Genomic DNA, 222907 nt, shown 5'->3' on the forward strand with positions numbered 1-222907 from the left:
TTAACATGGAGGAGTGTTGGTGATTTTTCCTGTGTTCTCAGCATTTTCTCTGTCATTTGAGTTGCCTTCAAGATATTTATTTTTTTACCAAAAACAGACACAATATTAAAAACATATGGTAATACCTTCTGCTGGTGAGAATGTGACAGTTGCAAATGGTTCAGTAGCTGTGTAAATGGTTTAAGTCTCTCTGAAAAGCATTTAATATTCAATATCTGAAAATCACAAAGCATGTCTTCTTTGTGCCTATCAACCCTGCATGGGAATTTATGCTAAGGGGAAAAAAATGTAAAATACAAAATACCCTGTGCATTCCAAGGTGTTCATCTTGGTTTTTATAATAGGAAGATAACAACCTTAGACAACCTAAAGGCATTTCTAATGGAAGGGAGAGTAAATTACCAAAACCCACTAGGTGAAATTTCATGTAACCTTTACCAGTACTGAAGACTGTAGCAATATGAACAAAAAGAGGCTGAAAATATAGGCATGCGACGCTTTAAATTATGAATAAAGCCGTGGTGCTATGGTGTTAAGACTGGAACTCTGGGAGCCACTTTCTGAGAATCATGGAAGGAACACGGATTTTAGAGCTCCAGGCAGAGGTTTTCATTCAGACGTAGACGTTGCATAACCTTGGTTGATCATGTTCCCTAACTTATTTGTGCTTTGTTTTCCGTATCTACAAGATGGGGTGATAGTACTACTTCCTAGTGCTAAGAGAATTAAAATGAGTTCCACATAAAAGTGGAAGTCTTCACAGATAGAGAGAACAAACTAGTGGTTACCAGTGGGGAGAGAGAATTGAAGGGCATTCAGGAGAGGGGAGTGAGAGGTACAGACCATTAGGTATAAAATAAGCTACAAGGATCTGTTGTACAACACGGGGAATACAGCCTATTTAAAAAAAAAATAATAACTATAAATGGAGTTGTTGTTTAATTGCTGAGTCACATTTGACTCTTTTGCCATTGTATGGACTGCGGCCGCCAGGCTCCTCTGTCAGTGGGATTTCCCAGGCAAGAATACTGGAGTGGGTTGCCATTTCCTCCTTCAGGGGATCTTTCCAACCCAGGGATCAAACCCACATCTGCTGCATTGCAGGTGGACTCTTTATCATTGAGCCACCCAGGAAGCCCACTATAAATGGAGTATAGCCTTTAAAGCTTATATAATATTGTACAGCAACTATGCTTCTATATTTTTTAAAGAAATGGGTACAAGAAGAAAGGTAAAAGGGGAAGAGTAAGGCCTAGACAACTGTAGTGGTTGTTTTTTGTTGTGGTGGTTGTTACTGTTGTTATTATTATAGTTTCAAAATTCTCAAGATTGCCAGTCTCTTAATTACAAACGGATTGGAAAATGAAATAGCTAAAAAATGGAGGGAGAAAGTGGTTCAGGAAATCCAACTTTGGAGGTGGGTACCACCCTCCCTGGGACTCTCCTAGCTGAGAGTGGGGGAAAACCGCGGGGACGGGTGAGCATATACGGGAGTGTCCAGCAAGGGGCGCTGCGGGCGGAGGCGGAGCTGGGACCGGAAGCCGAGCTGGAGGCGTCCCGGCGCAGTCGGAGTCTCCTCCTACTTCCCCCGCCGCCGCCGCCGCCGCCGGTCTCGGCTGTGAGTTGCCGTCTGTTCGGAACCGCTGTTGTCGCTGCCGAGATGCCGCTGGAGAACCTGGAAGAGGAGGGTCTGCCCAAGAACCCGGACCTGCGCATCGCGCAGCTGCGCTTCCTGCTCAGCCTGCCCGAGCACCGCGGGGACGCGGCGGTCCGCGACGAGCTGATGGCAGCCGTCCGCGATAACAGTGAGGCCCGCGGGAGCGCCGAGTCAGCGGCCTAGGCCCGGGCGGCCCCGCGCTCCCGAGCCTGAGGGGTTTACCCCGACGGGGACCCCGAGAGCAGACCTGGCTTATCCGCACCTCGGGGCTTTCATTTTCTCAGCACCTCCAGGCTTTCAGAGTGGTGTGCGGCTCTGTGCGCCTCCCGCCTTGGGACCAGGTTGGGGGGATCCCGAGGTGTTGAGCCCCGAGCCAGAGACAGGGCTACTTGTCATTAGCGACTGTTCTCGGGGACTTTAGCATTGCCGGTGGAGGGGAAACTTGGCATCGGTTCCTTCTGCCCTTCCCAGTAGTGATGGCAGCGGACGCTATAGCCTTAAGTGCACGAGTCTGAGGTGTGTGTGGCTGTGAAAAAGCCGAGGGTTGCCCTATCCCCGGCCCTAGGAGAGGGCGGCGGTGACAGGCCTGGTCCTGATGCTGGCCTCCCAGTAGCAAGCACCTCGTGGTGCCCAGCCCTTTCCTGCTAGTGGGCAGGGGTCCGGCGGACGACTTCACAGCTTGTGTGGGAGGAAGATGGGGGTGGAGTAGGGGTGGGAGGCCCACGCTTAAGTCACACCCCTCTTGCTCTCTCTCAGACATGGCTCCTTATTACGAAGCCCTGTGTAAGTCCCTGGAGTGGCAGATGGACGTAGACCTGCTCAACAAAATGAAGAAGGCAAACGAAGACGAGTTGAAACGTTTGGATGAGGAGCTGGAGGATGCAGAGAAGAATCTGGGGGAGAGCGAAATCCGAGACGCGATGATGGCAAAGGCCGAGTACCTCTGCCGGATAGGCGACAAGGTGGGTGAGGTGGTCTCTCCTGTGTGTGTAGCCTGAAATGGGCACTGTTCAGGGTCTCATTTTAAACATTAACTACCCCCTTCCAAAAACTGCACAGGTAATCTGCTTACCTGAACTAGTGAGTCAGTGCAGAAATGAAGAAAAAGTGAATAGTTTTCTCTACACTGTTGCTCTCATCGGCCCCCCAGACAGCAGCCTGGTGTGTATTCTTCCCCATCTCTCCCTGTGATTCAGAGAAGTGCGTGTGCAGACATCCTTGTCTGCTGATCTTGCCAAACCTGGATGTTTTCTGTAGTTTACTTTCGTAACGTGTCTTGGTTGGGAAGCATTGGTTCTGGTGCATTTTAAAAATTACTGTTTACGCAAGTAATTGTCTCCTTGTAAGAAACTAAAATCTTAGAGTTAATGCTGAAGTTTTATTTGCTCTTTCTTTTTTTCTGCCTCCTGAGATATTATCTTTTAATTCTCTTATTGTACATTTGTAGTCACATGGATGTACTTGTAGAAATTAGGCAGTATTGGTTTAAAAAGGTTGTTTTAAAGTGTATCAAAGTGTCCTCATGCAGTCCTGTTTAGTTTTTCTTTCAAAATTCTGTCTGCGCGACCATCCATGTTAGTGTGCTTAGCTCTTGCTTATTCTGGTTGACTGCTGGTTAGTAGCCCATTGTAGTAGGGTGATGTTGCGCTTTATTTAGCTATTCAGTGGTTGGACCTGTGTGGTGTTTTCAGCTGTTTTTGCTAAGATAGGCTGCTGTTGTAAAAATATGCTTGTGTGTGCCTCTGTGTATATGCTTGTCTCTCCAGCGTGTATGCTGAGATGAAATCTCAGGGACAGAGAACAGTCTTTGTGACTGTTCTTCAGCCCAGCAGCCAACCTAACTTATACTATCAGGGCATAAGAGGGGCACCTGCAAGTATTGGGTCTTTTAAATTTTTTAACCTAGTTATTGTATAATAGTGGTTAAGAGGATGGCTTTGGATGTCCTTAATTGTAAGCAGTGTACCCTGAAGTGTTTCGATAATGGATAACATGGCATTAACTTTAAAAAATTGAATACTATGGACTCTTGGGTCAGATTGCCTGAGTTCTGTTTCTGGCTTCAGTAATCATGATTTACTTAACTGGATGAGTTTCCTCAGCTATTAAATAGGAATAATGATAGTTCCCAGGGGCACAGGAGTTAGACTGGTACCTTGGCAAAGTGCTGAAATGTTAAATGATCTGAACTATTATTATTTAAATTTAACATAAGTTTTTTTGTTTTTGTTTTTTCCCCCTGCTGACTATAGATTTAAGATCTGGTCATTGTAAAAGTTGAAAAATACGGAACAGTTTAAAATATAGCTAATAGTTTGTGGCTTTTGTAGGTGGTGTGTGTGCTTTGCTTTGGTTTGGTTTTAAACAGGATGCAGTATTATGAATGAATGAGAAACGTAGAGCTTTCAATTCAGGCCTTGAGGAATTTCAACAAGGATATGCTTGAATCCACATTTTGTCCATTGGTGATGTTCTAATAATGTAGTCCATGTTAATGAAATAGCACTCTTCTAAAATGAAGAGTTTTCTTTTCCTCCAGTTTACTGTCTGTCTAATCTTGATTTGCCGGTGGCTGTGCTGCGTCTTCGCTGCTGTGTGGGCTTTCTCTAGCTGCAGCGAGCAGGGGCCACCTCTTGTTGTGGTGACTTCTCTTGAGGAGCGTGGACTCCAGGGCTCTCCGCCTCAGCAGTTGTGTCGCACTGGTCTAGTTGCCGTGTGGCACGCGTGGATCCTCCCAGACCAGGGATCGAACCCGTGTGTCTAGCGTTGGCAGGTGGATCCTTACCCACTGCGCCACCAGGGAAGCCCTACTTTTTTAATATTTTATTTTAGTTACTAAATAATCGACTTGGTGGATTTTTATTTCTCACTGTGCTGTATTGATCACAGTCATTAGTATTTTTGGTGCTCAGTTTGTTACAGATTTGTTAGTGTAAGTTCCCTTAAGATGGATTTTTTGTCCTTTTGACATGATCTCAGTGGTCTTCCCTATTTTCTCATACAACAGGATGTCACAGGCTCACCTCGTTTTCTTTCTTCTTTTTTCTTTGTTGTTGTTTTTTTGTTCTTTGTTGTCTGGCCACATCACACAGCCTGTGGGATCTTGGTTCCTGAACTGGGGGTTGAGCCCATTCCCGCAGCAGCGGGAGCGCAGAGCCTTGATCCTAACTGGGCTGCCAGGGGAGTCTCCCATATTCATGTTCTTAAAGCAGTGAAAACTTTCCGTCCCACAGTGATTTGAGATGGAACTGTATATTCAAATAATCCGTTGCATTCTAAGAGTGATTACGGTAAAATTTTTTAATACTCTTTAGTTGTTAGGATTGATAATTTACAGGAGAGTAAAAGTAACGTATTGTAATTGTTAGAGGAAAAATATGGAATATATAGGACAAAGAAGAATACTGAAACAGTGGTGAACAAGTTATGAATGTGGTGGTTTTTCCTAGAATATAAGTATATGCTTAGACACATTTGATGTATCTCTTTTTTTTTTTTTTGATGTATTTCTTACACTTTGTACGCGTGGAGAGAACAGGTACCACCCAGCGTCAGCAGTTACCACCTCACGGCTGTACTCTCCTGACTCCACGCCTACCTCTCCCCCCCACTTTTTGCTTAGAAAATCCGAAAAAGCTGTAGCTTTCACAACACCTAACCTTTCCTCACCTGTTCGCTTTGTTCTCTTGGCAGGAAGGTGCTCTGACAGCCTTTCGCAAGACATATGACAAAACCGTGGCGCTGGGTCACCGACTGGACATTGTGTTCTATCTCCTTAGAATTGGTTTATTTTACATGGATAATGACCTCATCACTCGAAATACAGAAAAGGCCAAAACGTACGTTTTAGTGGTGGGGATATATTCCCTCTAAATTGCGATGCTATGATAAGAAATTGATAGCAGAAATCTGTTTCTTTTGTTTCCAACTGGTACACTTGGTCAAATAGTTAATGTACTTATTTAGGAAACTATTCTCTTTATATATTAGTTTTTGGTTTAAGTTGTGACAAGTTTTTCTCTCTTTAATAATAATACAAAGCTTGCAAAAAGCACTGTTTATTTCCAGAGTATGACTTTTGTTTTAATTTTATAGCTTGATAGAGGAAGGAGGAGATTGGGACCGGAGGAACCGCCTAAAAGTATATCAAGGTCTTTATTGTGTAGCTATTCGTGATTTCAAACAGGCAGCTGAACTCTTCCTTGACACAGTTTCAACATTTACATCCTATGAACTCATGGATTATAAAACCTTTGTGACTTACACCGTCTATGTCAGCATGATTGCCTTAGAAAGACCAGACCTCAGGGAAAAGGTAATGATGGAATCTTTTGTGCTCAGGTTCAGAGGATATAGCATGCTTTTCCAAAATAAACAAAGCATACTCACTAAAGCTTGCGCTTGTCTTTTGGAACGACCCCTAGGTGGTTAAAGGAGCAGAGATCCTGGAGGTGCTGCACGGCCTGCCGGCCGCCCGCCAGTACCTGTTCTCGCTCTACGAATGCCGCTATTCTGTTTTCTTCCAGTCGCTAGGTAAGGACAGCGTTGCTTGTTTGGGCTGTCTTCATCATTCCTCACTCTGTCTATGGATAGCCTTAGACGATTTTCCACATACACGAAAAATACAGTGTGCAGAGATATCTGTTGTTCTGGGGTCAGTGTGGCTAATCTTTTGCTCATTCTTGTTTAGACTTTGATTGAATATCTTTTTGTGTGGTCCACAAGGTAAGATTGATGTTTACATTTTTTTAAGGCTGTTTTTAACAAAACAGAACACAGAAAAATACATGACAGTTCTGTGGCCTCACCAGCTAGAAAGATCAGCTGTCTGGTTCTCTGCCGAGGAAGTATGCCTGACTCCTGAGCAGGAGTGAGCAAATGGTTGTAAGCATTGAGTGTTTTGGGGACAGATGTATGGAAATTTGACTCTCCTTTCAATTGAGTTGGCTGTGCATTAGCTGAGTCTTTGTGCTGATTTGCAAATCATTTTCAAGGGATGTTGGTTGAGAAAATCTGCTGAATGTGCTTGTGGTGTTCAACCCAGGGTTCCTTCCCAGATTTTCCTAAAACTTAAAACAACTTGGCATTGATAATTCTCTTGTCTGCTTCAAGTTTCAGAAGGTATTTTGTTAATAGAAATAGGCAGCATTTACAAAACTTGGGAAAGGTGGACTCCAAATGACAATCTTTTATTTTCACAGTGGGTGTTGGCCCAGTGCTTACGGCGTGCTTTCTCCATGCCTAGAAAGTTCGGCTGCCTTGTGGGAATTCACGTGTGTGCGCTCAGTCAAATCTGACTCTCTACAACTCCATGGACTGTAGCCTGCCAGGCTCTTTCTGTCCATGGGATTTTTCAGGCAAGAATTCTGGAGTAGGTTGCAATTTCATCCTCCACAGGATCTTCCCAACCCAGGGATTGAACCTGTGTCTCCTGCACTGGCAGGTGGATTCTTCACCACTGAGCCACCTGGGAAGCCCCATGGGGCTTCATACTGCCTTTTGTGCGGTGTGGGAACAGGGCTCCTCAGATGTGGAAGGACCTGCGTGGTCCTGTCTTCTCGTGTTTGCCCACACAGTTGAAGTGTGGAATTGCCCTTTTCCCTTTTTTATGGCTATGGATACCATGGTCCATATTCTGCTCAAATGTGGAGGTTTCCCCTTATTCCTTCAGCCATAGAGGTTTTTAATAAACCCTGTCTCTGCATTCCCGGTGCTCTTATTTTATGCCCCCTCTATTGACAAGGTGCGCAACCGCACCACTGGTTGCAGGACATCTTCATCACCCAGAAGATGATCTGTACCCACTGGCGGTCACCTCCATTCCTGTTCGCAGCCCCTTGTCTGTCTGTCTCCATGGATTTGCTTATTTCGGACATGGCGCGTAAGTGGATTTACGCAGAGCCTTTGTGCTCAGCCCCTTCTGCTGCATGATGCTTTCACTGTCGTGGGTGCTGTAGCACGCAGCAGAGCTTCCTCAGGTCACAGCTGCGTGACACCACTGCATGGAGACAGGCTGTATCCATTTTTCAGGTGATGGATGTTGTCCTAGACAGTGTTGTAATGAATGTTTATATACAGGTTTTTGTATGGACATAGTGTATACTTTCTCCTGGGTGTATACCTAGTAATGGAATGGCTGGGTCATATGGTAACTATTTGAGAAACTGTTTGAGAAACTGCCAGACTGTTCTCTAGAGCAGCTACACCATTTTACATTACCACCAGCAGTGCGTCAGTCCCAGTCCCGTCCCCCCAGCCCCCACCGTGATACATGTTAATGGTGTATTTTTTTGATTATAGGCATCTTAGTGGGTGCAGTGATATATAATGGTTTTGAATATCTCCATGCCTTGTTTTGAAAACAAATTATTCTGGGATGCTTTATTGCAATTTTTCTCTACTGCTACCCAGAGTTATTAGGAGCAGACCTTACTTTTTTTTTCTTTGTAATGATCTTGACGTGAGCACAGTGCCTGTGTGTCATTGAGTGCTTCATGGAAGTGTCTGTAATTTGAGACGAATGGGATACGTACCAAATTTACTCATTGCCCAGATATTTAAAAATTAAAAAAAGCTTTGTTGGAGTGTAGTTGATTTACAGTGGTGTTAGTTTCAGCGGCATAGCAGAGTGATTCAGTTACACACACGTGTACATTCCTCCTTTCTCTCTCTGCTCACATAGGTTATCACAGGGTATTGAGTAGCGCTCCCTGTGCCGCACAGCAGGTCCTTGTGGGTTGTTTACTGTCTGACAGTAGTGTGTGTGTGTGTTCTTCCCAAGTCCCTAATTTATCCAACCCCCCTTTCCTTTGGTAGCCAGAAGTGTCAGTGCTAAGTCTCTTGAGCCTGATTTTGTTTTGTAAATGAGTTCATTATCAGTCTGTAGATTAGACCAGTAAGTGATCTCATAGGCTTTTTGTCGTTCTTTGTCTGACTTCCTTCGCTTACTGTGATCATCACCAGGGCTATGCTGCTGCTGGAAATGACATTAACTCATCCTTTTCTACAGCTGAGTCATACTTCATTGTACATGTATGAAACGCTCTCTTGATCCATCCGTCTTCCCTGGAGCTTTTGGGTGCATCCTGTTCCGTTCAGTTTAGTCACTCAGTTGTGTCTGACTCTTTGCGACCCCATGAATCGCAGCACGCCAGGCCTCCCTGTCCATCACCAACTCCCGGAGTTCACCCAAACTCATGTCCATCGAGTCGGTGATGCCATCCAGCCATCTCGTCCTCTGTCGTCCCCTTCTCGTCCTGCCCCCAATCCCTCCCAGCATCAGGGTCTTTTCCAATGAGTCAACTCTTCTCATGAGGTGGCCAAAGTACTGGAGTTTCAGCTTTAGCATCAGTCCTTCCGAAGAAATCCCAGGGCTGCTCTCCGTTAGGATGGACTGGTTGCTAATGTAAATGGCGCTGCGGTGGATGCTGTCTTTCTGAAGTGAGGCTTTTCTCCGCCTCACGGCCCAGGAGAACAGGCCATGAGGCGGCCCCGTGTTTAGTTTCTTTAAGGAGCTCCATTGTGCCCCTTCTGGTGACTGTTACAATTTGCACTGTCCCCCAAAGGACAGGCAGCTCCCTATTCTCCATGCACTCTCCCACATTTACTGTTTGTGGTCCTTTTTTTTTTTAAGCTTTTTACTTTATTTTGGAGTTGAACTGATGACTAAGATGTGATTGTTTCAGGCTCACAGCAGAGCAACTCTGCCATCTGAACACACGTATGCTGTTTGTAGTCTTTTTGATGATGACCAGTCAGACTGGTGCTAATTATTTCTTGAATAATTAGCAATATGGAGCATATTTTCATGTGCTTTCAGTAAAGGGTGGGGGGGGGAAGGCAACGTACCTTAAACTGATCCCTTAAGATTGACTTGTTGAAGGTCCAGCATGCTTTGAATTGTTTTCTGATTACCTGCCCTAGGACATTGCTTAAAGGGCAGATGTCCTTTTCAGCCCAGCAGGCCTTGTGAATTTGAAGAGTTGCCAGTATGCACTGGGCTTGCCAGGTGGCTCAGCTGGTAAAGAATCAGCCTGCAATGTGGGAGCCCTGAGTTTGACCCCTGGTTTGGGAAGATCCCCTGGAGAAGGGAACATCTACCCACTCCAGTATTCTGGCCTGGAGAATTCCATGGACTGTATAGTCCATGGGGTCGCAGAGTCAGACACCTGAGCAGCTTTCCTTCTTGCTTGTTTTCAGATTGTTGTTGTGGAAATGTCCACATGGTGGCAGCACTTCTTCATGCCCCTCTCGGGTTCCTTGGGCAATCAGAGCCCTAGAGAAAGTCGTGTTCCGGGTTTTTGATAAGAGTGCAATGGACCACAGTTCTGATCTCATGACTTCCCCCTTATCCTGCACCCCCCTACCCCCGTCAAGAGAAATCTCAAGCCTCCCCAACCTGCCCTGCTTGGGGTGCTGTGGCGCTTAGGTGGGGTAACTCAGGAAGCAGGCTGGCAGTGGGAGCCCACCCCAGGAGACTCAGAGGCCAGGTGACATGGAGAGCGCTTTCAGGCCAGAGGCTCCACTGTTCTGGGGTGCACTAGGCTTGGTTGAGCTCTAGGAGGGCCCACCTGGATCTGGAAATTGGGGTCCCATCCACAGGGGACCTGGCACTCAGGGTCCAGAGGGGGCTCGTTTGCTGGTACATCCTCCCCAGCTCCCTCAGCCCCACTTCAGTCCAGCCTTGGGTCCCAAGGCTGCTCAGGCTTCAGGGGTGTGACTGCAGCCCAGGTCCCCAGGCCTGAGGGGAATACTGTTGATACTTCTGTTGTTTTCTTTTCAAATTTTATTTTTATTGTATACTGGAGTAGAGATAATTTACACAGTGGTGTTTGTTTTTGGTGTTAAGCAACCTCATTCAGTTACAGAGATAGATTCATGTATTCCTCTTCAGATTCCTTTCCTATCTAGGTTATCACAGAGTGTTGAGTAGAGTTCCCTCTGTTATTTATTAGGTCCTTGTGAATTACCTATTTTACATACTGTTGTTCAGTTGCTAAATTGTGTGCTGCTCTTTGCCACCCCATGGACTGTACCACACCACATTTCCCTGTCCTTCACCATCTCCTGGAGTTTACTCAAACTCCTGTCCACTGAGTTGGTGATTCCATCCAACCATCTCCTCCTTTGTCGCCCCCTTCTCCTGTCTGCAGTCTTTCCCAGTGTTAGGGTCTTTTCCAATGAGTCAGCTCTTCACATCAGGCGGCCAAAGTATTGGAGCTTCAGTATTAGGTCTTCCAATGAATATTCAGAGTTGGTTTCCTTTAGGATTGACTGGTTTAATCTCCTTGCTGTCCAAAGGACTCTCAAGAGTCTTCTCCAGCACCACAGTTCTAAAGCATCAATTCTTTGGCGCTCAGCCTTCTTTATGGTTCCAACTTTCACATCCATACATGACTACTGGAAAAAGCACAGCTTTGATCATACGCACCTTTGTTGGCAAAGTGATGTCTGTGATTTTTAATATGCTGTTTAGGTTTGTCATAGCTTTCCTTCCAAGGAGCAAGCATCTTTTAATTTCATAGCTGCAGTCACCATCCACAGTGATTTTGGAGCCCAAGAAAATAAAGTCTGTCACTGTTTCCACTTTTCCCCCTTTTATTTAACATGAAGTGATGGAACCCAGTGTCATCATTGTAGTTTTTTTTAATGTTGAATTTTAAGCCATCTTTGTCACTCTGCTCTTTCACCCTTATCAGGAGGCTTTTTACTTCCTCTTTACTTTCTGCCATTAGAGTGGTATCATCTGCATATCTGAAGTCGTTTATATTTCTCCTGGAAATCTTGATCCCGCTGGTGATACATCCAGCCCAGCATTTCGCATGATATACTCTGCCTATAAGTTAAATAAACAGGTGACAGTATACAGCCTTGTCATACTCATTTCCCAATTTTGAACAAGTCAGTCATTTCATGGAAGGTTCTATTCTAACTGGTTGTTCTTGATCTGCATACAGGTTTCTCAGGAGACAGCTACGGTGGTCTGCTTTTCCCACCTCTTTAAGAGTGCTCCCCAGTCTGCTGTGATCCACAGTCAGAGACTTCAGCACAGTCAGTGAAGCAGGCATAGAGGTTCTTCTGGAGTTCCCTTGCTTTCTCTGTGATCCAGCTGATGCTGGCAATTTGATTTCTGGTTCCTCTGCCTTTCCTAAACTCAGCTTGTGCATCTGAAAGTTCTCAGTTCACATATTGCTGAAGCCTACTTTGAAGGATTCTGAGCATAACCTTACTAGCATGTGAAATGAGCACAGTTGTGCGGTACTTTGAGCATTCTTTGGCATTGCCTTTCTTTGGGATTGGAATGAAAACTGACCTTTTCCAGTCCCGTGGCCACTGTTAAGTTTTCTAAATTTGCTGGCACATTGAGTGCAACACTTTCACAGCATCATCTTTTAGGATGTGAAATAGTTCAGTTGGAATTCCATCACCTCTGCTAGCTTTGTTCACAGTGATGGTTCCTAAAGGCCCACTTGACTTCACAGCCTAGGACGTCTGGTTCTAGGTGAGTGATCTCACTATCGTGGTTATCTGGCTCATTAAGATCTTTTTTTATAGTTCTTCAGTAAATTCTTGCCGCCTCTTCTTAATGTCTTCTGCTTATGTTAGGTTATACTGTTTCTGTCTTTGATCGTGCCCGTCTTTGCATGAAAGCTTCCCTTGGTTATCTGTTAACCAGTTTTCAGGTTGTTGTTACAGGAAACGTCCACCAGGGGGCAGCAGTCCTTCATCCCCCCCCCCCCGCCCCCCCCCCGCCCTCCAGTTTCTTGGGCAGTTGGACCCCTAGAGAAAGCTGTGTTCCGGGGTTGTAGATTAGAGTGGAATGTGCCAGGGCTCGGGTCTTTTTACTTCTTTCCCCTTCTCCTGCACTCCCCAAAGTCCCAAGACCTCCCTGAACTGTGCTCCTGAGGGTGCTGTAGTACTTGGGTAGGGCAGCTCCAAGGAGGGAAGCTGCCGGTGGGAGCCTCAGCGCTGGGAGGCTTGGAGACCAGGTGACATGCCTGAGCTCTTCCTGCCCAGCGGCTCGACCGTGATGTGGGTGTTCTAGGCTTGACTGAGCTCTCGGAGGGCCCCCCTCCCAGATCTGGAGATGGGGGTCCCATTCACAGGGGACCAGGCACTGAGGGGCCAGGGGAGGGGGACTCCTCTGCAGGCACATCTCCCCCGTTCCCTCAGCTCCAGCCCCGTGCTGCCTTGGCAACAGGCTGCTCAGGCTCCAGGAAGGTGACCGCGTCCCAGGTCACCCAGGCCTGAAGGTAATCCTGTTGATGTCTCTTTTAAGTTTAAATATTTATTGTGTGCTGGAGTAGAGCTGATTTACCCAGTGGTGTTTTTGGTATTAAGCAAACTGATTACATGATACATATATGTATACTGCTTCAGATTTTCTCCTGTCTGGTTATTACAGTGTTGAGTTATCTGTGTTACACAGTAGGTCCTTGTCAGTCTTCTGTTTGTAAAATACATGTAATATATTACTGTGTGTGTAAACTCTAACCTTCTAATGTATGCCTCCCCTCCCCCTAACCCACCTTTCCCCTTTAGTAACCAGAAGTTTGTCCTGGTTATCACAGTCTGTGAGTCTTTGTGTTTTGTAAATGAGGTCCTTTGCATGGACTTTCATATTCTACCCATAAGTGGTATCATAGGCTTTTTGTCCTCTGAGTTCTTTCACTTCGTGTGATCATCTCCAGGTCCATCCACGTTGCTGGCGAAGGCATTAGTTCATTCTTTTTTGTGGCTGAAGTAACATTCCATATGTGTATGTACTCATATCTGTCTGTCCCTCTGCTGACAGAGAGCTTGCTTCCCTGTCCTGCCTGTTGTAAAGTGCTTCGGTGAGCATTCGGGTGCATGTATCTTTTCCAATTATGGCTTTCGCCAAATATATATATGCCCAGGAGGGGAACTGCTGGGTCATATGGTAGTTCTATGTTTACTTTTTCAGTGAACCCCATATTCTGCTCCATAGTGGCTGTTACTAGTTTACATTCCCACCGACAGTGTGAAAATGCTCCCTTTCCTCCACACCCTCTTCAGCATTTATTGTAGACATTTTGATGATGGCCGTTCAGATCAGTGTGAGGTGATGCCTTACTGTAGTTCTGATTGCATTTCTCTGATAATTACGGATGCTTCTTGTGCCTCTTGGCCATCTGTATTTCTTCCCCTGAGAAATGTCTATTTAGATCTTCTGCCCCCACTTTTTCTTTTTTGGCTGCCAGGCATGTGGGATCTTCTCTGACCAGGGTCAAAGGCTTGCCCCTACATTGAGAGCACAGTCGTAACCACGGACCACCCAGGGAAATCCTGCCCCTTTTGTGGTTGGGTAGTTTGGCTTCTGACAGACAGCTGCGAGAGCTGTCTGTGTGCTGTGCAGATTGACTCCTTGTAGGTGCTTTGTTTGCAAATGTCTCCCATTCTACGGCTTGTCTTTTCATTCTGTGGTTTCTTGAGGTGAAGGAGCTTTTCATTAACTCCTGTTTATTTTTTACTCTAGGGGGTCATCAAAAAAGACCGTGCTGTGATTTATGTCAGAGAGTGTTCTGTGTTTTCCTACATTTAGGTCTTTGATCCATTTTATTTTTGTGTATGGTGTTAGGGAATGTTCCAGTTTCATCCTGTCACATGGAGCTGTCCAGCACCACTTATCGAAGAGATGGTCTTTTCTCCATTGTATATTCTTGCCTCCTTTGTCATAGATTAATTGGTCATAGGTGTCTGTTTATTTCTGGACTTGCTTTTGTGGTCCATTGATCTGTCTTTCTGTGTCAGTACCATGCTGACTACTAGCCTTGTAGTACAACTAGTGTGTTTCTTGCACTAAAGTCCGTGTTCTTGCCATTTCTTCGCAGTGGTTCATTGTATTTTCCTGCTGAGTAGCATTTTGATGCGTGTGTATCACAGTCTGCTGACCTACTCAACCTGCAGGTGGGGGTGCAGGGAGAGCAGCCCTTGGGCACCCCTGGAACAGCAGGGGCCGGGCTTGGGACTGCCCTTCATTTCCCAGGCATTTTAAATGCAAAGGACAGAGATGAATCTTTTGACAACAGTTATCATTTGTATCATTTACTGTCTGCTCCGTGTAGTGAACTATGTAGCATTTACTTGGCTTTCTAATAAGCTTTTTTGCTTTGATAAGTATTCAGACTGTGTACTTTGAAATTTTTATTTGAAAGAGGAAGTAACATCCTTTTCTAGGTAAAACCTAGTTTTCAGAAGTTTACAAATAAACCGATCTGAGAAGGTCTTAATGTCCAAATTCATATTACAGATTACACAGAATTGTTCCAGAATCATTTTAAGATAGTTACATATCCTCCCAGAACTTTTATTCATTACGTACTTTGAAAAGTGGAAAGTAACAGTCACCTCAAAACCCCGAGGTTTTCTGTATACGTGGAAAATTTTCAGATGTATCACATAAAGAGGCGCTCTATCCTTGGCTTGCCTGGGCTCTTTCTCTTGAGGCAGCTGCTGAGCTCAGGTTCCAAGGGAATCTGTGTCCAGAGACACAGGCATGAAGCACTGTTAAGTATACGCAGGTGTATTTTACATGCAGGTTTCTAAGTAGCTTTTCAGGATTTTTAAGTAGCTTTTCTCCTAAAATATAATGAGTATTTATACATGTCTCCATACAAATAGCTGGGCATTGGGTCAGTAAGTATTTTTAAGTGGCTCTTATGTGTTGAGGAACTAAAAAGTCTCTTGATGAAAGTGAAAGAGGAGAGTGAAAAAGTTGGCTTAAAGCTCAACATTCAGAAAATGAAGATCATAGCATCTGGTCCCATCATTTCATGGGAAATAGATGGGGAAACAGTGGAAACAGTGTCAGACTTTATCTTTTTGGGCTCTAACATCACTGCAGATGGTGACTGCAGCCATGAAATTAAAAGACGCTTACTCCTTGGAAGGAAAGTTATGACCAACCTTTAGATAGCATATTCAAAAGCAGAGACATTACTTTGCCAACAAAGGTCTGTTTAGTCAAGGCTATGGTTTTTCCAGTGGTCACGTATGGATGTGAGAGTTGGACTGTGAAGAAAGCTGAGCGCCAAAGAATTGATGCTTTTGAACTGTGGTGTTGGAGAAGATTCTTGAGAGTCCATTGGACTGCAAGGAGATCCAACTAGTCCATTCTGAAGGAGATCAGCCCTGAGTGTTCTTTGGAAGGACTGATGCTAAAGCTGAAACTCCAGTACTTTGGCCACCTCATGCGAAGAGTTGACTCATTGGAAAAGACTCTGATGCTGGGAGGGATTGGGGGCAGGAGAAGGGGACAACAGAGGATGAGATGGCTGGATGGCATTACTGACTCGATGGACGTGAATTTGAGTGAACTCCGGGAGTTGGTGATGGACAGGGAGGCCTGGCGTGCTGCAATTCATGGGGTCGCAGAGTCAGACACGACTGAAGTGACTGAGCTGCAGCATGCGTTGGACACTGTATACGAAGTGGCAGATCTAATAGGTGGACCTCCTCAGAACTGCCAGCTAACCTTTTTGCAGCACCTTAGTATGTCCGCGTATTGAATTCTGTATTTTCTCCACTGTGCCTTATCCTTTGTTAGGCCTTTCAGTGGCTAACTGGCCTAGGCACGGTCATTGCCCTTATCTCTACCTGTATTCTGTTACCAAGTACATATGCATGGCAGGGATTTCCAAATGGGAGTCTCCAGCCCCAAGCCTGCCAGCGAGCACCAGACCCAAGCCTTGGGATCTTCAATCTGGATATCTAATAAAAGAGTCCATCTCCACCTTGCCAAAGTGTAACGTTTGAATGCCTCCCCACCCCACCCAAAAACTCAAAAAAGGAGAAATTCTACAAGGATTTGTATCTGTTCTAGCCAGAAATAAGTATACGCTTGACTCTTCCATGCTCACCTTCCCTGTCTGCATAGCCGTCCCCTGCTGCCCCCTGAACCCGCCGGGCTCTGCCGCTGCATCTGTGTGGCTCTGAGTCTTTGGTCGCTATTCACGTCACTAGTCAAGTTTTATTTTCTTCACAGAGCTTGTTATTATTTTAGGAGCCTACCTTGTTTATTCATTTATCCCTTCTTCCCTTTGGAAATTGAGTTGCTGTGGCAGCAGAGATCTTATCTTGTGGTTTCCCACCACATCCTCATTACTTAGAGTGGTGATAGGTACTATTATTCAGGAAAATGATTGTACTTCTGTGGATTGCTCATTAATATTCTATGTACACTTTACAGATCAAGGCTATTAATTTTTATCGTGTTATAAATCCACCTTCTAGTTTATCAGTTTATCCAAAGGGAGGTTGTTATAATTTGTCATCTTATTCATTGCAGCTATTGTGGAACAGGAAATGAAAAAGGACTGGCTTTTTGCGCCTCATTATCGCTACTATGTAAGAGAAATGCGAATTCATGCGTACAGCCAGCTGCTGGAATCGTACAGGTCATTAACCCTGGGCTATATGGCAGAAGCTTTTGGTGTTGGTGTGGAGTTCATTGATCAGTAAGTTTGAACAACATCGTGTTAATTTATTCTTTACAGTTATACCTTTGAATGTGTAAACTGGTGTACTTTCTCCACTTACACATTTTCTCATTGTGCATTTCTGCTTTGGTGCTGTGGTAGCAAAGTGGTCTCTGTTACACCTTTGAGATCCACTCTGCTACAACAGTAGTGACTAAACTCACTGTCTTGCATTTCATGTTAGGGCCTACCTTTTGTGAAAATGTCTTCAATTTTTTGGTTGCTAAAAATCGAAGACTTTGAGCCTTTGATTCAAAGGTTCATCACATAGGTACTAAGCCCTTACTGTATGGTTGGCATTATTCCAGGTCTGTCTTCATGGAGTTTCATTCTAGTTTTGGGGCACAAAAATGTGTCATTTCAGACAGAAGTGAGTCTACAGCGATAATCAGATGGTGCATAGAGATGCACAGCTGCAGCCTAGCGGGAGGAGGGCGGGCGGGCGCACTGGAGGATGTGCAGCCTGCGGGTAACAGGGTGTGTCATCACACACCAAGGGGACGGGGGCGAAGTAGATATTCAGAGGGGCGCTGGCCACGTGGCATTTCGCTAGAAGTGGTCCCCCAAGCTTCAGCTATTAGTGTTGAGGATTAGTCTGCAGTGGCTCATGGTGCTTATATAGTAGTTTCTAATCGTTCTAAGGCATTTCATTTTTAAAAGACCATACTCTGTTTAGCCATTTTGTTTCTTCTAATGTTTTATTACGAAAAATTTCAAACATGGAGAAATTGTAAAGATTTATACATCAAATTCTATATATTCTTAAGATTCTATCATTATTAACACTGTATTTGCTTTACCTTATTTTTAACGACTTCAGAGAAACTTACAGACATCAGTACGTTTCATCCTCAGTCACCTGAGCACGCACATGAATATTTATCGGTTGGTTTAGATTAATATTTACAATCAGTAAAACACACAAAGTATACCAAATTATGGAGCCAGAAATTTCCTCATTCTCTTCCTTTGAAAGACAAAGGGCAGTGAGGCTAGTTTATTATCCATACCAAAGTAAAAAGGCTGGACTCTCCAGGGAGGTTTGGTTTTCTTGGTGAAACTGAAAGTCTGGTGGTGGGGGCACTGAGTTGTTCCTCTTGGGGTCGTACTGGAGGCGCTCACTGTGGTGAGCAGCGCATGAAGAGAGTTCTTTCTCTGCTGTTTCTTAACAGTGTTGTGGTGAGAAGGCCATTGGTTGCTCCTTGGGAGCAGGGTGAGGCTCAGCTCAATCTGGAGTATTGTTAGACAGGCGGCAGTATGCTGGAGGCCATTACAGTGGTATTTGAATTATTTAGTTTTTCCCTTCATGTTCTCAGCCCAGCTTTGGAGGCAGAGGTTTCAAGCACAGACTGAACTGTGTTGTTACCTAGAAACTCCTTGTTAAATTTGTCTCTTACCTGATAAAATGAGTTTAGGCGAAATCTTTCTGTAAGTTCAAAGAACACTTGTACTTCGTTTCTCCATTTCCTTAGACTCAGTAAGATACTGGTGGAGAAAAGGACCAAGCCATTATTTGAATAGACACAACTGTTACTGACATGTGTAAGGTTAGAAACCATACCCGTGGGCTGTACTGCATAATTTTGTTGGTAGGTGTTTTTAGGTTTTTGGTTTTTAGGTTCTCTTTACACAGCAAATATTCGGCTCATTCTTACTGGACACCTGTATATGAGGCAGTATCTGGGTGGCATGGAGAAGATGAGTCGTCTTGGGGTATGTTTGATTAGCACAGAGGGAGACAACAAAAACGTGGTTTGGATCTAGGGAATGGAACTTAGGCCCCCATGTAGGGCAGGAAATAGTTAATTTTATCGTTTCAGAAAGGAGGCTGTGCTGAGATAGCTCTTGGGGGCCGTGAGAGTGGATGTCATTGCATGTTTAAGATTTTCACAGGAAGGAAGAGTGAAAGAGGACACTTAGGCAGATTGGAGAGTGCACCAGCCTGGCTTACTGGAGGGAGGGCGAGCAGGCACAGCTAACCTCGGTGCATCTGAAGCCGCCTCCAAGAGTCTAGGGAGGAAATGAAGGGCAGGCTGGGCGGGGGAAGCAGCAGTTGCCCCCCGTCTTACCTCAGCAGCGGGCACACCGAGTCAAGTCTGCCTTCACGCCCAGGGCAGTGCTCGCTCCTCGCTGCCTCTCGAGTTGCCCCAGCTCGCCTGCGGATCTTAGTAGGCCTCAGAACAATAGGTGCAGGTGGGTTTCAGCTGCAGTCTGGAGACGCAACTGTGTGAGTACCTGGAAAGTGAACGCAGGTGAGTTTAGAACCAGTGAGCTTTTAAGAAAATGTTTACAGTTTACCTAAAGCCACTCAGTAACGTGATTCAAAAACTAACAGTTGAAAGAATGGCTGTTGTAGTGACTGACTCAAATGTATTTTCAATGAGTATAGGAATAGAGCACGCTCTGTAAACAGAGTTCTTACTAATTTAAGATAACTAAGTTATATTTTTTTCCTTGCCTGGTTTCTGGGATTTGTGAGAGTTAAGCTGCCTTCACATCATTCTCAGCCACGTTTCTCCACCAACTTGAAATGGCACTTTGGGTGTTTATGTGCTAGGAGCAAGATAGTGTAGTATTGGGGAGAGTCATCTGTCACAATGTTTCTTAATTAGGAGGACTCCTTATATTAATCTCTAAATTCAATCTAGTTCTATTACAAATAGATATTTTAAAGGAGTCAACTTTCCACATATTCTCTCCGGTATTACTGAAAAGTTGTCTTCATGCAGCTCTTGTAGATATCTAAGGATTTCATTTTCCCCCACGTCACAAGGCGGAGAGTCTCCACTCACGCTGCTGTTGAGGGGTGTGTTCAGTAACTTAACAACTCTATCATGCTAAACACTTTTTCCCTTCTCTCTCAATTAGGGAACTCTCCAGGTTTATTGCTGCTGGGAGGCTACACTGCAAAATAGATAAAGTGAATGAAATAGTGGAAACCAACAGGTACTCTTAAGTTTCTGTATCATTTGTAATACTTATCATAACAAAGGACATTCTTAAAAAAGCGTGCCTTCTTTTTAAAATAGGTCAGCTATTGTTAGGGAGTAATGTGACTGCTAACTAATTCATGTTTTCCCTGAATTTATTTATAGACCTGATAGCAAGAACTGGCAGTACCAAGAAACTATCAAGAAAGGAGATCTGCTATTAAACAGAGTTCAGAAACTTTCTAGAGTAATTAATATGTAAAACCAAATACACAAAGGGTTTTCTTTAGAGATCATTATTGGGAATTTTTATAGCTTACTTTACTTTGTGCCCAGTTGAACTGTGTAAAAAATAAACACTGCATTGTTTCTTTCAACTTCCTTTTTTCTTATACATACACAGCGTTAAGGACAGGGTCCAGTAATGTCGCGTTTACGTCATTTGAATCTCTGGTTTATGGTATAAGACTTACCGAGACTGCTTGAGTTCAAATCCTGACTCTTCAGTAAAACAAAAGTAAGAGATGACACTAAAACATACAGGCATAGGGAACCTTCCCAGTTAAAACTTAGTGAATCAGATGGGGTTAAGTGCTATGGAAAAGAAACCTAAAACCCGGTAAGGGTGGCAGTGAAATGAGTAGGCGTGAAACGCTCTCTATCAGGTGTCATGGAAGCCTCTCCAGTGAGGTGACTTTAAATAAAAAGGAAGGAGAGACCATCTACACCACTGCCGAGGGGAAGAGAGGCACTGGAGGCTTTCAGGAGAGGAATGGCCAGACTGCCTTACTGCGCAGGTGTCAGCATGGCCTGGAGCTGGCTCCTGTGGAATACCTGTGGAGAAGCTGGATTTGCTCACCAAGAGCATCCAGGCTTGCTGAAGGGTCATCTTGATAAGAGCAGTTTTGCTAGAGCAAGAGAATCGAAATGGCATTTTACTGTAAGATCAAGGTGGGAGAAGCATTGCCTTAGAAGTCTCAACAGGGAGGAGCGGCCGCTGAGGGAGCTGGGTGAGAGGCCATTAGAAACCTTACCAAGTTTGATCACTAATTTCTTAAAGAAACTGGAAATATAAGTACCCTTAACAAAATCCACAACCATAGGAATCAGTGCTGTCCGTTAAGGCCAACATAGGCATCAATCACTGTGTTCCTTCTGGAGGATTCTGTTTTCAGCCAGTTACCTCATTGCAGTTCATGCTAGAAGGGAAAAGTGCCATTAAAATGTCAGTTTCTTAAAATAACTTTCCCTCAGCTCCCCGCTGTAAAACCACCTAGACTGGAGTGATCACGGAGCAAGCATTTCAGCTGAAATGTAGGCTGGATGTTTGCGTTTTTTAACCATTTTAGCCCTACCACCTAAAATTAGAGGAGAGGAAAAGACTCTGATGCTGGGAGGGATTGGATGGCATCACCAACTCGATGGGCGTAAGTCTGAGTGAACTCCGGGAGTTGGTGATGGACAGGGAGGCCTGGTGTGCTGCGATTCATGGGGTCACAGAGAGTCGGAGGCAACTGAACGACTGAACTGAACAGGTAAGAGACACTAAATAAAAAAGAAAGAAATGCTATTCATTCCCAGTGCAAGATGGGGAAGCTGAAAACCAAGCCTGCAGATAAATGTTGAGGGAAGTTGCCTCATGATGCATAAGCAATACGATTCTGAGGTGAGGGAGTCCCGGCTTTCGAGGCCGTACAGTAAACGACAGATAGCCCGGCAGCTAGAAAACCAAGCCCTGATCTCTGCTCTCTTCATGCTGGTATCTGATGCTGAAAGAAAAGACTTCCTTCAGCCTGTTTCCACGGTGGTACACTTGCAGTTTATCAAGTTTATTATGACGTTCGTTTACATAAAAGCATTACAAACTGTAAACAGTATACTCAACATGTGCTTCTCAGTGCATCACTACCAGTGTTGGTAGAAACCTGCCGACACATAGTTGCTGGGGCCACTTAAGCCACATTCATACTCCAAACTGATGATATCACTTATGTTTGCTACATACTAAGACTACATAGAATGATGATTTTGAGCCTTGCTTCTCTGATTTTTGACCAGTGAGAGTTATTTTAAATTTGATGGAAGGCTTAGAAACCCAAAGCAACTCATGATGCCAAAGGAGGCTTCCAGCTTGCAGACTGTCACCAACTCCCTCCCACCACCCAATAAATTTCTGGGAAAAAAATGCATGGCTGCCATCTAAATGTAAAAAGACAGTTCAAAGTCACTTATCCAGCTCTGCTGTAATGCAGGTCAGGCTAATGCTGGGCTGCCGTTCCTGCCCTGTTAGCTCCTACTACCTACCTGGCCCCGTGGCTGCTGGAAGTTTCCTGTCCAGGTCCTACATCTATCTGTACTGTATACCTGGGGCTGATGGTAAGCAGATTCTGTTAATCTAGGAGAAGCCATTCAAAGAATTAAAGTCTTATGTTTGAGGTTTTCCTCTTGAAGGGTACACATCCCAATACAAAAATAAGATTTTCATCAAATGATAGTTTCCTTTGCTAAGGGTTATGTGTTTAGTCCCTTTTAAATATTGGTAAGCTTTTTTCCTTTTGGTCAGTGTTTTTACTCAAACCTGGAAACTTCTCACTTTCATAAAACAAAATCTCATTCATAATGTACTCTTCAAGTAGAAAGTGCATCACTGGGATGAACAATCGTATGAATATTTAACTTTCAAAATATTTATTTTAACTTTCAAAATATTTATTGCAAAATGGAGTCTTAAAGGAAAGCAGATACACATCAAAACGACATGACACCAACCTGGACTTCTGAATGTATCGTAGACTTTGTGTTGGAATATCAAATTCCAGTGACAGTCAATCACTGAGTAGTCTTACCACACCACAGTAAACTTTAATCTTCCATACAATAGCATAGAAGATCTTGGCATCAGACTTTCTTAGAATAACACTGCGATGGAATAACTAAGAAAAATGTTTTGAGAAAGAAGAGCTGTAGGTGAAATTTTAATTTACTACTAGTCTTTTAGGAAAGGAAATACTGTCAAAAACTGGGTGTTATTAAGTTTCTGGTGGAACTATTTGCGTGGCGGGAAGAGAGATGCAGAGTAGAGCACACGCTTGGGAAAACGAGAGAGCAGGGGGCTGGGATGAACCGAGACGGTGGCACTGACGCGCAGCGGGAAGCCGCAGTGTAACGGAGCTCGGAGGGAGGGGGTGTGTGTGCACTTACAGCTCTTCCGCTGCTGTGCAGCAAAAACTAACACAACGCTGCAAAGCAGCAGGCTCCAATAATGCTTTTTAAAAAAGCAAAAACACAATTAAAACATGAGGACAAACCTTAACATTTCTCAAAAGGAAAAATGGAGGACAAAAAAGACTAATTATTACTGTTAGACTAATACAGATGAAAATACTGAGGTATCACCTCATGCCAATCAGAAGGGGTATCATTAAAAAATCTACAATCAGTCAAGTCAAAGAGGGTGTGGAGAAAAAGAAACGCTGCCACCGTGTTTTCAGCGAATGTAACCTGGTAATAGAAGGGAAAAAAACAGTATGGAGATTCTTAAACTAAAAATAGGTCTACCACATAATCTGGCCTTCTCACTCCTGGTTTCTCTTTAGTCTCTCCAAGTTAACAAATGTAGTTCCAGATGACACCTACGTCCCAACATTCACTGCAGCAATATTTATCACCAGCCACAGCTGCAAGCCCCCAGAGTTCATGCTCAGAGATGTATGGATAAACGTGGTAAACATGTGTGTGTAGAACATACATATACACACAAAAACACATACACACTGGAATAGGACCTGCCAATCAAAAAGCAGGCAAAATGCCTTTTCCAACGATGTGAATGATCTTAAGTGACCATCTTGTGGTGATGATCTTAATTAGGTACAGGAAGTCAGACAGAGAGGGACCAACACCTTATGAAAACTCCTATGTGCAGAATCTAAAAACTGGTACCAGTGAACACATTTACAAACCGAGTTTTCTAAATTACAAGGTTGGGGTTAACAAGCACAGTCCTATACATAGAATATGTGGGGTTCCCACGGATAGTCTCCTACGCATCCCCAGCATCGCACCTGAGGTATCTGTCTGTGGGGGGCAGGATAAGGGGAAAGATAATGAGACAGAAGCCCTGGCACACTGCACTCCTACAGGTGCAGAGCTCTTGGAGGATCCAGTTGCCAAAGACAAGAGCAGGGCCTGAGGTGATGCTGCTGCCTTGTGGACCCTTCCTGCAACAACAACACAACTGCAAGCACCTTCAAGTGTCCATTTTCAGATGGGTGGATAAACATGGTAAAACAAGCATAGTCACACATATAAATGCATATACACACTCATGCATGAGCAAATATTCCCTGGAATAACACAGAGAAATAAAAAAGCATGAAAACTCTTCCAGCAACTACAGATATACTGATGAATATCCTAAGGGAAGGACGGCAGAGAGGACCAACAGCCTAGGAGAACTCTTTGGTGCCTAAACGTTGGTATCAATGAATACATTTCTCAACTGAATTTTGTAAATTAGGAACTTGGTATTCACAGAGGGACGGTCATAAATATGTACAATAATAATCCACAAAGAGCAAGCATATAGCACAAGCAATTCTGCTCAGCAGCCTTTAACTACCATCAGGGCCAGACAATTCCAAGAGGAAGACATATATGGAAGTGAATCACGTGGCTGTACACCCAAAACCACTGGACACGAAATGAACTGTATCCACCGCACAAGAAAGACTAACTTTCAAAAGAAACCAAATGTGAAGTCTTCTTAGGCCTGGGGGCCTTGGACAACTCTCACACCCCAGGAACCTGAGCAGCCGTGGCACTCAAGGCCAGACTGAGCTGAACTGAAGAAACTTGGGAGGAGGCACCTTGGATCTAGAGGGCCTGGACCACAGGGGATGGGACCCCACTCACCAATGCAGGTGGGCTGTCCCACAGCTCAACCAAGCCTCACAGGCCCCCAAAAAAGGTGGACCCTCTAGGCTGAGAGCTCTGTGGCACCTGGTCTCCAGTCTGCGAGGTGGGTTCCCACCACAGCCTCCTACCTCCACATATTCCCACCCAGCTTCCACGGTATCCCCAGCATCGCCTTCGTTGCTGGCGTGGGATTTGTCTGGGTGGTGCAGATAACAGGGAAGATTAAGGAGAACCCAAGCCCTGGCACATGCCACTCTCATCTACAACCCAGGAAACACAACTTTTCTTTATGGCTCTCGATGCCAGGAAAACCTCATATGGGCCTGAGAAAGTGCTGCTGCCTTGTGGACACTTCTAGTAACAGCAGCTTAAAAATCAGTGCTTTGGAGCACTTCAGATTCACAAACCTTGTGAGGCAGGGACACCTCTCATGCAATGTGTAATTGGAGAGCATATCAAAACACAGGGGACATTCAAGAAGATAATCTCAAAGGTCACTTTAAAGCACATTAGTGTTGTTGTTTTTTTTTTCTTTTATTTGGAAAGCACAGGAAAAAGGCTCCAGATCGCTAATTAATAACAACTGAACTTCAAAACCATAAAGAGGTACCTACCACCTCCCACCATTCACAAAAACACCACCGACAATAAATGCTGCAGAGGGTCTGGAGAAACCAGAACCCTCCCACGTTTTCTTCGGGTAATGTCAAGTGGGAACAGCTGGGACACAAAACTGCAGGGAGCTTCCTTCAAAATCTAAATAGGAGCTACCACGGTATCTGGCCATTTCAATGCTGGGACTCTGCAAGATCAACCAAAAAAGACAACTACACACCCCAGTGTTCACTGCACCAATATTTATCACAGGCCAAGACTGTATGCACACCTAGAGGTCATTTTCAGAGATGAGTGATAAGTATGTGGGACACACACACAGAGACACACACATCCATATACACATATGCACTGGCATAAAAGCATGCAGTATGCAGCAAATGAATGGAAATGCTGATGCTCCTAAGTGAAGCATGTCAGAGAAGGAACAATTGCCTCAGAAAATTCCATTGGGTATGATCTAAAAATCTGATAACCAACGCACACATTTATCAACCAAGTTTTGTACATTAGAAACTTGGGATTAACATACAGACCGTCATACACATACAATAAATAATCCACAAGGCCCTAGCATGTAGCAAAAGGAATTCTGCTCAGCAGTCTCTACCTACCTACAGGGCAGAACAATTCCCAGAAGAGGACATAAATGTACCAGTGAATTAGGTGGCTGTATACCCAAAGCAAACATGATGCTGGGGAAGACTTGTATCCTCCATGCAAGAAAAATTAACCTTCAAATAAAACCAAATGTGAGCAGTATTCCCCTCAGTCCTGGGGTCACTGGTCTCTCACACCCCAGGAGCCTGAGAACCCTTGGGACCCAAGGTTGGACTGAACTGGAGCTGAGGCAGCTGGGGAGGGGGTACCAAAACGAAGTCTTGCTTGAACCTGGAGTGGCTGGTCCCTGGCGGATGGGACCCCATGCTCCAGATCCAGCTGGGCCACCCCAAAGCTCACTCAAGCTCAGTACGCTGAAAAGAGTGGGCCCTCTAGGCTGAGAGGGCTTTGAATAGGCATCTGGTCTCCAGTCTCCTCAAGATGGGTTCCCACAACAGTTTCTTACCACGGCACTTTCCCCACGTGACTTCGACAGCATCCCCAGCATCGCCTTCTGTGGAGGCTTTGCATTTGTCTGGGCGGTGCACATAAAGGGGAAGATGTAATGAGACCCGAGCCCTGGCACATTCCACTCTCATCTACAACCAGGGAACACAACTTTTCTCTAGGGCTCTGGTTGCCAGGAAACCCCCATATGAGCCTGAGAAAGTGCTGCCCGCTTATGGACACTTCTAGTAACAACAGCTTAAAAATCTGCTTTCAGTTCAGTTGCTCAGTCGTGTCCGACTCTTTGCGACCCCATGAATTGCAGCATGCCAGGCCTCCCTGTCCATCACCAACTCCTAGAGTTCACCCAGACTCACGTCCATCGAGTTGGTGATGGCATCCAGCCATCTCATCCTCTGTCGTCCCCTTCTCCTTCTGCCCCCAATCCCTCCCAGCATCAGAGTCTTTTCCAATGAGTCAACTCTTCACATGAGGGGGCCAAACTACTAAAGTTTCAGCCCTAGTATCATTCCCTCCAAAGAACATCCAGGACTGATCTCCTTTAGGATAGACTGCTTGGATCTTGCAGTCCAAGGGACTCTCAATCAATTCTTCGGTGCTCAGCTTTCTTCACAGTCCAACTTTCACATCCATACATGACCACTGGAAAAACCATAGCCTTGACTAAACAAACCTTTGTTGGCAAAGTAATGTCTCTGCTTTTCAATATGCTATCTAGGTTGGTCATAACTTTCCTTCCAAGGAGCAAGTGTCTTTTAATTTCATGGCTGCAATCACCATCTGTAGTGATTTTGGAGCCCAAAATGATAAAGTCTGACACTGTTTCCACTGTCCCCCCATCTATTTCCCATGGAGTGATGGGACCAGATGCCATGATCTTTGTTTTCTGAATGTTGAGCTTTAAGCCAACTTTTTCTCTCCCACTTTCACTTTCATCAAGAGGCTTTTAGAGCACTTCAAATTCACGAGGTTTGTGGGGCTGTTGGGACACTTCTTAAGCAATGTGCTGGGGTTGGTAATTGGAGAGCATAACAAAACACAGGGAAGTTTGAAGACAATTTCAAGAGGTTACTTTAAGACACATGAATGTGGTTTTTCTTTTTTATCGAAAGGATAGGAAACAGGCTTCAAGTCGCTAATGGATAGAGAACTGCAATCAAAACTATGAGTTGCCGTCTCCCACCACTCCGAATGGTCGTTACCAAAAAGACTGCTGACAATAAATGCTGCAGAGGGCCTTGAGAAACCAGAACGGTCACACATTTGCTTTGGGTAATGTCAACTGGAAACAGCCAGGACACAGAACAGCAGGGAGCTTCCTTCAAAAAGTAAATAGGCACTACCACAGTGTCTTGCCTTTACAATGCTGGGTGGGACTCTGCAGGTGGAAAACATATCACCTGAAAAGACACCACACCTGTGTTCCCTGCAACAACGGTATCACATGCCAAGGCTGCATGCACACAGAGCCCATTTTCAGAGATGGATGGGTGAGCACGTGGTGTGCAACACAGACGTCCGTATACACACATTCACTGGCATGACACCACCATCAAAAAGTATGCAAAATGTCTTTTCCAGCAACACGAACAGAGATGCTGACAACAGGCACAGCAACTCAGAGAAGAAACAATTGCCTCAGTAAGCTCCACTGGTACAGTTTAGAGGGTACAGTCTAAAAACAGATATCAACCGAGCTTTGTAATTAGAAGCTTGGGATTAAGATGGGGACACTCATATACATACCAATAAATAATGCACAAGGACCTCAAATATAGCAGAGGGAATTCTACTCAGCTGCCTCTACCTACCTACAGGGCAAAATAATTCCTAGAAGACGACATACATGTATAAGGGAATCAGGTGTCTGTCTATCCTAACCAAAGGCAACACTGGAAATGGTTTCTATCCACCATGCTAGAAGACAACTTTTAAAGAAACCAAAGATGAACATTATTCCCCTCAGTCCAGGGGCCCCTGGGCACCCTCTTAGCCCAGGAGCCTGAGCACCCTTTGGACCCAAGGCTGGACTGAGCTGGAGCTGAGGCAGCTGGGGAGGGCGCACCAAAAGGAGCCCTCCTCGGACCTGCAGTGCCCGGTCCACGGAGGACAGGACCCCACGCTCAGGATCCAGGCAGCCAGTCCCACAGCTCAGCCAAGCCTCACATGACCCAAGAATGGTGGACCCTCAAGGTGGACCCAGGTGCCTGTGCACCTGGTCCCGTCTCCCAGATGTGGGATCCCACCACAGCCTCTTCCCTCCTCATCTCTCCACCTGACTACCACTCATCGCAGGCACTGCTTCTGTGTAGGCTTGGGATTTCTCTGGGGTGTGCAGATAAGGGGGAAGACATAAAGAGATTCGAGCTCTGGCAATTTCCACTCTCATTTATAACCAGGGAATATGACTGTTCTCTAGGACCCTGGGTTCCCAGGAAACCTCAAATGGTTCTGAGAAAGTGCTGCCACCTTGTGGACACTTCTCATAACAATAGCTTAAAATCTATGCTTTCGAGCACTTCAAATATGCACTCATCTCACACGCTGCTAAGTAATGCCCCAAATTCTCCAAGCCAGGCTCCAAAAGTATGTGAACCAAGAAATTCCAGATGTTCAAGCTGTATCTGGAAAAGGAGAGGAACCAGACATCAAATTGCCAACATCCACTGGATCATAGAAAAAGCAAGAGAATTAAAGAAAAACATTTACTTTTGCGTCACTGACTACGCCAATGCCTTTGGGTGGATCACAACAAACTGTGGACAGTTCTTAAAGAAATAGGAATACAAGACCACCTTACTTGCGTCCTGAGAAATCTGTATGCAGATCAAGAAGCAACAGTTAGAACCAGACATGGAACAATGGACTGGTTCCAAATTGGGAAAGGAGTACGTCAAGGCTATATATTATCATCCTGCTTGTTTAACTTATATACAGAGTACATCATGAGAAATATCAATAACCTCAGATATGCAGATGACACCACCCTTATGGCAGAAAGTGAAGAGGAACTAAAGAGCCTCTTGATGAAAGTGAAAGAGGAGAGTGAAAAAGTTGGCTTAAAGCTCAACATTCAAAACATGAAGATCATGGCATCCGGTCCCATCATTTCATGGCAAAGAGACTGGCAAACAATGGAAACCATAACAGACTTTATTTTCTTGGACTCTAAAATCACTACAGATGGTGACTATAACCATGAAATTAAAAGACGCTTGCTCCTTGGAAGAAAAGCTATGCCCGACCTAGACAGCATATTAAAAAGCAGAGACAATACTTTACCAACAAAGGCCCATCTAGTCAAAGCTTTGGTTTTTCCAGTAGTCATGTACGGATGTGAGAGTTGGACCATGAAGAAGGCTGAGGGTGGAAAAATTTATACTTTTGAACTGTGGTGTTGGAGAAGACTGTTGAGAGGCCTTTGGTCTGTAAGATCAAACCAGTCCATCCTAAAGGAAATCTGTCCTAAATATTCACTGGAAGGACTGATGTTGAAGCTGAAGCTCCAGTACTTTGGCCACCTGATGGAAGGAACTGACTCATTAGAAAAGACCCGGATGCTGGGAAAGACTGAAGGCAGGAGGAGAAGGGGATGGCAGAGGATGAGATGGTTGGATGGCATCACTGACTTGATGGACATGAGCTTGAGCAGGCTCCAGGAGTTGACAATGGACAGGGAAGCCTGCTGTGCTGCAGTCCATGGGGTTGCAAAGAGTTGGACATGACTGAGCGACTGAACTAAACCGGGGGGATGTAGGGGACACCTCTCCTAAAGCAGTGTGCTGGGTGGGTAATCAGAGAGCGTATCAAAACAAAGGGAACCTTCAAGAAGACAATCTCAAGAGGTCACTTTAAGGCCTATTAATGTTTCTTTTTTTCTTTTGCTTGGAAAGCACAGGATACAGGCTCCAGATTTCTAACCGACAACCACACATCGAAACTTAATGAGGTACTACCTCCTACCACTCAGAATGCTCATTCACTAAAAGACTACAGACACGCTGGAGAGGACCTGGACAAACGGCAACCCTCAACATCTCCTTTGGGAACTGTCAACTGGAGAAAGCCAGGACACAGAACAGGAGGGAGCTTCTGCCAAACACTTGATAGGACCTATCACATTATGTATTCTTCTCAATGCTGGGACTGCGCAGGTAGAGACCATATCACCCGCAGAGACACCTACACTCCAGTGTTCACTGCACCAATACTTATCACAGGCCAGGACTGCACGCACACAAAGTGTCCATTTTCAGAGACAGACGGATAAACACGTGGCACACACACACCCTTCTTCACATATTCCCTGGCATATGACACAGCAATCACAAAGCATGCAAATGCCTTTCCAGCAACACGAACAGACAAGCTGCTGATCTTAAGGGAAGCTGGTCAGAGCAGGAGCGACTGCCTAACAAAGCTTTGCTGAGGACAATCTAAAAGTTCATACCTATGACCACGTTTATCAACCGAGTTTTATAAATTAGAAGCTTGATATTAACAGAGTGACAGTCATATACATACAATAAAAATGCACAAGGACCTAGCATACAGCAGAGGGAATTCTACTCAGCAGCCTCAACCTACAGGGCAAAACAGTTCCAAGAGGAAGACACTCATGTGTAAGTCAACCAGGTGGCTGGACACCCAAACCAAACACAACACTGGAAATGAATTCTATCCACCACCCAAGAAATGTTAGCGTTCAAAAGAACCCAAATGTGAACAGTATTCCACTCAGTCCTGGGGTCCCTGGGCACCCTCACAGCCCAGGAGCCTGAGTAGCCTTGGGACCAAGGCTGGACTGGGCTGGAGCTAAGGCAGTGGGGGAGGATGTACCAAAAAGAAGTCCTCCTAGGACCTGGACACCCTGGTCCATAAGCATGGGATGCCACGCTCCAGACCCAGGCGGGCCATCCCACAGCTCAACCAAGTCTAGTATGCCCAAAAAGGGTAGACCCTCTTGGCAGAGAGAGCTCTGAATAGGCACCTCGTCTCCAGTCTCCTCAAGGTGGATATCCACCACAGCCTCTTACACCGTGGATCTCCCACCTGACTACCACAGCATGGCCAGCATCACGTTCTGTGCAGGCTTTGGATTTGTCTGGGGTCGTGCAGATAAGGGAGAAGATGTAAACAGACCCAGGCCCTGGCACATTCCATTCATCTACAACCCAGGAACATGACTTTTCTATAGGGCTCTGGTTGCCAGGAAAACATCAAATGGCCCTGACAAAGTGCTGCCGCCTTATGGACACTTCTAGTAACAACAGCTTAAAAATAAATGCTTCAGAGCACTTCAAATTCACAAATTTTGAAGTGTGGGGCTGTAGGGACACCTCTCCTGAAACAATGCTTTGGGGTGGATAATCAGAGAGCATATCGAAACAAAGGGAACCTTCAAAAAGACAATCTCAGGAACTCACTTTAAAGCACAATAGTGCTTTTGTCTGTTTGCTTGTTTGGAAAGAACAAGAAACAGGCTCCAGATCGTTAATTAGTAGAAAACTGCACATCAAAACCATAGTGAGGTACCAGCTCCCGCCACTCCCAACGGTCATTCACAAAAACACTACTGACAGTAAGTGTTGAGGAGGGGCCGGAGAAACCAGAACCCTCCCACATTTGTTTCGGGAAATATCAACTGGGGACAGCAAGGACAAAGTACAGGAGGGAGCTCCCTTCAAACAGTAGATAGGAGCTACGTATCTATCCTTCTCAACTCTGCAGGTGGAGAGCAGATCATCCGATAAGATACCTACACCCCAGTGTCCACTGCACCAATATTTATCACAGCCCAAGACTGCATGCACACACAGAGTCCATTTTCAGAGATGGATGGATGAACACGTGCTACACACATATACACACACACACATTCACATACACATATTCACTGGCGTATGACTCAGCAATCAGAAAGTATGCAGAGTACCTTTTCCAGCGAGATGCACAGACGTTTCGATGATCCTAATGGTAGCTAGTCAGACAAGGAACAGTTGCCTAAGAAAACTCTATTGGGTACAATGAGAAAGTCGATACCAATGATCACATTTATCAACCAAGTTTTATCAACAAGGTTGGGATTAATAGAGGGACAGTCATATACATCCAATAAAAAATGCACAAGGACCTAGCATATTGTACGTGGGTTTTTACTCTGCAGCCTCTATCTACCCAGAAAAACAGTTCCAAGAGCAAGACATTTATGCATAAGTGAGTGCAATGGCTGTACACCCAAAAGAAACAGGACGCTGCAAATGAACTGCATCCACCATGCAAGAAACATTAACTTTCAAAAGAAACCAAATATGAACGGTCTTCCACCCAGTCCAGGGCCCCTCGGCTCTAACAGTCCAGGAGCCTGAGCACCCCGGGGACCCAAGGCCAGACTGGGCTGGAGCTGAGGCAGCTGGAGACGGTGCACCGAAAGGAGCCCTCCTCAAACCTGGAGGGCCTGGGCCGTGGGGAAGGGACTTCACGCTAGAGATCCAGGCAGGCTGTCCCACAGCTCAGCCAAGCCTAGAACACCCCAAAACGGTGGGCTCTCTAGGCAGAGAGAGCTCCAAGTAGGCTGTTGGTTCCAGTCTCCCCGAGATGGGTTCCCACCACAGCCTCTTACTTCGGCATGTCCCCAAGTGGCTACCACAGCATCCCCAGAATCGCTTTCTTCACAGGCTTGAGATTTGTCTGGGGTGGTACAGATAAAGGGGAAGATGTATGGAGACCCAGGCCCTGGCACATTCCATTCATCTACAACCCAGAAACACAACTTGTCTCTAGGGCTCTGGTTGCCAGTGAAAGTTGCTCAGTCATGTCTGACTGTTTGTGACCCCATGGGCTAAACAGTCCATGGAATTCTTCAGGCCAGAATACTGGAGTGGGTAGCCTTTCCCACCTCCAGAGGATCTTCCCAACCCAGGGATCAAACTCAGGTGTCCGGCATTGCAGGCAGATTCTTTACCAGCTGAACCATAAGGGAAGTGTCCACAAGACGGCAGGCCTTCTAATGGGTCTGAGAAAGTGCTGCCCCCTTGTGGGCACTTCTGGTAACAACAGCTTAAAAATCAGTGTTTTGGAGCACTTCAAATGCACAAAGCTTGTGGGGCTGTAGAGATCCCTCTCCTCAAGCAATGTGCTGGGGGAGGTAATCGGAGCATATCAAAACACACGGAACCTTCAAGAAGACACTCTCAAGAGGTCACCTTAAAGCACGGGAAACAGGTTCCAGATCGCTCATTAGTGGAGAACTGCACATCAAAACTACAATGAGGTACTACCTCCCACCACTCAAAACAGTCATTCACAAAAACACCACCAACAATAAATGCTGCAGAGGGCCTGGAGAAACCAGAACCCTTTCACATTTTCTTTGGGTAACAACAACTGGGAACAGCCAGGACACAGAACAGGAGGAAGCCTCCTCCAAAAACTAAATGGGAGCTACCACAATCTCTGGCCTTCTCAATGCTGGGCCTCTGCAGATGGAGAACAGATCACCTGATAAGACACCTATGCTCCAGTGTTCACTGCACCGATATTTATCACAGCCCAAGTCTGTATTACTTTGCCAACAAAGGTCCATGTGGTCAAAGCTATGGTTTTTCCAGTAGTCAGGTATAGATGTGAGAGTTGGACTATAAAGCGCCGAAGAATTGATGCTTTTGAACTGTGGTGTTGGAGAAGACTCTTGAGAGTCCCTTGGACTGCAAGGAGATCCAACCAGTCCTTCCTAAAGGAAATCAGTCCTGAATACTCATTGGAAGGACTGATGCTAAAGCTGAAACTCCAATACTTTGGCCAATACTGATGCGAAGAATGGACTCATTTGAAAAGACCCTGATGCTGGGAATGACTGAAGTGGGAGGAGAAAGGGATGACAGAGGACAAGATCCTTGGATGGCATCACCAACTTGATGGACATGAGTTTGAACAAGCTCCAGGAGTTGGTGATGGACAGGGAAGCCTGGCGTGCTACAGTCCATGGGGTTGCAAAGAGTCGGACACGACTGAGCAACTGAACTGAACTGAAGAACTGCGTGCACACATAGTGTCCACTTTCAGCGACAGATAAACATTTGGTACACATACATATATACACACGCACACATCCATATCCATATCTTCACTGGCATATGACGCAGCAATCAGAAAGTATGAAAAAAGTCTTTTCCAGCAACATAAACAGACATGCTGATGATGATCCTAAGGGAGGTCAGTCAGAGAAGGTCAGCTGTTTAACTCCATTGGGTACAATCTAAAAACTGATACCAATGAACATGCTCATAAATTCAGTTTTGTAAATTAGGAAGTAGGGATTATCATATGGACAGTCATAGACATACAGTAAATAATCCACAGGGACCTAGCCTTTAGCACAGGGAATTCTACTAAGCAGCCTGTAGTTACACACAGGTATAAGTGAATCAGGTGACTACACCTAAAACAAACCTGGAAATGAACTGTATCCACCATGCAAGGAAAATTAACTTTCAAAACAAACCAAATTGAAAGGTCTTCCACTCAGGCCTGGGGATCCTGGGCTGCTTTCATACCACAGAAGCCTGAGCAGACTTGGGACCCAAGGCCAGACTGAGCTGGAGCTGAGGGAGCTGGGGGCGATGTACCAAAAAGAAGCCCTCCTTGGACCTGGAGTGCCTGGTCCGTGGGGGATTGGACCCCACCATCCATCCAGACTGCTCCACAGCTCAGCCACAGTGTGCATGGTGTGTTCAGAAAACAGTGGACCCTCTAGGCTGAGAGAGCTCTGAATAGGCACGTGCTAGCCAGTCTCCCTGAGGTGGGTTCCCGCCTCAGCCTCCTACTTCAGCATCTCCCCACCTGACTACCAGGGCCTCCCCAGCACTGCCTTCTGCGCAGGCTTGGGCTTTGTCTGAGGCTGATACGGAGGAAGATGTAAGGAGGCCTGAGCCCTGGCACATTCCACGCTTATCTACAACCCAGGAACATGACTTTTCTCTAGGGCTCTGGGTGCCAAGTCCGAAAGCGGCCTGAGAAAGTCACGCTGCCTTGTTGATTCTTCCCAGAAGAATAACTTAAAAACGAGTGTTTAGTAGCACTTCAAACTGCAAGGCCTTTGGGGTGTCAGGGTTTTCCTGGTGGCTCAGGGGATACAGAATTCGCCTGCAGTTCCCGAGATGCATGAGATGAGGGCTCCATTCCTGGGTCAGGATGGTCCCCTGGAGGAGAGGAGGCGATCCACTCTGGTATTTATGTCCGTAGAACCCCATGGGCAGAGGAGTCTGCAGGGCTACAGCGCATAGGGTCACAGAGTTTACCATTACTGAAGTGAGAGAGCACATGGGGTGTGACGGCCATTCCTCTGTAAGCATATCCTTAGGTAGAAAACTGAAAACCAGTGCAAAACATGGTGAACCTTTAAGAGTTCAATTTATTGCAGACTGTTTGTTGTTGTTGTTGCTTTCCTTTTATTTGGAAGGCATATGAAAAGAGGCTCCAAGTCAGTTACCTTAGCAGAACTGCAAATTAAAACTGTAACGAAGTATCACTTCCCACCACTCAGATTGGCCATCGTCAAAAAGACCACCAATGTTAAATGTCAGAGGTGGCCTGGAGAAAAGATAACCCTCTTATGCCATTTGAAAGAATGTCAGTTGGTTACAGCCATGATAGATAACGGCTTCCCTCATGGCTCAGCTGGTAAAGAATCTGTCTGCAATGCAGGAGATCTGGGTTCGATCCCTGGGTTGGGAAGATTCCCCTGGAGAAGGGAAAGGCTACCCACTCCAGTATTCTGGCCTGGAGAATTCCATAGTCCATGGGTCGCAGAGACGGACTTGACTGAGCGACTTCCACTTCCTTATGATGGATAATAGTAGAGGGCTTCCTTAAAGAACTAAACACGGAGCTACAGCGCAACGCAGTCATCTCACTCCTGGGCCTCTCAGCGGAGAGAAGAGAAAAGACACATGCACCACAATATTCACTGGAGCAGCATTTACCCTAGCCAAGACCTAGAAGCAACCACAGTGTCCATCTTCAGACGGTGGTACATACATCAATGGAGCATGACTAAGCCCTATAAAGGAATGCAATAATGCCTTTTGCAGCTACAGGAATGCTACTGGACATTATCACACTACGTGGAGTAATTCCGAATGAGAAAGACAAATAAAAGATGATAGTACTCACATGTGGAATCTATAATATGGTGCAAGTGAACCTATCGCTAGAACAGACACAGACGCACAGTCATGGAGGTGAGGCTTCTGGCTGCCAAGGCTGAGAGACGGGGGATGGTGCAGTGAGGACCTGCGGTTAGGAGACGCCAAGCATTACATCCAGGATGAACAAACCCCAGGATCCTGTTGCGCAGCACAGGGAACTGCATTCCGTCTGCTGGGATAAACCGTAACAGAAAAGAGCGCACGTGTGCACACCCGAGTCACCCTGCTAGCCGGGAGACTGGCACGCCGCCGTGAACGCGCTGTGCTTCAGCTCAAAAAGGAAACAGGGTGCAGTTCACAGACAGAACTAGTGAACAGCAAAAACAGGTGGGGCGGGGAACCTGTTTTTGAAGATGACTAGGAGTTGACACTTGACATCAGTCCTTGATTTCAGGATGAAAAGACAGGAGGCTGTAATCCTGCATGTTCGTAATGCTCCAAAAACTCACAGTTGTTAATAACAAACCTCTTACCTTCAGAGCAGCTATGGGGAAATGAAGTTACATTCCTGTGTGAAAAACACGAAATGCTCCAGTAATCACTGGTTTTGGTTTTGAAGGCAGAGAGTCACAGGCGTACACTCTTCTTCCGTTTTTGAAGACCTACAAACGATATGAGCAATGTGCGACACGCTGTTGGAACAATATGGCGAGACCTTTAAAACTAGGAATAAAACTGCCATATGACCAAGAAATCTCACTGCTCGCCATAGACTCTGAGCGTTTAAATGTTCTTCTGATGAATTTGTGTGGGGGGGAAGTGGTCTGCCCGTCCTATTCCTCTGCCATCTTAGGACCACCCCCCACCCCGGGCATATACTCTGAGAAGATCACAATGGTAAAAGGCACACGTACCCCAGTGTTCACGGCAGCACTATTTACAACAGCCAGCACATGGATGCGACCTACACGTCCGAATGGATAAAGAAGCTGTGGTGTGGACATACGATGGGATATTACTCAGTCATAAAAGGCCATGCATTTGAGTCAGTTCTAGTGACACGGATGAACAGACAGCCTATTGCATACAGTAGTAAGCCAGAAAGAGAAAAGCAAGTAGCATACAGTAACGCGTGTATGAGAAATCTAGACAGACAGTCCTGATGAACCTACTTGCAGGGCAGCAATGGAGAGGCAGACACAGAGAACTCACTTGCGCACATGGTGCGGGAAGGAGAGGGAGGGACGAACTGAGAGAGCAGCATGGAGACACATCCGGGACCACATGCAGGAGATGGCCGGTGGGAATTGCTGTATAATGCGGGAGCTCAACCTCGTGATCTGTGACAACCTCGAGAGGTGCGATGGGTGGGAGGCAGGTTCAAGAGGGAAGGGGCATATGTACACCTTTGGCTGGTTCATGTCGACATATGGCGGAAATCAACAGAACATTGTAAAGCAATCATCCTTCAATTAAAATGCTTTGAGAAAGAGTGATAAAAAAAATATAAAGAATGCATGTCAGTTCAGTCCAGGCCAATATAACCCTGAAGTACATGGTCAAGGGGGAGGGAGATGTCCTGTCATTCAGAAATCTCTTGTAACGGCATCATCTTCCCTGTGTAGACTGGATGTAAGAAATAGAAGGTACAACTAGCTAGTGAATGAGTCAGCCTTCATTCCAGCAATCATGTATCATAAATCCTGACACTGCCTTGTAGAAGTGATCACTTAGTCAACACTACCAACAGGTGGCGCCCTGACAACTGTATCAACCCTCTCTGAACTGCTTTTCCAAAGAGCCTCTGCAATCACTGGGATTATTAGCACTGGTAAAACTCTATACTAGGTTTTTGAAGACTCTCAGTTCAGTTCAATTCAATCACTCAGTTGTGTCCGACTCTGCGATTCCATGAACCACAGCACGCCTGGCCTCTCTGACCATCACCAACTCCCGGAATCCACCCAAACCCATGTCCGTTGAGTCGGTGATGCCATCCAATCATCTCATCTTCTTTCGCCCCCTTCTCCTCCTGCCCTCCATCTTTCCCAGCATCAGGGTCTTTTCAAATGAGTCAGCTCTTCGCATTAGGTGACCAAAGTACTAACTGGAGTTTCAGCTTTAGCATCAGTCCTTCCAGTGAATATTCAGGACTGATTTCCTTTAGGATGGACTGGTTGGATCTTCTTGCAGTCCAAGAGACTCTCAAGAGTCTTCTCCAACACCACAGTTCAAAAGCACCAATTCTTCAGCACTCAGCTTTCTTTATAGTCCAACTCTCACATCCATACATGACCAACGGAAAAACCATAGCCTTGACTAGATGGACCTTTGTTGACAAAGTGATGTCTCTGCTTTTGAATATGCTGTCTAGGTTGGTCTTAACTTTCCTTCCAAGGAGTAAAGGTCTTTTAATTTCATGGCTGCAATCACCACCTGCAGCGATTTTGGAGCCTAGAAAAATAGCCAGTTTCCACTGTTTCCCCATCCATTTGCCATGAAGTGATGGGACCAGATGCCATGATCTTCGTTTTCTGAATGTTGAGCTTTAAGCCAACTTTTTCACTCTCCTCTTTCACTTTCATCAAGAGGCCCTTTAGTTCTTCGTCACTTTCTGCCATAAGGGTGGTGTCATCTGCGTATCTGAGGTGATTGATATTTCTCCCGGCAATCTTGATTTCAGCTTGTGCTTCTTCCAGCCCAGCATTTCTCATGATGTATTCTGCATGTAAGTTAAATAAGCAGGGTAACAATATACAGCCTTGACGGACTCCTTTCCCTATTTGGAACCAGTCTGTCGTTCCATGTCCAGTTCTAACTGTTGCTTCCCTGACCTGCATACAGGTTTCTCAAGAGGCAGGTTAGCTGGGTACTGGTAAAACTCTATACTAGGTTTTTGAGGACTCTACTTTTCTTGAAACCCTCTGGCTTAGAGGATATCTTTCATCTACACCTCAGGAACTCGGGGCCAAGATGATGTCCACGGTTCCCTATTGCCTTGGTTCTCTGCTGGCCGTTAAGTTTCCGTCCTCATTCAAAATGCCTTCTCAGTGAAGCTGCTCACTAACCAGTACTCACTGTGCTCACTGCCCTGAGAACTCTAAGCCACCATGTCCCGTGCACTCCAAACCTGAGCAGCTGGCTCTGACTCCCTCTCAACTCTAACGCCTCTGGAAAAGACAACCTGTACAGCAACAGCTCACTTCCCAAGCCTTCACTCCGGCGCTATTTTCCTCCACGCCACTTCTATCCACCATCAGGGTCTCACTCAGGACCGAGGAATCACAAACACCTCTGAACAGCCCTGCTTTTGAAAATGAAACCTGGACCGCCACTTGGACCCGACTGTCCTGTGCCTTTGTTTCCTGCCCTAGTCGTGTGTCAGCGTGCTAATTCTGGATCTGTCTTGGACAGAGAGAGCCCTTCTTCACTACTGGCCATATAAAACTGAACATGGACTGTGCTCCGTAACTCTGAACGAATCCCTAACCGGTCTGATCATAGACAAGTTACCTAGGAGGAGGATCATAAGATGTAAGAGGGAAAGTGCAAATACAACATCTTTAGGGGCCTGCGTGGACTTACATGGCAGCTCCCCGTTCTTCCTTGAGTACCCAGATGAGGCCGTCACTTGGCCACACTCATATTTTTAATTCTTCAGCAGTCTCCCTGCCCAAGCCAGGGTCTGATTTTTCATCTCAATACTGAGTCCAGTTATCCTGGAGAAAGAAGCAGAAGAAAAAAAAAAAAAAAAAACCACCTAAGTGGGTGGATAGGGTTGATAAATAAGATAAAACGATCTAAACCGTTAATTAAACCAACTCAACTGCATCCTTCTCTGCCTTCCCTGATGTCTCTGGTATTGCCTCTGTTTGTCTTCACCAAAACACTCTTTTCCAGGGTTTCATTTTGGGCTGTCTTCTCTCTCTGGCCATGGAGCATGGGCTTTAAGTTTGTGAAATCTTATGGAAAAGGAACATAGAAGATGGGGTGCTCATGCCTCTGTCAGACAGAGCTATGATTTCTTTCATGTGATCCTGAGACTCTATAGAAAGGAAAAAAGAAGATTAAGAACTGCTGCTCTGACAACCCTGAATTCAAAGGCTGGCACTATGGGACAGAGAGACTTAGCTTTTAAGAAGCTGCTCATCAGCAGGAGCAGTAGCACTGAAATACGTACTCTGTTAGGGGATTTGAGAGAGAGAAGGGATGCGAAGTGCTCACCACCACATCTGGGCCATCAGGCCTCCAAACCGATGAACATTATTTTAACTGATAACAAGTCAGATTGCTGCCTATTTCTCCTAGGTGAACTCATCCACTCCCAGTGAAAGGCAACCCTATGATTCTATTTTATGCTCAAATCTGTCTCTTAAGCTCCAGGCTGTACATATATATAGCCACTGGGTATTACACAGGCAACTCAAATTCATTGCAGTGGTTTTGTTCTCTATCACCATAGCAGGTATTTCATTTAAGGCTCAACCAACCTGGCCAAGCCAGAAATCTCTAAATTACCTTAGCCTCCCTCTTCCCCATATGAGACCTCAAAATCTGTTAGTTTTACCTTTAAAAGATCCTTGAATAAGTTTCCACTTTATCCACATGGTCACTGTCTTAATTTAGAAACTTAATAGCTGTTACCTGGATCACTACAACAGCTTTATCAATTATTTTTGTCCCAAGGTTCTCATCTGTCCATTCTGTCCTCACCTGCCCATTCTGACCTGGGAGGGTCCTATGTGGTAGAGATTAAAATATACATATTAGACTCATTTAATACATCCCACTTGCAACAGGAACAAGTGTTTCTTATGAGAAAGAGAGGATCGTGAGAGCAGACAATGGAGTCAGAAGGCACAGAACCTGAGGTCTGATTCAGGGCAGAGTTTTATGAGGAGGACTTGACGGGGTGGAGAGTAAAGGCTAAAGATAGAGATTAGGCAAGAGTGAAAATGTGAGAAAAAGGGAGAGAGATTTAAGTGCTTCTTTGATTTTCCACAGTCGCCAGTACAGATGTGAATGGCTTTTACCTTTGGCAGCTACAATGTGCTAGGATTGGTGTGAAATCTCTGGGCTCTGACAGTGACATCTGGTTAAACCGCAATGCTCCTAAGGATGCGGGCCCCCTGACATGTAAGGTCCTGAACAATCTGGGGCCATCTTCTCCAACCCTGTGGGCCCCCTTCCCTTTCAGCCAGAACCATCCTTCAGTCTGTGTGTCTTCACACCTATGCTGGCCCACTTTGCTCCCTCTGCCTAGAACGACCTCACCTGCCTTTCTGCCGGTTGATTCCTTCAGGTCAAGACCAAAACTGCCAATTCCCTGGTCGGTGAACTGGGATAATCTTCTGCTGTCCCAGTCAGGTTACCTGCAAGAGAACAGAAGTGAGAAAGGCATGAGAAGATGAGTGACTGAACCTTCTCCTGGGACGCTTAAGGGGGACATCCAAAGTGAAAGGAGTTATCTACAGGGAATTTATTAAGAATGAGTTTGAACAGTCAGCTGATCTAAGGATGGAATATAAGTCCATGGAGCAGGGCAGTGGGGACTGAAGCTAGCCTGACCCCTTTCTGTAATTACTCTCCTTTATTCCAGTCCACAAATCCATTGCTTCCCTTAGTCTTTTAAGCAACAAAAATAATTTGGAATTTTAAGAATGGTTTGCAAATGGTAAAAATGGCCAAATTTCTTGAGATGAAAGATTATGCTGTGCCTAATACTAATACACTTATATTGCCAGAGAACAAGGTATGTAAGAAAGAAAGAAAGAAACCAGACCCACTTGGGATAAAAACTTACCTCTCTCCTCAATATTCTGTAATAACCTAAATGGGAAACGAATTTGAAAAAGGATACCTGTATACATATAACTGAATCACTCTGCTGTACACCTGAAACAGACACAACGTTGTTAATCAACTATACTCCAATACAAAATAAAAATTAAGTACACGCACACAGAGACTTACCTGTAATCAAAACTGACCACATGCCATCAAATAATACAAATAGAATGCATTTCTCAACCTATCGATTTCCTTCTGCTGACAAACCTACAGGGCGAGAATACAGCTGTGTTCACTGTTTACCCAGTTATTAATTTACCCAAGATGAAGTTTTGTGCCCAAGAAGGGAAACATCTTAAGCCCTTAAAGTTTGTAGCTTGCATGGAAGGGAAGCTGAAGGAAGGGGCTTTACAATGTTAAAAATGAAGAGTCAGACTAGATTGGAAGAGGTTCAGGATCACAACGAGGCAGAAACATGTGAAATATTTCATGCAGGCAACCTTATTTATTGAGAAATCCTAGTTTTATTGCCCATTAACATGTTTGTTCCACAAACTAATTTCTCATAAAGCAAAGCACAACTTTTCTTATAAATAGTATAAATTATTTTATTTACAGAACTTGTTACAAAACAAATAGACTATATATTTCTTCTCTTTTAAATATCCAAAGTAATCTTCTATCCCTTGACATTTGTTCATGTTCTATACAGCAGCCAACAAAAAGTCCAGCTGAGATGCTCTTGATTATGTGTACAAATGATCAAACTATTCACACATTTTAAACAGGAGATTGCTTTTATATCCAAGCTCAAAGGGGGAAAAAAAAAAGAAAGAAACCGGCAAAATGCTTTCAAGGCCCTACACTCACACTGACAGTATGTAGTGCTCATTTAAATGATCTGAAAATGTAAAAGGTTTTACACAAAATGTAAAAATGATTATTTTTCTGCTAAACATAATGAAACTTTTAACAATCATTTTTCCAAAGCCCAACTCGCCCCCCCCTCCCCCCCCGCAGGACAGAATGACAGACATTAAGAAATTCCTTGGCAACAGAACTCTTGCAGGAAGACAGCTGCCTTTATAAGTTACATTTTTTCAAATTATACATTTTTTTCAATGTTCTCAGAGGTACTCTGTATTATATTTTTTGGAATACAAAATATTTTAAATATTCTATTTTAAACTCTGCATTTCACGAGTGAATAACAAAACGGATACGCTATGTAAGTTGCTGGCTGACAGAAGATTTGTAACCCTTGGTGCCACTTGGCAATTCATCGCCAGTTGAATTCCTGTGAACCAAAAGGTCTTGATTTTTAAATACCTTATAAAATTACCAGCATTTGGTGGTTTTCAACTCCTCCCCTAAAATTTAAGTAACAATATTTAGGTGGAAAAAGCAAACTCCAAAAAAGTTCAACTGAACATTCAAGTCTTTTTAAAGAATCTGTCTAAGCTTAAAACTAGGTTCAGGCACTTTCAGTTTTGTGTTTTTCCCATTAGTTTTAATCACGTCACATACTAACACCCGTGTGCTCGGGGCGCACACATACACATGTACGCGTGCGTGCACACACACACTCACTCACACATAACAAAAGAAAAGCAGTGTGTCACTTGTTACATGTAGTCTATAGGGAAATCAAGCAACTAGGGAGAAGCAATGCCCACTTCATCTGCATGAATCCACTCCCGAGACACTGAAAGGGACAAAAGACTTTCACAGAACAGAGGCGTCCCTTACATGGTAAAGGAGGCAGGTCCTAGAACTATTGGCTTGGCAGTGAACCACTTCAAATTATAAAAAGGTATTTACTTTTATTAATTAATAAATAAATACTAGATGATCTCAATTGTACCAAAACAGGATATCAGAAAAAAAGACCTGTGCAAAAATACATATTTAAATATGTACAATTCATTTTTAACAAAATATGTCTTCTCAAATAGGGATACTTCCATATTTATAATAGAACAAGAAATTCCAAAATAAAGATACAAAAGTAGGTTTTTGTATAATTCTTTGTTCATCATTGCAGCACTTTTTCTTTTTTTGTAAGTTAAGAAAACTGCAGGAGTTGTCACGAAATTCTATTGGAAAGAATATAAAAATTATCTTGGTTTTAAATTGATACCAAAATCTGTCTAGAAACAACCCAACCACTGCAAATTTGGTTTCTGCAAGTTAATTTAGTTCAAAAAAATACTTGTACTCCCGTGTTTTAAATGGTCTTGTTCATTTATAATAAAAAGTAGTTGTAGGAGAAAATAAAAATATTTGAACAACAGTCTAAAATTTAATAGCACTGTTTAGAATAGGTCTGTTTGTGGCAGGCAGAGTCCAAAATGGCTAATTTCCTAATCCCGATGCTCTGTGTACTACCGGGAGACAATAATGAAATTAAAACCTCAATCTAAGAAATCAAAGGATCAAGATTCGCTTATCTAAATATCTACATTATTCTGAGTCAACTTTCTATCATGGGTCCTATTCACATCTTCTGGAACAACATGATCTGTCTACAATTCCATCACTAAAAGCAACTTTATTTATAACCATCAAGTCCCCTTGGCTCTGAAAATAAATTCTACCCATCCCCCATTGCACTTGTCACTGAGGAATCAGCTAGGTACGTTCTGATTTCCTCTTACCGCCTTCTCTCCTTCTCCTGGGATGAAAAACCAGACCGACCTCTCCTAACTATACCAAATGGGCCCATCTGCGCACTCTTCTTACAAGCTCTCTTACAGTATCATTTTAAAAACATTTACTAATTGATTGCATAATAACTGAACAAGATACTGTTCTCCCCTTCCTTTAAAAAAAGAATCAGTATTTTACATCAATTTATAGCTAAAGTATCTCCATAAACTTTGTTATCTTACATAATAATTCTGTAGCGATTCACATTATTAGGCTGGTAACCAAGTATTTATTCATTCTACCTGTTGTTGACTGAAAATTCCCTGAATCTGAAGTTTGTAACCCAAGAATTGTAAGGAAAATAGATGCACTGACTGGCTCTGTCCTGGCTCTACCTGGGGCCATGATCGGAGCCTTGGGAAATTTACCCTGTGGTTTGGCAACTTCCTGTGTTCCTCTAAGCAAAATGCCTGGTTCTCCTTTTCAGGAGCTGCTGGTGGAATCAACTATTGAAAAACTCCAGCTCATCCCCTCAAATTCAATGGCACCTTCTCAGGCAGAGATGCCTTAACCTATCAAACTCTTTCTCTGGGGGTTAAGTACTAGGAAAACCATTCTGGGTGGGTGGGGGGTGGGGGGGTGGGTGGTCTCTGAAACCCTCAGGAAGATCACAGGCATTAATCCCAAGAAGGGAGGTGTGTCCAGGGGCACCCCGCCACCTCCACGTGGGCACTGTCACCTACACCCCACCCGGGGTGCCTGCCGCCCACCTCAGTGGCAGCCACAGAAGCGTGTGCAGTGGCTGGACGTGGGGTGTAGATACACACAACACGGGGTGTGCTCCAAGCAGAAATTTACACTTAGTCTCAGGACGGTATCCAAAGTGGGTGAGGGTAACACGCAGAGCGCCCTGGAAACATTTAAGCATTCCAGTGACTCAGTGAATGACAGATTCTGCTGCATCCCAGTTATTTCACGATACAAAGGCAATTTTTTAAAAACAGGAGCCTGGGCAGGACATCTGGCCTAATCATATTGTTTAACACGACAACAAAGGTTTAAAAAAAAAAAATCAGTCTCTTTGGAAATCGTGGAAAATTTTCCCCCATGGTGATTTTTATCTGCCCCCTCCCACCAAAATTTGGCTTTCCATTCTCAAAATTGTCTGCATTAAAAGAAAAAAAAATTCAACACAGAATTGCTTTTGTACCATGAAAAGTAAGCCTCTACACTGGTGTATCCTTGCTCTTTGGCCATCAATGGCTTTTAAACCAGTTCACACATGAAAAACTTCTGACGGCTTCTGATCTAGAATTACTGGCAAAAGGCTGGGCGGAAACACAGGCTCTTTTATCACGGCGCCTCACACTAACGTGCACACTCCATTCTGGACCCCTGATGTTAACACCTAGCCCCAGACTCCCTTCTCCAGAGGGCTGTTCGGGGTGCAGCTCTGCTTGCCCCCAGAGGTCTCTCCAGTTACGGTATCTGACTGCTGGGGAGGGACCTGGGACCTACAGATGCCAGGGTGAGGGAAGACCTAGGCAGGGAGAGGGAGGGAGGCAGGGAGGGAGAAAAGACTACAGTCACACTCTTGCCAAGACACTTGCACCAGCCAACCTCCTCCAAGAGCGGCTTGGTGATATGCTGCAGCTTCAACAAGACAGGAACTTCTCACAGATGGCAGTAAGCCATCCAGACCACTCTAACGCTGATAAAAGCAACTTGGTGGCTGGACTTGATCCAGTGTCCTTTAACGAGTATAGACAAAGCTTCAGGGGCATCCTTGTTAAAACAACGGCCCGGCAAATTTCTACCCTCGAGACCCAAAGGAGGCTGGGAAAACAGACTCAAAGGTGTTGTGGAATTCAGAGTGCTGAGTGGAGGTGTTACTTGTTGAAAGTGTCCACATTATTCCTCCCCATGCTATTTCCAGCTGTCAGGGACGGGCCTTTGGCTTTCAAAACAGAGGGGGGTGCGGAGACATCGAAAGGTAAGTAAGCAGCTGTCCCCAGCCCTGCCCTGATTCTAAACAAGGTACTCGCAAGGCCATGCGCCGCTCATGTCTCCTCTGCCCAGGCTGTGCCAGGATCAGGCAGCTAGAGAACTTGGTTTTAGCTTTCAGCAGTCTCCAACGACCTTGGGCACAGTCCTTCTAAGAGACTGGCTCTCAGAAAACAGTCCAGAAGAGATGCAGCCTGGGTTTCTAGCTTAGAGAAAAGGCTCACATGTTTGCCTTTTGGTTCTATTTACGGATGCTGCTTCCTTGAGGCTTTTCCAGGTTGTCAACTGAGATGTGAACAAGGTCAAATGGGCCAGCACACAGGTGTGAAAGCTCACACCCAAGGCAGAGGGGAGGCAGGGAGAGGGGACTCTGGCCTTCGCTGGCCTGCAGTGAGCTATTTTTAGGTCCTTGGTGGCAGAGCCCACAAGTTGACTCAGGGGCTGGGCGGGCACTCAGCAATATCTCCCAGGCTCCCCAGCAGGTCCCCGATTCTGTTGTTGAAGGGACTCAAACCAGCCCAGTTATCTCAGCTCTAAAATCTGCTCCATGGAGAAGAGCGAGCTCAGGCCCCTAGTGGTCTAAGAGCAGACTTCTGTACAGCATTTTGGAGGCATGGGTCCCTTTGATAGTCTGAAGAAAGCTACTGATTCCCTCTTGCAGCTAAATGATCAGGGATGTAAAAATATGCAATACTTTTTTGGGCAGTTTGTCCATCCTGTGGTCTGTAGCCATGCCCCACACCCCCGCCCACCGAGTCTGTGTAGCGTAACAGAACGTATTCCACTGCAGATAAAAAACCTTTCTCAAATACAAACGTGATGAGAAACTGCTTTTAAGGAAAAGAACCCAAACATAGGCTGTTTGTCCAAGGGGGACGTAGTCCTCCTCAGATGGTGGAAATGAGAGGTGGCAAACTGGTAGCTCCTGAGCCAAACTTAGCTGACAGATGTGTGGGCTTCACCAGATCAAGACAAAATGAAAAAACAAAACAAAACAAAACAAAACAAAACTACAGAGCTTTGGAAAATGGTGAAATTTCTCATGAAGGTTCAGATGCGCAGTTTCTCTTTGAAATTAGAGCAAGTTTCTGGGAGTCGCTGCTCTGTGCAGATGAGGCGCCCACTCCCCAGTTCTCCACCTTGCCCCGACACCGGGGGCAGTCGGGTCTGCAGCGGCTTCTGTGTGAAGACGGCCCGCTCCGTGACAGGGGTACGTGCGGTCGGACTTCTTCCCTCCCAGGATTCACATGAATCGGGAAACTATGCTCACAAGGGTATTACTAAGGGATCGATTCTTACAGTGTTTGCAGTGCATTTTTATGCTTATCATTAAACTACACATCAAGAAGTTTTCACTTGTCCAGGAATCCTGTTCAAAGGCCCAAATGACACACAAATAGCCCATATGTATTCGTGGCTCAAAGAGAAGAATTGAAGCAGCTGCTACTGAAATTCATGTGTCATTATTTTCCCCACACCTTTGGCGCCGAGTTTTCATTCACACATATACTGAGGGAAACTTCTGCCTCATGAAGAAACTTCTTGGTATTTTCTGGACAAGTTCTAGTCTGACATTTACGTTCAGTTTTGAAGATGAGGAAGGGAAAACAAAACAAAACAAAAGGAGCCTCACATTTTAAAGCAGAGCTCTGAGGGTGACATTGCTGAAATTCCTGCTTGTAAGCAAGGACAGAAAGTACTCTGCTGAATCAAACAACAAGATGAGAGAGGAGCTGGACAGAAGAAAGAGGAAGGTGGAGGAACTGGCTACAGGAGCAAACAGCAGCTGGAGGAGGAGTGGGGAAGAGACAAGACACAGCCAGAGAAACCACGGTCAGCAATGAATCCGATGCCCGACAAGCCCTTTTTTAGAGACAGGTCACATGCAGGTTTCTTTTCAATCTGTTAACGTGAATAAGATATCAGTCTTCTGCTCTGCCATAGTGAAATTCTGCTTCCCTGCCTCCTTGGAAAACAGGGAGGAGAACACAGCGGGGGGGAATTGACAAGAAAACCTGAAACTCTTTGATGGGAAAAATATAACAGCCTTTTTCAAATTTAAATCATCCCTTTCTAAACCAGCGTGATTTTCGCCCAGCTTTCTTCAGAAAAACGTACGAGAGGACTGCGCTCCAGGACAGGGAGGGCCCCACCGTCACGCAGGACGGTGTCCACCACCCCAGCTGCTGAAATGCACTTGGTGTGGCCTCCTTAGCCAGGAGCATCTTCCGAGTCATCACAGAGTCTGGCAGAGAGGCGCCCGTGTGACCTTCATCTGGCCTTCAACTCAGCCTTTTCTTAAAAGACACCGTGAAGCCGGACACTTGCTTTTAGGCAAACCCACCAAACCGACCGCACAGATCTCCGAGTTGATCAACCATGTCAAGGGAGAGGCCACGGGCCTCCCCACGGTGGCCCCAGGCCCTGTCCTACCTGATGGAGGAGGGAGCTGTTCGTCAGCCCCGGGGCCGCCGGGCTGGGGCCCGCGTGTTTCGTGTGGACGTTGTTCACGGCCGGCAGTCTGGCCACCTTGGTGGGCTTGCTGCCGCCGCCGCTGCTGTTGACACTGCTCGAGCCGGGTGAGCACTTTCTTTTCTTTCCTAGGAGTTTGTCCAGAGGAGTGTGTGAGTGCGGGTAGGCGCCGTGGGAGTTGACGGGTAGCTCGCTGCCGGCCTGGTGCACAAAGGGGCCGAGGGAGAGTGTGGAATCGCCGCTGTTGACCATCACGCTCATCCTCTTGATGGACTCGCAGGGGTTCCCGCCGGAGGTGCCCCGGCACCCCGGCTGCTCGTGCCGGCCACCCAGTGAGTTCGCTCGGCTGACCACACAGTTGAGGCTGATGCCTGGGGCAGAGGCTACTGCTGCGGGGTGGGGAGGTCCCGAGTGAGCCACGCAGTTTTTCCTAAAAGACTCCATGGAATGAGAAGAAGAGGACGAGGATGCCGAGGAGGAGGACGAGGGAACTAACAGTGGGGAGCTGTTTTTGCGTTTCTTTCCTGAGCCGCCGCTGGCACTGCTACTGGCATTGTGACAGTTCGTGCTGTTACCAGAAGAATCCTTGGGCCGCAAAGACTTGCTGGATTTCAGCTTCTGAGGTTTCCGGGCCATGGGGGAAGAGGGCACGGAGGACAGGCCGGAGGGCGTGGAGGGGGAGGAGGAGGAGGAAGACACTTGTCTGGACTGCATACTGCTCACAGGGTCCACAGCCCCGGAGGCAGCGGGCTGGGCGTTCAGTGTGGTTCCGTGAGCTGGGACCGACTTACTGCTGGGGGAGACGCAGGTGGACGAGAGCGGGACAGGGGAAGGCGACATGGTGGCTGCTGCCAGGTAGCTAACCCCACAGTGTGACGTCGGCACAGAGTTTGTCCGGTGAGGAACACGTGTGGACACGGGCGATGTGGTACTGGGAACGGGCGGGATCTTCCTGCAAAACAGAAGAGGGCATGAGCAGCATCCACCATGGCCCTTCGCGGAAGCTTTCAGGAGACCTCCTTCACCTCTGGCACTGAATACACCCCTTGGTCAGAGGGAGTGCGCCAAGATGCTGAGCCACAAGGAGTGCCACTCCAAATTCTTCTCACTCTGCTGTGCTCTGAGAACACTGGCCTCAAGTCCATGCGCTGGGGCCACAGGTTCACACCACACCCTTCCATCCGGACCCCGAGCGCCCCGGTTCTGGCTACTGGTCTTCCTTCTTCCTAAACCAGGTCATGACGCTAGACCTCATGCATCTTCTGCCTGAGACACTGCCACCCCAACTGCTGCTCATCCTTCCGCTTTGGGCCATCATCACTTTCTTAGGAAATATGACCTTCCTAACTTGCTTACTTCCCACTCTGCCCCATTTCTAGACTTGGGAAGGCTCTGGTCATTTTAAAAAGCATGACCGAGGATCACTGTCCAGTGTCTCTGCAGATGGAGCAATTCACAGCCGATTTGCTACTGTCCATCCAGCACAGTGCCTAGAACACAAAGGCACTCAAACACTAAGAGAACTCATGAACAAATGGGGAAAAAGGAAGGACAGACTAGTCAGTAACAACTGCCAGGTCCCAGATACTGCCTGAAGAGCTGGGAAGCTCCAAATCTCAGGGGATTTCTGGTCAGTGTTCTGACAATGGATTCTGATAATACTATCTGGGTATCTATTCAAACAGTCAAATGAGGGACCCTCCCCACTTTTATTTTAGCTGACTTTTAAAACCTAACAAGCACCAAAATATCAAAAAGCCCTATAGCATGATTAACACTCAGGTAGCAAAACAGCAAATGGCCTCACTGGAAGTCAGCTGCCAAGACTGCCCTGCCCCAAACTTCACGGGGCAGCTCTGGCTGATCCAACTAACAGCAGCGGTCCTCAACCTTCAAGTCAGAGAGCTGGCCTAGATTGCTGCCAAATCTCCCTTGCTGATTTTTGAGAAGAACTACAGCTATTCATGAAAGGAACTAAATAACTGCAAGTGTTCACACCAGCCTTCAAACCCTCCCCCAGCAAGAGTGTGGCTCCTACTCTGAGTCTGTGCTTCCAAACGTGGCTGCACGTCATAATCACCCATGGTGTTCAGGCCACACCAGGATCACGGGGGTGGGGTCCGGCACTAGTCACTTCTAGATCTCTCCAGATGCTGAGGTTGATTGAGAAGCTGGGCTTCTATCCCCATGTCACTCATGAAGGATAAGCACTGACATTACAGGAGAGGCTTTTTGGAAATGCTGAGTCCCTGGGCCCCACCCTAGACCTCCTTTATATCTCAGCAAGACCCCTAGAGCACTGGCACCTGTGCGAAGCCCTGACTGAAACTCAGCGCAGGGGCCCCTGCTCCCTGGGTGCAGTGGCGTCTCATGGCCACCAGGCGGCTTAGGAGGACGGAGCCTCAAGGCCAGGCTGCTGGAACCAAACCTGGGGAAAAGGAAAGGCTTCCACAGGGGCAGGGATGTGGACTCTGGATGACATTACTAATTTCTCATTAAAAAGCTCTTTCAAATAATTTCCTACCTTTTGCATAAAGAAGAGACCAAAAAAAAAAAAAAGACTAGGCAGTCATACTGACCTATGTTTGCATGAATAAACCCAAAGATATACAAGCAACTAATAAAACTGTGAGGAGTGGGTGGAAAACAGGAGCGCAGCGATCAGGGAAAGTAGAACTTTTTACTCTGTGCCTCTTTGTATCCACTTTTCCTTTTCTAGCCGGTCTTAAAAATTAAAAACTAAGAAAACTCAGGTCAAAACCTGACAACCATCCCCGCCCGTCCTCGTGCCACTGCGGCCCCGGCAGCGGCACACAGACAGCAGATGCAGCACGCAGGGCGGAGTCAGCGAGCGCAGTCTGCCCTCGCCGCTGTCCAGAGCCTCCACACGCTGCGGACGACAGCCGCTGCCATCACAGCCCTCCCCGCGCCCCCAGGTTACCACAGCAACCGAAGCACGAGGGCCCAGGACAGTGCTGGGGCTCCTCGTAGGAGAGAGGACGCGCAGCTGTGCCAGGGCGTGGGGGCCGGACCGCGTCAGGAGGCTCCTTGAGTGCCTCAAAGACGCCACCTCAAGAGGAGTTCTCCTCTGCTGAGAAGTGCTGAGCCGCTCCTGGCAAATCCCAGGGCCTGCCTGCGCCAGCCCCCCTCACTCCCATGTCGAGAACACTCGTTTCCTCAAGCATCTGGCCTGGCCCCTCTCTCCAAGCTCCTACCCACCCCAGGCCTGTAAGCCAGCTCATCACTGAGCAGCCTGTCTGTCTCTGCTGAACTGATTTTTTAAAATCAAAGGTCATGGTAATGGAAAGAAAGTTTCTTCCTCACTGGGAGCAAGTGACTGATAAGGCAGGCAGATTGTGACACAGCAGAGAGACGGAACAGCAATCAGCCAGAGGACCTGCTACTTCAGACATCACAGTGCAAAGATGTCTCTCCACAGGAGCCACCAAGAACCAACTGCAAGTCTCTCACCCAAACCCTGGCCGTAAACCACTCATCAATGTAACAGGGATAGGAATCCCCAGGACTCTTCTAAACCCTGACGAGTACGTTAAACCCACAGATCTGTAACCCTGACGAGTATGTTAAACCCACAGATCTGTAACTTCAGTAAGCTCTCCAGGTCCCACCAGGAAAGAAACTGAGATTTCACACATCTTAAAGTTGTCTGATCCGAGGCTACCACCACCCCCGCCCACCACCACCACCACCACCAAAAAAATATCCCAACAACCACTGCCCAAGTCTGTCTCTGGGTCAGAGCACTGTTACTTCATTAGAGCTCTTATTGAGTAAGAACTAGGAACAAACATGAAATTAAGCAGAGTAACACTGCCATGGGGCTGGTCTGCACTATGAACAATGTAAGCCCTACTAATGACCATAGAGACGGTCCTCTGGATCATGGACTATCCAAGGTCTCTGAAAACTTCCTCTGACTATAATAGGAAACACAAGCAGAGAGGCAAATAGGTGTACTCGTAGAGTCTACTCAGGGAGGCACTAGGGGTAAATGATGCCCAAAGGGAGGATGTGGGATGACTATGTACTACTGGACAGCCCCCTTAACAAAGCTCAGTGCTTCCCAAAGTCAGTTCAATCCAACACTAGTCTCCCAGATGCTCCCCTAAAACAGGTTCCCAGGTCACAAGAGCCTGACAGACAGTCCACATTATATATGATATCATCCTATGTTTTGAGAGTTACAATGGACAGCACTCATTAAAGGCTCTGAGAAGTCCTGCAATAACAAAAACTTTCCTTTCAGAAAGACTGGGTTAATAAACTTTTGGGGCCATGGAACTCCTCTTCAACTTAAAATCACATTGGGGAAACAGGAGCATGTGTAAGGCCATACAACACAATCGCCTTACTTTCAATTGAAAGCCAGAGCAAACAGCTCCTTTGCCTGAAACCCTTCTCCCCAGGGCTCTAAATTGGTGTCATCTAACCTCTCGGATATCCTCTTATTCCAAGAGACTCCTCGCTCATTCTCAAATAAGTCACGTTCTTTTCTGACTTAAGAGCTTCATATGCACTGCTCTCCTTGCACGGAACCCACTCCTCCTCGCCTGTCCCATGACTACTCTTTGTCAATCACTCATTTCAGCTCAAGGGCCCCTTCACATAGGTTCTCCATGAAGCCCTCTGGCCTGAGGCTGTGAAAACTGTATTTGCTACGGTGTCCGGCCTACAGTAATCTCAATAAGAGATACAGATTATGAGCATTTCTGTTATTCTCCCTTATGACAAGCTATGATGTCTGTTTTCTGTTGACTGGCTTTCACGTTTCTCCCTGTCCTAGAATCTGAGGTCCATCCATCTGGGAGCCCCTCGGCCTAAAACCCCAGCACTGAGAATGAGACTCATCTGCTGCAGAGTGAATGGATGAATGATGAAGGCCCTTTCTCCAGGGCTGGTCAAGCCCTTACATTCATCAGAGAGAGGACGACCTTCCTTCAATCAGCCCCATAAGAAATGAAGAGGAGGCAGCCCCGAGCCCCCACCCACCCCAGAGGTGGTGGACAGGCACTCACTTCCACAGCTGCGCATTCAGATGCTTCTCCACCATGAGGTTGAGGGCGCAGCGAAGCCGGTTCCACCTGGAGTCAAACACGTAATAGCCTCTTCCAATCTGCCGGCTCCCGAATGTGCAAAACTGCAAAGAAAGAAAGCACACGCTTGGGCTCGCGGACTCTGAGGGTGCACGGCCCGGGAAGGATAGGCCAGGACAGACAGCACTGACTGAGGACCGCGGGCTGTGAAGCATGAACATGACAATGCCTAGCCCTGAGCGTCATGGAAGAGACTGGGAGCAGCAGCAGACGCGCCCGCCAGAGAGCATGCCGCCTCGGGGCAACCCGCACGGATGAGGGCATGCTGCGGTCCCCGGCACGCCCCCCGGCACTGCCCTGTCCCTGCTGTGTGGGGAGGGTCGGCACAGGGGCCGGTATGGAACTTACAGATGCTGGCTGAGGATGATGACCTGAATAATGACAGTCCAGTTTTTCAACAGACTCTTCTTTGTCATCGCCTTCTCCCTCCTCACTGGATAACCGAGAAGCTGGCTCAGTGGCAGGCAGGGGAGGGTGTGGAGACTCATGGACTGGAGGAGGGTCAATGGGGGCACTCCCACCTTGCTGAGCAGGGCAGCCTGGAGGCCTTGGTGAGCAGAAAGTGCAGCACTGATCAGATCACACCACATGTCTGGGAATCAGCCGCCTCGACTCAGATACAACCACGTATCCAAAACCACCAGAGGAGCTCTGGGCGCCACCACTAGCCCTTGGGGACACAGACGCAGATCCGGGGTGCCTGGAGTGAAGAGTCTCTCTCCTGAACCACACAACGTCAAATGGAGCTTTCTGCCAGGTCTAATCAAAGTCACTTACAACCATTCTCCTTCCCACCTGGTCTTCCTATTCTCCCCCAAAAAGGCGAGATGCATGTGGAACTTAAGCAAATTCTTTCTTTGATTCCTCTTCACATTTCACTTGGAACTGGGTTACTAAGGTGATCAATGAAATTACAGGTAACGTGCTCTAAAATAACTTAACAGGGACAGGAGGTGGTAAAAGAAGGTGGGTTGATGTGGGTATCTGGAATGTGTGACTCATGGACAGTAGTGTGCTTTGCCAACACAGAAAGGCCTGATACTTCTAGAGTTAAGCCCACTTTGTTTTAGATGGTGACACTTTAATGAAAAGGTGGCCAAAGAAAGGACTTGCTGACGATCAGTGGCCTGGCCCTGGGCACATTCTGGGGCACCTGCTCAGAACACTCCTCCACTGTGCTATTTAGAACCAAGGGGCTCATGTGGGGACAGGCTCAGGCAAACACTCAGGTTTCCATAGGGAGGCACTTCCACCCCTCATGTGACCATTTCAAGAACCGGACATGTGAGGCGAAACGGTTACAGCCAAGGGTCGGCACTTTCCTAAGCAGAAGGCCTCACTACTGATGGTCGAGACACAAGACCCTCCGTATCTGTGCCTTTCTCCCTTCTCTCAGGATATGAAGTCCTTTACTTGAACTTGGTTAAATGGCATATACTCAGCCCATCATCACTGTGTCTGAGGGATGTGGCTAAGTTCTGACCTGTTCACTGCACAGCTCCAAAGCCTAGTATGCATTCCGGCCAGAGTCCCAGATGAATGAATGAAGATACATGTAAACAGATGTTATAAAAACTCAGGCTCAATGCCTAGCCCTAGCAAGAATCCCTTCTGCTGTATTTTGCAGGAAGCAAGACACACGAATGGGAAACTGGTGCCAGAACCAGGTGAGGTGTCCGCCTCGCTATTACAGGCAGGACCCGGGCTTCAGCCTTGCTCTGTGGGGTCAGGAGACACGCACTTAGAGCAGGAAGCTCCAGCTTTACTCTGCTGCTTGTGTTTGGCCACGAAGAGCCCTGGTTGAAACTCACTGATGAACAATTTTTTTTTTTTCCTCTTAAAATAAAACCCAATTAGAAAACACGCCCTCTTCTCACAACTAGCCTGGTGCCTGTCCTTGACAGCATGACACACCAGGACTCTACAGGCTGCATATCTGTTCTCTGAAGGAGGGAGAGAGCTGCAGGATGCGGCTTACCTTGGAAGACTGGGGGTGTGAGGTTTAGGTTTACTAGCTATGAAAGGCTTTGATTCGGAGGGAATCACTCCGTGAGAGTTTTGGTGTGGCTCCTGTGACGTTCTAGGAGGGATGGGATGTGGGTCCCTGAGAGGCTGCGCTGGTTGCTGAGAGTCCGGATGGCGAATCGATTCCTTTTCCCTGGTTTTGTTTTTGTGCTCGGCTAACAACACGTCGAATCGTTTTCTTCTACCCTGGACAGCCCTCCGCTGGGTTAAGGAATGTGTCTACACACCAGAAACAACAACAAAACAAAGAGAAATGGAAGAATGTCATTAATAATTTTTTAACGTCATATATCAAAGAACACCAATGCCAATAAGAAAGCAATCTAGACCGTTAGCATTATCAAAGGCTGCCTGGCATTTGATAAGGGAAAAACCTTAAGAGTATGAATTTTATTTTATTTTTTTAAAGCTAGAAGCAGATATTCCAGGCTCCAAATGCATAAGAATCTGGTGATGTCACTTCCACCAGAAGAAAGAAAAGTCAACCATGCCACCTGGTGTGTAACTGAGGGGCAGACAGTCGATACAAACAGGTGACAGGTCCTTAAGTTCTGTGTCACTGGAGCAATTCATTGATCAGGACTGTCACCAACTCTACTAGAAAGTCTCTTCTTGGGCCACTTAGAGTTTTCAGTATTAAAAGGGAAGAAACACTTCCCTTTTATGGGATAATACATCCCATAAAACATGTATCAGAAAGTCTTTCAGTAACTGCCAGAGAGTAAAAATTAAATACAACTGCTTCTTTATTCCAGTGACAATGTCATAAGGACAAAGGAAGCGCCTCAAGGCACCCTAGAAACAGGGGCTGATGCGGCAGAGGAAGATTTGGGAATTAAAGAGTGTGAATCCAAGAGAAGACAGACTGTGAACAGGAAAAGATGCACAGCAGCTTGAAACCCCATGAACATGCACTCACTATGGAAATCAAGAAAATGGGACAGACAGCATTTTTAGAACTGGAGACAATCTGTAATCTCAGAATCAAAAATGGTCACATCTTTAGAAATTTGGAATTACTCTTGAGAAGAAGAAAGGTCAAGTAAACCTGACCACTCCTTAATGTCAGGACCCCTGTTGGTTTGAATTAAAAAAAAAAAAAAGCAAGGCGCCACTAACCACAGAGGCCCAAATAATACCTCCCAAATATGAGTGAGTCAAGTCCTTCCCTCATCCATGTCACCCCAGTACTACAAATGATCGTTTTTGTGTGCTCACTGTCCACACTACAGTGTGAAGGATTTAACGACAGTTAGACTTCTCATTCCCTTTTGCAATTCAGTAACATAACCTAGTCCTTATCAGTTACACTGCAACTATGTCTGCTCAAATGTAACCTGGCACAGATAGTTAGAAACATGAGTAGGGCTTAAAAAAATTTTTTTACTTGTTTTTCTTTAATATGTAACATATCCGAAAGTAACCCAAATGAAGCCAAGAACCTGTCTTGTTCAGTGCTGTGCAAACACCTAGGACAGCACCTGGCACACCATCAATGCCTCAAACAAAAAGCAGATACAAATAACGGCCCTCCAATACGCGCTGAGTGAACAGATGAATGTACGATGTCACTGGTCCACCTGCCTGTCTCTCCAGACAGATGATGGAGAAGCCACTCCTCATCTCTGAGCGTCCCCTGGTGCCCAGCATGGCAAGACTGAGTGAAGAAAGTAGGCAGAGATGATGGATATTTCCCAAGCTTGGTTTGAAGAGTAAATAGCATTTCCACTGGGCTCTGAAGAACCGTCTGACTACAACTGTGATTACAACTGTCTGATTACAACAGTTCTGACGCTGCCCATCAGAACTCTGTGGGAACTGTCTGAAGCCCACAGATAAAGACCCACTGTGAGGCGGCCCGGGGCCCAGCTTGCCCTAACACCCGTGCTCCCTGCTCGCCACGCCTCTGGCACCAGGTGCTGCTTCCTCCATCTCCTGCCCACCCCCAGGCTGCCCTGGGGACCCTAAGCTGTTTGCTCTGCCCTCCTCCCACAGCCTTCACACCGACTGTCTCTGCTGTTTCTTCCACCCCTTTTCTGCCCAGACAAACCCCAAGAAGTTCAGCCTAGTAGTCCTAAGGTGAAGGAGCCTCCCCGACTCAGTTCCCCTAGTGAAGATTGCGACTACGCTGGCCTCTCCTTATTACTCATCAGAGGTAACTTTTACCATTAAGGGTAGGAGCCAGGCCTTGTTCAAGCCTGCATCCTGAGGCCCAGAGGGAGGTCTGTGACCACATGCGTGTTCAGTAACTGTTTCTACAGGGAGCGGGGCCCAGGTCTACCTGTATGAAAGTGGAAGGGCAGAACACTGGACAGATGAGGAAGCGAGGAGGGGATGGAGAGGGCGGCAGGCAGACGGCAGAATGCCAGGAGTGGGCGTCGGCAGATGCCCTGACAGCGGCCTCGGCCTAACAGAGACCTGGACGGCAGCCGGGGCACACTGAGCGGGGCGCTCCAGCGTGTTCAGCCACGCGGCTTGAGAGAGGAGGGGAAAGGCAGACGCACTGGCCCACAGACCACGAGAGCAGAGCACGGGCGTCTGTGCCAGACAGGCCAGTTGCCCTGCTGTATCCTCCGCCAGTTCTATGCTGCACTCATGCCCCGCCTGGGTGAGGATACATGCGAATGCAAAAAGAGGCTAAGCACCCTGCTAGACGGTCAAGACCCCTTAACAGAACACATGAAGGGCAAGCACAACTTGAAAAGATGGGAGAAAACAGCAGGAGCCACATAAAGCCACTGAAGGTTCAGGAAGAAGACTGGGCAAACCCCTTGCAGAAGTGGAGTTGACAGAGCTTTTGATTCATCAGCATGCCTCATAGATAATTAAAGAAGAGCATCTTGGGTGAAGTAAGCATCCTTCACTAACCACAGTTATCACAACACTGAGAAATCTATGTGGCTGAGAGTCAGGTAGAGAGAGTGGAGAGAGGCTGGCAAGCGTGATGCAGTGTGGAGCCGGGCTGGGGGCTCGCTCACGTTGAATCTATGTGTGAGAGTCAGGTAGGCAGCGAGAGAGTGGACAGAGGTTGGCAAGCATGATGCAGTGTGGAGCAGGGCTGAGGGACCGCTCACATTGAATGGGACAGAAGTGTAACAGAGCTCAAATGGCTACCATCAACAACACGCCATTCGAAGGGTTCAATTAATTAACGACAGAAAGCAAAGCAACTTGTCCTGAGGAATTCTTAACTGGGAGAGTCAAAGGTGAATTTGAAGTGGAATGACCTCTGTGATAAAATGCAAAATTCAGAACAGGCACATGTATGTATGTTTTCCTCAGAGAAAAGGATCAATAATTCTTTAAAAATTAGATATTTAAAGGTGCTCTTGACCAATCAATTTCCTCAAAATATCCAGTACCTTGTTGCAAGATAAAACCTACACTAAAATTAAATATTAATAAGAACTATCTAGAAATAACATTTCTCATTTCTGAAGATCTTAATATTCTTCCACTGTTTAGTGGATGAAGTAGAACCTGAATGTCTTTATTCAAACATAATCCTTGGTAAAATTTACTATAATACATCAAAAACTTTATTAATTTGTAGTGAACACCACTAACTTCTCTAATTTTTAACCTTCTCCAAACAATGGCTTTAAAATTACTTCAAGGCAATGATTCTGAATACTTTTTGAACCCATCTGCACGGTAGCTGGGGACATAAGCATATATGCTCATTTACATAGAGGGTCTACTGAAGCCACCCCTATATCCACACTAATTTTATAGTAAACACACCACCTTCTCATGAGCACACTGGCTGAGTTTTCTAAGGAAAACTCAGGGAAGAAAGGGAGAATCTACATTTTCGTAGTGTGTATGATTGATGCTTTTGAACTGTGGTGTTGGAGAAGACTCTTGAGAGTCCCTTGGACTGCAAGGAGATCCAACCAGTCCATCCTAAAGGAGATCAGTCCTGGGTGTTCATTGGAAGGACTGATGCTGAAGCTGAAACCCCAATACTTTGGCCACCTGATGCGAAGAACTGACTCATTGGAAAAGACCCTGATGCTGGGAAAGACTGAAGGCGGGAGGAGAAGGGAAAGACAGAGGATGAGATGACTGGATGTCATCACTGACTCAACGGACGTGAGTTTGAGCAGGCTCCAAGAGGGATGTGGTGATGGACAGGGAAGCCTGGTGTGCTGCAGTCCATGGGGTCACGAAGAGTTGGACACAACTGAGCAAACTGATATATATGTATACACACAGAGATATACATATGTGTGTGTGTGTGCACACACACAGATATAGGATTACATGTGACCTAGGTTTTTTAAAACTAAAAAAAATAACACTATCTCAAAGTCACAGATTTTTTACATAGCTGTAAAATTAAGAACCAGAGATTACACAAACATTTTAAGAATCACACAAACATTTTAAGAATCTACCCATACATGCAAAGGAAATTTCTGGATGTATCCTATGTCAATACACTTCAAAATACAATAACGGGGAGCCTCTCAAATTAAAGGCATTGAAGATAACAGATTAATTAGGGGAAAACACCATCCTCTTGGATACAACAATGCTCACTGGGGGCAGTTCAGAACAGCAGTTTATAACAACAGGCCCCATGTTTTCTGAATTGGAGGTGTTCTCCATCAAAACACAGCCAACACCGCCCTTAAAAATCCAGGAAAGTCACCAGAACAGAGGCCCTGTGGGTGAGAGAGACCTGGGGGGCAGTGCTGCACAGCCCCAGCCCCCTAGCTTCCCAGAGCACTGGGCTCTCCCCAGGGCCCCTCCCTACCTTGCATGTCAAAGACCGGGTGCAGGGCTTCTTGGTGTCGACGTCGATGACCCCACAGTGGATGTCAGGATCAAACTCTCTTTCTGTCAAAAGCACACAGACATTACAATGGGTTCAACACTCCTTTGTTTATTCTGAAAATAGAAATCTGTGATTCTCTTATTTCAGGAAAATTATAACTTGAAGCAAAATCTACCACATTATCAATAAATGGAAGAAATGTTTGAGCACTGAAAGAAAAGGTCGACATCACTGAGAGGATGGGCACTCTAGTCACCAGACGAAGGAGCAGGACTATGTGAGCCAGCATTCCTCACTACTCCATTCAAGAACACGCCACTAGAAAGCTACTTTTACGTCACCTACACACACGTGCACTTTAAAACCGAGGAGGAGGAGGTCAAGGACACAACTTAGGGAACTTCATCTGAAAGCTGGAGTTGGCTAGTTTTAAAAGGAGGACTTCTAATAATAGTTAATTTGCTCCCCCAGGAGTGCCCAGTTGATACAAAAAGAAATACTGAGGAAAAAATTATGAAGTTACCTGATAATCTCTTATTTAAAAACTTCCTGTTATTGGAGTAATCTTCTGACTTCTTTTCCAGAACAGGTGGTGCAGGAAGCCCTTTGCCATTTAGAATGTGTCCAGGTGAAGGCAAGGTTGGCTTTGGTATTGAGGGGCAGTTAAGGCCAGGCTTGACGGAGGAGCTCGCAGGAGCAGGACAGGCGGGCCCTGCCGCGGGTTTCAGTAGTGTGCCATCCATCTTCGGATGAATCTTCTCCACTTTGACAGAAGGCGTCATGCTGTCATAGGGGAAGTGAGAACACCAGCACCTGAGTGCCCTGCAGCCCCAGGTGACTGGGAAGCAAGAGGGGTGAGGCAGAACCTGGGTCTACCTGTGTGCCATGCAGCACTAGGTTCCCTAAGGCACCCTGGGACAATCTGCTAGGACTATGCAGAAAACTCGGCGAACCTTTATCCATAAGCCTTTCTGGGGAGGCAGAGAGCTCCAGAGGAACCATCACATTTACGTGGCCTTTCATCATTCCAGAACAGTCTTACACATGAGCCTGTTACCCAATGCAACTCCTGCAAGCAGCAAAATATGGAAAGGTCTCAAAGGACCAGAGACTACTGCAGGACCCTGTGAGGACATCTTTTGAGAACTGTCATTTTTAAGAACTGATCATCAAAATGAAGTAAAACGAGTGAGTAGAGAAGAGAGCAACTGCAATCAGAAGACACTTCCCCAAGAAGAGCCTCTCTGCCCCTGCCAACGAGGGAGGCCCAGATTTAATTAGGACACGACATGCCACTGAAGCGGTAATTCTCCAGACCCTGAAGCAGGCTTCCCGACAGGAGCCTGGAATCTCAGTGCCTGGCACCCAGCTCGTGGGCACTGAACACCTGGATCACTACCCAAGAACTGACTTTTCCTGGCGTCTTCCTGATACTGCCACTTGGGTGGCAAACACTGCTTCAAAGCTAACAGCTGGCCTGGTCCCCATCTGAAGCCCAGCTACAGATACAGAAAATCTGGACCAGTGAGGATTTGTACATTTTGTCCAGCGCAGTCAGTGCTCTAACAGCTGTGAAGCTGGCGAGTGACTTACACGCTGCACTGGCATTTTCTTTGGCGCTCTGACAGCTCCAGGAACGAAAGCCAAGCCCGCTGTACTTGCGCTTCTGACAGATGAGTGGAGGCTGGGGGCTTAGCAACCGGGACAAACAGCACCAAACAGCTGTACCTGGAGCAGCCCGACAGTGGCAGAGACACCATAAGATGCCATGGCCTCTCCAAGCTGGCAAGGTCTGTGCACAAGAGCAGGTGCTGGCCGCTGCCCAAAGATTAACCAGGTTATCAGACCTTGGGACTGATACGTATGGCATACCCTCCACAGGGAGGCGGGCCAGGGAAGAGCCACCCGCCACCAAGGCTGAGGGACGCCGTGAGCCAGCAGGATGTGTTTCCATGAGCGGCTGCTCTTCACATGACCACACAGAGCCTGGCAGCCTACGGATCCACCGGCCTGTCCTCACAGTGGGAACCTCTTTCAGCCTCCCCTCATCAGTGCTCTGACGTGAGCCCAAATCAGGGGGTGGGAGGAAGCACTGCTCCCCTATTTGCTGGGTAAGGCCCAGAAACCCTAGAACAGCTTCTGGGGCTCGCTCTGGCTTTATTCTCACTGTTAGCAGAGGCGGCGGCAGCACCAGCACCCCTTCCTGCACAGTCTCCTGCGGGGCTGACACTAGCCAGCCGTGACTCCAACACATGAATCCTACCGCCCCAGCGACCCTGCACACGGGCCATGGTCTTTAAACGCTGAGAAAAACAGGGCCTTGGCTAAGGCCCCTCAGGTAAGAAGTGACGGGGCGGGATTTGAACCTCAGGCCTGTTCGACTCGAGAGTCCCATGGCTAAATCTTTTCACGCTTCCCTCTCATTGTGCACATGAATGAGATAACCACAATATCTATTACACAGGATTGTTGTGATAAGTAAATGACAATACACGCAACTCAATCTCAATAGCTGGCACACAAGAAAGGATCAATAGATAGGTATTATTAACCTGATTATTATTGCTATCATGACTCTGCAAAGTTTCCCAAGCTGTAATAGGGAAACAAAAAGAAACAACTACGTATATCTGGATTTCCCCCAAAGTGGGCTTTCTTTTACATTATCCACAGACACTCTCACAGGCTACTCGTGTACACAGTTCCACCTACGGCCGGTGAGCTTTAAGAACCCTCTGAGCCATACTCACATTCTACCATGGGGGACTCTATTTTGCTGAATGGGATGCATTGGCCTGTTCCCCCTGAGCTGCAGTTTCTCTTTGGGTGATTTCAACAACTTGGAACTTAACGAGGATGCGCTCAGGACTCCTCCGCTGGAAGAACGGCTGCTTCCACTTCCACTGCCTCCTTTGCTTTTGGACAGAGAAGGGAAGAAGGAAAACACTGAAGTGGGAGGAACGGCCAAAGAAGGCTTGCTGGATGAGCTATGTCTTCTTTCTGAAAAGGAAAACAAAGTGGGTGGTGGGGTGGAGAGAAAACACTGTTTCAGGCAAGTCTTCAATGGAACCCTGGAGGAGTCCCCTGAAATCAACACATTTAGGTTCAAAAAATGTGTCACTAAGTGAAAATATATTAAACTCATCAGCTTTCAGAAATGGCTTATCTAGGCCCTACAGACTTATTCTGGATTCTAGGAACTGGTCCTTCTGCTTAAGAAAACATTTCACTGTAAAGAGGTTTATCATACATAGATAACCACTAGGAAACTAAATAGCCACTTTAAACCTGAGAACACTGGGTTTTGCATTTTAGAAATGAACCTCACTGACTCCAATTTGTAGTCAGAGAGGGGAGAATTATTCATTCATCTCCAGAACTCTGTTCATTGACACCAAACAGAATTATTTCTTCCTTTCTAGTGCAAGATATCTCCAATTTTCAAAACATCAAAGTGTTAAGAAACAAGTTGTACTTTCATTTTATTTTTTTGTCACTACCCACCAGCATATGACACCAAATAAGAATGTTTCTAGGGTTATCTTATCATTCGTTATGAATCTGTGCTGAAATTTTCCAGTGAATCACTTCACTCCCCACCCCAACCCCTCCCCCACTTTTAAAATAATCTTACTTGACTACAGATGGCACAGCTCTGGTTCACACCACTAAGATGCCAAAGGCGCAAGACAAAAATACCACAAATAGCTTTGCCTGTTTTATAAACCAGGAAGTAATTCATGGTTAAGCAAGAACTACACAGGTTTAACTGAAAATAAGTCTATCCACTAGAGAATCAGGTTTTCTCAGAGTAAGGCAATGCATACTAAATAAATCGAGAGCTAAAGACTGTTACCATCAGAAACAAGTAAATTATTTAGTAACTTTATCTACTTAAGTACCTTATGCTGGTAGCTTAGTAATTACCTTCAGTTAAACTTGTACTTTAAAATGGCATGTTTGCTTAACTCTTAGTTTTAAAAATCTATGTGACTCAACATCTATTTCTCACAACATGGAAGCTATATGAATATTTTAAAAATTCAGCATATTAGAATCAATTTGACTACGGTTCAATTCAGTCACTCAGTAGTGTCCAACTCTTTGCGGCCCCATGGACTACAGCACACCAGGCTTCCCTGTCCATCACCAACTCCCAGAGCTAGCTCAAACTTATGTCCATTGAGTCAGTGATGCTACCAACTGTCTCATCCTCTGTGGTCCCCTTCTCCTCCTGCCTTCAATCTTTCCCAGCATCAGGTTCTTTTCTAATGAGTCTGTTCTTTGCATCAGGTGGCCAAAGTATTGGAGCTTCAGCATCAGTGCCTCTAATGAATATTCAGGACTGATTCCCTTTAGAATTGACTGGTTTGATCTCCTTGCAGTCCAAGAGACTGTCAAGAGTCTTCTCCAACACCACAGTCCAAAAACATCAATATTTTGGCGCTCAGCCTCCTTTATGGTCCAACTCTCACATCCATTCATGACTACTGGAAAAACCACAGCCTTGACTAGATGGACCTTTATTGGCAAAGTTATGTCTCTACTTTCTAACATGCTGTCTAGGTTAGTCATAGCTTTTCTTCTAAGGTACTAGTATCTATTAATTTCATGGCTGCAGTCACCATCTGCAGTGATTTTGGAGCCCAAGAAAATAAAGTCTGTCACCCTTTTCCATTGTTTCCCCATCACGTAAATGGTTTATTTCCAAATGTCTTTTTTAACCAGTGAAGCTGTGCTGAGTTATTCCCAGAAGGACATCAAGTCACTGATGCTTTATGAGGTACTAAGAGCCTGCTCTACACCAGGACAAAATTATGTTATCTATAAACAGAATTCAAATTCTCCAACTATAACACACAGAGGCTACAACCAATTTAGGAAGGCCTAACTGGTAGTCATTTCTAAGTGCCTGCTACTTTCTTCCCCAGATATGACAGTTGTATGTAAGGAAGGGAAAGCCAAAATAAGTTAATTTGGCATCTGAGGCTTTCTTTAAAAAAAAAAAAAAAATTAAGTTTCCTTCTCTTCTGTGATCCTGAGATACTTTGAATGTACTTTCAAGCATCAGCACTTGTCAGCCAGGACTGTGAAAATCTGTTTCCATTTCCCGACTCCCCTGGATGAAGGAGCTTGTTGTTTCAGTCAGCCACCCCTGACAACTGGCACAGAGTAGGCCTTCAATTAACACTGGCCTGACTGGCACAGCTCTTCTTGTGAAGACAGTGATTCTCACATGGTCCCAGACCAGTACTTCTCAACCTTGGCTACTCACTGGCATAACCTAATGAGCTAAAAAATATACTGATGCTTCACTTCCACTCTCAGAGATTCTGATTCTGAGTTTTCTGTGGCCTGGGCATTCAGATGCTTGCAAGTTCTGTGTGATCCCACTGCGCAGCCAATGGTGAGAGACTGCCTAAGACCAGGCTAATGTCTCTGGGACCATGAACCACAGCTGAGGAAGTCCATATCTGCCACATAAAATACTATCTTCCACTCAACGTTTCTATGTAAATGATCAACTTCACTGTTCCTCCCTAATCCAGTAGTCACCAGTCTCTCGTGGGGATATCACTGGTATTTTGGACACAACAATTCTCGTACAGGACCTCAGGGTGGTTAAAATTCCTGTTCCGCGAGCCTCTCATCACCAGTAAATGGTACCACTCCACCCAGGGCAACCTGAATCTACCCCCCAATCAAAACTGCCCCTCCCAATCTATTTTCAAATGGCCTAGCATGAAATAGAGTATCACTCAGTTGAGAGATATTTTCCCAAAACAATAGCATGTATAAAATAATAGGTTTAAAAGTCTGTAATATATATTATACTTCTGATATACATTAAATATGAAAATATTCATCCATATTCAGCCACTAAAATCATCTTGTGTATCCCCAGTGGAAGAGTACTAAAGGAATACCACGATATCTGTAATACATAGAGGCGGAAAAACTTCCAACCAGAACTCTGACTTCTAGGAAATACATTCCTTTTACAATTTGACGCGTTATCAGAATTCTCAAGTGTCTCTGAGTGAGAGTGATGTATTTTCTCTTATATCAAATGATGCAAATTAAATTATCAACCTAATTAATCTTCTATAATGATCATCTTGAAGACAGAAAGTAGTTCTGAAGCCACTGATCTACTAGGGAACGATTTCAGCATAAAGAATTTTTGCATTTGCTTTTGTGAGATTTCCTCTGTAAGAAGCACTAGGTGAACACAGAAAACGACACCTGGTTGAACTAAGCCAGTGAAAATAAGAGCACAGTCTGCTCACCCCCACCAAACATCCCCCATCCACCCCAGGTCACCACAGACGCGAGGAGCTGTGCCATCCACAGCTGATGCGGAATCTCCCTCCATTTCGGATATGCTTCCTCCACCGCTTCACAGCAGCTCACAACCCGAAACCCTGCTGGCCCCGACCTGCAGAAGCACATGCCAGGCTATCTTCAAGGAAAACTCCCATTAGAGTATCTACGTATTTTTCAAAGCATTTAATACACACGCAACTGTGCTACCACTCTTGTTAGGGTCCTACCTTTCTCAGCGTCACTCACTGATTAAGTTTTGAGTGCTTGTGCCCATTTATCCCATTTTTCTAACGAGTCTCTTGTGGATTTTATTGCACAGCTTTGCATAGTGCAGTAATTTTTTAGGAATGCATGTTTTGTTATAGCAGAACTGACTGCAATTTCAGTTTGTTCTTTCAATTTTCTTTTTTTCTTTTTTGGCCACACTGCATGGCATATGAGGTCTTAGTTCCCCAGCCAGGATTGAACCCGTGCTCCTGGCAGAGGGACACAGGGTTCTAACCACTGGACCCCAAGGAAGTTCCTGCCCTTTCAGTTTTCTATTCTCATTATAGTCCTCTCTCCCCTTTTCTTCAGTTAATGCTTTTGTTTTTTGTCTATTAACTCTTGGTATGGGATTTTGCATTAGAAAAATCCAGATTCAAAGCTTTCTAACACTAAAAGTCAGCTGATGTACCAATACCTTATCAAAAAAGTTATATTTCCTACTGCAACAATAAAAGCTGTTTAAAAATTTAGAATGGCAATCTATCATGTGAATCTCTTTCATTCACTAAAACTTGAAACAGACTGTGTGTGTGCGTGTGCGTGTGTGTGTGTGTGTGTGTGTGTGTGTGTGTGTGTGTGTAAATGTGATTCTGGCTGAAAAGTGCCAGCTCAAACCCTCGTCATGCTGCTGAATTAAGCTGTTCCTTCACATCACGGTCTGCTAACTTATTCACTGGAAAGGGCGGCATCTGGCTTTCCCTTCACAAGAAAATACAGATGAAAAAAACCAAATTAAATTATAGTTATGTTGGACTCTCCCCAACCTTTCAAGCTAGGCCCTTAATTTTCTTAAGATTCTAAAAAGTGTTTTGTTTCTAGATCAAAAGGGAAATGGGCAACTTATGGGTAGGGTTAGGGACCTTATACTAAGTGGACAAACTGGTAGCCAGATGCTAAGCATAACTGCAGTGTGGTTTGGTGAAGAGTCCAAGTTGAATTTTCAAAGCACTCCTCTCTCCAGGGCCTAGCACTGGCCCAGAAAAAGCACACTCTGTCCCTAAGTTAGGAGGGCCCTGTGAAGGGCTCCAGCAAGCATGAAAGACAGGCAGATAGACAGACACAGACACAGTGAAGAGACAGAGCACAGACAGACAGACAGACACAAGCGGGTGAGGGCACAGGGTCTGTGTAGCAGTGGTGGGTCGGGAGCGACCACACAGGCAAAGAGATGTGCAGTCAGAGACAGAGGGAGCGAGAGAGAGACAGCAAGAGATGGGTGCATCGGCCTTTCTTTCTCTTGTGACTTGAACATGTGACACCATTGCAGGCCAGGGGAGGATACTGGGATGGGTAGGGGTTACGACAACTTTAAGTCTTCCAAAACAGAAAGTAACCAAGAATACTGAGCTTATAATTAATTGTGGATTTATGCTGAGGTTCAAAAAAAAAAAAAAAAAAGTGCATATATAAGTGTTGACATCTAGGTACAAACCAAAAAGGAGTTCAAAGCAAATAATTAAATCTTTAAAAGCCATATATATTGCTTTGAGAAAAAAAAAAAAAACAACTAAAAATAACTTATGGTGTACAACAGTCAAAGTTAGGATACAAACCTAAAATGCAGTCAAAAAACACTAACTTCAAATCATTCATGCTTGAAAAAAAAATCTATAAAAATATCTGTCATTTGTTAAGTGGTCATCCCTTGGCCTACAGGTCTATTTTTAAAAAACATTTGCATATTGTTTTTCTACAACAAATATGGTTTACTTGTTTATCAAACACACACTTTTAAAAAAAGAGAGATCAGTTGGTCTTCTGACCTCAGTTCCAAACATGCTAAAATAAAGCAAGGCCTATTATCACTCCCAAGCATGGTATCAATTTGTCTCACTCTTCACGAGCATCATGAAAGAGCAGGCACAGCGGTGAATAGCTCAGAAAACCCCACAAAACTATTTTTACTCAAGGCCCTTTTCTGGTATCTTATTAAACCTTTTGCTCATCTTTCATGGTCTGAACAACTGATTAATGTTAAGCCTCACCTTCAACAATAGCAGCAATAGGAGTTGCTACCATTTATCGGGCAGAGACCACACACAACAGGCAACATGCTACAAAATTTTACAGGGACTATGTCATTTAGCCCTAACCATCTTCCTACAGAGCAGACACTTCCATGATCCCCTCTTTCCAGATAAGAAAGCGAAGGCTTTAAAGGACTCAAGCTGGTTGCCCAACATCACCCAGCTAACCCAGAGGCAGGATCAGCATGCAAGCCCAGGAAGGCTGACTCTAGTGCCCAGGCTGGAGCCAGGACAGTCCACCTGCCCTTAAGTGGTGTTATGAGCAGACCACGACGCACAGTCCAAAGGCAGGCTGAAGGGAAGGGTGATGGCAGGTCATATATCCTCTTTCCAAACGCTCAGCAAGTGCAGGCTATTACTTAGGCTGCACAGTCAGAACATACAACAAGTTTAAGACAAAGCTTTGGTAAATTCAGGGTGGGGAGCCACAATCTGTTCAAGGGAAAACCAGGATGTTGTGGATTTAATCTCTATTTTGGAAGTTGCTAACCTAAAGGTTAGCTGTGGTCTCAGTCATTGTTGCATTCATCAACCACCGCCCCCCCCCCCACTCCCAAAACCACCCCCTCAGGGAAACATTTAAGATGGTTTTAACAATGATTTTTTTCCAGAAAGTGCTTGTCAGGCTGCCTTTTTGGCTTGGCTAAAAAGAATCACTTACAAAGTTCCCAGATGCATATGTGCTACAAAGAACCCGTGAGGAGGAGCAGCAAATGCCTGTTTCACAGGGTGAGACTGGCCCCCTGCTGACCAGCACCATTAGGCAAGCTTGCAGTCACGTTCTGCTCCCGGTCATCTTTCTAACAGAGTTTGTTGGATAAACTCTCGATTAATTAACCAGTTTGAATAGAATCCAAAGTAAAACCAAAAAAAAAAAAAAATCAACTTTTTTTTCAGTAGATCACTTGAAAGAGCAAGAACTTTGGAGTCAGAGACACGTGGGTTCAAATCCTTGCTCTGCCACTAACTAGCTGGGTGACACCCTGGGCAGAGACCTAACTCTACCTACTTTAGCAGGCTCTTCATCTATCAAGCCTACCTTGCAGGGCTGCAGGGATTAAGTAACAGAGTTGTAAAGCCCACTGTGGACCAGGGACTGGTAATTCCATAGCAAGGAAGACAGAGAGGCTCCCTGTTAAGTTCAGGTGGTGACAGTTATAGACACCAAGTGGGAAAGGCCTGCTCATTATTCAAGCAGGCAGAAATCACTAAAGAAAAAAGCAAACCCACTGCAACTTCTCCAGTGTGGTAAAAACTTAAGTTTATAGATTCAGTTTACATGTCAGTCCAGGAAGATATTAAGTTCATCTCAGTGCAGAGTTCGAAACTTTTACGATTCATTAAAAATGAATACATTCATACATCAACCAAAAAAGACATTCATTCAAGCTAAAATTACTTTATAATTAAAAAGTTGGCCCATTTTCCTAAGAGAACTGAGTCACTTAGGAAGAACTGCAGGTGAAAAGAAAGAAAATGATGATCAAGTTTATGGATCCAAAGGTGGCAATTTTATGTAGATTATCTTTGCAATGATTCCCCAAACTTCCAAATTTTTCTCTAAGTGAAACTCACAATTTTGGGTGGGTTAGCTCAGGTGAGATTAAAAAGAGTGAATACTCTGTTACAGAAAGACCTTTTTCCCCTTCTTTTCTTGGCCAAGCCATACAGCTTGCAGGATCTTAAGTTTCCCAACTAGGGACTGAACCCACGCCCCATGCAGTGGAGGTGTGGAGTCTTAATGTTTGGACCATTAGGGACGTCCTAGAAAGGTCTTATGAGAACTACCAACCCACAGGTCAAGGAATATATGAGTTCATGGTGTCTCTTACAGTCCCATTCCACTAATACTCTATAACTACTCCCATTGAAAGCAAGGATTTTTAATAATCAAGCTTACATATGGCTATAAAATGTAAAACACAGATCCTTTGGCCAGACATAGTAAGTAATAACTGAATACACCAAAAGCTCAGTTTAGAAATGCTGGGTCATTCATTAAGCAGCCCTTTCAAAAAATTAAATTGCTTATTTGACATTCAGGTTGGAAATAACTGCTATGTGCTATTCATAGGTCCTAATTAACCCAAAGTAACCCATCATATTTCAGTTTTGGGGCCACCAAACACAGCTTACAAGGGGTCAAACTGGCATCATCTGTGTTTCATAAGGAGTACGACCCCTATGAAACATCAAAGATCAAGACTCGAGGCAGGACTCTAAGCCTGCATAATATATATTATATATATATTACAGCAACTGACTAGGCATACCCGATTTAGCAACATCCTAAGCAGTATCTGTGAAACCATGACTTTGGGTTTGACATAACTATTTTTTTCCCTAGTAACTATTTAAAAAAAAATTAGCACACTTTTAAAGTCACATCATGGACTATATGTGGACATATCACATTTAACAACATCTCCTCACTGCTCTTACCTTCAACTTCTCCCTGTAAACGTTCTTGTTCTTTTCTAAAAGCAGTCTCACATGTCTGACTAACAAATACAATCCAATTCTACTCCTGTCCTTACATAATATTTTTTAATCTTAAATCGTCTTTTTCTTTGATCCAATTTCTGGAGGGTCCCAAGGACTGGACTGGAATACTGCAGAGCAACCAGTGCATAGTCTGATGCTAAAAAGGAAGCAAATCGGTGGGACTGTGCCTGGAATGTTCAAATCTCAAACTGGGGGATCCAGGGCTGACCTCTGACATGCAGCACCTCAAAGGGCAGTGAGCCAAAAGCTAAGACTGGAGCCAGGAGGCCCCCTCAGAGCATGCTTAGGTGGGTCACCAACAGCACTGGGTAATAGCGAGGAAGGAAAAGTCTTTACCACAAAGCCCGCGGCATCATTTCCACCAGAGAGACTCAACTGAAAAGGATGATTTCAACACTGGCTGCCCTAACAAATTAGTCTCCAACTGCAACTTCTGCCAAATCCATTTTTCCTCCCCCTAATGCAGAGGTGTTTTAAAATTCAAACATAGGGGGAAAGTGCAGAAATGAGAGTCATTTATAACACTTGGGCCACTTGAAACAACTTTTAGCCAAGGTCTATAATCAAATTATCAAGCTCTTGAAGTCAGCGCTTTATGACGGAAATAAAAGGCCCACTAAAGTATTCCAGGTCCCTTGGCATTTCCACGTCTCTGGGCAGGGCAGCCCTGCAGCATCCCCATTCACACTGGCTGATGAAAGAGAACAGATCACAAAGGGCAGATTACAAGGGAGAACGACTCCCAACTCCCCAACTCCGGAGGGGGAATGGACAGGCGTGAATGGATTGTAAATAATGTTGCTAAGAAAGGACCACAAATATGGCAACTTAAGATAATCCTCTTGCTAGGAATTCTTCCCAGGGGGGCTGTTTTTTCTGAACTTTGCTTTCAAGTATGCGAGAAATATGAAGAACTTATTGAATATCTGGAGGTAGCCCTCCCCTGCCATCTTAACTTGTAGCTCTGTGCAAACATTAGGGGGAAAAATGGCCTTCCAAAATTCCAAATACTTTATTAAAGGAGATGGAATGATAAAGAAAAAGAGGGGAGACTGAATGGTATAACTACTGATCGTCTCAGCTGGGAGAATAGTATCAGTTCTTCATCATTGTTTTCTTAAGACATCTTGCTTAGGGAAAACTGAATGGTCTGAAAAACCAGTTCATTTCCTTCAGGGGGCCCTTCCTATGCTCCTGCTTAAGGTGCAGACTTTGAACTGAGAGTTATCATCATGATCTCAGACAAACACACACAGATGTTTCTCAGCATATGTAACTTTGGGGAAAAGGCTGTCACTGCTTTGAGCAGAATGCAGCCACCAAACAACGCCACCTCTGTGATGTTGCCGTCACCGTTTCAGACTACGGCAGGGATATCATGTAGTAAGCGACATGCTGGCTGACACTTCTACTTTGCTAACAGTCATAAGCACCTCTCTCTGCTGTCCTCAGGATGCACGGTGTCAAGCAAATGATCCTGACAGAGTACAGCAAGCACTCACCCCCCCGAAACAAACCCGATTTCGAGGTCTGAATGATGCACAGCATTCCCTGAACACACCCCTTGGTCTCCCTCCCATCCACGGAATTGACAGGTCTGCATGCTTCAGGTATCAATGTGTGACAAGGAACAAAAAACCAAGACAAGAAATCCACCAGTCTTCAGTTACTTTTGGTTTAATCCTGTATCTGTTGGGGGAAAAGCATCCTATACGTTCAGTGAACAATCATTGAACAATCAGTGAACAAGTTTAGCCTTCTAACGTGCTAACACCACGTGCGGATCAAATGGTAACACCCTCAGTCCTTATACAAACACCTCTGTAGTCACATCTGGTCTATAGTCGGGTCTGGGTTCCAGTTTTTCTCTAATGAGAGATTCAAGGCTATCATCAAAATGCATAAAGAATTAAGAAAAACGAGCTATGTCTCTACTCCTGCTGCTGCTGCTAAGTCACTTCAGTCGTGTCCAACTCTGTGCGACCCCATAGACGGCAGCCCAATAGGCTCCTCCATCCTTGGGATTCTCCAGGCAAGAATACTGGAGTGGGTTGCCATTTCCTTCTCCAATGCATACATGCATGCTAAGTCGCTTCAGACGTGTCTGACTCTATGCGACCCCATGGACAACAGCCCACCAGGCTCCTCCGTCCATAGAACTCTCCGGGCAAGAACACTGGAATGGGTTGCCATTTCCTGCTCCGATGTCTTTACTACTCCAATCCAATTTTTATACACATACAAAGGGTAGGGAAGAGTGAAAAAATTAAAGGAAACTGGCAGAGCTTCAAGTAGAGGAGTCCTTCTTGGTTTGGTTTTTTTATTTTTTTTTAACAAAACTTCCGTGCAGGAATCCCCTTAGGGAACACTGTCCTCTGAGGCCAGAAAGGAGCAGCAAGTCCAAGGTGCAACAGAATGACGGCACCATCTGCTGCAGAGTGCAGCACTAAGTTGGGAAGCCACATCTTTACTGCTGTTTCCCACTAGTTTTGTGGCCTTTACATTCCACTTTACTGGGGAGGAAGGCGAGGAAGGGGTGAGAAGACCATGAACCTGGGAATAACAACAACCTCAAAATCACAACACAGCCCTTAAAGCCTCCTCATTAAATGCGCTCTGTTAATAAGGAATGGGTGATTCACGACTGAACAATGCCAATGTTTTGATGACTTTGCAGCACGTGTTTTTTTTTTCACCCCCCTGAAGACAGAAAACAGCATCTGCCCCACCTACAGGCCAGGGCTGTCCTCTAATCAACACCAAAGCGATATTCAAAAACGAAACCAGAAAACAGCAACTGTAAAACTGCCTGATGAGAAGCAAAAGTTCTGTGTTTTGTTTTCTTTTAATGAACGGCAGTTTGAATAAAGGTTTACAATCCTGTTTGTATTTCAAGTCCTGAAAACAGGCAGCTAAAGTTCATCCTCAATTAAAACCATCCGGTCAAGCACATTATTGCAGGAGGCATGAAATGTGAATCCAGTGAAAACTAAAGATCTCAACTGTCACCTCGCTTCCTGCTTGCAGAGAAGGCATGAGAGAGTTAAGGTAACTTTGAGAACAGCCGCCCAACCCACCCGAGCAGAATCAGCTTGGCTGTACTGGCTACCTTAATAACGCAACTGAAGGAAAAAAAAAATAGTCTTTTCTGGCAGGCAGTCGGTAATTAAATTTTTATACACTCAATTTAAGTTACTGAATGACTTCCCAGGGTTACTGTTTGTATTTTGAAGTTGTTCTTCCTCTTGACACAATGTTCTGCTTGCAACTTTGCTGTGGAATTGAAGAATCCGACAAAACGGCTTTCAAACACATTCTACAGGAAACACTGTGAACTGCCTGTCATGAAACCTCACTCACCGCAAGTGAGATAAAAAACAAACAGTCAAAGCGTGTTACAACGTTCCTCCATTTTTAGAGAGCGACGTAACCACTGCTCTCCCTGTTTAGAGATATGGGAACCGTTGGGTGCAAACCTCAGCATTTTGTGGGAGTTAATAGCAAACTCAACTCCAGCCTGTGCCTGACCTTTGGCCAGATCACTCGAATGACATTTCAGCATGGCTCCTGTGGCTGGCCTGCCGGCGGGGCGGCAGCTAATCCCTCCTGTTGCGATCACCCCCCTGCTCAGCGGGACTGCAAGGCGCACTCACCACCGCTCAGCCCAAAGTGCTCCGGGCCTGCCGGCGGGGCGGGACAGCCACCAGAGGACTGGGGGCCTGTGCCAGCTCGCCCCACTCTGCTCTGCTCTGCGTGGGGCTCCGTCCTGCTCCCAAAGACCTAGCCCACCTTCCACATGCTCATCCAGGACCGGGCCCCCAGCCAAGCCCAGCCTCTGAAAACTGCCTCGGAAAACTTACCCGGTAGAGCTTTCAGCCCCCGTGCGGAGGAAGGGCTGCTCTGAGGAGGCTTCTTGTCACCTTCCATTCACATAATTTGGTTGTGCTTCATTGCACACTTGCTACTGCAGGCTTGCATCATGATTTGGGTCTGCCCACCAACTCCAAATATGCTCCATGTTTGGTCTTATGTAACATTTGCTACTACTGTAAAAAGCACTTGAATTACAAAGGTCCTGGCAGATCAACAGAAAACAAGGGGTGGAGTCTAATTTCATCTAATATGGTCATAGAAGGCGTCCTGGCTGGTGTAAATTAATCCTTCTCTTGGAAAGGCTGCTGGCCAAAACTGGAGGAAGATGGAATTTATGAATTTAACCGACTAGAATGTGAATTACTCACACCTGATTTTCCTGCATAACTTTAAACTGACAACTACTATCAGGTAAATTAGGAAATTTAAATGATTCATTATATATCTATAATTTAAGGCTAGACAGCCCTAAAAGTTTTTAATATTATACATTTTTACAAATATCAGCAGTCTTTTTCCACATGCTATTTCTCCAGTATCTATTCTTTAAACAAACAAAAGTTTATTATATCTAAGAATAGCTTTCCTTAAATCTAGTAAGAAAAATCTTCACCCATTTTCTGTGCCTATTTGTAAAATACATCTAATTTCAGAAAAATATACATGTCACTGTCCATAGTTGAATAGCTGGATAACTGATGAAAGCTGGGGACCTTTTAGGCTTTTAATGCAAAAACTTCTCTAAGTGGATCCTTGAAAACAAAGTCATCCTGGTTAAACGGGTTGCCTGTCTCCGCCGTATAACACTTTCTGCATCACTACTCCTCGTCCTGTTAATCGCCAAATCTTACTATCAAACAGGCATGGAAAAAAGCAGCCAACTGATAGGAGTTTTATGATAATAAAGGCTGCACACATAAACAGACTCAGATGCCTGATAGTTCAGAATGAACACTTTTAAATGTCAAAAGGAGGGGGGAAATTCCTCTACAAAATACCATCACCAAACACAGACTATTTGGCAAAAAGTCATGAATTACATGTGTGGAAAAGATTTGGCCTGGAAGGGGTGGGAAAGAGTTGTGAGGCATAGGAAATGGCTTCTGTTAGAACAGACACAAATTCTAAATTTACTGTAAAACAAAAGAGGAGTAGCCACATTGCTTTGTTTTTACAGCAAGCATTCATATCCTAACCATGGCAGCAATATTAGGATCTAGAGGGCTTCTGAAACTGTTCCCCAACCCCCCTAGATTTCTGATTCTAACAATGCAAAACTATGGGGGTTCTTAAAAGAGATCAGAAGGACACTAGGAAAGAGCCATCAGCAGGAAGTAGATGCACAGAATGAGCAAATCCTTCCAAAGTTAATATCCGAAAATAAGACAATTAAGTTAATTCACTGAAGGGTTTGTTAAGCTAGCAGGAAAATGAAACAAAAACACTCTACTGCTGTACTACCTGACTGCAACAATCTTAGCACCATTCACTGCACCCACTGCCCCCCTACCCCCTGCCAAGGGGAGCTGAGGAGTCTCCCTGATGTTGTCCATGGCAGAACTGAACTGAGGGAAGAGGACCTGCTCAGACTAAGTCTCAGCTCCACATCACAGCACTCCGAAGCCTGGACACCAGACTCCTTGCCGGTCTCCCAGCACAAACACTCACATTTGTAAAGTTCCCTTTTGTAGATGGTGCTGGTGCTAGTGGAGAAAACAACTCTTATGAGAACCAACCAAAGTAAGACAATTTGGGGAACAAAGTCTTTCTGCAACCCTGAAAAATTTCAGGGTGAACTTTAGCAAATGTTCTTAAATACTACACACTACTGGACGTGAGTCTGGGTGAACTCCGGGAGTTGGTGATGGACAGGGAGGCCTGGCGTGTGCGATTCATGGGGTCGCAAAGAGTCGGACACGACTGAGCGACTGGACTGACTGAACTGACAAATGTTCTTAAGAACTACAAAGTATTCTTAAATACACCTACATTTTTGTACATAAAGAAGAAACTATCCAAATTTGTTCCAAAGACCTACATCAAAAAGGGGATGAATGATAGTGCAAGCCAGAAAATAAAAACTGACACAATAAGAATATACACAAATACACAAAAACTGAGCATCTACGGCTCAGACTGAACTTTTAAACACACACCTCTCTTAATGCCCTAATTAAAAATGTTTAACCTAATGCCACCCTGTTCTGCTTGGAAAGCATTATTACTCTTCTTCAAACCCTTAACAAATAAAGTTTATATTGATATTACATTTCCTTATGATGGCTCATTCAGGGGACATGGTCACATTTCTTCTTTCTTGTGAAAAAAAAATAAATAAATACATAAACAGACTACAGACTAAAAAAAGACTACAGACTAAAATACTGTTTTAATAGAATAACATCCATGCCCTACAGACCAAAAATTATAGGTACTGGCTACGGTGTGGATGGTGTGCACTCATCAGCGTTACTCTGGTTGCACAAAGGGAGTCCTGAACTGACACAAATTCTTCTGTGAATTAGCCTGCTCGCAGCAAACAAGCAAACTAGCAGCAGCTGGGAGGGGCTACAAGGGCTTGGGTTTGGCCGGCTGCGGCCTCAGCACTTTTCGTTGTGTAGTCTTGGGCGAGGGGCCTCTGCCCTGGGGGTCTGTGTCCTCCCCTGGGGAGCACTACTAGGCCGTTGATGAGGAGTAAAGAAGGTGAGACATGTGATGCGGTACCTAGCACTTCTGAAATGCTCGATAAATGTTGGCTATTACGATCAGGAAGGAGAAACTGGATGGCGGACGTCACCTGAAATAAAGGAAGACTGAGATAATGACAGCGGTTTCTGTGATGAAAATTAGTGAGGTCCCCGACAAATCTTGGGATTTCCTAAATCCAACCCTGAGAAGCCAGCGGCGGTGTCATTTGGTGTTCTGCCGGGCAACAAATGAGCTGTCGGCAGTTGGGAAATCCTGTGTTCCTGTCACCGGCGGCAGCCAGTTCTCCAGTTTACAGCAGCACAACAAGCCTCCACTCACTCCACTTCAGCGTCTCAGCAGGCCGGGCGAGTTATAATTGGCCTTAATTGGCACTTACAGGAGCTTTAACATTCCTTACCTGCTGCCAAGGAGCACTTGAAAGGGGGAGAAAGTATTTTCAAACTTGGAAATACCAAGCAATTCATTCAGCTGTGGGCCGGGACGCCTGCTGTCCAGAATCAGATTAGCTTCACCAAGAAACTGCTGCTGTGTTATTATCCGGCGCTCATTAGGTGCTCCCGCCGGATTAGGAGAGGTGGGAGATGGGAGCTTAAATGGGATCATTCACCTTAGGGGCTCATGGCACACAGCCTTCCTCTGGTTGGCATCGTCTGCTCTGTTTGGTGGACGCGCCTTCAGGGCTCAGCCACATTTGGGGTGTGTGTGTCCCTTTTTAGCTGTTCAGATTGTTCAAAGGCAGCCAAATAAAGTATAACCTCATGGCCTGATTTACATAGGCTTTGTGTGAACCACAGTCTGACCTCAGCCCAGTCATTATTTGAGACACAAAGTGAACACTGTTAAAAGGTGACCAATCACACCAAATTCAAGGAGGATAATGAGATCAGAAGTAAAACTGACAATAGTTTTTCACTGGCCCCACAACTGATCTCAACAGAAATTGTCTTCTACAAGTCTACACATTTTGCAAAGAGGAATCTCAGCCTAACAGAACTAGATTTCTGCCCTAAGATAAATTCCATCAGAGCGAAGAGAAATCTCCCATAAATGCCAGGAAAATCGTCTGTAGTTGTCTAGATGAATACTTGAAAAACCATCACTCCTTTTGAAAAACCTTTTGCCTCATATCACACGGTGAAGATACACGCTACACTGGCAGTAAAAACGTTGGCCCTTGTTTGAGAAATGGACTTCAAAGTCAAATTACAGGTAACCACATTTGTGAATGAATGTGTAAAACACCCTCAGAGACTTCAGGAAAAAACTGGAAGCTTACAAAAATAAATAAAATACCTACTCCTGGTGGCAGTACTCGCCTATGTGGCTAGTAGAGATACTAAGTATTAACAGACTTCTGGGAAAACAATCTAGTAACAGCTATAAACAAGGCAAAAAAGTATCTTTTTTGATCCAGAATCCATTCCTGAGACTTTTACCCCATAGAAACAAAATGAATGCATGTAGCCTTTAGCAGGGTGGCTCCTGCTGGTTTCTTCCTGGAGGTAAAAGGCAGGAAACGAAGTGAATGTCCACACACCGAGGGCCTGGCTGAGGACGTTACCACACAGCCGCACCTTAAAACCTTAAGCAACCATTAAAAAGGGGGATTTTGTTATCCTGGGATCTGGATGCATTTCTATGTGGTTTTGCTGAATACAGGAGCAGCAGAAGTGTGCTTATTAACAGGATCCATCTTTTGATGGAAACTATGACCTGTAGCCCCTGCTAATGAAACATGGGGTTATATGTACCTGTAAAGAGTTATGAGCATGATAAAAATATAGAAGGATGCACACTAAGTTACATATGAAGAATGTACCAAGCTACATAGATGGATTACAGAGTGGAGAGGACCAGTACGATTGGAGAAGGCAGGGAAGCAGAAAGAGCCAATGAGATAAGAAGGCTGAACTTAAAATAGCATGTTTGAGATTATTACGCTTGGGTATCTACGTAAATATATATGACAGATGAATGCATCTCATATATTCAGGTGTAAATCAAAAAATCCATAAAGAAACCGACTCAAGTTTTTGTTATAAAAAATACACTGTGAAGAAAGCAGAAGAAAAATTTAAACAGCATGAAACTCTGGTATTAAATCAAAGGACTATGTGCTGACTATGGTACCCATTTCATTTGTTTGGCTATGCAGACGGATTCATTCCAGCAACATGACAAAGCATAGTAAGAACCACACAGTGTGTGCACGCTAAGCCACTTTAGTCATGTCTGACTCTTTGCGAACCCATGGACTGTAGTCTGCCAGGCTCCTCTGTGCATGGGATTTTCCAGGCAAGAATACTGGAGTGGGTTGCTGTGCCCTCCTCCAGGGGATCTTCCCGACCCAGCGATCAAACTCTCATCTCTTATGACTCCTGCACTGGCAGGCAGATTCACTACCACTAACACCACCTGGGGAAAAGGCCCATTAGCCACTCTTGTGAAACAATGCCTTAATTTTCTAAAGCTCACTACAAATCTTCTATAGCAGGAGTTTTAACAATGTTTTAAAACTATCAAGCCTAAGAAGCAATGAAATAAAGTTCATACTGGAGTTTATTTTTTACCCTAGGAGAGTACAAATCAAGAACTACATCATATGTGATAAGGGGCTGACTGCTTATTTTAAATTGAGATAATTACCTTCCTTGATCTCTTTCCATTAACTTTCAAAGAGACAAGAGGAAAAGCTATATGATTTCTTTGAAGTTCAATTTGAGAACTGTTGACTTAAAAGCAAAACACAGAAGTAAATCTAAATACTGGAATTTCTATACACACAATAAGCAATGAGGAAGGCAACAGGTGAATTCAACCTTTGCCTAGTGTCCCAAACTAGTTGTAAGGGCCTGAACACTGCATGGGAGGCATTACCCCAGTCAGGTAGTAGGTGCTACAGCATACAGAAGTGATAGAAAACAAAAAACTCCCTCTTCTGGTCAGACATAAGACCACAGCTAAACAGGGCCAATACAGCAGGTGTGTGCATATCTCAACTAGTCAACACTAGTCACAGAATGGCCTTGTGAAACAATGACTGTCGGGAGAAATATCTTTTAGCAAACAGAACTAAAATATGGATTTATATCCTGAAATGTCCCCTTCAAAATCTGAGGCACAGCCATCCTAATGACTTCTAGATGTAGCAGACAAGTCAAGAGTGGCACTGCTGAATATTAATAATTTATTGATTGATTTATGGTGCTGCACACTCACATTTTCATTGCCTCATTCTGGTGACACAAATCAGAACTGCTGACGTTCGTTAAATCAGAGTAGCACTAACCTGGAGGGCAGCTCTGATCAGCCTCCAGGTGGAAAATCAATCCACTGAGATACTGACACATTCTCAAAGAAGAATGCATGTGGTAATGTAGCACTAACAATCTAAATGTCTACCAATAGGGGACAGGTTAAGTTAAATACATCCAGGAAGTGAAAAAATAGGCAATCTTTAAAAAAAAAAAAAGGAAGTCAATGTGCATTAACATGGAAAAATAAGCTAGATCACTAAGTTTAAAAAAGTGAACTTGTAACAAATCTAATTTTTCATGCATGTGAGGGAACAAGAAACATACGGCCAAATATTGCTTTGTCCAGGGTCTAAAAACGTTCTAAGTGTTTATGTCAACCTGTGCCCCTAGAAAGTAAGATGGAAGAGATTTATTTACTTATTCTGGCTGCATATTTGTCCTCTGTTGTTGGTTCGTGTTTTTCTTATATGATGGGCATTACCATGGTACTAATGGAAAAAAACAAAACAAAACCCTCAAATACATGTGTTTTTCCTTTTTAATTAGAAAGTTTCTACTACCCAAATGAGAGGATCCTTTTGTTTCCAGGTTTACATGACTAAATTACTGTTCCACTTTAAAAAGGCAACAAAAACCCAAAAAGAATAAATGACTCCAAAGTTTTGCATCACTCCAATAACTATTTTCTATCTCTACAATCTTTAGAAAATGTCTAAAGATTTAATGCATATAATACATCATGACTTTTTGTTCAGGTCATTATACTTCATTGAAAAAAAAAAAAAAGCCCATATACAAATTGAAATAACAACCCCATGATCCACAAAGTTCTGACTCAAGAACCTCCAGTGACTGCACAGTCTGCACTGGCCAATCCAGATTCTTTTCATTTGGCCCCAGCACCCCCTTCTCCAACTGTAACCTGGCCCCCTCTCCTCCCCGCACATTTTTTTCCACCTCCTCTCTGGCTTTCTTGCAGAATCTCTGCACCTGCCAGTTTCTCTGTTTGGAACACTGCTCCTCCAGATCTCCGCACAGCTGGCTCTTTTTCATCACACACCTTGCACATCAGCTCCTCCGAATGGCTTTCTTTGACTAAGCCTTACCTAAAGTGTCTTGCCCCATTTTTTCTCTGACATTAACCCAAGCCTTTATCACTATCTGAAATCATCTTATTTTACTTGATTTCATCATACTCACTCCATCCTCCTTAAACAGACTATAAGCTGCATGAAATCAAAGATACTGCTTTCCTAGTTCATTGGAGAGAAATGCCTAGACAGGACGTACTCAATAAATATTTGCTAAATGAGTGAACAGCATCCTTGCCAATTTATGGCTTTTTTAAAAAAGTCCCAAAGGCACAGATATTAATAAAGGCAAAGATTTCAGTATAAAGAAAAATCAATGCATTTTATAACTAGAAGTTAAAATGTAGCTCCTACAAATGGCATAAACAATACCATTCAAAATATACAAGCTGATTACACAACCAAGAAAAAAAAAAAAGATAAACATATTAGTTAGGGACAAAGTGATCCTTTATCTGATGTTACTGAAGTTACTTGAAATTTTTAACTTGCACTGTTTGGCTGGTGGTAGAGAAAAACTGAAATCACTGCATTAATTTTACATCATGCTCTTCAGTGACAAGAAGCTTAAATCAAACAGTCAACTTGGAATTTCCTTCGAGAATTAAAGTAACATCTACCCCGACATTGCTCACGTTTTGATGTGCCTGCTCTGGTTTGCTCCCTTCCCTGGTTCAGACCTTGACTGCTGGAGAAAGGCCCAGCATATGTCTTTGAAGTAAAAGAGTGAAGTATTTTTGGCTCTGCAACAAATTTCAGTCTTTATACTGACTGCAAAAATATGCCAACCAATTCGTCAGAGAAGCTACAAAATGTCACAGGCTGGAACAAAAGAGGAGGAGCTTGGCTTTGGATATTTACTATGATTTAGGGTTAAATAAAGTGGAACAAGCCAAAGAGAAATCCAATGACTATGCTAAATCAAGTATCTACCTATGACCATTACGTCTTCAAATTATTAAATGTTCTCTCTGAGGTAACGGGTTTACACTGCTGACCTAGTCAGTCTAGGCAAACTTTCAATTCCACCTGAGCTACAACATCTGTCATTAATGACAGTTTTGTGACATGTGGAATTCATTACATCTTCTCTAGATTTTCCTTTAACTCTATACATCCTTATTATATGCAAAAGAAACAGATGGTCAGTTCAGTTCAGTTCAGCTGCTCAGTCGTGTCTGACTCTTTGCGGCGCCATGGATGCAGCACACCAGGCCTCCCCGTCCATCACCAACTCCCAGAGTCCACCCAAATCCATGTCCACTGAGTCGAAGATGCCAGCCAACCATCTCACCCTCTGTCGTCCCCTTCTCCTCTTGCCTTCAATCTTTCCCAGCATCACAGTCTTTTCAAATGAGTCAGTTCTTCGCATCAGGTGGACAAAGTATTGGGAGTTTCAGCTTCAACGTCAGTCTTTCCAATGAATATTCAGGACTGATTTCTTTTAGGATGGACTGGTTCAATCTCCTTGCAGTCCAAGGGACTCTCCAACACCACAGTTCAAAAGCATCAATTCTTCGACACTCAACTTTCTTTATAGAAACAGATGTTAAGTAGACAGAAAATTCAGCCTGAGACATTTTATCTGTGTGAATGACATTGAATTTAGGAGTTTGATCTGTAAACTGGGAATAAAAACATCCATTCAGTGGGTCACTAAGAAGAGGAAATAAGATAATACTAAAACACTTTGCGAATCAAGTCCTACTACAAATTATCATGAGTCTGTGGACTTTCAAATTACTATCAATCCTAAAAAGACTAAGTTATCACTGAAAGTTTCAGAGTAGAATAAGACCCAAACAACTGAAGAGAAAAAAAGAAACATTTTTTTCTTTATCTAAAAACAAAGTTACTTAATAGCCAAATGAAACAACTTATTCAAAATTCCTGAATCTGTTACTTTCTACACCTAACTCCATCAGATCACAAGAGGGAGAAAGTGTTCTTTATTGAACAGCAAAACCTTTGCTCTGTGAGCAATCATTGGTCACAACTATGTTAAATTGTTGTCAACAATGGGATTGGCATTTTTGCCAGAGACAGCGCATGGAATGTCATATAGTAAGATTTGTTTTGCTCACACAGTCATGTTCTCTGAATCCAATTAATTAGCTCAAAAAACTGAGTAATTCCTATTTATTCATCTTCTGATGAAAATGACTTTTTAGAAAAATATAATTTGTGCTAGCACCTAAAAAAATCCACCACCTTAGTGCATTTATTAAGTCCCAGCTATCCATGTGGCTGTTAACTTTACAGAGCTTGTAATATCTACAAGCGGAGAAAGCTCTAAGATTGCAGAGGAGTGTCGGCGAAAGACACTTTCATGAAAAAGCCAGATTTATGACATCCCCATCTGTGAAGAGAGTCTGAGGGGCACATGTTTTACCCCAAGCCCAGACTCGCATGTCACTTACAGCAATGGGGAGGTGCACAACCCGTATTATCAATGGATAAATGGCAAAGGGTACTTATCTGGGATCCTTATGCAGATCAACATGAGATTTGAGAATTCTGCTCCCTAGGTAAGGCATTTCCTAGACTAGGACTGGCCTCGGGAGACCGCTCCCTGAACAGCAGAGGAAACCAAATCCCACTGCTTGAACTGATGTTTCCCCAAACATGGAGTAGGTATCACTCTCCAGCATTAACAACATTAAATCTCCAGTGAAAACTTACTCCCTTCCTAAATCTCCTTTACTTTTTGTGATAACATCATGCCACTCTGTGGATGACACTTGCCTAAAACGTGCTAGTCTCCCTCTAACTAAGGCAGCAGGCCTCGGGGCTCAGTGCTGGTGCTGGCAAGAGTAGCAACAAAGAACTGAATCTTTTCACTAGATTTATTTTCACACTTACCACCTATGGCAAAGGGCATCAGTTTTCCCACTGATGACTCTAGTGAGGTTTTCTTTGTGAAAGATTTAAATAGAAGTGGTTTGATTTTAAGAAAAAAAAATTAAATGGAAGTAAATAAATCATAAGGAGGGAACAACTGGGGAAAAGGTGGCCGAAGTCCATGTGCTCGGACTTGGGGCTGAACCACAAGGTGAAAACGTGGGTCAGCCTAACTCATATGAGGCAAAATACTTTGGCAGCTGACATTCGAGCAGGGCTTCTATTAATTATAGAGATGCTAAACAGACGACCTGTCCGAGCTGAATTAACATCACTCATGTATTTCACCTAGGTAGGATCAGCCCATGTCTGCCTAAGACAGCAAATTCAAAAAGAAGCAGCAGGGTGCAAAGCAGTGCAGCACACAGCCTCTCAGAATCACCTGCAAAGCTCTTTCTGCACAGAACCCCAGAGGCCCCCCACAGGTCATCAGCTGACCCTACCTGTTCAGATCCATAGTAAAAGTATATAAATGGGAATACACAGTTTATGCTATTCAGTAGCCAATTTAGGGCCAACACACTAATCAAAGTATCTATTTAGATCCCCAACCTGGCTAACACAATCTCAAAAGAAAGGTGTTTCTGGCCACAGGAATGTCACCATCTTAGTCCTCTTTCATACTTAAGGTTTCAGAGGCAATCACTGCAAGATTTCCAGGACATGATACAAAAAGTTAAAATCAGTTTAAAAAAAGCAGGGGCCTCCTCTTATGCCATCCTTGCTAGACTCAACAAATCTCTGAGCGCCGATCTGCGTCAGTCCCTATGCCAAGCACAGGAATACAAAGTAGCAGCCCCATGGAGGGAGGGGATCGGCTATGAACACAACGCATCCTGGCCAGGATCCCTTGGGTCACAATCAGCCGTGTGGAATGCAGGATCCTAGGTGCCCCCTCTGGCTCCTCCCAGACCGCCAGTCTGCAGTGGGTAGGAGGAAGGGGCCACTTAGGCAGCTCCCCTTTGATTTGGAAGCACAGGAGGTTTTGGATCCACTGATTCAACTGTATGTTGAAAATCTGAAACTGGCAGTAAGAAACATGTCACTCCTAAAAATACTGAATAACTAAAGAGAAGTACAAGGCAGCTGGGACTATTTCAAAACATTAAAACAACAACTAGAAAGCATGGTATTACTATACAGTTTCCAAGAGAGACATCTATATGACAAGAGTGATCAGACTACAAAATGGAAATGCCACAATGACACTACAATCCCTCACCATCATTGACCCAGTAGAAATCCTGGTGAATGGCAGCTCGGCTAGCAAAAAAGTACAGACACAACACTGCGGGTGTGGCTCCAGACCAGTGCAATATACTGAACACTCAGTAGAGCAAGTCACACGAATCCTTTGGTTTCCCAATATTTAAAGTTATGTTTATGCTATACTGTAGCTTATTAAGTGTGCAAAAGCATCATGACTTAAAAGAACTGGAGTAGGTTGCCATTTCCTTCTCCAGGGGATCTTCCAGACCCAGGAATTGAACCCGGGTCTTCTGCATTGCACAGACTCTTTACCATCTGAGCCACCAGTTCAGTTTAGTTCCTCTGTCGTGTCCGACTCTTTGCGACCCCATGAATTGCAGCACGCCAGGCCTCCCCATCCATTACCAACTCCCGGAGTTCACTCAAACTCACGTCCATCAAGTCGGTGATGCCATCCAGCCATCTCATCCTCTGTCGTCCCCTTCTCCTCCTGCCCCCAATCCCTCCCAGCATCAGTCTTTTCCAATGAGTCAACTCTTTGCATGAGGTGGCCAAAGTACTGGAGTTTCAGCTTTAGCATCAGTCCTTCCAAAGAATACCCAGGACTGATCTCCTTTAGAATGGACTGGTTGGATCTCCTTGCAGTCCAAAGGGCTCTCAAGAGTCTTCTACAACACCACAGTTCAAAAGCATCAATTCTTCGGCGCTCAGCTTTCTTCATAGTCCAACTCTCACATCCATACATGACCACAGGAAAAACCATAGCCTTGACTAGATGGACCTTTGTTGGTAAAGTAGTCTCTGCTTTTCAACATGCTATCTAGGTTGGTCATAACTTTCCTTCCAAGGAGTAAGCGTCTTTTAATTTCATGGCTGCAGTCACCATCTGAAATGATTTTGGAGCCCCCTAAAATAAAGTCTGACACTGTTTCCACTGTTTCCCCATCTATTTCCCATGAAGTGCTGGGACCAGATGCCATGATCTTCGTTTTCTGAATGTTGAGCTTTAAGCCAACTTTCTCACACTCCTCTTTCACTTTCATCAAGAGGCTTTTGAGTTCCTCTTCACTTTCTGCCATAAGGGTGGTGTCATCTGCATATCTGAGGTTACTGATATTTCTCCCGGCAGCCTTGATTCCAGCTTACCTTTCTTCCAGCCCAGCGTTTCTCATGATGTACTCTGTCTATAAGTTAAATAAGCAGGGTGACAATATACAGCCTTGACGTACTCCTTTTCCTATCTGGAACCAGTCTGTTGTTCCATGTCCAGTTCTAACTGTTGCTTCCTGACCTGCATACAGATTTCTCAAGAGGCAGGTCAGGTGGTCTGGTATGCCATCTCTTTCAGAATTTTCCACAGTTTATTGTGATCCACACAGTCAAAGGCTTTGGCATAGTCAATCAAGCAGAAATAGATGTTTTTCTGGAACTCTCTTGCTTTTTCCATGATCCACCGGATGTTGGCAATTTGATCTCTGGTTCCTCTGCCTTTTCTAAAACCAGCTTGAACATCAGGAAGTTCACGGTTCACGTATTACTGAAGCCTGGTTTGGAGAATTTTGAGCATTACTTTACTAGCATGTGAGATGAGTGCAACTGTGCGATAGTTTGAGCATTCTTTGGCATTGCCTTTCTTTGGGATTGGAATGAAAACTGACCTTTTCCAGTCCTGTGGCCATTGCTGAGTTTTCCCACCAGGGAAGCCCCTAAAAAACGTACATGTGCTTAGCTGCTCAGTCTGACTCTTTGTGACCCCATGGACTGTAGCCCACCAGGCTCCTCTGTCCATGGGGATTCTCCAGGCAAGAATACTGGAGCTAGTTGCCATGCCCTCCCCTCCAGGGGATCTTCCCAACCCAGGGATTGAACCCAGGTTTCCTGCATTGCAGACAGATTCTTTACCAGCTGAGTTACCAGGGAAGAACACACATACCTTAATTTAAAAAAATAAAACTGTTTCTAAAGAGCTTCCCTCATAGCTCAGCTGGTGAAGAATCTGCCTGCAATGCAGGAGACCCTGGTTTGTTTCCTGGGTCGGGAAGATGAGTGGATTCTTTACCATCTGAGCCACCAGGGAAGCCCAAGAATACTGCAGTGGATAGCCTATCCATTCTCCAGGGGATCTTCCCAACCCAGGAATCAGAGGTCTCCTGCATTGCAGACAGATTCTTTACCAGCTGAGCTACCAGGGAAGAACATACATACCTTAATTTAAAAACATAAAACTTTGTTTCTAAAGAGCTTCCCTCATAGCTCAGTTGGTAAAGAATCCGCCTGCAATGCAGGAGACCCTGGTTTGTTTCCTGGGTCGGGAAGATTCACTGGAGAAGGAATAGGCTACCCACTCCAGTATTCTTGTGTTTCCCGGTGGCTCAGCAGGTAAAGCATCCGCCTGCAACATGGGAGACCTGGGTTTGATCTCTGGGTTGGGAAGGTCCCCTGGAGAAGGGAAAAGCTCCCCACTCCAGTTTTTGGGCCTGGAGCATTCCATGGACTGTATAGTCCATAGGTCGCAAAGAGTCGGACATGACTGAGCGACTTTTGTTTTGTTTCTAAAAACTGCTAACCATCATCTGAGACTTCAGCAAGTTGAAGCAGCAACAAAAATCACTGATCAAAAATCACAATAACACAGTAACAATGAAAAAGTCTGAAATGTTTCAAGAATTCACAAAATGTGACAGAGACATGAAGCCACTAGATGCTGTTGGAAAAATGGAGTCAAGGAGTTTGCTTGAAACAGAGTTGCCCCCAACTTTCAGTCTGTAAAAGACACACTCTCTGTGAAGAACAATAAATCAAAATGCAAGAAGTGAGGTATGTCTGCAGGTCTCTCACTATTTTGGGTAACAACCTGCTCACAAATTCAGAATAACATTATCAACATGAACTGAGTGATAAGCCTTGCTGCTACTGTAGCTTCCCCCCCGTCACTGCCAGGCAGCAGTGGTTTTAAAGGAACTGTCTGCTAAATTTTATAGCAACTGCTCATTTGTTCATAAAAGTCAGAGATGAGTATCAGTAAGACATGAATTCACAGAAGACTGCCCACACATCTTCACCTAGTTCATCAGAAGATAAGACCGTAGAATCTCTCTTTTGGCAGGTGCAAATTCTTCCCAATACAGTAATAAACAGCTTGCAATGGCTACTTAGAAATTTCTTGAATTTCAAAAACAGGTTTTGCTTTTAACTCTGGAAAATAAACATGTAGCAATAGGCCTTCTGGAATTACAACAAAGGAGAATGGGTTGCAAATACTTCTTTCTGCTAAAACCCCTTACCGCAAAGACAGAAGACACACTGGCAACATTGGGAATGGTTCTTGGTCCTGGCCCCCCGACCATCTCTCTTTTTCTAGATGAGTGAGCTATCACTCCCGAACTAGGCCAGGGACATCACATGGTGCCTTCCTCCACTTGGTGAAGTTGCCCCCAAGCCCATACACCTAGCCATCTCCAAACCTCCTGTTTATTCCATCAGCCTTCCCTTGGCTGCGGCCCCCAAAGAGGAACCGCCTTCTACATCTCCCAGCTGAATCCCTCTGTCCGCACCTGGCCCTCTTCTTTCCACCAGAGACCCTCTTGCCACTAGAGACCTGGCCCTCTTCTTTCCACCAGAGATCCCCTTGCCAGTAGAGACCTGGCCCTCTTCTTTCCACCAGAGACCCCCTTGCCACTAGAGGGACCAGAGCCCCCACCCCGTGGCATGTGTCAGCTGCACTTCCTGCCTGCCTTCAGAAGGCACTGGAATATGGACTGAGTCTTGCATTCTCACCACCCCTTCTTCTACTTTGGAAGTCAGCACAATTCCTTTGTCACTGAACACGTATCTTATTAGAAGATGGTATGTATGCTACAGACTGATAGAGAAAAAGAGAAGAAATATGATTTCAAGACACACTCCCCTCCCCTACCTCACCCCCAATATACAGACATTCATTCTATGAGAGACAGAGGAAGATAAAATCATCTCCAAGAAACGTGCTGTAACTGAGTGAAGTGCTTCTGGAAGAGGGGACCAAGAGGGCCTCCTCCTGACTAGGGAAGGCCTGGAAGAAGGAACACCTTTAAGTAGGCTGATGCAAACAGTAGTTGTTTTCACACTGCATCACTAAGCCAAATCACTCAGGTGTTAAAAACCCTGCAACAGGTTCCCCCTGACATATCAAGCCCGGGGTGTCTGATGGCACTGAATCTCTCTGAACAGCCCCAGCCTTGCCCTGGCACACAGCTCTTCCCCACGGGGTACATCAGCTCCAGCCAATGGAGACTCTGTGGAGTACATTCCAGACAGCCTGGAATTTCCTGCCTCCGCGTTCGCTCCCATCAGCCCTGTGGCCAACCTGGCACCACCAAATATGGCTGTGCAGTGCACAAACTGTGCTACTGTGACAGCCCTGTCCATCGCCATCAAAACACACCCCATTTTAGAGGATCGTAGGTGATTTAAAAAATATATACTTTCTGCATTTTCCACAATGGACATGTATTCCACACCTAAAAACTGACGGGGACAAGTTGCACATGGGAAAAACAAACCATCCTACTCTTCGGAATAACCTGATGTGAAGAAGGCTATTTCCTTTAAGAAGCCTACCCCAAGTTATAGTGCAAGAAGCAATCTGCACTCCTTCTTATTCTTAAGGCTTTGGACTGCTGTGTGAGTTTCGACACACATCTTTCTGTACCCACAGCGGCACCTCTTCTCTCTCGCAGACCTGTCAAGTGTCAGGTATGCACAAGGGGCTACACCACATTGCTGCACTTCATCCTCTCTGGGAACCAATGAGGTTGCTATCACTGTCCCCGCATTATAAAGAAGAAGCTGAGGTTGAAAAACTTGCTCAAGGCGAACAACTCACCTATGGTTCTTGCAAGTTTAGATGTAAATCTAGTCTGGTCTGGCTTCAAAACCCATAACTTCAAAGCACTCGACAACTGGCTAACTGTCTCGGACTCTTAAGCAGGGAGTGTGTGAAGTCGCTCAGTCGTGTCTGACTCTTTGCAACCCCATGGACTGTAGCCTACCAGGCTCCTCCCTCCATGGGATTCTCCAGGCCAGAGTACTGGAGTGGGTTGCCATTTCCTTCTCCAGGAGATCTTCCCGACCCAGGGATCAAACCCAGGTCTCCCGCATTCCAGGCAGATGCTTTAACCTCTGAGCCACCAGGGAAGCCCGGTTTGGTGCTCACTCTGGTGCCTACTCTGGGGCCTCATCAAGAAGAGAAACTCAAAGGACCTTTTTATGATTACAGAAAAGATTCCTTGGGGAAAAATGGTGGGATTTGTGATCGTGAAGGTGTGACTTCGACCAACAGCAGCCCAGCCCGAGAGAAAGCCCTGCAGGTTCCAAGCTGGCCTGTGCCTCGGGACCTGCTGCTCCCGTAGCCCTCCTCTGGGGTCCTCTTCACCTCTGAGCTGCTCTCCTGCCTCCACCCTCCTCCCACAGTCTGCCCTAGCAAGAGACACGGTCCTGGGCTCCTCCCTTACAGAAGCCTTGCAGTGCCCCCAGGCAGCTTCCTCCTACAAGCCTGTACATGAACAAGGGCCCCACCCAGAAGGCTGACTCCCGTGTCTCTACCTCCCTCACTAACTACGAGCCTCCTGCAGGTCTGCACACTGGCGCTCCCCTCTGTCACACACTTTTATTCCAGATCCCTGCATGGGTGACCCCCTCTCATCAGTTAGGGCTCGGGTCACCAGGGTCATCGCCTTAGAGGCCTTGCTTGAATGCTCTATTACAGAAAGACCCCGTTGCCATTCTCTGTCTCAAGTCTGTGTTTGTAGTCGTGAGGACAACAATGAAACAACCTGCAGTTATTAAAAAAAAAAAAAAAAAAAAAGTCCAGTTTTGCCTTTCTCTCTAGCGAGATTTTGAACCCCATGGAGGTAGAAACGATAACCACATCCCCATGCCTGAAACAAGGTGAGCACTCAAATACTTCTGAGTTGCTACTGACTCTAACTGGGTATAAAATAAAACTTTATGATAAGAATTTTTTTTTTTTACCACTATGACAATGCAAAACAACCTTATTTGGAGTCTCCCATGATTGACACCCAGTTAACAACAGACCTGGAGTCTCACAGCCCAGGGAAGGCTCAGAGGTTCATGAAACCCCTGAAGTCACAATACCTCATTTTAAGTACATGCACATTTTGATGGGGGAAGACAGCATAGTTCTACCATATTCACAAATTAGAACATCAGATAGATTTAGAACTACTGAACTTGGACATTTCAAAATCACATTTCTTTTAAAAAGAGCCATGTCTCTATACTCTGTATCTATATATAATTTTACCACCCACTAAATTCACAACCATGGGACCTAGAAGAAAACAAATATTTTACTCCACTGGTGCAGTATTTCAATAAAGATTTTATGAAATACATTTTTCCCCTGTCTAATTTTAATGAAAATCAGAAAAATGCACATTCCTTTCAAGAAAATTCAGAAAACACCTAACATCTGATAGGCATTAACCCATTCAATGAATTAGAAAACCTACTTCCTGACAGAGGGGAGGAGTAGCATACCCCACCCATGCTGTCACAGCTTAATCCCGCTCTACCTTTTTACCCTCTACTAATGATTTTTAAATGGTTAAGCACTTACCATAATGTGATTGAAATGCCTGTGGTTTGACAACCTGATTACAGTCGTTACACACCACCAAGTAGAAATCATCGTGGGCTGGACAGAGACCAAATATTGGCATGTCTGCAATAAAGACAGAGAGCATCACTCACTCACGTGGTTCTCATTAATAGGAAACCATCTGGGATGGTGCTATTTCCTAAAAAAGCTGCCTTATGATAAAGTACACAGGATAAAAGTTATTCCAGTTTAAAAGTAACTGATGTGATGCACCATGACTATGAAGAGAGAAATCAAATCAGGCTTACAGAAACACCATTATAAAGGGTTAAAATAAAATGCATGAGAAATCATTAGTATGAGGTCAAACAGAACAATGTATTAAAATACGATCCATGAATCCCCTCACACAATAAAGCAACTTCAAGAGAAGTCTAATAAGGGTTATGAGGAAGAATCTGTAACCACAGAAAATGTCTAGGAAGTCACAAAGCAGTACCATCTAATGGTTTTATTTAACTATGCATTCTATTCCAGCCATCAAGTCTCTGAGTTCTATGGAACAGTTAAGAAAGGAAGCAGAGGTTTCCCTTAGAGGAAAATTGCTGGTTTTGGCAATATGTAATACAAAGAAAACTATTTTCTTACTTTTTCTTCAGATCACAACTAACCTCCAGTCCTTTTGTTTACATACTGATGCCACTGGAGAGAAAGAACTTCAGTACAAGCATAACACTGCATACATTAATCTCAGTTCAATTACTGGAACAGGGCAAAATACAAGTTGGATTTTTTTATAGTGAGAACTTAATTAAACATAAAACTAGTCTACCTGCATATATATGTAAGTTGAAAGTACAGTAACTTGATACCTGATAACACATGGTTAACCAAAAAATCCTAACTGTGGACAATTAATAAAAATTGCAACAACCAAGGGAACAGAGTAAACACTTCAAATTCAGAATCTTAGCTCTTTTAAATATTTCAAAATTGGTATTTTACACTAGATGCACTACTTAGAATATCTGCAATGAATGGATAATTAGCACATTTCAATTGGGCAAATATTTCAGTAGACCAAATACCAAGTTTAAAGGGAGGAAAAAGATATAAAAAGCTGATTAGCATCTGCTTTCTTTCCTGTAAGATTTAATTTCACCCTTTTCCACCCTGGGTAAAATGGGTGGTTTTAAAGGAAACAGAAAATGCCCTGAGGTGATGTAAAGTGATGACAATCTCTAAAATATCAAATTCCTGATCTAATATCTTCACCTGGCTATAGCTCAGATTTTCTTAGACAGTTTCTATTTACACTGAACTACACAGATAGCCTTTGAATCTGAAACATACCAGGGAGCGACACGATTCTGGGATGCAGGAGTGGCACCAAACTCGTTCTACATGCTATGATCTCATTTCACCTTTGCAATTACTAAGGCAGATACCATTATAACCCTGCAGTGGACAGGAGGAAACTGATTCATAGAAAGGTGAACTACTTTGTCTAAGTCAATACCTGAGATTTCATTCTGACTCATAACAGTGGCTTGAATTTGGTCCCTTCAAGACCAGAGGGATACGATTTCTAGAAATTCTTTCCAGACGCCAACTCCAATAAGTTGACTGTCAGAGCTGAACACCTTTGACCACATAAACTGATAAAAGAACATAGGAAGGTTCTAACAGATTGCTGACTTCTGTGACTAAGCTTAACAGCTTCATGACAAGTAAGACCCAAACAAGGTGCTACTTTCCTCAAAAGCAAGCCCACACTGAGTTAAAAATAGTACACGTGGGAGAGGGGAAAGGGTAAATCCATGCAGTGATCCACATGAAATAAGCTACTTTCCATGGCTCCATTTGACATGACAATTCATTAAAAAAAAAAAAATTAGACTAGTAGTTTACCTTAGGTTCCATATATCCCTAGGTTAAATGACTCTGATACAGGACAATTAAGATGGAAAAGCTGAATTACAGAAATGACATAACATTCATAATTTACAGCTGAAAAATATGAAATGTCTACAAATATAAAATCAATAGTTTCATTAATGAAATAAATTTAATTAGTTTTATTAATTAAACAGTAGCTAAAGCATTAAATTAAGTGATCTCGCCCACTCTGGCACTCTGTGATGACCTAGAGGGATGAGATGGTGGGGTGGGGTGGGTGGGGTGGAAGGGAAGCCCAAAAGGGACGGGATATATATATATATATATATAAAATTATGGCTGATTTGCACTGTTGCATGGCAGAAACCAACACAGCAATGTAAAGCAATTATCCTGCAATTAAAAAAATAAAGTAAGTGATTTCAGTTGAGACTGAATTCAGTTTAGACTTGGGCCTCTGCGATGTGCCTGGTTTGTGTGGTGCCTCACAGCACTCTATGTCAAGCTATGTGTATACGATAATGTCACTTTGCCAGAGAAGTAGACACTGCTGGGAATTAGCCCCCACCCCTTTATAAATAAGGCAATTGTAAAAAAAAAAAACAAACAAACAAAACTGTATCAATCCTTTCAAATAATAAGAATGTGACTGGCCACAGTGAGGCTTATATAGAAAACTATTCTTTTTCTGTTCTGACTCCTTCCATCCTTTTGTGAGACTCAGAAACACTAATAAAACTAAGTGAGTAAGGGGTCACTCTGTGAGCACCAGGAATCTATACTTCTGTAAAAAGTTCAATTTCTTCAGTAACTTACAATTATTTGCAACTGATGATGACAATAACGATGATAATCATACGGCATTTACTGAGAGACTACTATGTGCCAAGTTCTGAACTAAGCACGTTTTATAAGGTGTATCCTACAATAGGAGCCTAATTTTACTGATGGAGACAAGAACTCATCTAGTGTCACCCAGCAAGAAAGAATAACCAGGACTCAAACTTAGGTTTGCACCATCTCTGAAAGCAGTTCTTAATCTCTTAGTAGCACGTCACATCTCCCTAAAAAGCCAGCATGTGTGTGCATGGGCACTCACACAATCCCCGTGGAAAGAATGATGGTGCACTGAAGTACACGTCATGCTACCCTATGAAACCAAGTTGCTGTGAGAAGAACCCAAAGCAACTTGAATTTTGAATCTAAAACAACTTGAATTTTAGCTTTCTAAATTCTTCCAGATATCCATATTTAGATGTAAACTAGGGGATACAAAATAATTTAAATGTCTTCTTCAGGGGGGAAAAAAAGGATTTCTATATCCCTTCTCTGCACTGAGACATTCCAGAGGCCTTAGCAACAGGAACAGCGTGTGGAATGTTGTGGTAACAGAGAAAATGAAATAATTTTTGTGAGAGACAGTTTCCGAATACTTCTAAAGTATAAGTTCACAACCAGCCATCTGTAAGTTAATATATGGAACTTGCCCAAATGCAAGAAGGAAGAAAAAAAGCTTCATTTATGAAAAGAAAGAGTTCCCATCAAGTTAAAATGGGTTCCTATTGAGTTAAAAAAAAAAAAAAGGTTTACAAAACAGTCTTTAAATATACCAGTTAAATCATTATATGAAATATAATGAAAAGTTTTAAAACCGTACTTGATCTCATGGACTCTGACCTAATTTGAAAGAATGGCTTTTATTGTGTGTAGGTCCGAAATTTTTCGCAGGATTCAGGTCATCCCAACCTTCCAATTAGTGAGTGGCCGGGCACCCACATCTAGGCCATCATGTATCAAGCCTTGGAGACCCCAGGCCAGCAAAGCAGGAAGGACTGGGTCCAGTCCCATGGGCACGTGAGCAGAGCCTCCCAGTCCTGTGCAGAATGAAGGCCCTCCAACCAAAGCCAGTCCTGACCAGCTACTTCGGTGCTGCCACCGTCACTGGAGGACTGCGCTCAACGACCAAATGGACGCTACAGCCAAGTATTTCACCGCTGCAGTCCTCTATGCGTCTCCCCTCTCCCACGCACCCAAACTTCTACATGCCAACAACTCCCACATTTCTCTCTCTAGCCCAGACTAGACGGCTCCTGAGCTCTGTCTAGACTCACATATCCAACTGCCTCCCAGACACCGCCATCTGGATGCCTTTCCTACATCACAGATCAAACGAGCACGTTCAAGAGAGCAGTGCTTCCCACCCTGCCTGTCTCCCACCCCCCACCCCCCACCCCCAGATCATCCCCCTCTGTGTCAATGACCCTACTCACCTTCGGAAGCTACACCCCAAACATTGCCCCTGACTCCTCTTTCCCTCATCGCACTCAGACCACCAGCAGGTCCGGTCACTCTACTGCCTCTGGCCACTTCTCTCCCTTGTTTAGGCCCCGCTGTAAAGCCTGTCCCCAGCACCTTTCCTGTGCACCGTGGAAACCATCTTCCACATTGTTGACAATCCCTTCCACATGGGTGCCTGAGTGAGTCTGAAACTCTCCAACAGATGATGTGACTACTGTTAAAATTTCCCAAGAAACTTGCCACTCCTATGGAATAAAATCCCAGCCTTTACCATAACCCTCAAGGCATGGCCAGAGGTTTATCCTCCCCGCTCTCCACTCTCTGTCCCCTCAGCCCCTGGCCCTCTCTGCTCCAGGCACACTGACCTCCATTCTCTCCTTCGAAACCTTTTTCTCTGCCAGGCACTGCCCTTGCTCTTCACAAGATGCCTGGTGCATTCTCACACATCAGGGCTCAGCTCAGCTGTCATCTCTTCACAGGGCTATCTCCAGCCCCTCCCCAAGCACTCTCAGTCACAGGCCTTGTAAGCAGAGTGGCTAACAGTGTGGGCCACTCCCCAACACTCTGAATCCAGTGTGATCTTGGGCAAGTTCCCTAACCTCTCTGAACTTCAGTCTCTTCGTATGTCAAACAGTGATGATCACATTACCTATCGCACCAGGTGCCTCCCAGGGTAGAAGGGCCTTAGAAGACCCCAGGAAGTGCTCACTCATGTCCCCCAACAGCCTGGGAGGTAGGAGTCATGCACCCTCACCATACTGCTCAGCCAACTAAGGCACTCAGACACTGAGATTTCACAAGCCAGTAAGTGGCAGAGTCAAGATCTGAACCTGGCTCTGTTGGGCCCCAAAGCCCAGACATTTCCCAGTGTTCTCCCGGAAACAGCCAGAAGCTGCCTCCTCCATGTGCGCCCATTGTCGGTGCCCAAGGCCAGAGCCCGCAGCCTCTGCACACCAGTAGAGAGCTGACGGAGTTCCTGAGTTTCTACCCTCTTCAGCCTCCTCCACTCTGCCACAAAAGTCACCGACCTACAGAGCAATAAAGTTACTCCTCTCCTTGAGCACCTCTGCTGCCTCCCAAGTGGCCAAGTGGGATTGGACCCCTGACCTACTTCTCTATAAGCACGGCCCTTGCACCCTGAGTCCTCACATCTCTCCAGGCAGAGTCAATCTGCTCTAGACTCAAGGCTGTGTGGGTCTTCTCAGAACCGTCTTGTTCTCTGCAGTCCTCCTATGTGGACACAACTGTGCCTGCAGCAAAGAAAGCTTTCCTCTCTTTCTGGAATCCCCACTATTCAACAAGAACTATGCTCACACTCACATCCCCTTCACAGTCTGTCACTCACTGATGGAGGACTTTGAAGACAACGTGTACGTGGATGACTGTGTAGCTTTGTGTGACAGCAGACCCCATGCCTTGCCTAGCAGATTCTGAGAAGTGCGCTCTCGCTGTGTGATGGTGAAGCAATGTCTGGCATCTGGAAATTTCCCATAGCTTCCAGTTATTCTTCGGATAAAAACTAAGGTCCCTGATGAGGCTGGCGCCCTGCATATGGCCTTTGTTCTGTCCCTGAGCACACCACGCTGTCCCCCGTCACAGCAGCATGGTGCCTGCTGTTCCCTCTGCTTGGACGCCCTTCCTCCAGATCTACACCTGGCTTGTTGCTTCCCTTCATTTGGCCTCAGCCTCGATGTCACATCCGTGGAGCCTAGGCTGGTCAGGCCCCTCTGTCTGCTCTCACAGCCCTGCCTCTGCCTTGCCACCAGCACCGTGCCCCATTTGTAACTACTCATCTAACTGTGAGAGCCTTAATCTCCTCCCATTGGACTAAGCTCCACATTTGTCTTGTTTCCTGCTCCAGTGACAGTGCTTACCACCACCTGACCTGAAGAATGAGGGGTGAGGGTGTTAGCCACTCAGTGCGTCCAACTCTCTGCAACCTCACGGACTGCAGCCCATCAGGCTCCTCTGTCCGTGGAATTTTCTAGACAAGAATACTGGAGTGGGTAGCCATTCCCTTCTCCAGGGGATCTTCCCAACCCAGGGACTAAACCCGGGTCTCCTACATTGCAGGCAGATTCTTTAACATCTGAGCCATGAATTCCAAACAACTAATGCATGCGGTAACATTATTGGGTGGACAGTAACTGAATATTAGATCAAGTCTCTGTGGTGCCACCAAAGTCCAGGATATAATTATGCCTTTATGTCACATAATGTCACACAGTCACCCACTAGAACGGAGTGTCCACTCAGTAAGACAAAAGTTCAAGGGTGAGAAAGCGTCCCATGAACACATGATCCTATTTCTAGGGGTACTTTCTGGTAGAATTTTGTGTTTCAGGGTCTGATTCTCAAATATGGACGCTGGCAAATTCTCTTTCGCTAGCATGTGCAGCGCAGTAACTCCAAGCAGTTCTGGAATCAGACAACTGAGATCAAACCCCTATTCTTTCTCTTAGTAGCTATGTGAACACCATTAAATTATTGACCTCTCTGAACTTCAGTTTCCTCATCAGTAAAACAGTTAATAGGACCTACATTTCACAGTGTTATGGTGAGGATGAAATGAACTAATCCGTGGAGAGCATTCCATGCTGAACACATAGTGAACACTCAGCAAAATAAACAAAAACACACAACATCACACACACTAAACATGTTGTGCTGCAAGAGCCCCAGTGCTCACTGATGAAACTCTGAGATTGAGACACACACCAAACAGCAACTATTTTACAGTGTGAGCTTAACTCTCCAGGGGTCTCAGCCCCTGCTGCTCCACCCTGTAAGCAATGAGAGACAGGGGAGAGGTGGAGGAGACTTGCGGATGCATCCCATGAAGAAGATCCAAGTCCAAATCTTGGAGCTTAAGCTCTACCCTGCAAGCATGGAAGAAGCCACAGTTTTAAGGAGGGAAGCCACATGATACAAAAGGTCACTCTGGCATGAGTGTGGATCTACCGAGGTAAGCGTGTTAAGAGGGCGATCCCCAAGGGCTGATGTAAAAATCAGAGCAAGACAGGAAGTAGTGATGAAGATGGGAGAGAGGAGACTTGAAGACATGCTCTGGAAGAGCTGGGGAGGGAGACCAGGCCATCGAAGGGATCAGGCAGAGTGGAAGAAATCAACGCGGGGCTGCAGTCTGTTCCCTGCTCTCTGCCGCTAATGTGGCTGCACGGATGGTGGGAGACACAGATGGGAGAACTCAGCCTGCTAAGGGAACAGAGCCTGGCAGTTAAAGGCACAGCTGTTAGAACCACACTGACTGCATTCAAATTCCAGCCTTGTCACATGGTAGCCTTTACCTCCAATTCCTCATCTATAAATGGGAAAAGAAAGAGCACCTATCTCACAGGTTGTAGGAAGAACTAATGAACAGATGTAAGATGCTTGGAACAATGCAAAGTACTTTGTAAACATGAGCCATTTTTTATCATCTTCCAATAACTGTCTTCTGGTCTTTGATCTAAATAGTAGCTGTTCTCCCCTCTGCCTATTCCAACTCCCCACCCATACACATACAGTAAGCAGTGATGCTTCTAAATCACAAATATCACCTACTCAGACTAAACCCTTTAATAGTTTACTATGTAAACTACTTCAATGTAGTCAGAAGGAAAATCAGTACGTAGAAGGCCCGGCCTGATCTCTGCAACCATAAGACACGTTCGCTCCTCATCCACACCAGAATTCTATCTCCTCAACAGTTATACCCAAAGGCCAAGCACTTTCCCTCCTCCCGTCCTTGGCTAATTCTGTTCCCTCTGTACAGAATGCTTTGCCTGGCTGGCTTCAGATCACGGCTTACATTCCATTAAGAGACATTCCCTGACCACTCAATTTAAACCAGGACCCTATCTCTTCAGACATTTCTCTCTCTTCACTCATTAGTGATTTACAATTTGTGTTTTGACTATAACCCTAAGATATAAACCCCCAGAGGCAGTGGCCAGGTCCACATGGCACAATGCCTGGCACACACTCGATTCTCAACAAAAGAATTTCAGAAAAGCCTTTGGATCGAACTTCCTGAGTTCAAATTCCCATGCTATTACTCACTAGAAGTATGAACTTGGGCAAGCCCTCAGCTTCAGGACCCTCGTTTGTAAAATGGGGGTGATAGTAGTCAAGCTATACCTTAATGGGTAGTTGCGAGGATGAAATGAGTTGGTATATACAAGGTTCTTACAACCATGTCTGGCACAGAGCATGTGCTGTGCTGTGTACCTAGGTGCTCAGTCGTGTCTGACTCTTTGCGACCCTATGAACTGTAGCCTGCCAGGCTCCTCTGTCCACGGGGATTCTCCAAGCAAGAATATTGGAGTGGGTAGCCTATCCCTTCTCCAGGGAATCTTCCTGACCCAGGAATCAAACCGGGGTCTCCTGCACTGCAGGTGGATTCTTTACCATCTCACCTATTATGATTATGAATATTTCCATTTTTACTGTCAGTGGGTTACACTGGCCAGTTTCTAAACTTTGCTGGTCTACGGCTACCATCTTTTGTACACTCAATGTATTAAGTACTCACTGGATGTTAGGTATCATGGCAAATACTCTACATACATCATTCATTCATGTACTGAATGTCTACTATGCTTAGACGTGATTCAAGGTTCTGGGTACACATCAGTGAACAAAAAATCACAACAGCAACGACACCTGAGAAGCAGTACATACAACAAAAATAACAAGAGTCTAATTACCAAGCACTTCCTATGTTCCAGATACAGTGCTGAGTATTATTAGCTCACTTCCTCTTCACAATACCACCCACCTTACAGGATCACTATCTGCACTTTACAGATGAAGCAAGTGAGGAACAAGATTATCTGCCTTAAGTCACAGAGCCAGCACATGGAGAAGCTGAGAGCTGAAGGTAGGCTACTCTCAAGGATGTGCTTTCCACCACCTCGCGAGATGCTCAGCACTGCCCAGGGCCATCCCTGCCTCTCCCGCCTTGTCCAATCAGAGTCAACAAGACATCCTAGCGCACATCAGACTTCTCATGTTACCTCTGAACTGTCTGATTCTCTGCTACACAAGGGTTTCCTTAGATACTAGGATTCTCAGCCCCATTAGAGTCCGAAACACTTCTAACTAACCTGATGGATTGACTTGGAAGGCTGGTCTCCACATAATTGAGCTTTTATTATGTTCAATTTCAAATTTATTTCAAATGGTAACTATCAATTCTGGATAATCAAAAGGAATGTCAGTGATATAATTAAAAAGTTCTTAATTGCTGTTACATCTTAACTGTGCAAAAATAAAACAGAATTTTATTTCTACCTTCTACACAAACTTCTCCCAAATTCATATTCTCTGTTCTGACAGGAGATCTGGACCTTCCTTTGACCATGAGACATTAAATGATAGAACCAATCAGACACACACACACACAAAGGTCAATTGACAACCTGCCAAAATGTAAAGCAACCAACCAAAGATCAGAAGACCAGAAAGTTAGAAGAAAACCGTTCCCTCTAATAGTTATTAATCCCTGGCTAAAAGTGGCCAACCTTATAGTGACCTTCCATAGGTAAGTTGTAAGTACTACTTTTGTCACTACTTGTACTGCAAATGAGATACAGCACCTGGCAAAGAAGAGAGGAAGCAAATATCAAAATCCTAGGGGATCTGGGTTAGGGAAGGCCAGGCAGGCATAGAGGCGACATACATGACAGGTTACCTCATGAGCACCTGTAGCTACTCAAAATGTTGCCAATAAATTCTAACTTTTCAATCAGAAACCAAACCTGAAATGTGTCCTAGATCTACAAGCACCTTCCAAAACCCTTAGGGAATCTTTACTGCATGACTATCCTTCAGCTAAGCTTGCAGACTATAATAAAATATGGGCTGTCAGAGAGTTTACCACATAGTTGGTATTATAACCTCAAGAGAGGAACTTACCTCTAGAATGCACTTCCTGCATTTGAAAATCAGTGAAAACAATGATATCTATGTCAGGAGATTTTTGGATTTAATGAGATAACCCATGTATAATGCTTAGTTCTAAATCTGTCTCAACACAGTAAGCAGAGTGTATCTAAAGACTTAATAAAGAGTAGTGTTAATATCATCATCCTTATCACTGTTAAAGTTATGGTTACAAACTCATGATTAAATTAAGAACACAATTTTTTTCTTCAAAAGGCAGTCAACACAGCAACACAACATCTGCCAAATATCTTCTATGCAGAAAACCCAAACCCACAACTCTTCACATAACTAAAAACAGCATTAACTATGGAATGCTATTACCTACTGACCTAGCTGTCTGTTTTCAAGTGGTTAGCTTAATATAGACCATAGCCTAACCCAGAAAACCAATCTCAAGAAATTTAAAAGAAACTGAAATCATACAAAGTATGTTTTCTGACCACATGGGATCAAATTAGAAGCCAGGAACAGAAAGATACTAGAAAATTTACAGACAGAAATAAGACACTTCAAATAATCCATAACCAAACAATGTAAGCTGTGATATTAACAGGCTAAAGAAAAACAAACAAACCATATTATAATAATAGTTGATGCAGAAAAAATATGAATGATTTAAAAAAAAAAAAATTCAGAGACCCAAGAATAGAGGTTTCCTTAACTTGATAATGAACATTTACAAAAACCCCTACAACTAACACCACACTTAAAGGAGAAAGGCTGCGTGCTTTCCACCTAAGGTCAGAAACGAGGCAAGGATACCCTCTCTCTCAACAAAGCACTTAAGTTTTTGCCAGAGGAATCAGGCAAGAAAAGGAAACAAAAGTCATCCAGATTCAAAAGGGAAAAATATAACTTTCTACATATGCAGATGATTTGATGGTCTTATGCAGAAAACCACAAAAAATCTACCAAAAAACCTCCCAGAATTTACCAGTTTAGCAACATCACAGGACACAAAATTTCTTAGTCTATTTGGGCTGCTTTAATAAAATAACGTAGTCTGGGTGGCTTACAAACAACAAACAGTTATTTCTCAACAGTCCTGGGAGCCGGGAAATCCAAGATTAAGGCATCAGTGCATTGAGTGTCTGGTGAAAGCCTGCTTTCTGGTTCTGAGTCCTCTGTTCACTGTGTCCTCCACACAGAGGAAGAGGCGATGGAACTCTCTGTAGCCTCCTTTACAAGGGCACTAATGTCATTCATGAGAGCTCTACCCTCATGACCTAACTACTTCCCCAAAGGCCTCATTCCTCCAAAACTCATCACGCTGGGGGTTAGATTTCAACACAAGAATTGTGTGTGTGGAGGCGGGGTGGAAGGGGGAACGGGACTCAGACATTCAATCTGTGCACAAGATCAACATAAAAAAACAACTTTATTTCTATATATTTGCAATGAACACATGAAAACCAAAATCAAATGGCTAGCCTTCAGCTGGCATGTTAAGCAAGTTATTTGCTTTATGGCATAGCTGAGTGTTATCCAACAGCCATGTGGCTATGATGAAATCTATATCTTTCATAACTTCCTTAACAGGGATGTTATAATTATCTCATATTTGTAAAGTCTCTAAATATCTTACCAAAAGCATGCCTCAGAAGATGCCTCAGAAGATTTGATTCAAAAAGCATGCCTCAGAAGATGCAGAACTCTATGCAGAATAGAAAGCTAAAATGTTAATAACTGTCTTGAGTTTGTTTCAGATTCTTCAAGTCAGAGGGAAGACACTCCTCAGATCTTCTATACGAATGGTCACAATGAAAAGAAAGATACACTCAACTCTATATTCCTCCTCAATATAAAACCTCACTACTTAAAATACAACTGTTTCTGTATCATTGAGAACCTGGTTAGAATCAGAGAATTTCAGGACCCAACCCAGACCCAGAAAATCAGCATTCTCATTTTATCAAGACTCCCATGTGACTTATATACGTGTTTGACAAGTGTAGAAAACAAAACATCATTTAATCTGGACTGAAACTTGAAAACTGTCACCAAACTGCAGAAATTATTCATATATTAGCCAGACTCTTTCCAATTCATCCATCTATTAAAGGTATATTGAACATTTTTGCTTAACTATAATTAGTATTTGCACATTACAGAATATACTAAATATACACTGTATAATGTATCGGCTTCCCTGGTAGCTCAGCTGGTGAAGAATCTGCCTGCAAAGCAGGAGACCCCAGTTCAATTCCTGGGTTAGGAAGATCCGCTGGAGAAGGGATAGGCTACCCACTCCAGTATTCTTGGGCTTCCCAAGTATAATGTATACTGAGTATATCAGTCTGCAGTTTTCAGTTACTGTGATGTCTTTGGTTTTGGTTCTGGCCTTATAGAATTGCGAAGCGTTCTCTTTCCAAACATTTCTACAGAAAAATGTGTGTAGGGTGAGTGCTAATGGCTTTATCAAAATTCACCAGTGAAGCCATCTGGGCCTGAGCTTTTGTGTGCATAGGTGGGTAGGGTGTGGGGAAATCTTACACTAATTCAAATTCATGTACTAGGTCTATTCAAATTTTCTAATACTTCTTGAGTTATTTTTGATAGTTTGACAGTATTTTCTATGAATTTATCTGTTTCATCTAGTAAATTCAATGTGCTGGCATACAGTCCTTCACAGTATTCCTTTATAACCCTATTTGCGTCAGGTGGGTAGTGACATTACATATTTAACTCCTGATTTTAATAATATGAGTAATGTGGTGAGATCTACCTACAAGTTGGTCAATTTAATCATAATCAGAGTAATCTAATCTTGCCAAAATACTAACCTTTGGTTTCAGTGCTTTTTATCCTTTGTTTTCCTATTGTCTAGTTCACATATTAATAATTCATTGTCTTCTTTGCTCTGCTTGCTTTCTGCTTTGTTTATTCTTTTTCTAGTTTCTTAGGAAGGAAGGTTCTTATTTCTTAATATAACTATTTACAGCTATAAATTTTCCCTTAAGTAATGCTTCAACCACAGTGTGTCAGTTCTGGTATGCTGTGTCTCATTTTCATTAATTTCAAAGTACAATTTCTCTTGTGACTTCTTCCTTGACCCACTTTATTTAAGAATGTGGTGTTTAATTTTCACATGCTTGTGAACTTACCAAATTTCCTTTGGTTTTTAATTTCTAATTTTCTCCATTGTGGTTAGAAAATGCTGTGTGATTTCAGTTCTTTTACAATTACTTAGGTTTATTCTATTGTGGCCTAACATATGATCCTGAGAATATTCCATTTGCACTTGAAAAGAATGCAAATGGACTATTTCCAAAAGAATGATGGTTGTGTCTAACTGGTTTATGTTTTTCAAACCTTTCACATCCATACTGCTCTTCTGCGTAGTTGTTGTATCCAGGCTTTAAAGTGAGTTATTGAAATCTCCAATTATTACTATTAAATTGTCCATTTTTTCCTTTCACAGTGTAAGTTTTTTTGCTTCATATATTTCAAAGCTCTGCTAGGCACATGCATCTCTACAATTGCTATTTCTTCCAGATGAATTGACTCATTCATGATTATAAGATATCCTGTTTTTAATAACTTTATTAAAAAACACCTATTTTGTCTAACATTTGTACAGCGAGGCTAGCTCTCTCTGACTACTATTTGTTTGTATATTTTCTACTAACTTTCAATATATTTCCAACTTTGAATCTGAACTATGTCTCCTGTTCACAGCGTATCACCAAATCACGATTTTTAAAAATCCATCAGGCAGTTTCTGCCTGCTGCGTGGTGTTCAGTCTATTCACATTTAATGCAATTACTGACTAGGTGGGATTTAAGTCTGTGATTTTGCTATTTGTTTAATACACATGTCTTTTTGTTGTTGTTGTTCCCCTATTTGTCACTACATCCTTTTGTTTAAATTGATAAATTCTAATATAAATGCTGGGCTGGATGAAGCACAAGCAGGAATCAAGACTGCCAGGAGAAATATCAATAACCTCAGATATACAGATGACACCACCCTTACGGCAGAAAGTGAAAAGGAACTCAAAAGCCTCTTGATGAAAGTGAAAGAGGAGAGTGAAAAAGTTGGCTTAAAGCTCAACATTCAGAAAACGAAGATCATGGCATCTGGTCCCAGCACTTCATGGGAAATAGATGGGGAAACAGTGGAAACAGTGGCTGACTTTATTTGGGGGGGGCTCCAAAATCACTGCAGACGGTGACTGCAGCCATGAAATTAAAAGACACTTACTTCTTGGAAGGAAGTTATGACCAACCTAAACAGCATATTCAAAAGCAGAGACATTACTTTCCCAACAAAGGTCCGTCTAGTCAAGGCTATGGTTTTTCCTGTGGTCATGTATGGATGCGAGAGTTGGACTGTGAAGAAAGCTGAGCACTGAAGAATTGATGATTTTGAAGTGTGGTGTTGGAGAAGACTCTTGAGAGTCCCTTGGACTGCAAGGAGAGCCAAGCAATCCATTCTAAAGGAGATCAGCCTTGGGTGTTCTTTGGAAGGACTGATGCTAAAGCTGAAACTCCAGTACTTTGGCCACCTCATGCGAAGAGTTGACTCACCGGAAAAGACTCTGATGCTGGGGGCAGGAGGACAAGGGGACGACAGAGGATGAGATGGCTGGATGGCATCTCTGACTCGATGGACATGAGTCTGAGTGAACTCTAGGAGTTGGTGATGGACGGGGAGGCCTGGCGTGCTGCAATTCATGGGGTCGCAAAGAGTCAGACACAACTGAGCGACTGAACTGAATATACTTTTTTAAACTTCCCTTTCTTCTCTTTTACTATCTTCTACCTAAGTTATTTTCTTAGTAGTTCTCCTGGGGATTATAATTAACATCTTAACTTCAGATAATGTACTTTAAATAAAATCAACATAATTTCAACAAAATTTTATTAATGCTCTGCTTAGACAGGGCTCCACTTTGTGCTCCCCCAAAACCCTCCCCAACATATAAGCAGTGTTTTGCCATTTCTCGGACTATCTTGTAATTTTTGGTTGAAAACTAGACAATGTAGATAATATAATGTGGCATTCCACAAATAAGATCCACCTCCCTTTTTGGTTTGTTTAGTGATTTACCTGGTCTAATTGTGTAAAGTCTGTATTCTTTGTTATGTGTGAGCTTAGTTAGCTAAGTATTGGGCAGGGAGTTCCTTAAATAGTCTGAACCAATGAGTCTCCCAGGCTTTGCCAAGGGGCTTTGGGCACATGTTGGGACGTCTGCAATGCTCTAGCAATAATGTAGAGCTCTACCTTAGGCTTCCATTTACTGCTTGTACAGAAACTCAAAATCAGCCAGAGGTGATAGATTAAGGTTTTCTCAGATGATTCCTGGACATGCGGATGGCCCTATACATGCATGCTGTTTTCTTCTCTTTTTTAAATGGAAGCATAGTTGATTTAATGCACATGGTTTTCTAGATTCTCCAGAATCTTGATAATGTTGGGGCTTTTCAAAAACCCCAATTGACATCTCATTTCCCAGAGTTTCCTATTTAGTTTTTTGGTCAGACTCAACTTATTATCATCACCTTAGAAAACTGCAAAGTACAATGACTGCTACTTTAAACAAACAAACAAACACACACCCTAGCGATAGGGTACAGAATGAGCTCTGATACAGACAAATTGTGAGAATGGAGCTTTTTAGGGATTTACTAGAAAGTTCAAACAGTGACAATTTTCTGGGCACATAGCTTTAGGGAAGCTTCAAACCCATTCTTTCCAGTATGATAGGTTCTAAACTACTGGTTTTCACAGCTACCACAGTTGTGAGGTTTACAGGTTTTCAAAGTTACTGTAGGGCTCGGTATGATGGAGTGTGGCAGCATTAAAACAGAGTTAGGTAAAACACCTCAGAGCTTGCCTGTATTTACAGAGATTCAGTTCTGTGTTTTGTATAAATGCTCAATAGATCCTGCAAGTCTTTAATTTTTAGAATTCTGAAAAAGTTAATTTTGTCAATTCTTGCCAGTGTTCTCACTATTTTTATAGAAGAAAAGGTTTTGGGAAGTCCTGGAAATGTTCTCTGGAATGGAGGATAACACTATCAGACTTTTTATTATTTTCAACCCTAATCAAGCCTGCGAAACAGAGAAGGGAAGTTAAGCTTCAAAAGTGAGAGGGCCAGTCATTTGCGTTTGCAATAGTACAGGTAAGACATCTGGGGCACCTTGGACCTGGAGATCACAGTAAGATGGCACAGAAATGACTCACGGATATTTAGAAGGAACTGCTGACATGACTTGGTAATGACCTGGATACAAGGGTGGTACAGTGAATGATGCCAAGCTTCCTGTCTTGTAGAACAGGATGGATGGGTGGGACCAGTCTCTGAGACTGGAAGAAGGCCAGGTTTGAGAATGAGGAACATACACTGGCAACATTTGAAATCCAGGTGCCTCTGAGATTTCCAAGATAACAAGGAAGCCATCATCTTAAAGACTCTCCCCCAGTTTTAGAGAAATGCTTTATAAATCAACTCCTAAAACATTATTTCCTCTATATGAAGGGGGGGAAAAAAAGGCAAGGCTTGTATACTAAATGCCAATTCAACATCACCGAGGAATTAAAAATACGGTTCCAAAAATAGTAAGAACCATGCACAAATGTCTGAAACTATTCATTGCTTATGTGCAAAGAAATTAAAGCTTCCCCAAAGTCAGTTTTACTTAAAGAGAAGCTACAATAAAAATAAAGATAAATCTTCCCTGTGATTAAAAAGATTCTGTTGCCCTCTTGCACACATCATTTTATCGTTCTCACTGATGCCTCTGAAAACAAATCAATCAGATTCATTCATGCCTCCGCTCATTCCATAAATACCCAACTGCTTCCTATTTGACAGCACTTGGTCAGACCTAGGAGACAGCTGGGAATAGGTCAGACCAGGTCCCTGCAGTGTGAATTGGTGTTGGTCTCAACACCAACTTGTCTGAGTATCATAGTTTTTTTGTTCTGTAATCCTTTCTGTTAGGCCTCTCTTTCATGCGCAAAATTCACTTGTACAGCTGCTTTTTCTGGTCAGAATTGGGCAGGGTTAGATGTGTAAGGGAACCCTAGGGGAGGAAAGGGAAGGGCTGACTCAGGTTAATTACTTGTACTCCTAATATCTCTTAATGTTACAACGGTCTGTTCTGTTTAAAACAGATGAGGTGCAGTTTGTTCCCACTGCGAAACATTGAAGTATTTCAAGTTTGTTTTGACTGTTAGCTCATTTCTGACCTAATGGGCAATACTTTCACAGGAAAGTTTTATGCATTCTCTTATCTCAGTTTTGCTTCTTCAGACTTCATAGTTTCACTCCTTGTCCTTCCAGAGGAAACTGGTCAACATATCTGAACAAAGAACTCAAAGCTCACCTACCAAAACCATATGCAAACAGATGTGGTTGGCAGATAACACCCTGCAAGCAGCCACAGTTCAGAGCGATGCCTCGAGTTCAAAACCCATGTCTCCCCAGTTGTTTGTGTGTTTGGTTTCTAGAGAGCTTCCAAAGTAAAAGGTCAGGCAAATGTTTAAAATACAACACAATAACAATAGCCATCTTGTCACACGATTATGCAGAACTCACAAGACCAGACAGTGTGCTGAGTGCTCTGCACGCTGCACATTACATAATCCCCACAACAACCCAGTGGTATAGGTACTATTATTAGCCCAAGTTTACACATGAGGAAACATTTGTGTGGAAGGATTGAGTAACTGGCCCAAGATCACACAGCTGGCAAGAGGTAGGGCTGGGGTTAAAGGTTAAATCTAGTTGACTCCAGAGCACAGTCCCTAACCAGCAGGCAACGACATGTCACTGGTCACAGAGCTTCAGTTCTTGTTCCAGCAAGTATTAACTGGGGGTCCTAGTAGAGTCACCTCTGAGGAAGATTAAATAAGAAACAAACAGAATCAGTCCTTACAGAACTGCTTATACCATGAGAACTGTTTCCTTTAAGACACTTGTCTGGGTTGTTCACATACAAATACATACTTTATGCACACTACTACTTAAAATTCACCACTGGCTTAACAAATTCCAATTCCTCAAAACTACGGTGAATAAAAGTTATAATGGAAATAATTTTAGTGGGCTGGGGGTGGAATTCAAATATGTTCAATTGAGGTAAAGTGCATTCAACTGTATTTTTAAAAGACTAACATGACAATCCATGCTTTCTCCCTGCATTCAGCATATTAGGAAGCACTTCAGAAAACAAGGGGAAAGAAATGTATGTGCTCATAAATGGAAACTAACAGAAACTATAGTTTCCCCCTTCCAACTAAGCATCTGGTCTATTTTATTTGAGGTAACATATTTCTGTCCTCCCACATTTTAGAAAAACAGCCGACACACTGCCTTACTTACATCTACGCTTATCAGTAATGACACGGCCGTATCTCTCCAAACAGTTGGTTAATTAATTTGTACCCCTATCTCTGGCAGCCTGCCTGTGCAACTGAACAGCAAAAATAATTACACTAGCTAAACAGGGAAAATTTCCACTCTTCCTGTGATTTCTTATCGTAGGGCCTGTTGCCTTTCTTTACATGGGTTTGAGTTGCAAAACATGTGCAAATCAGATTAAGGTCACTACAAAATGATGATGTTTCCATTCTTTACTACTTCATGAACCATCAATTGGGAATGAAAGGGGCAGAGGAGAAAACTGACCCACCAGTCAAAGGCACAAAGTACGGGCTGAGCAGAATTGTGAATGAAGAAATAGCTGCTCTATTCCAGAGAGACCTTTATCTCTTTCATCATGTGAAATCATGTAAAATCTGACATCATGTGAAATCTGACATATCAACAAATATTTACCTAGAACCTACCACAGGCAGTCTCCTTCTTTCCCACCCAAAACCATACATGAGAAAGTCAAACAGAAGAGATCAGTGGAATCCGCTACTGAGCACCACAAACCACAAAATTTCTAATTAGGGATCACATTGAAAGACTGTCTACAAGGGTAGAGTTCTGGCTCTTCTAAGGTAAACACAACAGTCCTCGATCTGCTTAAGCCCACCTGGGTCGTCGCTTTTTGTATTCCTAGTGATCTTCATCTGTCTCAACTGTGATGGTGGAGAGTTCCGTTTTAAGAGAGGAATCTGTTGGTTAGTCTCTAAAGTCACTTAAAAATCATCCCTGAAAATTTCTCAGACACCACATGGAGCCCGACCAGTAAGTCCTACACAGTTAGTTATGTCACTGATGTCAGAACAGATGGCTGTTTCTACCAGATTAAATAGTTGGCTAGTGTTTAGGGACCTTCTTGTATGGAAAAATCCAAGTAATTAAACACCACAATCACAGGACAATGAGATGCTTACACTGTGAGACACTTGCAGGAACTGTGACCAAATAAAGGAAAGCAATCAATATTCCATAATTCTCTCTGTGTTTACTATATTCAAAGCATTCTTTCAGGATGCTGAAGATACAGCAGTGAGCAAACCCCTGTTCTCATGGAACTTATGTCTGTGCTGATTCACACCTCCTACTTCAAACACATTTCAGGTTAACATGCACTGAATGACCAGTGAAATTCACCACGCCATTCTTCTCTTTTGTACCATCACATAGTAGAATTCACATAACTTAGAAAGCACTTATGATGCAACCCTCCTGTAAAAGTTTGAGACATCTGTTTCTTACCACCAGTGTTGGAAAATTAGTTCATTCTGTACACTCATCCTTACAGTAAGCAAAATACAGTAAAGCCTCAACCACTCAGACTGCTGCAAGGACACAACAGGGGCTACTGAAAAAAAACAACAACACTGTTGGTACCGAGGCTGCAATGGTTTTTGTCCTGAGTTGTGTAAAGGTCCAAAACCACATGAAAGGCAGTCTAAGAGCATCATCACAGAACAGTGGAAAGTGCAGGCTGTTCAGACACTGGAGACTGTGTTTGAGGCACCATGCTGCATACTAGAAGAAACGGCAAGTAAGACAGCCTCTACCCATAAAGAGGTTCCAATGAAGTTGCAAAGCCCATACACATGCAGAAATACCCCATTCCTTAATTTCAAAGCTGCCATCAACTGTGTGTGAATGCCAGCCTTTGGGGAAGAATAAAGCAATGTACCCTATGACTTCATGATCCATTCTGATTTGAGGAATAATGAAACACGAGAAAAACAGGCATCTTGGAATCAAGCAGATACATTAAGAGCTACTCTGGCACTTCGTGGGTGCCACTGTGCAACACGAGTGAAACTCAGGATGGGGAACGAGGGTTCCTCTTGGTAGCTGGCCCGAAAGAATTCAGTTACCCTAGTGCCACAAGAATCACCAAGGAACCTCCTCCACGTGATTTCTACAGAAGGAGCTAACACTCTTCCAATTCCATAACACCAGCAACACCAACAAGCATTCACACGTTCACACATTTATCACACACCTCCTATGCATTAACACTGAGGAACATTTTTATATGCCCAGCGCTGAATGAGGGGCTTTAGAGCAATGGTCCTTGGGGACCCTGGCAAAGTTTGGAGACGTTCTTTGTGACAACTGGAGGGGTTAGTGCTACTGGCATCCAGCGGTAGAGGCCATATGCTCCTAAACGTCCTATAAGGCACAGGATATCCCCTTATAACAAAGAATAATCTGACCCCAAATGTCAGCTGAGAAACCCTGCACCTTCAAAATGACCCTATGGGAGAAACACTATTCTGATCCATACCCACCTGTGAGGCAACTGAGTCAGGAGGTGTTACAGAACTTTCCCAAGGTCATCAGAGATGCTACAGAACACGGCCTGTAATCCAGGAAATACGATGCTGTGCCACAAGCATTAGCACCCCGCAAAATTCTTGATGTGCTCACAGAAACCCAGAGAAGTACTTAAAACACTGAGTCACAGGGCATCATACTCATTCACCCTCTCTTCCTGCAGTTCCCATCTAGAAGTACTCCCTTTCTGACCCTCACACAGGCTGTCTCTCATTCGGTGCTCCCTTATCTCATCTTGATCTTTAGACAGAAGTGTGTGAGTATGATGACTGTCTGAGCTCTCATTTCTCCACTGCTCAGTGTGCTTCCCCTTAGCATAAACAAAAACATTCCCTGGTCTCAAGAACCGAGGGAACCAGGCGATTCTTTCTCTCTGTGAACCCTCTTCCCAAAAGAGCGAGAGCCAAAGAAGCTGGACTCAATCGTAGCCTCTGAGTAGGCAGGAATGAAAAGGCTATGGGAGGTGGGAAGCCACCACCTGGCAGGCCAATATGAAAGGACAGGATATAAGAAGGTGGTTTTCAGGCTTTCCCAGCTCCTAGAGTCTTTGGCATCTCAATATGAATTTAGTGTTGACCACTGGCTGCAAAGGAGTTAGGGCAATTGATGATTCTGAAAAAACGGATGAGTATTAGTAACTTTTTAAGCACTAAATCTATGAAAGAATTCGGAACATGTTTTGTTTTTTTTTAATGAAAAACTTTTTTAAAACATTGTTTTAGGAAAACTGATGGTAATATGTCAAATACGGGGGGGGGGCGGGGAAGTCAACTAGGCGCTAGGCACCTGTGAGGCACTGACTTCATCATCCCCTCAGCAGCAAGCATTACTCTCTCCCTGGAAAGGTCATCTAACCGACTACTTTGTGTAAATTTATTTCAATACCCAATAAAGAATATCACCGTATCCAGAGGGAGAACAAGGGAGATTATCAATCACAGGGAAATTATAGTTCCTCTTTTTCTGTGAAAGAAAAATAGTTTAGACTATAGTCACTTAACATTCTGTTCTGTATTCAACCCCAAACCCTGTTATGAGATGTTCACTCATCGTGGACTGTCTTAAGGGAGATAGAAAACAGCTTTTGCCTTTGTTTGAGACTGCAGAGGCCAGGGCTTACACAGCAGATGAAGAAAGTCAACAGCAATGTGGCAAAATCTGTACCCTGGATTTTGTGTAGAATAAAGAGTGAAAACCTTAGGTAGTACTTTGTGAATCTCAGATGATGAACCTTACTGTTAACTGGAAGCCTACAACTGATTCTTCCTTTAACAACACTTAGAATGTCACACTGCATTTTCAAAGCACAGAACTCTAAATGTCTACAGGACGGAAGAATTCAATTTCAACAGCCCAAAACATGGGGAGTAGCAACACAGGGAAAACAGCTGGATCCTACCAGTTCCTTAAGGAGAGACAAACTTTGAGAGAAGAAACTGCACCCCCAAGCCATCAACATACTTTTCTCACCTACATGGACTGACAACTGAAAAGCTTCCTTGGAGGGCACTTCAGCAGTAGCTACTTAAACATATTCTCCATTCATATATTTATTTAAAAAAACAAAAAAAACAAGCAAATAAAAACTTGACCAGTGCTAAGAAGCTTATAGAAGTACTTCAAATGTGGCTCTGTTGGTAAAGACAGCAAAATTGTCAAGAGAAGTGTCCATCCAGAAAGGTTGGATTTACATAACCATTCTATTGTTTTCCTCTATTTCTCTGCACTAATCACTGAGGAAGGCTTTCTTATCTCTCCTTGCTGTTCTTTGGACTCCGCATTCAAATGGGTATATCTTTCCTTTTTTCCTTTGCCTTTAGGATCTCTTCCTTTCTCAGCTATTTGTAAGGCCTCCTCAGACAACCATTTTGCCTTTTTGATTTATTTTCCTTGGGGATGGTCTTGATCACTGCCTCCTGTCACAAATTTCTGACCATAGTTCTTCAGGCACTCTATTAGATTTAATCCCTTGAATCTATTTGTCACTTCCACTGTATAATCATAAGGGATTTGATTTAGGTCACACCTGGATGGTCTAGTGGTTTTCCATACTTTCTTCAATCTAAGTCTGAATTTGGCAATAAGGAGTTCATGATTTGAGCCACAGTCAGCTCCCAGTCTTGTTTTTGATGACTGTATAGAGCTTCTCCATCTTTGGCTGCAAAGAATATAATCAATCTGATTTTGGTGTTGACCATCTGGTGATGTCCATGTGTAGGGTCTTCTCTTATGTTGTTGGAAGAGGGCATTTCTATGACCAGTGCATTCTCTTGGCAAAACTCTATTAGCCTTTGCCCTGATTTGTTTTGTACTTCAAGGCCAAATTTGCCTGTTACTCCAGGTATCTCTTGACTTCCTATTTTTGCATGCCAGTCTCCTATAATGAAAAGGACATCTTTTGGGGGTGTTAGTTCTAGAAGGTCTTGTAGGTCTTCACAGAACCATTCAACTTCAGCTTCTTTAGCATTAGTGGTTGGGGCATAGATTTGGATTACTATGACACTGAATGGTTTGCCTTGGAAATGAACAGAGCTCAGTCTGTCATTTTTGAGATTGAACCCAAGAACTGCATTTTGGATTATTTCGTTGACTTCTTCGAAGGAATTCTTGCCCACAGCAGTAGATATAATGGTTATCTGAGTTAAATTTGCCCATTCCAGTCCACTGTAGTTCACTGATTCCTAAAATGTCGATGTTCATGCTCGCCATCTCCTGTTTGACCACTTTCAATTTACCTTGATTCATGGACCTAACAATACAGATTCCTATGTGATACTGTTCTTTACAGCATCGGACTTTACTTCCATCACCAGTCACATCCACAAATGGGTGTTGTTCTTCCTTTGGCTCCGTCCCTTCATTCTTCCTGGAGTTATTTTTCCACTCTTCAGTGGCATACTGGGCACCTACTGACCTGGGGAGTCCATTCTTCAGTGTCATATGCTTTTGCCTTTTCATACTACTCATGAGAGTTCCGAAAAAACATCTACTTCTGCTTTATTGACTATGCCAAAGCCTTTGACTGTGTGGATCACAACAAACTGTGGAAAATTCTTAAAGAGATGGGAACACTAGACCACCTTACCTGCCTCCTGAGAAATCTGTATGCAGGTCAAGAAGCAACAGTTAAAACTAGACATGGAACAACAGACTGGTTCCAAACAGGGAAAAGAGTACGTCAAGCCTGTACACTGTCACCCTGCTTATTTAAATTATATGCAGAATTCATCATGTTAAATGCAGGGCTGGAGGAAGCACAAGCTGAAATTAAGATTGCCAGGAGAAATATCAATAACCTCAGATACGCAGATGACACCAATCTTACGGCAGCAAGTGAAGAAGAACTAAAGGGCCTCTTGATGAAAGTGAAAAAGGAGAGTGAAAAAGTTGGCCTAAAACTCAACATTCAGAAAACCAAGATCATGGCATTTGGTCCCATCACTTCATAGCAAATGGATGGAGAAACAATGGAAACAGTGAGAGACTTTATTTTTGGGGGGCTACAAAATCACTGCAGATGGTGACTACAGCCATGAAATTAAAAGACACTTTCTTTTTGGAAGAAAAGCTATGACCAATCTACACAGCATATTAAAAAGCAGAGCCATTACTCTGACAACAAAGGTCTGTCTAGTCAAAGCTATGGTTTTTACAGTAGTCATGTACGGACGGATGTGAGCGTTGGACTATAGAGAAAGCTGAGCGCCAAAGAATTGATGCTTTTGAACTGTGGTGTTGGAGAAGACTTTTGAGAGTCCCTTGGACTGCAAGGAGATCCAACCAGTCCATCCTAAAGGAGATCAGTCCTGAATATTCATTGGAAAGACTGATGCTAAAGCTGAAACTCGAATACTTTGGCCACCTGATGCGAAGAATGGACTCATTTAAAAAGACCTTGATGCTGGAAAAGATTGAAGGCAAGAGGAGAAAGGGATGACAGAGGATGAGATGGTTGGACGGCATCATCAACTCGATGGACATGAGTTTAAGCAAGCTCTGAGAGCTGGTGATGAACAGGGAACCCTGGCATGCTGCAGTCCATGGGGTCGCAGAGAGTCAGAGACGACTGAGTGACTGAACTAACTGACTGACTACACAGTCATAGCATATTCATAATACAAAATACTATGCACTAGTTTAAAGAAACCCAGGCAGAATTATACGCAATGACGTGGGGAAACGTCCTTGCGGATGAACTCAAAGAGTACACGGCAGACATAAAGCCAGCCCAGGGCTCCAGGAAGTTTGCCTGGAAGAACTGATGCTGAAGCTTGAACCTGGGAGATGCAGGTCAGTTTTCCTTCTATGGGGAAAGAGAGTTAGGGGAAACAAGGAAGGAGAGGGGGAGGGTATCCAGGCAAAGGCGACAGTGTCCCCACACGGGAGCAACACAGAAGGTGGAAGGAGGAGCGGAGGGGCTGGGCTGACCCCAGGCAAACAGAACCTTATTCAGCAGCCATCACAGTTTTAGCTTCACACTAACAGCAAGAGGAATCAATGAAGTCAGTCACTCAAGAACCCATCATCTAAGTCATAATGAACACTGTTAGGTGTGAATTTCACACAGATCACTGTGGCTGCCACTTCATGTTCAAGTCTGTCCCACACTTATCTTTGATTTATAAACAGGTTCAGGAACAAGACTTCAGTCAGGATTTGCATCACTCCTTCTATCTGAGATAAGGGCAGCTCCACATGGCCAACTTCTCAGGCTGGCGCACTTATGACTCTTCACCTTTAATGGAGCCAGAATACTATAAGCTTCTAAGGAAAATTATATTAATAGAAAACAATACTGCTGTGAAAGCATTAACTAAGCAAAACATGTAGAGACTCAATGGGAAATTTTAAAAATTACGTATCTTGAATATTGGAACTGGAACACAAAACCTGCTTTAACTACAAAGGAAATAATAATGGAGACATTCTAAGATCTTATAAAATGAGCTTGGGTACTTTCACTGGTGATGTGGAACACTATTGGATCAGGAAGGTCTTTGAACATCTGCTGAAATGTATACCATGTCTCTCTAGAAAACCATACTTAGGCAACTATTGACGATATTCTGCACAAACCTATGAAGGGGTTCAAGGACTATGCACTGCTCAAATAAACCCTGTTTGAGAACCTCTGACTCCAAAGACCAGAAATGAGTTCTGCGTGTGTCTATTTCCACTTCTATACTCAAGGCTTTTCTTCCCTGACATTGGCTTATCACAGTCACTATTTACATCCAGCACCCAGGTCATGATGTAAGATGAGAGACATTAAAAGAAAGCAAGATATAATGTGAATTATTTTCCTGAATTAAGACTTAAAGGGGTACAAGGTCATTTCAAAGAAGGTATGGATATACAAAGGGCTTCCCTGGTGGCTCAGATGGTAAGGCGTCTGCTTGCAATGTGGTAGACCTGGGTTCGATTACTGGGTCAGGAAGATCTCCTGGAGAAGGGAATGGCAACCCACTCCAGTACTCTTGCCAGGAGAATTCTATGGACAGAGGAGCCTGACAGGCTCCATACTGTTCATGGGGTTGCAAAGAGTTGCACGTGACTGCGTGACTAACTCTTTCATAAAGGAGACTACCTAAAATGAAGATATACTGCCAAGAGCATTGGAAACAAAGCAAAAGCAAAAAAAGGGAAAAAAAGGCAACGATGTATATTCTTTCTAAGAGCAGGCAAAAAGGCTTCAAGGAAGAAGGAACCCTGACCAGGTCTGTCTGTCACTGGCCTCACAGGCAAGGGAGGAGGCTTGTTTTCAGCAGCAAGAGAAAGTCCATGAGCGCCCTCTCTGATCTTCAGGGACTTTTTAGCAAGGCCAGACACCCAATAAAAACTGATCCTATATATGAGTATACACAGGTACCACTCACCATACCTTTGTCGGAGCTCAGTTACAACTACTCCCTCCTTTTGCAGAGGTTGCTCATAAGGAAGATCAGCAGTAGAAACAAGAAGTTAGAATTTCCACCTTGCATTCCATTGATTCCCAAGCTCTCTAGACCCCTGCTTCACTTTAACACCTCACAGTTCTTTGCAACAGCACTACTCTACTGTCTGAGCCTCATAAGGCACTCAACAGCCAGACTGAACAAAATCTACGAGCAAGCCTTTACTGTATCTCCACAGAAGAAGCCTTAGAAGTTGGTCAAAGGTTCTAAAGCAACAGGGGCATGTTAGAACCACCCCTAATTTTAAATTGTGGGTTTGATAAAGATCCAGTGACTATTCTTCTACCCTGGCTCCTTTTTTCATTTGACAGTGCCCACATACAGACATAATTACGGCCAAGGACTTTCAGGGAAAGCTGTGGAGGGACTGCAAACACAGGGATCTTATTACGAGACATTTTCATCAGGCAAATAAGAACCTGAGTGATGATGCCAAACCAACTGCTTGCAAGACATATTCCCCACTCACTCCTTAATTACCTTTTCATAGAGCTGACAGCATTTAAACATTTCTTGGGGATTTGAGAGTAAAAAGAAAAACTTGTTATCTTTTTAAACGGAAGGAAATGCTGTCTCTGAACAGGGGACTGCTGAATTTTACCGAAATGAGGCACTGAAGTCTGACCTCTCCAATGTGACCCATACTCCTCGAAAACCATTGAGATAAACATTAAGACCTATTTTTTTCTGTAGGAGAAAAAAAAAAAAGAAACCTAAATTATGTTCAATTTAGGTCATAACCATTTCAAATGATTCCTGCCAGACACTCTTGAGCCAGTAATTCCCAGTTGCCATGGATGGATGGGATGCCTCTCAGTCATCTCTCCACGACATTTCAGGCGCTTCACCGACAGCAGGCTGCATGAGCCCACTGTGTGCAGAGAGGCCAGCATGCTGTGAGAGGCTCCACAGCCCAGAAGAGCAGGCTGGCTGGCCTTTGAGCCAATTCCCATTTGCCTTGTGCCAATTGTGCACACACGGAGGCAAGGCCACAGTAATGCAGTACGACCAGAGCAGAGAAAAATAAGTGACGCAAAGTTTTGTTGTTGAAACCTATTTCCCTTTTTGGGGAAGCATCACCATCAAGACAAACAGAGATGGGGAGAAAAAGAAAGAGTTCAGACCAATCAACCGAGTGACTTAATGTCAAGCAGGGCATTGCCTGGTGAGACAGAGAATAAAAATTAGTGACTCAAATTTTCCAGAGTTTTTCAAGTTCTCTAACACTTTCTAAAAATCCCATTCAAATAAAATTGGTATGCAAACCCCATTGCTATCAGGATTCAACATATTTTCTTAAATCTTAAGCGCCATCGATTGAATTCTTATTTTTACGGAAGTTGTTTTTATTTCAGAATTACCAGTGAAAAGAAACAAGAATCTCTGTGAAATTTCTGTAAGATCTTGATAAATACTAGTATTTCCTAACTTTACCCAGCACTTAATGAATACTAGAGCTTACCAACTTTACTTAAAAAAAATTAGTTGCTTTACTTGTTACCCTGCCATAATTCTGTTCAATGAGAAGATTATGATTCATGGATAGATTATAAACTCACACAGCTCAGATTATTATCAGCAATAACCACCAGCTTTTAAGAAAACATCTACCAAACACAAGATCTTTTAAAGGAACAGTCACTGCAGCTGCCAGTTAACAATGAAAAGCTCATGAGACATGGGCTTAGTGAGATAAGAGGAATAGAAAGCTCAGCACACAAAGTCTACAGTAAACTCTGAGCCTGTCCCCAGTACAGTGGCGCTTCAGAGAGACAGAAAAAGGCCTAGAAACAGGAATAAAGGGAAGGCAGAAAATAAATTTCCTATTCAGAGGCTGAAAAAAGCACAGAGTATATCTTGGGAAAGAAAACCCCAGTGATGTAACAGGAGGATTTGGGCACGTTGTCATTTCTTCGTACACAACCAGTCATTCTAAAACCAAAACTATTTCTTTCTTCACAGCATATTGTTACTCAACCAAAAAGTAGGTGCTAGAATACTGGGAATAAAGATGAACAATGGTCTATCAAACTTTATAATCAACAGGGGAGTGAAATGTTATTGCAGCGAACACTACCAACCAGAGGCTGAAGAATATCATTAGTGGTCATTCTATACTGTTTTTCCCCTTTAGGTCAAATTTGCAAATTTAGCCAAGACTTATATAAAAACTGGCCATAATTCCTTCTACCCAGCATTCATACCCCAAATCTAACAGTACTGACTCACCTTCGTAGTAACGATGGCTTACTTTATACCAATGTAAGATACTAACAGGTAGTTTTTGAGAAGGGTCATGAAGCAACAGTGACATGGAGGATTCCCTCACGATGATGATACCTGGCTTAAGGGAGGGGTGAGGGCTAAGGGAGAGGAAAGAGCCCATGAGAAGGTTCAGAAGCTGGCAAGAACTCAGGGTGCAAGAAAGGGAAGGAGGCCACGCATCTAGGGCCCAGGGGATAGCGGAAGTTGGTACTGGCCGGCCTGGCAGAGGCCAGACCCAGGAGGGCCGGTGGGCCGAAGTGAAGGGGTCTGGATTTCCAATGTGCTATGAGGCCCTTGAGTGATCTGCCTCCCCAACTCCCTCCCAAGCCCTCAGCTGCTGACTTTCTGTGGCCTCACTCCCTCCGCTCAGGCTCCTCCAGCGACCCTGCCCCCTGCTGTTCTTCAGCCTTTCAGCACCCTCTCCCACCACAGCCCTTGGATTCTCTGTTCCTTCTCTTCTGCCCTAGGTTCATCCACCATGTTCACGTGACTCAAGCCTTCATACCCTGAAAGTCTTGTTCAGAAAACTCCTTCTCACCCTATTTTTTCCCCAACCTATTTTAAATTATACACCTCCAACATAATCCTTCTCTAGACCACCCATCACCAACTAGCAATTATGTATATATATATACACATATATATATACACATATATATGTATATATATATATACACACTTCACTTTTTAAAAAATAATTGTCTATCTCCTGAACTAAAGCAGAAACTCTGTGAGGGCAGTTATAGAATGTTTACTATTTTTCTGAAAATTAGAACCATACCTAGCTCAATGTAGGTGCTCAACAAATACATGCTGACTCAATGAATGAATGAATACAAAGAGAAACCACTGAATAGTTTCATGATGGAGAAATGATCCACTTTAAAATTGAAAGCTACATTTAAAAATCTCATTTCCTCAGTTTATGACTACCTAGACCCTTGAGGCGGAGAAGGCAATGGCACCCCACTCCAGTACTCTTGCCTGGAAAATCCCACGGATGGAGGAGCCTGGTGGGCTGCAGTCCATGGGGTTGCTAAGAGTCGGACACGACTGAGTGACTTCACTTTCACTTTTCACTTTCATGCATTGGAGAAGGAAATGGCAACCCACTCCAGTGTTCTTGCCTGGAGAATCCCAGGGACAGTGGAGCCTGGTGGGCTGGCATCTATGGAGTCGCACAGAGTCGGACACGACTGAAGTGACGCAGCAGCAGCAGCAGCAGACCCTTGAGGATTTCACGTTCAGGAGGGACGCTGCAGGCCCCACGGCCCCCACCTTGTACTTCAGCCACTGCCAACCCACCATCCATACAATGACCGTGACATCCTTTCTGGCTCACCCTCTGGACAAAGTGCAAAGCTCTTTTCTTCCAAATGCAGTGTGTGTGTGTTGTGCGTGTGCACATGAATGCTCAGCCAGTCAGTTGTGTTCAACTCTGCGACCCTATGGACTGTAGGAGTTCTGTACGAGTTCTCTGTCCATGGGATTTTCCTGGCAAGAATACTGAACTGAGTTGCCATTTCTTCCTCCAGGGGATGCTCCTGACCCAGGGATGAAACCCGTATCTCCTGCGTCTCCTGCACTGGAAGGTGGATTCTTTACCACTGAACCACCTGGGAAGCCCACAGAAAGAGGCTTCTAAAGGTTATGTAACTGCCCGTTTACTTGGCTAACACCTCGCCACCAGCCCAGTCTAGATACTTTGAGAACAAGACATATAAAATTCTTCTTCCTACCCCTCTTCTTCTCTTTTACTTCATAAAATGGCAGCAAAGAATTCCCTGCCTTATCTTCCCAACTTTCCACGTTCTTACCTGCAACTGATCCACATGCTCCTTCTCTCCTTACAACAGGAACAAGTCTGTGATCCGACCCAGAACTGAATCACTTAGGCTGTGATCCCTTTCATTGCCTTTTCCCATCTTAAGGTATTATCTTCATGATGATCCATTGTTTTCACACATTATCAATTATCGTTCACTCCTGGATAATTTCCAGTGGCAGACAAATGTGCCCTAATACTATCCAAAATAAATAATAGGAAACAAAATATAACAAACCTTCCCTTTTCTGCCTTTATCTATGCCTCCAACCTGCTATTAACTTATTCCTCCGTTCTCTTTAAAGCAAAACCATCTGAAGACCTGCACACCCTTGCCCTCTCAACTCCTCCAGCTCTGGTCATCTAATCCCCCCTCCAAAAAGGCATCTGGCTCCCCGACTCTCCTGATTAGGGGCACTAATCTCCACACTGTCACAGCCAGAGATCAATTCCCTGGCCTGCCTTTACTACTTCACAACAGCAGGGGACCCAGGCCATCACTCCTCACTTACCTGTTTCTTCTCTGGAAGCCTACACACTTCATATTCACCTGGCTTCCCTCCCAGCCTCACTGGAGATCCCTCACCACTCCTGCTGACTCCGCCTTAGCCTCACATCCCCTTATTGAGGGCTGAGCTGTCGGCCCTATTCCATACTTTACTGACCCTCGAACCTGAGAGAACTTGCCTGTCACCCAGCTCTCTCTGTGCTCTGCACAATGATGACAGATTGACCCAGCCGCTTCAGCCCAGGCTGCTCCTCCAGCTCTAGGCTGTATACTCAACCGTTGCATGGATGCCCACAACCTCACACACTGTGGCCAAAACCAGCTCCTGACCCCGATTTCACCGTTCCTCAGTTCATTAGATGGTACCACATACCTGCTCGCATCTCAGATCCCCATCTCCCTTTCCCTCCCTTACCCACTTTTGATTCTTCACTAAATCATCAACTCCACCTCCAAAACAAGTCCGTAAGAGGACAACCTTTCTGCCTTGCCACTACCATCACCAGGATCTAAGCCCCTATCACCTCTCACCTAGTTAACTGGTCCCTACACCCTCTCCCCAATCCACTCACCATCCAACTAGATCCAGCCACTACCCGGATGAAACTACTGCCCCACCCCCCAGTAGTGTCTCACCAAAGTTCAGATAAATTCAAATTTCTGACCTGGCCTCTGTGTTCTGGCCTTTGTTAGCCTCTTTTCCCTCCACTGTGCTCCACGCTCATCTCAGAGAGGCCACATACCTGCTTTTTCTTGCTCCTCCTTCCAGATAACTCAGTGGCCACTTCCTTCTCACCATTCCCACCTCAGCTCTAATGTTAAAGCTCAGAGAAGCTGTCCCTGATCATGTTAGCCGGAACCCCCTCCTCCCACATCAACTCACTAGCCTACTTTATTGATGTTACAGCACTCAATCTCCTTGTAAAACATTTGTGTATTGACTGGGTCTCGCTTTACTCAGGTTAGGGGTTGTTTCTGATGTGTGTCACTCTACCCCAATACCCAGGAGACAACCTACCACTTAGCGGGTTAATTCCATCACCACTTGCTAAGCAACTGCCTGCCAGTCGGGACTGTGCCTTCACTTCACTGAGTTATACCCTCGGACTCTAACCCCATTAAGAAACACAGAGAACGTGCCTGTCAAATGTCTGAGGGATAAAGCAAATGAACAAAGGCAAAACAGCCAGAGGATTCTCAAGGCAGGAATCACGGCTGGACAAGATATCCTGAGGCCTGCCCACTCTGACAGGAAGTGAGACGACTAGGCTGGCAAAGAGGAGCCCTGCCTATCACCAAGGGCCCTAAGCAGTTACACACATGTCCTTGATCAGGTATAAATTGTCCCAAGTCCAAATTCTATAACTGAAGATTTAAAAATTGGCCTAGAATGAGATTACAGAGAATGATGGCTTTCATATTTCATACTATTATTAGTATGGAAAAAATTAGTAAAATTATTAGTAAAATCTGTACAATGAATATGTATTAACTTCAATAATACTCCCCCCTCCATTAAAACGCATCTGCAGATATAGTTTCCAAAGAGAATAAGGTCATTTAAATGGAGAACTGCTACAAATTTAAATGGAAATTTCCAAGCATTGAAAAGGCAATTTTAAAATTCCCTCATCAGACAGAAAATCCATGACTACCACTAAGCATACACAAAATCTTAAAAGTAGCAGCCTCAGTTATCTCTGACTCATTTCCCAACCTAGGAGGACTTTATTCTGGTGGCTGTAACTCACCTTTCTTGCCCACAGAAAGAACTCTGCAAAACATTCCAAGAAGAGACAGCAACTACGGGCTTCCAGGAAAGAAGCAAGCACAGTTTTATACAACAGAACAAAGTCAAACCCCACACCGGGCTTCTCTCTGCAAGTCCAAAAAGAGACGACTAAAAGCAGAAACAAGCAATGTCAGTGTCCACTTCTCATCTTCACTCATGTTCATGAAAGCTGGGAGCTGGGGCTCATCTGCTACACTCACTCTGTTGTCCTGAGCACTCTGAGGTTTCTTCTCACTGCCTACAGACTGCCTGCAAATGAAAAACTGGCATTTCGCTTCCCGCTGCTCTCCTGAGAGTCCTGGCTAACCACTTGATTTGAGGCATGCTCACAACACTGCGCTTTCGGGATTGATAAAAATAACAACGTTATCAAGTGATGTTTATTGAACCGTTACTCTGCCAGATAACATACAAAAGGCTGAAACTCTATTACATCATTTCATCTTCCCAGTCACTATGAACTGCTGCTACGATTCCCATTTCACAGGTAAGTCAACTGAGGCTGAGCAAAGCTATGTAAATTTTTCTCAAGTGACTCCTCTAGTGGAGCTGAGATTTGAACCCAATTTGGTTTAACTCTCAACTGGAGTTCTCAGTATAGCCTCTATTTAAAGCTACTATTTGCAACTTTACCACATGGAACCCTGTTTTCTCCATAACACCTCCTAATAGCAGCACACAGAAGCAGGGCTACAAGACAGACACTTAGGGAAGCTAATTTAAAGCCTTGATTATCAAATATCAAAATACATAGTGATCTTCAAAAAGTCCACAAGGAAACGTGAAAAACAAAGAAAATGCAATGAGTTTTTCCTAAACCTGAATTTTCTTCAAATTTAAAGAACTGTCCTTTATTCCAGAACAACAGCTCTCACACTTCTATGATGGTAAGAATTATATATGTTATAATGTCTAATTTTATATATTCTAAAATGCTAGCAACCCTTTGTTTGATCTCCAATGTATTTTAGAAACTTTCTGGTTTGATATATGAAAGCCTGGGACCACTGGTTAAAAGCATTCTTTTTTTCTAATTGTATTACTGGAATTCAGGACTACAGAAAACATCAGCATCACCTGGGATGGGAATTTTTTTTATGTTTAAGATTACAAATCTAATTGATAATGAACTATTACTTTCTCCCTGCCATAAGTTTACATATAAGAGAAAAAGTATTTCATGTTAGCAGGGTCTTTATTACAAAGAGGAACAAGAACATTTAATCTAGTTTTATGTTATGAATGCCTGAAATGCAAAAATCATTCTTCAGCTCATTTATATGATCCCTGCTGTACAAGATGAATATAAATGTAATCCTCTGCCTTCCTCTCAGAAGTACAGTAACTCCAACTGTTAAGTCTACTAACAGGCTTCTTTTTCTTCTTAGAACTTCAATCAAAAATACTTTAATAATCAGATGGGTACATCTATTAGAAATACCACCATAAACTGTGAATATCAACGTGACTAAAAGCAATCTTGCACTGAAATGTTATTTAAACAGTGAAATTTCACTTCTCCTTTTTTTTAAGGATTTTTTTTAAAATGGTGCAAATCCCAGATGATTGTGTTTGCTATCTGCTGCAACTTTAGCTTTCACCTAATCTTTTTTTAAATTCAATTATTTCTAATGCAAACTGTGCATACTTTCCCTCCCCCTCAAAGAAAAGATTTTAAAAAAGAACTGCTAAACACAACACAGAGAGTGCTGTAAAACACACCAAAGGAAGGGCTCTTGATGGCTTTACTTACAAAAAAAAAAGAAAAAGGTTTCCCCCTTTGAGATAAAAGTCAGTATTTCTAGCCAAAGACAAGGAAAACAAAGGTCACAGCAGCCTGCACTGTGGATGCACATCCTGGAATGGGCTCAGCACAGAGACTCTTTGCAATTCCATGGGCTGTAGCTTACCAGGCTCCTCCATCCATGGAATTTCTCAGGCAAGAGTACTGGAGTGGGTTGCCATTTCCTTCTCCAGGCGATCTTCCCAACAACACAGCAGAGGGTTAAGCAGGTGAGCTTTGGAGTTAGACATATGTGAGTCCCAAGGTCTTTTGCATGTTTTGGGGTCTTGGTGAAGTATCTCACTCCCCTGGGCCTCAGTTTCCTCATCTGTAAAATGGGGATAATGGTAATACCTGCATCACAGAACAGATGTGAAAAATACATAAGGTAAAACCTGTACTGGCACTGAGTAAAAGTTCTCACTGAACTTGGATTGTCATCATACATGTAGGAACATTGTCAGATGTGGATAGGAGGAAGCAACATGCTGTTATAAGGGAAATACTTGACCACATAACAAATAGGTCATACTCAATAATGAGGCATAAATTTCCTATGCTTCCCTCCTGAGATCAGAGTTCACAAGAACTAATCAAAACTTTAAAAGGAGTACATTTGGCTTGGAAGCCTCATCCTATATAGGAAACATGCATGGTTTCCTTTACTGTGAAGTCTTCTGGGTTGATGAACTCAACATGGACTGTGCCAGGTGTGACACTTCTCAGCAAGCACAAAATCAAAGCTGTGAGATGGAAGGATGTGGGATGCCCTCCTCATTAATCAAAATGTAGATGTGTTTCCTGGTGAATCTGCCTTTTAAGTCAAGTTCCAAAGCTTCACGGGGCTTCAGCTTCCCAAAGTCAGCTCAAGGGCAGAAATTGTCAAGAATCTGTGCCAGGTCCCTTTTTGAAAATCCCATGGAAGTTCCAGATTCCTTCTCCCAAGGATGTATATACTATTCAGGAGCTTAACAGTAGCCAGGCCCCTTCCTCACACCCAAAGCTCTGTAAAACTGAGACAGTAACAGCTCTGTTATGTCCTATATTTGCACTGCCCAGACACAGGTCTATGTCCTAGAAAAGTGGCAGGGAGTGACAAAAGTGACAAAAATAGGAACCTGCTTACACAAAACCTTACATCTTCACATGTATCTCTCTTTCTGGCTCAACATATTTCTTCAATGTTGAAATAACTTTTGGTTGAACGGTGGGTTTTTTTTTTTTCTACTATTTTTAAGATTCTCCCCCTCAAAACAGAATGTTCAAGGAGTAATAGAATCACATTCTGCAGAAAAGGCTTCCCTTCATTAACCAAGAAACCCATTAGAACAAGGATGGCAAACTTTTTCTGTAAAGAGCCAGATGGTTCATTTTGGCCTTGGTAGGCTATATGGCCTCAGTCACACCTCCTCAACTCCACAGGTCACTGCATAGAGAAAAAAGCTGCACAGAAAAAAAGTGCGTGCGTGAACGGTTGTGGCTATGTTCCAGTGAAACTGTGCTCATGGACTCTGACATCTGACTTTCACATACTTTCCCACAAATCAGGAACTAAACATCTCCTTTTTAGAGTTTTTATGTCAACCACTCAACAATATAAAAAGCATTCTCAGAGGCTTCACTTACGGCTCAGTAGTGAAGAATTCACCTGCCAGTGCAGGAGACACAGGTTCCCTGGTCGAGGAAGATCCCACATGCCACGGAGCACCTAAGCCTGTGTGCCACAGTTACTGAGCCTGTGCTCTAGAGCCCGGGAGCTGCAGCTACTGAACTCTGCATGCCCTAGAGCCCATGCTCCACAGCAAGAGATATCATCGTACTGAGCAGCCCGCATTACCGCAACCAGAGTAGCCTCCACTCGACACAACTAGAGAAAAGCCTGCACAGCAACGAAGACCCAGCACAGCAAAAATAAATATAAGTAACAAAACTTCTTTAAAAAGAAAAAAAAAAGCATTCTTAGCTAGGCTGCAATCTGCAGTGACGTAGTTAAGGAGCTATACTCAGGTCAGGGGAAAGATTGCTTCTTCAGGAGTGTCTCTAGGTCTACTCAGGCCCTCTCAGTCCTGGGTTAGTGCAGACTTCTTAGGCAGAGAGTTACAAGCAGGAACTGTGAGCAAGGACACTGCCTCCTGGAGCCACAGTGCTCATTCACGGAGCATCAGGTGTGGGCGTTCCAACGCCATCACCCGCTCTCCTCGAATGTGTGTAAGTGCAATTTGGAGGCAGTGAACCCAGATCACACTGATTCCTGTCTGAGGCTTACTTTGGATCTTAAGGTGTCAGCAGACTGCAAGCCCTGCTGCCTACAGAACCCTTACAGGCTCATGGAAGCATGCTGCTGCTACTGCTAAGTCACTTCAGTCGTGTCTGACTCTGTGCGACACCAAAGATGGCAGCCCACCAGGCTCCCCTGTTCCTGGGATTCTCCAGGCAAGAACACTGGAGTGGGTTGCCATTTCCTTCTCCAATGCATGAAAGTGAAACGTGAAAGTGAAGTCACTCAGTCGTATCCAACTCTTCGTGACGCCATGGACTGCAGCCTACCAGGCTCCTTATGGGATTTTTCAGGCAAGAGTACTGGAGTGGGTGCCACTGCCTTCTCCGAATGGAAGCAGGCCTTGCCTCAAAAGAAGACACGGAGTGCAGGGAGGCTCCATTTTGCCAGGAGACAAGCTGAAGTCCATGCAAGCATTAAAAAGAAAACCAAAAGAAATATGGTGTCTGAGACATGTTTCAGTGTGGGGAGTGTGGCAGAGATGAAACAAGATTGGGCACGGACTCATGAGCTGTGGGAAAGACATCAGGAGGCTCATTAAAATACTATCTTTACTTCTGTGTATTTGAAATTGTGCATCAGAAAAGTTGGGGCGGGGCAGGGGGGGGGGACATTAAGAGAAACCCTAGAGAAAAACAGAGATGTTCTTTATTTCAGAGAGGTTTTATGTCTGTAACACAGTTATTTTAATAGTCCTTCCCACCAATACCTGTTTGTTTCCAGTTATCTGACTATGAACAATTTTCACCCCCAGGAAAGAAAAAGGCGGTATGTTGACTCAATCTGTGTTGATTAAGGCTACCTACCTTCCTAGTTTCTCTTTTTCCTTTGGTACCTAGCTCCCTGCAGCTGTCAACCAACCTCTCTTCCATCCTGACCCAGGCTCAATTAGGTCCCTGTTGTTTTGACAGGGAGGTCACCTGTCATCAACTGTGGATATCACTCAAGGTCACCCTCCTACTCACTCGCCTAAATATCAATGATAAAAAAGATGGTGTCTTGCCTGTCCTCTTTCTGGAAAAGCGCTAACTCAGGTCAGAGACACAGGAAATACTCAGCAACAGTCCCTGGCCAGAAAGCACATACCACGCCCACCCCACCCCAGAATAGGTACCTGTTTTTGAGTCACAACACAATGGAAGGTTAGTCACTTGAACTCTTCAATCTTCCTAGTAGCCCAGTTCATTTATTTGGGGGGCAAATCTTCACTGAACGCAAGCAATGTGAAGGAGCTAAACCCTTCTTGGTCAATAACAACTCTGTCCTCTAGCAGCCTGCACTCTAATAAAAGAGCCATCACATAACACACACCTTCATATGGTGATAGGAAGAGAGCTTAGACAAAGGAAAAATATGGGTTACTTTGATGCTGCACAAGAGGTGGGCTTAAGAAAAGTTAGGAATGACTTTCCAAAGAAAACATCCTATTTTCACTGTCGACTCCTACAATGTTTTATTTGTAATTTGCTGTCAGGTGAAGGCATTTCATGTTTTTACACTTAAGGACTTAGGTACCAAGCTTAGGTACCAATATGAAAACCTTAATCAGTTACTTATACCAGTTACTTTCATCTAAACATAATTAATGTTACTTATACAATTTCAAAAATCACCTTTAAGAAAAAGGTAATTTTCTGCGTTTAGTCTTTTGAAAGTTAAAAATGTATTATCCATCTTTTCCCAGTAAAACCAACTGTGCCATAAAATTACGTATTACAGAACAAAACAAGCAAGGCAATAAAAATTTGACGATATAAATGTAAAACAGGTTGATCTCTGAAAGATAACTGACATTTTATCCTAACATTTATCTACCTGTGCTAAAAGGAAAACAGAGGGATGATACAGTTGCTAAACCACAGATAATCTCAGTTCCACCTAAGTCAACAGTTCCAACCTCTCCCACAGCATTAACTCTTGGGCAGTCTCATCATGAAGGAATTAGACAATAAAGTACGAGAGGAAAAGAAAAAAAAAGAGATTCTAACTTAGAAATTTTGAAGGTAAAGATAAGTGAACAATCCTTGAGAACCCAAGAAAAGCTGGGGACACCTGCCCTCATAAGTGGACATAACATACTATTTTGCATACAATTTCAGGACAACCAAAACCCCCTGAAGCCAATTCTGTTCAGTTCAGTTGCTCAGTCGTGTCCAACTCTTGGCGACCCTAAGAATCACAGCACACCAGGCCTCCCTGTCCATCACTAACTCCCAGAGTTCACTCAGACTCATGTCCATCGAGTCAGTGATGCCATCCAGCCATCTCATCTCTCTGTCGTCCCCTTCTCCTCTTGCCCCCAATCCCTCCCAGCATCAGAGTCTTTCCAATGAGTCAACTCTTTGCATCAGGTGGCCAAAGTACTGGAGTTTCAGCTTTCGCATCATTCCTTCCAAAGAAATCCCAGGGCTGATCTCCTTCAGAATGGACTGGTTGGATCTCCTTACAGTCCAAGGGACTCTCAAGAGTCTTCTCCAACACCACAGCTCAAAAGCATCAATTCTTCGGCGCTCAGCCTTCTTCACAGTCCAACTCTCACATCCATACATGACTACTGGAAAAATCATAGCCTTGACTAGATGGACCTTAGTCGGCAAAGTAATGTCTCTGCTTTTGAACACCCTATCCGGGTTGGTCATAACTTTCCTTCCAAGGAGTAAGCGACTTTTAATTTCATGGCTGCAGTCACCATCTGCAGTGAATTTGAAGCCCCCCAAAATAGAAGTCTGACACTATTTCCACTGCTTCCCCATCTATTTCCCATAAAGTGATGGGACCAGATGCCATGATCTTCGTTTTCTGAATGTTGAGCTTTAAGCCAACTTTTTTTACTCTCCTCTTTCACTTTCACTTTCACCAAGAGGCTTTTGAGTTCCTCTTCACTTTCTGCCATAAGGGTGGTGTCATCTGCATATCTGAGGTTACTGATATTTCTCCCAGCAATCTTGATTCCAGCTTGTGTTTCTTCCAGTCCAGCGTTTCTCATGAGGTACTCTGCATAGAAGTTAAACAAGCAGGGTGACAATATCCAGCCTTGATGTACTCCTTTTCCTATTTGGAACCAGTCTGTTGTTCCATGTCCAGTTCTAACTATTGCTTCCTGACCTGCATACAGATTTCTCAAGACGCAGGTCAGGTGGTCTGGTATTTCCATCTCTTTCAGAATTTTCCACAGTTTATTGTGATCCACACAGTCAAAGGCTTTGGCATAGTCAATAAAACAGAAATAGATGTTTTTCTGGAACTCTCTTGCTTTTTCCATGGTCCAGTGGATGTTGGCAATTTGATCTCTGGTTCCTCTGCCTTTTCTAAAACCAGCTTGAACATCAGGAAGTTCACGGTTCACGTATTGCTGAAGCCTGGCTTGGAGAATTTTGAGCATTACTTTACTAGCATGTGAGATGAGTGCAATTGTGTGGTAGTTTGAGCATTCTTTGGCATTGCCTTTCTTTGGGATTGGAATGAAAACTGACCTTTTCCAGTCCTGTGGCCACTGCTCAGTTTTCCAAATTTGCTGGCATATTGAGTGCAGCACTTTCACAGCATCATCTTTCAGGATTTGAAACAGTTCCACTGGAATTCCATCACCTCCACTAGCTTTGTTCATAGTGATGCTTTCTAAGGCCCACTTGACTTCACATTCCAGGATGTCTGGCTCTAGGTGAGTGATCACACCATCATGATTATCTGGGTCGTGAAGATCTTTTTTGTACAGTTCTTCTGTGTATTCTTGCCATCTCTTCTTAATATCTTCTGCTTCTGTTAGGTCCATACCATTTCTGTCCTTTATCAAGCCCCTCTTTGCATGAAATGTTCCCTTGGTATCTTGAATTTTCTTGAAGAGACCTCTAGTCTTTCCCATTCTGTTCTTTTCCCCTATTTCTTTGCATTGATTGCTCAAGAAGGCTTTCTTATCTCTTCTTGCTATTTTTTGGAACTCTGCATTCAGATGTTTGTATCTTTCCTTTTCTCCTTTGCTTTTCAGCTCTCTTTTCACAGCTATTTGTAAGGCCTCCCCAGACAGTCATTTTGCTTTTTTGCATTTCTTTTCCATGGGGATGGTCTTGATCTCTTTTGTACAATGTCACGAACCTCATTCCATAGTTCATCAGGCACTCTATCTATCAGATCTAGGCCCTTAAATCTATTTCTCACTTCTGCTGTATAATCATAAGGGATTTGATTTAGGTCATACCTGAATGGTCTAGTGGTTTTCCCTACTTTCTTCAATTTAAGTCTGAATTTGGTAATAAGGAGTTCATGATCTGAGCCACAGTCAGCTCCTGGTCTTGTTTTTGTTGACTGTATAGAGCTTCTCCATCTTTGGCTGCAAAGAATATAATCAATCTGATTTCAGTGTTGACCATCTGGTGATGTCCATGTGTAGAGTCTTCTCTTGTTTTTGGAAGAGGGTGTTTGCTATGACTAGCGCATTTTCTTGGCAAAACTCTATTAGTCTTTGCCCTGCTTCATTCCGCACTCCAAGGCCAAATTTGCCTGTTACTCCAGGTGTTTCTTGACTTCCTACTTTTGCATTCCAGTCCCCTATAATGAAAAGGACATCTCTTTTGGGTGTTAGTTCTAAAAGGTCTTGGAAGTCTTCATAGAACTGTTCAACTTCAGCTTCTTCAGCGTTACTGGTTGGGGCATAGACTTGGATTACTGTGATACTGAACGGTTTGCCTTGGAAACGAACAGAGATGATTCTGTTGTTTTTGAGATTGCATCCAAGTACTGCATTTTGGACTCTTTTGTTGACCATGATGGCTACTCCATTTCTTCTGAGGGATTCCTGCCCGCAGTAGTAGATACAATGGTCATCTGAACTAAATTCACCCATTCCAGTCCATTTTAGTTCGCTGATTCCTAGAATGTCAACGTTCACTCTTGCCATCTCGTTTGACCACTTCCAATTTGCCTTGATTCATGAACCTGACATTCCAGGTTCCTTGAATTGAAGCCAATTCAAGCCCCAGGTTAAAAATTTCTGACCTAGATAAATAACAAATTAGGAGATCATGCTAAGATTATCAGCAGTTGAAAGGGTTGAAAAGAAGTAGTATGTATGGAGTCATTTTCTATTATCTAATTTAATTTCAACCCTTACAACCTCCATGGGAAGTAGGTATTATCATCTCCTTTGACAAAGAGGAATTTAGATTCTGAAAGGTAAAATGCAATGTTTACCAACTTCAAACCCAGGTTTCTAACTCTTAGGTGTACAATCATAAACTGGAGAATTCAAAAAGTCTGATCAATATTCCTAAATATCTTCCAAGACAAAGAGTTTCTGACTTAGTCGTTCATTCATAGTTTCAATTTATCTACATATTTCTTTTCAGTTTAACTTTGTTGACAAGAAGAATTAGTAAGAATTTAACTCCAAAACACTTTTTCCTCAGTAGGAGATAATCTCAATCAAAGACAAAGGAGAAGTGTCTGATAATTTTAAAATGTATTTTCATGCTTAAACAGCCTGACATGAACTATTTGTTAGAAAAACAAAGGCCCTCTGTCTAAAGTGCTGGACATCCTTATACTTATCCCAGAAAATCCACAAAGTCACAAATGAATCGAAAATTGACTGAATTAGAAATTTCAGTCTCTACTTAAAACTGGCAGGCAGAAATTCAGCCATCCTGGCTGCTTCAGCATCTTCTGAATGGTTAGAGAAGCTTAGGGAAAAAAATGGTATCACTAATAGCCACTAATAATTTGATAGGTCAGAAGCACAGACACCAAATTTATGATCCCTTTGTGCCCCAAGACAGGAATTAAGAGGTCCTAGATCTTTTTTGGTAAAATACACTAATGACTATGCCCAAAGAGAAAATAATAAATACAGCAAAAAGTGGATCCAGGCAACTACATTTGGTTGGGTCTCAATCCAGACCAAGTAGTGCAATGAAATACAGACATACTTATTCAACCTCTGTAGGCGAATTACCAATAATTAGCACCATGTTTTCACACAGATTTAGAAACTCTTTATGGGAAATATATCCACATCCAGAGAAGAAAAACTAAGAACAGGAGGAGGTCAGATCCTCTAAAGCTCTACTCCAACTGCTTTCAAGGAGAGTTACCACCTAGTGACTTTAAATTTTTTAAGCCCAGGCAGGCTGCCAATTCAACACTAAAACCGGACTAACAACTGATTTTTCCTATTGCAACATCGCCAGCAAGTCCTGTGTTTTCCCTCTCTTTCCTTTGCTCTCAAACAGCAATTCGCCTTCGCAAAATCAACTAATTTGCTCTCTAATCTGTTACAATTGGAAGCTCTCAGAAAGTTGCCACTGGTATTACTCTTCCTCCTAGTGCCAAGAGGCCAACAAAAAGCTAGTTCAAAAAAACCAAAACTGTGAACATGAAGACAAGACAGGCACTAAAAACAAGAAGTGTGGAGACAGAGTAACAATGGGCCAACTCTGGACTTTAAAATGTTTCTCTTGCCAAAGCTGTACCTATTCTTGGGCCCTTGACAATAACAATGCCAAAATAAATGGCCACACTGAGAAATAAAGTTCCGCTGGGAATATAAACTCAATATTTTGGATACCAAACCTCACTCAAGTCCTTGTCCACTGAAGGAACAGCTTGAACTCAGTCTAGAGAAGATTGGACTCCTTTAGACCTTTCTGACCACCATGTGCCCAGGACTAACACAGGCCTTCGACAGCAAAGGGGACTATTTAAAGAAAAAGAAAACCTGAAGTAAAAGTCTGACAGCTCCTAGATATCTTTCATTTAGAGATCCACACTTAGTTACAGTTATTTCCTTCTACCAAACAGTTTTTATTAAAAACTGACCAATAATTAGATTCTGATTTCACTACATAAGTGCACCAAAGACTTTTTTCAACAGATAAAATTCTGTGACCGCCCCCCGCCCCCGCTGATTTTGACACCTTCATAAAAATACAAAAAAGAAAAAATATCCGATCAACAGCTCCTTGGTTGTGATGATCCTTTTGATTAACCTTTGTAACATAAATCCTATGGAAATAGGCTGTACAGGTAAAGTGCTGTCTTTTTAAAAATTCATTTTTATTGCTGGCAGACAATTACAGGTGGCAAGGTGTCCTTTCCAGAACCCCCTAAGACGTTCGTGGAGACGCTTTTGGAAGCTGAGAATTTCTCCCTCTACTCCTCCCGTTTCATTTGGGTTAAACTCACTGCTGGTCCCAGCGTTCATCACTGGCAATGCGCTTAAACTGCACCCAGCCAGGCCTCCACTGAAGGGCTTTGGATACTCCCGGATATACGGATACTCCCGGATATACGAAGCCTCCGGAAACCGGATTTTCCAAATGCTCCATCCTCCCCTTTCTTCTTTATCAGACAGCATCCTCGCGTGGGAGGAGCGGAGTGGCTCAGGTGGGCTCAAGCTACCGCCCTGGTCAGCCGGCCAGGATACTTCCCCTGGACTTGTACAAACTCCATCAGAGGGCTAGACTCACCTTCGCGACAGAGCCCCATGACTTCGCGGTTTTTCCCAAACTCCTTGTAACTTTCGTCCAATTCCGTCCCTAGGAGATACACACACACAGGAGGAGGGGAGAGGCAGGTCAGTTGCGGAGAGTGTGACGCACGCTCACGCACGCACGGAGTAGGTGCGGGCACCTCCGCGTTCCCCAACCCGGCGATAGCATCTCTGACCCCCGAGGGGGCGGGCCACGGGACGGGGGAGGGGAGAAGGGTCTGAGGATGGGGGAATGGGGGCTGCGCGGGGAAGAGGAGGGCGTGGACACTCACCGTCTTTCCCAGGAAGTTTGGAAGCTTCGACCCACAGATTCCACGACTGTCCCAGCATCGCTTCGGGACTCGGCAAGGGCCGGCGTTCCCCGACGGTCGCCATTGCGGCGGCGGCCGAGGTGGAGGCGGCGCCAGGGCCACCGTCCTCCGGCCGTAGGCGCCGCGGCGGCGGCGGCGGCTGCCGCTGGGGCTGCGGAGGCTGCTGCTGCTGCTGCCGGGCGGCCGCGGCCGCTGCTCCGCCCGCCGCCGCCGCCGCTCGGCGCGGCTCCCCCCTGACGTCATCCGCGGCCCGCTCCGACATTCTTTCCGCTCCTACAATGTAACAAAAAAAGGGGGAAAAGAGTCGCGCGGGGGCTGCTTTTAAGGAGGCGCCGGGGAGTTCCGGCGGCGTGCGCGGCCCGCGGGCCGGGTGGGGCGCGCTGACAGCGCCCCCGGCCGCCCAGACCCCCAGCTCGCCTCCTCCTACCCCCACCCCCCACATCCCCCGCCTTGGGCGCAAAGTCCGCGGCGCGGGCTCGCTTTCGATTTCGACTCCAGTGCCCCTCGGGGGAGGGGACGAGAGCCGGCGGGCCGCCACCGCGGCGTAGGGTCCCCAGCCTGCCTCCGCCGCGGAGACCCGGCGCGGAGGCCGGCGCCCAGAGCTGCCCCCGCCTCAGCCCCGCGCCTCGCCGCGGCGGCCCACGGCGGGGAGGCCCGAGACGCACCCCCGGCCCCCAGGCTGCCCACCCTGAGGCCGCTCGCATCCCTGGGCCGGGCCCGGCGGCCCCGCTCCTTCCTTCCGTCCGCGCGTCCGTCCGAGCGGCGGCGCCCGGCCGGCTCCCTTAAGCGGAGGCGCCTCCCGCCGCCTCCTCCCCCTCGCCGGTCCCTCCCTCTCAGCTCTCTCGGGCGAAGTTTGCACGTCAAGCCCCCGGAGTGGAGCCAGGGCGAAGTCGGAAACGCAGCCACCTATGGAGGAACCAGCCGGCCGGCCGGCCCCGGGGCACCAGCGGGCGGCGTAGCTGTCGGGCCTTCCCGCCCGGGTCCAATCCAGAGAGCAGGGGCGGATTCAAGGAGCTCTTCGCTCTCAGCTCGCGAGCGGCCGCGCGGCTGTCAAAAGCATGAATGGGAAGCCGCCGCTGAGCGGGACTCCTAGCGCGGAGGAAACCACTGGCAGGCGAGGAAATGCAGCCCAGGTGCTGTCCCAGGTGTCGGCCCGAAGCCCGCCACGGGAGATCAGCGCGTGCTCCCGGGTTACTTGAGCTCGTTCAGCAAAGAGGAGACCATGAAATCAGTGTAAGATGCAGTGGAGGAGACAGAGACCGAGGCGAATCCGTTTACATGTTTTAGAGACACGACTCCAAATTTCTATATTTCCCTTTCCAATGCTCCTGGAAGTGATTCATTCACTACCACCCCCACCCCTCCTCACCACCCCACCACCCCCAAGTCTAATTAGTTTTAATTCAAGCTGTTGGTCTCTCCCTCCCCCTTTATGATTTCTTTGCCTGGGCAGGGCGAGAAGCTAGGGCTTAGGTGAATGTACAGCATTCCTAGAAAATACTGTTTTCTATTAGATATTGTTCACTCAAGCACTGGCCCACAAAACTTAGCACCCTTCCGCAATACACACATTGCGCGTACAGCTTTTGCTCAAGTGATGGGTAAAGACGGTAAAATAAAGGGCTACTTAATGCACTAAAGCACCTGAGGTACTTGAAACAGTAGCAGACCACATCAAGCGCTTTTAATTAAGTGTTCTTAGCATTACTGTTACTTCAAACTGTGTGAAAAATCTGCAGCCTGAGACAGAAACAAGGATTTTAATCAGCATGTTTCACATAGCAGTAATATCCGCACTCCTGAGGCACGCGTGTCATAGCTGCTTACTTAGAGGGGCTTTCCTTAGATGGGGAAAAAGCAGGCTTATTCATTTTTAAAAATTATTATTCATGTTTTTTTTCTTAATCTGGAACATCTGATGTTACAGAGGTGGCCAACTTACCTGCAAAAGTCCAACCCTCAGAAATATAAAGATATTTAAAGAAGAGTAAAAAATAATGTAACGTTATTGCATCCTAAACTCAACCCAGGGCTCCTGTGGAAAGTACTTATTTTAGGTTCAAAATTTGAGGGCTTTAGTGGAAAAAAATTTAAAAATTACATGTATATGCATTTATTTTTAAAATGTTTAGAAATAAGTGTGTAAATTTTTTCCTGGATGACATGCAAACAAAAGTTCCCAAAAATGAAGTTATGGATGCTTCCTGTCCTTATCTAAGAAGCAGGAAAAAAAAAAAGAATAACCAAAAATAGTAGAAATGATTGGTAGGATAAAAAATCATTTCTAAAGTTTTAACTTCCAACAGAAGAGGATCAATGAGAAAAAATGCATAGGTAAAACATAATTTCCTTAGTAGTTCAGTTCCTAACTTGTAAGGAAGGCCCTCAATCTTCATGTCACCAATGTAGACCTTCAATTTTTCATTCATCCAAATCACTGAAAAATCTGTAGAATTACAGAAATACATTAAAAAAAAAAAAAACACCTAACAATGATTTTCTGTGACTAAAGCACACAGTTTATGGATTATTTTGTATCTTGCAATATTCTACATTTAAGAAAAACAAAAATTTGAATTTTATGGCATTTGGAGCTGCCATTAAAAAGAAAAGCTTAGGGCCACCCAGGTATGTAGGTTCCAAAGAGAGTTTGCTTATTGAGTTCAGCCCTTCTGATCTCTGAGAGTACAGGATGAAAATTAAAATAAGGGGAAGAGTGGCAAACATGAAGGACAGCCCTACTTCAAGATACTGCTCGATTTCCCCCTTTTGACACGTGAAAATACTTCACGATTCACTAATATGACTTAAAGGTAATGAGGGTCAATATGGCAATTTGTAATACTTCAACTTCCATCCTTATTCCAGTTTCATACCTCCCCCCTCTTTTTGACTGGTTTAATAAAGAAAATACAACAGGGCTTAAAATAAAAATACTAAATATCCTCTTAGCATTATGATAGTTATTAAGAGAAATTGTTACTAATAGCAGCTATCAATTATTGGGTACCTACTAGGTGCCAAGCATTGTTGGAGGTACCTTTTTGCATTAGCTCTATTAATATTCACAGCTGTGTAAAGCAGGAGTTGTATTACTATTTACAGATGAGGAAAACGAGGGAGGGCTCTGGAGCCAGTCCCTATGAATTTTTTCTGAGTTCATATAGTGGCTCTTCACTTACAAACTATGTAACGTAAGCCAGTTACCTAACTTACTTGGATCATCAGTTTCCTAACCTGTAAAATAAAGATAAAGCCAGGTTCCTTTTGAGGACTGCATGAAAAGATACATGGAAAGCACAAAAAAAAGACAAAACAAACACTATAAACAAGTATCTTATATCACACTGAACAATTCAGATAAATTCTTATCTGAGAACTGCGTTACCAAGTTGCAGATGTGAGCACCAAGAGAATGACAGGCAGTTTCTGGCCATCTCTCTTTTCCTGCAGCCAATGCCTTTTACCAGATTCTCTTCACCCATGAAAAGTCCTAACTCCTTCTAGAACATGCAGTTTCTGATATCCAGAGATGGTTTGGGTTTCCCAATGGGTTGAATGAGTAACCAACAAAAGCCAAAACTGCTAGCTGAGAAAAGTACAGTGTTCTGAAACTCAAATTTAGGCAACATTTAAAAAGTGTTCTTATATAAAGACACTCCCTATAACCAAGATTACAACAGAAATTCAAAAACTTGGTTTGATAATAAGGATGACCTGATGACTTCTTACCTAAACACCCCTCTTCTGCATCCAAAAAAAAAATGTAAAACCATGAGCAGTACAATTTACATTCAATTATTATTTTCATATAAGTGTTCCTTGTATGCTATCGATCAATTCTCCTACCTGTATACTTCTGATGCTGTCTTACAGTTCTGAAGATCTTCAGTATCTGTCTGCACAGATAAATGATAGGTTTTATAAGGTTTGAGTAATGAAGATTCAACTCATCAAACAGGTTCTGCTTACCTACCACGTATCAGGCACTCTGTTAGGCACCAGGCTGAACACAACACAGTAATTTCACTGAGGACATGAGAAGTAGGAGTTTTTTAAATTCATCAAAATGCTCTTATGGAAAAAGCTGTCACCACCAATTAAACTGCATGTGGCTTAAGAACTAGGCCGTCAGAAGTGAAACGCTGCCAAGTTTTGAGCATTTCATCCCTTCCAGGGATGTATTTAAAAGGTGGCCTTACTTCACCATCCAAATTTAGGGATGTTCCCAGTAGGTGCCAAGGGTAACAAGGTCTCTCTTTACAAAAAGGATTCTCTGCACAGCACAGAATTGTAAAATGCTTTGTTCAAAGGCCAAAGGCATCACTAAATGCAAAACAAAACAACAAAACAATCTTTAAATCCAGTTTAACGTAAAATGGCTGAAACTGTCTAAAACTTTTCTAAGATGCAAGACCCCACATGACCAGTCTTTTTGTTTGGAAAGAACCACTAGTCCCAATACAACATTTTAATAAACCTGAAAACTAGCAACTACAGTATATTTATGTGTGCAAATTACAGGGTTGATAACAGAGATTCTCCATCATCAACCCCAAAGGACTGCAATCATTTGAGTAACAAGAAACTCGAAACTACTGAATTAGGAATGTGTTGCCGTGGGTTTCTTTCTTCCTAAAATTGGCTGTGCCTTTGTTTACAGCCTTTCTCCCTTCTCTGACCACCTCACTCTCTTTCCTTTTTAATTCTCCAGACAGAGCCAGGGCTCTCTTCTGCGTAAGGGGTATGTCCAGGCCAGGCCTCTCCTTAACTGTGCTCCCTCTAATGAAATACCTTCTGGCCTGTTATGGATACATGAGTATTCCAGTAGGGGGAGAACAGTGGAAAAAACTGAATTCATCAGCTCAGTGGCTGGAACTGCTGAAAATCAAGCGCAAAATTAGGAATAATAAAGACAGTTGAAAAAGTAGAGACTTAAAGATGTAGGTAATTATCTTTTTAAAGACTTAACCTTGGCTTCTCCGGTGGTCTAGTGATTGGAAGTCTGCCTCGCAATGCAGGTGACACTGGTTCCATCCCTGGTCTGTGAAGATCCCACATGCTGCAGAATATCTAAGCCTATGCACCACAATTACAGAACCCATGCTCCTGAGCCACAACTACTGAAGCCCACGTGCCCTACAGCCCATGCTCCACAACAAGAGAGTAGCCCCAGCTTGTCACAACTAGAGAAAGCCTGCCTGCAGCAACAAAAACTCAGCACAGCCAAAAATAACTAAAAATCATATATAAAAGACTTAACCTGTATGTGTAGTCATTCTATTAACTATGTCATTTGCCCAAAAGTTCAAAGCTTTAAATTTTTGGTCTGTTTTCTTAATCATACGTGTGTAGCTCGTACAAGTTCTCCCAAAGAATCATTTACCAATAATAGTAAACTGCTTTGAAAGAGAGAAAATTTAACAATACACATAAAGAAGGTATTAACATATAACTTTAAACCGAATAACACCCAAATGTTTCTAGGAATTTGATACTAGCCTGTAATTTTAAATGATTCACAAATTTCATTTAAAATCTTCATTTAGAGCCTTAAAGTTAAAAGAGTTCTTTTAAAAATAGAGGAAAAGGATTAAGTTATAGAAATGGAATGGAAAAATTGGACTAATGTTTAGCTATAAAAAGAGGCTGACTGTATAGTCATAGTTCTAGTACACTGCCTCAGATGCAATAAAATGCAAAGATTAAACACACTGTTAAAAATAATTCCCTATGTCACCTTTGTACCAATCAGCTTTCACTGAAGATGGTGAACTATCACCATCTTTTGGGCCCAGCAGTTAAGAGGATGTGTTCTGCAGCCAATACACCCAAGCTGAATCCCAGCTCTACCACTTATTTACTGTATAACTCTGGGGAAAGTGGAACTTCTCTCGCTCGGGCTGTTTCCTCATTTATAAAATGATGTAAAACAAGAGTATCTACTTTATAAGGAGTATTAAGAAAGTTATCAGTACAAAAGTACCCTACCCTACAGGCTTCCCAGATGGCACAGAGATAAAGAATCTGCCTGCCAATGCTGAAGACATGAGTTGGATCCTTGGATCGGGAAGATCTCCTGAAGAAGGAAATGGCAACCCACTCCAGTATTCTTGCCTAGAAAATCCCATGGACAGAGGAACCCAGCAGCTGCAATCCATAGGGTCGCAAAGAGTCAGACACGACTGGACACACATACACCACACCCTGCTGCTGCTGCTGCTGCTAAGTCGCTTCAGTCGTGTCCGACTCTGTGCGACCCCAGAGATGGCAGCCCACCAGGCTCCCCCGTCCCTGGGATTCTCCAGGCAAGAACACTGGAGTGGGTTGCCATTTCCTTCTCCAATGCATGAAAGTGAAAAGTGAAAGTGAAGTCCCTCAGTCGTGTCCGACTCCTAGCGACCCCATGGACTGCAGCCTACCAGGCTCCTCCGCCCAGGGGATTTTCCAGGCAAGGGTACTGGAGTGGGGTGCCATCGCCTTCTCCGGCACCACACCCTACTCTATAGCTATTATTACTAGCACCCCGCCTGTCACATAGAAAGCCCAATTCTATTCTAGCCATGCTATGCTATCATCATTCTTGCAGGGTAAAGCATAGCGTCAGTTATGTCAGTCTTTGCTCCAACACTTTCAGGGGCTCATCACCGATCCCTCAACTTATAACCACTCCTTTCATAGCACTTCAGGTCTTTAACAGTTGGCCCCAGGCCCAGCTCCACCACATCTACAGCGTTCCCTCTTGCAGGTACCCTACAGTCCGGCTAAAATGACCAAATCATAGTACCGAGTATGCTCTCCCTCCACATCCCAGCTCTCAAGTCTTTGTTCACATGGATCACACCATCTATAAAACTACTCTTCTTTGGCTAAAATCCTACAGTCACATCCCCCCCTCACATTCTGTTTCCTTAACAAAATCTTTCCTGATCTCTCACACTAAGCTCACAGGATCTCATACACCTCTAAATCTAAATTGGACCTCCTGGACCAAGGTTAAGGGTAGTATATGTCCTGAAATCATGGTGACAATGAGATATATGTTTAGTCTCCCATGGATTAACAGTTCGCATTCCCAACATAAGCGTGTCATTTGGAACATGGAAACCACCTCCTCACAAACTGTAATATGTATGGTCTCCAGGTCCCTAAGCAAAATGCCTTAGGGCTGAACTCTAGGACTAACTGAAAGTGTGCTACTACAAGAGGGAAGGAACAACATAGCTCTTTTCTTCCTTTTTCTGCAGCAAAGTTCCAGCCCTAAGCAAGGACATAGATCCAGCAAACACAGCTCCCCTAATTGCCACACCCTTTGTGTACATTGATTCAGGAACCCATCCGGGTTTGAACTGCTTCCCCACAGACAGACTGTTCCACAAAGGTTTGCATCCCTTTCCACCTCCAACATAAAACCTTCTTTTCCTTGGTAGAGAGAGATAGCATGCAGATTTACATTTCACTAACATGTGAATGAATGGCTGCAAATGAATACAGGTCCCTATCTTCAAGCCCCAACCCACACAAATATTTTCTTATACAAAGGGAGAGACCTGAACCCAAATGACTCTCTAGATTTCATGGTCCCTAAACCCTTTTTCCCAGAAAGACACAATTACTTCATTCTCATGGCAACTTTGATTTTAAATGGTACCATCTATGACTTAAGGCTAAGTTTCAACATTTTAACCAGTTTTATGCTTCTGACCAGCATAATATCTGCAGGACACACAGACCTTGATCCTGCTCTCCGCTTTCTATCGCTTTCTCCTCTCCACCCAAGTGCTCGAAGTGAAGGAACCTCAGGAGCAGAAAAGGTAAACCAAAACAAAACCACCACTGGTGAGACTCGACTTTTGCCGCTTTCCAGAGCTTCTTGTCTTCACTCCAGACAACAGGTATTTTCACAGAACATTTTTCCCCATCGGTTTCTGGGGAAAGGGGCAACGCAGCTGCAGTCACAAGTGGATGGTTAGAAGGCTGCAATCCAACTTACTAAGTATTTCTTACAAAACAAGGCCAAACAGATAAACTGAACTTCATTGAAATTATCAAACTTTTGTGCTTCAAAGGACACCTTGAAGGAAGTGAAAAGAACCCAGAGAATGGAGAAAATTTTTGCAAATCCTTTACCTGATAAGGGACTTGTATGTAGAATGTATAAAGAACTCTTACATCTAAAACTAAAAAGGACAAATAATCCAATTTTTACAAATCAAAAAGTTCTCAATAGACATTTCTCCAAATAAGATAATACAAATGACCAACAAGCACATGAAAAGATGCTCAACATTTTTTGTCATAAGATAAATACAAACGAAAGTTACAATGAGATATCACACCACACCCTCTAGGATGGCCAGTAAGGAAATAAAAACAAACAAGAACAGAAAATGGCAAGTGTTGGTGAGGATGTGGAGGAATCAATGTATATTGTTGATGGGAAAGTAAATGGTGCAGCCCCTGTGGAAAACAGTTTGACAGTCCTTTAAAAGGTTAAACAAAGAATTACAATATGATCCAGCAATTCCACTTCTAGATGTTCACTCAAAGAACTGAAAGCAGGCACTCAAAGAGATACCTGTACATCAACGTTCATAAGGGCATTTTTCACAAAGCCAAAACATGGAAGCAACCCAGGTGTCCACCAACTGAAGAATGCCTAAATAAAATGTGGTATAGCCACACAATAGAGTATTATTCACCCATTAAAAGGAATGAAATACTGATAAATGCTACAATACAGATAAACCTCAAAAACATGCAAAATAAAAGAAGCAAGACACAAAAAGTCACATATTGCATGATTTCATTTATGTGAAATATCCAAAACAGTTAAATCCATAGAAACAAAGCAGATGAGCGGCTTCCAGGATCTGGTTAGAGAGAAGAGAGAAGGATGGAAAGTGACTGCTTTATGGAAACAATGTCTCCTTTGGGACTGATGCGATAATTTTAGACCATATAGAGGTGCTGTCTGTGCAAGACTGTCAATGTTTTAAAAATGATTCAAATGGTGAGTTTGCAGCATTTATATTATATCTCAATAAAGCTATTTTTTAAAGCCAACAATAAAATTTGGAAAATTTCACACAAAATTTCAGGTTGACTTCTCTTGAAAAACCTCTATGATCTCATACCATTGACCACAAGGTCCTCATAACAAGATGGAGTTGAACAAGTTGGAGCAGAGGCTGGTCTTGGAGCCCATTTCTGCCACTGACCATCCATCAACCTGTTACCAAAATGTAACAGGACACATTTTGTCTGTGCCTTGGTTAACTTTTCTGCAAAAGGAGGATCAAACCATATCTACCTCATCAGGTTGTTACAAGGAGTTAACAAATTAATATGGTTAGAAGAATGCCTGGCAAATAGTAAGAGCTCATCAAGTGTTAGTTACTTTTACACTTTATGATACTGTGTTTTCTTTGTAATAAGAGGTAAATGGCATTTGCTTTTCATTTTTTGTTGTTGTTGTCTTTACAAATGGAGGTCTAGCACGTAATATAGCAATCCAAAAGAAAGAAGTAGAAAGACAGCCAAGATATAAGTATTTTTAAGGGATATACAAAACACTATGCATAAATCATGCCACTTTTGTGAAAATAAATATAACAATAAATCTATGTATAGAAAACAGTAGATAACTATAGACTTACAGGTAGTAGAGAGGGAAGGAATGTAATTAAAGGGGCTTTTTATTAGGGTTTATATAATGTTTACATTTTTCCCAGCTTTACTGAAATATAACTGACACAACGGATTGTGTATGTTTAAGGTGTACAATGTGATGATTTGAGATACTTGAGAAAGATCCACAGATATGGATACACAGAGCTTCACAGGTGGTGCCAGTGGTAAAGAATCCACCTGCCTGCCAAAGTAGGAGACACAGAAACGCAGCTTCTATCCCTGGGCCGGGGAGATCCCTTGGAGTAGGGGGTGCCTCCCCACTCCAGCGTCCTTGCCTGGGAAATGCCATGGGCAGAAGAGCCTGGTGGGCTACAGTCTAGGGGGCCACAAAGAGTTGGACACAACTGAGTGACTAAGCATGGACATATATATCTCCAAACAATTACCACAATCAAGGTTAGCTGATGTATCAGTCACCTCACATAGCTACCTAATATTTTTTAATAGCAAACATTCATAATCAGGAACTATAATAAGCATGCTTTTTTTCAAGATTAGGAAATTCTAAATTAATTTTGTTTGAGACTTCCATGAGAGTATCATGAAATTCAATGAGGTGAGCAGAAATATCCTAGACTGATAAAGCCAGGGACTGCTTGCTTTGCTTTGAAACCCAGAGGCTGCACCAACCTTGCTTCAGTTTCCTTCTTAAGAACCTGTGGAGCGGACACTGCTGGGTTTTAACGCTGCCAACAGAAGAGAATCTAAACTGCTTGCCAGGCAGTCAACAACTTTCACTACCTGACTCAACATCCTTTTTTTTTCTTCTAGCTTTATCATCTGTCACACCCCCTTACAAAGACTCCACTCTAGCTAGACAAGATGTAAAACATGTATCCTTCAAATACTTTTCCACATGCCATCCTTTTTTTAAAAAAAATTGAGGTAATATTCACATAACATAAAATTCACCATTTTAACCATTTTAAATGTACAACTTAGTGACACTGAGTGTACTCACAATGTGATGCAATCATACTCACAGCCTTGTCTAGAACATGTCATCACCCTGAAAGGAAACCCTATACCCACTAAGCAGTCACTCCCCATCTCCCATCCCTCCCCTAGCCCCTGGAAACCACATGTTTTCTTTCTCAATAGATCTGCCTATTTTGGGTATTTCACAATATTGAAGCAATACAGTATGTGACTTCTTGTGTCTGACTTCTTTCAGTTAGCATACGGTTCAAGGTTCACCCAGGTTGGAGCACATATCTGTAACTTCTTCTACTTTATGGCAGAATAAAATTCCACTGTATGCGGATATATCATCATTTACTGATCCATTCCTTGGTTGACGGATGTTCGGGTTCTTTCCACCTTTTTACTTCTATGACTAGCTGCATGCCATTATTTTTTCCCTTTGTTCAGCTTCATGTGATAATCAAAATCAAGCTTTCATGTGAGGTTCAAATCCATTCTGACCTTTTCCCAAGCTAGCCTTGTCCCAAAGTCCTCACCTTTCTCTTACCTCCTTTATCACTTCTATACCCAAAGTAGCGAAGTGTCAGCACATGGCAGAATCCCACAGACTTATTCGGCTTGACTCAAATTCTTTTTTACATTGCTAACTTTGAAAACAATCAAGAAAATTCATTAAGGTTAAGTTTTCCATTTTCTTAACATTTTGATGGGTCTGGGTTATTTCAGTAACCACAGTTTTAACTGCTCTCACTGTTTTTACCCTTGCTCCCTATACCCTAACTGAATACACAGAGTGCCCAGAGTGGTTTTATTAAAACAGAAGGCAGATCACTGTATTTACTTATTATATTTGCTATCTGTTATCTGTTCCAGTGGCACAATGGCAGGGGCTTGTGTTCCTTTCATTTACTAATTAATACTCAGTGCCCAGAAGAGCACACAGCATGTAAGCAGGCACTCCACTAATACTTGCTGAATGGATTTTGGGGCCTACAGTCAGCTGGTACTGAAAAAGTGAGCCCTTTGAGATTGGTCATGAATCTAATAGTTTCTCATAGTTTTACCTCGTGCATTTCATTCCTCCACACATCTGATCCCTGCAGACTTGAGTCTGTGATACTCCTGTAAGCCCTTGTCACTGGTTTCCTGGTACCCTATTGTATGTACCACTCTGATGGCAGAAAGCGAGAAGGAGCTAAAGGGCCTTTTAATGAGGGTCAAAGAGAAGAGTGAAAAAGCTTGAAACTCAACATTACAAATAAGATCATGGCATCTGGTCCCATCACCTCATGGCAAACAGAAGGGAAAAAACTGGAAGCAGTGACAGATTTTATTTTTTTGGGCTCCAAAACCACTGCAGACAGTGACTGCGGCCATAAAACTAAAATACACTTGCTCCTTGGAAGAAAAGCTATGACAAACCTAGACTGCATTAAAAAGCAGAGACGTTACTTTGCCAACAAAGTTCAGTATAGAGAGCTGGACCATAAAGAAGGTTGAGCACCAAAGAATTAATGTTTTTCAATTGTGGTGCTGGAGAAGACTCTTGAGAGTCCCTTGGACTGCAAGGAGATCAAACCAGTCAACCCTAAAGGATATCAACCGTGAATATTCATTGGAAGAGCTGATTCTGAAGCTAAAGCTCCAACACTTTGGCCACCAAATGTGAAGAACTGATTCACTGGAAAAGACCCTGATGCTGAGAAAGACTGAAGGCAAAAGGAGAAGAGCAAGGCAGAGAATGAGATGGTTGGATGCCATCACCAACTCAATGGCCATGAATTTGAAAAAACTCCGGGAGATAGTGGAGGACAGAGGAGCCTGGCGTGCTGCAGTCCATGGGGTTGCAAAGAGTCAGACATGACTTAGCAACTGAACAGTAACAATCCTATTGTATTTTATTTTTCATCAGAATAGTAGTCTGTGAAAATCACCTCCTATTGCTCTCTTTTCCTCTTCAGGGACAATCCTGCACACAGTAGAAGCTCAGTAAACAATTATGGACTAACGAGCTCCTTTAGCATTTCTGTCAGATATGTTTTCTCTCTACTTTCTCCTCTCACCTCCTCATATCCCACCCCTGCCAGCTGCTGATCACCATCTAGGAAAGTCCTGCTTCTCTTTCCTCTGGCGCTTTTTAGACATTCCACAGAGAATGCCATCCTCGGTGATGACTGTGATGATCACTGCAAGATACCTCTGCACTACTGGCCTTTCGGCTTTGGGCAGGAAAATTTTAAGGGCCGCCTATTTTGAAGGTTGAGACTACATAGCTACCCAGTCTTATGTTCTTCTAAATACCTTAACGAAACTGCCACATCCTTCTAGAAGCTCCTGTTTCTGCTTCGTCATGGTCAAGATGCATGTTCATGTTGTCCACGATGACTCTGTCTTTGCTACAGATGCCTATAACCTGACAGAAGCACTGCAGTTTGTCATCTAAATATGTAAGCTGATCAGTTTCAGAGGCTGAAACTCTTTTGGTCTTTCCTGTTTGGATTCTTTTCAGTTTTATTCTTCAATGACTCATCTTAAACTGCATCTTAACTTGGAAGCCCCCTCATTTCTTTTAAGAGTAGATGGGAGCATAGATCTCTTTTTTTTTTAATAATAAAAATTCCTCCAGCAATTTTTCTCCTTTTTCACATTATATGAAACATACCACCTTCCTCCCCAGATAGTTAAGTGGAAAATCACAATCGTGTAGTGAGAAACTCAATGAACAGCGGCTGCTATCTTTGTGAATATCTGGGACTGCTCATGAGCTGAGAGCTTTCTGGCAGGCTGGGCAAAGACGCTGGGCCCAGAAAGTGCGCCTGAAGTCCTCCTGCCTGTTTTACAATTTCCTTAAACTCTCCCCTGCCCTGGGCAGCTGGGTCTACATTGCTTGTAGAGAGAAGAAAACAGGAGTTTGGCAAAGTGAAACAGGACAAAATACAAGAGCACATCTTTACACAGCTTTACAGGAAAAGATGACTATAGATGGGGGGCGGCGGGGAAGGTGGTAGGGGTAGATTTCCCAGGTGGTAGGGGTAGATTTCCTATCTCCAAAATATTCCAAAATTCTTACTGAATTTGGGGGAGGGAGGGTTATTTTGAAGATTTTAATCTGACAAACATCTAAAATTACTGTACTCTAAAATTCACTGTCATTTCACATTAATATGATCATATTTGGGGTTATGCTTAAAATTGAAGATCTTACTCAGATACCTTAAATTTCAAAAATTACCATTGTTTGGTAGAACTCAAACTCTTATCATCAGAGGCACTGCAGCATTTATTCAGCCCTGCTATGGTGAAAGAGCAAGTTACCTTTTCTCTGGAGGGCTGGCCAAAAATCTGGATCAATTCACTAGTGGATCTTCATCTGCTGTGATTGTAGCAGCTCTTTCTTCTTAATTTTATTCAGACCTACCAAAAAAAAGAAAACAGGCAAAGCGATGAAACAATGGATAAAATGAATCAGAAATCTACAGTCTCATTAGTTGCCAGGGTCCCCAAATTAATATATGTGCTTTAAAATGTCAAAGTGTTAAAATTCGAGGCACTGTACCAGTTTAACAACAAACTCAATTCAATTTTTTTTACAATGAATTTAATTGGCTATATTTATACAATAAACTAAGAACAAATGACTGCTCAATATGTACAGAGTCAGCCTCCTGGGGCTTAAAATCACTGTGTGTAATTTGCCACTAATGAGTTTTCACTTAATTTTTAAAATGGCTATTCAGGAAGCCTGCTCCTATGAAACCTGTCAAAATCACAGATTTAAACACACACACACACACACACACACACAAGACACTGAGTGAGAATATTATTTGGAGAGCTCTTTCTGTCCTTTATCATTCAGCAGTTTATAAAAGCAATTTATAATGGTACAGACAGGAAACAAAAGCTCAGTTAAACCATCTTTCTAAAAAGCACACATACACACACAGACACAGACACACACACAAACCCACTCCCTTATCTAAGTATTTTTGTACTTGTGCTTACATGCACATTTAAAGTAGAATGTGGGTACTATTCAAATTAATTGGGGGGGGGGGCGCGCACTAAGGTACAGAATCAAGGGACCGGAGATTAACAAGCCAGAGTTAGAAATTAAGCTGGTGTTCAAGGCTGACAGGCAGCAGGAGAGAAAGAACAGCAAATATGGGCAGTGACACAACTATGGCACAGATGCTGTTCAAGTATAAAGCACAAGGCAGGCTGCTTTCATATGAAAAATTCACTAGCAATACACTTCTCTTCCTATAATCCTCACTGGCTATTCATAAAGGTTGGGAGGCAGGAATACTGCTTTCCTCAACTCATATTTATTATCATACATTCGAAGATGGCAAGCCAAATATTTCTAAGGTTTGAGGTGCTAGTAAAGCTTCTGCCAAACTCGGTGGCTGAAATTCTATGCCATGTTTGAACATTTATTCAAAATTACCTTTATTGGCTTTTAAGTTGCTCCTGGATCATATCCCTCCCTTCTCCCTTTTTAAACAGTTTGTTTTATTCACTCATGGAATATTATTCAGCAATGTAATCATTCCTACAATCTTTATAAGCCAGCTGTTTCTCAGATTTCTAATTGCATCCCAGTCTCGTACCTTTTAAAAGTTTTTTCTCTGATTTCTATTGTAGTGTTTCTTTTCTGCCTTATTTCCAATAAAAGCCACTATCCTGTTTAACATGTCTGTCCTGAGCCAAAATTCATTTCTTTGCATTCTAAACAGCTATGCCAAATTTTACAGCTATGCCAAATCACTCCAAGGGAACCTACAAATTCCCAGGAAAGAAGCAGCCACTAGCCACCTCCCTGATGGTTATTCCTTCAAGGTAGACTGGAGATGCAGACAGAAGAACACTGGCATCGTATGTGCTTGACCTTACTTCTCCAGGTCAAGCTAGTTTTCAGTTTTCCATCAGGATACTTCATCTACATCTCCAAGTATTCAAGGAAGTCATCAGATCTTGAGTGCTGCAAAATTTCCCCCAAGACAGTGTTTGCCTTTAAAAGAATTCACCATTTACTGGCCTGAATACTGTAAAAATGCTTTAAGAGAAACCCTATTCTTGGGAGAAAAATGGTAGTGGCAGCTACTAAAAATAAGCATTTAAAAATAGTAACTTTTCTCAGAATAGGGGTCAGAAATCTTTCTTCAATAGGAAAAAAGAAAAAAAAACTATCACGTTTGTATATGTTCTTTCACTTTATCTCACAATAACACTATGTTCAAAAGAGCTGTTATTATGATCTCCATTTTACTACTGAGGAAACTGAGAGGTCATAATTTGTTCAAGATTACCCAGCAAATAAATGGTTTGAAACTAGAACCAGAACGGAGGCCTTTGGTGCTATTTAGTTCCCTTTTCAGTACACCAAACTGTCTAAACAGCCGCTTTATTTTGTTTTGCAAAGAGAAAGAGAGATAATTTAAAAGGAGGACTGAAGAATATTTCCGAACAATAGAAACATAAAACTTGATAGCTTTTACTCATTCACTACCTATTATGTAACAAGCATTCAATAAATATAATTTTTAAAGCTTTTCTAAAAGTGACAGCCCATTATAGGTGGGAGAGGAGATGAAACAAGAAGACAAGGCATAATTTGAATGTTCTCCAGAGTCCTGAGAGGCACAGATTTACTTTCTTTCTCTTTTGGTTGGGGGTTGGGGGTGGAGATTGTAGATGATGCCTTTTGTCTAGAACGGCTGTTGAGCCCATGGTGATTCTGTAAGCACCATATTTCCCAATACCAAGTCATGTCCATACCATGGGACTCCAAACTCCTCTCGTTTTGGCCAAAGCTGGACACGTGATCCAAACTAAGACATTCAATTCGTTCTCCTGAGAACTAGAAACTGGGATGAACAGGGTCTGTCCTGGTTTATGCTGCAAGCTTTCCCATGTGCTCTCAGTGTCTAGGAAAAGACCAGTGAACAAAGACTGATGTGTGAAGATGCTGCTCAGAGTAGACCAGCCCCAGGAGGCCCTGGAACCCCAGAGGACAAAAAAGGAACTGGTTTCTGCCCAAGGGGTTCCAGGGCTTTCTTGTCCCATGTATAGTCTCCCAGAGGATCCAAGTACATCCTCTGTAGGGTTTTAAGAATCCCCTGGACCTGCAGGGTAAATGGCTCCCTAACCTGAGCTTAAATTCTTGGAATTGATTTCTGATAACTGCAACAAAAATAATCTTGCAGAAAAGACAGTAATATTTTTGTACTACTAAATAAATAAATGGGCAGATATCCAGCAGAATTTTATATAAAAGAGGATCCTATGGAATGCCCAAGGAAAGTCTTCTCATTAACTTTAAATAGCAAAAAGCCCACACTGTTACATGGGCAGCCCCTTATCAGTTTTAAAGAAAAGAACTCATTTTCTAGGAGTAACATTTCTATGTCCTTTTAAGACTGAGAGCCTTGTTGCAATTTAAGGCATAATCTGGATCACTTCTTGTTATATAATTGAGTCTATCAAAATTAAGCAAAACTGCACTCACCTTGATAGAGGAAAGGAAATACAGGCTACAATGAGTTGGCCCTGTTTTTAAGCATGATAGTACACACTTTCTATTTCTTAAATTTTCTTCACTTCCAGCTTTCAGAGAGGCTGTGAAAGAGAAGAGAAAGGGCTGCAAAGGGAGGCCCAACAAGAAGGACCACAAAGGTTCTGACTTGATTCTCTCTTCTAAGCTGGAGATGAGGGAAGGCCGACTCCTCACTCTCCACATCTCAGGAGAGGGCTACCCCAGTGGGTTTATTTATTCAGTGAGAACGTGTGGAGCATGTGCCCTGTGCCCAGTGACATGCCCCGAAAGCACAGGATCCAGGAGTGTATGAATTTGAGCCGCCTGCTAGGTTACACGTTCTTCTCTCCATTCTTCAACTCACTGCAAAGACCATGGGCCTAAAATAGTTTACTGTTTTGTCTGTCTGTTTAGTGATCTTACAGGAAAAGGGTGGGGAGGGATTTGTTGGTAATATTTAAAAAGTGGGGAAATCCACTTAAAATTCCATATTTCTACTTTCTCTTCCAAAAATGTGGCTACTAAGGCTAGCTCTCCTGCATGGGGCTGATGCTATGTCATGGGCTGCCTCTCGTCACTGAGCATCTACCTCTCAAAGTACGCAGCTTGGCTACATGACTGATTTTCCTTCCAGCCTTGTCTCCTGTCAGAAGCCAAGCTCAAGACTCTGAGCCTTTGTTGCTTTCCTGTCTCCCAATTGAAAAATCATAAACCAAAATTTTTAAAGCTGGTTGTCAACTGTGGGCATATTCTCCAAAAACATGATTTAACTGGGGTCCTTAGTTTACTCACTCGGAGAAGGCAATGGCACCCCACTCCAGTACTCTTGCCTGGAAAATCCCATGGACGGAGGAGCCTGGTGGGCTGCAGTCCATGGGGTCGCTAAGAGTCAGACACGACTGAGCGACTTCACTTTCACTTTTCACTTTCCTGCATTGGAGAAGGCAATGGCAACCCACTCCAGTGTTCTTGCCTGGAGAATCCCAGGGACAGGGGAGCCTGGTGGGCTGCCATCTATGGGGTCGCACAGAGTCAGACACGACTGAAGTGACTTAGCAGCAGCAGCAGCAGCAGTTTACTCACTGTCCTCCGACTCAAGCTCCACCTCACTTTCACCCTGACCAGTTTTCTCCCTGGCAAAACAAATTTAAGAATGAAACTCTACACAGTTGACCATCTCATCCGCAGGTTCCTCATCCATGGATTCAACCATCTGATTTGACACTATGTTTACAATCCGCAGTTGAAATTGTGGATGCAGAACCAGTGGATACCATGGGACTGGATGGTCCACAGCGCAATCCTGGACCCAATCTGCCACGGACACCGTCAAGTTTCTGTAACTCCTGAGCCACAGGGACTGCACTAAGGGTCACTCCAGTGAACACCAAAATAGTCTGAAAACAGAACTGGTAAAGGAGGAGCTGAAGCCACTTGCTAGGAGGACTGCAGCACCTCTGCCTAGGTTTCAAGGATATATCTTAGTGCCCTGCAGTTAGTTGTGGGCTTTCCTGACCCTCCATGAAACTTCTTATGTGGAGTCTTAACATTTTTAAAGGACCCTCTGTTTTCTGACAGTGTCTATCTATACACCCACATATAGCCTCTCTCTTCCCCAAGGAGTTCAACATAGTCATGCCTCACTCTCTTTGCCCTTTTAGGTCTCATGGTTCTTCCATCTCAAGTCCCAACTCTCCCAGACTTCTCTGAGATATACTGGATTCTCCAGCCTTTTAGCTCAGGCGTCAGCAGGCCATTTTTTCCATCAATGGTAACTACAGTACACTATTTTACCAGAACCCTAAGAGAGAACCAAAAGTGTAATAGAATTCCCAGTGCCCCAATTTGTCTGTGAAAAATCCTCGGTCAAGTCAGTGAGTTTACAGGTTGATTTACAGAAGCACACAAAAACAGTAATAATAGTAGCAGCTGTCATGTACTAAGCACTTACTATGTGCCCAATACTATTAACACATTGTTAACTTCTCTGGTGCCTCAGATGGTAAAGAATCTGCCTGTAATGTGGGAGGACCTGGGTTCAGTCCCTGGGTTGGGAAGATTCCCCTGCGGAAGGAAATGGCTACCCACTCCAGTATTCTTGCCTGGACAATTTCATGGACAGAGGAGCCTAGCAGGCAAAGAACTGGACATGACTGAGTAACACTTATGTGTGTCATCTAACTTGATCCTCCCAGGTCTATGATGTTGGAATGTTTACTCTACTCCTTTAACAGAGAGAAAACTGAGGCTTGTGAGGAGAGGCCAGTAAGGGGCAGACCTGAGGCAGGTGCATCCCTGAGGTGAGCTTGTATCACTCCTTCCCACCTCTATTCTTTCACACCTGCTCTGCCTGCCACCTTCAACTCCTTTCTTCTTACCTTTCAAGAAACTCACCTCCCTAAGGGGGTTTCTTAGAGGCAAGATCTGCAACATTTCAATCTTGTTTCCCCAGGGCTATTAATTAATGCCTGCTGAATAGAACTGGGTTAAATGGAACCACAGGCTCTGACAATTATCCCTCCACTGAAAGTAAGACGGACCTGGGAGGGATGTTCTTCTCTTGCTAAGAACTTGCCATCAGGCCTGAGCCAAAAGTAGCTCTTCTGACATTAACTTCACTCTTCCTGGACAAATTCACCATAGAGCTGAGGAAGTTCCGGGAAGGAGGGAGGATGGGTAAATTACAGCCCAATACTCCTGTTATCCTCTTCCGAGAGGAATAAAAAGTCTGTGAAGTCAAATGGAAGGATGCAAGCCTGGGGGGACAGAGACAGTTTCTCCTCTAATATTCTGCCAGAGGAACATTAATCTCCTATTACCAAACTGGGGTTCCAGAATTCTAGACTTCATATAAATAAACTCAGTCAAGTCATTCTTTGCTACTCGAGGTGGTCCTTTAGGAAAGATAAATGAACAGCTAGCAACTATTTAGTTCTGGGGTCATACATATTAACATTATCAATAATAATAACTTTCACTGAGTGTTTACTCTGGGCTAGACCCAGTGCTAAGTATCTGACAGGCCCAGTCTTATTTGATTTTCACTGCAGTCCTATGGACAATATTAATAAGGAAGGAAATAGGAGTTTAAAATAGTTAGATGGCTTGTCCAAGGTCACTACAAAATGGCTTACAATAAAGGCAGTGGCTAATGGGACAAAAGTATATTTTTTATGAACAATGCTTGCAGGCTTTTTAAGTTCTTTTTAGCCTTCCTCTTGAAATAATGCTACCTAAAGGCAGGCTGAATAGTCTACTGCAAATCTCTCTTTAAAAGATCCAGAAAAAAAATTCCCTCCTCTTCTATTAAGCCCCTCTAATTATTATCTATGATAGATTGCCAGTGGTCACCTATACTCACATTCTCCCCCTTCTGAGCACACAGTTAGACTAACTTTCCCAATACGCACTGTAGTAAGGTATAACCATATGACCGAGTCCTAAAGCGTGAACAGAATGTTGGATGCCACTTCTAGGCTTGGCCCATAGAAACCTCCTTTTCTTAATCCTCAATCTCTCATACCCTCTGCTGGTCAAATGGAGAGGGTTCCAAGCACCAAGAAGTGAGCAAAGCCAAAAAATCTCACCTGTGAGTGCCTGGGAAAGTGAGGGCCTCCTTGCCAACACACACAGAGCTGTGGCTTGAGTGAGAAATAAACATGGACCGTGTTAAACTACCGAGGTCTTGGGCAGTGACAGCAGTCAACCTACACTAATGCAGTATTATTGTCACTGCGTCATCAGCATTTTCCTTGCCAATGGCACAGCTATAATTTATTTAAAGTACACTAAGTAATGGGCTTTCTTGGTGGCTCAGGTGGTAAAGAATAGGCCTGCAATGCAGGAGACCCAGGTTTGATTCCCAGGTGGGGAAGATCCCCTGGAGAAGGGAATGGCTACCCACTCTAGTACTCTGGCCTGGAGAATTCCATGGACAGAGGAGCCTGGCAGACTATAGTCCACGGGGTCGCAAAGAGTCAGATACAACTGAGCAATGACCACTTTCACACATTAAGTAAAGGGCAATACATGCCTATTTTATTCATTTCTCATTATGACACAGGTATTATATGCATGTTACAGGTAACAAAATCAAGGGGCAGAGATCAATAATCATTTCCTCTGAACAATTACAACATTTACAATCTGAAAGATTAAGTAATTAATTATAGATTGCCTTATTATACACCTTGTAAGTAGGTTAAGTAATTTTCACTCCTGTACTTAGTTGGTTTTTCTTGTGCTTATAACTTGTTTTCCTCATCTGGATAGAAAACTGCTAACAGGAAGGTGAGATCTTACATCTCTAAATTCTGTATCACTTCATATTTTGTATAAATATTTAAGTTAATTAATAGATATACAGTCTTTAAATTCTCTCTATATATAATGTATGTGCAAGGGAAACAGTGCAAGTGTTAGTTGTGTCTGATTCTTTGAGACCCATGGACTTGCTTGCGAGACTCCTCTATCCATGCTCCAGGCAAGAGTACTGGAGTGGATATATATTTTATATATATATATATGAAGTTATATATATATATGAAGTTTTATATATATCTATATATATATAGTATTTCAGGCCACTGCCTCTTAAACATACTTGACCGAGAAAACTGGCCACAGCCTCTTAAATATACCTGACCGAGAAAACAGGCTTATATGTTCTGAAGAGTTACCTAGCACGCTGCTTATTTCAGACCCATCACTTAATGAGTATCATGAATGCAGTTTTTCCATACTGTAATTCTATATGTGACTGTACATACATAGCACAGTGGCTGGCATATATTCAATGGTCAAGAAATGATTGTTCCCTTCTCTTCCATCCCAACAGCTACTTTAAATAGGGTCATATGCTGCTTGAAGGAAAAAAGAAAAAAAGAAAAATGCCAGTAAATAGAGGCTGATTTTAATTACAAAGGATATTTTCCTATCTGGGAGGAAGACTGTCTAAAATGCCAGGAGCTATAGTCAAACGGAGACCAAATGCCAGTTACATGAGTATCCCATTTCTAACTATCTGTGCAGGAGCAGGACCTCTACGCAAGCCAAGGAGCAAGGCTCACTCCTTCACCAAGGGTGAGCTCAGAATGGTGCCCTGGGACACCTTCTATTTGCTCACTTACAGTTCTGTAAGTCCCCATGTTGGGCTCCCTAGAGCCATGGTATGGTTAGCTGTAGCCAAACACTAAGCTGTCCTCCTACAGCTCCCAGAGGTCTTTTTTTGGTTTTTTTTTTTTTTTTACATTTTGTTAGGAAACAACACACTGGCATCTGAGGAGGATTTCTTCCTTCTGAGGCTTCCCACCTTCACTCACCCATAGGTTTTCAAAAAAAATCTTATTAACATCATGCAGACACAGACTTTCTTATGGTGACCTCTCACATTAACCACATACAGTAAAATTCTGTACCACAATCTTTACATTAGTTAATTAATGTGAAGACTTCAACTGTTGTTCATTTAAATATCCTGTTCCAAAAAGTCTCTCTTCTTTAAAGAGTTCTTTCAGGATCAAATGGAATACAGATATGGGTCACTTACTTTATTTGGTACAATTAAAGTATATATTTGGGCTTCTTACTCTTGCTCAGTAATCAACTGTAATATTTACTTTGTCAATGGAATTGGCTTTTCCCAGGGTAATTTTCCCTTTAACTTCACAGTATCGTCCTTAACAGTAGGCAATAAGGTTAATGCTATAATCAGCTATTAGGTTGGCACATGCGACTTTAGCCGCTGTTCAAATATAGCAACACAGAGTATAGAACATCCAAGCTAGAAAAACACAGGTTTGAAAATTCGTGAATCAAACTCTGGATAACAAGTTGTTTTATTTTATTTTTTTCAATTTTTTTTGTCTGACTTTTTGTGACCCCATGCACTATACAGTTCATGGAACTCTCCAGGCCAGAATACTGGAGTGGGGAGCCTTTCCTTTCTCCAGGGGATCTTCCCAACCTAGGGATCGAACTCAGGTCTCTCACATTGTAGGCGGATTCTTTACCAGCTGAGCCACAAGGGAAGCCTACACGTTGTTTTAAAAATGAATATTTCTTTAAGACGTTTAACATATATTCTTTTTAAAATAAAATTATTTTTAAAATATTGACCGACAGAAAGAAAAACACCAATACAGTATATTAACACATCTATATGGAATTTAGAAAGATGGTAACGATGACCCTATATGCAAGACAGCAAAAGAGACACGGATATAAAGAACAGACTTTTGGACTCTGGGAGAAGGCGAGGGTGGGATGATTTGAGTGAATAGCATTGAAACATGTGTATTACCGTATGTGAAACAGATCACCAGTCCAGGTTTGACGTATGAAACAGGGCACTCAAAGCCGGTGCAATAGGACAACCCAGAGGGGTGGGATGGGGAGGGAGGTGGGAGGGGGGGTTCAGGATGGGGGACACACGTACCCCCTGGCTGACTCATGTCAATGTTTGGCAAAAACCACAATATTGTAATTAGTCTCCAATTTAAATAAATTAACAAAACAACAACAAAAAGGAAACCATAAAAGTTATAAGCACAAGAAATAAAAAATACCGAAAAAAAAAATCTCAAAAGATCATATACATGTAACATTCCCAAAATGACAAAATCATAGAGCTGAAGAACAGATTAGTGGTTGCTAGGAGTTAGTGACTGTGAGGATAACAGGAGTGACTGTGACTGTAAAGAAGTAGAACAGGGGAGACTTCTGCAGTGATGGGACAGTTTTATACCTTGATCACTACAGGGGTTACATGCTTCTGCATGGGATAAACCAGCACAGAACTATACCCATACTTTATATACCAATTTCAATTTCCTGGCTTTGCTACCATACTATAGTTAGGTAAGATGTAATCAATGGGAGAAATTGGGTGGAGAGCAACCAGGACCTCTCTGTACTATCTTCACAGTTTCCTGTGAATCTTGAATTATTTCAAAATTACAAGTTAAAACAAACAAACAAGAAAAGTAGCTAGAGCTTCCTTGGTGGTTCAGCAATAAAGAATCCGCCTGCCAATGCAGGGGACATGGGTTTGATCCCCAATCCAGGAAGATCCCCCATACTGCTAAGCCCGTGAGCCACAACTGTCAAGTCTGTGCTCTGCAGCCAGGAGCCACAACTACTAAAGCCCCAAAGCCCTAGAGTCCGTGGCCCACAACAAGACAAGCCCTCCCAATGAGGAGTCTGCGCACTGCGGCAAAGGGCAGCCCCCGCTCATGCCGACTGAAGAAAAAGTCCTCACAGCAATGAAGACCCAGCACAGTGAGAAAATAAATAAAGAAAAGTTGTTTTTTAAAAAAGTTAAATGTTAGAGTTAAATATATTTCATAGAGCAATTTATTCATCTTAAAAGATTAAATAATGCCCAAGCCTATGCAAATATATTTCATCATTTAATTTTTCATTCTATATACAAATGAACTACCGATTATCTTGACAAAACCTAGGAGAGAGTGACAATAGAGCAGGTTTTAGAATTGATGTTGCTGTCAGGATGCTTATTGTTCAGGTCAATGTCAGTAACATGAACCACGCTGACAGCCAACATCCAGATATCTTACAAAGGGCAAGTAGTATGCAATATATAAAAAATAAGGACATGTGTTTAAAGACTTATATTAAAAGTCTGTAAGATTCTGCCACAAAAAACAAGAGCGCCATCAAATAGAATACTTCAAATATAACTTATTAACCTATTTTGTGATTTCTGTATGATAATCAAGATCCTATTGAGCGTATGATTATATGTAATTTGCAAAATGTATTCTTAGACATATGTGATTACTAAATATGAGATTTATTTGTTATGTACACAAGCCAATCATTTCTACAATTCAAACATCTCTCTGGCTAAATTAATATAAATTGCTGCAATATGCCAATAATAAATAAGAGACAAAAAGAATTTCAGAAAGTGGGAGATGCAAATTAAACGAAGCCACTGTCAGTTATTTTCACTAGGGCTATAGACAGGGATCTTTTTATCAATGATTAAAATGTAACATTCTGGGACTACATCAAAAACACGACTCCCTGATTCCCTGTATCTCACACCTAAGCTGGCTCAACACTGGTTCATCATGACTCGGAATCTAAAGAGAGGTTGGCAGCACTTCATAAATACCTTCCTGTTCGCTCCTTCCTACAGTGATGCAATTTGACCTACATTTCCAGTGCCCATTGAAACTTCGTAGGAGGGGGAAGAGGAGAGTTTTTCATTTCTCCTACCCTCTGATTAACTAGGACAGCAAATGCCACTCAAGGGACTGCTACTGGGCAGAAGCAAAGGGGGAAAAAAGTCATGTCGGTAGGAAATTCCACAAGAGAACATTTAGAAATATTTCATTCTCTGATTCTGCAAACAAACTGTCATGGCTTCACAAGACAACAGCAAGGAAGTTGCTCCACTTTCCACTCTAATCAGCCTAGGACACTATAGGCTGTTTCATTTACTTCAGGGTCCCACCATGATGAAAATTAAACTTGAACCATAGATTCATCTTTGCAACAGTCCTTTTTTAAAAGAGAAACTATTAATTTCAGAGTGATTTTAAATTTACAGAGAAGTTGTAAAGACTAAACAGAGAATCCCTATATACCCCCACAGCCCGTTTCCCCATTGTTCATCTCTTACCGTCACATTTGTCACAACGAATGAATCAATATCGGCACATTATTATTAACTGAAGTCCACAGTTCATTCAGATCTCCTTAGTTCTTGCCTAATGCCCTTTACCTGCCCCAGGATCCCATCCACGTCACATTACATTTAGTTGTCCCATTTCCTGTACTCCTCTAGACTGCGACAGTTTCTCAGACTTTCCTTTTCTGATAACCTTGACAAAAGTTTTGAGGAGTATCGGTGAAGTACTTCGGAGAAAGAGATGAATTGCTTGTCCAATGTTTTTCTCATGATTATAAAGAGATTATTGAATTGGGGGCGGCAGACCACAGAACTGAAGTGCAACCCTCATTACTTCACATCAAGTGTTCATTTGTCACTGGTTGTGTTAACTTGATCATTTGGCAGATGTAGTATCTGTCAGGCTTCTCTTTTGTAAAGGTTCTCCCCCCTTTTCCATACTGTATTCTGGGGAAGGAAGTCACTGTGCAAAGCCCACATTTGAGGGATAGGCAGTTATGCTTCACTTCCTTTCTGGAGATTATTGACAAAAATTGTTTGAACTCTTCCACATCGAAAATTTAGTCTCTCTCACTTGCTTATTATTCAGTCATTTATTTGTATCAGTATGGACTTAGGGGTATGTGTTTTATATTATTATTTTGCTATGTTACTTATTATTTATATATTTTACTAGAATGTAGTATATGTATATTGTATATCTTATTTATATTTATATCTTGAGTTATAATTTAAAACTATTATTTAGTTCAATCATCCCAGCTGTGACCACCAGGAGCCCCGTTAGGCTCCTGTGTTCCTTTGACATACCCCATCAATGTGTGTTATGCATCTGTGTGGGTTTTTTGTTTGTTACTTCTTGCTTTCTGGCATGAAAATATGCTCCAGGCTCATCTTGCTTATTACCTTCCCCACCTGTAGAATTAAGTTATGTCTGGTTCCTTTTATTGGAAAATGGTATTAGGAATCAAGATCTGGGAATTGGGGCTTATCAAAGTCTATTCAAGTTTGATGCTTTTAAATTTCTACATGAACTACTTGTACAGTAAATCAACACAATTATCTCCTTAAATATTAATATCTTCATTTTGCAGCATAACATGCTAAATCATGAAGAGGATGCCTAATAATCAAACTGCCTTCTGACAGGCCAAACTTTCAGGTTTGATATGACAATAAATGAGTTATTACAACGAAGTTCCTGCGGGGTGGGAGAAGGAGAAAGAAAGAGAATAGAGTGTTTGTTTTCCATGGTTGGGGGCAGGGAACAAAAACCTGGAATTAAATGTGGCCTGCTTTCTGTTCTGTGCAAGGTCTCCTCCTTTTTGCCCTTATTACCATTAAATGCTACTTCCTTTATGTGAGCTCTTAATTATCTGAGTTAAAGGAAAACACAAATATCAGATCTAGCTACAAAATCCATCGATGATGACCTATGACAGCACCTACACCTTCCTGTTTATGGTCTGAATACTTTAATGTTACACTTAGTTTATCTTTGTTGAGACTAATCAGTGGAACACAAGGACAGAGCCAGAACTCTGTAGTGGGGACGCCTAGTGGGAAGCAAACAGATTTCCATTGAAACTGAACGACGCTGAACGAGGCAAACTGCAGTTAATCCCATGCAACACACACAGAAAAATTCTTCACCTCTGACTCCAACCATCAGTCTGTGTAAACAGACTATGTGAATAAAATCTTTGGTGACCTCACTCCCCCTCCTCCTCTTTTTTAAATAGAAAATAGATTGGTACCAGGACATTATACTGATTTTTCTGTCATTGTTTTCTCACTCTATCTGATTAAGATTTATATTCAGTAAACATTTCTTGAGCCTCTTCTGTGCACTACACAGCCCAATATGCCTAGTGCTTCCAATTAATCCAACGGATTAAAAAAAAAATTAAGAGCTCTGTTCCCACTATTCCCTCTCAGCTGAGCTGCTGAAGCTGTTGAAAAATAAGTCAGGCCTTGACAATACTGAAGGTACAAAATGGTTTGGAGGGCACATGGCTTAGCATCTACTTCTGCAGTTGTCTCATAACATCTTAGAAAAGATCATAACTTCCCATCTGTAAAACAGATATAATCAAACCTACTTCTCAAGGAGAATGCATGGAAAGCACAGCCCAAGCTCACACAATGGATTCTGTAAGAACTGGCTCATGTTCACACTTCATGTTTCATCATACTCACATCTAAGAAACACAGTAGGCCTGCCCAACTTTAGTATTCCATTACCTTTTTCATTGCCAATTTTACTATCTTTGTAAACCCTAAAATCGTGATCTTAAAAAAAGTCAATTCCCTATTCCCCAGTTAACCTGTCTTTGATAAATAAACAATGCCCATTCATTCAAGAGGCATGGACCAGAATGACAGGAAATATTAACAACAATAACAGCTAACATTTCCTGAAATCTTATTTTGTGCCAGATACTATGTAGATGTAGCACAACAGGCCTATGAAATAGTTATTTTAACTGTCCCTAATTCCAAAAAGTCAGATACCACTTAGCAACAGAACAAAAATTTCCAAATGAGAAACTGAGGCTAGAGAGGTGAAGAAACTCGTTTATGGGTGCCATGCATCTGGGCTAGGCAACCTACTCTTACAAAAAAAAAAAAACAACAACAACATAAAAAACAACAACAGTATGATATCAAACAACTGAACATAAACGTCTGTCCCTTTCCCTTTTCAAACACTGTTGCACTGGGCACTACAGTGGAATGAAAGAATCAGCTAAAATGTATCTTTGCTACAGAGATCCAAAGTGAGAGGGCTTCGAACACTTTTGCCCTCAAAAGGACTCCAAACTGAGACTTCCTGCTTCCAAACTGTGGTTAATTAGGAAAACCCAGTGAAGTCTCCCTACAGCATTTTAAACCCAGTGAAGTCTCCCTATAGCATTTTACAGAAAGCCACTCCCCGGCCAGCTTGCAAGGCTATTCACTCTTTGGCCCCAGAAACGGCCTCAGAGCGTTCACGCTGCAGGCCTGCTTCTGTATCCAGCTAGCTTCTTTGGGGCTCAGTTCAGAAGTCACCACCTCTTCATCCAAATAGAGCTAATCCCACTACTGATTCCCTAAACTGGTGTAAAAGCATTCCAGCTGGCTTCCTCATTGATGTTCAGCATCCCAGCTACTTAGTATCTAGGGCTCCTACCTCCTGGAATTACTCCTAGGACAGTCACAGGTATGGAGAAGAGCAATCAATTTTAGGAATCAGACCAGGATTTAAATCCGGTTTTCTCACTGCAGATGGTGATTGCAGCCATGAAATTAAAAGATGCTTGCTCCTTGGAAGAAAAGTTATGAGCAACCTAGATAGCATATTCAAAAGCAGAGACACATTACTTTGCCAACTAAGGTCCGTCTAGTCAAGGCTATGGTTTTTCCAGTAGTCATGTATGGATGCGAGAGTTGGACTGTGAAGAAGGCTGAGCACCGAAGAATTGATGCTTTTGAACTGTGGTGTTGGAGAAGACTCTTGAGAGTCCCTTGGACTGCAAGGAGATCCAACCAGTCCATTCTAAAGGAAATCAACCCGGGGATTTCTTTGGAAGGAATGATGCTAAAGCTCAAACTTCAGTACTTTGGCCACCTCATACGAAGAGTTGACTCATTGGAAAAGACTCTGATGCTGGGAGGGATTGGGGGCAGGAGGAGAAGGGGACGACAGAGGATGAGATGGCTGGGTGGCATCACTGACTCGATGGACGCGACTCTTAGTGAACTCGGGGAGTTGGTGATGGACAGGGAGGCCTGGCGTGCTGCGATGCATGGGGTCGCAAAGAGTCGGACACGACTGAGCGACTGAACTGAACTGAACTGAACTTACGAACTGTGTGACCTCAAGCAAGTCAGTTCACCTCTCCCGATTCGGGATTAATGGAGGAGATGAGAGCAGTAAAGCGTAGTGCCTCACACAGACAAAGTGCCACAGTCACCACTGTTCCTGTGCTACAGATCAGCAATCGAGGCTCCGAACTGTGAAACACCAAAGGTCACAAAGCCGGTGAATAGTAGGGGGCAGGCTTGAAACCAGTTCTTTTTCCTTCCAACTCTGCTGAGAATCAATTTGAAGCACCATGACTGGCGATAAGGGCATAATTGTGAAACAGATGGACAGGTACCTGCTCTCTTGATGCTTACCTCCTGGTAGGGAAGACAGCCACCGAACCTTTACACAAGTGGAAAGGTGCTCGAAGGAGTAAGAGCAGGGGGCCTGAATACAAATGGGTTTGACCCCATGTAACAACATCTCTGGAATTCGTCTGGAAGGTCAGAGAAAGCTTCCATGAAATGAAGAGGTGGCAAGAGAAAAGATTCTAAAGAAGCATATTCGAGGAACTAAGATGCCAGAGCACCTGCAAAGGCTGGTGAGGCAGGCGGGGCGAGATCAGAGGACCACAGCAGAACACGGTAAGGATACTGGATGTCATCCATCACTGAAGCAAAGGGACAACACCAAAACATTGGCTGCCTGTAATGAAACAGTAGTAAAATGTTTATTCTAACCCCAGTTCCCTGATGTCAGGGTCATTTGGTATTTTCTTATGGTCTGTACTTCCAGGCCACAGCAAGTATAGTTCTGATAAATATTTGCGAGCCATATGAGAGAATCTTCGGTAAAGACAAACCATTTCTCCCTCCTTCTAATTTCACAGCTGATGCTTCTATTAAAGTTCATATAGCTGATTATCATAAATGGGTATGGATCTCTTTTCATTGTCTGGCCATAAGTTTCTGGAAAGTGGAATAAATATCTTATTTATTTTTCTATCTCTCAAAGCCAAATGATCAACAGTTATGGATTGAAACAGATCCTTTTTTAACAGCCACAAATTTCCTCTTACATTTCCCGATTGCCTGAGTAAGAATCTTCATCCTACCTTAGGGAAATAGACCTGAAGGGATAATTGTCAAGGACTTAAGAAAAAAAAAGTTCTGCTTTCCTTTTGAAGAATAATTTTAATATCAAAAATCCATTTTGTTACTGTGTGATTAAAAGTACAATTCTTATATTTTAGGATAAATCACTTGTACAGTTCACATGCATTTTTTTTTTAATCTTAATTTTAACCAAGAACAAAATGCCCCAACAGAAAGTCTTTCAGTGATTTTCCAATTCTAAAAATTGTTCAGATTCTCTCTCTGAATATTTAATTACTCTAATAAGGGTAGGATAACTGTTTAGGCTATTTATTTTAAAAGACAGAACTGAGTCATAATCAATAGTCCATATACTTGAGGGTTTATTTTGGGATTTCAGGGGATGAGGATGATACGATAAAATGACGAAACTGGGATTATGAATATGCTACTAGGGTGTGCTAGTAATTTTCTCTTTGATCCTTTTTCCATCCCCAGACAAATTTTCCACCATTCTGACCCTGCTCTGTGCCCCAAAGGCTGACCTCTATGGGTAGCATCCCTGGGTTCATGCAGACAGGCTTCCAGGTGGGTTTGGCCAATAGAAGGCACTGGAAGGAGATCAAAGGAGGAGGAAAGAATGTGGGGGAGGGGAGTATTACTTCTCTCTTCCCTCCCTAGTCTGGGATGCATTTTCTGGCAGTGACTAAATCCCTCTGGGACTATAGCTCCTGTCAGACAGCCCCTCCTCTTTGGCTCCAGCTCCCTCACCGGACTCCAGGAATGAATGCTATGTCTTCTCTTTGCTCCTCTGGACCGAGCAGTGATAACGGCTTCCCATTGCTGTTATCATTTCTGGGTGATGGGAGCCTCTTGTCACCCTTAACTCTTTCCGCTCTCTGAAAATAACCCCTTCATTCAAGTCCTGAACTATTAGAGTTGGACTACTTCCTGCCAGAACTAATTCAAACCACAGAATTGTAAAACCAGCAATCTCCCTCCTCTGCATGTGAGCAGTTATCACAAAGGTTATTCATTTTCCAGAGCAATTCCTTCACACCAGGTACTACCTGTAAGCTCTTATGTTTCTCAGGCAGAAATGACACCTTTTAAACCGGTCAGTGCAGGAGAACACGGGAGGGTGCTCTTGGAAAACAGCTGGCAGAACGGAGGGGTGACACTTCACCATTCTCTAGGTAGGACCGTGCTGCATGTCAAAAATAATATGTTTATAAAGAGATGCTGCTTCCTATTTCTCCCTGGGTTTCCTCTCGATGAGGGTGTGGAATCAATGTCAGCACTACATTTTCACGCCAAATACCTAGAACTTGTATCACTGCCTGGGGAAGGTGACCTGTGTGTCACTTCACTTTGCTAGTTTCTCAGACAGAAAGATCTGCTTTACCACTAGCCAAGGCACACAGAGAGAAAGCCAACCACCTTGTAACACTAGCCACCTGCCTGTGACCTTTCCTTCTTTCATAGGATAAATCTTTCTTCTGCACTAGGCAAAAGACAAGCAGAATGAGAACATTCTGCTTTGCTCAGCCTCGCCTGTCTCTTTAACAGATCTGACCAGATTAGCACTTTTCTTTTCCAATGGAGAGGACAGGCATAGGCTTATACCATAATCTGCTCTGAGCTCCTTCAGATTTTCCTTTTACCAAGGCGACTGGATTTGAGGTTAGATGTTAATTGAAATCACCTGGGAGCCTCTAAACATGCCACCTTGCTTTCACTTGGCATGAGTAGCCTGGAGGTTACTGTATTTCTAAACATTGGGGTGTTCCTTTGATCAATCAAGACTTGATTTAAAGAATCCTTCTAAGAGGTTGATAAGAACCCATGTGGCTTATGTCAACAAGCCACTCCAACAGACTCTAAACATCTCCCTCTGTAACCAGCAGGCATTCAGAGCTGGTGCAAGAATTACTAAGACAAAGACAGGCAGATACACTACAGACAGTGGAAAAGATGCTCTGGTACCCCTCAAGACAAGCTGGCCAAAGAGCAAGATGGCTCTCATGGCCCGAGAGTAACACTGAAATGCAGTGGGATGAACAAAACTTGGTTCTCACTACCTACATCCATTTCTAATATCTGTTACTCTTACGTGTTCATGTCAGAGAACATTTTATTGGAAAACTCTCTACAAAGCTGTGTGGCTACACATCAAATGTTAACAGTGGTATCTCTAGGTAGAAGAAATGTGAGTAACTTCTATGTCCTTCTGTGTATTTGAGAAATTCCCCAAATTTCTACAAACACCTATGATTCCTGCAATCTTGAAAAAAATTATTAAACAAAAACCCTATACGGATTCTGGAATTTTAGTTTTCCATAAGAATCAAGTTTATGTAATTCTTGAAACTCAAAATCCAAATGATGTTTCTGGGCTTTTGTGTATTTTAAGACTTTCAATAATGCAATCATTTTATGAACCATGTTTTCAAATGAAGAACTGGTTCACAACATAAACATCAGCATGTGAAATCACGTTTAACATGCAAATTTTTTTCTGGGACGCATCACAACTTGAGATAATTTAGATTCAAGTTCAAAATTCACTATTTTCATACTCTGTGGTGCTCCTAATACAGATGAAAAATGGAACTGTTTCAAGAATACCATACAGATGATATCATATGCAATGATATGGCTAAGAGACTACAGATAAAAGACAGACTGGTGTTTCTTCCACCACAAACGCTAGCCAATAAAAACTTTCCAGGCTACAGCTGATTAATACTTGACAGCAGATCTCTGGAAAAGAAAGCTGATCATTGCTGGCAGTTAGCTAAAGCAGCAGACACACTCAGAAGCCTGCCTACCACTGCATCACGACTTCTGTTCACTGCGATAACTGATTTTTCAATCCAGTGCCACTTACGGTGTAAACAGAAACCTAGGGTATGTACTAGCTTTTCGAGGAGCTACCTTTCTCATAATCTATAATGGCTAAACGTGTTATTCAGTGTCTTGTAGGGTTGAAATTAACAAGGAATCTTAGAAACCATAAACATCTTTACTAGCTTCAGGAAGCTAGTAAATTTGAACAAGTGATTCCTTTTAAACTGTCCTGATGTTATGGTAAATGGTCTCTTTTCTAACTTCAATTTCCAAATGATTTATAGTTATAACTACCAGGACAATAATAATCAACAGGATGAGGAGTGGAGGGAGAAGAGAAGAGAGTTTTAAATATCTCCTCTTAGAGCAACTAAGAGTAGCTAAGAGGGGATATTTAATCTCCTTTTGTGTTCAGTATATTAAAATTTTTTTAAAAACTGAATAAAATACAAAGAAATGAAAAATATACATTTTTTCAGTGCATTACCCTGCTAGCACTCTTTACAATTAAGTTCAAGGATTCTAAAGGTTCAAAATGTCTGCAAAAATGAAACCATGAGACAAATTCCATTTTTGACTAGTGCTAACCGAGTATGTTTAGAAGTTGTAGAAATCAGTGTCTGAAACAAATTGGAAAAAGAGAGACAATTTAAAAACTAGTGTTAAATGCTAAAATGAGATTCTAAACCCACGAAAAGTCTTGTGATTTATCAGTTTACAAGATCTGGCCAAACAAAAACCACCATATTGCCATTATGATTATGTTGATGGTTCAGATGACAATGAAACTTTAATACTGAGGGGAAAAGGGCCTAACACACAGCCCAACTGTCAACAGAACACAGTCTGGAGAGCTTAATTAAATGAAAGGGTCAAGGGCTCCTCTCAAAATTTCATGTAGTGATGGACCTGAATAGCAGAAAACAGAGCAGATCATTGAAAAGAGTCCAGGGGTTGGGAGGAGGACAAGTGACTACACCAAAGGTGGTAATTACACCCTGAGGAAGTAAAAAAGGCCAGACTGAAGGGCTCCAAGAGGTACTTCAAAACCAGCTAATCATGGGAAGAAGGGGTGGGGTAAATCGGCTCCTCCACTGGTTATCTATGGGGAAATAAAAAGATACTGGGATTCCAAAGCAAGAGTAAACAAAATCAGCTGCAAAGGAGCAAGGTGACTATTAGGTACCTTCATTACACACCAGTGTCCCCACAGTAAAATAGAGGGTACTCATAGGCTCACCATGTCCAGGTCAGCCTGGGATGTTGGAAAACCAGAAAAAGGGCTTCTGCAGTTGGTAAACCACTATTCTAGCATCACCCTCCGCGAAGGCACAAGTAGCCAAAGCACACAGGGGTCCTCTTGCTGCCAAGGATTTTAAGCTGATTAGTTATTATTCTGAGTTGAGAAGAATCAATTTTCTTAAAGATCTGGGAGAGAAAACTTGACTGGCAAGTAATTTAGACTATTAATGTTATGGTAAAACAAAGGCATAATCATGGAGTGGAATACAAAATTCATGCAGAATTTAAAGATTCTGGGTTTTTCTTTTGAGATTTTTAAAAATGTGTCTCTTACCACTTCTCACTCTCTCCCTGCCCCATGCAAATATCTTTAGCAAGGAGGTTTAAGCAGCACCTGTATAGAGATTAACTTGCTTTAATTTTCAGGATCTGACCTCAGGCCAGGCAAGACCTGTGGAAGAAGCCCTGCCCTAACTGTGAGCAAAACAATGATCACTGTTTTAAGCCACCAAGTTTTGGAGTAGGTTGTTATTACTCAGCAATAGATAAATCATAGTATGTCTACATTCTCTTATTCCATGCATAGCTTAAAGTTTCCCAGGAAGGAACTCAACACTCCAGTGTTTCCAAATAACCGTGTCACAGTGAGATGTGAGATGTAGTTTTACACTTCTTACATATTTTGCAGTCAGGTCCGTGTTTCTGATTACACAGAAACAATGAAATGCACCTCAGCTGGTTCAGGCAGGAAGCAGAATGTATCCACGGCCAAGCTGACTCCAGTGAAAATAAAGCGAAAAATTTCTCAAATTATCATAGCTACACCACAAGGACACAGCAATTGAAGGTGACTAAGAGAAGAAAGATGAAGCAAAATGGCAACGTTTAAAAACTAGAGAACTCAAGACGCGTTCTCCCTTTACAGTGCTGGGGCCCGGATCTGCCTTCCGCATGCCTGAAAGGTACCTTCATCACACACATACTCCAAACCCTTTAAAAGTTCACCACACACTATCTAGAGAAAATGCTTGCTTTAGGTCACCTTCTGTTCAACAACTACTGATATTTAAACAGTACCAACTCTATGCCCGTGAGCCTCTGAGCACTCTTTCTTTTTTCCTTCTTTTTTTGATAGTGATATGAGAGTATAGGGAGCATGACTGGGTGAAACTAGACCACATACCTGTCTTGGTCAAGGTACTTGGTCTGGTTAGAGGGTTTAGGCTGCTGAATGTGGCAAACGAGGCTCTGCCCTCATGCAAACCCCTGTATCTAGAAGGGGGAAATACTAGTAGCTAATATTGTCATTATCAGCAGCACTATTGTCACTATCATACCTGTGATTATTATACCTCCCACCACTGCTTCCTCCTCAGTTACTGCTAGGTATCTGGCACTCTGCTAAGCACCTACCTCATTTAACCTTCACAACAGCTTATCAAGGTATTAGCACATTTTACAGATGAAGAGACTGAGGTCTAACTGGACAAGGCAACACACCAAGTGCTGAGGCTCATGCTTGTAACCATAGCCTGATTCCCTCCATATACGACTTACTTATAAAACTGATATTTATTGAGTCCTATATGGAATTTTTTTTCTTTCCTATTAGAAGAGTCTGGAAAATATTCTTGCTTATTACTAATATAGAAAACATTTTTAAAGACATATGAGAAAGCCTATTTCACTCCTCATTCAATACAACAGGGGAATGGTCATCTTGGGGAGTGAGGCCTTAATCAGCCACAAGTATGAGATGCTTTTAATCTGCATGTTTATTCTTTAATAATAATGTTATCATTTTTCCTAATTATAAAAGCAGCACATGGTAGCCAAAAAAAAAAAAAACAAACAAACAAACAAAACCATAAAGGAAAGAGATCATCACAATTATTACTCCCTAAAGATAATTAGCTCCTATTAGTATTTGGTGTTTCCAGATCCTTTTAGGTTTCTATACACAGGGCTTGCGTCCACCTTAAAAATTACACATTAAACATATTTTTGTGCTATTCTCTGTTTTCTTAAACATCATTCCCACGTCAATAAATATCAACCCACACATCCTTTTTAAAGACTGCTCAGCATTTTACAGTATGGGTAGGCTCTAATTGACTTAAGCCTTTATTAATAGGCATTCAGATTACTTTCTGTTTTGCTATTACAAAAGCATCTATGCACCTTTGTTTTAAGATAAATTCCTACACTTCAGCTTCCCATTCCATGACTCTGGATTTACACTGCCCTAAGTGTCATCCAGAAAATATATACCAAATTAACCTTTTTTTTTTTTAAAGAAGGAAACTCTTAAATGTTAAGAATAATAATGTAAAAACTTCTAGTATTCAGATTGAATGGCCAAGAAGCTTTAAAACTGCAATTTATCTCTAAATGTCTAAAATGTCAATTCATGCCTCTGATCAAATTGCATTAGGTTTACATCTGGAGGGGGAAAACACTAAAGTAACCAATATGTGGGTTTTATTTTCAGTATAGTGTTGTTTTGAAAAGTTAAACTCTGAAAATAATGTATTTGCTGTAAAAGAAGCAATTAGTAGAGAATTCTAAAAAAGGCAGGAAGAGAAGCAAAAATAATAATAATAATAATTACAGCAGCCACCAATTCTGCATCCTATACAAAGGCCCAGGGAAAAGGGTCGAGAGAGAGAAGGCAAAAGCTAGAAGAAGCAACTCTCGGAGCTTCAGGGCCGGCCAGATGAAATTACACAGAGACATATACATCTAAATGCTCAGAACACACCAATCCTGGCGCTAGTCTCCAGGGGTTAGAACACAAGAGGAATCTGTGTGCTTGATTTAACCAAACATCACTGCAGAGGAGGGTGGGGCAGGCCGCCTACAGGTAAGGGTGTCACCTAAGCAGCCTGAGGGCCTAGTATCAATTACTTCCCCTCCAGGGCACAGTCTGCTCTTTTCCAGAGACTCATTGGAAAAGACCCTGATACTGGGAAAGATTGAGGGCAGGAAAAGGGGGTGACAGAGGATGAAATGGTTGGATAGCGTCACAGGCTCAAAAGACGTGAGGTTGAGCGAACTCCAGGAGATGGCGAGGGACAGGGAAACCTGGCATGCTGCAGTTCATGGGGTGGCAAAGAGTCAGATACAACTTAGCGACTGAACAGCAACCAGGGCACAGAGAGGGTGGCAGGAACTGGAGGCTTAACACAGCTCCAAAAGCACCGATTCCCGTCAAAACCATCACACAAGACAGGGCTCAATCATCAATTCCTACTGAAAACTGGGCAATGTGCGAACATTTTTAGCAATAAATAATTTACTGATGAATACAGTGTGTGTGCTAAGGAGGGAAGGCCACACATGGTAACTAGTAACAACTAACCTACTGGAGTCTCTTGCTAATGAGGCCAATGGGGGCAGGAGATAAAGCCTCCATGTCAAAAGTACTAAATTCTTGAGAAAGTAAATGGCAGGGGGGAGGGCTGCTTGGTGACGCCACAAAACTACAGGACTTACAGGTCTAACATTCTTCTAGGCAAGGGGTCAGGAGACTATGGCCCTTGTACAGGTCAAATCCAGCCTCTGCCTGTACATGCCACGAGCCACTGCCAGTACACAACATATTTAAGCGGTTGAAATTTTTAAAAAATATTTTGTGGCATATAAAAATTATACGAAATTCAAACATCGGCGTCCACAAAGTTTTACTGGAACACAGTCATGCCCACTTATTTTTATCTATGGCTGCTTACTCCATGAACTGATGGAGGTGGTAGGTGTGACAGGCACCTGGGTGGCCAGCAACATCTTCTTTCACCCTTTATAGAAAGTTTGTTGATCTCTGTTCTAGGCCATAAAGTCCAGTCGCTTTTGAATGGTTCACAGCTCTAAACACTGGTGCACGACTATTAGTTTGGCAGTGACATACCCAGGATTTAGACATAACCTGCCAGCCTAACAGACAATGCAACCCCATCGTTAAGAGCAGACAGGTCTAATAGGTCCTACGAATGCAGAGGTAACTGCCCACCGTAACCAGAAAGATGTGCAAGGCTTTCCTGAGTTGAAAGTAGGGTGGTCCCACAAGGTTTATGTGGGAATGAGTATGATTAAAGATTTTCTCTTTGAATGAATGTATTAGCCATCTCTTACAGATGAGAAGAAAACCATCCTCAAAATGGCTACCACCTTTGAGTACTTACTAGGAGCCTAGGACTGAGGAAAGCTTTTTGCTTTTATTATCACACTGAATGGTCATCTTCTCTAGACTCAGAGAAGCTGGTTGGCTTAGGAAATGGGAATCAAATCCAGGTTCCACTCTAAAGCCTGTGTTTCCAGCCACTCTCCAACTTGAAAGCACATGACAAAAAGGCTCACCAGGACTAAATGAGAGGAAAAGGGAAAGACCACAGGAACAGTGGAAACAAGTTCCTTTTTATGTCATTGAGCATTTTATTCACCCGCCCCCATAATACTCTCTTCCATCAATGTTTAAAGAAAAAAATATAATTCATTTCTTCCAAAATCTTTGCTTGAGAGCAGTAAAAGAGTGGGGCTGAATGAACCACTCTCCCCAGGAGCTGGTTGTCGAGCTCAAGCCTCTGCTTATCCACCATTCATCTATTCGGCCTAAATGTTTAAACAAAATTTAAAAACCGCCACAATGCACCCAGGACTAGCACTGTCAAGCCCTTTCTGCGATGCATGGTTTGTCAATTGACAGACAACACTTTGCTGTGGAAATAAAATGGCAGTGCTTTTGTACCTCTAAGACCACATGACTAGGTTAAAGACAACTTAAAAGGCAAGTATTAAGCAGAAAGATCTACTTTTTTCTTATTTTCTCTCTTTTCTTCTAACTCTCATTTTATTTAATAAAAACACATATCTATAATTAGGGGGCTCAGGATCTCTCTTATAAAACAACTCTAGCCCCCTCCTCAGAAAAATACACACACAAAAAAAAGTTTAGGTCACAACTCTAGGGGGTTCAGGAATATCCTGAAGCCCATTCATGACCCCTTGAGATTCACAGACCCTAGGATAATCCTTGCTCTGAAAGCAAAACACAGAAATGCCTATTTTGCAGGATCAGGGTAGAAACCACATAGTTAGCTCTCTCATCGTCTTTTAGAGTTTCAGAGGTTAATATTAAATAAATACTCAAAGAAACTTTCTTAACTAGACTCTCATACTCTCAAAAAACCGAACCTAATAACTCGAGTAAAGCCCCAAACCTAAAGCCATATATGTTCAAAGTCCACATCAGTTTTGCTAGAGCTTAAAATCTACAATTCCTTTCTGTTCATAGAGATTTTGGAAAGGAAGAAGTGTTAGTATGGACTAAAGCTTGAGTGTCTTCAACTTTAGCATTCATGAGTATGTTAATTCACAATAAATCGTATAAAAGAAGACCATTTGTAAGATTTATTAAAAGATGTTCTCTCACTATATATGAGATGAAAAGTTGATTAAAATAATTCTTAAATGTTCAACACAAAAGATCTGTGTCAATGCAATTGCCAGTTAAGTTAAAAAATCTGCTTCATCAGCCTCATGAAGTTCAAAAGGCTTAAGTGCCACCACCTGAGCCAAGAATGTTCAGGAATGTTTAGTTTCAGGTATACCTCAAACTTTAAAGGCTTTCCATCTTTCTTGGTCTGATTGATTCAGAAAATTTCTGACACTGCCCAACAAAATACAAAACAAACTTAATAAGTGTTTGGTCAGGACTCCCATCTATGACTGAAGGATACACTGACTCCTGAAAATTTAAGTTACAGGGGGCAGAGATACTTTCCCATAAACAACAGTTAAGATTACTTCAAGTCACTAGATACTGTTTCCAAATCAGTATTATGATGATAACGCCAAATAATAAGCAACTCAAAAAGAACGTCATTTCACTGCTTGACAGTTACTTTTTAAACAATGATTACTGCCAAAATGCCACCTGAGACAGACAAGTAATTAATTGATGCCTGAAATTTACAATGTGTAGCATTTAAGATTTAAAGTAATTCCTCTTCTGGTTAGTGTCTTCTTTCCCTCTAAACCAAGAAAATGAACGAAATCATGCCCAGTCAGAATTTATGCCAGTATTAGTCTAAAGCCTGGAGAGATTTCGCACTGTGGGGGAGAGCAAGTTATACATCAAAATATTCACTCAAGGTAACTTGCTTCCTTTTTTTTTTTTTTTTTTTTTTGGCCTTTGTGTTAAAAGTCACAGGTGCTAACTCTTTAGAGCACTGTTGAAGAGCATTATTGATGTTTTTACTTCATATATGCGAATAAAGTTTTATGCATACTGATTTCTAGCTAGAGGTGATATACCCTTCACTGTCACGTATTTGCATGTACAGCTCTTCCTCTCAGAAACAGAGAAAACCAGGAGAAAGAACTCAATTTGACTAAGGAAACTGAAACAACCAAATCCGTCTTCCATAAGAGCTTCAGACCGAAGAAGCAGGGTACTGGGGGGTGGGGGTGGGGGGCAGAAATATTGGAAAATAATAATATCAAACCTGGATTGAAAACTCAGACCCGCTTCTTGGGGCTCACTGAATCCACCCCAGTGGAGATCAAATCAGCCGGACTGCTGCCCGTTTCCTCTTGCCCATCACCATCGAAATGTTGCCATTTGCGAGAAACTCATAGAAGTTGAATCAAAGTGACTTTTGGGAAGAGATGTCAGTATCTCCGGCAGTGTGCTCCGGAAATGTGTAACTACACGCTAGTCAACGTTTCTCATTGAGCACCTCCCTCTCCCTTCACTTTCGACTTCCCCTTAAGATGGGGACAGTTTTTGAAAATCTGAGAGAGAGAAATAAATAAGAGCATCCCGTCCCGGTTGCCGACGGGGATTCCGGCGCCCGGGGAGGAAGGCGGGCACCCCGCACCCTGGCGCTAAGCGATCTCCGCCCGCAGGTCGCTAAGTTTCTCCGTCCCGGTTTTCCAGCACCCTCCCGACCCCGGAGGGGAAGGGGCGGCAGCCCGGGCCGGATCCGCGCCACCTGGAACCCGGGGCCTTTTTCGCTCGAGGACCGCGCCCCGCGCAAGTGCCCGCCTGCGAGACCCGCCCAAGCGCGCGTGGGTGTTGAAGTTTGCGGGGACCCCACGCGAGGCGCCCCCTCAGTGCCGTGTCCCCCGACTCTCGGGCTCAACCCGGGCCGGACGCCCCCTCTCCCCGCGCCTCCCCCGAGGAGAGCGAGCCCACCCCCAGCGGCAACAGAGGGAACGGGGCGGCGGGGGCCGCGGTCGCCGTCCCCCAGGAAGCGCCGGGGGTTCGGACCCCGCGTGGCTCCAGCCGCCCCGGCGGCGCCCGGGCGAGCTCACCTGGCGTCTGGCGGCCTCCGGGGCGGCCTCTGGGCGTGGGCCGGGCGGGGGCGGCAGGGGGCGGGGGGCAGGCTGCGGGGGCCGGGGTTGCACCGGGGCCGCCGCCGCCCGCCTGGCCTCGCCGCACACGCGCTGGCCGTGGCCGCCCCCGGGGCGTGCGGGGAGCGCGGGTCCCGCGGCGGCGGCGGCGGCGGCGCAGCGCGGCTCAGGCGGCGGAGCGGGCGGCCGCGGGCGCCGCCGCCTCCTCCTCCATGGCTGTTTACCCGGCTGCATTGTGGGAGTTTGACCTCCGCCGCCGCCAACCGCCGCCTCAGCTTGCGCCGCCGCCGCCGCCGCCGCCGCGCACGCCATGGGAGCCGTGACTGACGGTGAGGTCCGCTCGCCGCCGCCCCGGCCCGCTCCCCGGAGCCGCGCGGCCTCCCCGGCCCCCGCCGCCGCCTCCCTCGAGACCCCCGGCCTCCCCCGCCGCTTCCGGGAGCCCCTCGGCTTCCCCGACCGGGTCCCTCGGAGACCCGGCCTTTCCCGGTCGCTTCCCCCGAGCTCTTCAGCCTCTCCCCGGAGCCTTCCCTGTCCCCCCTCGGAGCCCCTCGGGCTCTCCGGCCGGCTCTCCCGAGATCGCGCGGGGCGTGGGGCGGGTGCGCCGGGAGGATCGTCTGGGGGCCGCGAGCACACGTGGGGGCCTGAGCAGGCTGGCAGCCAGCGATGCGCGGGTGGGTGGTACCCGGAAGGGGTCCGGGCTGTCGGAGGATGTGGTGAGGGAGCACTGGGTGGGGGCGCTGGGGTCCGAGGGGCGGCGAAGGGGAGAAAGGGCTGGAGGCCTTGCCGTTGGGGGTCCGGAGGACCTAACGAGGGGCTAGAAGAGACTGCGAACTCCGAAGAGGTGGCCGGGGGGTGGGGTGGAGATCGCGCCAGGTTGGACAGCTGGGAGAGGTCTCCGGAGAGTATTGCAGGGGTGTCGGTACAGAGGATGACACCTGGAAAGTGTCTGGGAAGGTCCCCTAGACAGTGGATCGCACGGAGGCCTGAGAGCTAGCCCTGGGTTGGGGGTAGGGAGAGGGAACTGGGGATAATATCAAGAAAGAGTGGTTGTGGACGGAGTGTTTGGAAGACAGCCAGGGGCTGTGCCTAGGAGATTAAGAAGAGCCAGTATAGGGATGGGGCCACCTCGGGTAGATCAGTGGAAGACTCATTTGTGTGTGCATGTCTTGGGGAGGGTGGTTTGTCCCCTGAAATGGACTGGGGAGGGAGAGGTAGGGGCTGAGTTTCTGGCAAGTTGTGAGGTCAGTTTAGGAAGATGGACCCATGTAAGGAGGGGCCCAGGAGGTAGTCTACAGATTGAGAGCAGAATTAGGGTGACACCTTGGGGAAGGTGGACAGACATAAGCATGATGGGCAACTGGAGGGAGAACCTAAGAAGCTATCCAGTTAGGGAGTGAAGAAGTCCGTTGACATTTGGGAAGGGGAGATCTAGGGGCACTGGGTCTGTTTGAAGAGTGGCCAGTAGATGCCTGTAGAGTGGCCATTTCTGAAAAGTTGGAGGTAGACAAGGTCTCCACATGAAAGGACCAGGCCATGGGCAAAAGACTAACAGGCCCAAATTTGTGCCCATGACAGGGAGTAGTTAGATGGAGGCTCTTCAAGATCCAGTTAAAACTTAGCTTCACTCCAGTTAATTTTTTTCAGTAGGTATGTATCCCATCTGGGCTAAGTCTTGGGATTATAGCCCCGAGCCAACAGGCAAGACCTCTTCCTTCTCTGAGGTCACAGTCTGGTGGAAAAGACACATGAGATAATACGTTCTCATGGTGGAAAATGTTACTACAGAGGAAGTAGAAGGTTGGGAATTGTAGAAATACATAACAAAAATTGTTTATCCATTCTCAGAGATCAGAAAACCTCCTGAAACGGTTACCCTTAATCTCACTTTTGAAGGATAAGTAGATGTATTAATTGTTGCCCTGGTATTCCAGGTGGAGAACCACTTGTGCAAAAGGTCACAAAGTTTTGGAAAACTCAAAGGTAACAAATATTGGCTAGAAGTTAGAAAGTTATGAGCCAGACATTTTTGATGGTTATGGGACACCATTAAAAGATTTTAGCATTGGTGTGATGTTATTCAGATGGCATTAAAAACAACAACCACACTCTACTCTGAATAATAATGAAGGGAAGGGAAAGTGAGGCGTTAATTGGCCTCTCTCCTTTCTAACATCTATAGCATATTGATAGTATGCCAAGCATGTTCTAATTACCATCCCCACTTTTCACATGACGCTGGAACACAAGGAGGTTAACTCAACCCTGGGTTGCACAGGTAGCAAGCTATAGAACCTGAGCTCAAAGCCAAAGGACCAACTGCCATGGTTCCTAGAGAGAAAGGATGGGGACTGAGACCAAGAGGGATGGCAGAGAAGCAGACAGATGGAAAAGAAACTGATGAGGTCGAATGTTAGGAGACTGAGTGGATGTGAGAGGAAGGGCCAAGGATTATTCCAGGTTTCTGATTGGAGTGACTATGTGCTTATTAGTGCTACAGCTCTATTCATCGAGGTAGAGAACGGCAAAGGAAAGAGAGCTTTTTGTCAGAGGGAGGTGAAGAGGAAGATGAGTTCTAATGCACTGGTTGCAGTCAAGTGCCCATTACATCCAAAGAGATCATCAGAATCCCCACTCTGCCATTCATAAGCAGTCTGACCTTGTGCAGGTTAATTAACCTCTTTGAGCCTCAGTTTCATTCCTTGTAAATGGGGATAATAAAATCTACTTCATAGGCTGGTTTTGAGAATTAGATGCAGCAAAATTTGTGAAGTGCTTTGCACTGAGACTGATACACAGTAATGTCCAGTAAATACTATTAAATGTCAGAGTTGGTTTACTTGCCTCTCCTCCACTTTCTTTTGATGAGGACTGTGCCTTCTCCCATTCTTTATCTGCACAGATTTCCCCTTCCTGCCTTTTCTGCCTGGTGACTGTCCATTTATTCTTCAGGATCCATATCAAATATTCTCCTCTGCTCTTTTCGAAAACCAGTTGATCTTTCACCTGTTAACCGCATTATCTTATTATATTTCTGCTATACCTCTCAATATACTTAATTTACTTATATGATGTGTTCCAGAAAATATTTAAAGTGGCTAATTATAATGAGAAAACATTGAAATAAATGGATGATAGGGTCTTCCCAGGCAGTCAGGTGGTTAAGATTCCACACTTCCAATGCAAGGGGCACAGGTTCAATCCCTGGTTGGGGAACTAAGATCCCACATGCCTCACAAGGTGGCCCTTGGAAGTGATCGGAGAGTTTCAAGTGGTCATCTTTTGGATCATTCCGGGTTTCTGTGTCGAGAATGAGTTATAGGAAGGCAAGAATGGAAGCAGGGAGGCCAAAGAGAGGTGGTCCAAGTGAGAAACCAGGTTGGCTCTAATTAGGATGATGGCAGGGGAAGACTGAGGAGTGGGTGGCCTCCACACCCTCAGCCTCCTGAAGGGTTCTTGGAGAAGTTCCAGTACCTGTTTCTGGAGACTTGAGGAAGGCGGATGTCCTCTTGCCAATCGGAGTGCCTGGTCAGGTGCTGTGCCTTCATGTAATCCTTACATCCGGGTTTGCCTATCCAACTGGACTGGGAGCTCTTGGAAGAGAAACTCTTTATATCCTGTGCAAGGACACAATGGTTAGTTGGAGGAATAATCTGCCCTCCTCTAAGGGAAGGAGAGAGATACTACGTTGCTGTCTATAGATATTGAACTTAGATGGCATCACCAACTCAGTGAACATGAATTGGAGTGAGCTCTGGGAGACTGAAGAACAGGGAAGCCTGGCGTGCTGCTGCCACCAGCTTGCAAAGAGATGGACACGACTTAGAGACCTTAGTGAACAGCAACAACTGAACTAGAAATGTTATCCCTAGAAGCATCATCTGTGCATGGACAAGTGGAGGTCCTGGGAAGTTAATGGCTTATAGTCACAAAGCCATTCTCTCTCCTTCCTTGTTGCCACCCCAGCATTTTGGCTGACTGGAAAAACAGTTTAGATGTTGTCACTGTTAATGTAAACTATGGTCACAGTTTGTATTTTGTATGTTAATTTAAAGGGTGTTAAACAGTGTTAGTACCCTAATAGAAGGCATTTCAGAAGCACTCTTTGCAGTACAGAGAACATTAGGTATATGTCTTGATCTGCCAGAGCAACAGATGGATGATGAGAAGGGCAGTAGGGAGCGGGAGGTGGCTGTACACTCCATTTAATAGAGCTTGTTGGTTTTGACAAGTGTTGCTTTTTTTTTTTTTTTTAATTAGAAAGTATAATGCATGGATAATATGCCTGTTAAAACTTGAAATAAAGGTTTTTAACATGCCCGTGAACAACATGACAGAATAATGGAATGCCACTGTGACTTTCTAATAATTGTGTATATTTTCCTCTAACTACAGAGATGACACTTTCCATCTGTAAAAGGAAGATAATAATACATGCTTTATTGGGTTTTTCCACGGATGAAGTGGGATTAATATATGTAAAGCACTTCAAAGTTGAGTGACCATTTAATTGATTGTCCATACCAGGACACTTTTCAGAGTGAAAGGAAGCAGGAGGTATGGTCATCAGATAGGAGTGTACAAACACTGTGTCTGCTGCTGTTCCTATTTCAGTTGTTGATCCAATGTTAATTACACATTTGTAGCCAAAGGGTTTGTTTGACTTTTTTTTTTCTCCCCTATAAGTACCAATGGATTTGCCCACTTTGTTCTCTCATCTGTGGTCCCAGCACAGGGGTTACTGAAGCAGTTCAAATATTAAATAATATTTCTTTAGCCAAGATAAAAGGCATCTCAAAGTGTGGTTGGAGTTTCAACCTTGACTTGATTAGGGTCATACTCTAAACATTTAAATACATTTAGAGAAAAACCAGAGATGGTGAGGGACAGGGAAGCCTAGCACATTGTAGTCCACGGGGTCACAGAGAGGCGGACACGACTTGGCGACAGAATAGCAACAACAGAGAAAAACAAAGGACCTCAACATTGATTTTTCTGCTTTTCTTTTTTCATTTTTAATGTAATTTTGGCTTTTGTCATTTACTTTGGCATGAGCAGTTTATTTAGACTGGGCCTGAGTGTCTCCGGAGACCTTACTCTCTCCACTTGACTTTTTTGTGCCTTAACATTGGTGGCCTTAATAGTTGTTTTAATGATTTTAAACTTCTTGAAAGGAGGGGCTCGGTGTTATTTTACCAGGAGGAATCCAATGCAGTGGGATATACGTAGTTCAGCTTAATATCCCATAAGCCGTGGTGATCTAGTGATGAACGTAACAGGAATCTGCACATGCGTTGTTTTGACATGGCCTTAGTCCCTCCTCTTGTTAACAGGTCAAGTCAAACCAGTTTTCTTTTTTGTTGTTAACACATCGCAGATTTATTAAAGAACACTAATGAGAATTTTCAATACAGAATAAATGAAGAAAAATACCTCAAAATGACCAGTAAGTTCTCTATCCAAATAACGACTGTTAATACTGTGAGGAAGAAAAGTGGTACATGTCAGGAAATTCAAGAAGAAATGCCCCAAGGGACAGTGAAATCCTTCCCCTCTTCACCTTCCATAGCTCAGCCCCAGTGGCAGTTCCTGTAAGGTGTTTCTTGTGTCCCCTTCCAGAGTGATTATTAAATGCCATCAAAGGTAAAGAGCATCTTCTCTGGTGTCAGACTCCTGAGTGTGAGTCCCAGCTCCGCTCCTGCTTCTTATGGTATTTAATTTGCACAAGTAACTTCCAGTCCCTTCATTGGTAAAATTGGGGTAATAATGGCCACTTTACTGGGCTCTTGTGAGACTAAATGAGCATATGGTAAGCATTAGTTAGTTGGTGTACCAGTATGCATATGTAAAATTTTATACAAATATTTGCATGCTGTTCTGAACTATACTTCCATAATTAATGATATATCTTTGAGTTCTTTCTAATACCTTTTGGGGCTCCTCCTACCTTATTCTTATGTGATGTTCTAGTTTTTTAATCAAACCCCTTCTAAATGTTTGTTGTTATTTTCCTTTTCTTTTTTTAACTTTTATAAATAGTATGACAGTGGAGATATCTGTATAGTTGTCTTTGTACACAGTGGGTGTCACTTCTAGAAGACAGGTCAAAAGTATCTGTATTTTTAATACAAATTGCTACATTGGTTTCCTAGTAGCCAGCTGTTTTTTCCTCTGTAATCTTATCTCCAGTTATCCCTTCCTGTGGTTTTCAGTTTGTATCCAAAGTGTTTAGGAACAGTAAGAAAAAGCCAGCGGTTCATTTGTGTACTTTCAGAATATCTTGCTAAAGAGCCTTTAGAAGGGAAATGCTGATCCTCACTGAGAGATCACAGGATTGCTATCTCTGAAAAGCAGGTGAGATTGGGAGCTGTGAGGTCTAGCAGACTGGGAGGTACATTTGACAGTCGCTTCCCTGATGGCTCAGAGGTTAAAGCATCTGCCTGCATTGCAGCAGACCTGGGTTCGATTCCTGTGTTGAGAAGATCCCCTGGAGAAGGAAATAACAACCCACTCCAGTATTCTTGCCTGGAGAATCCCATGGACAGAGGAGCCTGGTGGGCTAAAGTCCATGGGGTCACAAAGAGTCAGACACGACTGAGCAACTTCACTTAACCCTAGGAGGAAGTTACATGACAGGCTCTTACCTGTTGTCAAGCCTTGACCTGTCCCTAAAGTAAGAGTTTTACTTTACTAAGTGGGAACTTAGCCCACTATTATCTTCCAAATTGTCCTTCTCTTTCCTTTTTTGAACCTCTGCTCCAAGAGGCTATGAAAACTTGTTCTGTAATCAAGGTTTTAATAGCCACTTTGAGGGAGTAACAATTAGTTTGTGAAAGCAGTGTTAGTGTGGGTTTATGAGAGACTGTCCTTTCCACACTAAAATGAGAAAACAACTGCGATGGCTATGTCAGTCAACCAGAGGCTTGGAAATGGAGAGTTGGTTTAATAACTGTAAAGGAGTCATTTCTTCCAGCCTATTTATGAAAAGTTAGGTATTAAAATCTAACCCTTTAAAATGGTTTTCTTGAGACCTCTTTAGCATGTTAAGCAGTTTTATATTCTAGTTAGAGGATGGCATATAAGACAGGAAAGGGTCTTAAAAAATACATCCCAGTTTTTCAAATAAATATTTGCTTATCATCATGCTTGTGTCATAACTGATTTGAAAGTGATTTTGAATGGCAGACATTTTATAGGGTATACTTATGGTACCCATATAACTGAATCCAATAAGAAATCTTCATACAAGCCTAAAATCTGGTGGAAAGCCACCATTCTTGGAGCAGATATTAGGTATTTGGGGTTAAACGCTTTTCCGAGGTGGTTTTGATCCTCGTACTTAGTAAAGAAAGGGATCGTGACAACTACGGAATGACGTTGATAACATCACTAATTTCTAAACCAACTTCACTATTTTTACAGGTAGGCCAACGGCCTCCTGACTTAATATTAGTATTCAGATTGCTTACAGAGAGCTTCAAGCATGATAATAATTAATGAAGTAAAAGCATATAGTAAATAGAACATGTTTAGGTATGTCAGTCTAGAGCTAATTGATGAGGTACAATTATAAATAAACAACGCTCATGTCATACATGCCAGGAACCATCAGCAGCTGGCCATCCTTAAATTTAAAAAGAGCAGAGAAATTTCAGACAGGCAACTTACCCTTTTAATTTGTTGCTGTTGGAGCTGTGCTCTGTACTTTATGTATATATATATAATTTCAATCCTCTTCATCCCCACAGACATTCCTAAGCAGCAACTACTTATGCTGACCTTAGAGCATGAAGCTTGAGACAAGCAAATTCGTGACAAATCATAACTGTGCAGAACTTTCTATGCATCTTATGTATCAGTATATAGATGTATCTATAGATATAGCTCCAGCATTTATTCAGTTTCACATTACTTTGGGAATTAAATTTAACATGAAGATAAGAATAACTTTTCTTTTTTCTTTTTTGTTTTCCTACAGTGAACAGGCACTTGTATACTTTTATTTCCATAAGGTTTCACAGCAGTCCTATGAAGTGGATTGTTTTATTCCCATTTTTACAGATGAAGTTAAAAGTTGGTCACGCATACCAAGTAAATACTGCGGACTAACCAGAACACTGGTCCCAGTTTTTGACGTGGGGTCTGGCTGTGAAGAAATGCTCTGTAGACGAAAGAGCGATCAGGCTCAAGCAGGAGAAAGACCCTAAGGGCCTGACAGCACGCCCGCTGTGCTCCAGAACTGATCAGCCTGCACTGCTCGTGCCAGCCAGATGGTCCTGGCTCCTGCCTTTTCCTAACCAAGTCTCTGTTGAGCCCTCGTCTGCCTTCCAGAACCTGGGACTCTGATCTCTGCTTTAATTCACATCCTTTTAGCTCCTTCGGTGAGCATATGCTTTGGGAGCCTCCTAACTAGCCTCCGTGCCTGTGGGCACTTCAAAGTTGCACCCCATTTTGTACACTTGATCCTCCTAGAAAGTCCCTTCACAAATCTCCAGCAATTCCAACTTGTTGCCTGCCAACAGGATCTGAGTCTGCCAGTGTGGCATTCACTACTGTGGACTTCCACAATCTGCCCTCTGACTGCCTGTATGTGCTTGGGTCTTGACATCAGTCTCCAGGCCCCCAGACTTAGTGTCTAGAAGAGTGTTCACATCCCAGACCCAGCCTTGCAATTACCACCTCTGCCTTAGCTCACAGCTTTCTCCCTGCCTATTGCAGGTGAGGTGGAGAGAGACACAATTTTAGGTGGCTTGCTTTCTTTTCCTACCTTCCACTTTTGTTGAAGTATAATTGATACACTAAGAACTACATGTGTTGGGTATAATTTGATGCAGTTGTGTGCTGTTCTTAGCCACTGAGTCATGTCTGACTCTTTGCAACCCTATGGACTGTAGCCTGCTAGGCTCCTCTGTCCATGGGGATTCTCCAGGCAGGAATACTGGAGTGGGTTGCCATACCCTCCTCCAGGGCATCTTCCTGACCCAGGAATTGAACTGTGGTCTCCTGCATTGCAGGTGGATTCTTTACCAGCTGAGCTATCAGATACAAACACCTATGATACCATCACCACAGTCATAGCTTTCTTTATTTTGCAAACATCAACTAACAAATTTTGAGTACTATATGGTTCAAAAATGAAGTAATATAAGACATATTTTCAAAAATATATGACATGGTTCAAAAATCAAGTAATATAAGACATCTTCCAGCCTGTCCTCCAGCTACCCAACTTACACTGTTCAATTCTTTGGTAACTCCTTATATTAGTTTCTTGTATATCATTCCAGTATATCTATGTGAACATCAATACATATAAATATACTTATTTCCCTACATTTATATGAAAAGAAATATGCCATAAATAGGATTCTTCACCTTGTTCTTTTAACAAGTTGTATTAAGTGGTCTTCCTTTCAGTATACACAGTTTTCCTTTCTTTGTTTTTTACAACTTTATATTATCATATTCTTATACCAAAATTTATATATCTTAATCTGCTGCCAATGAGCATGTCATATTGCATATGGTCAAGTATATCTAGGATTTTTGGGGTCAAAGAATACATATTTGAAATTTCCATAGATACTGTTAAAATGCCTTTTAGCTTTTTCTTTTTTTGACCAATGATGGTCATGTATCAGAAGAGCAGCTTTAGGGACTTCCCTGGTGGTCTAGTGGTTAAGACTCCATGCTTCCAGGGAATGGGTTCAGTCCCTGGTCAGGGAACTAAGATCCCACAAGCCAAGGGGGAGGGCCAAAAAAGAGGGGGGGAAAGCAGCTGAAAATTCTCTTTCCCTGTTCCCCCCAAGCTAAAGGAAGCTCTCCTAATCTCCTGCTGTGTGTCGGTGTCACTTAACAGTCTCAGCCTCCTCTGTGTGTGTACATTCGAATTGTGTGTTATGTCTCCAGCTAGAGTGAGGGAACTCTTGTCTTTACTCCATGTCCTCAAGAGGTTAGGCTGGCACCTATGGACACTGCTGCTCATTGATCAGATATTCATGTCTTTTGTCTAGGAAGAGAAATCTGCTATGGACCTGAAGATAAGATGGTTTTATTGAGGGCAGATGTTCCCAGGCAGGCACCACAAATCCAATTTTAAAATATTTACTGAGCATCAGAAATGTAAAGACACAGTATGAGAGACTGGAGAGGAAACAGAAGGAACAGGACATAGGATGGGCCCTGATGAACCTTTTCCCCAAGTTTACTTGGCCTGTATAATGCTTTAAACATTTTTCAAAAATTTTTGTAATTGGGATATTACATACGTATGTAAACAAGTGCACAGATCTTAAGTATACAGCTGAAAAGATCACAAAATGTCCTGGAAACATTTTCAGTTAGTCACCAAACTTTAAAAATCCCTTGAAAAACCAGATCTGGTAATAACCTCTCGCTTTAGGTACTCAATCCTCAATTTCCCTACTCCCTGGTTCCTGCATTCATTTACATTTGAAATCCATTGTCCTCCATAAAGGAGTGTTCCTAGTTATCTGGGAGGAAGATGGGGTTTCCTGGGGGCTTGAAAGAGTAGAGGTAGGAAGATCAAAAATAAACTAAATAGCATCAATTGACCACTGGACTGCTCACCCACTGAAGGTTTACTTTTAACAAAGTTAAAACATGATTGTGACTTTATAAAAAAGTCAATTCCATTTTCTGAATTTTAATCTCTGCCAGGACTGTGTTTTGTCTCAGTCTCCTCAAATAACATTATTGGTGGTTAAAAGAGGAAACCATTAGTTTATATCTTTCAGTGTAAAATTAAAACACTTGATGAATCCGTAGCTGAGCCGTCTGTCACAGCCATGACTCTGAGAACAAAACCCAATTCTAAACATGTTTATCTGATGTTGTCACAGAATAGATTTTAAAACTGGGCAAAAAAAAAATTGGAGCCATCTGCCTTCCAAAGTTTATCTCCACTGCACCTGCACTCAAAAATACTTCTGCCTACACACAGGAACTATTGTTTCAAGATTTTGCTGTTGATTCATCATGCAGGTTCTCTAGGAATTATTCACACTTTAAAAACGATTTTTTAAATGCCTGCATATGGTTGAAAACAAAAATTCTATAAAACCATAAAAATTAAACTGCATCCTCTGTAATACCTCTTATCACAAATAGCCACTATCACCAGTTTCTTATGAATCCTTCCAAAGATATTTGCTGAATACCTAAACACATGTGTGATGGGCACATACATACACAGATGGCTCCTTGTTTACACAAATGGTAGTAAAATATGTGCTTCTCTGCACCTGTGTTATTTTCATTTTACTTAACATATCTAAGGTGATTTTTATGATATTAATATATACATCCACACTGGTTTTTTTTGGCTGAATCTTACTACCTCTTTTTAAAAGCATGAGATTTAGCAATTATCTATTTATGTATATATGTCTGTTTCTTTATTGGCCCCCCTTGTGAGGCATGTGGGATCTTAGTTCCCCAACCAGGAATCGAACCCGTGACCCCTGCGATGGTAGCATGGAATCTTAACCACTGGACTGCCGGGGAAGTCTCTGCATATTATTACACGTAACAACTGTTTTATATTTAGCCAGTCTCTTCCTGGTGAATGTTTAGGTTTGCCATCTTCCTACTACAAGCAGCACTCTTAAGAACAATCCTTTTACATTTATCTTTGTGCATGGGTGCACATATTGGAGAGGGAAATGGCAACCCACTCCAGTGTTCTTACCTGGAGAATCCCAGGGATGGCGGAGCCTGGTGGGCTACCATCTGTGGGGTCGCACAGAGTCGGGCACGACTGAAGCGACTTAGCAGCAGCATGGGTGCACATGCATCTATAGGATGATTTCCTAGAACTGGACTAATGGGGTCAAAAAGCTATATGCATTTGGAATATTATCTGATTGTCCAGCTGCCTTGCAAAGAGCACACCACTTACATACTATCCGTGTATGTAAGTGTGATTTCTCAACACTCTTACCATCGCTTATTATCAGGTCTTTTGATCTTTACCAGTCTGAAAGATGAAAATGATATCTTACTGTGGTTTCAACTTGCACATCTCTTATTATTATGATCCAGCATTATCTTGTCCAGGAAGAACAGTAGCTCACGGCTGCCAAGCAAGCCCACTGCGGCCCTAATTGTTACTCAGCATTGTTATCTGCATTGCTTTTCTATTATCTCTTCTGTTTTTCTTTTCCTTGGAGCAAAAGGGAGACAGACATTAAAAAAAAAAAAAAAAGTCCTCACGTGGAAAGAAACGTTACCGATACAATTACTAAATTACACCCCCCAAAAAATTTCTTTTCTCTGACACTTCTCATTCTCTTTTTCTAGTCTCCCACTATGTCTTTCAATCTTCTTTTCTCTCTGTTCCTTTTACTAGTATCTTACAGTACTCAATGCCATGAATGCTTCAGGCTTTCTTCTGTCTGAACAGGTTTTGCCCACAAAGTTTCTCCAAGAATTATTGACTTATTTCTCTGGTAGTACCTGAAAATTATTTTTACTCTACAGCCTGGCAATAAAATGTCAGTTCTGTGAGGGCAAGGCTTTTCCCTGATATAACCCCAGCCCCTAAAACAGTGCCTGACATGAGACAGTTAATAACTTTCCATATATATACATGGAAATTATATTAAAACCTACCTAATGTAAAATGGTGTTGGAGAAGACTCTTGAGAGTCCCTTGGACTGCAAGGAGATCCAACCAGTCCATTCTGAAGGAGATCAGCCCTGGGATTTCTTTGGAAGGAATGATGCTAAAGCTGAAACTCCAGTACTTTGGCCACCTCATGGAAAGAGTTGACTCATTGGAAAAGACTCTGATGCTGGGAGGGATTGGGGGCAGGAGGAGAAGGGGACGACAGAGGATGAGATGGCTGGATGGCATCACTGACTCGATGGACGTGAGTCTGGGTGAACTCTGGGAGTTGGTGATGGACAGGGAGGCCTGGCGTGCTGCGATTCACGGGGTCACAAAGAGTCGGACACGACTGAGCAACTGAACTGAACTGAATGTAAAACTGACCATTTTAATTCTTTTAAGTACAGTATTTTATGTACAGTTCAGTGGCATCAAGTACATTTACATTTCAGTAGTTTTCTTCTAAATAAATGAATCTGTAGTGGTGTTGCTCATTTGTCCCTGAAAGTGAACAGGAACCAGAAAGTCATTTTAATTCACATTATTCTGTCCTCCAGACGAAGTCATACGGAAGCGTCTCCTAATCGATGGAGATGGTGCTGGAGATGATCGGAGAATTAATCTGCTGGTGAAAAGTTTCATTAAATGGTGCACCTCAGGATCTCAGGAAGAAGGGTATTTCATGTTGCTGCCATTTCTATACTAATGTCCTACTGTGATTTTTTTTTTAGACCATACATATAGTGCTGTCAGTTTTTCATATTTTCACTCATTAACAGAGTCCAGAGTAGGTTTTTCTAGCCTTCCCTTCAGAGGCTACTTTTATGTTTATTAAAATGTGCAGAAGGTGCAGTGATAAGAATTGAGGGTTAAATTCAGACTTAATACTTTGGTCCCTTTTAAAAGCAAATAAGTGTTTAGTAAGACAAAATACTTACATGAAATTTTCTCTATTTTTTAAAAAAAGTACTAATAAAGTTGCTGCAAGGTTTTATATATTTGATAAATTTCTAACTTAGAGTTTTTTCATCATTTGAATTAGCTTTTCACATAGATAAATAATTATATAGAATGAAAAAATTGAGAACAATTGTGATGATAAAAACCATCTTAAAACATTTTAAAAAAGGATACTAAGCAAAATTCAAAAAATAGTTGTCTGAATTAAACTTATATTGCTAACAACTACAGTCCCATCTTTACATTTATAACTAATACAGTTTATAAATTCAAGTAAACCACATTTGGAAAAAGAAAACCTAAAGGACGGATATTTCAAATTGTTTTAAATAAAGCATATTCTCTCAGAACCTGGCATAATTTACTTAGCAAAGGTGTGCCTGCATTGTAATGATTCAGCTGGAAATCCACAAAATGTTTATTCTCTTTCTTTCTCTTTTATGTTAGATACAGCCAGTACCAACGTATGCTGAGCACGCTGTCCCAATGTGAATTTTCAATGGGCAAAACTTTGCTAGTATATGATATGAATCTCAGAGAAATGGAAAATTATGAAAAAATTTACAAAGAGATAGGTAAGGAAACAAAGTAATTGTTTCTGTCTATAATTTTAATTTTTATGGGCTAAGGGAAACAATATTTACTAACATTTTTCTCTGGTTAGTGGTAAAATAATAACAATATTAATAGAAAGAATATATTCTAATATGAGATTATACTTTGAGTTACAGCTTTGTTTTAAATGCCAGCATCTGTTTTATTAGCAAGGAAACTAAATTTAAAAACACAGTTAAAAACTGAAAATGGAGATTATACATGTTGTTATAAGTATCTTAAAAAAACCTTTTTATATAGAATGTAGCATTGCTGGAGCCCATGAAAAAATTGCTGAGTGCAAAAAGCAAATTCTTCAAGCAAAACGAATACGAAAAAATCGGCAAGGTAAGGGTTTTGTGGGATGTAGTGAGCAACTTCACTTGCACTCTTCACTTTCATGCATTGGAGAAGGATATGGCAACCCACTCCAGTGTTCTTGCCTAGAGAATCCCAGGGATGGGGGAGCTTGGTGGGCTGCCGTCTCTGGGGTCGCACAGAGTCGGACACGACTGAAGCAACTTAGCAGCAGCAGCAGCAGTGTGCAAATACTTCATTACTGACTAGTATTTTCATGCAGCTTTTACCGTGGTGAGATGAAACCTTCAGTAGAATCAACCTAAATTATAAAAAAGAATTAGGAGACAAACTTAATTCTTTAAAACTATACTATTTTTTAAAATAGCAGAGAAGGAAGGCCATGGTAAAAAAAAAAAAAGTTGGACTGTGTTGATTAAACAAGTATGTTTTTAAGTTTTTTTTTTTTTTTTTTTTTACTGCTCTCATACCCCTTTGCCTAAATAATGTTATACAAGTACATTAGATTTAAGACTTTGTGTTTTGTGTGGGTTAATGGAATTACGTTAAAAAAAAGAAAGAAAGAAATAAGCCCAGTGACTTTTTTTGTTAAGGACTATACAAGCAGACATTTACAATCTGCTTGGATTTTATTAGAATAGGAAGGTTAAACTTTAGTTTTCTTCTCATCTCTTTTGTTCTTAATTAAGATCTGCCTTATTTTAGTTCATATCAACTAGTTCAAAATAATTTTCATGGCAGAGGCATTGCTCCTCCTATAAGATAAATTGAAAGGAAGATTAAAAATATAATGGAAAGTCACAACTGTGACATATACATGAAAGATATAGAAAATGTTAATTATTTTGGAGTTGTGGAGTTTTACCATTTAGGTTTTGTTGTTGTTGTTTATATTGAACATGTATTATTTTATAATCCAAAAATATTTTATTAAAAATCACACTTATATTGAATTAATACACTGTCAACAAACAATTTTACTTTTTAATGAGTTAATTAAGATGATGTTCAAATCCTTATTTTTTAAAAGATGGTTTTTTAATTCAGTCTAAAATGCATGTGGTCAGGTTGCAGTGGCCAATTTAGAGCAGGATATACCAACTTATTTAAGAACTAATATCAATTGTAAAATCATTAAAAAAAATTTTACAGTGTTTTGATAGATTAATAAGGCTTTTAAGTAAATGCTGCCATATATCATTTCATAGGAAAAGTTAACAAGAGATACATGACTTATCTTGGAGGTCTTAGTGGAGCAGAAAAACAAAGTTCCTGAATTATAAATCATTTCTAAGTTTATGAGATATTTACCTTTGAAATGAGTGAGAAGTATAATTTCCCCTTGTCTAAGATTTGAAATTAATTGTAGGATACCTTGTTAATTAATTATAGATCACCTTGTTGGACTTCCCTGGTGGCTCAGATGGTAAAGTGTCTGCCCGCAACTCGGGAGACCTGGGTTCGATCCCTGGGTCGGGAAGATCCCATGGAGAAGGAAATGGTAACCCACTCCAGTACTCTTGCCTGGAAAATACTGAGGAGCCTGATAGGCTACTGTCTATGGGGTTGCAAAGAGTGGAACACGACTTCACTTTCACTTTCACTTTGTCGGTCTTCTATTTGCAGGGCAAATAATAAGATTCTCTCAAGTTCAGAATCAGTCTACTTGATGATCAGTAATGACTTAAGTTCACTTTCTCTTATGCTAGTCCTTTGTATTCTACCCAGGGATACGTAAATGGAAAGACAGAGTAGGAGCTAAAATCCTTGTTTGGAATATACTTTTGAAGTCATGAATTGTCACAGTTATAATTGAATGAAAGGAAGCTGACAATACTCCGCTTATCCTTCAATGTTTCCACTTCTTTATCTACTAGGAAAAGAATTAGGAGAGATTTGTGATGTTAGACACTTTGTTTTGATATCCAGGTTTGAAATATCTTATTTTGGTAAATATTTTTGTATCTTTCAGAATATGATGCACTGGCAAAAGTGATCCAGCATCATCCAGACAGGCATGAGACATTAAAGTAAGTTTAGAGCTTTACTTTGAAAAGAGCCAATCTTTATACATAAATGTTTACATACTAGTATACACATTCCATTTCTATGGGAATATATCATATGTTTCAAAAAATAAGGGTCAACCCTAAAAATTACAGATTCTAATACCACTTGATTAGATTTTCCTTCTGCTAACCTTGCTGCCTATAGTTCTAAAATAAATGCATGTAATATGTATCAATACAAAAACAGATAAATAGAATATGGTCTACTCATATAGAATACTAAATAGGAGTTATAGAGAATTTGGAAATAAACACTTTCCAAACACCAATTTAAAAAATAATCAGTGAATAGGAAAACAGAAGATATATATAATGAATTTTAAATTATTAATAAGTTTCTGAAATATATACAGAATAATAATCATTTATAAAAGTTAGAGCCCTCCAAATATTCTATCCTGATGCTGTATGTTATTGAGAATCAAATATATGCATAAAAAAGGATTGGTATAATATAAGGATTGCCTGAATGGAAAGTAAAGGAGGGAAAAAGGCCTGGTTCAGAGGAAAGTGAAAGTGAAGTCGCTCAGTTGTGTCCGACTCTTTGCGACCCCATGGACTATAGCCCACCAGGCTCCTCCCTCCATGGGATTCTCCAGGCAAGAGTACTAGAGTGGGTTGTCACTTCCTTCTCCAGGAGATCTTCCCGACCCTGGGATCGAACCCAGGTCTTCCGCATTCCAGGCAGACGCTTTAACCTCTGAGCTACCAGGGGTTAAAGTTCAAAGGGTATTTAATTATTCTGCAATTTAGCACATTTACTGCCCCCCCAAAAAAGTTTTGAATTATGACAAAATGTTAAAAGGGTTTGATATGCTATTGTCAAGTTTTCCTATACTTTAAAAATTATCTAAAATTTAATTTTAATGAAAAGTAGTACATATTTAGAAGTTAAGGAATCACCCTTAGTTTTAAAAGTCTCATCATAATGGACGTTAGAGCTCCTTATCCTTTATATAAGTACTATTATTTAGTAACTGAAAAATTAGATATTAATTATGAATTCTTTTCTCCCAATTAGCAAAACATAACACTTTCATTTTTTTTTCAGAGAACTAGAGGCTCTGGGAAAAGAATTAGAACATCTTTCACATATTAAAGAAAGTGTTGAAGATAAGGTATTTGCATGTGGTATCATTAGTCTTTGTGTTCTGTATTGGTTTATAGATCATTTGTGTGTTAATTTTTTTTCTTACTAACACAGCTGGAATTGAGAAGGAAACAGTTTCATGTTCTTCTTAGTACCATCCATGAACTTCAGCAAACACTGGAAAGTAAGTAACGTGACTGTAAAATGAATGTTCGTGTAGATTTTATTTTTTAAAGATTAACTTATTTTACTGCATCAGGTCTGAGTTGCAGCATGCCAACTCTTAGTTGCATCATGAGGGATCTAGTTCCCTAATCAGGGATCAAACCCAGTTCCCCTGCATTGGGAGCACAGAGTCTTAGCCACTGGACCACCAGGGAAGACCCTATGTAGGTATTTTAATGACATGGGGAACTTCTTTTTAAATTGAAGTCTCTCACATAAATTTTGCATTTTGATTCAGCTAATGTGTGCTTAGTCACTCAGTCATGTCTGACTCTTTGTGATCCCATGGACTGTAGCCCACCAGGCTCCCCTGTCCATGGGACCCTCCAGGCAAGAACACTGAAGTGGGCCGCCATTCCCTCCTCCAGGAATTCAACTTATAACAACAACCAAAGCAGAACTTCTCAAAACCAAACCCCGTTGTGTGGGTCAGTTGCAATCATAGGCTGCCATTTTGCCATTTTTGCTTTAAATATATTCACTTATAAAGGACAAAAATGTTTTCATATATTCATCAGACATATAGTTTAAGCAAATTTGATTAGAGTTTTACGTTTCTTTTTCGACTGCAGATGATGAAAAGCTGTCAGAGGTAGAAGAAGCTCAAGAAGCAAGCATGGAAACTGATCCTAAACCATAGACCAAGTAATCACTCTCCATCCCCAAGAATGTTGAAGTAGCAATGTGATCTCAGTGTGTTTAGAATTTGTTGTGCTCTCGAGATATGTAAAGTTTTGGCAGTGAACTATTTTGCTTTTAAATGTTAATGCAGAGTTCATTCATATTTCTTCACACAAAGGAAGATGACTTCATTATATATTTGCTTTTACTGAAATGTCTTTTTTGTATTTAAAAGGTGGGAAGCAACATCCAAAATAAATGTTGAATAAAATGTTTTTAAGCCAAATATGTTTGTACTCATTGGCATTCTAGGTAGTTTTTAATTGGTAACATTGATTTGCTCACAAAATAAATGGAAGATAGTAAGAAGGTGGCATTTCTGGAGGGTACATGAGAAAATGAGTCAGTTTTTGGAAATTGTTACCACTTTTGAAAATGAAGACTATGAACAGGCTCTCAGGAGAGCTGTGAACTTGTTAAATTATGTACAGAACGTTTGTGGTGTATGCTTACTGTGAGAGAGGTTCCGTGATAAGAAGAATCACTGTGCTAAGAAGTAATTATAAGATGCAAAGTCAATCAAAATATGTTACTTTCTAGATCTCTGTCCTTGATACTTGAGATATATGGTTGGTAAATGTTTTGGTAAAACATTTTCTCTCTATTGTTTTCTTCTGTAGGAGTCATTTTCAAGAGTCTTGCAAGAAAGGATTTCATGATCTTTTTATAAATTTAAGTCTGAATCACATGTACTTTTCTTAAGGATTGAATTATATGTCTAATACTTGCTAGGTTCCATCCTTATCCATTCATTTTAGTTCAGAAACATGACACTTTGCATGAATCATACCTTAATAATGTTACATTTTTGTAATTTTAATAAGAACTCTTCTCTTTAAAAACAAAGGTTTAAAGTTAGCTCAATAGTAGTCACAGTGAAAGTGTCAAAATACCTTTAAGTGCTTCCTCTAATTTCATCTGGCAAATCATGGTAGAAATTTCTTTGTAGAATTGGTATGCCCTGGTAAACATTTCTATTTTCCATTATTAGTAAAAATTATGAAGCAAAAAATTACTTATACTGACTCATAATTAAAAATCAATTTTTGTAAAAGGACTATTGGGAAAAATATTTTTATAAGGACTGTTGGGCAGAATATTTTTAGACTCACCCCTCCCCGAACTGATTAAGAGAAATGTATTCAGGATTATGTACCAAAGATAAGAATCTCTATGAAACATAACTTTTATGCCATCAGAATCAGAATCGGAAGCAGCACCAAGTACATGGGAAACACACATTTTTCAATCTATACTTTCTCATGGTTCGCCTGGACATCCTCTGCAACTGCTTAGAAGACTGAAGAATTTCATCCCCTAGAAACTCACACTGTTGAAGTTCAGCATTTCTTTGGGCCAATAACTTCATGGATTTATCTGTCACTATTTCTATGAGGTCATCCACCTAGCCCAAAACAAAGAAACGAAGCCATGTGTTAGAAAGCCTTGTCCACACCCAAGGGAGAGCTGTTTTTCCTGAGAGATGAGTTCAGGAACTGGTGGATATCTGCAAGTCCCAAAGGATTATTCTAATTCAAGTCATAGCAAACAGAGCTTGAAAACATGCATTTACTACCCAGTGCTAAAGACAATCTCATTTCTTCTCCAGCCCTTGTGTGTGTGCCTTCATTTTAATTGAATTCACTTTAACATTTAGTAGGCACACAGCATCATCCTCAGCGCCCTCAGCAATCCTGTAGCCACTCTCAAATGCCCCCCACTAACAGGATGCCTTCATGCTAATCATTAGTTTCGTCCAACAGCCATGCTGTCTAGCAGGGCTGTGCATTCAGTTGAGCCCAGGCCTCTGATGCTTTTGAAACACAAAGTAAAAACCTTTGTCCACTACCTGCATTTGAAGTTTTCCCACTGTCAAATCTGATTTCCGGAGAATGTTTTCCATGCTGTGCTTCTTTCTTTTAAATACCGGAAAGTGTGGTCTCTTTTTTGATGAATATGGAACCTATCATAAAAATGTAAAAAGCACATCAGATTAAGAAGTGCCACCATTATTTCTGTGACGGTGCTTCAGCGAACACTCTTACCCTTGCGACATCCTCTTTTAAACTGAATATTTGCCACATAACAACATTGGATTGGAGGCTGTATTCATATTATTCTCCACGCCCCATGCATCTCCTTTGTCCCCAGAGCTCTCTTTGAAGAGATCTATAGGGTGCAGAGAAATGAGATTGTCTGGTTCTGAAAGAATATACAGTGTCAGGAAAAAAGCAGGTCATTCGTAAGGGGAAGAAGAAGAAATTGCCTCTGTAGCTGCTGAGCACAGCCAGAGTGTGGGACTGTTGTAGATGAGTGCCCCAGAAAGCTCATTATCACTGGATCCAGTTGCTAATCTGGTCTCTTTTCTGCAGGTTTCCTTATTTTCATGGCAGACATGTTTCCAAACATAAAAAAGAAAGCTCTGGGTTCTTTTCATTGCATGCCTGATACCCTTCCCATGGTCCTGGCTTGCTGGTTACAAGTACCTGTGCTATTAAAACTCATTCCTAGGTCATGGCTCCTGGCTAATATGGCCTTTTTAGTCTTACTAGGTTCACTCTTCCTTCCCCTTGTGTTTAGTAATTACCATCAGGACTACTGTGAGACCTACACAAAGTGGGATGTGCAATCACATTTGGGTCTTGCCCTTTGCCCAAGTTTACAAATGAGTCTGTGGAACCTCTGCCCTGCCCTGCCAGCTCCTGCGTGCCTGCTCAGTCACTCAATCGTGTCTGACTCTCTTGTGACCCTGTGGGCTATAGCCCGCCGGGCTCCTCTGTCCTTGGGATATCCCAGGCAAAAATACAGGAGTGGGTTGCTGTTCCTCCTTCAGGGGTTCTTCCTGACCCAGGGATGGAACTTGCATCTCCCGCATTGGCAGGCAGATTCTTTATTGCTGAGCCACCTGGGAAGCCCTGCCAGCTCACCCCGGCTCCAGTGTCACTTGCAGAACCTTCCCCAATCTAACCAGAGCACAACTCCTCTTGTTTCTCTCTCATAAAACCCAGTGTTTGTTTGTTTGGTTTTTTCCTACTAAGCACTTAGCTTGGTAATTACTTATTTCTGTGTGTTGAATACTGTTATTAAAAAGTCAAATGTCTTGAAGGGTCAGGCACGTTTTGAGAAACAGGCTCAGTTGGGCTGGCATGGCCTGGAGAGAACGGGCCTCCTGCAAAGTGGGTGGCCTCTGTATAGCTCTTGCTGTTGCTGGAGGAACTGCAGGCTCCATGTTGCCAAATCCTCTTATTTTTCAAAAGGAAGTTGAAAATCCAGACTTGTTTGAATGATTCTAATTTCAAAACATGGACAACTGATTCAAATATATGAGAACATAGGAGAGCATATGAGAACATTCTGAGAGCTAACAGTGCCATGGTTTAATGTCCATCTCCTCCATCAAACTATAAGTTCCATGGAAACAGGACAAGGGCCATTGGGTCACATTTATAGCCCCCAAATGTAGAAACTGCCCTGCACATATTCAGTTCAGTTCAGTCACTCAGTCATGTCCGACTCTTTGTGACCCCATGAATTGCAGCACGCCAGGCCTCCCTGTCCATCACCAACTCCCGGAGTTCACTCAGATTCACAGCCATCGAGTCAGTGATGCCACCCAGCCATCTCATCCTCAGTCATCCCCTTCTTCTCCTGCCCCCAATCCCTCCCAGCATCAGAGTCTTTTCCAATGAGTCAACTCTTTGCATGAGGTGGCCAAAGTACTGGAGTTTCAGCTTTAGCATCATTCCTTCCAAAGAAATCCCAGGGCTGATCTCCTTTAGAATGGACTGGTGGATCTCCTTGCAGTCCAAGGGACTCTCAAGAGTCTTCTCCAACACCACAGTTCAAAAGCATCAATTCTTCGGCGCTCAACCTTCTTCACAGTCCAACTCTCACATCCATACATGGCTACTGGAAAAACCATAGCCTTGACTAGACAGACCTTAGTCAGTAAAGTAATGTCTCTGCTTTTGAATATGCTATCTAGGTTGGTCATAACTTTTCTTCCAAGGAGTAAGCATCTTTTAATTTCATGGCTGCAGTCACCATCTGCAGTGATTTGGGAGCCCCCAAAAATAAAGTCCGAGACTGTTTCCACTGTTTCCCCATCTATTTCCCATGAAGTGATGGGACCAGATGCCATGATCTTCGTTTTTTTAATGTTGAGCTTTAAGCCAACTTTTTCCCTTTCCTCTTTCACTTTCATCAAGAGGCTTTTGAGTTCCTCTTCGCTTTCTGCCATAAGGGTGGTGTCATCTGCATATCTGAGGTTATTGATATTTCTCCCAGCAATCTCGATTCCAGCTTGTGTTTCTTCCAGTCCAGCGTTTCTCATGAGGTACTCTGCATAGAAGTTAAATAAGCAGGGTGACAATATCCAGCCTTGACATACTCCTTTTCCTATTTGGAACCAGTCTGTTGTTCCATGTCCAGTTCTAACTGTTGCTTCCTGACCTGCATACAGATTTCTCAAGACGCAGGTCAGGTGGTCTGGTATTTCCATCTCTCTCAGAATTTTCCACAGTTTATTGTGATCCACAGAGTCAAAGGCTTTGGCATAGTCAATAAAACAGAAATAGATGTTTTTCTGGAACTCTCTTGCTTTTTCCATGATCCAGCAGATGTTGGCAATTTGATCTCTGGTTCCTCTGCCTTTTCTAAAACCAGCTTGAACATCAGGAAGTTCACGGTTCACGTATTGCTGAAGCCTGGCTTGGAGAATTTTGAGCATTACTTTACTAGCATGTGAGATGAGTGCAACTGTGTGGTAGTTTGAGCCTTCTTTGGCATCGCCTTTCTTTGGGATTGGAATAAAAACTGACCTTTTCCAGTCCTGTGGCCACTGCTGAGTTTTCCAAATTTGCTGGCATATTGAGTGCAGCACTTTCACAGCATCATCTTTCAGGATTTGAAAGATGGAATTCAACTGGAATTCCATCACCTCCACTAGCTTTGTTCGTAGTGATGCTTTCTAAGGCCCACTTGACTTCACATTCCAGGATGTCTGGCTCTAGATGAGTGATCACACCATCGTGATTATCCAGTTCATGAAGATCTTTTATGTACAGTTCTTCTGTGTATTCTTGCACATATTAGGAATATGATAAATATGAACCTAGCACTCAAGAGGCAAAATTCAAAACTAATACTGGTACACTCTGGCAGTGCACTAGAGCAGCGCTGTTTAATAGAACTTCCCACAAAAATGAAAGTGTTTATCTGTGCTGTCAAATGCCATAGCCACTGGCCATATTTGTTAACTGAGCACATGAAATGTAGCTAGTGCAGTGAAGGGAATGGACTGTTCTTTTTATTTAGTTTTAATTAATGCAAATAGTCACATGTGACTATTGGCTACCATAATAGACAGTACAATTAGTACCTAGCATAGTAATTAGTGGGCTTCCCAGGGCTTTACTCTTCTCAGCAGTAAAGAGTCTGCCTGCAATGAGTGCAGAAACACAGGAGACCCAGGTTCAATCCTGGGTTGGGAAGAGTCCCTGAAGAAGGAAATGACAACCCACACCAGTACTCTTGCTTGGAAAATTCCATGGACATAGGAGCCTGGCGGGCTACAGTCGAAGGGGTCAGAAAAAGTCAACACAACTGAGCACAGCAGGAACAGCATAGTAATTAGGAATAAGCACTCATAGAGTCAAATCTTCCTGGATTTGAAGCCTGGCTCTTCCGATTATCTGGGCCAATTACTTAACCTCTCATTGCCATCCCTAAAATAATATCCTACTTATTGCAGCAAGCTATTGTTACCTACTTTATAGGGCTGTTGTAAGGAATATCTGAGTTGATATTTTTAAAGCACTTAGAAGAGGGTTTGGAACATAGTCAGCTTTAATAAATGCTTATTATGTCGAAAGAAACAATACTTCAGATTCTATTAAAAAATAGCAGGGGCAATTTAGGCACAAACTTGATCTAAGTACAGATAAGCACAAGCTTTGGGTTGGAGCGTCCTGGATCATCAAGTGCTGCACTGTCTATACTATACACATGTTCTATTTGTATTTTAATTTCAATTATAATGGAATGAAACTTAAAATTCAATTCCTCAGTTATACTGCCACATCAGCTGGGAAAGACTGAGGGCAAGAGGAGAAGGGGGTGACAGAGGATGAGATGGTTATGAAGCATCATGGACTCAATGGACATAAATTTGAGTAGTCTCCCGGAGACAGGGAAGGACAGAGGAGCCTGGCATGCTGCAGTCCATAGGGTTGTAAACAGTCGGACATGACTGAGGGACTGAACAACAACAACCGGCCATATGCAAAGGCTTCAAAGTACACATGCTAATGGCTACTGTTTTGGACAAATGTTTGCATCCTTGCAGAAATTCTGTGGGGTTGGTCTGGAGAGTATCTCTCCACAGAGCATGCATGATATGCCAGATGCTAATATACCAACTTGATATTTGAACAGCTGACCAAGTCAATATAAAGCTGCAAACCCCACTGTTGCCCAGATTATAGCAGAAGCTGAACCATTCGAGCTCAGAAGTTGAGGAATCAGACCTGGCAAGTCCACTTGCTGTGCCCTGAATTCCAGGAGTGGAGACACAAAGGGCAGGTTTAAATGGGAGAGAACTTGGTTTTTACAACAGGCCTGAACATTGACTTCCGTGTAAGTCTTTAGACGCAAGTTTGTCTTAGCATTTTACCTTTTTCATTCCTGAAGGAAGTGATGTTACAGATAAACGCTTGCTGGTTCTCCTGGCTTGGAGGAGTGTATTTCCTTGGGTTATCGCCTCCGTCTCTGCTTCGACAACGTCAAGTTGTATAGTTGCTTAGAGGGAGTGAGGGGGAAAAAACAGACAGTCTTGAAGGATCACAATAATAAACATACTCTTTCTATGAGAAAATCTCCTGAAAAGCAAGCATCACATGCAGTTTCAGTGGCTTTTCTTCTTTGGGGTTAAAATTGAAAATGAACTTGCTTTGCTGAATCTCACACTTTCTCTTGCACACTTGGCCTTTTCTTGTGGTCATGACCTCCATAGTCACCAACCCGTCTTGACAAGGTGGTTGATAACTGTCTCTGAAACTTCACTTTTGCCCTCTGTTGTTTTTCCCTGTAACTCTTGTGGAATTAGAAAAAGTACCCTCTAACATAGAAGACAAGCCAACGACTACTTGCTGTTGACTGAAGACAAGTTTAAGTGTGCTCAGTCATTCACATACCATCTTAATAGTTTTTCCCACATACTAGGAGCCCTCTGAATCCTAGAGTCCTTAATATTTTTCTCTGTCAGTTCAGTTCTTGGGACTTCTCTGGGGGTCCAGTGTTAGGAGCCCTCGCTGCTGGTGCAGGCTGTTCGGATTCAATCCCTGGTCAGGGAACTAAGATGCCACAGGCTATGCGGCACAGCCAAAAGATAAGGAAAAAAAGCATCCTCATTAAAAAAAAAAAATCAGTTCTTAACACAATAAACATGCTTACAAAGGAAACTGGAAACACTATCATAAATCAAAAACCAGTATCAAAAATATAGACACTGGGACTAGTATGGTAAACCCCAAATCATGTCATTGCCAACAGAAGGCAGTAAACTTGAGGCTACTCCCTTTTTTATTAGGATAGAAAAAGGGAAGGAGAGGAGACTTTTTTCCTTGATGTAGTGAAAGGGGTCAAAAAAGGCACTGGGAAAAGCGGGGTGTGCAGCATGTTCCATGTTTCAGTGTTTTCATGCTGTGCCCAGCCCCTAAAATCAATGTAATCTGCTTCACGTCACTTGATAACTGCATTGAGGAACCATGGCTCCTCAGCTCAGGGACTGGTGGCTCTAAATTCAAAGCGGATGCTCAACCCAGAGGGACGCTCCTTTCTCCCCCACCTTCCACTGTCAGCTCTTGCCCAAATCTTGCAACTCCTGCCAGTGAACATTCTCTTCAACCTCACCACCCCCACTGCCACGACCAGCCCCAGCTAAAATTATCCGTTGCCTTGGATGAATGCAAGAGCCTGTTTATCATTCCTCCTGCATCGGATCTTACCCTCCTCCAATCCAGTCTCTACCCTGCAGTCTGAGCTACCTTTAAAAAATGCCTTTCAAATCATATTAATCCCCAGCTTGAAAGCATCTTATCACCCTTAGGAAAAGTTAAAATTTCTTAACATGGTTTCAAAACACCCTCATCACCTTATTCAGCAGACTCTCCCTGGCTGGATTACTTTCATTCCTTAATTATGCCCAGTGCTCTCTTGACATTGGGACTTGAACATGCTCTACCCTCTTCCTGGAAAACTGTTCTCACACTTTTTCCTTATCTAACTCTAGCTGTCCTCCAGGTCTCATCTGAGTTGTCTTTTCCTTAGGGAGGCTTTCTTGAGCCCCCTCTCCCAAACTCAGCATCCATGATGTGTACCCACCCTAGCCTGTGCTTCTTCTTTTTGCATCAGAGGCAAATATATGCATAACATTGAAATGCCCCTCCATGCCCTCTGTAACTCCAGGAGGGCAGAGACCATGCCTATGTCTGCTGCTCTAGCACTTACAGTGTGGCTGCCACATAGTAAGTATTTACTACATAATTGTTTTAAAGTCTAATGAGGATCAACAGGGATGAGCAACCGTCTTTTGGCCACAGTTGAGAATCAGAATGTTTGAGCTGCAGCCTGAAAGATGGGCAAGTTTCTTGGAGAAATCTTAGCGTAGAGATTTGTTATTTCAGCTATGATAAAAATAAGCCAATACGTGGGCTGTGGGAGAAGGCTCTGGTCCTCTGTTTTCTGCTGGACTCTCCAAGTCCAGCCCAGTCAGTAGAGGAGTGTGCCCTTATCGCTGTTTTCAATAGAAACAGGCAGGTCAGTCTATGCCAGGTAATTGCTAGATGCTTGGATGCTTGTATTAGTTGTCTTTTTTCCAGAAGAGAGAGTTTGTTTGAAAGGGTAATGCGTCAGCTGGAGGCCATCAGTTTTTGTTTTTTCTGGAAAAAGTATCTACCAGGTGTGCAGCCTTATCATGATGTGAAATTGAAGATACGTGTGAATCACCTACATATACATAAGTATTCTATATATTTATAGAATGCTGTACTGTCAAGGGAACTAGAAATATACAAAGGGTATTTATGGCACTGAAGCTCTTCTGTACGGTATTGTAATGAGAGGCACATTACACGGTGGGTTTTTCAAACCCACGGAACTGTGGGGGCAAAGAGTGAGTCCTAATGTAAACTATGGTGGCTGTTTACTCGCTAAGCTGTGTCCAACTCTTGTGACACCATAGACTGACTGTAGCCTGCCAGACCCCTCTGTCCATGGGATTCTCCAGGCAAGAATATTGGAGTGGATTGCCATTTCTTCTCCAAGTTAGGGATCAAACCTGGGTCTCCTGCATTGCAGGTGGATTCTTTACTAACTTAGCCACCAGGGAAGCCCAGCGTAAACTATGGACTAGTGTTAATAATAATATGTTAATATTGGCTCATCAACTAACAAGTGTACTGTACTAAGGCAAGAAGTTCATAATAGAGGAAATCGTGTGGGTGGGATAAGGAGAGGGGGGTATAGAGGAAATTTCTGTATTTTCCACTCAATTTTTCCAGTTTACCTAGAACTGCTCTACAAAAATAGTCTATTTTAAAAAGGAGAATGCAAATAGTAGTCATCACCCACAAGAGCCCCCCACCAAACCAAACGTCATTACCATGTCACAAAAGAAACTGTCAACAGTTCAAACGCCAATTCTTCACAAAGTATGTGGGAGGTAGGTATAATAAAATAAAATTTCCTTTACGACTTACCAATCATACATTTTTAAAATAGAATTCTCATCACACCTTCGTCTGTTGGAAGCAGCCATTTGAAAATCTGCCTCACTTCTTTCTCCAGAAACAAAACCAGAAAAGCCCACTTTGGTTTGATTTTCTAATATATGTACATGTGTATATGCGTATATATATACACACCTGTGCACACATCGAATATTTCCGTGAAAAGTAGTTTTAGACTGATGAGACCAGTGATTAATTGGAGTGGGAGTGACCTCAAATGCAATCTAATTCCGTTTTTGAAGATGTACACACACACACACACACACACATACACACACACATGTCACCTGGGGATCTTTCTAAAAGGCAGATTCTAACTCAGTAGCCCTGTGTGGGGGCCTTAACTTCTGCATTTCAGACAAGCTCCCCAGAAATGCTATTCTGTGGCTAGCAACAAAAGCTGTCCTATTTCATTTTCTCTCTTGGCCTTGACACTGAACCATATGTTGACTTGTATTACCATTCTGGGAGAGCTTTCTCATTCTTGGTTTGGTAAATAACTTGGGCGATGGAAGCTCTTTGACAATTCTAAGAAGGCTCTGTGTATTTGGAAGGAGGGTTTCTTTGTGGTCAGGGGCACCCTCTTTGTTGACACTTGCTGGCTTGCTTCTGTATGAGTGTGACAGCATCCTCCCCAAAGCAGTCTTCACTTTCCTCACCATATTTTTCTTCTGATTTTTCTGGTTCTTGTGAAATTCCATGTCACTATTACTGGATGACTCCTTTTTAGGGACCAATACATTTTGTTTTACTAAGTTGGTAGACTCAGCTTTATGCCATCTGAACAAAGGAAAAATAACTTGTATTAAGGAAATTGAAAAGTTAAAAATGAAACACTAGAATCATGAAAATCAACTACAAATGTGAACAAATTATACAGTTCCAAAAAAGAAAACCGAAGACCAAGCATCAAATCCAAAGCCAAAGCAACTACTTGGTATTTTGTTGCTGAACTCTAGAAGTGCGTTCTGGCCACTATCTCATTTAATCCTCAGAGCTGGTAGTTTATATTATTATCTTCAGTTTACTAATGAGTAAGCTGAGACACAGAGAGATTAATTTAATTGACAGAGTATAGAATGCAGATTTTAATCTTGGTTTGAGAGTGTTAGAATATATTACCTCATATTGGCAAATTGGTGATCTCTTTTAATCACAGTTTGAGATTTTTTTTTTTGCTGGACTTCAAAATGTGGTTCCAAATGTGATGAGACATGAGAGTGTCTGCTAGGTAGATAATAAAAATACATTCTCCAAGGTCCTATAAATGCTGCATTTTATGCAGAATACTGATTTAGAGAGAATAATTATAAATGCATATTTCTAAAATTCCAAATAAACAATATCTTCATCATTTTAGTAATAAAATAGGTAATATTTCTTAGTAGACTTTTATGTGCTAAACACTCATCTGAGTTCTTTGATATGTATTACTTATTTCAATCCTCCTACTATCATCTCCATTTTACAAATGAGGAAATTAAAACTTGGAAACTTAAATAACTTATGCCCAGATACTCTGACCCCAAAGTCTATTCTGTTAGTTTCTGTGCTAAGTGAGTATCACCTGTTCCATGATACCCTTATTTATCTAATATTCTTCCTTGATTAACTATTTTGATGTTAGTTTCATCCAAAGCAATAATATCCATAAAATTCCAGGGATTTTAAAAAACCAGTCCTCTATTTCTAGATAAAAAGTCATTTATGGGCTAGGACTAATTTCCCATGGACCTCTAGGAGAACTTTTAATAAAACCATCCGTTTCTACTACCATAAATACACACACACATGGGAATACAATGTAGGAGGTTCAGGAACCCCCAAGGTCATCCACGCAACACCTATCAAGTAAAAAACCCAGCTCTAAGCAGTTTCTGAGTCTCCAAAATGCACCTCCTAGTCCCATCCCCCCACCCTCATTAATTTTATAACATAATTAATAAGATGATTTTGCTCCAAAGCCTAGGAATAGAACTGCTACCATTGCCGTTATGAAAAGAATCTTTTCTTCCCTAACCTTTTAAGTATCTTGGTTGCTTGTGAATTTATTTGGTTGTATTGCCTCTGCTTTTAAACCCTATTTTTTTATTGGAAGTGGAAATCTCCGCAAAATTTCATTTTGCCCATGGAAGTTCAGAAGTCTGGTCTTTGATACTTCAGGCCTCATGAAAATGACACTTTTCTACCTATCTGAGCTATTGCTCATGAATCTGGTAAGAAAGAATACTCCCCAAATTGGAAAATAATCATCTCACTGCCTTTCCAAATTAAAATGTATTACATTTGGAGTATTCCATGCTCATCTTCATGGTTTTGCCACTAGCAAGAAATATGAGGTATAAGACAGTTTTTAGGTTACATTAAAGAGCATGCACATGGATAAAATATAATTAGTACACATTACCACAGCCCAAATTGCTGGAAAGGGGAATGGAAAGAGCACTGATCATGGACTTATTTTGAAAAATGCACTATTAATTTTTCAAAAGAATAGTGTTTGCTGTCTTAAACTGTGAGACTTAAATATGAACTTAGTATCTACTAATGTTAATATCATATGTGACATTAAATCTTAAGTTCAGGTAGAAAGGAAAGGTTTTCCCATTACAATGAAGACTTTTCTGATCACAAAACGAGGTTTCCATTGTGGCACTAGACTCCCTGATCCAATGTATATATGCTGTCTATATATGTGGTCTCTGCTCCCTCTGATCCACACAGAGCCTTCATTTCTAAATGCAGTGCTTAAAAACATGCTACTTTTTTCTGATCAGCACAGTGAATATTGTTTAATGCAAAATCCAAAGCATCTCACTGAAGAGAGAAGAAAATGAGCCCCAGTTTCCTACCTTTCAATCCCTTTCCTTTTGATCGAGCCGCTTCTCTTTCTGGGCTGCTGAAATCTTCGGTACTGGCCAGCTCTTTAAGCAACCTTAAAGCACTCTGGAGTATACAGGTGAGGGCGATCCATTGCTGTCAACCTCACCTGCAGTAGCTGTTGTTAATTTCTTTAGCTCTCAGGCTCACAAACTACAAAACAAAATCATCCAGTGACCGAGGCGCTTTTGACTCCTGGGCTCTTTGGGGGTAAATTATGTAGGAAAATTTTTGGAAGTGCTTCCTTATTCCCTTCCAGGTGTTACAGACATCATTTGTGGGACCAGCCCTGTTTACCACTTTACAGAGGTCATCAGTGATGCATTTGACAGAGCAGTGGGAAATTCCCAGCCGTGTTGCAGACTCCAGGGCAGGGCAGATGTGAATAGGTGACCTGCTTGTCTAACCACTGCCATTTGGGTTGGTAACAAAATAATCACACACCAACTGATTATCACATTCAAATGTGCATGTCTGCATTCCAAAGCGGGAAGAACCGAGACCACCAACACTAATTCCAACGACCCCAGCTTTTGTTAGCTCTTTCATGTGGAACTGATGAATGCTCTCTGTCCAGTTTTTATTTGGCTTTCTCACAGTACACCCCCTTGGGCTATTTTGTAGTGATCTCTCAAAACACATGGCTGAGAAAGTTGAGCCCACCCCTCCCTTTTGACATTTGGTGTATTTCCTGGAGGAGAGCAAATTCTCGCTGGGTTGGAACTTCTCACCACAAGGTGGCAGCAGACACTAGGGTTTATTCCCATCCCCTTCTGGCGCTTTGAGTTTTTCAGTCTGAAGTAACTAACTAGAAGCTAAGAAGGAAAACTCCAGAAGAGTGTTGGGGGATATAATGATTATTGTTTTCTGTGTTTGTACTCATCAGTCATCTGGAGCTGGACTCTCAAACATGTTTGAGAGTCATGAGGGTTTTTTAATCATTAAAATTAAAGACAAATTGAAAAAATTTTTAATTGTGATAAAATATATATTATATTGGAGAAGGCAATGGCAACCCACTACAGTACTCTTCCCTGGAAAATCCCATGGATGGAGGAGCCTGGTAGGCTGCAGTCCATGGGGTCGGTAAGAGTAGGACACGACTGAGCGACTTCACTTTCACTTTTCACTTACATGCATTGGAGAAGGAAATGGCAACACACTCCAGTGTTCTTGCCTGGAGAATCCCAGGGACAGGGGAGCCTGGTGGGCTGCCATCTCTGGGGTCGCACAGAGTCGGACACGACTGAAGCGACTTAGCACTTAGCATATATTATATACTGCTGCTGCTGCGTCGTTTCAGTCGTGTCCAATTCTGTGTGACCCCACAGACACAAATTACCTGGAGATCTTGTTAAAATGCAGATTTTGTTGCAGCAGTTCTGCCTGATGAGGTCATTGGGCCAGCTGCTGCCGCCGCTGCTGCTGCCAAGTGGCGTCAGTTGTGTCCGACTCTGTGCGACCCCATAGACAGCAGCCCACCAGGCTCCCCCGTCCCTGGGATTCTCCAGGCAAGAACACTGGAGTGGGTTGCCAGTTCCTTCTCCAATGCATGAAAGTGAAAAGCGAAATTGGAGTCGCTCAGTCGTGTCTGACTCTTAGCAACCCCATGGACTACAGCCTACCAGGCTCCTCTGTCCATGGGATTTTCCAGGCAAGAGTACTGGAGAGGGGTGCCATTGCCTTCTCCGTATTGGGCCAGAGAGCTCAACAAAATTAAAAAGGGCTACTTGCATGAGGATTTGTCTGCTCCTGGCAGATTAATCAGCAGGCACCAGAGCCCTGAGGTGGAAGAAGTCTGATGTCTTTGAAAACTTAAAGTGACTGCAGCGAAGAGGCAATGTATGTGATAAGCTGGAGTGACAGGCAGGGCCAAGCCAGCTGGATCCTACAGAACAACTGAAAATTGTAACATTATTTTGAATCTTCAGAATAATGGGAAGTTATGAGGGTTTTTTAATCATTAAAATAAAAGACAAATTAAAAATTTTTAATTGTGGTGAAATATATGTTATATGCTGCTGCTGCTGCATTACTTCAGTCATGTCCAATTCTGTGTGACCCCATAGACAGCAGCCCACCAGGCTCCTCCGTCCCTGAGATTCTCTAGGTAAGAATACTGGAGTGGGTTGCCATTTCCTTCTCCAATGCACGCATGCATGCTAAGTGGCTTCAGTCGTGTCCAACTCTGTGCGACTCCATGGACAGCAGCCCACCAGGCTCCTCTGTCCACAGGATTCTCCAGGCAAGAAGAGTGGAGTGGGTTGCCATTTCCTTCTCCAATACATTATATAAAATTGACCATTTTTAAGTGTGTTCATATTGTTGTGCAACCATCACCACCAGCATCTTCAGAACTTTATCTTGGAAAACTGAAATTGAAAACCCATTAAACAATAACTCCTAATAACTTTTCTGTCTCTATGAATTTTTCTTAATTGGAAAAAAGCATCTTGGAAGAAGTCACTATGTAAGGTGACAAAATTCCAAAAATGAATTACCATGAAAATATACATCCCAATTTCTTTGTACAATAGTGAGAAAAATCTGCAGTACAGAAGAAGAGTGAATAAGAAATAGGAAGGGCTAAGGAGAAGGGTGTGAAGGTGAACAGTATTTTGATGCAAGCCCAGAAGTTAAGTAGAAAGCCTGTAGCTGCGTATGCGTTATTCATCCACCCTGTACATTAGGTAACTGAAGGGCAAAAATAAAGCCAAAGGAGAATTCTGTTTTGTTTGGGGGTAAATTTCAAAACTTTTGATTTCTGAGTTGAATTCAGAACCAACTCTTTTTAGTTCTTGGGATAATGACTGAATTCAACAGCTCTCAACAATGAAAAAAATGTTATTGCTACATCCAGTCCAAGAGATGGCCGCACTCTGTCACTATGAATTTGATGACGCTTTTTGAGGAGTGGTGCTGAAACCCAGCCTCTGTGTACCAATGCTGAATTGAATCTCAGAGACACAATTTTGGGTGAACTGGGAGAGAAGGGCTCTCTATTGCTTTGCCCAGCAAAGGAGGCCAGAGCAAGCTAGTACCCATAAGACTGTCCCACCCTGGAGTGGGTAGAGAGGGGTCTTACAGTGTTAAAGCAACAGGGCATGATCAGCTCCTGGACATTCTTCTGAATGGTTGGTGGTGAGGTAACTGGGAGTCAGCATCATCAGCCTTCTGGTTCCAGTCAGTCTGGGGTCTACATGCTTGCGGGCAGCATTCTTCCACTTGGTGGAGGTTTCTGTACCTGCAAAACAGTTCAAAAGATTAAGCTGAGAATATTATCGATAGTCCTCGGGGAAGAAATAAAGGTCCCTGACTTTGTTTAATGGCTAAAGTATTATTATTTTGTCTGGCTTGACTGTTTTCCTTTCTTTCTGCATTTTTCTCACTTCTGTGATTAAACTTTTTCTTTGACTAAAGCTTTTCTACAGACAAAAGGCAGGTGGAGGATTTGGCTTGAGGACTATTTTGGGAAGGCCTCGGAGGGTCCTTCTGGGTTACAGGAGCTACTACTACTACTAAGTCACTTCAGTCGTGTCCGACTGTTCAGTCTGTGTGACCCCAGAGACGGCAGCCCACCGTCTCTCTCGTCCCTGGGATTCTCCAGGCAAGAACACTGGAGTGGGTTGCCATTTCCTTCTCCAATGCATGAAAGTGAAAAGTGAAAGTGAAGTCGCTCAGTCATGTCCGACTCTTAGCGACCCCATGAACTGCAGCCTTCCAGGCTCCTCCGTCCATGGGATTTGCCAGGCAAGAGTACTGGAGTGGGGTGCCATTGCCTTCTCCTACAGGAGCTAGGAATATATATTTATTCTGTGCAATGAGAATCCAGCACTGAACGAAACAACTGGAACCCCTGTCTAAGATTTACACTCTAGCGGAGGGCACAGATAGCAAACTTGTTAGTGAACTGATACAGCATTCAGACACCAATAAGGAATGCGAAGAAAAAGCTAGGAAAACCCTGTAGCAAGTGAGCGCTCCTACAAGGGTGATCAGAAAAGACCTTTCAAGGCAGTGATAGTTGAGGTGAGACATTTCACCTTGGAAAGGACATACACTCTGGTCGGATCTGTGTTCTAAAGCAAAGTATTCCAAAGATGAAAAATGACCAGAGCAAAAGTTCTGAGGTGAGTGGGCACTAGGTCAGATTGGAGGGCAGGAAGGAGACCACAGTGGTGGGAATTCAGATGACAAAGGAAGGCAGCCTTATGTTTGTGCTTTTAAAAAGATTGCTGGGACTTCCCCGACATCCAGTGGTTAAGACTCGGCACTTTCAAGGCAAGGGTATGGGTTTGATCCCTTGTTGGGGAACTGAGATTCTGCCTGCCACATGGCATGGCCAGGAAGTTAAAGAAAAAAATAAAAAGAAGAAAGAAAAGATTGCTGTGTGCCGCTTGCAATGCACTGGAAATAAGTATGATGGCTGAAGAGGCAACTGATCCAGGATGGAGATGCTGGTGATTAGGTGCAGAGATTCAGGGAATATTTAAGAAGTATCATACTGAAATGAACTCAATGTCAAGTGGCAGTGAGTAGACAGCAGGATAAATTAGACTGGGAAGTTAGCTTGTTGCAGTAGCTCAAGTCTGAGACTGGAGTGGCTTTAAAAAAACTTTTTTTGGGCCATGCTGTGCAGCATGTGGGATCTATAGTTCCCCAGCCAGAAATCGAACCTGTGTCCCCTACCTTGGAGGCATGGGGTCTGAACCACTAGACTACCAGGTAAGTTCTTGGAGTGGTTTAACTAAATAGGGGTAATGGAAGTAGAGAGAAGTGCACTGATTCAAGAGTCCCCTGTAAGCCTACCTTTCTTTCCAACCCTCCTTGGGATATGGCTTGGCATCAAACCCATAGGATCACTCCCTGGACATTGGTAAATGTCCCTTTCAAAAGCCAGAGCAGGGCAAAGCCTGGTCAAAACACAATCTCCCTTGTTCTTAACATTATCCTTCTATTCTATCCTTCTAACACATCTGAGATCACATAATCCTGTTCAGGTAACCATAACAACAGTTGCAAATGAGAAAGCTTGTGTGGCCAGGCAGGTAAATGTGAGAAGCTGCAGGGTGTAGCAAGGAGGGGAAGCACCTTTGGTAAACTGTGGAATGCTGGACCAATCAAATGCTGCTGCTAAATCACTTCAGTCATGTCCAACTCTGTGCGACCCCATAGACGGCAGCCCACCAGGCTCCCCCGTCCCTGGGATTCTCCAGGCAAGAGTACTGGAGGGGGTTGCCATTTCCTTCTCCAATGCATGAAAGTGAAAAGTGAAAGTCAAGTTGCTCAGTCGTGTCTGACCCTCAGCAACCCCATGGACTGCAGCCTTCCAGGCTCCTCCATCCAGGGGTTTTCCAGGCAAGAGTACTGGAGTGGGGTGCCATTGCCTTCTCCAAATCAAATGCTAATGAACTTCAAATTGTTAAGGCTCTTCCAGCATTTAAAAATGTGGTCTGCAAGTCCTGTTTAGCTTGTGGGTCACCTATTTGCTGACTCCAAAGGTCTTTTAATGTAAACTCTCCATTCAGCCAGGCAGATCTTTCCTATCTGTGGTCCCAAGGCTGATTCCCATCCTCCTCCAAGTTCTTTTCTCCGCCCTCCAAGTTTTAACTTAAATGTATTAACTTGTATTCTGTTGCCTTTGGGCTAGGTATTACACCGTTTTTGCATCTCATCTCTATCTGGTTTCTTTTTTTTTTTTTTTTCTATCTGGTTTCGTAACCTTATCTATGAATGTGTAAGTTCTCAAACACTTGGTAAGCAGAGATTCCAGGTCTTACTTCAAATTTGGGTGTGATAAACACATAGACTTTTGAGAATCTCTTGGACAGCAAGGAGATCCAACCAGTCCATCCTAAAGGAAATCAGTCCTGAATATTCATTGGAAGGACTGATGCTGAAGCTGAAGCTCCAGTACTTTGGCCACCTGAAGAGAGGAACTGACTCATTTGAAAACACCCTGATGCTGGGAAAGATTGAAGATGGAGGAGAAGGGGATACAGGGAATGAGACGGTTGGATGGCATCGCTGACTCTGTGGCCGTGAGTTTGAGCAAGCTCCGGGAGTTGGTGATGGACAGGGAAGTCTGGTGTGCTGCAGTCCATGGGGTCAGAAGAGTCAGACATGACTGAATGACTGAACTGAATTGAACTGAAATGCATAGAACAGGCAGGATGATGTACTTTAGTGGTGCTGTGATTTAGTCGCTAAGTCGGGTTCCACTCTTGCAACCCCATGGACGTGTAGCCCACCAGTCTCCTCTGTCCACGGAATTTCCCCTGGCAAGGATACTGGAGTGGGTTGCCACGCCCTCCTCGAGGGGATCATCATGGGGGGATTGAACCTGGGTCTCCTGCATTGCAGATTCTTTACTGTCTGAGATATGAGGGAAGCCTCTATCTTAGTGGAGTCACTTAAAAATGGAATCCCTTTGAAAATGAATGACTCTAGTAAGGTGAAGAGTCTTCACTCACTCAACTCACCCAGGACTGACCAGGGCTTAGGAGGTCTTTGCATGTAGAGAAATATGACTTGGGGACATTTTCCTTTTCGCTTGAGCACATCTCCTTACTGGAGCTTTTGCCCACTTGAGAGAAGAAAGTAACATTTTACAGGTCACTTAGCAAGTACTGTTCCACAAGGAAGTGTATACTGGGTGCCTAGAGACAGAATGCTTCACCCAAGGACTCCTTACCTAGAGGGTGCCACTCCCTAGAGGTTTGGGAAGGCTGGGGCTGGGGCATAGTGTCTCTGACATGGCAAGAGGCTTTTCAAGGAAGGATGTCTTTTTTTCAGTTGCTTTTTGTATGGATTTCTGCCCCAGGTAAGTATCTGTGACTTTAGATTCATCGTGTACCTCTTAGGATAAACATTTGGTTTGCTTTGACAGTCTTTAATAACTTGAACTCTTCCGAAGTTGTCAAGTACTCTAGGCTGTGCCCCATTAGAAAGTCAATGTTTCAGTTAAAATGTCCTCTCAGATGCAGTTGAGATTAGTGTAGACTGGTACAAGTTCTTTGGAGGGCAGTTTGGCAACATCTACCAGCATGTGATGTCTATATTATCTCAGAGCCAGTGTGTTACTTCTGGGAATTTATTCCACAGAAATGCTCATAGAATGATGTAAAGATATATGCAGGTTTATTTGAAGAGCAAAGACTAAGGCAGCCTATACAGCCATCGATAGAAGAGTAAAAACTATGTCTGTAGACACAGACATAATATGGCCATCGGAGCCATTGAAAGAAGGAGGAAGATCTGTTTGTTCTGATGGGCAAATAAAAAGATCATTCACAGTGTATTATGGAGTGGAGACAGGGTGTCCCAAAGCTGTGAATACAAGAAGATTCTTTAAAAAAAAAAAAGAACTATATTCACATGCAAGCTGGCATAGCATGTACTGGAAGAATATCCACCAAAGAGTTAACAGTGTGTATTTTGGGAGCTTGGGACTGAAAATGGTGATACAGTGCAGACATGAGGAGGAATAACTAGGAGGTTTAAAGATGCTCATTTTATATACTTTATATTGTTTTTTTTTTTAAACGTGAGCATCTGTTACATTAAACTAAGAAATCAAACTCAAGAATTTAAACTTTAATTATCCAAATTTTGAATCATTTTCTTCATACATTTATTCACTTATTCATTCAGCAAATATTTCTTAGGTGCCTACCATGGCCAGACACTGTTCTTTTTCCTGGTGACATAGCAGGGATCTAACAGATGAAAATCCCCAATTTCATGCAGCCTGTATTTGAGGTGAGGGGAGAGGAAGCTGAAAGTAAATGTATCATATGACAAAAAATAAAGAAATGATATATAAAATTTAAAACTTTTCACCTGCAGGGGTAGGATATAATGCTATTTTTGTGCCAGGCTGGCCTGGGAAGACCTCTCTGATATGAGGACATTATATCAGAGTCCTAAAAGGAAATGAGTACACAGGAGCTGTGTTGATCCAGGGAAGATGCATTTGGACAGGGAGTGCTGTCAAGGCCAAGGCCCTGAGGCAGGACCTGCTTGATGTGTTTAAGGAACAGAAAGGTTTGTGTGGATCAAGCAGAGGGAGTAAGGGCAAGAGTGGAGGAATATGAGGCCAGATAAATGAAGGAAGACTCATCTATCCTGTGGGGCGTGGAGGCCAGCATATAAACTTGGCTTTCACGCTGTGTGACATGAAAAGCTGTCATAGGATTTTGAGAAAAAGCATGGTGTTACCTGACTTCAGTTTTAGCATGTTGTCACCTCCACTTCGAGTTGCTCAATCATGTAAAAGGTACATGATGATATTTTCTAACATAATCCAAAGAACCCCTGAATTAGCATGACTGCTGTAAGAAATTATCACAAACTTGGAAGTGCCTTAAGACAGCATAGATATATGACCTTGCAGTTCTCCAGTTAGAAGTCTGGCATGGGTCTCACTGGGCTAAAATTAAAGTATTGGCAGGACTGGATTTTCCTCTGGACTCTCAAGGGCTATATCCATTTCCTTACCTCTTCTAGTATCTAGAGGCCAACCCCTTCCTCCGCTAGTCACTCCCTTCCTCCACGTTAAAGCCAGCAACTTGCATCTTTCTGACCTTTCATCCTATCTCCTGATTCTCTTTTTCTGCCTCCCTCTGCTACTTTCAAGGATCCTTGTGCCTACATGGATCTGAACCAGATGACCCAGGACCATCTCCCTATTTCAAGATCCCTAACTTAATCATGTTGGCAATGTAACCACTTTTGCTATGTAACATAACATATTGAGAGGTTCTGGGGATCAGGAAATGGATATCCATGGGGTGGGGCCATTATTCTACCACAGAGCCCAAGCATTGTACTTTGCTAAGCAACTGCAGTCCCCCACCCCAGGATACACATATATCCCTCGTGGAGTGTAAATTTCAGCTATGGAGAAAAAATTCTGAGTAAGACTTTGACATGCTGTTCCAGAGGGAAATCAATGAACAGAAATTAAAATTTTCCACTGACAAATTTCAGGGTTCGGAAACTTTCTTAGACGGGAGGCCCATATTGTGGCCTGAAGGACACCTTTGAAAGAGAATTTGTCAACATAGGAAAGAGGATAGTGGAATATCAATGACTGGAGGGAAGCCTGCAAACATATTTAGAAACAGGTTCATGAAATAACTGACTCAAGAAAGTCTCCTTGGATGGAGGAGATTAAATTAAAAAAGAAGAAAACAAAAGAAAGAAACACGAATTCTCCAGCACTTTGGCGCTAGAGGGCACCATCAGACAAGGTGCAGGGGTTGACGAATGGAATTAGGCTTGCGTGCACCGAAATGGTGAGAAGGGACCAAGAAACTTGGGCAGGGCACTGAAACCGCCTTCTTCCTCCTCCTGGAAACAGCAAACCTTCTGTCTGGCTGAGAGTGCCTGGGGTGATAGTGAAGAACCACTAAAAGGCCCTATTCATCACTGTGTGAAAGTGAAAGTGAAGTCGCTCAGTCTCTTTGTGACCCCATGGACGGTAGCCTACCAGGCTCCTACCTCCATGGGATTCTCCAGGCAAGAGTACTGGACTGGGTTGCCATTTCCTTCTCCAAGGGATCTTCCCAACCCAGAGATCGAATCCAGGTCTCCTGCATTCCAGGCAGACGCTTTAACCTCTGAGCCTGTGTAGGAGCATATATATAGACATATTATCTTACTGTGAATTCATCACTGTGTAGGAGCATATATACATATACATAGTATCTTACTGAGAATGGCCATTGGATTGTCCTTTAAGTGTTATTGCTCATTGCAAAAGATGACACTACAACAGTACCTGGCTTGCCTCCTTAGCACTTAATAATTGTGCTAAGCACTTAATAATTAATGACCAAGTAAACTGCAATAGAATTTTAATTTGAGAGTGGAGAAGCAACAGGACCTGAATTCAGGGGACTGTCTTTGCAAAGTGTTTGAGAGTCTATCCTTAGTCTGCATGAGTGTGTGCCAAGTCATTTTGACTCTGTGTGACCCTACGAACTGTAGCCCACAGGCTCTTTCGTCCATGAGATTCTCCAGGCAAGCATACTGGAGTGGGTT

General features: G+C 43.2%; 4 protein-coding genes and 1 long non-coding RNA gene across 13 annotated transcripts; 2 read left to right on the forward strand and 3 right to left on the reverse strand.

Moving 5' to 3' along the window:
• The first annotated feature begins 1515 nt into the window (after positions 1 to 1515).
• Positions 1516 to 20461, forward strand: PSMD6 (proteasome 26S subunit, non-ATPase 6). Of its 2 annotated transcripts, none has more exons than XM_069561773.1 (8): positions 1516 to 1805; positions 2414 to 2619; positions 5351 to 5496; positions 5753 to 5972; positions 6082 to 6190; positions 16965 to 17133; positions 20023 to 20100; positions 20250 to 20461. In XM_069561773.1, exons 1-8 carry the CDS (start codon positions 1661 to 1663, stop codon positions 20344 to 20346), a joined length of 1170 nt encoding a protein of 389 aa, XP_069417874.1. In that variant the 5' UTR covers positions 1516 to 1660; the 3' UTR covers positions 20347 to 20461. The 2 variants fall into 2 exon arrangements, with proteins under 2 accessions (XP_069417874.1, XP_069417875.1); XM_069561774.1 differs by having other exon boundaries at positions 1600 to 2173.
• Positions 20462 to 36076: 15615 nt separating this feature from the next.
• LOC138424596 (uncharacterized) lies at positions 36077 to 41361 on the reverse strand. Its single transcript, XR_011250880.1, has 5 exons — positions 40660 to 41361; positions 40418 to 40551; positions 37366 to 37494; positions 36858 to 36977; positions 36077 to 36679 (listed from the first exon to the last, which is right to left on the reverse strand). It is a non-coding gene; the product is annotated as an uncharacterized lncRNA (long non-coding RNA).
• Positions 41362 to 45400: 4039 nt separating this feature from the next.
• Positions 45401 to 181907, reverse strand: ATXN7 (ataxin 7). Of its 4 annotated transcripts, none has more exons than XM_069561771.1 (12): positions 181589 to 181907; positions 153420 to 153518; positions 139449 to 139760; positions 139154 to 139222; positions 94458 to 94562; positions 64420 to 64669; positions 62193 to 62452; positions 61649 to 61731; positions 56840 to 57105; positions 55210 to 55408; positions 54784 to 54905; positions 45401 to 50699 (listed from the first exon to the last, which is right to left on the reverse strand). In XM_069561771.1, the coding sequence occupies exons 3-12, from the start codon at positions 139747 to 139749 to the stop codon at positions 49658 to 49660; spliced, it is 2697 nt and encodes an 898-aa protein (XP_069417872.1). In that variant the 5' UTR covers positions 139750 to 139760; positions 153420 to 153518; positions 181589 to 181907; the 3' UTR covers positions 45401 to 49657. The 4 variants fall into 4 exon arrangements, with proteins under 4 accessions (XP_069417872.1, XP_069417871.1, XP_069417870.1 ...); XM_069561770.1 differs by having other exon boundaries at positions 180778 to 181688; XM_069561769.1 differs by lacking the exons at positions 153420 to 153518; positions 181589 to 181907 and adding an exon at positions 140175 to 140310.
• THOC7 (THO complex subunit 7) lies at positions 181006 to 200418 on the forward strand. 5 transcript variants are annotated; one of them, XM_069561778.1, is made up of 8 exons: positions 181006 to 181180; positions 194813 to 194930; positions 195663 to 195790; positions 196071 to 196157; positions 198100 to 198157; positions 199248 to 199314; positions 199401 to 199470; positions 200084 to 200418. In XM_069561778.1, the coding sequence occupies exons 3-8, from the start codon at positions 195682 to 195684 to the stop codon at positions 200149 to 200151; spliced, it is 459 nt and encodes a 152-aa protein (XP_069417879.1). In that variant the 5' UTR covers positions 181006 to 181180; positions 194813 to 194930; positions 195663 to 195681; the 3' UTR covers positions 200152 to 200418. The 5 variants fall into 5 exon arrangements, with proteins under 5 accessions (XP_069417879.1, XP_069417878.1, XP_069417876.1 ...); XM_069561777.1 differs by having other exon boundaries at positions 181018 to 181342; XM_069561775.1 differs by lacking the exon at positions 181006 to 181180 and adding an exon at positions 181651 to 181956.
• Positions 200419 to 200981: 563 nt separating this feature from the next.
• Positions 200982 to 216036, reverse strand: C19H3orf49 (chromosome 19 C3orf49 homolog). Its single transcript, XM_069561780.1, is given in 6 exon segments — positions 200982 to 201597; positions 202042 to 202155; positions 206866 to 206990; positions 210441 to 210760; positions 212833 to 213013; positions 215946 to 216036. Coding segments are annotated over 5 exon segments (885 nt in total). The 5' UTR covers positions 212955 to 213013; positions 215946 to 216036; the 3' UTR covers positions 200982 to 201393.
• Positions 216037 to 222907: the final 6871 nt, after the last annotated feature.

Source organism: Ovis canadensis, chromosome 19 (genome assembly GCF_042477335.2).
Source record: "Ovis canadensis isolate MfBH-ARS-UI-01 breed Bighorn chromosome 19, ARS-UI_OviCan_v2, whole genome shotgun sequence".
NCBI lineage: Eukaryota > Metazoa > Chordata > Mammalia > Artiodactyla > Bovidae > Ovis > Ovis canadensis.

What these genes read in the sequence shown, in the direction of transcription:
- THOC7 (XM_069561775.1), top strand. An exon ending in AATACGAAAAAATCGGCAAG is followed by an intron (nt 196,158 to 198,099) that starts GTAAGGGTTTTG and finishes TGTATCTTTCAG; the next exon opens with AATATGATGCACTGGCAAAA. An exon ending in AAGAAAGTGTTGAAGATAAG is followed by an intron (nt 199,315 to 199,400) that starts GTATTTGCATGT and finishes TTACTAACACAG; the next exon opens with CTGGAATTGAGAAGGAAACA.
- PSMD6 (XM_069561773.1), top strand. Translation starts at nt 1,661, where the DNA reads ATGCCGCTGGAGAACCTGGAAGAGGAGGGTCTGCCCAAGAACCCGGAC. An exon ending in TGTTTTCTTCCAGTCGCTAG is followed by an intron (nt 6,191 to 16,964) that starts GTAAGGACAGCG and finishes TATTCATTGCAG; the next exon opens with CTATTGTGGAACAGGAAATG. An exon ending in GGTGTGGAGTTCATTGATCA is followed by an intron (nt 17,134 to 20,022) that starts GTAAGTTTGAAC and finishes TCTCTCAATTAG; the next exon opens with GGAACTCTCCAGGTTTATTG.
- ATXN7 (XM_069561771.1), bottom strand. Translation starts at nt 139,749, where the DNA reads ATGTCGGAGCGGGCCGCGGATGACGTCAGGGGGGAGCCGCGCCGAGCG. An exon ending in CACACCCCCAGTCTTCCAAG is followed by an intron (nt 55,409 to 56,839) that starts GTAAGCCGCATC and finishes CTGCTCACCAAG; the next exon opens with GCCTCCAGGCTGCCCTGCTC. An exon ending in ATCATCCTCAGCCAGCATCT is followed by an intron (nt 54,906 to 55,209) that starts GTAAGTTCCATA and finishes CTTTCTTTGCAG; the next exon opens with TTTTGCACATTCGGGAGCCG.